This window comes from Mauremys reevesii, unplaced genomic scaffold (genome assembly GCF_016161935.1).
Source record: "Mauremys reevesii isolate NIE-2019 unplaced genomic scaffold, ASM1616193v1 Contig26, whole genome shotgun sequence".
NCBI lineage: Eukaryota > Metazoa > Chordata > Testudines > Geoemydidae > Mauremys > Mauremys reevesii.
In genome coordinates this window covers 420,094-669,333 of record NW_024100836.1, presented here as the reverse complement: position 1 = coordinate 669,333, position 249,240 = coordinate 420,094, and the positions used below count along the sequence as shown (strand labels likewise).

The 249,240-nt window shown below is 53.2% G+C and overlaps 2 protein-coding genes, 3 long non-coding RNA genes, 21 other non-coding genes and 4 pseudogenes across 26 annotated transcripts in view; 15 read left to right on the top strand and 15 right to left on the bottom strand.

Annotated features, from left to right (window-relative positions):
* Positions 1-8,242: 8,242 nt before the first annotated feature.
* On the bottom strand, positions 8,243-8,324 carry TRNAL-CAA. Its single transcript has one exon. It is a non-coding gene; the product is annotated as a tRNA-Leu (tRNA).
* Positions 8,325-12,427: 4,103 nt separating this feature from the next.
* LOC120393614 (erythroid membrane-associated protein-like) lies at positions 12,428-14,936 on the top strand (the record flags this gene model as incomplete). Its single annotated transcript, XM_039518236.1, has 3 exons — positions 12,428-12,509; positions 12,847-13,006; positions 14,488-14,936. Coding segments are annotated over 3 exons (411 nt in total), but the record flags the coding sequence as incomplete, so codon positions are not given.
* A 4,130-nt stretch (positions 14,937-19,066) lies between these two features.
* Positions 19,067-22,456, bottom strand: LOC120393613 (erythroid membrane-associated protein-like). The gene is made up of 4 exons (XM_039518235.1): positions 22,442-22,456; positions 21,433-21,514; positions 20,936-21,095; positions 19,067-19,468 (listed from the first exon to the last, which is right to left on the bottom strand). Exons 1-4 carry the CDS (start codon positions 22,454-22,456, stop codon positions 19,300-19,302), a joined length of 426 nt encoding a protein of 141 aa, XP_039374169.1. The 3' UTR covers positions 19,067-19,299.
* A 1,756-nt stretch (positions 22,457-24,212) lies between these two features.
* LOC120393612 lies at positions 24,213-78,681 on the top strand (annotated as a pseudogene).
* On the top strand, positions 26,263-26,344 carry TRNAL-CAA. Its single transcript has one exon. It is a non-coding gene; the product is annotated as a tRNA-Leu (tRNA).
* A 12,578-nt stretch (positions 78,682-91,259) lies between the features above and the next one.
* TRNAT-CGU lies at positions 91,260-91,333 on the top strand. Its single transcript has one exon. It is a non-coding gene; the product is annotated as a tRNA-Thr (tRNA).
* Positions 91,334-97,179: 5,846 nt separating this feature from the next.
* On the top strand, positions 97,180-97,251 carry TRNAE-CUC. Its single transcript has one exon. It is a non-coding gene; the product is annotated as a tRNA-Glu (tRNA).
* A 1,242-nt stretch (positions 97,252-98,493) lies between these two features.
* Positions 98,494-98,565, top strand: TRNAA-UGC. The gene has a single exon. It is a non-coding gene; the product is annotated as a tRNA-Ala (tRNA).
* Positions 98,566-109,365: 10,800 nt separating this feature from the next.
* On the bottom strand, positions 109,366-109,437 carry TRNAG-UCC. Its single transcript has one exon. It is a non-coding gene; the product is annotated as a tRNA-Gly (tRNA).
* Positions 109,438-111,133: 1,696 nt separating this feature from the next.
* On the top strand, positions 111,134-111,206 carry TRNAK-UUU. The gene has a single exon. It is a non-coding gene; the product is annotated as a tRNA-Lys (tRNA).
* Positions 111,207-111,741: 535 nt separating this feature from the next.
* On the bottom strand, positions 111,742-111,815 carry TRNAT-UGU. Its single transcript has one exon. It is a non-coding gene; the product is annotated as a tRNA-Thr (tRNA).
* Positions 111,816-120,657: 8,842 nt separating this feature from the next.
* On the top strand, positions 120,658-120,729 carry TRNAC-GCA. The gene has a single exon. It is a non-coding gene; the product is annotated as a tRNA-Cys (tRNA).
* A 2,446-nt stretch (positions 120,730-123,175) lies between these two features.
* On the top strand, positions 123,176-123,248 carry TRNAV-CAC. Its single transcript has one exon. It is a non-coding gene; the product is annotated as a tRNA-Val (tRNA).
* A 43,349-nt stretch (positions 123,249-166,597) lies between these two features.
* On the bottom strand, positions 166,598-166,679 carry TRNAS-AGA. The gene has a single exon. It is a non-coding gene; the product is annotated as a tRNA-Ser (tRNA).
* Positions 166,680-177,145: 10,466 nt separating this feature from the next.
* LOC120393620 lies at positions 177,146-177,350 on the bottom strand (annotated as a pseudogene).
* LOC120393608 lies at positions 177,262-179,228 on the top strand. Its single transcript, XR_005592092.1, has 3 exons — positions 177,262-177,288; positions 177,821-177,917; positions 179,202-179,228. It is a non-coding gene; the product is annotated as an uncharacterized LOC120393608 (long non-coding RNA).
* On the bottom strand, positions 179,169-179,300 carry LOC120393621 (annotated as a pseudogene).
* An 8,968-nt stretch (positions 179,301-188,268) lies between these two features.
* On the bottom strand, positions 188,269-188,341 carry TRNAF-GAA. Its single transcript has one exon. It is a non-coding gene; the product is annotated as a tRNA-Phe (tRNA).
* Positions 188,342-189,838: 1,497 nt separating this feature from the next.
* Positions 189,839-189,920, bottom strand: TRNAS-UGA. The gene has a single exon. It is a non-coding gene; the product is annotated as a tRNA-Ser (tRNA).
* Positions 189,921-193,392: 3,472 nt separating this feature from the next.
* Positions 193,393-193,474, top strand: TRNAS-GCU. The gene has a single exon. It is a non-coding gene; the product is annotated as a tRNA-Ser (tRNA).
* Positions 193,475-195,357: 1,883 nt separating this feature from the next.
* On the top strand, positions 195,358-195,431 carry TRNAT-UGU. The gene has a single exon. It is a non-coding gene; the product is annotated as a tRNA-Thr (tRNA).
* A 4,457-nt stretch (positions 195,432-199,888) lies between these two features.
* Positions 199,889-199,960, top strand: TRNAG-UCC. The gene has a single exon. It is a non-coding gene; the product is annotated as a tRNA-Gly (tRNA).
* Positions 199,961-206,344: 6,384 nt separating this feature from the next.
* TRNAV-AAC lies at positions 206,345-206,417 on the bottom strand. The gene has a single exon. It is a non-coding gene; the product is annotated as a tRNA-Val (tRNA).
* A 5,183-nt stretch (positions 206,418-211,600) lies between these two features.
* TRNAM-CAU lies at positions 211,601-211,673 on the bottom strand. Its single transcript has one exon. It is a non-coding gene; the product is annotated as a tRNA-Met (tRNA).
* A 2,413-nt stretch (positions 211,674-214,086) lies between these two features.
* Positions 214,087-214,158, bottom strand: TRNAA-UGC. Its single transcript has one exon. It is a non-coding gene; the product is annotated as a tRNA-Ala (tRNA).
* Positions 214,159-215,398: 1,240 nt separating this feature from the next.
* Positions 215,399-215,470, bottom strand: TRNAE-CUC. Its single transcript has one exon. It is a non-coding gene; the product is annotated as a tRNA-Glu (tRNA).
* A 6,280-nt stretch (positions 215,471-221,750) lies between these two features.
* TRNAK-UUU lies at positions 221,751-221,823 on the top strand. Its single transcript has one exon. It is a non-coding gene; the product is annotated as a tRNA-Lys (tRNA).
* An 8,741-nt stretch (positions 221,824-230,564) lies between these two features.
* Positions 230,565-230,771, bottom strand: LOC120393619 (annotated as a pseudogene).
* Positions 230,772-238,432: 7,661 nt separating this feature from the next.
* Positions 238,433-242,834, top strand: LOC120393609. The gene is made up of 3 exons (XR_005592093.1): positions 238,433-239,437; positions 240,366-240,520; positions 242,117-242,834. It is a non-coding gene; the product is annotated as an uncharacterized LOC120393609 (long non-coding RNA).
* A 681-nt stretch (positions 242,835-243,515) lies between these two features.
* Positions 243,516-249,240, bottom strand: part of LOC120393615 — a 6,027-nt gene continuing 302 nt past the window's right edge. Inside the window, exons 2-3 of the long non-coding RNA XR_005592095.1 lie at positions 248,105-248,128; positions 243,516-243,548 (exon numbers count right to left, since the gene is read on the bottom strand). This is a non-coding gene — a long non-coding RNA (uncharacterized LOC120393615). The remainder of the gene's footprint in view (positions 243,549-248,104; positions 248,129-249,240) is intronic.

Genomic DNA, 249,240 nt, shown 5'->3' with positions numbered 1-249,240 from the left:
GTCTGTGTGCATGTATCACTTTTAGTTGAAGTTATGTATATTGGCTCTATACTGTCTGTATTTCAAGTTGGTGATGTGCTTCTGGGTGATATCCCAGACAAGCTGGTGTTAGATCTGCTTAGCCTGCTTGATGGCCCATTAAGGACCATCAGCTACACAACTGACCCATGGAGAGAAGGCAGACAGGCCTTGTGACTCAGCTGAACAACAGTAAACAATGTTTAGGAAGCTCAGGCCCTCTGGTGCAGGGGCTGAGCGGAAATACAGTACGCGGAGCTCAGGCCCTTTGTGGCAGGGGCTGAGCGGCAAATAAACAGGTCAGAGAGCCCAGGCCCTTTGTGGCAGGGGCTGAGCGGCAAATAAACAGGTCAGAGAGCCCAGGCCCTTTGTGGCAGGGGCTGAGCGGCAAATAAACTGTAGCTCTATAGGCCCAGGTCCCTAGACCGGAGCGTTGGGTGAGGGGGAAAACTGCCCCCCGTGCGTGGGGTGGCAGGGGGGACACAGGCCCACCCACTCCCCTGTGTCCCAGCCCGGGGCCCTAGGCAGCAGCTATCACCGCCGCTGGTCAGTGGGGTCCAGACCGCAACACACGGACATGGGCTCGTCTGCGTCTGCAGCCTGACAGGGGTCGGCTACCCCCGGGCTACTCCCCCCTCCCCCCTCAGGGCCTAGCTCGGCCGTGGCATCGGTCCCAGGCCAGTCCACCAGCACGGGCTCCTGGGGACCAGGGCTTGGTGGCAGGTCCGGCAGCTCCTCGGGGAAGCCCGGCCAGGCGGGCTCGGGCGGCTCCTCCGGGGAACAGCAGGGGGGGGAGGCTCCGGCGGCTCCTCCTCGTAGCGGGCGCGGGGAAGCTCTGGCCAGTCCGGGCAGCTGCCTCGGGCCCTGGAGGGTTCCCAGTCAGGAGCTCCCGCCGGCACGTCTGCTCCCGGCAGCGGCTGGGCCCGGACTGAGCGCTGGCGGCCGGCATTTCTACTTCCTGTCCCGCCCCTTGACTTCCGGGGGGCGGGGACTGGTGGGGGTGGCTCCGCCCACTTGGGTGCCTGCGAGGGCGCTCCCTCTGCTGGGCAGGAGGGGAGCCACCCCCACTCACGACACTCTCCCTGCCCCTCCCCTCTCCCAGGCAAGTCAGTCTGCCCCGGTGGGGGGGCCTGCAGGGCAAGGCTGGGTGCCCGGCCCCTCCCTCCGCACTGATTGCTCCAGCTGCCCCTTCCAGGCTCCCCCCCCCCTCCTGCATGAGGAGCCGCTCACTGTCCTGCATTCCCGGGGGCGTTTCCTCCCCAGCAGCTACAGCCCCTGCTAACGGGGGGAGCCTGGGGGCGCTGGGGCAGCAGCTCTGCGCCGCGCAGACACTCAGGGGCAGAGCAGGAGCCATTGCTGCAGAGTCACTTTCCAGCCTGGCCCCAGCACTTGTTGAACTGGAGCGAGACTCTAGGCCAGGGGTCAGCAACCTATGGCACGCGAGCCAATTTTTGATGGCCCCTTGCCGCCACTCTGGGGTTCCCGCTGCTGGCCCCTGCCGCAGCCCCACTCAGCACCCGCTGCTGGCCTGGGGGAAGGAACCTCAGGCTGGCAGGGGGCTGAGACCCCAGCTGGCAGGAGCCAGCGGCTGAAACCCCAGAGCGGGGGCGAGCTGAGCCCATCTCTGCCAGAACGGCAGAGTACAGATGTGTACATCTCTGTGTACAGATGTGGTCTCCTCACCTCAAAAAAGATATTCTAGCACTAGAAAAGGTTCAGAAAAGAGCAACTAAAATGATTAGGGGTTTAGAGAGGGTCCCATATGAGGAAAGATTAAAGAGGCTAGGACTCTTCAGTTTGGAAAAGAGGAGACTAAGGGGGGACATGATAGAGGTATATAAAATCATGAGTGATGTTGAGAAAGTGGATAAGGAAAAGTTATTTACTTATTCCCATAATACAAGAACTAGGGGTCACCAAATGAAATTAATAGGCAGCAGGTTTAAAACAAATAAAAGGAAGTTCTTCTTCACGCAGCGCACAGTCAACTTGTGGAACTCCTTACCTGAGGAGGTTGTGAAGGCTAGGACTATAACAATGTTTAAAAGGGGACTGGATAAATTCATGGTGGCTAAGTCCATAAATGGCTATTAGCCAGGATGGGTAAGAATGGTGTCCCTAGCCTCTGTTTGTCAGAGGATGGAGATGGATGGCAGGAGAGAGATCACTTGATCATTGCCTGTTAGGTTCACTCCCTCTGGGGCACCTGGCATTGGCCACTGTCGGTAGACAGATACTGGGCTAGATGGACCTTTGGTCTGACCCGGTACGGCCTTTCTTATGTTCTTATGTTCTTAACGGTTGAGAGACGCAGAAGTGAAATCGCAGAAAACATTAAGGAAAAGCAGACGACTGCATTGAAAGACACAGCAGTGTTTAGTGTGGCAGTTGATGAGAGCGTGGATATAAACGACATTCGGCAGTTGTGCTTCCGATGAAATCCAAGAGGAACTTTGTTGCCTAAAACCCCTGTGTGGAGTGGCACAACAAAGGCGGAAGATATACTGGAAAGTTTTGAAAGAACGAGGAGTTGACATCAGAAAATTATTCTGTGTGACAACAGATGGTGCTCCTGCCATGGTCGGAAAACAGAAGGGATTTGTAAAGTTACTTGAAGATCAAATTGGCCGTCTGACAGTCAAATTGCACTGTATCATCCATCAAGAAAACCTGTGTGCTAAAATTTCTAATTCAGAACTTAATAATGTGACGAATACAGTGGTGCGAATTGTGAATTTCTTGTTGCTCAGTCTGCTTTGACTCACAGACAATTTCAAGCACTGCTAGAAGAGATGGACAGTGCTTATAACGAATTCCCTCTTCCCAGCAACATTCGGTGGCTAAGTCGTGGCAAGGTTTTGGTGGGCTGTGTAAACTGTTTTGATGCAATCAAGGTCTTTTTGTCAGAAAAAGAACAAAACTACCCCGAACTGGATGACAAATGGCTGCGTAAGCTCATGTTTCTAACCGATATCACCGCTCACCTAAACGAAGGCAACCTCTGTCTCCAGGGTGCAGGGCAAACAATTCTGGATCTTTATGAAGCCTGGAAAGCATTTGTTGTGAAACTAGCAGTTTTTTCCAAGGATATTCAAACTTCTACTTTCCGCTACTTCCAACTCATAAAAGAGCTATTGACACGTTGCACTGTCAGTGTCAATGAGATTGGAAAGTACATGCAAAAATTGGAATCAGAATTTTCTGACCGATTTCAAGCGATTTGGCCCAATGCTTTCTTTTCTAATTAAATCTGAAAAGTTCAACGAAAGCGACTTGGATTTGTCTGTATTTCAGTGGATGGGTGCTGAAGATTTCAAAATGCAGCTCATTCAGTTAAAAAGCTCAGAATTGTGGACATCAAAGTTTGTGGATCTGGGGAGTGCACTTGAAGCTACCGAGGGAGATCATGGGGCCTCTATTCTGACCTGCTGGACGTCACTGCCTGTGAAATTTAACTGTTTGAAGAAAATTGCGTTTGCAATGCTTTCAGCATTTGGATCCACGTACCTGTGTGAACAGGTATTTTCACACATGAAATCTGTCCTCTGTCCCCCTCAGAGCCGGTTAACAAGTGATCTCTCAGAAGCTTGTGCGCAGCTTAAAGTATCCAAATCCGTGCCAGACATTGGAAAACTCAGCAAGGAAAAGCAAGGGCAAGGGTCACACTAAACTAATAAGATCTGCATTTTAATTTAATTTTAAATAAAGCTTCTGAAACATTTTGAAAACTTTGTTTACTTTACATATAACAGTAGTTTGGTTCTATATTACAGACTTACAGAGAGACCTTCTAAAACGACATCGCACGCGAAGCCTTAAATTAGAGTGTATACACGAAGACTCAGCACACCACTGCTGAAAGGTTGCCGACCCCTGTCCTAGGCAGTGATGCAGCTCCTGGCAGCTGGGGTGAAACTCACCCACCCCAGCTTACGGAGTAAAAGAACTAAGGCCTGGATCCACAAAGGAACCTCACAGCACCAAACTTTTAGGCAGCTAAAAGTCACTAGAATCCACAAAGCCTGAGTTAGGCACCCAGGCTCCTGTACAATCAATGGGAAGAAGGAGGTGCCTGAAAGTAGGACCCACAAAACCCAGCATGCTGGGCATCTCCACCCCAATGGGAAATGCTGATGAGGGGTGTGTCCTGAGCCCCACCCTTCTCTGGAGCTTAGGCATCCAGGTCTGGCTTGGAGAGAGGGACCTTGGTCTGCTTGGGAGCCCCTCACCTGGGGTTAGGTGCTTAGGCCATTCGGTACAAAACAATCCACCAGAGCAGGAAGAGGTCACGGTGCTGCTGGCTCTCTTACAGCATTTAAAGTATTTGACCAGGATGTGGGAGACCAGGGTTCAAATCCCTTTGCCACCCCCACTCCCTCCCAAAAAAAATATTTCTGTAAGCTGCATAGCTCCATCTTTAGCACCACGCAGGCAGTGGCCAGGGAGGGGCTCCTGCCAGTGCAGTTTTTCCCCCCATCTCCGGCCTTAGCTGGTTCTAGCCTGGCCCTGCCACGGGGGTGGGCCTGATATTGCCACCAAGGCCATCCCTAGGGGGGTGCGGCCCAGGTCCTATCCCACCCCACTTCCCCCGAGGTCCTGCCTCCTTCTGCCCGTGTCCCACCCCTGAGCGATGCCAGGAGTCTGCAGAGCAGGGCTGGTAGTGCTGCCGCTGTCCTCAGCTGCGCCACCATGGTCCTGTGCTGGGGCCTGGAGCCGGCAGCAGCGTTGCCACACACCGTCCATGTGCAGAATGAATTTTGTAACGTGCACCAATATACAGGAGAGTGTCACACCTCACCTCCATATTGGTGCGCACAACACAATTCATTCCGCACACGGACATAACAAATTAGAGGAAACACTGCTCCTGACTTTCAACCTACCTGTCACATCTTGAATTTCATACATTGACTGATCAGAATAAAGTGCTCTCAAGTGAGCTACAGACCAACAGTGGTTCATAATAATTATTCAGCAAGTATTTTAGAAAACTTAGAACATTAGAGGAAATCATGAACTGCCAAGAGACAATTAATGGAGAGAAGCAGCAAGATTAATCCCGTACATTGGATTGGTTGTGACTTCTTTGCCTGATCTGAAAAAAGACCAAACTGACCTGAGTCTCCTCGCTGTCGATAGCCCCCTGCTCGGCCAATCAGCACTGAGACTCTGAGGGGCGGGAGGCTGAGGGGTCTCACCAGATGTCCCAAAGGACGGCCCAGGTCACCATCAGAGGAGATCACTCTCAGATCCATCCCCACCTCTTGGTGAGGACCTCCCGCAATGAGAGCAATACCCCTGCCCTGCCCGCACTCCACACACCCCTCCTTGGTAGAGGGAGGGAAGCAGGGGAAAGCGGGAAAAGAAGCAAGAGAAGAGGAGAAAGGAGGGAGGAAAGAGGAAAAGGGAAACCAAAAAGGACAAACCCCAATGTCCCCAGGGATTCCAACCATCAAACCCTAGGTAGGAAATCAAATTCTGCCACCTGAAGCCAGTGTTTCTTGGGCCTAGAATGCTGCCTGCGCCAGGTGGATCAGACTGAACAGGTTCCAAACCTCTCTCAGCCTCTTACCTTGTCAAAGGGAAGTTTGTTTTCGGCACAGTCAGTGGCAGGAAAGGAGAAAACTCCACAGAGGTTCCTCCTCATGCTCACAGCCGTGAATCCTAATTCTCTCTCAGCCCTCGAGGAGAGACCTCGCGAAGGAGACTTGCGGCAGCAAAGCCGGGGGGTCTCAGAGACAGGCCTGGCCCTGCACCTTGGTCCTGCCTGGCTGATGTCGGGATCTCTCTGTGAGGTCACCCCCTCCCCACCACCTTTGCCCAATAGGCCGAGTTCCTGCAAAAGGCCTTTGTGATGTCACTGCCACACCCACCCCTCCCCTCAAAGCTGATGTCCTGCCCCTGGCCAGCCTCGTTGGGTGTTTGAGTTGTTTCCCCTGAATCACTGCACTCAATGACTGTTCAGTCTGTGGATGGAGCCGCTACACAATAAAACATCAGTTTTTCATAAATTAGTAGCCTTAAGGCCAGAAGGGACCATTAGAGCATCTAATCTGACTCCCTGCATATCCTAGCCCATCTGTGTATCACAATAGCTTCTTTTTGACTAAAGCACCTTCCCAAAGACCTCTAGTCTTCATTGGAAGACATCAAGAGATGCAGAATCCATCACTTCTCTTGGCAGCTTGTTCCAGTGATGAATCACCCTCCCTCTTACAAATCTTGCCTTGCTACAATGAGAATTTTTCTGATTTCTGCTTCCAGCCATTGGTTCTTGTTATGCCTTTCTTTGCAAGACTAAAGAGCCCTTTAAATACTTGGTGTTTTCTCTCGTGAAGGCACTTGCACACTGCAATCAGCTCACCTCTAAACAGATTGAGCTTTTCAATGCCTCCTTATAAGACATCTTCTCCATCCCTCAAATATGGCTCTTTTCTGCACCCTCTCCAGTTTTTAAAACGTTATTTTTGAAACGTGGACACCAGAACGGGATGCAGTGTTCCAGTATCAGTCTCACTACAGCTGAATCACTTCCCTTTCCAGCCTCTGTTTATCTAGCCATGGATGGTGTCACTGCCTCCCAGGACTTGTGCAGTCTCTCAGCCCCGTACAGTCCTTGGAAGGAACCCCCTTCAGTGTGACAGCCCTTCTTGGAGATTCACTCTCTCTCGAGGGTAAAGGCCCCTCTGCCTCCGTGAAAGGCACTTCTCTGAGACCTGAGCATGCCTGTCTGCCATGGGCCCCTCAGGGAGTCCCCTCCCTCTGGACCCTGGGGCCTCTACTCCCAGAGGAAGAATGCAACCCCGATCTCTAGACTGCAGTGATGCTCAGCCAGTGTAAGAGAGGGGTTTATTGAGCATCTGAACATAGTACAGGAAACTCTCAGGGCCTCAGGCCTAACCTCCCTCTGCACAGTCCAGCTAGGTCTCTCCTGCATCCATGTGGGCTCTGGCTGTTTTCTCTCCCCAGTCCAGACGCCCCCTCTTTCCAGCCAAGCATCCGATCTCATCTTCCCACAAGCCTCTGTCCTTTGTCTTCTGTCCCAGAGAAACTGGCTGCCTGGGTCTCCTCTCTCTCTTTAGCGCGAGGGGAGGGGGAGAGCTGAGATTTCAGGCTGTCGTGTTTATGGCTGGATTGCTGCTATTATTTGACAGAACCTGACAATTCAATGGCACAAACGGGGGAACGGGGCAGCACTACAGCGTCAGGGAGTGAACTGGAGAAAATACAGGAAGGATTTCTAGCAAGGGCGCCGTGTAACTAACCAGAATGAAGACTATTCTCTGCCCCCCTCGTCTAACTCTGGGCCTGACTCTCCCGTGCTGAGGCCCCTTGCCCTGTCTCTGGCCGTGTCTGGGGGCTTTATGCCGCGGTAGAGCCCCGAAGGTAAAGGTGTGATGTAGCCTCAGCCCCAACAAGACTCAGGCCCATGTCACTTCATCCTGGGTTTCAGATGAGTGACCCCTAGAAGTTGGGGGGCCACCGGTGCCCAGACCATGGCCCGGCCACAGAGGCCCTGCCCCTGCTCATCCTCTTCCCCCGAGGCCCCACCCACTTGCTGTTCACTGCCCTCTGCCCCCTCCCCCAGACCCCCTACCTGCCCCTCACTTCCCCCAAGAGGACAGCTCAGTGGTTTGAGCATTGGCCTGCTAAACCCACGGTTGGGAATTCAATCCTTGAGGAGGTCATTTAGGGAACTGGGGTAAAAATCTGTCTGGGGATTGGTCCTGCTCTGAGCAGGGGGTTGGATTAGCTGAGGTCCCTTCCAGTTCTATGATCTAAGACGCCACTCACCTGCTGCTTTCTCCTCTCTGCCCCTTTCCCCTAAGTGGGGCTGCTATGGGGCCAGGCACCCATCGCTTTTTCCTGCCTTAGGTGAGCGGGGGGTGGGGAGGGTCCTTGGGGAAGGAGGCGGAGCAGGGGCAGGAAGAGGCAGAGAGAGGGAGGGGGTTCGGGGGAAAAGGCCCAGCGGGGGTGGGGCGCAGGCCTTGGGGGAAGAGGCGGAGGGGGGATGGGAGGAGGCAGAGCAGGGCATCGGGTTAAGAGGCAGAGCGGAGCCCCCACTTCTCTGGAGCTTCGCTTCCAGCACTCGAAAGATGACAATGGGCCCATGACGGGGTGACCTGCCCCACATCCCCAGTGTTCCCCCCTGCATGGGCGGCCGTTTGGGGGAGACTCAGCTGCCCCTGGCCTCTTAGATGGGCTGTGGCTAAAACACTGGGCTTGCTGTGAGCAGGATTTGAACCTGCGCAGGGAAACCCTCTTGGATTTTGAGTCTAACACCTTAGCTACTCAGCCATCACAGCTGTGAGCAAAGCAGGCCCCTAAGGCCAGAGAAACGCCCAGGCCTGACGTCATCTGAACTGCAGAATTCAAACAGCAAACCCGGCTCCCAAAGCACCAGGGGGAATTTGGGGCTCTCGTTCCTTCGCCGTGTGGTTAAGCACCAAACCAGCACCCTCCTGTGGGGTCTGTCGTTGTTCCTCTCCACACTGTAACGACCGAGACAGGGAGAGGTGACCTGACCTGACCAAGGTCAGACAGTGAGGTAGAATCCAGCTCTGCCCCCCACCAGCTCCCGGCTCTATCCGCCAATGGACTGACTTTCTCGCTGGATTAAACTGTTTGTACTGGACTCTTTTCTCCATCTATAAACAGGACTAAGCCACGACTGGACTGTCCGACAGGAGAATGGGCCACGGCTCCCTTCCCCGGACCCTGGATTTCTCACCACTTCAGAGAAACTTGTTAGTGGAAAAATGAATCACATTCAAATGAACCGTTTGCTGTTGCCTTGGCACATGGCCCCACCCAGCCTTTTCCCCTGAGTCAGGAATGATAATTTATTGGTTCACTCTGATTTGTTTCAGTTCTATGTTAGTATCTATTGCCACTAATTGGTCAGAGCCCGTCACTTCCGGAAGTCCGAAACGTTTCCCCCCTAACTCCCTTCTCGGTACCTTTGATTTTCCTCAGTCTCCTTCAGAGCACTGGCTTTCTTGGCACCAATAACCAAGACTGATTTCCAGATCAGGAGACGTGTCCTCCAGCTGCTGGAACTTCCCTGTTTCACACCTAGAAAGAAACAGGTTTTTCCCCATTAATCATTATCATATTTTATTGTCGTATTTTACTCTGAATTTCTTGCCCATGAGAAATGCTGAATTGAGGGACTGGAGAATGAGTCTCTGTGTATCCAGCCACAGAATAGCTGCAGCCCCAGCAATGGCTGTGCAAGCTTCCCCGAGGTGTCCCGTCAATGTGCTTCACACCGATTTACAGAGACGAGCTCTGGGGACAGGATGAGTTCGGTCCCGTGGGCAATTCACTCCTCGGCCTCCATGCTTTGATGGCCAATAGATTCCAGTGTTCCTGCTGGTCATTGTTCTGTGGCCATCTGCCCACCTGCCACTGGACTGAGATCAGCTCCCCTCACACCAGCTCATTCCTCACCGGTCCGTGAACGGTCACCACATCATACAGACGTTTGTTCACTCCTGCCGGGGGCAGAAGAGAACCCAGTGCCCTGGAGGTGACAGGCCCGTACTGTGTCCCCAGTCAGGGCCATCGTCCCTGCCCTGAGGTGGTGGCTGCTCTGGGGAGCTCACGCTGGCACCGGTGCAGCGGCCCCGCCGTTAGCTCTTGAGTGTAGCCGCTGAGATTCGCTACCCCCAGCGAGAGCCGTAGCCATGTTGGCAGGAGAAGCTCTCCCAGCGACATAGCCCTGCCCACACCGGCGCTTGGGTCAGTGTAACTGTGTCACTCGGGGGTGGCTCATTCACACCCCTGAGCGACATACGTTCTACCGACACAAGGCGAGCCGCAGCCTGAGCAGAGAAGCGATTTAGAAAACAGATTTAGTTTTGTAGGAAATGCAGAAACCCGGGTTTGTAATAAACCAAAGGAGATTGCCCACATGTCACCTTCACCACGTTGCAGTTGTGCCCTGGGACAGTTGTGTTGTCTCAGCCTGTGGCCAGACTAATGGCGTGTGCAGGGGGAGGAGCCACGCCCCGTCTATGGGGCTTCTGGCATCCTAGAGGGGAGAAAGGAGAAAAGACGCTCAGTCCCCCATGCCACTCACACAGGGGGCAGGAACTTCTGTGGTCATTTAAACAGGCTCAAGGTCCCCGAAAGAGTGAAAGGTGTTAACGTGCCCCTGTCACCGTCCAACACTGAACGGGGGAAACAAGGCTGGCGGTTTGGTAGAGAGAGACTTCAGCCCGCTTAGTCCCATGGCAAACACACCTCTCACATCCCTGCTAGTGTGTTACTGAAACACAGAGAGAAACAGAGACAGAGTTAAAGCAATGGAAATGTAAAGGAGTCAGTAAGGCTTGTCTTTAACAGCATCCCCTGTGCCCTTTCTCTTCAGCTGGGAGAGTTTTTAGAAGGAAAGTTCCTTCTGTGACGGTCTCTTGGGTGGTTTTGAAGAAGGTAACAGCTGTCCTGGGGAGATCAGCTGAGATGGGCTGGAGCTGTCACTGTTGTGGTGTCTCTTGTTAAAGTCCAATCCCATTTCCTAGGTGGCAAGATAACGCAAACGCACCCAAACGGGGAAAGACGAGAACAGCAAAGATAGAAGATGCAGCTTCTGGCTCTGGCTCTGCTGTTGACTTTGTCTTGCAGCTTCACTGTCATTAGCAGCAGGCAGAGGAGCAAAAGCCACCTCTCACTGTGCCCTAGTGGGTCACAACTGAGAATACCACATTCAGGCCAAAGTGCTGAGAAATGGGGCAGACATACCCCCAAAATGGTGATTTTGCTCCCATAAGATAAATCAACCCAGCAAGAAAAGTTAACTTCTGTTTCACCACACTGGCTAACGAGAAGTCAGAAAAGCAGCCTCCTTAGTCATTCCAGGCTTTATATCGCCACCAAAACCACTGAAATTACTGATGAGTGGTTATTGGAACCCAATTTCATTAACCGAAAGGGTTCTTCTGATCTGAAAGGACCAGCCACATACCCAGCTCAATAATATACAACTCAGATCTGAGCCCAGTAATCATGCTGTTGCCAGCCCTTTAGTATCTAAAATATAAAGGTTTATTTCTGGAAAGGAAGGAAGGTGAGAGTTAAAATTGGTTGAAGGAATCAAATACATACAAGAATTGCAAAGTTCTTGAATCACGCTTGTAGCAGTGATGGAATAAACTGTTGGCTTTTTAAGTCTCTGGTTGCTTCTGAATCACTGGAAGGTCCTCAGTCCTTTGGTTAGAATGCTCCCATTAGTATAAGGTCATCGTCAAGAGGTCTGAGCAGGAAAGAGGCCAAATGGAGATGTGTCCAGGGCCTTTTATAGCTTGTGGATGGAAACCCCCATTGTTTCAAACAAAGCCCTCAGCGGAGAGAGTGGAAAATGACAGGTAACAAGATGGTGTTTGCAGTCACATGGGCACGTCCCACGTCCATGCCTGATTTCGCTTAGTCACAGCAGAAGCCACGACCTAGACTCCAGATGGAACGTTCCCAGGCAAGTCCATTGAGAGCAGATAGGGGTGTGACCTTATCTAATTGAACTATGACCATATAGACCATTATTGCAACCACTGTCATATAGTTGCAACAAATCTTGTACAAAGATGGTGAAGTGAGGTGTCTATGAACAGGTTGTCATTTGCTGGTTATGCTTATGCTGTGTGTATCATTCTTGTATTTGAAGTTATGAATATTGGCTCTGTACTTGTATTTCACTGTTTGCTTCTGAGTTGTATCAGTGAAGCATTTGGCCAGCTTATTGAGAAAGGATTAAGCTTTTCACTTCAGAGAAAAAAAATGCATGAAGACAGTTTTATAAACAAGTAGGTAAAGACACAAACCAACCCAACACCGACTGTGACACCCCCCACCCACCCAAGAAATAGAAACACAAACACTAAATGCTGAGAACCTGCACTGATGGGCTCAGCGTGCAGCTTCCCCCTGGGTTTATATCTGGTGCCTCCCTCCTCTCACTCCCCTCTGCACAACCTCAGGTTCCTCCTCTCTCACCCTCCGAGGAGCAGCCCCAGCAGGGAAGGGGGAGAGAGGCAGTTTCTGCAGCCCTCACAGCAGGTCCCAGCAGGGGGAGAGGAGCTGCCAGGGCATCTCTGCTGGGTCCCAGGCACTCAGGGCAGAGAAGCAGCTCCCCAGGCTGGCGTTGTAAATCAGAGACCAGGTGCTCTCATCTCTGTGACCCTTTTCCTCTCCAGACCATAGACACCAACTTCCCCCAGTGCCGGTGGGTGCTCGCGCCCCCGGGCCCCACCCCGACTCCACCCTTTCCCCACCCCCATTCCAACCCCTTCCCCAAAGTCTCAGCCCCCTCCCTGCCCCTATTGGACCCCTTCTGCAAATCCCCGTCCCGGCCCCACCTCTTCCCCGAGCGTGCTGCCTTCCCCCTCCTGCCCCCTCCCTCCCGGCCGAGCGAAACAGGTGCAAGCGCTGGGAGCTGGGGGGGGAAGCGGGCACGCGGTGCGCTCAGGGGAGGAGGCGGAGCGGAGGTGGAGGTGAGCTGGGCAGAGGGGTGGGGAGCTGCCCAATTTTTCGGCGCACCCACGGAGTCGGCACCTATGCTCCAGACTCTGCCATCTGAGCTACAGCCAGCTGGGGAACAGGGAGCTGCAGCCTCTGTAACCATGGCAATGTACAAAAGTGGGTCCCATTGCCCAGGCTGAGAACTGCAGTGACGTCTCTGCTCAGTGTCAGGCGCCCAGGACAGAGGCAGCTCCCTGGGATCCAGGCCTGTCCCAGCCAGACCAGGGCTGCTGGGGAGTGTGAGAAATGGTCCCAGCCTCCCCCAGGGCTGAGCTCTGCCCCTAACGCTCCGATTCTCTCTGTCCCCAGTGACGGTGACTCTGGATCCAGACACGGCTCATCCCCAGCTCGCCCTGTCTGAGGATCGGAGACATGTGAGATGGGGACACGCCCGGCAGGATCTGCCCGACAATCCTGAGCGATTTGACACTGGATCAGTCATAACCCTGAGAGGGGGGAGGGGGAGCAGGTTTGTAGAAATTTTGGTGGTGCCCAGAACCCGCTCCACCCAAACTCTGCCAACGGCTCTGGGAGGGAGTTTGGGTGAGGGAGGAGGTCTGGGGTGCAGGCCCTAGGCTGGGGCAGGGGAATGGGGGGCAGGCTCTGGGAGAGAGTTTGGGGTGGCACGGGTTCCGGCGGGCGGGGTGCAGAGGGACGGGGTGCAGGGGTGAGGACTGTGGCTGAAGCTGAGGGGTTTGGAGTGTGGGAGGGGCTCAGGGTGAGGGCTCTGGCTGGGGCTGGGAATGGGAGGGGCTCAGGGCTGGGGGAGAGGGTCAGCGTGCAGGGGGATGAGGGCTGTGGTTGGGACCGGAGATGAAGGGTTTGTGGTGGGGGCTGAGGGGCAGTGGGGGTGAAAGCTCTGGCTGGGGGTGGGCTGTGGGGGGGGGCTGGGCTGGGGATGAGTTTGGGGTGCAGGGTGTTGCTCTGGGACAGGGGCCAGAGAGGACGACTCCCTCGGCCCTTTCTGCCGGCAGCAGCAAGCTCTGGGAGGAGCCCCTTCCTGCTCCCCAGCAGCACACTCACCCCCACCACTGTCACTGCTTGTGCTCCTAGGGCCACGGGTGGCAAGTTTGTAGAAATTGTGGTGGTGCCCAGAACCCTCACCCCAACTCCACCCCCACAAACTCTGCCCCCACCTGCCTAAGGCTCTGGGAGTAGTTAAGTGGGCGGAGGTCGGGTGCATATCCTGGGCTGGGGATTAGGGTGCAGGAGGGGTGCAGGGTGCAGGCTTTGGGATGGAGTTTGGGTGCTGGGTGCAGGCTCTGGGCTGGGGCAGGGGGTGGGTGTGCAGGAGGGGGTGAAGGATGCAGGCTTTGGGAGGGAGTTTGGGGTTGGGAAGGGGTATGTGGGAACGGGGAGGGGGTGCACCCTCTGGGAGAGAGTTTGGGGATAAAAGGGAGTACAGGGGTGAGGGCTGTGGGGCTGAGGATGAGGGTTCATGATGTGGGGCTCAGGGCTGGGGCAGAGGATTAGGGTGCAGGGGGGATGAGGGCTCTGGCTGGGGCAGAGGATCTTTATGTAAATAAAGCATATCAAAGTGTTTCCTTGTTTATTTCCCTTTCATTTTCCAGATGTGATTTTTGAAGATAGGCATGGAATTTTTTTTCTCCTGAACTGGTTGTGTCACTGCACTCTAATGAGGACATGCATGTATGTCACTCTGGGTTTGTCTACACTGCAATGTAAGCCCAAGGATTTTGGGTCTGGAGGCAGCTGGCCCATGTCGGAGAACCCTGGGCTTGAGCATCTATACTGGTTCTTAACCCTACATTAAGACATTTCTAACCTAGGCTCAAATCTGGGGCTCTGGTGTCCACACTGCAGCATGTAGATCTGAGTCCAACCAACCCTAGCCCAGATTCCCCAACACCAGCCTGAAATGTGGCCGCTGTGGCCCTTTGAGCATGTTACAGTGCAGCGAAACTTTTCTGCCCACCCTTCTTGTTACAGGAAGTTGGAACAGCCCGCCAACACAGACAGCCGAGGAGTGATTTTGGTCTGTGTGTGCCAAGCTACCAGAGCCAGCAACATGGAGAAGGCACCTTTTGAAGAAATCCTCTCGCTTGCACTTTCACTCCTGCATCAGAAAAAGGACAGCGCTTCCTTGAAGTGCTGGTGAACATTTGAGAGGACTTTTCTGCCCCACCAAAGGTACCTGATGGACTGTATGATGGAGCAGGAGGAGAAGGAGGACCCTGGCATGGCAGACTCACACTGGCCTATGCTGCTCAGTAGAACTGGCAGAGCTGCTGGTATTCCCTAGGTAGACTGGCACAGGGCCACAAGCACAGACTGGTGAGATCCCATCAGCCTGCAGACCTGGGATGCCCAGCACACAGTCCGGAGCTCATGCAGGAAAAAAAGGTGCTGCTCCTTTAAACAACAAACAGCTTGAAAGAAAGAGAGAAAGAAAATACCGAACAGAAAGAACAGGCTTTCAAATACATGCTATATTTACAGTCAGGCAATGTGAGAATTGCAAACAATTCAAGGATAGTGTAATAATCAGAACACAGAGAAGAGAGTGTCCAAAACCTGCAAGAATAATTTAAGGCCTCAAACTAGTTTTTTTCATGAACAAAGGGACTGAGTTAAGAAAACACAATCACTTTCCATAATATTGAACAGTTTTATTCCCTCTGTTGGTGCCATTAGGCATATCCCTAGATAACTTAGGAGGGTAGAAAAACACAGTGTTAATGAAGCTTTTCTGTACCAGGCCTGAATGGACCAAAGTTATTTTATGTTTGTCCATAGTGCCTCCATGTCTAAACTCTGATTGAACTCTCAGGCTAGTATTGAGAATGGAATGTGTAACAGCTTCTTATCAGTGTAAGACACCAGAAGATAGGGCCCCTTTTTTACTATCTCCTGTTTAGTTTAGAAAGAGGGGAGGGGAGGCAAGGTAATAAATTCAGAAGTAAACCAAGGTAACAGCCTTGAAAAGTTACAAGATAAATTGTTTGCTGTCAAGAATGATTTAACCTGTTTAATGTAATTGTTAATTATACACTGTATGTACTATATAGTAGGGGGGAGGAAACTAGTGGGGGGTAATGAGAATGCCTTATTGAAGTCATGTATAAAAAGACACACACAGCTTGTATCTGTGTGTGCAGGATTTGAGATTGTAAATACCTCCCTGGCACCTTACTTGGGCTCAAATAAACTTTTTCTGCATTAGCAACAAAGAATCCTGTGGCACCTTATAGACTAACAGACGTTCTGCAGCATGAGCTTTCGTGGGTGAATACCCACTTCTTCAGATGCAAGTGGTGGAAATTTCCAGGGGCAGGTTTATATATGCAAGCAAGAAGCAAGCTAGAGATAACGAGGTTAGTTCAATCAGGGAGGATGAGGCCCTGTTCTGGCAGTTGAGGTGTGAAAACCAAGGGAGGAGAAACTGGTTCTGTAATTGGCAAGCCATTCACAGTCTTTGTTTAATCCTGAGCTGATGGTGTCAAATTTGCAGATGAACTGGAGCTCAGCAGTTTCTCTTTGAAGTCTGGTCCTGAAGTTTTTTTGCTGCAGGATGGCCACCTTAAGATCTGCTATTGTGTGGCCAGGGAGGTTGAAGTGTTCTCCTACAGGTTTTTGTATATTGCCATTCCTAATATCTGATTTGTGTCCATTTATCCTTTTCCTTAGAGACTGTCCAGTTTGGCCGATGTACATAGCAGAGGGGCATTGCTGGCATATGATGGCATATATTACATTGGTGGACGTGCAGGTGAATGAACCGGTGATGGTGTGGCTGATCTGGTTAGGTCCTGTGATGGTGTTACTGGTGTAGATATGTGGGCAGAGTTGGCATCGAGGTTTGTTGCATGGGTTGGTTCCTGAGCTAGAGTTACTATGGTGCGGTGTGCAGTTACTGGTGAGAATATGCTTCAGGTTGGCAGGTTGTCTGTGGGCGAGGACTGGCCTGCCACCCAAGGCCTGTGAAAGTGTGGGATCATTCTCCAGGATGGGTTGTAGATCTCACTGAAGGACTGTCTGGATATGTGGACTCTCTACTCAGACCCTATGCCACCAGCACTCCCAGCTATCTCCGTGACACCACTGATTTCCTGAGGAAACTACAATGCATTGGTGACCTTCCAGAAAACACCATCCTGGCCACCATGGATGTAGAGGCTCTCTACACCAACATCCCACACGCTGATGGAATACAAGCTGTCAGGAACAGTATCCCTGATGATGCCACAGCACAACTGGTTGCTGAGCTCTGTGCCTTTATCCTCAGACACAACTATTTCAAATTTGATGACAATATATATCTCCAGATCAGTGGCACCGCTATGGGCACCCGCATGGCCCCACAATATGCCAATATTTTTATGGCTGACCTGGAACAACGCTTCCTCAGCTCCCGTCCACTCACGCCCCTTCTCTACCTACGCTACATTGATGACATCTTCATCATCTGGACCCATGGGAAAGAGACTCTGGAAAAATTCCACCACGATTTCAACAGCTTCCACCCCACCATCAACCTCAGCCTGGACCAATCTACACGGGAGGTCCACTTCCTAGACACTACGGTGCAAATAATTGATGGACACATTAACACCACCCTATACCGAAAACCTACCGACCGCTATGCCTACCTTCATGCCTCCAGCTTCCATCCCGGGCACACCACAAGATCCATTGTCTACAGCCAAGCACTGAGGTACAACCGCATCTGCTCTAACCCCACAGACAGAGACCAACACCTACAAAATCTCCACCAAGCATTCTCAAAACTACAGTACCCACACGAGGAAATAAGGAGACAGATCAACAGAGCCAGACGTGTACCCAGAAGCCTCCTACTACAAGACAAACCCAAGAAAGAAACCAACAGGACTCCACTGGCCATCACATACAGTCCCCAGCTAAAACCACTCCAGCGCATCATCAGGGATCTACAACCCATCCTGGAGAATGATCCCACACTTTCACAGGCCTTGGGTGGCAGGCCAGTCCTCGCCCACAGACAACCTGCCAACCTGAAGCATATTCTCACCAGTAACTGCACACTGCACCATAGTAACTCTAGCTCAGGAACCAACCCATGCAACAAACCTCGATGCCAACTCTGCCCACATATCTACACCAGTAACACCATCACAGGACCTAACCAGATCAGCCACACCATCACCGGTTCATTCACCTGCACGTCCACCAATGTAATATATGCCATCATATGCCAGCAATGCCCCTCTGCTATGTACATCGGCCAAACTGGACAGTCTCTAAGGAAAGGATAAATGGACACAAATCAGATATTAGGAATGGCAATATACAAAAACCTGTAGGAGAACACTTCAACCTCCCTGGCCACACAATAGCAGATCTTAAGGTGGCCATCCTGCAGCAAAAAAACTTCAGGACCAGACTTCAAAGAGAAACTGCTGAGCTCCAGTTCATCTGCAAATTTGACACCATCAGCTCAGGATTAAACAAAGACTGTGAATGGCTTGCCAATTACAGAACCAGTTTCTCCTCCTTGGTTTTCACACCTCAACTGCCAGAACAGGGCCTCATCCTCCCTGATTGAACTAACCTCGTTATCTCTAGCTTGCTTCTTGCTTGCATATATAAACCTGCCCCTGGAAATTTCCACCACTTGCATCTGAAGAAGTGGGTATTCACCCACGAAAGCTCATGCTGCAGAACGTCTGTTAGTCTATAAGGTGCCACAGGATTCTTTGTTGCTAATGCAGAAAAAGTTTATTTGAGCCCAAGTAAGGTGCCAGGAGGTATTTACAATCTCAAATCCTGCACACACAGATACAAGCTGTGTGTGTCTTTTATACATGACTTCAATAAGGCATTCTCATTACCCCCCACTAGTTTCCTCCCCCCTACTATATAGTACATACAGTGTATAATTAACAATTACATTAAACAGGTTAAATCATTCTTGACAGCAAACAATTTATCTTGTAACTTTTCAAGGCTGTTACCTTGGTTTACTTCTGAATTTATTACCTTGCCTCCCCTCCCCTCTTTCTAAACTAAACAGGAGATAGTAAAAGGGCCCTATCTTCTGGTGTCTTACACTGATAAGAAGCTGTTACACATTCCATTCTCAATACTAGCCTGAGAGTTCAATCAGAGTTTAGACATGGAGGCACTATGGACAAACATAAAATAACTTTGGTCCATTCAGGCCTGGTACAGAAAAGCTTCATTAACACTGTGTTTTTCTACCCTCCTAAGTTATCTAGGGATATGCCTAATGGCACCAACAGAGGAATAAAACTGTTCAATATTATGGAAAGTGATTGTGTTTTCTTAACTCAGTCCCTTTGTTCATGAAAAAAACTAGTTTGAGGCCTTAAATTATTCTTGCAGGTTTTGGACACTCTCTTCTCTGTGTTCTGATTATTACACTATCCTTGAATTGTTTGGAATTCTCACATTGCCTGACTGTAAATATAGCATGTATTTGAAAGCCTGTTCTTTCTGTTCGGTATTTTCTTTTCTCTCTCTTTCTTTCAAGCTGTTTGTTGTTTAAAGGAGCAGCACCTTTTTCCTGCATGAGCTCCGGACTGTGTGCTGGGCATCCCAGGTCTGCAGGCTGATGGGATCTCACCAGTCTGTGCTTGTGGCCCTGTGCCAGTCTACCTAGGGAATACCAGCAGCTCTGCCAGTTCTACTGAGCAGCATAGGCCAGTGTGAGTCTGCCATGCCAGGGTCCTCCTTCTCCTCCTGCTCCATCATACAGTCCATCAGGTACCTTTGGTGGGGCAGAAAAGTCCTCTCAAATGTTCACCAGCACTTCAAGGAAGCGCTGTCCTTTTTCTGATGCAGGAGTGAAAGTGCAAGCGAGAGGATTTCTTCAAAAGGTGCCTTCTCCATGTTGCTGGCTCTGGTAGCTTGGCACACACAGACCAAAATCACTCCTCGGCTGTCTGTGTTGGCGGGCTGTTCCAACTTCCTGTAACAAGAAGGGTGGGCAGAAAAGTTTCGCTGCACTGTAACATGCTCAAAGGGCCACAGCGGCCACATTTCAGGTCGGAATCTGGGCTAGGGTTGGTTGGACTCAGATCTACATGCTGCAGTGTGGACACCAGAGCCCCAGATTTGAGCCTAGGTTAGAAATGTCTTAATGTAGGGTTAAGAACCAGTATAGATGCTCAAGCCCAGGGTTCTCCGACATGGGCCAGCTGACTCCAGACCCAAAATCCTTGGGCTTACATTGCAGTGTAGACAAACCCAGAGTGACATACATGCATATCCTCATTAGAGTGCAGTGACACAACCAGTTCAGGAGAAAAAAAATTCCATGCCTATCTTCAAAAATCACATCTGGAAAATGAAAGGGAAATAAACAAGGAAACACTTTGATATGCTTTATTTACATAAAGATCCTCTGCCCCAGCCAGAGCCCTCATCCCCCCTGCACCCTAATCCTCTGCCCCAGCCCTGAGCCCCCCCACATCATGAACCCCTCATCCTCAGCCCCACAGCCCTCACCCCTGTACTCCCTTTTATCCCCAAACTCTCTCCCAGAGGGTGCACCCCCTCCCCGTTCCCACATACGCCTTCCCAACCCCAAACTCCCTCCCAAAGCCTGCATCCTTCACCCCCTCCTGCACACCCACCCCCTGCCCCAGCCCAAAGCCTGCACCCTGCACCCCTCCTGCACCCTAATCCCCAGCCCAGGATATGCACCCGACCTCCCCCCCCCCGAACCTCCTCCCAGAGCCTTAGGCAGGTGGGGGCAGAGTTTGGGGGGGTGGAGTTGGGGTGCGGGTTCTGGGCACCACCAAAATTTCTACAAACTTGCCACCCGTGGCCCTAGGAGCACAAGCAGTGACAGTGGTGGGGGTGAGTGTGCTGCTGGGGGGAGCAGGAAAGGGGGGCTCCTCCCCCAGAGCTTGCTGCTGCCGGCAGGGAAAGGGCCGAGGGGAGTCGTCCTCTCTGGCCCCTGTCCCAGAGCAACACCCTGCACCCCAAACTCATCTCCAGCCCTGCCCCACCCCAGAGCCCACACCCCCAGCCAGAGCTTTCACCCCTCCCCCCACTGCCCCCTCTGCCCCCACCACAAACCCTTCATCTCCGGTCCCAACCAGAGCCCTCATCCCCCTGCACGCTGACCCTCTCCCCCAGCCCTGAGCCCCGCCCAATCCCAGCCCCAGCCCGAGCCCACACCCAGAGCCCCACCCACACACCAAACCCCACACCATCAGCCCCACTCCACACCCCAGCACCCCGTCCCTCTGCACCCCTCCCTCCGTACCCCTTCCCACCCCCAAACTCTCTCCCAGAGCCTGCCCCCCATTCCCCTGCCCCAGCCTAGGGCCTGCACCCCAGACCTCCTCCCTCACCCAAACTCCCTCCCAGAGCCGTCGGCAGAATTTGGGCGGAGCGGGTTCTGGGCACCACCAAAATTTCTACAAACCTGCTCCCCCTCCCCCCTCTCAGGGTTATGACTGATCCAGTGTCAAATCGCTCAGGATTGTCGGGCAGATCCTGCCGGGCGTGTCCCCATCTCACATGTCTCCGATCCTCAGACAGGGCGAGCTGGGGATGAGCCGTGTCTGGATCCAGAGTCACCGTCACTGGGGACAGAGAGAATCGGAGCGTTAGGGGCAGAGCTCAGCCCTGGGGGAGGCAGGGACCATTTCTCACACTCCCCAGCAGCCCTGGTCTGGCTGGGACAGGCCTGGATCCCAGGGAGCTGCCTCTGTCCTGGGCGCCTGACACTGAGCAGAGACGTCACTGCAGTTCTCAGCCTGGGCAATGGGACCCACGTTTGTACATTGCCATGGTTACAGAGGCTGCAGCCCCCTGTTCCCCAGCTGGCTGTAGCTCAGATGGCAGAGGCTGGAGCATAGGTGCCGACTCCGTGGGTGCTCCGAAAAATTGGGCAGCTCCCCACCCCTCTGCCCAGCTCACCTCCACCTCCGCTCCGCCTCCTCCCCTGAGCGCACCGCGTGCCCGCTTCCCCCCCCAGCTCCCAGCACTTGCACCTGTTTCGCTCGGCCGGGAGGGAGGGGGCAGGAGGGGGAAGGCAGCACGCTCGGGGAAGAGGTGGGGCCGGGACGGGGATTTGCAGAAGGGGTCCAATAGGGGCAGGGAGGGGGCTGAGACTTTGGGTACGGGTTGGGAATGGGGGTGGGAAGGGTGGAGTCAGGGTGGGGCCTGGGGCGAGCACCCACCGGCACTGGGGAAGTTGGTGTCTATGGTCTGGAGAGGAAAAGGGTCACAGAGATGAGAGCACCTGGTCTCTGATTTACAACGCCAGCCTGGGGAGCTGCTTCTCTGCCCTGAGTGCCTGGGACCCAGCAGAGATGCCCTGGCAGCTCCTCTCCCCCTGCTGGGACCTGCTGTGAGGGCTGCAGAAACTGCCTCTCTCCCCCCTTCCCTGCTGGGGCTGCTCCTCGGAGGGTGAGAGAGGAGGAACCTGAGGTTGTGCAGAGGGGAGTGAGAGGAGGGAGGCACCAGATATAAACCCAGGGGGAAGCTGCACGCTGAGCCCATCAGTGCAGGTTCTCAGCATTTAGTGTTTGTGTTTCTATTTCTTGGGCGGGTGGGGGGTGTCACAGTCGGTGTTGGGTTGGTTTGTGTCTTTACCTACTTGTTTATAAAACTGTCTTCATGCATTTTTTTTCTCTGAAGTGAAAAGCTTAATCCTTTCTCAATAAGCTGGCCAAATGCTTCACTGATACAACTCAGAAGCAAACAGTGAAATACAAGTACAGAGCCAATATTCATAACTTCAAATACAAGAATGATACACACAGCATAAGCATAACCAGCAAATGACAATCTGTTCATAGACACCTCACTTCACCATCTTTGTACAAGATTTGTTGCAACTATATGACAGTGGTTGCAATAATGGTCTATATGGTCATAGTTCAATTAGATAAGGTCACACCCCATCTGCTCTCAATGGACTTGCCTGGGAACGTTCCATCTGGAGTCTAGGTCGTGGCTTCTGCTGTGACTAAGCGAAATCAGGCATGGACGTGGGACGTGCCCATGTGACTCCAAACACCATCTCGTTACCTGTCATTTTCCACTCTCTCCACTGAGGGCTTTGTTTGAAACAATGGGGGTTTCCATCCACAAGCTATAAAAAGCCCTGGACACATCTCCATTTGGCCTCTTTCCTGCTCAGACCTCTTGACGATGACCTTATACTAATGGGAGCGTTCTAACCAAAGGACTGAGGACCTTCCAATGATTCAGAAGCAACCAGAGACTTAAAAAGCCAACAGTTTATTCCATCACTGCTACAAGCGTGATTCAAGAACTTTGCAATTCTTGTATGTATTTGATTCCTTCAACCAATTTTAACCTTCCTTCCTTCCTTTCCAGAAATAAACCTTTATATTTTAGATACTAAAGGGCTGGCAACAGCATGATTACTGGGCTCAGATCTGAGTTGTATATTATTGAGCTGGGTATGTGGCTGGTCCTTTCAGATCAGAAGAACCCTTTCGGTTGATGAAATTGGGTTCCAATAACCACTCATCAGTAATTTCAGTGGTTTTGGTGGCGATATAAAGCCTGGAATGACTAAGGAGGCTGCTTTTCTGACTTCTCGTTAGCCAGTGTGGTGAAACAGAAGTTAACTTTTCTTGCTGGGTTGATTTATCTTATGGGAGCAAAATCACCATTTTGGGGGTATGTCTGCCCCATTTCTCAGCACTTTGGCCTGAATTTGGTATTCTCAGTTGTGACCCACTAGGGCACAGTGAGAGGTGGCTTTTGCTCCTCTGCCTACTGCTAATGACAGTGAAGCTGCAAGACAAAGTCAACAGCAGAGCCAGAGCCAGAAGCTGCATCTTCTATCTTTGCTGTTCTCGTCTTTCCCCGTTTGGGTGCGTTTGCCTTATCTTGCCACCTAGGAAATGGGATTGGACTTTAACAAGAGACACCACAACAGTGACAGCTCCAGCCCATCTCAGCTAATCTCTCTGATCTCCCCAGGACAGCTGTTACCTTCTTCAAAACCACCCAAGAGACCATCACAGAAGGAACTTTCCTTCTAAAAACTCTCCCAGCTGAAGAGAAAGGGCACAGGGGATGCTGTTAAAGACAAGCCTTACTGACTCCTTTACATTTCCATTGCTTTAACTCTGTCTCTGTTTCTCTCTGTGTTTCAGTAACACACTAGCAGGGATGTGAGAGGTGTGTTTGCCATGGGACTAAGCGGGCTGAAGTCTCTCTCTACCAAACCGCCAGCCTTGTTTCCCCCGTTCAGTGTTGGACGGTGACAGGGGCACGTTAACACCTTTCACTCTTTCGGGGACCTTGAGCCTGTTTAAATGACCACAGAAGTTCCTGCCCCCTGTGTGAGTGGCATGGGGGACTGAGCGTCTTTTCTCCTTTCTCCCCTCTAGGATGCCAGAAGCCCCATAGACGGGGCGTGGCTCCTCCCCCTGCACACGCCATTAGTCTGGCCACAGGCTGAGACAACGCAACTGTCCCAGGGCACAACTGCAACGTGGTGAAGGTGACATGTGGGTCGCAATCTCCTTTGGTTTATTACAAACCCGGGTTTCTGCATTTCCTACAAAACTAAATCTGTTTTCTAAATCGCTTCTCTGCTCAGGCTGCGGCTACGCCCCCTTGTGTCGGTAGAACGTATGTCGCTCAGGGGTGTGAATGAGCCACCCCGCGAGTGACACAGTTACACTGACCCAAGCGCCGGTGTGGGCAGGGCTATGTCGCTGGGAGAGCTTCTCCTGCCAACATGGCTACGGCTCTCGCTGGGGGTAGCGAATCTCAGCGGCTACACTCAAGAGCTAACGGCGGGGCCGCTGCACCGTGCCAGCGTGAGCTCCCCAGAGCAGCCACCACCTCAGGGCAGGGACGATGGCCCTGACTGGGGACACAGTACGGGCCTGTCACCTCCAGGGCACTGGGTTCTCTTCTGCCCCCGGCAGGAGTGAACAAACGTCTGTATGACGTGGTGACCGTTCACGGACCGGTGAGGAATGAGCTGGTGTGAGGGGAGCTGATCTCAGTCCAGTGGCAGGTGGGCAGATGGCCACAGAACAATGACCAGCAGGAACACTGGAATCTATTGGCCATCAAAGCATGGAGGCCGAGGAGTGAATTGCCCACGGGACCGAACTCATCCTGTCCCCAGAGCTGGTCTCCTAAATCGGGGTGAAGCACATTGACGGACACCTCGGAAGCTTGCACAGCCATTGCTGGGGCTGCAGCTATTCTGTGGCTGGATACACAGAGACTCATTCTCCAGTCCTCAATTCAGCATTTCTCACGGGCAAGAAATTCAGAGTAAAATACGACAATAAAATATGATAATGATTAATGGGAAAAACCTGTTTCTTTCTAGGTGTGAAACAGGAAGTTCCAGCAGCTGGAGGACACGTCTCCTGATCTGGAAATCAGTCTTGGTTATTGGTGCCAAGAAAGCCAGTGCTCTGAAGGAGACTGAGGAAAATCAAAGGTACCGAGAAGGGAGTTAGGGGGGAAACGTTTCGGACTTCCGGAAGTGACGGGCTCTGACCAATTAGTGGCAATAGATACTAACATAGAACTGAAACAAATCAGAGTGAACCAATAAATTATCATTCCTGACTCAGGGGAAAAGGCTGGGTGGGGCCATGTGCCAAGGCAACAGCAAACGGTTCATAATCTGTAGTCATTTGAATGTGATTCATTTTTCCACTAACAAGTTTCTCTGAAGTGGTGAGAAATCCAGGGTCCGGGGAAGGGAGCCGTGGCCCATTCTCCTGTCGGACAGTCCAGTCGTGGCTTAGTCCTGTTTATAGATGGAGAAAAGAGTCCAGTACAAACAGTTTAATCCAGCGAGAAAGTCAGTCCATTGGCGGATAGAGCCGGGAGCTGGTGGGGGGCAGAGCTGGATTCTACCTCACTGTCTGACCTTGGTCAGGTCAGGTCACCTCTCCCTGTCTCGGTCGTTATGTTAGGGACTTTAACCCCGACAGCGAAATTCGTTGTCTGTTCAGCTAGAGAGACAGTCAACACCAGCAAGGTCCGTTCAAAAGCCTTTTATTGACAAGTGCACGCATCAACAAAAGGCCGCTCGTCTCCAGTGAGAACCAGGCCCTTTTTACAGCTTAGCATTAGCCTATATAGACAGTTTTATTACGTCATACATCACTCACTTGAGCAAAACCCACCCCCCTTTGTTTAACAACTTAAAACTAGACACTTTTAATATACACACATGCCTAGACTTTATGTCTACAACTTTAGATTATTTATTATATCTTAACAACACCCAAAAGTTAGAAATACAGGGGAGTTTTTAAACAAACCTATAACTCAACCAAAAAGTTAGAATCTGAACCGTGGGATGCTAGAGTTCCTTATCAGCTCTTCAAACACTGTCCTTAGCACAGCTAATGGTATGCCAGCCATGCAATCCCTGGTTTATCTCAGGCTTGTCTCACGTTTTCCAGGGCTCTGTTAAACAATGCTGTTTTTCAATACTTTTCCACTCTGGGATTATCAAAACCTTTGCTAGCCTGATTTCAGTCAGGTTAGCATAACTGTTTTATCTGCTATATTTTCATTCAGGCCTAACAGTTACAGTGTGGAGAGGAACAATGACAGACCCCACAGGAGGGTGCTGGTTTGGTGCTTAACCACACGGCGAAGGAACGAGAGACCCAAATTCCCCCTGGTGCTTTGGGAGCCGGGTTTGCTGTTTGAATTCTGCAGTTCAGATGACGTCAGGCCTGGGCGTTTCTCTGGCCTTAGGGGCCTGCTTTGCTCACAGCTGTGATGGCTGAGTAGCTAAGGTGTTAGACTCAAAATCCAAGAGGGTTTCCCTGCGCAGGTTCAAATCCTGCTCACAGCAAGGCCAGTGTTTTAGCCACAGCCCATCTAAGAGGCCAGGGGCAGCTGAGTCTCCCCCAAACGGCCGCCCATGCAGGGGGGAACACTGGGGATGTGGGGCAGGTCACCCCGTCATGGGCCCATTGTCATCTTTCGAGTGCTGGAAGCGAAGCTCCAGAGAAGTGGGGGCCCAACCTGCACCCGGCTCCGCCCTGCCTCTTAACCCGATGCCCTGCTCTGCCTCCTCCCATCCCCCCTCCGCCTCTTCCCCCAAGGCCTGCGCCCCACCCCCGCTGGGCCTTATCCCGAGCCCCTCCTCTCTCTGCCTCTTCCTGCCCCTGCTGCGCCTCCTGCCCCAAGGACCCTCCCACCCCCCGCTCACCTAAGGCAGGAAAAAGCGATGGGTGCCTGGCCCCATGGCAGCCCCCCTTAGGGGAAAGGGGCAGAGAGGAGAAAGCAGCAGGTGAGTGGCGTTTAGATCATAGAACTGGAAGGGACCTCAGCTAATCCAACCCCCTGCTCAGAGCAGGACCAATCCCCAGACAGATTTTTACCCCAGTTCCCAAAACGACCTCCTCAAGGATTGAATTCCCAACCGTGGGTTTAGCAGGCCAATGCTCAAACCACTGAGCTGTCCTCTTGGGGGAAGTGAGGGGCAGGTAGGGGGTCTGGGGGAGGGGGCGGAGGGCAGTGAACAGCAAGTGGGCGGGGCCTCGGGGGAAGAGGATGAGCAGGGGCAGGGCCTCTGTGGCCGGGCCATGGTCTGGGCACCGGTGGCCCCCCAACTTCTAGGGGTCACTCATCTGAAACCCAGGATGAAGTGACATGGGCCTGAGTCTTGTTGGGGCTGAGGCTACATCACACCTTTACCTTCGGGGCTCTACCGCGGCATAAAGCCCCCAGACACGGCCAGAGACAGGGCAAGGGGCCTCAGCACGGGAGAGAGTCAGGCCCAGAGTTAGACGAGGGGGGCAGAGAATAGTCTTCATTCTGGTTAGTTACACGGCGCCCTTGCTAGAAATCCTTCCTGTCTTTTCTCCAGTTCACTCCCTGACGCTGTAGTGCTGCCCCGTTCCCCCATTTGTGCCATTGAATTGTCAGGTTCTGTCAAATAATAGCAGCAATCCAGCCATAAACACGACAGCCTGAAATCTCAGCTCTCCCCCTCCCCTCGCGCTAAAGAGAGAGAGGAGACCCAGGCAGCCAGTTTCTCTGGGACAGAAGACAAAGGACAGAGGCTTGTGGGAAGATGAGATCGGATGCTTGGCTGGAAAGAGGGGGCGTCTGGACTGGGGAGAGAAAACAGCCAGAGCCCACATGGATGCAGGAGAGACCTAGCTGGACTGTGCAGAGGGAGGTTAGGCCTGAGGCCCTGAGAGTTTCCTGTGCTATGTTCAGATGCTCAATAAACCCCTCTCTTACACTGGCTGAGCATCACTGCAGTCTAGAGATCGGGGCTGCATTCTTCCTCTGGGAGTAGAGGCCCCAGGGTCCAGAGGGAGGGGACTCCCTGAGGGGCCCATGGCAGACAGGCATGCTCAGGTCTCAGAGAAGTGCCTTTCACGGAGGCAGTGGGCCTTTACCCTCGAGAGAGAGTGAATCTCCAGGAAGGGCTGTCACACTGAAGGGGGTTCCTTCCAAGGACTGTACGGGGCTGAGAGACTGCACAAGTCCTGGGAGGCAGTGACACCATCCATGGCTAGATAAACAGAGGCTGGAAAGGGAGGTGATTCAGCTGTAGTGAGACTGATACTGGAACACTGCATCCCGTTCTGGTGTCCACGTTTCAAAAATAACGTTTTAAAAACTGGAGAGGGTGCAGAAAAGAGCCATATTTGAGGGATGGAGAAGATGTCTTATAAGGAGGCATTGAAAAGCTCAATCTGTTTAGAGGAGAGCTGATTGCAGTGTGCAAGTGCCTTCGCGAGAGAAAACACCAAGTATTTAAAGGGCTCTTTAGTCTTGCAAAGAAAGGCATAACAAGAACCAATGGCTGGAAGCAGAAATCAGAAAAATTCTCATTGTAGCAAGGCAAGATTTGTAAGAGGGAGGGTGATTCATCACTGGAACAAGCTGCCAAGAGAAGTGATGGATTCTGCATCTCTTGATGTCTTCCAATGAAGACTAGAGGCCTTTGGGAAGGTGCTTTAGTCAAAAAGAAGCTATTGTGATACACAGATGGGCTGGGATATGCAGGGAGTCAGATTAGATGCTCTAATGGTCCCTTCTGGCCTTAAGGCTACTAATTTATGAAAAACTGATGTTTTATTGTGTAGCGGCTCCATCCACAGACTGAACAGTCATTGAGTGCAGTGATTCAGGGGAAACAACTCAAACACCCAATGAGTCTGGCCAGGGGCAGGACATCAGCTTTGAGGGGAGGGGTGGGTGTGGCAGTGACATCACAAAGGCCTTTTGCAGGAACTCGGCCTATTGGGCAAAGGTGGTGGGGAGGGGGTGACCTCACAGAGAGACCCCGACATCAGCCGGGCAGGACCAAGGTGCAGGGCCAGGCCAGTCTCTGAGACCCCCGGCTTTGCTGCCGCAAGTCTCCTTCGCGAGGTCTCTCCTGGAGGGCTGAGAGAGAATTAGGATTCACGGCTGTGAGCATGAGGAGGAACCTCTGTGGAGTTTTCTCCTTTCCTGCCACTGACTGTGCCGAAAACAAACTTCCCTTTGACAAGGTAAGAGGCTGAGAGAGGTTTGGAACCTGTTCCGTCTGATCCACCTGGCGCAGGCAGCATTCTAGGCCCAAGAAACACTGGCTTCAGGTGGCAGAATTTGATTTCCTACCTAGGGTTTGATGGTTGGAATCCCTGGGGACATTGGGGTTTGTCCTTTTTGGTTTCCCTTTTCCTCTTTCCTCCCTCCTTTCTCTTGCTTCTTTTCCCACTTTCCCCTGCTTCCCTCCCTCTACCAAGGAGGGGTGTGTGGAGTGCGGGCAGGGCAGGGGTATTGCTCTCATTGCGGGAGGTCCTCACCAAGAGGTGGGGATGGATCTGAGAGTGATCCCCTCTGATGGTGACCTGGGCCGTCCTTTGGCACATCTGGTGAGACCCCTCAGCCTCCCGCCCCTCAGAGTCTCAGTGCTGATTGGCTGAGCAGGGGGCTATCGACACCAAGGAGACTCAGGTCAGTTTGGTCTTTTTTCAGATCAGGCAAAGAAATCACAACCAATCCAATGTACGGGATTAATCTTGCTGCTTCTCTCCATTAATTGTCTCTTGGCAGTTCATGATTTCCTCTAATGTTCTAAGTTTTCTAAAATACTTGCTGAATAATTATTATGAACCACCGTTGGTCTATAGCTCACTTGAGAGCACTTTATTCTGATCAGTCAATGTATGAAATTCAAGATGTGACAGGTTGGTTGAAAGTCAGGAGCAGTGTTTCCTCTAATTTGTTATGTCCGTGTGCGGAATGAATTGTGTTGTGCGCACCAATATGGAGGTGAGGTGTGACACTCTCCTGTATATTGGTGCACGTTACAAAATTCATTCTGCACATGGATGGTGTGTGGCAACGCTGCTGCCGGCTCCAGGCCCCAGCACAGGACCATGGTGGCGCAGCCCAGGACAGCGGCAGCACTACCAGCCCTGCTCTGCGGACTCCTGGCATCGCTCAGGGGTGGGGCACGGGCAGAAGGAGGCAGGACCTTGGGGGAAGGGGGGTGGGATAGGACCTGGGCCGCACCCTCCTAGGGATGGCCTTGGTGGCAATATCAGGCCCACCCCCGTGGCAGGGCCAGGCTAGAACCAGCTAAGGCCGGAGATGGGGGGAAAAACTGCACTGGCAGGAGCCCCTCCCTGGCCACTGCCTGCGTGGTGCTAAAGATGGAGCTATGCAGCTTACAGAAATATTTTTGAACCCTGGTCTCCCACATCCTGGTCAAATACTTTAAATGCTGTAAGAGAGCCAGCAGCACCGTGACCTCTTCCTGCACTGGTGGATTGTTTTGTACCGAATGGCCTAAGCACCTAACCCCAGGTGAGGGGCTCCCAAGCAGACCAAGGTCCCTCTCTCCAAGCCAGACCTGGGTGCCTAAGCTCCAGAGAAGGGTGGGGCTCAAGACACACCCCTCATCAGCATTTCCCATTGGGGTGGAGATGCCCAGCATGCTGGGTTTTGTGGGTCCTACTTTCAGGCACCTCCTTCTTCCCATTGATTGTACAGGAGCCTGGGTACCTAACTCAGGCTTTGTGGATTCTAGTGACTTTTAGCTGCCTAAAAGTTTGGTGCTGTGAGGTTCCTTTGTGGATCCAGGCCTTAGTTCTTTTACTCCGTAGCTGGGGTGGGTGAGTTTCACCCCAGCTGCCAGGAGCTGCATCACTGCCTAGGACAGGGGTCGGCAACCTTTCAGCAGTGGTGTGCTGAGTCTTCGTGTATACACTCTAATTTAAGGCTTCGCGTGCCGGTAATACGTTTTAGAAGGTCTCTCTGTAAGTCTGTAATATAGAACCAAACTACTGTTATATGTAAAGTAAACAAAGTTTTCAAAATGTTTCAGAAGCTTTATTTAAAATTAAATTAAAATGCAGATCTTATTAGTTTAGTGTGACCCTTGCCCTTGCTTTTCCTTGCTGAGTTTTCCAATGTCTGGCACGGATTTGGATACTTTAAGCTGCGCACAAGCTTCTGAGAGATCACTTGTTAACCGGCTCTGAGGGGGACAGAGGACAGATTTCATGTGTGAAAATACCTGTTCACACAGGTACGTGGATCCAAATGCTGAAAGCATTGCAAACGCAATTTTCTTCAAACAGTTAAATTTCACAGGCAGTGACGTCCAGCAGGTCAGAATAGAGGCCCCATGATCTCTCTCGGTAGCTTCAAGTGCACTCCCCAGATCCACAAACTTTGATGTCCACAATTCTGAGCTTTTTAACTGAATGAGCTGCATTTTGAAATCTTCAGCACCCATCCACTGAAATACAGACAAATCCAAGTCGCTTTCGTTGAACTTTTCAGATTTAATTAGAAAAGAAAGCATTGGGCCAAATCGCTTGAAATCGGTCAGAAAATTCTGATTCCAATTTTTGCATGTACTTTCCAATCTCATTGACACTGACAGTGCAACGTGTCAATAGCTCTTTTATGAGTTGGAAGTAGCGGAAAGTAGAAGTTTGAATATCCTTAGAAAAAACTGCTAGTTTCACAAAAATGCTTTCCAGGCTTCATAAAGATCCAGAATTGTTTGCCCTGCACCCTGGAGACAGAGGTTGCCTTCGTTTAGGTGAGCGGCGATATCGGTTAGAAACATGAGCTTACGCAGCCATTTGTCATCCAGTTCGGGGTAGTGGCTGGCGGAGAGGAGTGGATAGCAGGGTGGGTGGCAGAGAGGAGTGGATAGCAGGGTGGCTGGCGGAGAGGAGCGGATAGCAGGGTGGCTGGCGGAGAGGAGCGGATAGCAGGGTGGCTGGCGGAGAGGAGCGGATAGCAGGGTGGCTGGCGGAGAGGAGCGGATAGCAGGGTGGCTGGCGGAGAGGAGCGGATAGCAGGGTGGCTGACGGAGAGGAACGGATAGCAGGGTGGCTGGCGGAGAGGAGCGGATAGCAGGGTGGCTGGCGGAGAGGAGCGGATAGCAGGGTGGCTGGCGGAGAGTAGCGGATAGCAGGGTGGCTGACGGAGAGGAGCTGATCGCAGGGTGGCTGACGGAGAGGAGCGGATAGCAGGGTGGCTGGCGGAGAGGAGCGGATAGCAGGGTGGCTGGCGGAGAGGAGCGGATAGCAGGGTGGCTGACGGAGAGGAGCTGATCGCAGGGTGGCTGACGGAGAGGAGCGGATAGCAGAGTGGCTGGCGGAGAGAAGCGGATAGCAGGGTGGGTGACACAGAGGAGCGGATAGCAGGGTGGGTGACACAGAGGAGCGGATAGCAGGGTGGCTGGCGGAAAGGAGCGGATAGCAGGGTGGCTGGCGGAGAGGAGCGGATAGCAGGGGGGCTGACGGAGAGGAGCGGATAGCAGGGTGGCTGACGGAGAGGAGCGGATAGATAGCAGGGTGGCTGGCGGAGAGGAGCGGATAGCAGGGTGGCTGGCGGAGAGGAGCGGATAGCAGGGTGGCTGACGGAGAGGAGCTGATAGCAGGGTGGCTGGCGGAGGTGAGCGGATAGCAGGGTGTCTGGCGGAGAGGAGCGGATAGCAGGGTGGCTGGCGGAGAGGAGCGGATAGCAGGGTGGCTGACGGAGAGGAGCGGATAGCAGGGTGGCTGACGGAGAGGAGCTGATAGCAGGGTGGCTGGCGGAGAGGAGCGGATAGCAGGGTGGGTGACACAGAGGAGCGGATAGCAGGGTGGGTGGCAGAGAGGAGCGGATAGCAGGGTGGCTGGCGGAGAGGAGCGGATTGCTTGGTGGCTGTGTGAGATGAGCGGATAGCAGGGTGGCTGGCGGAGAGGCGGATAGCAGGGTGGCTGGCAGAGGAGAGAGGCGGATAGCAGGGTGGCTGCGGAGAGGAGCGGATAGCAGGGTGGCTGGCGGAGAGGAGCGGATAGCAGGTGGCTGGGAGAAGTGCGGATAGCAGAGTGGCTGGCGGAGAGGAGCGGATAGCAGGGTGGCTGACACAGAGGAGCGGATAGCAGGGTGGCTGACTCAGAGGAGCGGATAGCAGAGTGGCTGGCGGAGAGGAGCGGATAGCAGAGTGGGTGACACAGAGGAGCGGATAGCAGGGTGGCTGACGGAGAGAAGCGGATAGCAGGGTGGCTGTCGGAGAGGAGCGGATAGCAGGTGGCTGGAGAGGAGAGGAGCGGATAGCAGGGTGGCTGGCGGAGAGGAGCGGATAGCAGGGTGGCTGGCGGAGAGGAGCGGATAGCAGGGTGGCTGGCGGAGAGGAGCGGATAGCAGAGTGGCTGGCGGAGAGGAGCGGATAGCAGAGTGGGTGACACAGAGGAGAGGATAGCAGGGTGGCTGGCGGAGAGGAGCGGATAGCAGGGTGGCTGGCGGAGAGGAGCGGATAGCAGGGTGGCTGGTGGAGAGGAGCGGATAGCAGGGTGGCTGGAGGAGAGGAGCGGATAGCAGAGTGGCACAGGGGAGTGGATAGCAGGGTGGCTGACGGAGAGGAGCGGATAGCAGGGTGGCTGGCGGAGAGGAGCGGATAGAAGGGTGGCTCTACGAGAGGAGCGGATAGCAGTGTGGCTGACAGAGAGCGGATAGCAGGGTGGCTGAGAGAGCGGATAGCAGGTGGCTGACAGAGGCGGATAGCAGGGTGGCTGGCGGAGCGGATAGCAGGGTGGCTGGCGGAGAGGAGCGGATAGCAGGGTGGGAGACACAGAGCAGCGGATAGCAGGGTGGCTGTTGGAGAGGAGCGGATAGCAGGGTGGCTGGCGGAGAGGAGCGGATAGCAGGGTGGCTGGCGGAGAGGAGCGGATAGCAGGGTGGGAGGCAGAGAGAAGCGGATAGCAGGGTGGCTGGCGGAGAGCGGATAGCAGGTGGCTGGCGGAGAGGAGCGGATAGCAGGGTGGCTGAGAGAGGAGCGGATAGCAGGGTGGCTGGCGGAGAGAGGAGCGGATAGCAGGGTGGCTGGCGGAGAGGCGGATAGCAGGTGGCTGGCGGAGAGGAGCGGATAGCAGGGTGGCAGAGGAGCGGATAGCAGGGTGGCGGAGAGGCGGATAGCAGGGTGGCTGGCGGAGAGGAGCGGATAGCAGGGTGGCTGGCGGAGTCGAGCGGATAGCAGGGTGGCTGACGGAGAGAAGCGGATAGCAGGGTGGCTGACGGAGAGGAGCGGATAGCAGGGTGGCTGGCGGAGAGGAGCGGATAGCAGGGTGGCTGGCGGAGAGGAGCGGATAGCAGGGTGGCTGGCGGAGAGGAGCGGATAGCAGGGTGGCTGACTCAGAGAAGCGGATAGCAGGGTGGCTGGCGGAGAGGAGCGGATAGCAGGGTGGCTGACAGAGAGGAGCGGATAGCAGGGTGGCTGACTCAGAGGAGCGGATAGCAGGGTGGCTGGCGGAGAGGAGCGGATAGCAGGGTGGCTGGCGGAGAGGAGCGGATAGCAGAGTGGGTGACACAGAGGAGTGGATAGCAGGGTGGCTGGTAGAGGCGGATAGCAGGGTGGAGAGCGGATAGCAGGGTGGCTGGCGGAGAGGAGCGGATAGCAGGGTGGCTGGCGGAGAGGAGCGGATAGCAGGGTGGCTGGCGGAGAGGAGCGGATAGCAGGGTGGCTGGCCGAAAGGAGGGGATAGCAGGGTGGCTGGTAGTGAGGAGCGGATAGCAGGGTGGCTGACTAAGAAGAGCGGATAGCAGGGTGGCTGGCGGAAAGGAGCGGATAGCAGGGTGGCTGGCGGAGAGGAGCGGATAGCAGGGTGGCTGACTCAGAGGAGCGGATAGCAGGGTGGCTGACGGAGAGGAGCGGATAGCAGGGTGGCTGGCGGAGAGGATAGCAGGGTGGCTGCCGGAGAGGAGCGGATAGCAGGGTGGCTGGCGGAGAGGAGCGGATAGCAGGGTGGCTGGCGGAGAGGAGCGGATAGCAGTGTGGCTAACTCAGAGGAGCGGATAGCAGGGTGGCTGGCGGAGAGGAGCGGATAGCAGGGTGGCTGGCGGAGAGGAGCGGATAGCAGGGTGGCTGGCAGGGAGGGGCGGATAGCAGGGTGGCTAAGGAGAGGAGCGGATAGCAGGGTGGCTGGCGAGAGGAGCGGATAGCAGGTGGCTGGCGGAGAGAGCGGATAGCAGGGTGTGCTGGCGGAGAGGAGCGGATAGCAGGTGGCAGAGAGAGGATAGCAGGGTGGCTGAGAGGAGCGGATAGCAGGGTGGCTGACAGAGGAGGATAGCAGGGTGACACAGAGGAGCGGATAGCAGGGTGGCTGGCGGAGAGCGGATAGCAGGGTGGCTGGCGGAGGAGCGGATAGCAGGTGGCTGGCGGAGGAGCGGATAGCAGGGTGGCTGACACAGAGGAGCGGATAGCAGGGTGGCTGACGGAGAGGAGCGGATAGCAGGGTGGCTGGCGGAGAGGAGCGGATAGCAGGGTGGCTGGCGGAGAGGAGCGGATAGCAGGGTGGCTGACGGAGAGGAGCGGATAGCAGGGTGGCTGACGGAGAGGAGCGGATAGCAGGGTGGCTGACGGAGAGGAGCGGATAGCAGGGTGGGTGACACAGAGGAGCGGATAGCAGGGTGGCTGGCGGAGAGGAGCGGATAGCAGGGTGGCTGACTCAGAGGAGCGGATAGCAGGGTGGCTGACGCAGAGGAGCGGATAGCAGGGTGGCTGGCGGAGAGGAGCGGATAGCAGGGTGGCTGGCGGAGAGGAGCGGATAGCAGGGTGGCTGACCCCGAGGAGCGGATAGCAGGGTGGCTGGCGGAGAGGAGCGGATAGCAGGGGGGAGGCGGAGAGGAGCGGATAGCAGGGTGGCTGCGGAGAAGGCGGATAGCAGGGTGGCTGCAGAGAGGAGCGGATAACAGGGTGGCTGGCGGAGTAGAGCCAATAGCAGGGTGGCTGACGGAGAGAAGCGGATAGCAGGGCTGGCGGAGAGGAGCGGATAGCAGGGTGGCTGGCGGAGAGCGGATAGCAGGGTGGCTGACGGAGAGGAGCGGATAGCAGGGTGGCTGGCGGAGAGGAGCGGATAGCAGGGTGGCTTGGAGAGAGGAGCGGATAGCAGGGTGGCTGGCGGAGAGGAGCGGATAGCAGGGTGGCTGGCGGAGGAGAGCGGATAGCAGGGTGGCTGGCGGAGGAGAGCGGATAGCAGGGTGGCTGGCGGAGGAGAGCGGATAGCAGAGTGGGTGACACAGAGGAGCGAATAGCAGAGTGGCTGACTCAGAGGAGCGGATAGGAGGGTGCCTGGCGGAGAGGAGCGGATAGCAGGGTGCCTGGCGGAGAGGAGCGGATACCAGGGTGGCTGGCGGAGAGGAGCGGATAGCAGGGTGGCTGGCGGAGAGGAGCGGATAGCAGGGTGGCTGGCGGAGTTGAGCGGATAGCAGGGTGGCTGGCGGAGTTGAGCGGATAGCAGGGTGGCTGGCGGAGAGGAGCGGATAGCAGGGTGGCTGACTCAGAGGAGCGGATAGCAGGGTGGCTGACGGAGGAGCGGATACCAGTGTGGCTGGCGGAGAGGAGCGGATAGCAGGGTGGCTGGGGGAGAGGAGCGGATAGCAGGTGGCTGGCGGAGAGGAGCGGATAGCAGGGTGGCTGGCGGAGAGAGCGGATAGCAGGTGGCTGGAGAGGAGCGGATAGCAGGGTGGCTGACGGAGGAGCGGATAGCAGGGTGGCTGTCTGAGAGGAGCGGATAGCAGGGTGGCGGGCGGAGAGGAGCGGATAGCAGTGTGGCTGGCGGAGAGGAGCGGATAGCAGGGTGGCTGGCGGAGAGGAGCGGATAGCAGGGTGGCTGGCGGAGAGGAGCGGATAGCAGGGTGACACAGAGGAGCGGATAGCAGGGTGGCTGGCGGAGAGGAGAGATAGCAGGGTGGCTGGCGGAGAGGAGCGGATAGCAGGGTGGCTGGCGGAGGCGGATAGCAGGGTGGCTGGAGAGGAGCGGATAGCAGGTGGCTGGCGGAGAGGCGGATAGCAGGGTGGCTGGAGAGGCGGATAGCAGGTGGCTGAGAGGAGCGATAGCAGGTGGCTGACTCAGAGGAGCGGATAGCAGGGTGGCTGGCGGAGAGGCGCGGATAGCAGGGTGGCTGGCGGAGAGGAGCGGATAGCAGGGTGGCCGGCGGAGAGGAGCGGATAGCAGGGTGGCTGGCGGAGAGGAGGATAGCAGGTGGCTGGCGGAGAGGAGCGGATAGCAGGGTGGCTGGCGGAGAGGAGCGGATAGCAGGGTGGCTGGCAGAGGAGCGGATAGCAGGGTGGCTGACGGAGAGCGGATAGCAGGGTGGCTGAGAGGAGCGGATAGCAGGGTGGCTGACGGAGAGCGGATAGCAGGTGGCTGGCGGAGAGGCGGATAGCAGGTGGCTGGCAGAGGAGCGGATATCAGGGTGGCTGGCGGAGAGGAGCGGATAGCAGGGTGGCTGGCGGAGAAGAGCGGATAGCAGGGTGGGTGACAGAGGGGAGCGGATAGCAGGGTCGGTGACACAGAGGAGCGGATAGCAGGGTGGCTGACGGAGAGGAGCGGATAGCAGGGTGGCTGGCAGAGAGAAGCGGATAGCAGGGTGGGTGGTGGAGTGGGGCGGATAGCAGGGTGGCTGGCGGAGAGAAGCCAATAGCAGGGTGGCTGACACAGAGGAGCGGATAGCAGGGTGGATGGCAGAGAGGAGCGGATAGCAGGGTGGCTGGTAGAGGAGAGGATAGGAGGGTGGCTGACGGAGAGGAGCGGATAGCAGAGTGGGTGACACAGAGGAGCGGATAGCAGGTGGCTGACGGAGGCGGATAGCTGGGTGGCTGGAGAGGAGCGGATTGCAGTGTGGCTGGCGGAGAGGAGCGGATTGCAGTGTGGCTGGCGGAGAGGAGCGGATTGCAGTGTGGTTGGCGGAGAGGAGCGGATAGCAGAGTGGCTGACGCAAAGGAGCGGATAGCAGAGTGGCTGACGCAGAGGAGCGGATAGCACGGTGGCTGGCGGAGAGGAGCGGATACCAGAGTGGCTGGCACATAGGAGCGGATAGCAGGGTGGCTCGCGGAGAGGAGCGGATAGCAGAGTGGCTGGCGCATAGGAGCGGATAGCAGGGTGGCTGGCGGAGAGGAGCGGATAGCAGGGTGGCTAGCAGAGTGGAGCGGATAGCAGGGTGGCTTGTGGAAAGGAGCGGATAGCAGGGTGGCTGGCGGAGAGGAGCGGATAGCAGGTGGCTGGCGGAGAGGAGCGGATAGCAGGGTGGCTGGAGGAAGCGGATAGCAGGGTGGCTGGCGGAGAAGCGGATAGCAGGGTGGCTGACGGAGAGGAGCGGATAGCAGGTGGCTGGCGGAGAGGAGCGGATAGCAGGGTGGCTGGCGGAGAGCGGATAGCAGGGGCTGGCGGAGAGAGCGGATAGCAGGTGGCTGACGGAGAGGCGGATAGCAGGGTGGCTGACAGAGAGGAGCGGATAGCAGGGTGGCTGGCGGAGGAGCGGATAGCAGAGTGGCTGGCGGAGAGGAGCGGATAGCAGGGTGGCTGGCAGAGAGGAGCGGATAGCAGAGTGGCTGGCAGAGAGGAGCGGATAGCAGAGTGGCTGGCGGAGAGGAGCGGATAGCAGGGTGGATGGCGAATAGGAGCGGATAACACGGTGGCTGACACAGAGGAGCGGATAGCAGAGTGGCTGGCAGAGAGGAGCGGATAGCAGGGTGGCTGGCGGAGAGGAGCGGATAGCAGGGTGGCTGGCGGAGAGGGGCGGATAGCAGGGTGGGTGACACAGAGGAGCGGATAGCAGGGTGGCTGGCAGAGAGGAGCGGATAGCAGGGTGGCTGGCGGAGAGGAGCGGATAGCAGGGTGGCTGGCGGAGAGGAGCGGATAGCAGGGTGGCTGGCAGAGAGGAGCGGATAGCAGGGTGGCTTGTAGAGAGGAGCGGATAGCAGGGTGGCTGGCGGAGGGGAGCGGATAGCAGGGTGGCTGGCGGAGAGGAGCGGATAGCAGTGTGGCTGGCGGAGAGGAGCGGATAGCAGGGTGGCTGGCGGAGAGGAGCGGATAGCAGGGTGGCTGACGGAGAGGAGCGGATAGCAGGGTGGGTGACCCAGAGGAGCGGATAGCAGGGTGGCTGACGGAGAGGAGCGGATAGCAGGGTGGCTGGCGGAGAGGAGCGGATAGCAGGGTGGCTGGCGGAAAGTTGCGGAAAGCAGGGTGGCTGGCGGAGAGCGGATAGCAGGTGGCTGAGGAGGAGCGGATAGCAGGGTGGCTGGCGGAGAGGAGCGGATAGGAGGGTGGCTGGCGGAGAGGAGCGGATAGCAGGGTGGCTGGCGGATTTGAGCGGATAGCAGGGTGGCTGGCGGAGAGGAGCGGATAGCAGAGTGGCTGGCAGAGCAGCGGATTGCAGGGTTGCTGAAGGAGAGGAGCGGATAGCAGGGTGGCTGGCAGAGAGGAGCGGATAGCAGGTGGTGGCGGAGAGCGGATAGCAGGGTGTCTTCCAGAGAGGAGCGGATAGTAGGGTGGCTGACGGAGAGGAGCGGATAGCAGGTGGCTGCGGAGAGGAGCGGATAGCAGGTGGCTGACGGAGAGGAGCGGATAGCAGGGTGGCTGATGGAGAGGCGGATAGCAGGGTGGCTGGCGGAGGAGCGGATAGCAGTGGGTGACACAGAGGAGCGGATAGCAGGGTGGCTGGCGGAGAGAGCGGATAGCAGGTGGCTGCCGGAGAGAAGCGGATAGTAGGGTGGCTGGCGGAGAGGAGCGGATAGCAGGTGGCTGGCGAGAGGAGCGGATAGCAGGGTGGCTGGCGGAGAGGAGCGGATAGCAGGGTGGCTGGCGGAGAGGAGCGGATAGCAGGTGGCTGAGCAGAGGAGCGGATAGCAGGTGGCTGGCGGAGAGAGCGGATAGCAGGGTGGCTGGAGGAGGAGCGGATAGCAGGGTGGCTGGCGAGAGGAGCGGATAGCAGGGTGGCTGGCGGAGAGGAGCGGATAGCAGGGTGGCTGGCGGAGAGGAGCGGATAGCAGGGTGGCTGGCGGAGAGGAGCGGATAGCAGGTGGCTGGAGGAAGGCGGATAGCAGGGTGGCTGGCAGAGGAGCGGATAGCAGGGTGGCTGGCGGAGAGGAGCGGATAGCAGGGTGGCTGGCGGAGAGGAGCGGATAGCAGGGTGGCTGCACGAGAGGAGCGGATAGCAGGGTGGCTGGCGGAGAGGAGCGGATAGCAGGGTGGCTGGCGGAGAGGAGCGGATAGCAGGGTGGCTGGCGGAGAGGAGCGGATAGCAGGGTGGCTGCGGAGAGGAGCGGATAGCAGGTGGCTGGAGGAGCGGATAGCAGGGTGGCTGACAGAGGAGCGGATAGCAGGGTGGCTGGCGGAGCGGATAGCAGGGCTGGCGGAGTGGAGCGTATAGCAGCGTGGCTGTGTGAGAGGAGCGGATAGCAGGGTGGCTGGCGGAGAGGAGCGGATAGCAGGGTGGCTGGCGGAGAGGAGCGGATAGCAGGGTGGCTGGCGGAGAGGAGCGGATAGCAGGGTGGCTGGCGGAGGGGAGCGGATCGCAGGGTGGCTGACAGAGGAGCGGATAGCAGGGTGGCTGGCGGAGAGGAGCGGATAGCAGGGTGGCTGGCGGAGAGGAGCGGATAGCAGGTGGATGGCGGAGAGGAGCGGATAGCAGAGTGGCTGACTCAGAGGAGCGGATAGCAGGGTGGCTGGTGGCGAGGAGCGGATAGCAGGGTGGCTGGCGGAGAGGAGCGGATAGCAGGGTGGCTGGCGGAGAGGAGCGGATAGCAGCTGGCTGGCGGAGAGGAGCGGATAGCAGGTGGCTGGCGGAGAGGAGCGGATAGCCTGGTGGCTGGCGGAGAGGAGCGGATAGCAGGGTGGCTGGCGGAGAGGAGCGGATAGCAGGGTGGCTGGCAGAGAGGAGCGGATAGCAGGGTGGCTGGCGGAGAGGAGCGGATAGCAGGGTGGCTGACTCAGAGGAGCGGATAGCAGAGTGGCTGACTCAGAGGAGCGGATAGCAGGGTGGCTGGCAGAGAGGAGCGGATAGCAGGGTGGCTGGCGGAGAGGAGCGGATAGCAGGGTGGCTGGCGGAGAGGAGCGGATAGCAGGGTGGCTGGCGGAGAGGAGCGGATAGCAGGGTGGCTGGCGGAGAGGAGCGGATAGCAGGGTGGCTGACGGAGAGGAGCGGATAGCAGGGTGGCTGGCGGAGAGGAGCGGATAGCAGGGTGGCTGGACGTGAGTGGCGGATAGCAGGGTGGCTGGCGGAGAGGAGCGGATCGCAGGTGGCTGGCGGAGAGAGAGAGCGGATAGCAGGAGTGGCTCAGAGGAGCGGATAGCAGGGTGGCTGGCGGAGAGGAGCGGATAGCAGGGTGGCTGGCGGAGAGGAGCGGATAGCAGGGTGGCTGGCGGAGAGGAGCGGTTAGCAGGTGGCTGACAGAGAGGAGGGGATAGCAGAGTGGCTGGCGGAGAGGAGCGGATAGCAGGATGGCTGGCGGAGAGGAGCGGATAGCAGGGTGGCTGGCGGAGAGGAGCGGATAGCAGGGTGGCTGGCGGAGAGGAGCGGATAGCAGGGTGGCTGGCGGAGAGGAGCGGATAGCAGGGTGGCTGACGGAGAGGAGCTGATAGAAGAGTGGCTGACTCAGAGAGGCGGATATCAGGGTGGCTGACGGAGAGGAGCGGATAGCAGGGTAGCTGGAGGAGAGGAGCGGATAGCAGGGTGGCTGACTCAGAGGAGCGGATAGTAGGGTGGCTGACGGAGAGGAGCTGATAGCAGGTTGGCTGACGGAGAGGAGCTGATAGCAGGGTGGCTGGCGGAGAGGAGCGAATAGCAGGGTGGGTGACCCAGAGGAGCGGATAGCGGGGTGGGTGACCGTGAAGTGCAGATAGCTGGGTGGGTGGCGGATAGGAGCGGATAGCAGGGTGGCTGGCGGAGAGGAGCGGATAGCAGGGTGGCTGGCGGAGAGGAGCGGATAGCAGGGTGGCTGGCGGAGAGGAGCGGATAGCAGGGTGGCTGGCGGAGAGGAGCGGATAGCAGGGTGGCTGGCGGAGAGGAGCGGATAGCAGGGTGGCTGACTCAGAGGAGCGGATAGACGGTGGCTGATAGGAGCGGATAGCAGGGTGGCTGGCGGAGAGGAGCGGATAGCAGGGTGGCTGGCGGAGAGGAGCGGATACCAGGGTGGCTGACTCAGAGGAGCGGATAGCAGGGTGTTTGACGGAGAGGAGCGGATAGTAGGGTGGCTGGTGGAGAGGAGAGGATAGCATGGTGGCTGGCGGAGAGGAGCGGATAGCAGGGTGGCTGGCGGAGAGGAGCGGATAGCAGGGTGGCTGGAGAGAGCGGATAGCAGGTGGCTGGCGGAGAAGCGGATAGCAGGGTGGCTGACCCAGAAGAGCGGATAGCAGGGTGGCTGGAGAGGAGCGGATAGCAGGGTGGCTGGCGGAGAGGCGGATAGCAGAGTGGCTGGAGGAGAGGAGCGGATAGCAGGGTGGCTGAATCAGAGGAGCGGATAGCAGGGTGGCTGGCGGAGTTGAGCGGATAGCAGGGTGTCTGGCGGAGATGAGCGGATAGCAGGGTTGCTGTCGGAGAGGAGCGGATAGCAGAGTGGCTGACTCAGAGGAGCGGATAGCAGGGTGGCTGGCGGAGAGATGCGGATAGCAGGGTGGCTGGAGAGGAGCGGATAGCAGGTCGAGAGCAGCGGATAGCAGGGTGGCTGGCGGAGAGGAGCGGATAGCAGGGTGGCTGGCTGAGAGGAGCGGATAGCAGGGTGGCAGGAGGCTAGGAGGGGATAGCAGGGAGGCTGACGGAGGAGCGGATAGCAGGGTGGCTGGCGGAGAGGAGCGGATAGCAGGGTGGCTGGCGGAGAGGAGCGGATAGCAGGGTGGCTGGCGGAGAGGAGCGGATAGCAGGGTGGCTGGCGGAGAGGAGCGGATAGCAGGGTGGCTGAGAGAGGCGGATAGCAGGTGGCTGGGAGAGGAGCGGATAGCAGGGTGGCTGGCGGAGAGGAGCGGATAGCAGGTGGCTGGCCAGAGGAGCGGATAGCAGGGTGGCTGACAAAGAGGAGCGGATAGCAGGGTGGCTGGCGGAGTAGAGCGGATAGCAGGGTGGCTGACTCAGAGGAGCGGATAGCAGGTTGGCTGGCGGAGAGGAGCGGATAGCAGGGTGGCTGGCGGAGAGGAGCGGATAGCATGGTGGCTAACTCTGATGAGCGGCTAGCAGGGGGGCTGGCGGTGAGGAGCGGATAGCAGGGTGGCTGGCGGAGAGGAGCGGATAGCAGGGTGGCTGGCGGAGAGGAGCGGATAGCAGGGTGGCTGACTCAGAGGAGCGGATAGCAGGGTGGCTGGAGGAGAGGAGCGGATAGCAGGGTGGCTGGCGGAGAGGAGCGGATAGCAGGGTGGCTGGCGGAGAGGAGCGGATAGCAGGGTGGCTGGGGGAGAGGAGCGGATAGCAGGGTGGCTGGCGGAGAGGAGCGGATAGCAGGGTGGCTGGATGAGAAGAGCGGACAGCAGTGTGGCTGGCGGAGAGGAGCGGATAGCAGGGTGGCTGGCGGAGAGGAGCGGATAGCAGGGTGGCTGGCGGAGAGGAGCGGATAGCAGGGTGGCTGGCGGAGAGGAGCGGATAGCAGGGTGGCTGGCGGAGAGGAGCGGATAGCAGGGTGGCTGACTCAGAGGAGCGGATAGCAGGGTGGCTGGCGGAGAGGAGCGGATAGCAGGGTGGCTGACTCAGAGGAGCGGATAGCAGGGTGGCTGACTCAGAGGAGCGGATAGCAAGGTGGCTGACTCAGAGGAGCGGATAGCAGGGTGGCTGGCGGAGAGGAGCGGATAGCAGGGTGGCTGACGGAGAGGAGCGGATAGCAGGGTGGCTGCCGGAGAGGAGCGGATAGCAGGGTGGCTGACGGAGAGGAGCGGATAGCAGGGTGGCTGACGGAGAGGAGCGGATAGCAGGGTGGCTGGCGGAGAGGAGCGGATAGAAGTGTGGCTTACGGAGAGGAGCGGATAGCAGGGTGGCTGGCGGAGAGGAGCGGATAGCAGGGTGGCTGGCGGAGAGGAGTGGATAGCAGGGTGGCTGACGGAGAGGGGCGGATAGCAGCGTGGCTGACCGAGAGGGGCGGATAGCAGGGTGGCTGACCCAGAGGAGCGGATAGCAGGTGGCTGACGGAGAGGAGCGGATAGCAGGGTGGCTGGCGGATAGCAGTGTGGCTGGAGAGAAGCGGATAGCAGGGTGGCTGGCGGAGAGGAGTGGATAGCAGAGTAGCTGACTCACAGGAGCAGATAGCAGGGTGGCTTGCGGAGAGGAGCGGATAGCAGGGTGGCTGGCGGAGAGGAGCGGATAGCAGGGTGGCTGGCGGAGAGGAGCGGATAGCAGGGTGGGTGACAGAGGAGCGGATAGCAGGGGGGCAGGCGGAGAGGAGCGGATAGCAGGGTGGCGGACGTAGAGGAGCGGATAGCAGGTGGCTGGCGGAGAGGAGCGGATAGCAGGGTGGCTGGCGGAGAGGAGCGGATAGCAGGGTGGCTGGCTCAGAGGAGCGGATAGCAGGGTGGCTGGCGGAGAGGAGCGGATAGCAGGGTGGCTGGCGGAGAGGAGCGGATAGCAGGGTGGCTGGCGGAGAGGAGCGGATAGCAGGGTGGGTGACGGAGAGGAGCGGATAGCAGGTGGGTGACACAGAGGAGCGGATAGCAGGGTGGCTGGCGGAGAGGAGCGGATAGCAGTGTGGCTGACGGAGAGGAGCGGATAGCAGGGTGGCTGGCGGAGAGGAGCGGATAGCAGGGTGGCTGGAGGAGAGCGGATAGCAGGGTGGATAGCAGGGTGGCTGGCGGAGAGGAGCGGATAGCAGGGTGGCTGACGGAGAGGAGCGGATAGCAGGGTGGCTGGCGGAGAGAAGCGGATAGCAGGGTGGCTGGCGGAGAGGAGCGGATAGCAGGGTGGATGACTCAGAGGAGCGGATAGCAGGGTGGCCGGCGGAGAGGAGCGGATAGCAGGGTGGCTGTCGGAGAGGAGCGGATAGCAGGGTGGCTGGCGGAGAGGAGCGGATAGCAGGGTGGCTGACTCAGAGGAGCGGATAGCAGGGTGGCTGGCGGAGAGGAGCGGATAGCAGTGTGGCTGGCGGAGAGGAGCGGTTAGCAGGTGGCTGACTCAGAGGAGCGGATAGCAGGGTGGCTGGAGAGGAGCGGATAGCAGGGTGGCTGACGGAGAGGAGCGGATAGCAGGGTGGCTGGCGGAGAGGAGCGGATAGCAGGGTGGCTGGCGGAGAGGAGCGGATAGCAGGGTGGCTGACGGAGAGGAGCGGATAGCAGGGTGGCTGGCGGAGAGGAGCGGATAGCAGGGTGGCTGGCGGAGAGGAGCGGATAGCAGGGTGGCTGACTCAGAGGAGCGGATAGCAAGGTGGCTGAATCAGAGGAGCGGATAGCAGGGTGGCTGACTCAGAGGAGCGGATAGCAAGGTGGCTGAATCAGAGGAGCGGATAGAAGAGTGGCTGGCGGAGAGGAGCGGATAGCAGGGTGGCGGAGAGGAGCGGATAGCAGGGTGGCTGACGGAGAGGAGCAGATAGCAGGGTGGCTGGAGAGGAGCGGATAGCAGGGTGGCTGACCAGAGGAGCGGATAGCAGGGTGGCTGACTCAGAGGAGCGGATAGCAGGGTGGCTGGCAGAGTTGAGCGGATAGCAGGGTGGCGGGCGGGGAGGCGCGGATAGCAGGTGGCTGGAGAGGAGCGGATAGCAGGGTGGCTGGCGGAGGAGCGGATAGCAGGGTGGCTGGCGGAGAGGAGCGGATAGCAGGGTGGCTGGCGGAGAGGAGCGGATAGCAGGGTGGCTGGCGCAGAGCTGCGGATAGCAGGGTGGCTGACCGAGAGGAGCGGAAAGCAGGGTGGCTGACGGAGAGGCGGATAGCAGGGTGGCTGGAGAGAGGCGGATAGCAGGGTGGCTGACGGAGAGAAGCGGAAAGCAGGGTGGCTGGCGGAGAGGCGGATAGCAGGGTGGCTGGCGGAGAGGAGCGGATAGCAGGGTGGCTGGCGGAGCAGGAGAGGAGCGGATAGCAGGGTGGCTGGCGGAGAGGAGCGGATAGCAGGGTGGCTGACGGAGAGCAGCGGATAGCAGGGTGGCTGGCGGAGAGGAGCGCATAGCAGGGTGGCTGCCGGAGAGGAGCGGATAGCAGGGTGGCTGACGGAGAGGAGCGGATAGCAGGGTGGCTGACGGAGAGGCGGATAGCAGGTGGCTGGCGGAGAGGAGCGGATAGCAGGGTGGCTGACTCAGAGGAGCGGATAGCAGGGTGGCTGGCTCAGAGGAGCGGATAGCAGGGTGGCTGGCGGAGCAGAGCTGAAAGCAGGGTGGCTAGCTGAGGGGAGCGGATAGCAGGGTGGCTGACAGAGGAGCGGATAGCAGGGTGGCTGACGGAGGAGCGGATCGCAGGTGGCTGACTCAGAGGAGCGGATAGCAGGGTGGCTGGCGGAGGGGAGCGGATAGCAGGTGGCTGGCGTAGAGGAGCGGATAGCAGGGTGGCTGGCGGAGAGGAGCGGATAGCAGGGTGGCTGGCGGAGAGAGCGGATAGCAGGGTGGCTGCAGAGAGGCGGATAGCAGGGTGGCTGGCGGAGAGCGGATAGCAGGGTGGCTGACTCAGAGGAGCGGATAGCAGGGTGGCTGACGGAGAGGAGCGGATAGCAGGGTGGCTGGCGGAGAGGAGCGGATAGCAGGGTGGCTGGCGGAGAGGAGCGGATAGCAGAGTGGCTGACTCAGAGGAGCGGATAGCAGGGTGGCTGACAAAGAAGAGCGGATAGCAGGGTGGCTGGCGGAAAGGAGCGGATAGCAGGGTGGCTGACTAAGAAGAGCGGATAGCAGGGTGGCTGAGAGGAGCGGATAGCAGGGTGGCTGACGGAGAGGAGCGGATAGCAGGGTGGCTGACGGAGAGGAGCGGATAGCAGGGTGGCTGGCGGAGAGGAGCGGATAGCAGGGTGGCTGACGGAGAGGAGCGGATAGCAGGGTGGCTGACGGAGAGGAGCGGATAGCAGTGTGGCTGACTCAGAGGAGCGGATAGCAAGGTGGCTGACTCAGAGGAGCGGATAGCAGGGTGGCTGACGGAGAGGAGCGGATAGCAGGGTGGCTGACGGAGAGGAGCGGATAGCAGGGTGGCTGACTCAGAGGAGCGGATAGCAGGGTGGCTGACGGAGAGGAGCGGATAGCAGGGTGGCTGACGGAGAGGAGCGGATAGCAGGGTGGCTGGCGGAGAGGAGCGGATAGCAGGGTGGCTGGGGGAGAGGAGCGGATAGCAGGGTGGCTGACCCAGAGGAGCGGACAGCAGGGTGGCTGGAGGCGGGGAGCGGATCGCAGGGTGGCTGCGGAGAGGAGCGGATAGCAGGGTGGCTGGCGGAGAGGAGCGGATAGCAGGGTGGCTGGCGGAGAGGAGCGGATAGCAGGGTGGCTGACGGAGAGGAGCGGATAGCAGGGTGGATGGCGGAGAGGAGCGGATAGCAGGGTGGCTGACGGAGAGGATAGGATAGCAGGGTGGCTGGCGGAGGAGCGGATAGCAGGGTGGCTGGCGAGAGGAGCGGATAGCAGGTGGCTGGCGGAGAGGAGCGGATAGCAGGGTGGCTGCAGAGGAGCGGATAGCAGGTGGCTGGAGAGGAGCGGATAGTAGAGTGGCTGGCGCAGAGGAGCGGATAGCAGGGTGGCTGACGGAGAGAAGCGGATAGCAGGGTGGCTGATGGAGAGGAGCGGATAGCAGGGTGGCTGGCGGAGAGGAGCGGATAGCAGGGTGGCTGGCGGAGAGGAGCGGATAGCAGGGTGGCTGGCGGAGAGGAGCGGATAGCAGGGTGGGTGGCGGAGAGGAGCGGATAGCAGGGTGGCTGGCGGAGAGGAGCGGATAGCAGGGTGGCTGGCTCAGAGGAGCGGATAGCAGGGTGGCTGACTCAGAGGAGCGGATAGCAGGGTGGCTGGAGGAGGAGAGCGGATAGCAGGGTGGCTGGCGGAGGAGAGAGGATAGCAGGGTGGCTGACGGAGAGGAGCGGATAGCAGGGTGGCTGGCGAAGAGGAGCGGATAGCAGGGTGGCTGACTCAGAGGAGCGGATAGCAGGGTGGCTGACTCAGAGGAGCGGATAGCAGGGTGGCTGGCGGAGAGGAGCGGATAGCAGGGTGGCTGGCGGAGAGGAGCGGATAGCAGGGTGGCTGGCGGAGAGGAGCGGATAGCAGGGTGGCTGGCGGAGAGGAGCGGATAGCAGGTGGATGGAGGAGAGGAGCGGATAGCAGGGTGGCTGACTCAGAGGAGCGGATAGCACAGTGGCTGACTCAGAGGAGCGGATAGCAGGGTGGCTGCCTGAGAGGAGCGGATAGCAGGGTGGCTGGCGGAGAGGAGCGGATAGCAGGGTGGCTGGCGGAGAGGAGCGGATAGCAGGGTGGCTGGCGGAGAGGAGCGGATAGCAGGGTGGCTGGTTGTGAGGAGCGGATAGCAGTGTGGCTGACTCAGAGGAGCGGATAGCAGGGTGGCTGTAGGAGAGGAGCGGATAGCAGGGTGGCTGGCGGAGAGGAGCGGATAGCAGGGTGGCTGGCGCAGAGGAGCAGATAGCAGGGTGGCTGGCGGAGAGGAGCGGATAGCAGTGTGGCTGGCGGAGAGGAGCGGATAGCAGTGTGGCTGGCGGAGAGGAGCGGATAGCAGGGTGGCCGGAGAGGAGCGGATAGCAGATTGGCTGACTCAGAGGAGCGGATAGCAGAGTGGGTGACACAGAGGAGCGGATAGCAGGGTGGCTGACGGAGAGAAGCGGATAGCAGGGTGGCTGTCGGAGAGGAGCGGATAGCAGGATGGCTGGCGGAGAGGAGCGGATAGCAGGGTGGCTGGCGGAGAGAAGCAGATAGCAGGGTGGCTGGCGGAGAGGAGCGGATACCAGGGTGGCTGACGGAGAGGAGCGGATAGCAGGGTGGCTGACGGAGAGGAGCGGATAGCAGCGGATAGCAGTGGCAGAGGAGCGGATAGCAGGGTGGCGGAGAGGAGCGGATAGCAGGGTGGCTTACTCAGAGGAGCGGATAGCAGGGTGGCTGGCGGAGAGGAGCGGATAGCAGGCTGGCTGACGGAGAGGAGCGGATAGCAGGGTGGCTGGCGGAGAGGAGCGGATAGCAGGGTGGCTGACGGAGAGGAGCGGATAGCAGGGTGGCTGACGGAGAGGAGCGGATAGCAGGGTGGCTGACGGAGAGGAGCGGATAGCAGGGTGGATGGCGGAGAGGAGCGGATAGCAGGGTGGCTGACGGAGAGGAGCGGATAGCAGTGTGGATGGCGGAGATGAGCGGATAGCAGGGTGGCTGGCGGAGAGGAGCGGATAGCAGGGTGGCTGGCGGAGAGGAGCGGATAGCAGGGTGGCTGGCGGAGAGGAGCGGATAGCAGGTTGGCTGGCGGAGAGGAGCAGATAGCAGGGTGGGTGGCGGGGAGGAGCGGATAGCAGGGTGGCTGACGGAGAGGAGCGGATAGCAGGGTGGCTGGCGGAGAGGAGCGGATAGCAGGGTGGCTGGCGGAGAGGAGCGGATAGCAGGGTGGCTGGCGGAGGAGCGGATAGCAAGGTGGCTGGCGGAGAGGAGCGGATAGCAGGGTGGCTGGCGGAGAGGAGCGATAGCAGGTGGCTGGCGAGAGGAGCGGATAGCAGGGTAGCTGGCCGATTGGAGCGGATAGCAGGGTGGCTGGCGGAGAGGAGCGGATAGCAGGGTGGCTGGCGGAGAGGAGCGGATAGCAGGGTGGCTGACGGAGAGGAGCGGATAGCAGAGTGGCTGACTCAGAGGAGCGGATAGCAGAGTGGCTGACTCAGAGGAGCGGATAGCAGGGTGGCTGACGGAGAGGAGCGGATAGCAGGGTGGCTGGCGGAGAGGAGCGGATAGCAGGGTGGCTGGCGGAGAGGAGCGGATAGCAGGGTGGCTGGCGGAGAGGAGCGGATAGCAGGGTGGCTGGCTGAGAGGAGCGGATAGCAGGGTGGCTGACTCAGAGGAGCGGATAGCAGGGTGGCTGGCGGAGAGGAGCGGATAGCAGGGTGGCTGGCGGAGAGGAGCGGATAGCAGGGTGGCTGACTCAGAGGAGCGGATAGCAGGGTGGCTGACGGAGAGGAGCGGATAGCAGGGTGGCTGGCGGAGAGGAGCGGATAGCAGGGTGGCTGACGGAGAGGAGCGGATAGCAGGGTGGCTGACGGAGAGGAGCGGATAGCAGGGTGGCTGACGGAGAGGAGCGGATAGCAGGGTGGCTGGCGGAGAGGAGCGGATAGCAGAGTGGCTGACGGAGAGGAGCGGATAGCAGGGTGGCTGGCGGAGAGGAGCGGATAGCAGGGTGGCTGGCGGAGAGGAGCGGATAGCAGGGTGGCTGGCGGAGAGGAGATGATAGCAGGGTGGCTGGCGGAGAGGAGCGGATAGCAGGGTGGCTGGCGGAGAGGAGCGGATAGCAGGGTGGCTGGCGGAGAGGAGCGGATAGCAGGGTGGCTGACGGAGAGGAGCGGATAGCAGGGTGGCTGGCGGAGAGGAGCGGATAGCAGGGTGGCTGACGGAGAGGAGCGGATAGCAGGGTGGCTGGCGGAGAGCAGCGGATAGCAGCGTGGCTGACCCAGAGGAGCGGATAGCAGGGTGGCTGGCGGAGAGGAGCGGATAGCAGGGTGGCTGGCGGAGAGGAGCGGATAGCAGAGTGCTGACTCAGAGGAGCGGAAAGCAGGGTGGCTATCGGAGAGGAGCGGATAGCAGGGTGGCTGGCGGACAGGAGCGGATAGCAGGGTGGCTGGCGGAGAGGAGCGGATAGCAGGGTGGCTGGCGGAGAGGAGCGGATAGCAGGGTGGCTGACGGAGAGGAGCGGATAGCAGGGTGGCTGACTCAGAGGAGCGGATAGCAGGGTGGCTGGCGGAGAGGAGCGGATAGCAGGGTGGCTGACGGAGAGGAGCGGATAGCAGGGTGGCTGACGGAGAGGAGCGGATAGCAGGGTGGCTGGCGGAGAGGAGCGGATAGCAGGTCGGCTGGCGGAGAGGAGCGGATAGCAGGGTGGCTGGCGGAGAGGAGCGGATAGCAGGGTGGCTGACGGAGAGGAGCGGATAGCAGGGTGGCTGGCGGAGAGGAGCGGATAGCAGGGTGGCTGACGGAGAGGAGCGGATAGCAGGGTGGCTCATGGAGAGGAGCGGATAGCAGGGTGGCTGGCGGAGAGGAGCGGATAGCAGGGTGGCTGGCGGAGAGGAGCGGATAGCAGGGTGGCTGGCGGAGAGGAGCGGATAGCAGGGTGGCTGACGGAGAGGAGCGGATAGCAGGGTGGCTGACGGAGAGGAGCGGATAGCAGGGTGGCTGGCGGAGAGGAGCGGATAGCAGGGTGGCTGACTCAGAGGAGCGGACAGCAGGGTGGCTGACTCAGAGGAGCGGACAGCAGGGTGGCTGACGGAGAGGAGCGGATAGCAGGGTGGCTGACGGAGAGGAGCGGATAGCAGGGTGGCTGGCGGAGAGGAGCGGATAGCAAGGTGGCTGGCGGAGAGGAGCGGATAGCAGGGTGGCTGACGGAGAGGAGCGGATAGCAGGGTGGCTGGCGGAGAGGAGCGGATAGCAGGGTGGCTGAGTGAGAGGAGCGGATAGCAGGGTGGCTGACGGAGAGGAGCGGATAGCAGGGTGGCTGACGGAGAGGAGCGGATAGCAGGGTGGCTGACTCAGAGGAGCGGATAGCAGGGTGGCTGGCGGAGAGGAGCGGATAGCAGGGTGGCTGACGGAGAGGAGCGGATAGCAGGGTGGCTGACGGAGAGGAGCGGATAGCAGGGTGGCTGGCGGAGAGGAGCGGATAGCAGGGTGGCTGATGGAGAGGAGCGGATAGCAGGGTGGCTGACGGAGAGGAGCGGATAGCAGGGTGGCTGACGGAGAGGAGCGGATAGCAGGGTGGCTGACGGAGAGGAGCGGATAGCAGAGTGGCTGACTCAGAGGAGCGGATAGCAGGGTGGCTGACGGAGAGGAGCGGATAGCAGGGTGGCTGACGGAGAGGAGCGGATAGCAGGGTGGCTGGCGGAGAGGAGCGGATAGCAGGGTGGCTGACGGAGAGGAGCGGATAGCAGGGTGGCTGGCGGAGAGGAGCGGATAGCAGGGTGGCTGACTCAGAGGAGCGGAGAGCAGGGTGGCTGACGGAGAGAAGCGGATAGCAGGGTGGCTGACGGAGAGGAGCGGATAGCAGGGTGGCTGGCGGAGAGGAGCGGATAGCAGGGTGGCTGGCGGAGAGGAGCGGATAGCAGGGTGGCTGGCGGAGAGGAGCGGATAGCAGGGTGGCTGACTCAGAGGAGCGGATAGCAAGGTGGCTGGCGGAGAGGAGCGGATAGCAGGGTGGCTGACTCAGAGGAGCGGATAGCAGGGTGGCTGACTCAGAGGAGCGGATAGCAGGGTGGCTGACTCAGAGGAGCGGATAGCAGGGTGGCTGACTCAGAGGAGCGGATAGCAGGGTGGCTGACGGAGAGGAGCGGATAGCAGGGTGGCTGGCGGAGAGGAGCGGATAGCAGGGTGGCTGGCGGAGAGGAGCGGATAGCAGGGTGGCTGACGGAGAGGAGCGGATAGCAGGGTGGCTGGCGGAGAGGAGCGGATAGCAGGGTGGCTGGCGGAGAGGAGCGGATAGCAGGGTGGCTGACGGAGAGGAGCGGATAGCAGGGTGGCTGGCGGAGAGGAGCGGATAGCAGGGTGGCTGGCGGAGAGGAGCGGATAGCAGGGTGGCTGGCGGAGAGCGGATAGCAGGGTGGCTGACGGAGAGGAGCGGATAGCAGGGTGGCTGGCGGAGAGGAGCAGATAGCAGGGTGGCTGGCGGAAAGGAGCAGATAGAAGGGTGGCTGGCAGAGAGGAGCGGATAGCAGAGTGGCTGGCAGAGAGGAGCAGATAGGAGGGTGGCTGACTGAGAGGAGCGGATACCAGGGTGGCTGGGGGAGAGGAGCGGATAGCAGGGTGGCTGACGGAGAGGAGCGGATAGCAGGGTGGCTGACGGAGAGGAGCGGATAGCAGGGTGGCTGACTCAGAGGAGCGGATAGCAGGGTGGCTGGCGGAGAGGAGCGGATAGCAGGGTGGCTGACTCAGAGGAGCGGATAGCAGGGTGGCTGGCGGAGAGGAGCGGATAGCAGGGTGGCTGACGGAGAGGAGCGGATAGCAGGGTGGCTGGCGGAGAGGAGCGGATAGCAGGGTGGCTGACGGAGAGGAGCGGATAGCAGGGTGGCTGACGGAGAGGAGCGGATAGCAGAGTGGCTGGCGGAGAGGAGCGGATAGCAGGGTGGCTGGCGGAGAGGAGCGGATAGCAGGGTGGCTGGCGGAGAGGAGCGGATAGCAGGGTGGCTGGCGGAGAGGAGCGGATAGCAGGGTGGCTGACTCAGAGGAGCGGATAGCAGGGTGGCTGGCGGAGGAGAGCGGATAGCAGGGTGTCTGGCGGAGAAGAGCGGATAGCAGGGTGGCTGGCGGAGAGGAGCGGATAGCAGGGTGGCTGGCGGAGAGGAGCGGATAGCAGGGTGGCTGGCGGAGAGGAGCGGATAGCAGGGTGGCTGGCGGAGAGGAGCGGATAGCAGGGTGGCTGACGGAGAGGAGCGGATAGCAGAGTGGCTGACTCAGAGGAGCGGATAGCAGGGTGGCTGGCGGAGAGGAGCGGATAGCAGGGTGGCTGGCGGAGAGGAGCGGATAGCAGGGTGGCTGACGGAGAGGAGCGGATAGCAGGGTGGCTGGCGGAGAGGAGCGGATAGCAGGGTGGCTGGCGGAGAGGAGCGGATAGCAGGGTGGCTGACGGAGAGGAGCGGATAGCAGGGTGGCTGGCGGAGAGGAGCGGATAGCAGGGTGGCTGGCGGAGAGGAGCGGATAGCAGGGTGGCTGGCGGAGAGGAGCGGATAGCAAGGTGGCTGGCGGAGAGGAGCGGATAGCAGGGTGGCTGGCGGAGAGGAGCGGATAGCAGGGTGGCTGGCGGAGAGGAGCGGATAGCAGGGTGGCTGGCGGAGAGGAGCGGATAGCAGGGTGGCTGGCAGGGAGGGGCGGATAGCAGGGTGGCTGGCAGGGAGGGGCGGATAGCAGAGTGGCTGACTCAGAGGAGCGGATAGCAGGGTGGCTGACGGAGAGGAGCGGATAGCAGGGTGGCTGGCGGAGAGGAGCGGATAGCAGGGTGGCTGACTCAGAGGAGCGGATAGCAGGGTGGCTGACGGAGAGGAGCGGATAGCAGGGTGGCTGGCGGAGAGGAGCGGATAGCAGGGTGGCTGGCGGAGAGGAGCGGATAGCAGGGTGGCTGACGGAGAGGAGCGGATAGCAGGGTGGCTGGCGGAGAGGAGCGGATAGCAGGGTGGCTGACGGAGAGGAGCGGATAGCAGGGTGGCTGACGCAGAGGAGCGGATAGCAGGGTGGCTGGCGGAGAGGGGCGGATAGCAGGGTGGCTGGCGGAGAGGAGCGGATAGCAGGGTGGCTGGCGGAGAGGAGCGGATAGCAGGGTGGCTGGCGGAGAGGAGCGGATAGCAGGGTGGCTGGCGGAGAGGAGCGGATAGCAGGGTGGCTGGCGGAGAGGAGCGGATAGCAGGGTGGCTGACGGAGAGGAGCGGATAGCAGGGTGGCTGACGGAGAGGAGCGGATAGCAGGGTGGCTGGGGGAGAGCAGCGGATAGCAGGGTGGCTGGCGGAGAGGAGCGGATAGCAGGGTGGCTGGCGGAGAGGAGCGGATAGCAGGGTGGCTGAAGGAGAGGAGCGGATAGCAAGGTGGCTGACGGAGAGGAGCGGATAGCAGAGTGGCTGACGGAGAGGAGCGGATAGCAGGGTGGCTGGCGGAGAGGAGCGGATAGCAGGGTGGCTGGCGGAGAGGAGCGGATAGCAGGGTGGCTGGCGGAGAGGAGCGGATAGCAGGGTGGCTGACGGAGAGGAGCGGATAGCAGGGTGGCTGGCGGAGAGGAGCGGATAGCAGGGTGGCTGGCGGAGAGGAGCGGATAGCAGGGTGGCTGACGGAGAGGAGCGGATAGCAGAGTGGCTGACTCAGAGGAGCGGATAGCAGGGTGGCTGACTCAGAGGAGCGGATAGCAGGGTGGCTGACGGAGAGGAGCGGATAGCAGGGTGGCTGGCGGAGAGGAGCGGATAGCAGGGTGGCTGACGGAGAGGAGCGGATAGCAGGGTGGCTGGCGGAGAGGAGCGGATAGCAGGGTGGCTGGCGGAGAGGAGCGGATAGCAGGGTGGCTGACTCAGAGGAGCGGATAGCAAGGTGGCTGGCGGAGAGGAGCGGATAGCAGGGTGGCTGACTCAGAGGAGCGGATAGCAGGGTGGCTGACGGAGAGGAGCGGATAGCAGGGTGGCTGACTCAGAGGAGCGGATAGCAGGGTGGCTGACGGAGAGGAGCGGATAGCAGGTGGCTGGCGGAGAGGAGCGGATAGCAGGGTGGCTGGCGGAGAGGAGCGGATAGCAGGGTGGCTGGCGGAGAGGAGCGGATAGCAGGGTGGCTGGCGGAGAGGAGCGGATAGCAGGGTGGCTGGCGGAGAGGAGCGGATAGCAGGGTGGCTGGCGGAGAGGAGCGGATAGCAGGGTGGCTGACGGAGAGGAGCGGATAGCAGGTGGCTGACGGAGAGGAGCGGATAGCAGGGGGGCTGACGGAGAGGAGCGGATAGCAGGGTGGCTGGCGGAGAGGAGCGGATAGCAGGGTGGCTGGCCGAGAGGAGCGGATAGCAGGGTGGCTGACGGAGAGGAGCGGACAGCAGGGTGGATGACGGAGAGGAGCGGATAGTAGGGTGGCTGACGGAGAGGAGCGGATAGCAGGGTAGCTGACGGAGAGGAGCAGATAGCAGAGTGGCTGACTCAGAGGAGCGGATAGCAGGGTGGCTGGCGGAGAGGAGCGGATAGCAGGGTGGCTGGCGGAGAGGAGCGGATAGCAGGGTGGCTGGCGGAGAGGAGCGGATAGCAGGGTGGCTGACGGAGAGGAGCGGATAGCAGGGTGGCTGACGGAGAGGAGCGGATAGCAGAGTGGCTGACGGAGAGGAGCGGATAGCAGGGTGGCTGACGGAGAGGAGCGGATAGCAGGGTGGCTGGCGGAGAGGAGCGGATAGCAGGGTGGCTGACGGAGAGGAGCGGATAGCAGGGTGGCTGGCGGAGAGGAGCGGATAGCAGGGTGGCTGACGGAGAGGAGCGGATAGCAGGGTGGCTGACGGAGAGGAGCGGATAGCAGGGTGGCTGGCGGAGAGGAGCGGATAGCAGGGTGGCTGGCGGAGAGGAGCGGATAGCAGCGTGGCTGGCGGAGAGGAGCGGATAGCAGGGTGGCTGGCGGAGAGGAGCGGATAGCAGGGTGGCTGACGGAGAGGAGCGGATAGCAGGGTGGCTGGCGGAGAGGAGCGGATAGCAGGGTGGCTGGCGGAGAGGAGCGGATAGCAGGGTGGGTGACTCAGAGGAGCGGATAGCAGGGTGGCTGACTCAGAGGAGCGGATAGCAGGGTGGCTGACGGAGAGGAGCGGATAGCAGGGTGGCTGGCGGAGAGGAGCGGATAGCAGGGTGGCTGACGGAGAGGAGCGGATAGCAGGGTGGCTGACGGAGAGGAGCGGATAGCAGAGTGGCTGACTCAGAGGAGCGGATAGCAGGGTGGCTGACGGAGAGGAGCGGATAGCAGGGTGGCTGACGGAGAGGAGCGGATAGCAGGGTGGCTGGCGGAGAGGAGCGGATAGCAGGTGGCTGACTCAGAGGAGCGGATAGCAGGGTGGCTGACTCAGAGGAGCGGATAGCAGGGTGGCTGACGGAGAGGAGCGGATAGCAGAGTGGCTGGCGGAGAGGAGCGGATAGCAGGGTGGCTGGCGGAGGAGCGGATAGCAGGGTGGCTGACGGAGAGGAGCGGATAGCAGGGTGGCTGGCGGAGAGGAGCGGATAGCAGGGTGGCTGGCGGAGAGGAGCGGATAGCAGGGTGGCTGGCGGAGAGGAGCGGATAGCAGGGTGGCTGACGGAGAGGAGCGGATAGCAGGGTGGCTGGCGGAGAGGAGCGGATAGCAGGGTGGCTGGCGGAGAGGAGCGGATAGCAGGGTGGCTGACTCAGAGGAGCGGATAGCAGGGTGGCTGGCGGAGAGGAGCGGATAGCAGGTGGCTGGCGGAGAGGAGCAGAGAGCAGGGTGGCTGGCGGAGAGGAGCGGATAGCAGGGTGGCTGACGGAGAGGAGCGGATAGCAGGGTGGCTGACGGAGAGGAGCGGATAGCAGGGTGGCTGACGGAGAGGAGCGGATAGCAGGGTGGCTGACGGAGAGGAGCGGATAGCAGGGTGGCTGGCGGAGAGGGGCGGATAGCAGGGTGGCTGACGGAGAGGAGCGGATAGCAGGGTGGCTGGCGGAGAGGAGCGGATAGCAGGGTGGCTGACGGAGAGGAGCGGATAGCAGGGTGGCTGGCGGAGAGGAGCGGATAGCAGGGTGGCTGGCGGAGAGGAGCGGATAGCAGGGTGGCTGACTCAGAGGAGCGGATAGCAGGGTGGCTGACGGAGAGGAGCGGATAGCAGGGTGGCTGACGGAGAGGAGCGGATAGCAGGGTGGCTGACTCAGAGGAGCGGATAGCAGGGTGGCTGGCGGAGAGGAGCGGATAGCAGAGTGGCTGACGGAGAGGAGCGGATAGCAGGGTGGCTGGCGGAGAGGAGCGGATAGCAGGGTGGCTGACGGAGAGGAGCGGATAGCAGGGTGGCTGGCGGAGAGGAGCGGATAGCAGGGTGGCTGACGGAGAGGAGCGGATAGCAGGGTGGCTGACGGAGAGGAGCGGATAGCAGGGTGGCTGGCGGAGAGGAGCGGATAGCAGGGTGGCTGGCGGAGAGGAGCGGATAGCAGGGTGGCTGGCGGAGAGGAGCGGATAGCAGGGTGGCTGGCGGAGAGGAGCGGATAGCAGGGTGGCTGGCGGAGAGGAGCGGATAGCAGGGTGGCTGACGGAGAGGAGCGGATAGCAGGGTGGCTGACGGAGAGGAGCGGATAGCAGGGTGGCTGACTCAGAGGAGCGGATAGCAGGGTGGCTGACGGAGAGGAGCGGATAGCAGGGTGGCTGACGGAGAGGAGCGGATAGCAGGGTGGCTGGCGGAGAGGAGCGGATAGCAGGGTGGCTGACGGAGAGGAGCGGATAGCAGGGTGGCTGGAGGAGAGGAGCGGATAGCAGGGTGGCTGATGGACAGGAGCGGATAGCAGGGTGGCTGGCGGAGTGGATAGGAGGGTGGCTGGCGGAGAGGAGCGGATAGCAGGGTGGCTGACGGAGAGGAGCGTATAGCAGAGTGGCTGGCGGAGAGGAGCGGATAGCAGGGTGGCTGACGGAGAGGAGCGGATAGCAGGGTGGCTGGCGGAGAGGAGCGGATAGCAGGGTGGCTGGCGGAGAGGAGCGGATAGCAGGGTGGCTGGCGGAGAGGAGCGGATAGCAGGGTGGCTGACGGAGAGGAGCGGATAGCAGGGTGGCTGGCGGAGAGGAGCGGATAGCAGGGTGGCTGGCGGAGAGGAGCGGATAGCAGGGTGGCTGGCGGAGAGGAGCGGATAGCAGGGTGGCTGACTCAGAGGAGCGGATAGCAGGGTGGCTGGCGGAGAGGAGCGGATAGCAGGGTGGCTGGCCGAGAGGAGCGGATAGCAGGGTGGCTGGCGGAGAGGAGCGGATAGCAGGGTGGCTGGCGGAGAGGAGCGGATAGCAGGGTGGCTGACGGAGAGGAGCGGATAGCAGTGTGGCTGACGGAGAGGAGCGGATAGCAGGGTGGCTGACGGAGAGGAGCGGATAGCAGGGTGGCTGGCGGAGAGGAGCGGATAGCAGGGTGGCTGGCGGAGAGGAGCGGATAGCAGGGTGGCTGACGGAGAGGAGCGGATAGCAGAGTGGCTGACGGAGAGGAGCGGATAGCAGGGTGGCTGGAGGAGAGGAGCGGATAGCAGGGTGGCTGGCGGAGAGGAGCGGATAGCAGGGTGGCTGGCGGAGAGGAGCGGATAGCAGGGTGGCTGACGGAGAGGAGCGGATAGCAGGGTGGCTGCCGTCGAGGAGCGGATAGCAGGGTGGCTGGCGGAGAGGAGCGGATAGCAGGGTGGCTGGCGGAGAGGAGCGGATAGCAGAGTGGCTGACGGAGAGGAGCGGATAGCAGGGTGGCTGACTCAGAGGAGCGGATAGCAGGGTGGCTGGCGGAGAGGAGCGGATAGCAAGGTGGCTGGCGGAGAGGAGCGGATAGCAGGGTGGCTGTTGGAGAGGAGCGGATAGCAGGGTGGCTGGCGGAGAGGAGCGGATAGCAGGGTGGCTGACGGAGAGGAGCGGATAGCAGGGTGGCTGGCGGAGAGGAGCGGATAGCAGGGTGGCTGGCGGAGAGGAGCGGATAGCAGGGTGGCTGCCGGAGAGGAGCGGATAGCAGAGTGGCTGGCGGAGAGAAACGAATATCAGGGTGACTGGCGGAGAGAAACGGATATCAGGGTGACTGGTGGAGAGGAGAGGACAGAAGAGTGGCTGGCGGAGAGGAGCGGATAGCAGGGTGGCTGACGGAGAGGAGCGGATAGCAGGGTGGCTGGCGGAGAGGAGCAGATAGCAGGGTGGCTGGCGGAGAGGAGCGGATAGCAGGGTGGCTGACGGAGAGGAGCGGATAGCAGGGTGGCTGGCGGAGAGGAGCGGATAGCAGGGTGGCTGACGGAGGAGCGGACAGCAGGGTGGCTGGCGGACCGGAGCGGATAGCAGGGTGGCTGACGGAGAGGAGCGGATAGCAGGGTGGCTGACGGAGAGGAGCGGATAGCAGTGTGGCTGACGGAGAGGAGCGGATAGCAGGGTGGCTGACGGAGAGGAGCGGATAGCAGGGTGGCTGACGGAGAGGAGCGGATAGCAGGGTGGCTGACGGAGAGGAGCGGATAGCAGGGTGGCTGGCGGAGGAGCGGTAGCAGAGTGGCTGGCGGAGAGGAGCGGATAGCAGGGCGGCAGGCGGAGGAGCGGATAGCAGAGTGGGTGACACAGAGGAGCGGATAGCAGGGTGGCTGACACAGAGGAGCGGATAGCAGGGTGGCTGACGGAGAGGAGCGGATAGCAGGGTGGCTGACGGAGAGGAGCGGATAGCAGGGTGGCTGACGGAGAGGAGCGGATAGCAGGGTGGCTGGCGGAGAGGAGCGGATAGCAGGGTGGCTGATGGAGAGGAGCGGATAGCAGGGTGGCTGGCGGAGAGGAGCGGATAGCAGGGTGGCTGGCGGAGAGGAGCGGATAGCAGGGTGGCTGGCGGAGAGCAGCGGATAGCAGGTGCCTGGCGGAGAGGAGCGGATAGCAGGGTGGCTGGCTGAGAGGAGCGGATAGCAGGGTGGCTGGCGGAGAGGAGCGGATAGCAGCGTGGCTGGCGGAGAGGAGCGGATAGCAGGGTGGCTGACTCAGAGGAGCGGATAGCAGGGTGGCTGACGGAGAGGAGCGGATAGCAGGGTGGCTGGCGGAGAGGAGCGGATAGCAGAGTGGCTGACGGAGAGGAGCGGATAGCAGGGTGGCTGACGGAGAGGAGCGGATAGCAGGGTGGCTGACGGAGAGGAGCGGATAGCAGGGTGGCTGGCGGAGAGGAGCGGATAGCAGGGTGGCTGGCGGAGAGGAGCGGATAGCAGGGTGGCTGACGGAGAGGAGCGGATAGCAGGGTGGCTGGCGGAGAGGAGCGGATAGCAGGGTGGCTGGCGGAGAGGAGCGGATAGCGGGTGGCTGGCGGAGAGGAGCGGATAGCAGGGTGGCTGATGGAGAGGAGCGGATAGCAGGGTGGCTGGCGGAGAGGAGCGGATAGCAGGTGGCTGACGGAGAGGCGGATAGCAGGGTGGCTGACGGAGAGGAGCGGATAGCAGGGTGGCTGACGGAGAGGAGCGGATAGCAGGGTGGCTGACTCAGAGGAGCGGATAGCAGGGTGGCTGACGGAGAGGAGCGGATAGCAGGGTGGCTGGCGGAGAGGAGCGGATAGCAGGGTGGCTGACGGAGAGGAGCGGATAGCAGGGTGGCTGGCGGAGAGGAGCGGATAGCAGGGTGGCTGGCGGAGAGGAGCGGATAGCAGGGTGGCTGGCGGAGAGGAGCGGATAGCAGGGTGGCTGGCGGAGAGGAGCGGATAGCAGGGTGGCTGACGGAGAGGAGCGGATAGCAGGGTGGCTGACTGGGAGGAGCGGATAGCAGGGTGGCTGGCGGAGAGGAGCGGATAGCAGGGTGGCTGGCGGAGAGGAGCGGATAGCAGGGTGGCTGACGGAGAGGAGCGGATAGCAGGGTGGCTGACGGAGAGGAGCGGATAGCAGGGTGGCTGACGGAGAGCAGCGGATAGCAGGGTGGCTGGCGGAGGAGCGGATAGCAGGGTGGCTGACTCAGAGGAGCGGATAGCAGAGTGGCTGACTCAGAGGAGCGGATAGCAGGGTGGCTGGCGGAGAGGAGCGGATAGCAGGGTGGCTGACGGAGAGGAGCGGATAGCAGGGTGGCTGACGGAGAGGAGCGGATAGCAGGGTGGCTGGCGGAGAGGAGCGGATAGCAGGGTGGCTTCGGGAGAGGCGCGGATAGCAGGGTGGCTGGGAGAGGATAGTGGCTGGCGGAGAGGAGTGGATCAGAGGAGCGGATAGCAGGGTGGCTGGCGGAGAGGAGCGGATAGCAGGGTGGCTGGAGGAGAGGAGCGGATAGCAGGGTGGCTGACGGAGAGGAGCGGATAGCAGGGTGGCTGGCGGAGAGGAGCGGATAGCAGGGTGGCTGGCGGAGAGGAGCGGATAGCAGGGTGGCTGACGGAGAGGAGCGGATAGCAGAGTGGCTGACAGGAGCGGATAGCAGGGTGGCTGGCGGAGAGGAGCGGATAGCAGGGTGGCTGTCGGAGAGGAGCGGATAGCAGGGTGGCTGGCGGAGAGGAGCGGATAGCAGGGTGGCTGGCGGAGAGGAGCGGATAGCAGGGTGGCTGGCGGAGAGGAGCGGATAGCAGGGTGTCTGTCGGAGAGGAGCGGATAGCAGGGTGTCTGACGGAGAGGAGCGGATAGCAGGGTGTCTGATGGAGCGGAGCGGATAGCAGGGTGGCTGGCGGAGAGGAGCGGATAGCAGGGTGGCTGGCGGAGAGGAGCGGATAGCAGGGTGGCTGGTGGAGAGGAGCGGATAGCAGGGTGGCTGACGGAGAGGAGCGGATAGCAGGGTGGCTGGCGGAGAGGAGCGGATAGCAGGGTGGCTGGCGGAGAGGAGCGGATAGCAGGGTGGCTGGTGGAGAGGAGCGGATAGCAGGGTGGCTGGCGGAGAGGAGCGGATAGCAGGGTGGCTGGCAAAGAGGAGCGGATAGCAGGGTGGCTGACGGAGAGGAGCGGATAGCAGGGTGGGTGACAGAGAGGAGCGGATAGCAGGGTGGCTGGAGGAGAGGAGCGGATAGCAGAGTGGCTGGAGGAGAGGAGCGGATAGCAGAGTGGCTGACTAAGAGGAGCGGATAGCAGGGTGGGTTACAGAGAGGAGCGGATAGCAGAGTGGGTTACAGAGAGGAGCGGATAGCAGAGTGGGTGACGGAGAGGAGCGGATAGCAAGCAGGGTGGCTGACACAGAGGAGCGGATAGCAGGGTGGCTGGCGGAGAGGAGCGGATAGCAGGGTGGCTGACACAGAGGAGCGGATAGCAGGGTGGCTGACACAGAGGAGCGGATAGCAGGGTGGCTGGCGGAGAGGAGCGGATAGCAGGGTGGCTGACGGAGAGGAGCGGATAGCAGGGTGGCTGGCGGAGAGGAGCGGATAGCAGGGTGGCTGGCGGAGAGGAGCGGATAGCAGGGTGGCTGGCGGAGAGGAGCGGATAGCAGGGTGGCTGGGGAGAGGAGCTGATAGCAGGGTGGCTGGGGAGAGGAGCGGATAGCAGGGTGGCTGGCGGAGAGGAGCGGATAGCAGGGTGGCTGGCGGAGAGGAGCGGATAGCAGGGTGGCTGGCGGAGAGGAGCGGATAGCAGGGTGGCTGGCGGAGAGGAGCGGATAGCAGGGTGGCTGGCGGAGAGGAACGGATTTCAAGGTGGCTGGTGGAGAGGAGCGGATAGCAGGGTGGCTGGCGGAGAGGAGCGGATAGCAGGGTGGCTGGCGGAGAGGAGCGGATAGCAGGGTGGCTGGCGGAGAGGAGCGGATAGCAGGGTGGCTGGCGGAGAGGAGCGGATAGCTGGTGGCTGGCGAGAGGAGCGGATAGCAGGGTGGCTGGGGAGAGGAGCGATAGCAGGTGGCTGGCGGAGAGGAGCGATAGCAGAGTGGCTGGCGGAGAGGAGCGGTTTGCAGGGTGGCTGGCAGAGAGGCGAGCTGGTGGTGAAGATTGCAGGAGAACCCCAGGATAGGCATGACAGTCAGGTGTCAACCTGAGCAGTGGAGCATGTAAGATGCACAACCCCACCCCACATACCTTTTCCTGCTTCCACCCAGGCTGGGAGGTAAACTCTGCAGAGGAACTTGAACTCTGGAGGCTGCGCTGACCAAGGACAGAAACTGCGGTGGGGGGAGACTGTTGGGCTGCTGGATGTTTAGACCCTGAGGGGAAAGGACACTGCAGAGTTACTTGGGGGTGGGGCTTTGCTCTTGGTTTGCGTTATGAATCCTGTTTGTGGAGTTTTCCCAACATGATGCCAAATTGTTTCCCTCCTCTATGAAAAGGAGTTTGCTACACTCAGAGTCTGTGCCTGTGAGAGGGGAAGTCTTGCCCCTTAGGGGGGTGGTAGGTAATTGTCCCAGGTCGCTGGGTGGGGGTCAGAGCCGGTTTTCCATTGTGTTATTGAAATAGATCCCTACAGCCTGAACCGGCCCTTGTTGCTGCCAATCAGTCGGGCAGAAGAGTTTCATGAGGAAGCACAATCTGGAGCCCCGCCCCCCCCAGGGCCTGTGCCTCACCCACAGAGCTGTGCGCTGTGCTCAGCCACCCCGCCAGGGCCTGTGCCTCACCCACAGAGCTGTGCGCTGTGCTCAGCCAGCCCCCCCCAGGGCCTGTGCCTCACCCACAGAGCTGTGCGCTGTGCTCAGCCAGCCCCCCAGGGCCTGTGCCTCACCCACAGAGCTGTGCGCTGTGCTCAGCCCACCCCAGGGCCTGTGCCTCACCCACAGAGCTGTGCGCTGTGCTCAGCCAGCCCCCCCCCAGGGCCTGTGCCTCACCCACAGAGCTGTGCGCTGTGCTCAGCCAGCCCCCCCCCAGGGCCTGTGCCTCACCCACAGAGCTGTGCGCTGTGCTCAGCCAGCCCCCCCCCCAGGGCCTGTGCCTCACCCACAGAGCTGTGCGCTGTGCTCAGCCAGCCCCCCCCAGGGCCTGTGCCTCACCCACAGAGCTGTGCGCTGTGCTCAGCCAGCCCAGGGCCTGTGCCTCACCCACAGAGCTGTGCGCTGTGCTCAGCCCCCAGGGCCTGTGCCCCACCCCCAGAGCTGTGCGCTGTGCTCAGCCAGCCCAGGGCCTGTGCCTCACACACAGAGCTGTGCGCTGTGCTCAGCCCCCCCGACAGGGCCTGTGCCTCACCCACAGAGCTGTGCGCTGTGCTCAGCCAGCCCCCCCGCCAGGGCCTGTGCCTCACCCACAGAGCTGTGCGCTGTGCTCAGCCAGCCCCACCCTCCAGGGCCTGTGCCTCACCCACAGAGCTGTGCGCTGTGCTCAGCCAGCCCCCCAGGGCCTGTGGCTCACCCACAGAGCTGTGCGCTGTGCTCAGCCAGCCCCAGGGCCTGTGCCTCACCCACAGAGCTGTGCGCTGTGCTCAGCCAGCCCCCAGGGCCTGTGCCTCACCCACAGAGCTGTGCGCTGTGCTCAGCCAGCCCCCAGGGCCTGTGCCTCACCCACAGAGCTGTGCGCTGTGCTCAGCCCCCCAGGGCCTGTGCCTCACCCACAGAGCTGTGCGCTGTGCTAAGCCAGCCCCAGGGCCTGTGCCTCACCCACAGAGCTGTGCGCTGTGCTCAGCCAGCCCCAGGGCCTGTGCCTCACCCACAGAGCTGTGCGCTGTGCTCAGCCAGCCCCAGGGCCTGTGCCTCACCCACAGAGCTGTGCGCTGTGCTCAGCCCCCCCCCCGGGGCCTGTGCCTCACCCACAGAGCTGTGCGCTGTGCTCAGCACGCCCCAGGGCGGGTGGCTCACCACCAGAGCTGTGCGCTGTGCTCAGCCAGCTCCCCCCAGGGCCTGTGCCTCACCCACAGAGCTGTGCGCTGTGCTCAGCCAGCCCCAGGGCCTGTGCCTCACCCACAGAGCTGTGCGCGGTGCTCACCCACCCCCCCCCACGGCCTGTGCCTCACCCACAGAGCTGTGCGCTGTGCTCAGCCAGCCCCAGGGCCTGTGCCTCACCCACAGAGCTGTGCGCTGTGCTCAGCCCCCCCCAGGGCCTGTGCCTCACCCACAGAGCTGTGCGCTGTGCTCAGCCCGCCCAGGGCCTGTGCCTCACCCACAGAGCTGTGCGCTGTGCTCAGCCAGCCCCAGGGCCTGTGCCTCACCCACAGAGCTGTGCGCTGTGCTCAGCCCCCCCCCCAGGCCTGTGCCTCACCCACAGAGCTGTGCGCTGTGCTCAGCCAGCCCCAGGGCCTGTGCCTCACCCACAGAGCTGTGCGCTGTGCTCAGCCAGCCCCAGGGCCTGTGCCTCACCCACAGAGCTGTGCGCTGTGCTCAGCCAGCCCCAGGGCCTGTGCCTCACCCACAGAGCTGTGCGCTGTGCTCAGCCTCCCCCAGGGCCTGTGCCTCACCCACAGAGCTGTGCGCTGTGCTCAGCCAGCCCCCAGGGCCTGTGCCTCACCCACAGAGCTGTGCGCTGTGCTCAGCCAGCCCCAGGGCCTGTGCCTCACCCACAGAGCTGTGCGCTGTGCTCAGCCAGCCCCAGGGCCTGTGCCTCACCCACAGAGCTGTGCGCTGTGCTCAGCCAGCCCCAGGGCCTGTGCCTCACCCACAGAGCTGTGCGCTGTGCTCAGCCCCCCAGGGCCTGTGCCTCACCCACAGAGCTGTGCGCTGTGCTCAGCCCCAGGGCCTGTGCCTCACCCACAGAGCTGTGCGCTGTGCTCAGCCAGCCCCAGGGCCTGTGCCTCACCCACAGAGCTGTGCGCTGTGCTCAGCCCGCCCCCCAGGGCCTGTGCCTCACCCACAGAGCTGTGCGCTGTGCTCAGCCAGCCCCCAGGGCCTGTGCCTCACCCACAGAGCTGTGCGCTGTGCTCAGCCAGCTCCCCAGGGCCTGTGCCTCACCCACAGAGCTGCGCGCTGTGCTCAGCCAGCCCCAGGGCCTGTGCCTCACCCACAGAGCTGTGCGCTGTGCTCAGCCAGCCCCAGGGCCTGTGCCTCACCCACAGAGCTGTGCGCTGTGCTCAGCACCCCCCACGGCCGGTGCCACACCGACAGAGCTGTGCGCTGTGCTCAGCCAGCCCCAGGGCCTGTGCCTCACCCACAGAGCTGTGCGCTGTGCTCAGCCAGCTCCCAGGGCCTGTGCCTCACCCACAGAGCTGTGCGCTGTGCCCAGCCCCCAGGGCCTGTGCCTCACCCACAGAGCTGTGCGCTGTGCTCAGCCAGCCCCCAGGGCCTGTGCCTCACCCACCGACCTGTGCGCTGTGCTCAGCCAGCCCCCAGGCCTGTGCCTCACCCACAGAGCTGTGCGCTGTGCTCAGCCAGCCCCCCCCGGGCCTGTGCCTCCCCCACAGAGCTGTGCGCTGTGCTCAGCCAGCCCCAGGGCCTGTGCCTCACCCCCAGAGCTGTGCGCTGTGCTCAGCCCCGCCCCCCCCCCCCAGGGCCTGTGCCTCACCCACAGAGCTGTGCGCTGTGCTCAGCCCCCCCCAGGGCCTGTGCCTCACCCACAGAGCTGTGCGCTGTGCTCAGCCAGCCCCCAGGGCCTGTGCCTCACCCACAGAGCTGTGCGCTGTGCTCAGCCAGCCCCAGGGCCTGTGCCTCACCCACAGAGCTGTGCGCTGTGCTCAGCCAGCCCCAGGGCCTGTGCCTCACCCACAGAGCTGTGCGCTGTGCTCAGCCCCCCAGGCCTGTGCCTCACCCACAGAGCTGTGCGCCAGCTCAGCCAGCCCCAGGGCCTGTGCCTCACCCACAGAGCTGTGCGCTGTGCTCAGCCCCCAGGGCCTGTGCCTCACCCACAGAGCCAGCGCTGTGCTCAGCCCCCAGGGCCTGTGCCTCACCCACAGAGCTGTGCGCTGTGCTCAGCCAGCCTCCAGGGCCTGTGCTCACCCACAGAGCTGTGCGCTGTGCTCAGCCCCCCAGGGCCTGTGCCTCACCCACAGAGCTGTGCGCTGTGCTCAGCCCCAGGGCCTGTGCCTCACCCACAGAGCTGTGCGCTGTGCTCAGCCAGCCCCAGGGCCTGTGCCTCACCCACAGAGCTGTGCGCTGTGCTCAGACAGCCGCCCAGGCCTGTGCCTCACCCACAGAGCTGTGCGCTGTGCTCAGCCAGCCCCAGGGCCTGTGGCTCACCCACAGAGCTGTGCGCTGTGCTCAGCCAGCTCCCAGGGCCTGTGCCTCACCCACAGAGCTGTGCGCTGTGCTCAGCCAGCCCCAGGGCCTGTGCCTCACCCACAGAGCTGTGCGCTGTGCTCAGCCCCAGGGCCTGTGCCTCACCCACAGAGCTGTGCGCTGTGCTCAGCCCCCAGGGCCTGTGCCTCACCCACAGAGCTGTGCGCTGTGCTCAGCCAGCCCCCAGGGCCTGTGCCTCACCCACAGAGCTGTGCGCTGTGCTCAGCCAGCCCCAGGGCCTGTGCCCTCACCCACAGAGCTGTGCGCTGTGCTCAGCCAGTTCCCCCCCAGGGCCTGTGTCTCACCCACAGAGCTGTGCGCTGTGCTCAGCCAGCCCAGGCCTGTGCCTCACCCACAGAGCTGTGCGCTGTGCTCAGCCCCCCGCCCCCCAGGGCCTGTGCCTCACCCACAGAGCTGTGCGCTGTGCTCAGCCAGCCCCCCCAGGCCTGTGCCTCACCCACAGAGCTGTGCGCTGTGCTCAGCCAGCCCCAGGCCTGTGCCTCACCCACAGAGCTGCGCGCTGTGCTCAGCCAGCCCCCAGGGCCTGTGCCTCACCCACAGAGCTGTGCGCTGTGCTCAGCCGCCCCCCAGGGCCTGGGCCTCACCCACAGTGCTGTGCGCTGTGCTCAGCCAGCCCCCCCCCCAGGGCCTGTGCCTCACCCACAGAGCTGTGCGCTGTGCTCAGCCCCCCCCCCCCAGGGCCTGTGCCTCACCCACAGAGCTGTGCAGCGCTGTGCTCAGCCAGCCCCAGGGCCTGTGCCTCACCCACAGAGCTGTGCGCTGTGCTCAGCGGCCGGGAGAGGAATTTCCTGCCAGAGCCCTTCACAGCTTCCTCGCAGGGCAGCTGAAGTTAACAAGCGTTCTAAAACTGCTTCTCAATTTAACACCGGTTCAGTGAACCTGCAAGACTGCCCAGCTCACCCTATACGCTGATGTATCATCTCCATTTTGCTCTCACTCCCGCTTCTTCCCCGAGGACTTGGCTGCCGAAGCCTGCACAAGGACTGAATGGCCCATCCCAGCGTGGGGATGTTCCAGTGACTTGCTGAACCTGCAGTTTATGCCATCGTTGCAGTAAAGCCTGAATCAAGAACTTGCCATTGCTGTATGGAGTTGATTCCATTTAACCAGTTCTAGCTCTCAGCTCTCTACCTTTTTCCCTTTGTAAATAAACCTTTAGATTTTAGATTCTAAACGATTGGCAACAGCGTGATTTGTGGGTAAGATCTGATGTGTATATTGACCTGGGTCTGGGGCTTGGTCCTTTGGGATCGAGGGAACCTTTTTCTTTTATTGGGGTGTTGGTTTTCATAACCATTCATCCCCAGGACGAGTGCACTGGTGATACTGGGAGACTGGAGTGTCTAAGGAAATTGCTCGTGTGACTTGTGGTTAGCCAGTGGGGTGAGACCGAAGTCCTCTTTGTGTGGCTGGTTTGGTTTGCCTTAGAGGTGGAAAAACCCCAGCCTAGGGCTGTGACTGCCCTGTTTGAGCAATTGGTCCTGATTTGGCACTCTCAGTTGGGTCCCGCCAGAATCGCTCCGTCACAGTGGCGTAGTCGTGCTAGGATCCACAGAACGAGGTCAATTAAGCTTTGGGTCAGAACCCCACGCTATCCAAATTTTAACTTTGGGATTGAGAGTTTGGTTGGTTAAAGATCAGTGACCATGAGACAGAGAGCATCAGGAAAAGCAAGGAAACTGCAAGCCTTGAGAGACAGCCTGCAGTTTGATTATGAGCAGAACTGGCAGAAATTCGAATGGAGAAAGAGGCTGATGAGAGAAAGAAAGAAGTTGCTAAGAGGGAAGTAAAAGCTCAGATCACAGCACCTAGCACAATGTTGAGAAGTAGAGTACACCAGGGCCGCGCCTGCTAGGTACTCCATCAAACCATGGAAGCCTTCGCCATGGGAGAACCAATGGCTTGTTATTCTAGTCATCAAAGTGGCCCCATGAGTAGCAGAATATCCAATCTTCTGCCTCAGCCACATCATTATTAATTATTGTTATAAAAATGCTGGAATGTGTTGCCCAAGGTGTAATCTTTGGCATAAGGTGTACAGCTGGGCTGGGGGGGGGGTTCTTTTCTTTTCTTTTCTACTTTTGAGGGGGCGATTGTAAATTCACTGAAATATGTTTTTCAGGGCCCTGAAACTATTTGCAAATTTGGGCTGAATTCACTGAATAATTTCAATGGAAAACACTTAAGAATTCAGAAATGGTAAAATGGTTTGTTTAAAAAATGTGAATTCAAATCAATGTTTCATTTCAAAAGTGTCAATCTGAATTGATATTTTGTTTCAAAATAGCAATTCAAATTGATATTCAAAACAGTTTGTTCAATCAAGCTGTTTTGTTTTTTTCATTCCTCATTTTGTGAAGGAAAAAACAAACTGAAACAACAAACGTTGGGTGGGGGGGGCGATGGTCAGTTTGGCCACTGGTCAGAAAAATCAACAATTCACTGAGTTACACAGCTGCTAACAGCTCTTATTCTGTTAACAAGAAAAATAGAAAAACAAGCCATATCCTCAAATTGTTAGTAAAGTATTAGTGATTTTAAGGTCTAGTTTTTCATTCTTTCCACATGTATAACTCCCAGAGTAGTTGTTAGGAGTTTGGAATGCACAAAAAAATGGAAAAAAATTCAGTAACAAGTGAGTAGACAAAAACATATTCCACCCATCAAAATAGTAATGCTTTTAAAATAATTTTAAGAGCCCGACCCTACACAGGATTACACATGTGAATAATGCTCTTCCTGTGCATAAAGATTTGCAAAATTGGGCATATCTAACACATTTCTGACATGTAACCTTAGGGGAAACATATAGAATAATACGCGTGAATAATTTTGTGCTTATAATGAAAACTGTATCTGTAGGCACCTGGACAGGAGCAGGGCATTATAGCTATTTGTATCTGGTTTGCTTTTTCTTCTTTCCGTAGGGAGATTACAGGCAGAAATGGGTAAGTTAGCTTTTTCCTCATTTTCCCTTCTGTAAATAGTCATCTCACATTAAGGATTTTAACTCTGTTCTCCAGCGCAGTCCCCCTTCCTCCCCAAGGTTCACTATGCACTAAGGTCACCAAAAGGCAATGGAAGAAACATGAAGAGAGAACAGAAATAAAGTTTAACAGAAACTCTGATGCTGTTTTGTGTTCGCTGTAACATCAAGTGATTAGAGCCGAGGCCCCAATTCAACATAGCACCTAACCAAGTGTTTAACTTTAGTCTTGAAACACATGCTTAAGTGTGTTTAAGCTTACTAAACTATCAGAGACCAGTTGGACCCAAACGACTCTGAAGAACTTTAAAGCTCTCACAAAACTAGAGTGATTGGGCAACAAAGTGTGATGATTTATTAATGGATAAATGTAAAGTAATGCACATTGAAAAATAACCCCAACTATACATACAATATGATGGGGGCTAATTTAGCTACAATGAGTCAGGAAAAAGATCTTGGAGTCATCGTGACAGTTCTCTGAGGATGCCCACGCAGTGGAGGTGGTCAAAAAAGCAAACAGGATGTTAGGAATCATTAAAAAGGGGATAGAGAATAAGACTGAGAATATATTATTGCCCTTATATAAATCCATGGTACGCCCACATCTCGAATACTGTGTACAAATGTGGTCACCTCATCTCAAAAAAGATATTCTAGTGCTAGAAAAGGTTCAGAAAAGGGCAACTAAAATGATTAGGGTTTGGCGAGGGTCCCATATGAGGAAAGATTAAAGAGGCTAGGACTCTTCAGCTTGGAAAAGAGGAGACTAAGGGGGGATATGATAGAGGTATATAAAATCATGAGTGGTGTGGAGAAAGTGGATAAGGAAAAGTTATTTACTTATTCCTATAATACAAGAACTAGGGGTCACCAAATGAAATTAATAGGCAGCAGGTTTAAAACAAATAAAAGGAAGTTCTTCTTCACGCAGCGCACAGTCAACTTGTGGAACTCCTTACCTGAGGAGGTTGTGAAGGCTAGGACTATAACAGGGTTTAAGAGAGAACTGGATAAATTCATAGAGGTTAAGTCCATTAATGGCTATTAGCCAGGATGGGTAAGGAATGGTGTCCCTAGCCTCTGTTCGTCAGAGGATGGAGATGGATGGCAGGAGAGAGATCACTTGATCATTTCTTGTTAGGTTCACTCCCTCTGGGGCACCTGGCATTGGCCACTGTCAGTAGACAGGATACTGGGCTAGATGGACCTTTGGTCTGACCCGGTACGGCCATTCTTATGTTCTTATGTAAGTGCTTTCCTGAATTGGGCCATAATGTAATAGAGTTGTGGCATACAAGGGACAGTCTAAACCGATTAGACTGGCATTATCAAAAGCACCCGGGACTGGCCTAAATTTGCTCTTACTGAAGTCAGTGGTGAAACTCCCACTAACTTCAGTGGGAACAGAGCTAGGAAAATACTGCCATCAATCTTTATAGTAAAAGCAACAGCACTGATAAAGACCCAGAGAATTGTAGAAATGCAGAACTGGAAGGGACCTCAAGAGGTCTTCTAGTCCTGCCACTTCCCCATCCTGCCTTGGTACATGTGGGTGAAGCATACCTAGAACTTCCCTGACAGTGTTTTTCTGTCCTGTTCTTAAATACCTCCAGTGATGGAGATTTCACACCCTCCCTAGCTAGAAAAGCAAATAAATATTGAAGTCTCAAGTCATATCAACAAACTATTTGCATTTTTGGATTTGTTCCTTCTGTCTTTGCACTCGATTACCAGTGAAGCCAACAGGAGATTAGGGTCTGTGAAGCAGGATTGGCCTGAATCCTACAGATAATTCAGAGCTGCCAACCTTTGAAAGGATTGATCTGTATGTGTAGTGAATCCATAAGGGTAATGCAACACGAAAGAAAATGTTAGTACTGACGATCTTGATACTGGGAATTAATTTAAAAATGAAAAAAAAATCCTTGAAATTTTTATTCACTTAAAGTTCTTAAATAATTTAAATGAAAATATTAAATGAATGATATAATTTGTATTTGTTTTTGTTTTATTTTAGGGAAACACCTTGACAATATCAGTAAGTTCTATTTTTCTTCTAATGAAACATCTACGTTTTAGGCAGTAAAGAAAAATCCCATGTAATAACAATTGAACCCAGATATTGCAAAGACTTAAGCCAATATGTAACTTTACGCAATTCAGTGGGACGACTACACATGAATAAGTGTTTGCAGGATCAGGCCTAAATCAGATAAAATATTACAAGCGTCTAATTATTTATGTGGATTTCTTTCTCTCTCTTTTTAGGTGAACTCCATGAAGAAAGTAGTGTTATATTTCCCCCAGTCGAAACTTTTTTTGGAGGGTGAAAGTAGAATGAATTATATTACAAAAATAGATAGGATTAAAGAAATGCTGTCTGTACCTTTAAGGAAAATCGCTGGAATGCTGGAGTCCAGGTGTCAGGAAAACAGACATTAACATAGAACAATTGCACCGTTTAAGGGCAATTGGTGAAGCATTAGCCTTAGATCGATAGGAGTTAGTAAGGAAGTAGGATATGCATGCTATGCCCCAGGTGAATTTTGCTGTTTTTCTCCTTTGTCCCTTTGTTTGATTCCCGCTCTTTATCTGTATAAATAAGACTGTTTGGTCTTGCATGGCCACTCACATTATCTGAGTGTTATTGGCGGAGCGCTGCGCTAATAAAAACAGAGTGGTCTGACAAATTGTGAGTCTTGATTCTGGCAGCCGGCACCTGGGCATTTGGCCCAAGCGGTCCTCCTTCTGAACGGAAGGGTGCACAACCACAGTGAAGTCTACGCCATCGAACCTGTTGGTTCCCAAAACTCCTGTTCTGGTAGGGATCCCAGGATCTGGCATCAGGAATCTGGTCAGGTAATTATATCTGTGTTTTGTCAGCAGCACTGGGCAGGACTGTCCTGTCTCTGTTCTACACAGACCCCAGGCTTACTGAAGAGTAGAGTAGAGGGGTGGAATTTTTTAACCAATTTTATTTTTAGGGGGGGGGGGAAGGAAATTCAGTGACATTAAAATGTTTTGAGAATTCATGTTGCATTTTCCAAATTGTTTGGGTGTAAAAAATCTGAAGAAATTGAAACGTTTTGTTTTCACATTTTCAAAATGAAACATTGAGTTTTGATTCAAAGTGACTTTTGTTTTGAAAATGCCTTTATTTTTTAGGAAGGGTCCAGACTCCTGTAAATTTCTGGAAAATGGTCTAGGCTAACAGATCCCAAAACTCAGTGGCCACTGTTAGGATCTTGGGACAAGGACTGAGTAGACTTAAAAGACAAATCTTTGTGGCCAACCTGAAATGCACCACTCCCTGCCAATTATTTGGAATTGCTGAGATCTGAAAAACATGTTATTCACCGAGCTTTAGATTACAGCAGCCTATGGGCTATTCTAATCCCTACCACCTGGCTGCAGCTAATATAAATCTTGTCCACCAGCCAGAGGTTATCAGCAGGCAGTGCTTTCTAGCCACACCCACTCCTTATTTGTTGCATGGTCCCATTGCGGTGGGCTGCAGAGTGGTTGTGCAGAAGCTGGCCATGCTAGTTCAAATCCTGCTAGAGACTTGCCTGTGCTAGGGAAGACGTCAGCTGCTTCCTGGCTCTTTTGAACCACGCACATGACATGAAGGCTCTAGACTGCATGACAAATGTCTCCCCTACCTCAGCCATATCAGCATTAGCCTCCAGATGCTATGATAGTGTTATTTGGAGTACTGTGTCCAGTTTTGCCCTGACCCACTACAGAAAGGATGTGGACAAATTGGAGAGAGTCCAGCGGAGGGCAACAAAAATGATCGAGGGCTGGGGCACATGATCTATGAGGAGATGCTGAGGGAACTGGGCTTGTTTAGTCTGCAGAAGAGAAGAGTGAGGTGGGATTTGATAGCAGCCTTCAAGTACCTGAAGCAGGGTTCCAAAGGATGGAGCTCGGCTGTTGTCAGTAGTAGCAGAAGTGGCTACAACTGGAAGAGAGAGGCAACACTGGAGCCAGAAGGAGAAGGGTATAATGGAAGATGTCCCATTGGTTTAACATTATAATGGAGATGTCCCATTGGTTTAGAAGAAAGTTAAACCAATCCATATTAAGGATAAGGAAAGTAGAAAGGCTAAAGACAGATTATAAAGACCAAATGAATATTAACTGTTCAAGTGGTGTTAGTGGTTACCATTCTAGGGCCTGCTCTTGCAATCTCTGCACACCTCAGACTCCAGAAATGGGAACAGAGGCCCCAACTTCTAGGAAACAGTTCAAACCTGTAAACCTTTGAGTTTTGAAACATTTTCACTTGCTAACCAGAAAATCCACAATATGGACAGAAATGTAATTAACGATTATCTAGACAATATAAATGGAAATATAAATCTTTGTTCATTGAAAAAACTCTTAAATAGTTTGTATTTATTTCTGTTTGCTTTATTTTGAGGCACATCTTGAAAATATTAATGTAGTTCAATTTTTATCCCAATCTAACCTCTCCGTTGAAGTTGTACACAGTTAAATTGTTGTTGTTTTTAATTAAAGGAATAATGCCAATTTTGAAAATCAAATGCACGAACTTTGTGCTATTCAGATGGCACAGCAGCTCGGTCATTTTGCAGGATTGGGTGTTTGCCGTAACAAATCGTTGTCTATAAAATGGTACGTCAGAATAAAAACGAACTTTGATAATAATGTTCACGTCTATCACTTCATTCCCTTTTGTACCGCCAGTGCAATCAAAGGGTGATGGGCTGGAGGAATAATGTCAAGTATTCTGAATTTTTAGTTTCATCTATCATTTTTACTGTATTAAAGGGCAGGGAGAAATGTCAGCAAATTGTCACATGCCCTCCCCCCAAACACAGACTATTTCTCACCAGCTCTAACAATTAATAATCAGACCTAAGACACCTTACTTTGCAAAACTGTAAATCTTAAAAAATTATATTGGAGCCTGAGCCGACACATTCTTAAGCCGTATGTTCATTTTCAGCACACAGATGGTCTTGCTGAAGTCAAATAGTTGTACTCACATGCTTAACATTGCGTGCAGGCATCCTCTTTACAACCCACTGGTGAATGTGTCTTGGCATGAGATGGTTTTGATGAAGGTTGGGCTTAATTTAATCTTGGGAGAAAAGCTCTTCCATAACATCTTTATTTCTGATTTTTAAATTATTATTACTATTATTATTATTTAGGTGGACTTCAAAGAGAACTTGGTAGCGTTTCCCTCCCTCCCTTTTTCTGTAATGCATCCTTTTTTATTAATCAGATTCATCTTAACAATGAACTTATTCACATGAGTGCTCACCTTCATTTGATTTGCGTGGTTTCAGAATGGAGAAAAGCCCTAGTTTGTCCAAGTAAGTAAAGTTTGTATTTAGCTAATGTCCAAATTTCACTTTCTGGAGAGATCCTTGCTCCCTTTCTTTGTAGAAATAGTTTAAAACAACACAAAACACAAATAGGAGATAATGCAATAGTTTCTCTGGTTGAAATTTGAATGGTGAAGGTGGTTCCCCAAGTGAGCTGTATTGCTGGGGAATCTTCCTTTGGGAACATGGAGAGAAGTGAATTAATATTTTTCTGGATAATACATGCTCAGGTAGTACTTGAATGGGATGCCGTCCTGATGTTATTCTGTGCACATTCATCGGGGAAGGACAGCCCAGTTGCTAGCGTGTTAGCCTAGAATTCTGAAGGCCTCAGTTCAGATCCCTTCTCCTGTGTGACATTGGGCAAATCACTTAGTTTCTTTTTTGCCAGAAGCTGGGAATGGGTGACAGAGGATGGGTCACTTGATGATTGCCCGTTCTGTTCATTCCCTCTGGGGCACCTGGAGTTGTCAGAAAACAGGATACTGGGTCAAACAATATATGCCACTCAACCCAAAACAAACACATTTTAAGATTTTTGGTTGACCCAAAATTATTATTTTTTATTTATTTTGGTGTAAACCTAAAAATCAGTTATTTGCACAGTTCTGGGAGAAGCCAAAGATGCACAAAACTTCCCACACCGGTTTCACCTGCTGCTCTATGGGTCTGCTCTTATATACATCCAGTGCTTAATGTGTAATGAAAGAGGTTCCGGGCTCAAGCGTTTTCCTACATTCATAATTGATGAAGCAAGCCCAGAGGTACCAGGTCTACAAACTGCCAAGCCTAGAGATGCCGGGGTGCAATGCTGGCGTGCCCTGGCACAAATTTAAGCACTGAACACATCCCCTTCCCCACACAGACCTCCTTATTCCTGATGTACGATTTGATAGGAATTTTTATTGTCAGCTATCCTAGTGATCAGGCTATACTGGGAGTTTTGTCTTCAGAGGAAAAGACGACTTTGTCAGTTTTGTTAAAGTTGGATTCTATAGCAGTTTCCTCTCCTCTGCTGAAAACAGAAGATGATCTTCTCCTTCCTCCTTAGATAATGTCGTGAGGAGACCTGGGTGAAAAATGGATATTTCAGTTCATTGGCAATTTCAAAAAAATGAAGACAAATTTGTTTTGGGTCAGACCAGAAATGAAAATTTTTAGAAAGTTAAAAAAATGATTTAAACAAAATGTTATATTTTGAGCATTATAAACTTTTTTTTTTGCTTTTTTAAAAATAAAATTAAGGGAAATTTTGAAATGAAATATTGTTCCCAACCAAAAAAATCAAAATATTTCATTTTTAAAAAGTCAAAACAAAATATTCTGATTTTTTTTGAATATTTTTATTTGTCTTAAACAAATAATTTGGCAAAATTGACATGGATTTGGAAAATGTTTGTGTTGTTGAATCTGCATTTTTCACCAACAAAAGTTTTGGCCTAACAATGTCACCAACTCTAGTTGTGAGAGCGACCCATTGTGTTTTATTCCACTTTAACCACTGTTTGGGCTAAAATCTCTCTCTGCTTCTTCAGACTGTCCTAACGCCCTTTTCTGGTGGCTCGCCTCACTCTAGAGAGTTGGCCTCTTGGCTGGTAGCCCTTTGTACCTGGCCTTCATTATTCCCCATGGAACTGAAATTAGGGGTATATCAAACCATGCTAAGGTGTGACCTGACTTTAAATATTAGGAAGGAGGAGCACAGCAGGGGTTCTGTTCATGAAAAAGAAATGGGAATAAAACCTGCTGGGGCTCCCCAGCGTTCCTGGGTCTCTGATCCCCTCTCTGGGGAGAGGCATCTGCAGGAGAGGAAAGATTCTGCATCTCAGACCTGGCGCAGATGGCCTTTCGCTTGTGTTACTGACCTGTTCCTGCTCGGGTTTGTGACTCTGTCCTGCACTCTGCTGAGGGCAGATATGATTGCTCTTTATAAATAGATCAGAGGGATAAATATCAGAGAGGGAGAAGAATTATTTAAGCTTAGTACCAATGTGGACACAAGAACAAATGGATATAAACTGGACACTAGGAAGTTTAGACTTGAAATTAGACAAAGGTTTCTAACCATTAGAGGAGTGAAGTTCTGGAACAGCCTTCCAAGGGGAGTAGTGGGGGCAAAAGACATATCTGGCTTCAAGGCTAAGCTTGATAAGTTTATGGAGGTTGGTATGACGGGATCAGGGCCGGCTCCAGAAGGAGGGTTGAGCGCAGCCCTGGCTAGGGTGACCAGACAGCAAATGTGAAAAATTGGGACGGGGTGGGGGTAATAGGAGCCTGTATAAGAAAAAGACCCAAAAATCGAGACGGTCCCTATAAAATCAGGACATCTGGTCACCCTCCCCCCGGCCCATGTCCTCATACCCTGGGTCCCCACCCGGGCAGGTGGAGGGTCTGCAGCTCCCCACCGCTGCCCGCATGGCGCTTACCCGGACCCAGATGCAGCTTCCAGCCTGGCCTGGGGACAGGGCCTCGGGGCCAGAGCTGCCCCCAGGCCATGGTAAGAGACACCCGGGCAGCTGCTGTGGAGAGCCACAGACCCTCCATCAGCCCTGGGTGGGGGGTCATCTGGGGGGCAGGGACATGGGCCAGGGGCTGCTCTCGCCCCCCACCTCCCTCCACGGCTCCCCACAGCTGCACAGGTTCCCGGTCAGGCTCCAGCTTCTGGGCCTTTGGGGAGGAGAAGGGGCAGGGGCAAGGCCCGTGGGAGTGGGAGGGCCAGTCCCTCATTCCTGCACCTCTGGCTCTGCCTTTAGCATCATGATTCTCTCTTTCCACTGCAGCGAATGTGACCCTGGATCCAAACACAGCAAATGCCCAGCTCATCGTGTCTGAGGATGGGAAAAGCGTGAGGCGTGGAATTGCGGCAGGAGGTGCCGGACAATCCAGAGCGATTCCATTCTTTCTGTTTGCTGGGCTGGGAGAGGTTCAGCTCAGGGAGACATTACTGGGAGGTGGAGGTGGGAGATGGAGGGTTTTGGGCTGTGGGTGTTGCCAGAGAGTCTATGAGGAGGAAGGGAGGGATCAGATTTAACCCTGAGCAGGGGCTCTGGGCTGTAGAGCGGTGTGGGGATCAGTACCGGGCTCTCACCTCCCCAGAAACTCCCATGCCCCTGAGTGAGAGACCTAGGAAGATTGGGGTTTATCTGGACTATGAAGCGGAGTGGGTGGCATTTTATGATACTGGTAATGAGACCCTGATCTTTACTTTCATGTCAGCGTCTTTCACAGGGGAGACAATCCTTCCCTTCTTCTGGGTGGGGATTGGAGTCCTGCTCAGAGTCTGCCCCTGAGGCCTGGAGATGCGGAGGTAGCAATATCCCACTGTTAGCCAAAAAGGGCCCGATTCTCCCCGGAGCTTACCCAATTACACCAAGGAGGCACGGAAACAGGTAGACGAGTACCATTAGCTTTATTGATCGATCAGCTGAGCGGGTGTTCTCGTCCCGGCTAATGCCCGAGAGAGACACACCTTACATGGCCGGATGGGCGTACCTTTATACCCCGAAACAAACAACTTTGTTGACGTCTTATTTGCATTACTTGGCTGACCCTATAGGTCCTGTAAATGTATCTATAGGGAATATTGAAGTACATAGAATACATATATCAATCAAAAAGGAACAAGATATGCATAACTGTCACGGATACATCTATCATGATAAGAGTGCAGCTGCACGGATACATTTATCATTGTAAGGAAGACATAAGATATCCCCTTTAACCCCTTATACTATCATACTAACTACTCTTGGCTTCATGCATGAGAAGATGACCCATTAGGCTAACTGCTTTTGGCCATAAGCAGAAAAAGACAGCTGCACATATGTTACGCCAAGCGTGGGCCTTGCTGATAAGCATGAACTCGTACAAACCAAGCATAAGCTGATAATAGCTGACACAGGCTTTTCTCTCTGCTTGCATTTTAAGGCCTTGATTTTACTTATGCTAAGGGCCTTGATTCTACCTATGCTAAGGGCCTAGTCTTGCTAACAGGCTTGTATTGGCCTATTTTTCTAACAGCTTTCCCCCCTTAAAGCATTTTAAGAGCTTAAACTTCCCCACTCCTCTGCTTCCTTTGGCCGATCCTCAGGCCGATATAAAGTCATTATTTGCTGATAGGTAACATGGGTAGCCAGTCGTCGAACTATAGCGACCAAGCAGGGGGTGAAGCAAGCGAAGGTTACAAGGGTAACTATAACAAGCATAAAAAGCAAAAAGCCTTTATGAAGCCATCCCATTTGTGGCAACCAGGATGTGAACCAGTCTGTGTCCCACCCACCCCAGGTTTGGACTGGGACGTGGGCGAGTTTTCTCATTTCTTTGGTCAACTGTTTCACTGTTTGCCCATTGTCATCTATTTGCAGGCAGCAATTAGACTCATTAAGTTTTGCACAGAGGCCGCCTTCCTCCGCCAGCAAGTAATCAAGAGCTATATGATGTTGGAGGATGGCATTTCGCATTTGGGTTGACTGATCTGCCAGCAGATCTAACGCTGCAGCTGTCTGGTTGGTTAATATTTCCAAGATAGCTTGCAGCCTGATAATGCGGTTCAGATTGTAAATTGGTTCCCTAGCTCCCGTGACAAGCTCGGTGGGATTCCAGGTGGCAGGCCCATAATGTTTGATGATCCGCTCTGGGGCCACTCCTGAGCTCCCAGGCCTGGGAACTTCCGGCAGTTAAAGTGGAGTCCACAAACCGCTTTTCCCTAACGAGATCGTCATACACTCTAATTCCTAGTGTGTTTCCCGGTTTTGGGGCAGGAGAAAGAACAATGGCCGAATATACCCCATAACATATCCCGACCAATTTGGTGGAAGTCTGCAATAGGCATAAGAGCCACAGATCAATAATGGCCCTTTAGGGCCCAAGTCCCATTAGCAAAGGGCCATCCCAGGTATCGGGGTCCAAGGGTCGTTCATAGTATATGTGGTTGCCTGTTCCTAGGGTCCTCGAATGGCCCACCCATCACGGAGGACGGTACCCCATCAGGGCGCAGTATTCACATTTCCATGCTCCAGCTCCTGCTTTCCACACACACTTACAACCTGACCTGGGCCTGTCGTATTAGACCAAAAGTGTCTGAAGTGAGTTACCGAGTTCCATTAGAGTGCTGCCAGGCCCACTGATACCACCGGATCACATGCTTTTTACTAGTGGTGTTATCGCGTTGACAGGCTAGAAAGAGGGAATCAAAGAACCCATCTAGTCCCACTGCCTTACAACCCTCACCGGTATGGTGTTGGAAGGAACATCTGACCCAGCTACTATTGGTTAATTTCACATGGGTATGGTTCCATCGCCCTCGATATTTAGAGCAATCATAGGTGTGACAGCCAGGATGATGGTAGCAATCATATCCCCAGGATAGGATCCAACTACATTTACTTTCCCCACATACGGCCCCACGCCGGGTGCGATTAAGGCAAAAGATTCCCATGCCAGCGGAATAGAGCCGCCAGGGGCTACTATCTGTGGACCATTGCTCCGTGCCATTATGCACGATGCTGAGGTTACTCAGCAAGTACTTGGGCTGCACTGGCTGGGCCACCCAGGGCCATTCATCCAATTCCCCTGGGCCACCGCACACCCAGCAGTTAGTGAGGTTAAAGGAACTTGCAATTATCTCTCCTAACTGCAGAAACCTGTTTTCCCAACCATAAGAGCAAGCAAGGAAACAAAACAGAAACAGGAGGAACAACTTCATTGTTTCCGTCTTTTAAAGAGTCCCTTTAAGCCCTCCAGTCCGTGATACTCCCAGTTAGAGTCTTCACCTGTGTCACCCCGGGCATCCGGAGCCGGGGGGAGCAGAGGGCCGTTGTCCTCTTCGGTTGAGGCGTCCTCTGGATCCGAGCTAACAAAGCGTTTAACTCGCGTGCAGTGCGTCCATTTGTCGCTTCCAAGAACCTTGACGGCAGCTTGGCTGATGAGCGAAACAGTATGTGGGCCTTCCCACCGTGCTGTGAGAGGATCACGCTTCCACTTCTTGATAAAGACCGGTCACCGATCTGGAACGAATGCACGGGTCGATCCAAGGGAAGGGCCTGGAAGGGTGCTGCGTACCGGTGTAGCTGAAACAAGACAGATTGCAGCGCAGAGACCTGTTTCCACAAAGAGTCATTCCCTACCTCCCAGCTTACATTTTCCCGGAACCCGGGGATGAGTACTCGGGGAGGGAACCCGAAAACCAACTCAAAGGGTGAGAGTCTCAGACCCTTACGGGGGGCCCTTCGAATGCGAGTGAGCGCAAGCGGCAAGGCATCAGGCCACTTTAAACCAGACTCTATACAGAGCTTTGTTAAAGTATCTTTGAGAGTTCTATTCATTCTTTCTACCTGGCCTGAGCTTTGTGGCCTCCAAGGAGTATGCAGCTTCCACTGGATACCAAGGGCCTGCGCTACCTGTTGGACCACTTGGGAGATGAAGTGACTTCCCCGATCTGACTCAATTACTTCAGGGAGGTGGTATCTGGGAAGTATTTCATGTAGCAGGGCCTTAGTAACTGCTCGAGCCTGACAGTGTCGGGTAGGGAAACACTCCACCCACCCGGTAAGCTGGTCAACAAAAACAAGCAAGTATTTGTAGCCTCGGCAAGGGGGTACTTCAGCGAAATCCACTTGCCACCTTTGAAAGGGGTAGGCAGCCCAGGGTCGGCCTCCCAGTGGAACAGGGGGGCCAGATCCCTTCTGGTTAGTGCGCTGACAAACAGAGCAATTATTGACAATTCTCTGGGCTTCTGTATGCATACCCACTGCTCTAAGGGATCGGGCAGCCAAGTCAACCATCGCTCCCGATCCTAAATGTCCCTCTTTATGCAGGGATTGAAGAATCTCCTGGAGCACCGGACAGGGTACGAATATTTCTCCCCCGGGTAGTTTCCACCACCCAGAGGGGGTTTGCCGGGCCCCTGCAGCTTGGGCGCAGGATACCTCCTCTGTCGTGTAACGGGGGACAGGAGTTTCGGCCTCAGTGTCCTGAACTAAAAGAAGCCACACAGTTCCCCTGCGTGCTGCCTCCTTCGCAGCCAGATCAGCCAAACGATTATACTTGCGCTGCTCTGCATCAGGAGCTTTTCCATGTGCACGGACATGGATGACAGCGACCCGCAGGGGAAGCATTAAGGCTTCAAGCAACAATTTGATAAGGGTCCCATGGGCAATTCTTTGGCCCGAGGCTGTAATGAAACCCCTTTCTTTCCACAAGGTCCCATGAGCATGTACTACCATGTACGCATAGCAACTGTCAGTGTATAGATTTATGGTCTTCCCAGCCCCCAAGCGAAGAGCTTCGATGAGAGCAACTAGTTCTGCTGCTTGAGCGGATAGAGAGGAGCTGAGTTTAAAGGGATACACCACCTCTGTGCTTTTAATTATCACAGCAGCCCCTGTGTACCGCTTCCCATGTAGCACATAACTAGAACCATCGACATATGCCTCGAGATCAGGGTTGGGCCAGGGCAAATCTGAAAGATCGGGACGGGGTTTAGTCTCTTGCTGCAGGACTTCGACACAGTCATGGGTCGGATCAACAGCACCACTGGGAGCCTGAGGGTCAGGCAGCAAGGTAGCTGGGTTGAGAGAACTGACTGTTTTAAAGGTGAGGTTCGGGGCTAGTAAAGTCCCACCTCATATTTAGTATGCTGACTGGGGTTCAGGTGTCTGTCCCCGCCCTGTTCCTAGTATCTGTGGTACTCCGTGAGGCACCACAACCTCAGTATCCCCACCAAGGGTTAACTTTTCGGCTTCCTGTACGAGGAGAGCAGTTGCAGCAACAGCCCGCAAGCAGGCTGGCCATCCCCTGGCAACTGGATCTAAGACTCTGGAATAATAGCCGATAGGTCTCCAGGTCGGTCCTGACTTTTGACAGAGGACCCCAGACGCTACCCCGGCTCTTTCGTGGACATACAAAGTAAATGGTTTCCGTGGATCTGGGAGAGCCAGAGCAGGAGGCTGAATTAAAGCTCTTTTAAGCTCTTGAAATGCTTTCTCTTTGTCCTTAGTCCACTTCCAATGCAGCAGACCTTCTTTAGTTAGGGCTTCATATAGGGGTCTGGCTTTTCCCCCATAGTCAGGGATCCAGAGTCGGCAAAAGCGGTCAGTCCCAGGAAAGCTCTCAACTCTCTGGGGTTCCGGGGCTGAGGGCTGTCGAGTATAGCCTGGATTCTATCGTTACTTAAACTTCGACTCCCCTGACTAAGGCGGTACCCTAGGAAAGTGACCTGCTGTTTAACCAGTTGTGCTTTTTCCTTAGAGGCTTTGTATCCCTGTGCCCCCAGGAAGTTAAGGAGTTCTACAGTTTGTTCCTTACAAGTCTGCTCTGTCTCAGTACTTAAAAGTAAATCATCGCAGTACTGGACTACGTTGCACGCAGGGTGTCGAGCTAGGAAGGGAGCAAGGTCCCTCCGTAGCTGACTACCAAAAATTTCCGGTGCACAGGTAAGCCCCTGCGGAACAACAGTCCAGAGGTATTGGGCTTTGTAATGGGTGTCAGGATCCTCCCACTCAAAGGCAAACAGCTTTTGAGATTCCTGATCAAGGGGGATGGAAAAGAAGGCGTCTTTTAAATCTATCACTGAGAACCAACCATGGCTTTTGGGTATCTGTCCTAGAATCGTGTGGGGGTTTGGGACAACAGGATAAGGCGCCTCTATTAGCTTATTGACCTGCCTTAGATCCTGCACGAGCCGGTATTGTCCGTTAGGCTTAGGCACTCCCATTATCGGGGTGTTATACGGGGACGTGCCCTCCCTTAGCCACCCACATTGTACAAACTTTTGGATCAGAGGTTTTAACCCGATTTGAGTGGCCAACTTAAGGGGATACTGTCGGATTCGGACGGGGCAACTCCCTTCCTTAAGGGTGATGTGTACCGGCGAGGCATTTTTGGCACGGGCATGACCTCCCTCCTCAGCCCAAACTCTGGCATTGATGCCTGGCAGGGAAGCCTCGTCAACCCCGTGGCGTGCTAGGGCAGGTTTTACAGCAGCATTAAGTAGGGCCATCTGATAGTTGGAAGCTTGTTGTTTTGGGAGCCTAACCTCCATAGCCCCATTAGTGAACGAGATCTCTGCCTGTAATTTAGTGAGGAGGTCTCGCCCTAGCAGCGCAATGGGGCAGGAAGGGCTGCAAACAAATTGATGGGATACTTGGCGGTCCCCTACTTTCACTAAGAGGGGGAGGGTTTTCTTTAGTGTAATGTGCTGCCCCTCTATTCCTTGGACCGTGACACACCAATGGGCTCTGGCTCGTGGTGCCGTGTTGAGGGATAGTAAACTAAGAGTAGCCCCTGTATCAATAAGGGCTGTAATCGGGCGGCCCTCTACCTTAATTTTTACCGTGGGATCCAGACTGGCGGGTTGTGCTGCCAGGAGGGGCCGTTGGGTCCCCCGGCCTCCCTATAGGGTAGCCCCTTCCCCCGTGCCACCATAGAAAACAGGCACGGGTGAAGTCCCATCCTTATGTCCCTCTCCCCTAACCCGTCGGTGGGGGCATTCATTTCTCCAGTGTCCCTCTTCCTTACAGTAGGCACACTGATTCCGACCCAACCGGGAGCCCTTTCCCCTACCAATTGAGCCTGAACGTCCTTGTCCCTTGCCCCCCTTTTCCTCTCTTCCTTCTCTCAGGGCCATAGCCAGTACGCGAGCCCCTTTCCTCTGCTCCTTGTCATCCCTGCGGTCATAAACCTTCACCGCAATCCCCAGGAGCTCTTCTATATTTTTGCCTGCAGCTCCATCTAGCTTCTGTAATTTCCTTCTGATATCCTCATAGGACTGTCCAATGAAAAGGGGGATTAATACCTGCTTTCCATTGGCAGTCTCTGGATCGAGGTCAGTATACCTTTTACAGGTATCGCACAAGCGCTCATAAAAAGCGGCTGGATTTTCATTTTTCTCTTGTCTCACATTATACAATTTAGCCCAATTTGTGGTTTTCCGAATACAGCGTTTCATTCCCTGTACCACTGCCACGGCATAGTCATGGTGTTTTGTTATGTCTGGAGCCGCTGTATGTCCCCAGTCGGGTGGTGCAGTAGGGAGCCGTTCAGCTAAATCCTCTTCCCGCACCCCCGATTCTCGTAAACACTTACGGGCTTGGGAGAAAACTAAGCGTCTCTCTTCTGCAGTAAGAAGGGTATCTAGGGCAACCCTCATATCCCCCCAGGTGGGCTTATGGGCTGTAACCAAGGTCTCAAAAACGGCAGTCAGCGGGGCAGGATCTTCCGTAAACGGGGGATTCTGGTGTTTCCAGTTATACAGATCGCTGGTGGTGAAGGGGACATATACCATAGTCAGGACACCAGTACCCCCCTCACCGCCAGGAAGCATAGTCTCCCGTAAAGGGCACTGAAAAACTGGGCCAGCCTTACCCGGGGAGTCCCCGAAAGGGGCAACAAATGTGGAGCTCCCTGTCCCCTGCGCCTTGAGGCCTGTCCTAGGATTCTGTTTAACTCGGTCTGCCACTGAGTCACTCTTATCAGAGTGCTCTGAAACAGACGGCTCATCCCCTCGCTCTGTGGCCGAGTCTATCCCTGCAGCCTCCTGTGTGTCAGGCAAGGGTTTTACCACTACGGCCGGGGCTTCCGCCTTCGGGGGAGGGGAAGCGAGAGCTGGAGCCTGTGGAGCTGCTGCAGCTGCCAAGACCGGGAGACCAGGATATACAGGAGGAGGAAGCATTGGGTCAGGGGCAGAAGGAAGCACGGCAGGCGGACGGGGGGTATCATAAGGGGGACAGGGCTTTTTAACAGGGGCGCGGGCTAATAAGGCTCTGATAGCTTGTGCTCTGCATTCCCGTAGCCACGGGGGGGGATTGGCCACGAGATCCTGCCAGATATCTATATAGGGGTATTGATCCCAATGCCCATCCCGAGTGACAACGTTATGTGTAGCCTGCACTGTTTCCAGTTTGAGTGTTCCCCCTGCGGGCCACCCCACCCCAAACGTTGGCCATTCTAAGGTACAGAATTTTTCCAGATTATCTTTACACAGTACCATTCCATAATCTGCTTGGCGTCTAAACTCCGGCCAATTTTCTAACATACATCCTAGGGGTGTCCGAGTAGACATGCTTTGTCCGGACCCCATTACACCTAGATATCAGCCTGGTCACGGGTTCGGCCAACTCCCCTTGCTTTCAAGATATTCCGGTCCCGGGGGAAATTCCCCTCGCGGAAGTCTTGGGGCGGCTAGAGTTGGCTTAAGTCCTAGACCAGGCTAGTGCAACCGCGGTTTCCAAGTTGTCAGTACAATGTAAAACACAAGTATTACTATCGCAAACAAACACAAGAGGGTAGTATTTACATTCCAATACTCATTCAGCACGGTCCACGAATCAGTGGAGTTAGTAAAGTTATACATTTGCCGTGCCTGAACCTAGGTGCCTTAGTCAGAAAATTTTTACCCACACACCTTCCTATCTGTGGGTTCCTTTACCATTAGGGGCCCAATGTCCCAACCCTCACTCTTCGGGGGCGTTAATCCTCAAACCCAAGAGGTAAACGCACTTACCGCACCCGGAGTGGCCGCGTCCGGCAGGTGGACTCCTCTTCTGGTACTGTCTTGCTTCCGTGTCGGCTGGAGTTCTCTATAGAGGCGTAGCCGTCGGTCGATTGTGGCGACCGGGCTCGAGCAAACCAATAGCTCGAGGTGGCCACTCTCCTGAGCCGTCCTCGGCCGCCGGTCAACGCCCCAACAGGAGAGAAGTCGGCGTGGAGTCGCCAATTTGTTAGCCAAAAGGGCCCGATTCTCCCGGGCTTACCCAATTACACCAAGGAGGCACGGAAACAGGAAGACGAGTACCATTAGTTTTATTGATCGATCAGCTGAGCGGGTGTTCTCGTCCCGGCTAATGCCCGAGAGAGACACACCTTACATGGCCGGATGGGCGTACCTTTATACCCCGAAACAAACAACTTTGTTGACGTCTTATTTGCGTTACTTGGCTGACCCTATAGGTCCTGTAAATGTATCTATAGGGAATATTGAAGTACATAGAATACATATATCAATCAAAAAGGAACAAGATATGCATAACTGTCACGGATACATCCATCATGATAACAGTGCAGCTGCACGGATACATTTATCATTGTAAGGAAGACATAAGATATCCCCTTTAACCCCTTATATTATCATACTAACTACTCTTGGCTTCATGCATGAGAAGATGACCCATTAGGCTAACTGCTTTTGGCCATAAGCAGAAAAAGACAGCTGCACATATGTTACGCCAAGCGTGGGCCTAGCTGATAAGCATGAACTAGGACAAACCAAGCATTAAGCTGATAATAGCTGACACAGGCTTTTCTCTCTGCTTGCATTTTAAGGCCTTGATTTTACTTATGCTAAGGGCCTAGTCTTGCTAACAGGCTTGTATTGGCCTATTTTTCTAACACAGCTTCATTATTTATGAATAGGTGGGAAATAACCTCCTGAATGGACAGGAACCAATGTATCAGATATTGCTGTGTCTGCATTCAATATGGGTAACTGGCCATATTGGGCTGGATTAGTAGGAGCGTTGCCAGCAGATGGAGGGAAGTGATTATTCCCCTCTAGTCAGCACTGCTGAGGCCACATCTGGAGCATTGCGTCCAGTTCCCCACATACACACACACACACTACAGAAACAAATTGGAGAGAGTCTAGGGGGCAGGGGACTTACAGGGAGAGGCTGAGGGCAGGGCCGCCCAGTGGGGGGGGGGGGGGGGTCAATTTGCCCCAGGGACCCCAGGAGAATACAGGATTCTATAGTATTGCAACTTTTTTTTATGGAAGGGGCCCCTGAAATTGTTTTGCCCCAGGCCCCCTGAATCCTGTGGGCAGCCCCTGCCCAGACCGTGGTGCTGTCCCCCCTCCACCCCCTTCCCTCGTTCTCCTCCCTCCGAGGCCCCCCCTGTGCTCCACCCTCACTCCCATTTGGCCACTTCCCACCCCTGCTCTTTGGCTGAGGCCTGCTGATCGCTCGCTCCTCTCCCGCAAGGGCTCCTCGCGCCTCTCAACCCCCTACCCCCAGGTCGGCCTACTGCCCCCCCTCTCTGCCCCCTCCCCTGTCCATCGCCCACACCTCTCTGCCCCTCCCCTGAGACCTACCCTGTCCACCTCTTTCTTTGATCATCTGTTGTTATTCCTTGAAACATCAAGGATGGAATAAAAAGCGAGTTTACTCCAGGGTGAGGAAAGAAAGGAGCCATCAACCCCCTGGCAAAGCTCAGTGCCCCAGAGAACACCTGCCCCCTGCTATTGCAATCACTGATGTACTGGGGATATGACGGGAAAGGGACTGTCTGAATGATCGAGGCAGGAAATGGACAAAAATCTACAGCAACAACATTAACCACAAACACACTCTCCTCATGCTCCAGCCAGACGGGAAAGGAGCAGGAATTCTTGCTGTTCAGCCATGGACACACTTACACAAGGGCACAGCAGTGTGTGTGTTGTGGAAGCTGGTCTGAGGAAACAACTGGAATTGATCACTCAGTGAGAACAGAACTAGAGTGCAGTGAGCGCCACTTATCAAGCAAGTGGTTGTGGCTGAGTGGTTAAGGCAATGGACTAGAAATCCATTGGGGTCTCCTTGTGCAGGTTCAAATCCTGTGAATGGCACAGTAAGTTGTGGTACTTTAGTTTCAATGGAGCTGGGTCTTGTCGCATTCTTAAGCTATGTCTACATGAAACAATAACCTGGCTTTAGTTAAAGTGTTTTAATTGAACAGCTGTTGCATGTCCACCCTATTCCCCTGTGTCACCAGAGCACATCCATGCTAGCGTCTCTTGGATTGCCACAGAGAGCAGTGCATTGTGGGTAGCTATCCCACTGTGCAGCTGGCTGCAAGGTGCTTTGGGAAGGGTTTGCAATGCCTCACGGGCTGGTACAGCATCACCTGATGCAGGTTTCTGTTCCATGGGCATCCTACTAGATTGCCAGCTGCTTTTCAACTGCAATGTGCGTGGTGGGGTAGAGAGCGTGTGTGTGTGGGGGGAGAGACAGTGTGTGCATTGCGGAAGAGTGAGTGTGTCGCACACTGTCTCTAAGTTCAGACAGCTGCTGGAAGCAACCAGTCCTGAGGCAGGGGACAGCCCCGACATCAGCCCCCTTCTCTCACTGGCTCAGCTCAGCACAGCACTCTCTGTCTCACACACACACGCACACACTGCTGCCTGCTTATCTCTATGTCAGGGGGGCTGGAACAGGGGGTTTAGAGGGCCATGGCCCCACCACTCTTTACTGGCTGTTAGGACAAATGATGTGGGGGGGAGGTTGCAGTCTTGGGGAAGAGGCGTCTGTGGGTGTGGCCTCGGGGGGAGAGGTGCTGTGAGTGGGGGTCCTTAGGGAAGGGGTGTCATGGGGGTGCCACAGTTCAGACAATGGTGCCCCCCCCCCACTGTAAGGAAGCTTCTGCCGCCCCGGCTCTGTGTTGGCAGAGCGGGAGAGAGCAGCATCCACGGCACTGATTTGCTCCCCGGGGCTCCAGCAGGGGGGCTCGGGAGGTGATTTAAAGGGCCCAGGGCTCCGGCCGCTGCAGGGAGCCCTGGGCCCTTAAAATCACCAGCCTGAGGAAGCCGGGCGGGGCTGGCACAGCGTACTGGCTCTTGCCGGTTCTCTATACCGGAACATACCGGCTTACTTTCACCTCCGGAAGGTCCTCACGTGGATCAATAACTGGGTAAAAGATAGGAAACAAAGGGTAGGAATAAATGGTCAGTTTTCAGGATGGAAACAGGTAACTAGTGGTGTCTGTTCTGGGACCAGGACTAGTCAACATATTCATAAATGATCTGCTAAACAGTGAGCTGACAAAATGTGCAGATGATCCAAAACTACCGGCTTGCTTCCTAGAACGAACGCTCCTTGAGTGGGGTGATCCACAGGGAGCAGCTCAAACCTCCAAAGTGCCTGGCCAGGGGCAGGACATTAGCCCAGCAAGGGAGGGGTGTGGCAGTGACATCACAAAGGCCTTTGGCAGGACCTCAGACTATTGGCCAAAGGTGGTGGGGAGGTGGTGACCTCACAGAGAGATGCTGACATCAGCCAGGCAGGACAGGGGCGAGGGGCAGGGGAAACCTCAGAGACCCCTGTGGCTTTGCTCCAGCAAGTCTCCTTCTCCAGGTCTCTCTTTGAGGACTGGGGGAGTATTGGGGTTCCCGTACCTGAGCGCAAGGAGGAACCTCTCTTGAGTTTTCTCCTTCCCTTTTAGTGATTTTACTAGAAAACAGCCGTCCCTGTTTAGAAGGTAAGAGCCTCCTCGAGGGAAGGGGTGTCATGGGGGTGTCACATTCAGATGCCGGTGCCCCCCCCATGTAAGGAAGTTCCCACCACCCTGCTCTGTGTTCGCAGGGTGGGAGAGAGCAGCATCCACGGCAGTGATTTGCTCCTGGCTGCCGGAGCAGAGCAGCAGGCTCAGCTGTCAGAACTTCCCAGAGCGATGAAAGGGGAGGGGTCCATGGCTCTGTAGCAGGAATACAGGGCAGGCGAGTTCACGGCAGGCATTGTGGGATACTGGGGAAGGCCAGTTATGGTGATATAATGAAGAACAGCGTTTTCTCTGTTACTTTAACTTTGCTACAAAAAGCTCTAGACCTCTCATCGAGGTGGTTTTATTTTGTCACCAAAAGAGGGCAATTTTGTCGCCAGATGTGGCATTGCAGTGTGTACACCAGCCACAAGCTACCGACCGAGGAGCATTGTGTGTTTTTCACACACCTCAGCAATATAATGATGCTGAAATAACTTTGTAGTGCAGACCTGGCCAAAGATTCACACACACACAACTTGCAAGGAAAACGTCACCTGCTCCTCTGCTTTGCAGAATCCAAAGACAAGCAAAGCTTGTCAGGCCCTGGTAGCGATGGCAGGGAGTCAGGTGTGGGCAGACACTGTGTTTTTGGCACCTACAGGCACCATGGCTTAGCTGGCAAAAGCATCTGTTTCGTAAACAGGAGATCCTGGGTTCAATTCCCAGTGGTGCCTTATTGACTGGTTTTTGGGGCACCTGCTCTTGGCTACTGTCAGAAGACAAGACTCAGAGCTAGATGGGCCTTTGGTCTAGCCCAGTGTGGTTTTTCTTATGGTTTAAATAACACTCACAGGCACTGATAATAGAGTTACTGAAGGTTTGGGAGTTAGGAGCAGGTAGGTCAGTGGTACAGTCCCCACACAGATGACACCCTCCCTCTGGGACAGGGGCAGGTCTGAGCTGTCACCCAAATGCTCATTGTGGCTGCCAGAATCTGTGAGCAGCTCGTTTAGTTTACGGCAAAGGTTGAGTCCTGCTTTGTGCACCGTGTGTGAGAATGAAAATCCTAAACCGCCCTTTGAAATAACAAAAGCAGCAGGACGTGTTATTGTCCCTGCCCCAAAGCAGACAGACCAATGGGGAAATGCCGTCGAGTCCAAGGTAATACTCCCCTGCCATTTTACCTTTTTTGCTTGCTAAACTCCTTCTTATCTGCCCGGCCCAGGCTGTCCTCTGCCTCAGCTGCTGCTCCCGGCCTGCTCTAGAGTCAAACGCGCAGGGCCCCAGGGGAACAGAGGCTAGGACAGGGCAGCAGCCTGGGTTGGGCTGGGAAGATGCTGGGAGTTCTCGTTCCCTGAGAACTGGCCTGGCTCCCTTCTCAACAGCAAACAAATCAATTCCACGTCCCCTCCCCAGAAAAACCAGCCTGGAGCCAAGGGCAGCAGGGGACGATTCCCTGCAGTTCCCACTGAGGCAGGAGAGAACCCAGGGTGTTTCTAGCAGAGCTTATGGAACTGACGTGGGGAAACCAGCCTTTAATAACAGGCAGTTCCAGTTGAAGCTCAGTGTTTTTAACAATTTCTACAACATTAAATAACCCTTCAGTCGTAGTGTCACCATCCATAAAATTGCTTCAGCCTTACAGGTTCCCAAGTGCAAAACTAAACATCTCTTCAAATCCAAGGGAGTGGAGATCAGTCAGTGTTCAGAGTCATCCCAAATAAAAGAACCATATTGTGGAACATACTGGCCCCATCATGTGGCCATGGCCTTTCCCTCCTCTCTGGTAAAAGTTTTGGTATTTTGCACAGAAACTTTCTTCCCTCAGGAGAGACCTGGGAACCAGAGCTGCCAGCCAGACAAACACCTTTAAGAGGAGGCGTAACCTGTCAAAAAATGATCTCCCTCCTTCAGTTCAGTGACACCCTGAAATGTTACTTAGCCTGGCAGAGCGGAGGATTGAAAGCAGCTACATCAAACCCCTGTGTAGCTAACAGGAATGAACACAAACACTCCCTTATATCTGAAGTGATGTTTAGTTTTACCCTTTGTTAACTAAAAGACTAAAGGGAAAGGCAGTGGTGGTGCCAGATATTAAGAGTGAAACACGAAACAATCATCATAGTTATGCCCATAGTGACTGCAAAATCTTTCTATATACTTCTTATTATCATCAGTGTATTATTTTCTCTGCTGTCTAGACATTGACTGGACCTTGACCAAGAAATTTGGATCTTGATAAAATAATCGACTACCCCTGATTAAGGAAATGGACTTGATACCCACTCAGGTGTCTCCACACAGGTTCAAGTACTAACAACAGTGGCTGCCTTTTAGCCATAGCTTTTAATCAGGGCAATACATTGACACCAATTCCTGTTAAATACTTTCTCTGCCAGAGTCCCTCACCCACATTCCTTAAGGCACTGGGCCACCATGTGGACGTTTCATTTCCCGCCTCAATTTCACACAGAGACACAATTTCATTTGCACAGATCCGTGAACAGCAAAACCTCCCTGTGTCTCTGGTCTGAGCCATGGCATTTGATTCCAGTGAACCCTTCTCTCCTGCAATGGCAATGGTCAGACAGAGGGGACATGGTCACCTGCATCCCTGCCAGGGAGATATTGGCTCGGCTCTTTCTTTCTGCTGCTGTTGTTAGTCCATGAAACATCAGGGATGGAATGCAAGGCTGAGTTCACGCACTAACCCCCTGAAACATTTCAGTGCCCCAGAGAAATCCTGCTCCCGGCTATTGCCATGATATGGTGGAGATTCGAATAGGAAAGGGACTGTCTGAATTGTCAGTGTGGGGAATGAACAACAATCTGTAGCAATGTCATTAACCACAAACACACTCTCATGCTGCTCCAGCTGGAAGGGAAATGGGCAGGAACTCTTGCTGTTCAGCCATGGACACACTTACACTAATGCACAGCCAGGAGTGTGCTGGAGGAGCTGGTCTGAGGAATTTGACAGAGACAATTCTGTGAGAACAGAAACATTGTGTAGTGAAACAGCTGTACATCAAGTAGTTGTGGCTGAGTAGTTAAGGCAATGGGCTAGCAATCCATTGGGGTCTTCCTCATGCAGGTTTGAATCCTGCCAGCTATGGAAGCATTAGTGTATTGTCATTGCTGTTGTCTGAGCATCCATGGAGCCAGATCTGATCTCACTCTAAAGCTGTCTACACTTAAAATACTGCTGTGGCGTAGACAGTTGCTATGGGGGGGGGGTTCCATCCCTGTAACAGCTGCATTGGCAGAACAATCTTTCCTTTCATTTAGCACTAGCTAACCATGGCTTAGGTCAGCTTAATTATACTGGTTCTGGGGTTTTTCAAATTCCTAAAAGACATACTTGTTAGAGGGTTTATCCCATCACCCTCCCATTCCCTGGTCCTTCTCGCATGACCAGAGAGCAGCAATGCACGAAGCTCAAAGGTGCAAACAATTCAATGTTTATTGGGGTAAACTTCCAGCAAGCAATGATTCCAATTTCCTTCCTCAGGATCCCCCTTCCCAGCTCTGACACCACAGAGGCTTGTCTGTGTCCCTGTTCCCCTTCCCTGTTCCTATTCCCCCCCATTCCCATTCGCATGCCCCCCTTACTTCCTGATTGACTGCAGACTATATAGTAAAACTTGAGTTCTGCTTAGCTATGCCTTAACCAAGCATTTTACTGAAATTTAACTAACCAATCCTAACACATTGTAACATGATTATCTAACCAATTATACCCCACGCCTTAATTGGTTTACACCCAACAAATTAATTATACAGCAGACAGAAACAATCACAGCGCCAGACAGAGATTATACAGACAAGCAATAGGAAAGTGGGGACTACAGTGGTAGAACAACAAAGAAATGAAGATGTCACAGCCCAGCTGTTGGTAAGTGAGTTGTTCCCAGAGAGGATGCTATCAACAGGGGCGGCTCTAGGAATCCGGCTGCCCCAAGCAGGGCGGCATGCCGCAGGGGGCGCGCTGCCGGTCGCCGGTCCTGCGGCTCGGGGGGACCTCTTGCAGACGTGCCTGTGGTGGGTCCGCTGGTCCCGCGGCTCCGGTGGACCTCCCGCAGGCATGACTGTGCTGGGGAAAGCTGGATCTTTCTCTTCTTGGCGCGCTGGGGTCTGGAGCCGGCCCTGGCTATCAAGATAGAGGTTGTGGGTGCTTGTTGCTTAACTGTCTGGCCCCCAGGGCAGGATTTTGAGGTTCACCATTACTGTCTCAGAATGCCAGCACCCATCTTTTGTTCACTTAAAACGTGAGCAGGGAGATTACAACACCATAGAACTCATGGAGCTCCAGGAAACGGGTAACTTTAGATCTGGGTGAGTGTGTTTGAAATTCCGCTGTGCTGTAGAAGGTCTCTAGGAGTTGAAAGAGATGCGCCATCTTGACCTCCCTAAAGAGTTTATCAACTATTAATGAAAGCTAGGGTTGATAAGTCACATTCTTTGTAGTATCAGGATGGTGGACTGGTCTAAAGTGCTAGTTATAAGACTCATTTTTTTTCCAGTCCCTTGTGTGTTCTGGTCTCTGCATAGAGATGTGGTTTCAAATCCCACTCCTGACATTACCATTTAATTCTGTCTGGAGAAAATGGCCTCACTTCAATCTCCTTTGGAACAATAGAACCCCATTTGCTTAGCTTTTCTATTCCAGTAGTTGTGAGAGAAGTTCCAAACCAGGGGGAAACAGGGCCTGTTCTCTCGACTGATCACTTTTTGTCTTTCTTCATTCCAAGCCATTTTCTCAGAAACATCCATATTTCCTGCACTTTTATGAAACTTTAGGGTTATCATTTCATTGCCACACAACTGTACTTATGAAGTAAAGTGAAACACAATATTTTTTGGATATTCTTGCAGAAGAGTTTTGCTTTCTGACCTGGAATTGAACAGGGGCTGCCCGAGGGGGACAATGCTGCTCCCTTTTCTTGGCTTATCCAAAAAACATAAGTTTGTGGTGCCCTTTGTTTCCCTGTTCTTCAAACACTTGTCAGGGGTGGCCTAGGGAGATTTGGTCCTGACTCTCGCGGTCCCTCCCTGCCCTACCTTTCTATATGATTCTGTTGTGTTGGTTTGTGCTGTGTCGTTGTCCCGCTCTGAGCTGTTTTGCACAGTGTCACTGTGCACTCTGACGCATTGTTTCATGTTGTATGGTTTTTGCACCGCCTTGTGTTGCGTTGGTTTGAGCTGAGCTCTTGTGCAGTGTGTCATTTTGCCCCATGGGGCGTTCATTTGCATGGTGCTGAACTGTCGGGCTTTGCACTCCTACGTGTTGTCACTTTGTGCTGTGGAATGTCAGTTCACGCTGAATTGTTAGATGTTAGATTGGGGTGTTTCCACTTTTGTTGTTTATATCATATTGCGATGGCATCGAATTACAGAGCTGTACGGCTGCAAGGGCCCTGGAGAGGTCATGAAATCCAGCCCTCTCTGCAGAGGCAGGGCCTAGCAGAGACGATGCGTCAGGGCCATGTGGGGTCAAGTGCCCACAGCAGCCGGCCCAGGCAGGGAGCAGAAGGAGGGAACCAGAGCCAGAGCAGGTTGTCTATGGGACCAAGTATATGCAGAGTATCCTTGACAGAGGTTTGTTCAACCTGTTCTTAAAAACCTCCGAGGACAGAGACTCCACAGACACCCTTGGGAGCCTATTCCAGAGCTTAACTACACTCAGAGTTAGAAAGCTGTTCCCAGCATCTAACGTGAATCTCCCTGGCTGCAGATTAAGCCCATTACTTCTTGTCCTACCATCAGTGGACATGGAGAACAATTGATCATCGTCCTATTTATAAAGCCAAACTTTTCTCTTTGCAGACATCCGTTAAATGGTTATTATCCCCTCTTCTTGCCTGGGGAAGAATGGAAGAGGAGAAAATCCTCTCTTAACAGAGGATGCAAATGTCAGTTTGGTCTCTCTTTATGTTTTACTGAAGCTCAGAGAGAGGAAGAAACATGACCTGCCGAAGAGCATAGAGAGTTTGTTTCATTTTGGTCTGTGACTATTAGCAGAAGACTGACACCTAAGGGCTGTCGCTACCACCCACCATGGGGCTTGGATTTATGATGGTGGGATTAAGAGCATCAGGCTCTACCAACTGAGCTAGCTAGCTTGAAAGTCAGTCAACTGCCCAGTCGCAGTGTAGGAGGAGCCTGAGGGTGTTTATTTGTGAGCTGAGGTTCCCTGTCTGACATTTGCCTTCTTTCCTGGTCCGTTATGTCTCCAGCGAGCAAACTGGACCTGTCACAAGGCTGGTTAGATGCTGCTTTCTAGACCAGAGAGCTGGGGTTGATTTAACATGCTGTCACCATCAGCTTGTCAGAGTAACCAGGGTGGGAGGGTGGAATTTAGGAATTTAGGAATGTGTGGCTCTGTGATCCTGCTGGAGGAAGCATGATTTGAGTTTGTTTCAGTGGCTTGGGTTGGGCTCAGGTTGTGACCCTGAGTACAGGGATTCCTGCACTTTCTGCTCCCAGCCCCTCAGGGAATGGACAATGGAGCAATTTCAGAAAGTGGATAGAAAGTAGCCTAAGAAAGTGTAGCATAAGAGAGAAGAAAAATAACATCAGCTCCCTGGTGGTCTAGTGGTTAGGATTTGGTACTCTCACTGCCAAGGCCTGGGTTCGATTCCCAGTCAGGGAAAAATGACTTTAAACCAAAAATGCTTCAGTTATTCTTCACTTGCAATGTAAACAATTTCATAGTTTTTCCTGATTTCCCCATCTTCCCAGTGTCTCCATGGCAGGGCTGGCACCAGGCACCAGAGCAGCAAGCAGGTGCCTGGGGTGGTCAATGGAAAGGGGAGACTTCAGCAGCAGTTTGGCCCTCTTGGAGGGAAGGACTTGCTGCTGATTGCAGCTTTTTTTTTTTCCCTCTGCTTGGGGCTGCAAAAACGCTGGATCTGGCCCTGCTCCAGGGAAGACAATTTGTTAAATCCCAGATGAGTGCAGTTCTATCAGTTCTCAGCCTGAGTCTTTAGGTCTTAATCCTGAGGATATTGTCCCACCATGGGGCCATTTCCCACCTCTCTTTCCTAGGGAAGCACAATTTTCCTTGCACAGACACAGGAACAGCAAGATCTTTCTCTGTCCCTTGTGCAAAGCAGGGGGCCAAATTCCATGGAAACAATGGACAAGCAGGGGGCCCTGGGCACATCCAGCCCTGGCCATGAGATGTTCCCTCCCCTCTTTCTTTATGCCCCTGTTGTTATTTCATGGATTGTCTGGGATGGGGGAAAAGCTGAGTTCACTCCAGGTGGAGGGGAAAAAGGACCCTGAAAATCTCAGGACCCAACCCCCGCTACCAGGATCACCGAGGTGCTGGGGATTTGAGTAGGAAAGGGACTGTGTGAATTGTCAAGGTGGGGAATGAATAACAATCTACCACAAGATCCACCTCATTAATCACTGACACAGGCTAATCCGGCTGCCGATAGAAGGGAAACTGGGAGTGATTCTTTGCTGTTCAACCATGGAAACAGTGACCCAATTGCACTGCAGTGAATGTGCTGGGGAAAGCTGGACTTTACAGGCAGGTGGAAACATCTGGAGCGCCCCACCCCACTTCTGCCACCAGGGTGAGGTGTTGAGCTGCTCACAGCGTCCCCCACCATGACCTTGCAGCACGGGGTGGCAGCACCCCCCACCCAATGCCGGGGAGAGGGCTGAGTGTATCTCTGCACCCTGAGACCAGGGCACAAACTCTCTCTGCCCCACACATCGAATCTGGCCCTGCTGCAAAGTGACCCCTATGAACAATTAACCTCCAGGAGAGCAGGACTGGCCCTCAGAGAGGGGAATGGGCTTCTCATGAGGCTTATAGGTCACTGGATGCAGTGGAGACAGGAGGGCTCTGAGTGTAACCCATAGCCCACCTAACGCATGTGGGGATGTAGCTCAGTGGTAGAGCACATGCTTTGCATGTATGAGGCCCTGGGTTCAATCCCCAGCATCTCCAAGTTCATTTTTTCACCCTGGTGCTTTGCTCATGCCCAGCTGGGATGTGGCCCAGCAGTCTCCCTGCAGGAGTTTCAATCCTGCTCAGTGAGGGGCAAGTGCCAATTGCATGGAAGGTCTGGGGGGTGGTTTCTACTCCTAAGTCACCTTGGTACATTTAAGATTCCCACCCGCTGTGCTGCTTGGGACAAGGGTAGATGAGAAGGGCGAATCCTCCAGCACTGGAGGGAAAGGTCCCATCTGCACAGACTGAGAGGCAAGGAAACACAGGGGCAGTCAGTGCTCAGAGAGGAGAGAGGTCAGTGATTTACACCCACCAGGGGACACTGTCTTTTTGAGGTGAGTGCAGCTGGCTTGGGACGGTGCTGACGATGGATAGAAAAGAGGCTGGAGTCAATGACTGATGAGACCACAGAAGGGGAAGGGGAATGGCAGCCCCACAGAAGGTCCTGGGTGCTCAGATGCCCCAGTTATTGCACCCTGGCCTGTCACAGAGAGAGAAAAGACCCAGCGGGACCCAGCCCCCCTACAGTGATCCCATGGACAAGAACCTGGCTGGGAGTGGGGTAAAGGTTCCCTGTGGGCAAAGGGGAGCTGAAATCCCTCAGTGTCCTGGAGTTTAAGCAATGGAAGCTTCAAACCCTGCACGGGTGTGGGCTGAGGTGCGTCAGCAGAAGGTTGGGCTGGACGGGGCGGCAGGTTTGTACAATTTTTGGTGGTGCCCAGAATGGGATCAAGTCCTGCCCCACCCCGCCACACACACCTGCCTAAGGCTCTGGGAGGGAGTTTGGGTGTGGGAGGGAGAGGGGCTGGGCTCTGGGAGAGTTTGGGTGCAGGGTCTGGGCTCAGTCAGGGGGTTGTGCTGCAGGAGGGTGTGCAGGGGGCAAGCTCTTGGAGGGAGTTTGGGTGCAGGTGTGGGGTCTGCGTTGGGGGTGCAGGAGAGGGTGAGGGGTGCAGCATTTACCTCGGGCATCTCCCAAAAGCAACCTGCACCCTCCTCTGGCAGCAGCCCCTAAGCGGGAGGGCCAGGGGTGTCTCTGTGCATGGCTGCCCGCAGACTTCACCCCCGCAGCTCCCATTGCCACAGCTGGCAGAGTTGGCTCTCGGGGCGGGGCAGCGTACGGAGACCTCCCCCACACCAGGGACGTGCCAGCCACTCCCGGGAGTGACGTGCCACATGGAGTGAGGGCGGGCAAGAAACCGCCTTAGTCCCCTTGTGCTGCTGGCGGTGGTGGCGGGGGTCCCTGGGCCCTTTTAAATTGCCCAAGGGTGACAGGCAGCACTGAGGGGGACACTCCCAAGCAGGGGCGGCTCTAGGCACCAGCGGGCCAAGCGCCCGCTTGGGGCGGCATCCTGGGGAGGGCGTCATTTGGCTCCGGTGGAGCTCCCGCCGGCATGCCTGCGGCAGGTCCACTGGAGCCCGGGACAAGCGGACCTGCCGCAGTCATGCCTGCCGGGTCGGTTCCGCCCGCCCGCGGTCCCGCTTCTCGGTTGGGCTCCGGCGGCAGGTCCGCTCGCCCGCTCCCCGTGGACCTGCCGCAGGCATGCCGGTGGGAGCTCCACCGGAGCCAAATGACGTCCTCCCCAGGATGCCGGAGCCGCGGGAAGAGGGGACCGGCCGCGGGACTGGGGAAGGGCGGCGCAGCGCTCCGCGCTGCTTGGGGCAGCCTACTTTGTAGAGCCGCCCCTGCTCCCAAGGGCCTAACGTTGCTTTGCACAATGATAAATCTTGGAACAGGACAGAAATGAAATGGCAGCAGAACCTAAGGAATTAAAAGCCTCCGGATTCTTGTGTGTGCACTGAGTCTGAACGGAAACTGTAATTTGACTCGCTTTGTGTCTGCGGCCGGTAAAATATCAAGGCAAAATCATTCCAGTGATTGTGACCCTGGGATTGAGGAGGCTTTGGTCTTATTAAAATGTAACTAGCTTGTTACACTTGTGTTTTTAAAGGTGGCTTCCCCAAGCAATCCCAAGTTGTTCTTCCCACAGCTGGCTGATGGGGGCAGCAGGGGATCTCCCCAATCTGGGGGAATCTCTCTGGGTCCCACTGTTAGTTCTCCATCCTTTCTCCCCTAACCATGCCCACCTCTCCCACCCCCATTATCAATGTTTTGGAGCAACCCCTCCCTCCCTCCCTCCCTCCCTTTATGGGATACAGACTCTGTGACAGAGACTGACTGGGGCTCCTCTCTGCATGGCCCCAATGGGGAAGGAAAGAGACTGGAGGGAGGGGGAGAAGATGAGCAGAAGGAGTCAAATGGGGCTAACCCAAAACAGAGGAGATTTTCTTTCTGTCAAAATGTCCTGGAGTCTCATGGCTGAAAAGCCGCATCTTGAGTTAGGTTTGATGCATCAACCTTTCAATTACCAGGCAAAGGTGTGAATCACAGAGACTGATAACTGCCTGCTTCCCAGCTTTGCCTAAGGCTTTGGCTACACTTGCACTTCAAAGCGCTGCCACGGCAGCGCTTTGAAGCGCTAAGTGTAGTCAAAGCCCCAGCGCTGGGAGAAAGCTCTCCCAGCGCTGTCCGTACTCCACCTCCCTGTGGGGAATAACGGACAGCGCTGGGAGAGGGTGTGTTTTCACACCCTGCTGCAGCGCTGCAAATTTGCAAGTGTAGCCAAGGCCTGAGAAGCACCTGCACTGGTGCAATTGGTTAGCGCAGAGGGGGCTACTGCTGGGGTTATGAATTCAAGCGTTATTTGGAGCACTGGTTTTTATTACCTGTGTAGTTTCCCCAACTTGCTTTGCTTAATTTGCATGGAAAGTGCCCTACTAGGAAAAGGAGAGTAAGTTCTAAAATGTGGAAGTAGGTGCATAGCTTGGAAACATCCCCCCTGTGCTGCCATTAGTTCCAGTAGATTGTTCATTGGCAGCATGAATTGATTTCTTTGCTGCTGTGAAAGCTGCCACGAAAAGTCTCTGGTCACCAGAGCTCCCTGCTTCTTCCAGCACATCTCTGGCTCCTTCCCTGCCCCAGTCACTGCTGTAGGAGGGTCCTATATACACTGAGCCTAAAACTTTTCTAAGCCTTCTTAGCGCAGTTGGCAGTGTGTCAGTCTCATAATCTGAAGGTCCTGCATTCAAGCCTCAGAGAAGGCAATGGTTTTTGCTCCCTGCTTCAGATTTTCTACAGGAAATGAGAGAAAAGAAACTAGAGGAAAGTGGTTTCTAGACACCCTCCCACCCATCTCACACACACACACACACACACAGACTTTTCTAGGGCATTTTCTTTTCCTTCTCTATGGACCTTGTATTTTTCACAGAGCAAAATAAAACAAAAACATGCAAGCCCAAGCCTAATACAGTATGAAACTCAATACAGATCAAATCTCACCCTCAGAGATCTTCCAATAAGCTTCTTTTGCAGACTAGACTTATTTTATGTCTGGGCCCAATCTTTTCACCTCGTATAGTCCGTGTTCCAGCTCAGGTGGTAGCTAGGGGATGTCTCATGACTGCAGCCATGTTTGTTCAGTTCCACCCCCTTATACAGCTTTGGTACAAGGCAGGAATTCTTTGTCTCTCTCTTGGGGAAGAGCCCCAGGTTTAAGATGGATTCCTGTACCAGGTGACATGGTCACATGTCCTGTGAGACCCCCAAGCCTTCATTCTTCCTGGCCTGACTCACAGATGGTGCAGGACAGAGCCATCTCCAGTCAATTGTCCTGGTTAATAGGAGCCATCAAGAGTCCAAACCACTATTAATGGCCCACACTTTGCATCATTACAACAGGACCTGCAGAAAAGGACCTAGGGGTTACGGTGGATGAAAAGCTGAATATGAGTCAACAGTGTGCCCTTGTTGCCAAGAAGGCTAATGGCATTTTGGGTTGTATAAGTAGGGGCATTTCCAGCAGATCAAGGGATGTGATCATTCCCCTCTACTCAGCACTGGTGAGGCCTCATTTGGAGTACTGTGTCCAGTTTTGGGCCCCACACTACAAGAAGGATGTGGATAAATTGGAGAGAGTCCAGCGGAGGGCAACAAAAATGATTAGGGGGCTGGAGCACATGACTTATGAGGAGAGGCTGAGGGAACTGGGATTGTTTAGTCTGCAGAAGAGAAGAATGAGGGGGGATTTGATAGCTGCTTTCAACTACCTGAAAGGGGGTTCCAAAGAGGATGGATCTAGACTGTTCTCAGTGGTAGAAGATGACAGAACAAGGAGTAATGGTCTCAAGTTGCAGAGGGGGAGGTTTAGGTTGGATATTAGGAAAAACTTTTTCACTAGTAGGGTGGTGAAGAACTGGAATGGGTTACCTAGGTAGGTAGTGGAATCTCCTTCCTTAGAGGTTTTTAAGGTCAGGCTTGACAAAGCCCTGGCTGGGATGATTTAGTTGGGTTTGGTCCTGCTTTGAGCAGGGGGTTGGACTAGATCCCTCCTGAGGTCCCTTCCACCCCTGAGATTCTATGATAGGACCTCAGAGTTATAGTTCATATTTCTAGTTTCAGATGCAAGAATGATCGGTTCATACAAATAGGATGAACACACACAGTAGATTATAAGCTTTGTAATGATACCTTACAAGAGACCTTTTGCATGAAGCATAGTCCAGTCACTTTATATTCACACTCATTAGCATATTTTCATAAAATCCTATGGAGTGCAACGTCACAGCTGGGAAAGGGTTTTACTGCAGCACCTGGGAGCAGTTGAGTTTCATGTTCAGGCTGTGGTATGAGTTCCTCCAGGTTTCTTGTAAGCACACAGGGACCTTCGCGGGTGCTCTCGATACAGGAATGGCCCTGACACGATAAAGTGATGGGGATTGCATTTTCCTTTTTTATTTCTGTATTTCCAATGACATTTCTGTTTGTGATTTCGTTTTGGTTTGTATAACTGTGTTTTCTCCTGGATTTGATATTTAACTGAAAAAAGAATAAGGCCTCAAGGCACCAGATGGAGGAGCAGGTTGGGGGCTAGGACTGCTAAGAGAGCGAGAGTAGTAGGTTTTCTGTATTGTTTCCTGCCTTCATTTTCATGACTAGTTTCTCTTCTGCATGAAATTTGCTTCTTTTATGTGTAAGCCTGACTAGCTCAGTTGGTGAAGCATCAGACTTTTAATCTGAGGGTTCAAGTCCCTGGTCAGGTAAAAAGGGAACAGTTCCCTGCAAAAGGAAAGAAGGCATCTCTCCAAGATGTTATTTGACATCACCTTTTCCCCCAGGACTTGGCTTTTCACTAGGAATGGCCATGTACTGCCTGGGACTGAAGGGGCAACTTCCTCACATGCCCACTGGCCTCTCAGGCTGGTTTAAGAAAGGCCTCTGGGAGCTGCAGCCAACTGCTGCAGGCCAACTTGGTGAGCAAAGGCAGGGCTGCCCCCACAGGGTCATCCACACCAGAGCTCAGCAGAGGTCTGGGGGTTCCCTATTGGTCCCATGGTGTAAGGGCAGCACTCGGGACTTTGAATCCTGCAATCTGAGCTGAAGTCTCGGTGGGATCTGAGGACAATTCCTGTGCCACAAACCCTGCTGGGTCTTCCAAGGCTCGATCTTGCTCTCTCAAAGGCCATGAAAACCTGTCTTTTGCCCTCTAGCTGTTGTGACTTGAGCACAAGAGGGGACGTTTGATCCAGAAGCCTGGCCGTGCCTGGAGTCCTGTAGGGAGGGATGCGAGCTCCATTTCCTCTCAGGCCTGAAGCTGGGCTGCAGCCTGGCCTGGGAGGCAGCCCTATTGGTTGACCTACTGGCCCAAAGTCACTTGGGCGGTGTTGTCTTTCCCCAGGGATGCTGAAGGGCCTAAGGGAGGGAGGCTCAATACTCCCCTATCAGTCACAGGCACAGGATAGAGACCAAAAATTATAACAGATTTTTAAAAAGAACTTATACCCTGGAATGTGTTCATCTGGTTATTAGCCAGGATGAGAGGGATACTGACTTGTTGAGTAAGGGGATATCACTGATTCCCTGTTCTGTTCATTCTCTGAGTACTTTGGCCTTGACCATCAGCAAACACTGGGTTAATTGATGACTCCAGTATGCATTTACAAAATTAATTATAATGTATACAGAAATTCTCAGACTATAACAATGTGAGATAAGAATCTTGAGAACACGCATTTTGAAATTCAACACAAAACAGATGCCATATAAGCTTCCATTATCACACCCAGTTATTCTGAGCAGCGACTGTAAAATAGTAGTTCAACAAACAAATGTTTGTTTAATGTGTTCTCACTTCTTCTCCACGGTGTGCTGTTCAGACAGAGGTGGCCACGAGTACACTTCAGGTGGGCACGGCTACAGTTACTGTTCACTCATAGCCAGTTAATGCCTGCACAGTCACTTCTGCTGTCACTTCACTGCATTTGACTACTCACTGGGAATTCTGGGCCACACAGTACCACAGGAATCGGGACTGCTGATTGCATCAAAGCTGAGAACAAAAGACTATCTATCATTAAATACACTTGATGCCAGTCACAGGTTAGCCTTCTACGTTCTTTACTCATGTTAATATTTCACTTTTTCTTCACATTCAAGTGACCATTCTTCAGTTGTGTCTTCACTTGGATAACATAGTTATTGTTGATCTCAGGGGATTAGGTGTATCGTAAATATCTGTCACTATTTCCTCAGTTGTCAGGGAGAAGTCATTTATTCTGCTTATAAATCAATTAGTTACTATCGCGTCTATACCATATTTTCACCTATTACGACACAATATTTATCATACACTATATAAGTTTTTAAAGTGTATTAATGTTTCAGTTAAATTCAGATTAAATGATTATATACCAGCTTCCACAGAATTAGTGCGTACTGTACCCCTCTGTAGACGAACAACAGACTGTGTCAGGGGTTTCTGCTTTATTACTTCTGCAGATCGTATACTATGAGAGGGGAGAGGATGCCGGGAGAAGGGCAGCATAGGAGTTCATCTTGCTCGTTTTTCTGACAGCAGCCAACACAGGTGTCTTGTGCCACTAAGGGATCATTGAACCTGCATTTGTTATAATCACAGTTGTTGGTGCCTGCTGTTAGCACAGGTACCACACACAGATTTTCTGTTAATCTCAAGTTCTGACAGCTACTTCGTTTGCTTCTTAGCAGAGAAATTTCAGGTGTGTGATAAAGTGACAGGTTAATACTGAAAATTAGTTGGTGGTCACATGAGCTAGGCTGGCACGAAAGCCTCTATTTGCTAACTCGGTGTAGACAGTGCTCAGCGTCGCTGGAGTTAGCTCAGCCTAAGAGAGCAGGAGTCAGCAGGCATGGACTGGTGGAGAAGATCGCACATTTGTCACTTATTTGAGCACAAAAAGATTTGTTTCAGACGTGGCATGCAAAAATTAGCCACAAAGGACGCAGGGCTTTCCACATCAATGATGCTGAGCACCCTGTAGTGCACCTGCCACATTTCCTCTCTCTTCTTCACATCAATACACACACACACACACACACACACACACTGGTAGGGCAGAATTCAAACACAAGCAAAGCAGTCGTCTTCAGTACGCAGCAGGGAAAGCCAGACACTGTGCCAGGGCAGGCACTGCTGGCACCTGTCTTGTGCCAGTAGATCTCGGGCCATCTGTTGCCATCTTTTAGCACCTGCTGGCTGACAGAAACACAGAAAGGCCTGGTCCAGCCTGCCGTTTAAATTACTGCTGGCAGGCAGGTTTCGGCTGGGAGTGAGGAGCAGAACACGGGGACAGGCACTGGGAAGAGAGTTCATGTTTGCTGACATCATTTGGGATCCAGCAGAGAGATTCTACTTAGACTTGTGTCTGCAGGTGCAGGTGCAGGGAGAACAGCAAGCGCATTCTTCAGGCCGCAAGGACAGAGGTCAGGAGCAGCTCAATAATAAAGGCTTCAGAAAGAAATTTGAAGAGAAAGCAACACAAAGAGACTCCAGGTGCGTACATCTTATAAGCCATCATTTCGACCAGGCCTGAACTCTGACTCCTCAGATTAAAATGATGTTTCACAGCTCCAGAAACAAAACAAACAAAGAGTAAGGTGGTAGAAATGTCAAGAAAAACAAGGAAACAGTGGAAATTCCGCTGTTTCTCTGCCTGGTCAGCTATTATGAAGCCATATCAATGGCAGCGTTAAATCACACACTCCGCACTTGCCCACACCAAGCCTCTTTATCAACATACTATCACGGCAGGTTTCTCCCCCGACGAGGGGAGTGCGTCGACATGCCATGTTGACAGGTTATGGTCGGCACACAGTGACGTTAAGACTTTGAATATTTCTGCTCAGTGGGCTGATCAGCAGGTGACCATGTGAACACAGCCTGTCTGCATGGGAGATGAAGGATCTGGGACAGCCTGATCAGAATTCAAAGAGCGAATGTTGTGCTACAGCCTCATGTTAGACACTTCACGAGACAGCAAGCATTGAATAAAGGCACAGACGATACGCACATTGATGATCGTTGTCTCACATCTAAAAATCATTTCAGCATTTCCAAAGCCTGAAAGCGTCAAAAACATGCTGTGGGTGCCTGTTGAATGAGGAAAACAGTCACTAATGCACAATGCAGGAAGGCTGGCAGCCACACAGCAGCATCTCTTCTTCTTCTCGGATGGCAGACGGTGTTAGTAGGATTGGGTATTCAACACACTGACTGGCTTTCGTGAGTCAGCAGAGGTGCTCGCGATCAATTTCAGGTTACTAGCGTTTGTCAGCACTGCAGATATGCATATACGCGGTGCCATCGAATGGCGTACGCCTGGGCAATTAGCAAGAATGATTGTTCGCCATTGCTTTCTACCAGAGGAGGATTGAGTGATCAACATTACCCACTGCTTACGCACATCAGGTACCGCCCAACTCAATTACAATGGGCGGGGAGACGGCGGATACAGTGGATATTACCTCAACAGTTCTCGGCATGATAACGCGACACCACCACCATCGTCACACTGATTCGTTTCAAAATCAGTTTCAATCGAATATCCGCAGTGACATGTTCAGGTTAACAATTGCGGCCAGGTTAACCAAGTATGAGGATTTAGCGAGTATTCAGCACATTTAACACTATCAGGAAAGTTGTTGCACTTGCCGCATTGGCGAAAGAGCATATACTTCAATTGTCTTCAGCCATCGCAGTTGCATGGGCTTCTTTCTCCCTGGGAATTGTTTATCAGTTAGCAATGGAATAATGTTCCTTATTCAACACAATGGGAAGGGCTCACAATGAGCGTTGGAGTCCCGGCACAGAATACCAATTATTTTTTCGTACCACTCTCCTCCCTTTAGCCAGAGCGCTTGTCACACCACACTCCAGACTCCGAGGAGGCTCTGCGTTCAGCTCAGGCAGCACAGGGCAACCTCTCACTTCTCCCACAGATGCTGTTGTTCGAGTGGTTTCAGCCTGCCTCCGTCCTCCACACTTCAGACAACCTGAACTGGGCCGTTCATTCATGTCTTCTCAGCTAATCTTCATTGGTTGTCACGAAGAGTACTGTTACAAAGTGTCACTCATAAGCAGAAAATAAAGCCACACAAGTCGGGCCATCTCAGTTGGGCTGTCATTGCTCACTGTCAGGCAGGGTTGAAGGTCACAGGCCACTCACAAATAAATTACGATTTTGGCAGTAGCAGCACATTTATTAATGACAAGCAACTGGGTGCAGACACTGCACTTTCATATTTGGCACTGGAGATCAGATTCTGCAAGATGGTGCAAACCATTAGCAGTTGATTTATGATGCAGCCAAGTCATCTCTAGTCGCAGGCCATGAGGTGCAGGCCCTTAAAGGAAGGGGCCCTGTACTCAGGAGAGCACTCACAAGCTTGTACCTCCAGTGAATGCCCTTTGCTCGACCACCTGGCCAGTGGTTCTCTGCATTGTATTTCATTGTGCCTCAGGGAGAGTTACCTTCATCGCACCGTCCATAGCTGCGCTGTGGGACACTTACCTTGCAGAATCCTGACATCTCCAGTGCCGTGCCAGTCCTGGGAGCATGAGTGCGAGTGTGACCCTCCCCACTTATTTTGAGGTTAGCTGTCAGTATAATAAATGTGCTGCTTTCTGCCAAAATCTGGTGGGTCATTAGTCCTCCCTAAACACTAGCTGGCCCAATTTTGGGTAACACCTGTGATAAACTCAACCCCTGCCTGGCAGAGGGTGGTGAAATGAGCTGAGGAAAAAGCCTTGGCATCAGCAGGGGAAAGCTAGAGGATCTTGGCCAGTCACCTTTTGAAGCCGTGTGGCTTGGTCTCCTCTGCCCTTGGATGTTGGCCTTGGCAGCCAGCTCTTCTGCGTGACTTGGCCAATGGGCGCGGAGTTGGTACTCGGGGCAGGGGCAATGAATGGAGACACTCCCGGCCCAGGGGATGCTGGGACATGCCGGCCATTTCTGGGAGTGGCACGGAGGACGGAGGCAGAGTGGGCTGGGAGCCACCTCAGTGCTGCTGGCACATCTCTGCACACCCATGGGGAGGAGCAGAGGGCCTCCATGTGCTGCCTGGGGTAGGGGCAATGAACAGAGCTGCCTCCCCTCCCGGGTCTATTACAGGAGTGAGTGGGTGGGTGGGGTCTTTTGGCCTGCAAGGTGCAGCAGGTCGGACTAGATGATCACACTGGTCCCTTCTGACCTTAAAGGCTCTGAGTCTAAAAGGGAGAGGGAAGTAAAGGATGTTTTTTTAAAAAATAAACCAAACATTGTAATACCAGGATAACTCCAACAGCTCATTGTGTAGGCCCGCTCCTTTCTTCCTCCATTGTGTGTTGAATGACCTGCAGGACATTGATTCTCTCGTTCCATTGCTAAACTGATACAATGTGACTGAAATTAAACCAATTCCCAGGGGAGAAAACATCACAACTTTGCATTGGCTGGGAATTGAACCCAGGTCAACTGCTTGGAAAGCAGCTATGCTCACCACTATACCACCAATGCATCTGGCAAAAGTGCAACTTATGCTTCCCTGATGAGGCTAGAGCAGCATTGAGGAGATTTTCTGCCTGTTAAAATGTACTGGATTCTCATCGCTAAAAAAACCCTCCTCCATCTTCACTTGGGTTTGAACCATCAGCCTTTCAATTAGCAACCAAAGTTGTTAACCACAGGGTATGTCTACACTACGGGATTATTCCGATTTTACAGAAACTGGTTTTTGGAAACAGATTGTATAAAGTCGAGTGCACGCCCCACTAAGCACATTAATTTGGTGGTGTGCGTCCATGTACCGAGGCTAGCATCGATTTCCAGAGTGTTGCATTGTGGGTAGCTATCCCATAGCTATCCCATAGGTCCCGCAGTCTCCCCTGCCCATTGTAATTCTGGGTTGAGATCCCAGTGCCTGATGGGGCAAAAACAGTGTCGCGGGTGATTCTGGGTAAATGTTGTCACTCAATCCTCCCTCCGTGAAAGCAATGGCAGACAATCATTTCGTGCCCTTTTCCCTGGATTGCCCGGGCAGACGCCATAGCACGGCAACCATTCAGTCTTTTTTCACTGTCACTGTATGTCTACTGGATGGTGCTGACAGACGCTTAAAGAAGAGAATGACCTGGGAGTCAGTCCCATTTTTGCCCAGGCACCTCTGGCTGATCTCACCGAGGCCAGCCAGGAACTCTCACGGGACGATGATGACGGATACCAGTCCTACTGTACCGTCTGCCATCCGGAAGGGAAGGGAAGGGGATGCTGCTGTGTAGCGCTGCAGCACCGCGTCTGCCAGCAGCATCCAGTAGACATACGGTGACATTGAAAAAGGGTGAGAAATGATTTTTATCCCTCGGCTTTCATGGGGGCGGGGAATGACACATACCCGGAACCACCCACAACAAGGTTTTTGACCTTTCAGGCTTTGGGAACTCAGCCAAGAATGCAAATGATTTTCGGAGAGTGCGGGAACTGTGGGATAGCTACAGTCATCAGTCGCCCCTCCCTCCGTGAGCGTCCATTTCATTCTTTGGCTTTCTGGTACGCTTGTCTCAGCTCTTTAAGTTTCAGCACTGTGTTGAGTCCCTGCTGTGGCCTCTGTCCATCATAGCCTTGGAGATTTTTTCAAATGCTTTGGCATTTCATCTTTTGGAACGGAGTTCTGATAGAACAGATTCATCTCCCCATACAGAGATCAGCTTCAGTATCTCCCATACGGTCCATGCTGGAGCTCTTTTTGGATTCTGGGACTGCATGGTCACCTGTGCTGATCAGCGCCCCATGCTGGGCAAACAGGAAATGAAATTCAAAAGTGCGCGGAGCTTTTTCTGTCTACCTAGCCAGTGCATCCGAGTTCAGATTGCTGTCCAGAGCGGTCACAATGGTGCACTGTGGGATGGCGCCTGGAGGCCAATACCGTTGAATTGCGGCCACACTAACCCTAATCCAACATGGCAATATCGATTTCAGCACTACTCCCCTCGTCGGGGAGGAGTACAGATACCGGTATTAAGAGCCTTTTATATTGATATAAAGGGCTTGGTTGTGTGGACGGGTGCAGGGTTAATGCGATTTAACGCTGCTCAATTCGATATAAACTCGTAGTGTTGACCAGGCCAGAGAGAGCAGCAGGTTTCCCATATTGTTTCCTGTTCTTGTTTTCTTGACTAGTTTCTCCTCTGCACCAACTTGCTCTTTTGGTTTCTGAGCCTGGCTAGCTCAGTGGGCAGAGCATCAGACTTTTAATCTGAGGGTCCAGGGTTCAAGTCCCTGGTCAGGTGGTAAACTACTCACCAAGATCTTACACTGTCTTGCTGGAGTCCTCTTTGATGTTACTTTTTCTCTTCAGGATTTTCTCTTTCCTCAGAAGGGCCTTTTTGTGTGTGGTTTGAAGGGGCAACTTCCTGACAGCCCCTCTGTCCTTGCAGCCTGGAGGAATAAAGGCCTCTGGGCATAGAGCATGTTCCTTCCCTGCACGCACACACACACACACGCACACACACACACACACACACACACAGAATATTCCTAAGGAATTAGAATCACCTGCTGCCTTCCCCTGTCCTGCTGGATCCCCAAATGAAGATGCTCTTCAGCCTAAACCCACCTCCCCTCTTTTCCCAGTGCCCCTCAGACCCAACCCTCAGTCCCTCCTATGCTCACTGCTCCTCACTCCCAACCAGAGCCTGCTCCTCTTCACCCTTCTCCTCAATCCCAATTTAAACAGCCACACTGGGCTGGACCAAAGGCCCATCTAGCTCTGTGTTTTGTCCTCTGTCAGTAGCCAATACCAGGTGCCCTAAAAGTTAAGCAACAAGGCACCACTGGGAGTTGAACCCAGGATCTGCTGTTTACAAGACAGGTGCTTTAGCCAGCTAAGCCATGGTGCCTGCCTGTGGCAACAGCACAGTGTCTGCCCACACCAGACTCCCTGCCATCCCCACTGGGGCCTGACAAGCTTTGCTTGTGTTTGGATTCTGCAAAGCAGAGGAGCAGGTGAGGTTTTCCTTGCAAGCTCTCTCTGTGTGTGACTCTTTGGCCAGGTCTGCACTACAAAGTTATTTCAGCAGAATTATATTGCTCAGGTGTGTGGAAAAACACACAACGCTCCCTCGGTTGGCAGCTTGTGGCTGGTGCACACACTGCAATGCCACGTCTGGTGACAAAATTGCCCTGTTTTGGTGACAAAATAAAACCACCTCGGCAAGAGGCCTAGTGCTTTGTGCAGCAAACTTAAAGTGACAAATTGTCAGTGTAGACGCTGCTGGTCATTATATCACCATAACTGGCCTCCTCCAGTATCCCACCATGCCTGCCATGAACTCGCCTGCCCTGCATTCCTGCTACAGAGGCTGGGTACCTCCCCTTTCATAGCTCCAGAAAGTTCTGACAGCTGAGCCGCTGTCTACACCGGGATTAGCTTGATAGAACTGCATTGCCAGCCTAAGTCATGTAATTACACCAACCTAATTTTGTAGTGTAGACCTGTCCAAAGCATCACACACACACCTGGGGAGCAAAACTTCATCTGCTCCTCTGCTTTATAGAATCCAAACACGAGCAAAACTTGTCAGGGCCCAGTGGGGATTGGCAGAGAGTCAGGTGTGGGCAGACACAATGCTTTAACTAACAGCAGGCACCATGGCTTAGCTGGTTTAAGGTCTTGCTTTGTAAACAGGAGATCCTGGGTTCAACTCCCAGTGGTCCCTTGAAAAGTGGCTTTTGGGGCACCTGGTATTGGCTGCTGTCAGAAGGCAAGATTGAGAGCAAGATGGAGTCCTATGCTGCCCCTTCCTCCCGCTCACTGCTGTCCGCCTCCTCCCCACCCTCACCCGCCCTTACGGTCATCACAAAGTGGCAAGGCAGAGCCCTCCCATTTTTAAAAGTCCTGGGGTGTTGTTCAGTGATTTCCCTACACCCCCCCAGGGGGGGTGTACACCCCCCCTGAATTTTCCCAACACCCCCCCTAGTTTTGTGAGCTAGTTACATACCTATTTAGTGACTGTTTGGAAATCTGAATTTAAACTGAAACATTAATACACACTTTAAAAGCTTATATAGTGTATGATAAAATATGTGTATCTGAAAAAGTATAATAGATTTGAAAAGTATGAACATAGACTAGCTTCCTTGCTTCCTTATACAGCTGTTTTTTTATGATGTCAGTGCATTCATTTCGGTGATGTTGGCCAACCTAATAATTTCAAATGCTGATTTGTAGGCAAAGTCTAAATGAATTCTCCCTGACAGCTAGTGATGAGCTGGGGGCTAAGACTTCAGGGCCAGATTATATTTACATTCACACCTAATCTACCTAGGGATCCAGCAATCAGAGCTGTGTTGTCCAAGTGATAGATTTTGGCTGGGGTTGGATTACAAACCACTTGAATGTGGGGGGAAAAGGGATGAAATGTTGTTCTTATTGTATGAGTAAAGGGCAGTAGAACTGTGCTTAGCCTGTGATGATTTGAAGGCATCAAGAGAGAGGGTGGGGACCTGTCCCTCTCCACTGTTTAAAGACAGAGCTGACTAGGCTCCATAGATAGTCTTTTGTTCTGTTAAGTGACCACTGCAGTTGAAATCACTGACAATCAGGTCTAAGTGCTTAGTCCTGTTGTGGGGACAGTGTTCCTGTGGGTACAGTGTTTTTGTGTAAGAGACAGCCCAGACTGCACTAGCAGCGAGGTTCCTGCACTGAGAGCTCAGCTGAAATCACTGAGAGCTGGTGGAACCTCAAGAGACCAAATCGCAGAGGTCACAGTGGTAGGTGACAGCAGAAGGTGACTGTGCAGGGCCATTGGCAACAGAGCGGTGGAGTGAACGGTGGCACAACGAACAGCCGTGGCCAGAGCAAACTTTGCCTTTTTGTCCCCCACCTGGAAGGTGTACTCACGTGAAAGCACCTCTGAACTCTGAGTCTCCACTGACCAAGGACAACACCGGTGAGTGGAGTGGTGGAGGGAAAAGTGAGGGGCATGTTAAATAAACATTTGTTTGTTGGACTATATTTTAGTCACTTTGCTCCAGAATGCTGGATTTGTGACTGGGAATGGAAACTTATATAAATATGTTTCCCATTAGGCCAAGATTTTTAAAATGCAGTATTTGCCAAGGTTGTTATCTCACATTGTTGCTATCTTGGGAGGTCATTATGTTGGGGAGTTTCTGTACTAAACATTTTTATTATAATTAATTTTTACATAAGAATGGTCATACTGGGTCAGACCCATGGTCCATATAGCCCAGTGCCCTGTCTTACAACAGTGGTCAAGGCCAGGTGCTTCAGAGGGAATGAATAGAACAGGGAATCATCAAGTGATCCATCCCCTGTTGCCCATTCCCAGCTTCTGGCAAACAGGCTAGGGACACTCAGAGCATGGCGTTGCATCCCTCTCATCCTGGCTAATAGCCACAGATGGACCTGTTCTCCAGGAATTTATCTAGTTCTTTTTAAAATCCTGTTATAGTTTTGGTCTTCACAGCATCCCCTGGCAAAGAGTTCCCTGGGTTGACTTTATATTGTGTGAAGAAATACTTCCTTTTGTTTTTTTAAAATCTGCTGCCTATTAATTTCATTGGGTGACTGCTAGTTCTTGTGTTATGTGAAGGATTAAATAAAATTTCCTTATTCACTTTTTCGCACCAGTCAAGATTTTGTAGACCTCTATCATATCCCCATTAGTCATCTCTTTTCGAAGCTGAAAATTCCCAGTCACTTTAATCTCTCCTCCTGTTTCATACCCCTCATCATTTTAGTTGCCCATCTCTGTACCTTTTCCAATTCCAATATATATATTTTTAGGATGAGTGACCAGATCTACACACACTATTCAAGGTGTGCACGTACCATGGATTTATATAGAGGCAATATGATATTTTCTGTCTTATTATCTATCCCTTTCTTAATGATTCCCAACATTGTTTGCTTTTGTGACTGTTGCTGCACATGGAGTGGATGTTTTCAGAGATCTATCCACAATGACTCCAAGATCTCTTCCTTGAGTGTTAACAGCTAATTCAGATGCCATCATTTTGTATGTATAGTTGAGATTGCTTTCCAATGTGCATTACTTTGCATTTATCAACACTGAATTTAATTTGCCATTTTATTGCCCAGTCACCCAGTTGTGTGAGATCCCTTTGTAGCTCTTCGCAGTCTGCCTGGGACTTAATTATCTTGAATAGTTTTGTATCATCTGCAAATTTTGCCACCTCACTGTTTACCCATTTTTCCAGATGAATATGTTGAATAGGACTGGTCCCAGTACTGACACCTCAAGGATACCACTATTTATCTCTCTCCATTCTGAAAACTGATAATTTATTCCTACCCTTTGTTTCCCATCTTTTAACCAGTTACTGATCCATGAGAGGATATTCCCTCTTACCCCATGATGGCTTACTTTTCAAAAGTCAATTTAAATTAAATGCATTTTTAAAATTATATATTTTTAGAAATCTAGATGTTATGTGTTTTGGTGTAACTTGCATTTTCCTTATGTTAAATTTGGATTATCCTAACAAAACATTTACTTTGTTCACTTTCTTCACATCAGTCAAGATTTTATAGACCTTTAGCATATCCCCCCTTAGTCATCTCTTTTCTAAGCTGAATATTCCCAGTCATTTTAATTTCTTCTCCTATTTCATACTCCTAATCATTTTAGTTGCCCATCTCTGTACTTTGTGCATTTCCAGTATGTCTTTTTTGGGATGGGGTAACCAGATCTGCACACAGTATTCAAGGTGTACATGTGCCATGGATTTATATAGAGGCAATATGATATTTTCTGTCTTATTATCTATCCCTTTCTTTAAAATGCAAAGGTTTCAGAGTAGCAGCCATGTTAGTCTGTACTGCAAAAGAACATAAGCTTTCGTGGGCTACATCCGATGAAGTGGACTGTAGCCCACAGCTTATGCTCAAATAAATTTGTTAGTCTCTAAGGTGCCACAAGTGCTCCTGTTCTTTTAAAAAGCAAACAGAATGTTGGGAATCACTGACTGCAGCTGCACACTGAGTGGATGTTTTCAGAGAACTATCCACAATGACTGCAAGATCTTTCTTGAGTGTTAACAGCTAATTCAGACTCCTTCATTTTGTATGTATAGTTGAGATTGTTTTCCAATGTACATTACTTTGCATTTATCAACATTAAATTTCATCTGCCAGTTTGTTGCCCAGTCACCCAGTTTCATGAGATCCCTTTGTAATTCTTCACAGTCTGTCTGGGACTTACCTATCTTGAATAATTTTGTATCATCTGCAAATTTTGCCACCTCACTGTTTACCCATTTTTCCAGATCATTTATGAATATGTTGAACAGCACCAGTACCGACCCCTCAGGGATACCACTTTTTATCTCTCTCCATTCTGAAAACTGATAATTTATTCATACCCTTTGTTTCCCATCTTTTAACCAGTTACTGATCCATGAGAGGACTTTCCTCTTACCCTATGATGGCTTACTTTTCAAAAGTCAATTTAAATTAAATACTTTTTTTTAAAATGTATGTTTTTTTAGAAATCTAGACCTGTTATGTGTTTTGGTGTAACTTGCATTATTCTTATGTTAAATTTGCATAATCCTAACAAAACATTTACTTTATTCATATCTTTTTTTATATATCTCATTGGTCCTGACACCCCCCCTGTAAATTCAAACACCCCCCCAATTTCAAATCCTGGGGAAACCACTGTTGTTCCCCCCTGTTCAGGCACCCCTGGGGCCCTGCACTTCACACAGCTCTCCCTGATGTCAGCTGTTAGTGAGGGAGCCTCACTGCTAGCGCAGACTCAGCACTTTGTTGCATGAGAGACACTGTCCCAAAGCAGGACTAATGCTTAGAGCTGGTTCTCAGTGATTTCAGATCTGTTGGTCTGCAGCAAGACTCTCCATTGAGTCTTAACCAGCTCTGTTGTTACACAGGGAAGAACAAAAGGGTCAAATGGGGCCTGGAACCCTTAAGAAGAATCCACCCCACCGAGTACAACACTTGTCGCTATCTGCTCTCAGCCCCACTGAGAATGTTTTGGGGTCACGCCTTGCCTGTATCAACCTAGGGGGTCTCAGATAAGCATAGTTAACAGGTGCTCCAGTGGCACAATTGGCTAGCACACAGTACTTATAGGGCAGTGCTGAGAGGAGCTATGCTGAGGTTGTGAGTTCAAACCTCCCCTAGAGCACTGGTTTCCATTAACCACATGGCATCATACCCTCATTTGGCCCTGTAGAATTCATTTGGGAAAGGAGCCTTTGCTGACAAGGTTTGTCTCTGTTCATATTTCACCTTCAGGTGTTATGCTGAGGGATCTTTAGTATATTTTTGGGAGGTTAGTATATTTTTGGGAGGTTAATAACTATCTCCTCAACTTTATTTACTCAACTTAAAAATTGGTGTCACTTGATTTGCATCTCCCTGTGAAAATACAACTGACACGTGTGGCTTTCTACAGGGGGTCATGATGTTAAAGTTGGGGAATTCAGTCTCTGTACTTCTGGGGGGGGGCTGTTGCTTCTTTACAGCTGCCTCACTGCCAGCCACACCGGGCTGTTAGCTGCACTCACTGTCCTTGCCATGGGCCCCTGCTGAACCCTGGGCAGCTGCACTGCCATGCTGGGGTGACTCTGCAGGGGGAGAAGCTGCTGTGGAGCAATGTAGAGCAGGTGCAGGAAGGAAATGGGGTCACTATTCACATTCTGAACTGCACAATTTTCCAAATTTGGAAAAAGATTAATAGATTCTTATACTTAAGGTCAGAAGGGACCATTATGATCATCTGGTCTGACCTCCTGCACAATGCAGGCTCCAGAATCTCACCCACCCACTCCTGTAACAAACCCCTAACCTATGTCTGAGTTATTGAAGTCCTCAAATCGTGGCTTAAAGACCTCAAGGTGCAGGGAATCCTCCAGCAAGTGACCCGAGCCCCACGCTGCAGAGGAAGGCGAATGTCCGAGAACAATTCTAAGGGGAAGGTGAATGCAGAGCAATGACACTGGAGATGCCCAGACCTCCAGTGGGGGCAGCGTGGAAATTAATAATGGGAAGATCATTTGCAAAATTAGTCGTCACTGACAAGCTTTGTCTCTGTTCCTATTTCACGCTATGGTGTTAGTTAGAGGAATCAGGACAGATTTTTACTATATTGATTAAACACTTAATTTTATTTAACCAAGCCAAAAACTTAGTGTCACTTATTTTTTCTCTGTCCTAGTAAGAATGAATTGAATTTCGTGACTTTCTGGAAAGTGCAGCGAGATTAAATGTGGGGAATTCAGTCTGTGTATTTGTGAGCTGATGTTTTCCTCTCACAGGTCAGTGCCTGCATTGAAATACCAAGAGGGATCTAAGGGCTGGTGTACGCTGGGCACTGAACTGGCAGAGCGACGTCTCTCAGGGTGTGAAAACCCCCCCGCCCCCACATAGTTAAGGTGACTTAAGCCCTGGTTAGATAGTGCTAAAGAAAAGATAGAATTGTTCTGTCCATGTAGCTATTACACAGATGGGAAAACCTCTCCAGTCACTGTCTACTCCATAGTGCTATAGCAGTGCCACAGCAGCGATTTAAGTGTAGACAGAGTGAAAGTAGATCTGGTTCCAATTTGCACTTTGGGTGCTCAGACACTAAATCTACAGTAATAGTAACAACAGTGCAGCACTTGTGTAGTTGGCAGGATTTGAACCTGTGCAGAGAGACCCGCAAAGGATTTCTAGTCCCTCACTTCAACCACTCAGTCACAACTACTTGATGTTCACCTGTGTCATTACATGATGATTCTGTTCTCACTGAATTGTCACTTCAAATTGTTTGCTCAGACCAGCTTCCCCAGCACACTCACGGCTGCGCATCAGTGTAAGTGTGTCCTTGGCTGAACAGCGAGAATTCCTGCCCATTTCCCTTCCAGCTGGAGCAGGATGAGAGTGTGTTTGTGTGAATGACATTGCTGTAGATTGTTGTTCATTCCCCCCTCTGACAATTCAGACAGTCCCTTTCCCATTCAAATCTCCAGCACATCGTTCCAATAGCAGGTGGCAGGATTTCTCTGGAGCACTGAAATTTTTTCAGGGGGTTGGTGCATGAACTCAGCCTTGCATTCCACCCTTGATGTTTCATGGACTAATAGCAGCAGCAGAAAGAGCCGAGCCAATATCTCCCTGGAAGGGATGCAGGTGCCACGTCCCCTCTGTCTGAGCATCGCATTGCAGGAGAGAAGGGTTCACTGGAATCGAATGCCCTGGCTCAGACCAGAGACACAGGGAGGTTTTGCTGTTCACGGATCTGTGCAAAGGAAATTGTGTCTCTGTGTGAAATGGAGGCAGGAAATGAAACACCCAATGCCCTAAGGAATGTGGGTGAAGGACTCGGGCTGAGCAATGATTTAACAGGGGTTTGGTTCAATTTATTGGCCTGATTAAAACTATGGCGAAAAGCCCCCTGTACCAGGGGCTGCGGGACAGGACAGGCAGTTCTGCGCGGAGTGTTCAGAGCTGCCCCGTATCTGCCCTTTCTCTGCACCGCCCCTGCTCCCAGAATGCACCAGGCCCTGGACTGAACTCTTCCCCTGCCGGCCGAGCTGGTTTCGTTTGCTGTGATCCTGTTGGCTTGGCAGGGGGGGAAGTGACAGTCCCACCCCAGAGCCAACGCCCCCCTGTCACCCAGCCCCCTGACCCCCAGCAGTGCAGGTCAGCCAGGAGCTGGGCCCTGCCAGGCACTCAGGGGCGTCTCCCCTGCAGCTGGGGGCTCTCCCCTGCGTGGTCTGTGGGAGCTCGCGCACTAACGGGGCAGCGGCAGCAGCCGCGTGGTGGGTTGGGCTGGTGACCCGGGTCCATCTCCTGGGGTCGGCTGGGTTCATGCTCAGGCGACTGGCCCCAGCCACCGGCCGAGCCCCACGGCCACGCTGCTGCTGTTACCGCACTAGCCCCTCACGCCCCCATTCCCTCACTGAAGCCAGGAGGTTTGCAGGGAGGAGGTGGGGGGGTTTGACCCCAATATCCCAGAGCTGATTCTCCCCACAAAGGGGTGTGTGCATGTGGTGGGTGCCGTGTGCAACGCCCTGTGCCCATGAGGAGGGGACCGGGGCTCTGCCGGCAGGAAGATTTATCCTGCAGGAGCCCTGCCTCCCTCCCCCAGGGGTTCCCCTGGAGCAGAGAAGCTTTGAATCCTCGCTGGAGACTAGAGACGCCCGAGCAGCACAAGCTGCCTGGCAGAGGCTCTGGATCAGGGCCTCACGGGCACATTGGGTTCATTCCCTCAGGGCTGCCCTGCCCAGTGCCAGGGCTGCTCTCACTCCCCAGCACAGAGGGGGCTGCAGGCTCTTTGCCAAGCTGGGTCCCAGCTCAAGGCAGATTTAACAGGGGGCCCAGGCATGTGCTGGTGCCGCTCAGGGAGGGAATCTGGGCCAAAGACTGATTAGAAATTGGGTAACACTAAAGTGGGACTAGAAAGACCCTTGCTGGGACGTGGCGGGTAGGTAGCCCCCATTGTGTACCGTGCCCTCGCCGAGAAGTCTCTGGGAGAGTGGATTCTTCCTGATGGGCCACCAGCACGTCTTGTTGGTCCTGATGTTGGCTGCTCCTTTGCTGATACTGACAAGCTAGTTGTGGGCCTTTCCCACTCACCCCATAGCTCCGGGATGCACAGACAGCAACACTGGTGTGGAAGAAATGAACTCCACTCTCAGGTTTCAAGATCCTTAAGATCACTGCCATTGCCAATGTAATTGTCAGGGGGTATAGCTCAGTGGTAGAGTGTTTGACTGCAGATCAAGTGGTCCTTGGTTCAAATCCAAGTGCCCCCTTAAAAGCCTGGTCCTTCAACAGCAATAATAATTGCATATCCATTTCCATTATGTTCAGGAGCTCCACTGACTAGGGATACCTGAAATGAATAGAAACACTCAACATTTTCCTGTGCAAATGCATAAAAACTTAGCAAACATGGCCCCCAGCTGAAATCAGTTCCAATCCTCTAAGTGTCTAATTTGTGTTTTCATCAACTAAACAAAGGCACATGAAGACACATTTGCAGGTCCTTGGCCTCCTTGGGCTCTAATAAATGGCAGCCTTCCTTTAACACAGATTGTTGTTCCTTGTGACTTTCAGATACATTCGAATGGCAGCTGTTCAGAGGTCATGTGCTGCTAGTTCATGTGCAGCAGCAGAGTCTCTGTACGTTACCAACCGTAGAGCTGGGTGTGTCTGCATCCAAGTAACTGCAGAGTCAGTGTAGTCCCAGACAGTTAATTGCACAGTCTCACTTTCTGGTCTCATTGATCATTTGGGTAGAAACAGCAACGGTTTGGTGGGTTTTGGTTTTTTCTCCCTTCGTTTTCTCCTAAGGAATGTGTGATCTTGAGCATGTTAGTTTAAGTTCCCTGTGGGTCAGGAAAATTCCATCTCCTTGAACTAGCTGGGAAGTGACCTGTTTGTATCACCTAGAATAAAGGAGCTTTTGTAAAGCAGTTTTGCCTTTAACTATACTGGGATAAAAATAGTAAATAGTAAATTCCACGGCCAGACACCAGGCCAGGATCAATCGATGGGGCCAGGATCAATTAATTACAGAAGAAACAAACTCTTGGGAAGTAGCTGTAATTTGTCCCTAAACCTTTCCTTGTTCTCATATGCTATCAGGGATTCTCTTCTAGAGGGCAGAGTTAAGGTTATCTGGGCATGTACCCTCACTCTGTATTCCCTGTTTTTCCAGAGTTTGAGTTTTACTGAAGTTGATGTTCTGGAAGGTAAGAGATATTCACAGTCAAAGTTAACTCTCTGTTAACAAAGGTTTTGTTATTGGCAAATAATGAGACTAATCCCTCACTGCGGTAATTCCACTGACTTCAGTGTGCTCTTTCCTCATTTCTAGTTCCAAAAAAATAAGCAAATTAAAACAATATTGAGAACTAAAATGCTGTGAGAAAATGGAAATTTTAGTAGCTCAGATTTCAGTTTCTTCTGTGTCTTGTCCGTGTGTAAATGGCACAACATGTTAATTTATAAGCACATCTTTCTTAACTTCTTTAAATATTCTGTAGTACATTAACTATATCCAGTGGGATGTTCAATGCAGTGAGGTTTTCATGCATTGACCAAAACATATTTTTCATGTTATGTAAATGAACACAACTCATTGAACACAAAATTGTGTATTTCATGCTGTGAACTGTGTCGGTAGCTCAGATTAATAGGTTTGTTTTTTCTCTCTCTCTCTCCATGAAAAAAGGAAGAAACCGTGAAAATACCCATGGGAGAGAGGGGGTTTCTGAGAGCTGGGAAAGATATGGAGATATTTATGAAAGGGGGAGAGGCCAAAGTAGGGCCTTAGCTGGAGCAAAGGGGGAGGTTTTTTGTGCAGGTTCATTTCAGCCAGCCTCACATCCTGTAGTCCCTACTTCCCCACCCCCCCAACAAAGCCCCCTGTGACTCCTGAGACAGCCCCACTGCAAAAACTGCAGAGCCCCCAGCACTCCCTCTCCTGGCTGGATCCCCTGGCAGCCAGAGCTCTCCGCAGAACTGCTGTGGTTGCTCCCCTGGGTCTCTGGTCAAGGACGGCTACCGGCTTCTCCTGAGAATGCAGCTGAGAAATGATTCACCCTTCTCTAGATTCTCGCCTGTGGGCTCTGAGAAGCAAGATGGGGCCTGTATGATAAAGTCCATGCAACATTCCCCTCACATCCCAGCCCTGGTATGTCACCAGTAGCTGCTGTCCCTGCGTAGCAGCAAAGGATGTTTCCCGTCATTCAGGAGATCCAAGCCTGGGACTAAAGTCAGCCCAGCCCAGCCCCCACACCTTAAAGTGAATAAGGAAAAGTTATTTACTTGTTCCCATAATATAAGAACTAGGGGTCACCAAATGAAAGTAATAGGCAGCAGGTTTAAAACAAATAAAAGGAGGTTCTTCTTCACACAGTGCACAGTCAACCTGTGGAACTCCTTGCCTGAGGAGGTTGTGAAGGCTAGGACTATAACAGGGTTTAAAAGAGAACTAGATAAATTCATGGTGGCTAAGTCCATTAATGGCTATTAGCCAGGATGGGTAAGGAATGGTGTCCCTAGCCTCTGTTTGTCAGAGGGTGGAGATGGATGGCAGGAGAGAGATCACTTGATCATTACCTGTTAGGTTCACTCCCTCTGGGGCACCTGGCATTGGCCACTGTTGGCAGATAGGATGCGAGGTTGGATGGACCTTTGGTCTGATCCAGTATGGCCATTCTTATGAAGGGAGGGAGCAAACACTACAACAAAGTTTCTGTAGTATAGTGGTTATCATGTTTGCCTCACATGTAAAAGGTCCCTGGTTTGAAACCAGGCAGAAACAGATGGGTTTACTTTTTCTGCCTGTCTAGCAAGGCGCTCCTACTGCTGCCACTGGTCTGTCCCTGCGATAACCCCAACCCCTGCATGGCAGAGGGTGGTGAAATGAGCTGGGAAAAAGCCTTGGCATCAGCACGGGAAAGCTAGAGGATCTGGGCCAGGCACCTTTTGAAGCCTTGTGGCTTGGTCTCCTCTGCCCTTGGAGGTTGGCCTATGGCGGCCGGCTCTTCCTGCTGCCTCCTCTGTGTGACTTGCCAAAGGAGGGAGTGAGGCAGGAATGGGGCAAAAGAGGAAAGTCGAGCTGAGGAAGGCAGGGCAGAAGCTAAGCACCTCAGTGCGGCTAAGTGGGGTTAGTAGAGCATCACCAGTCGTTCTGCAAAGCCGGGGGAGGTGCGGTTGGCTGCTGGGAGGCAGAATCCTGTGCCTGCCTCTTGGCTTCCCAGGGGTGGCTACTTGCAGCCCAGGAGAAGGAGGACGGTTCTGGGTGAAAGGAAGACAAGCAAAGCTCTGGGAGGAAATTTGGGTGCGGGATGCTGGCTCTGTGCTGGGGGAGGGGGTTGAGGTGCAGGAGGGGTGGCGCTTAGCCCGGGCACTGCAGCTCCCAAAGTGACTGGTACACACAACCCTCCGGCAGCAGCTCGTAGGTGGGTGGGGCCAGGGGGGTCTCCGTGTGCCGCTGCCTGCAGGCGCCGCCCCCGGAGCTCCCATTGGCTGCAGTTCCTGGCCAATGGGGGCTGCGGAGTTGGTACTTGGGGCAGAGGCAGTGAATGGAGACACTCCTCCCACCCCAGGGGATGCTGGGACATGCCAGCCATTTCTGGGAGCGGCACGGAGGGACGGAGGCAGAGTGGGCAGGGAGCCACCTCAGTGCTGCTGGCACATCTCTGCACACCCATTGGGGAGGGGAGCAGAGGGCCTCCATGTGCTACCTGGGGTAGGGGCAGTGCACAGAGCTGCATCCCCTCCCGGGTCTATTACAGGAGAGGGTGGGTGGGGTGTTTTGGCCTGCAAGGTGCAGCAGGTCAGACTAGATGATCACATTGGTCCCTTCTGACCTTAAAGGCTCTGAGTCTAAAAGGGAAGTAAAGGGAAAAAAAAATTAAAAATCAATAAGACATTGTAATACCAGGATGACTCCACAACAGCTCACTGTATAGTCCTGCCCCTTTCTTCCTCCACTGTGTGTTTAATGACCTGCTGGGATTTGGGACATTGATTCTCTTATTCCATTGATAAACTGATACAATGTGACTGAAATTAAACCAATTCCCAGCAGAGAAAATACCACACCCCTGCATTAGCTGGGAATCAAACCCAGGTTAACTACTTGGAAGGCAGCTATGCTCACACCTATACCACCAATGCATCTGGTGAAAGTAGCTCCCCTATGTGCCACTTACGCTTGTCAAGTGACTCACCCACCCCACCCCACACTAAGGAGCTGACCGGAGAAGCTGGAGGCAGCCTGTCCCCTGGGAGCAAAGGCAGGTTCCCAGAGTGACTGACCGATGGGGACATGGGCTCTACATCCCAGCCTGAGGTAGCTCCAACCCCATCTCTGCCCTCAGAGAAGGGAAATTAAAATCAATGACCATAATGGCAGATTTTACCCCAGAAGGAAGGAGACAGCTCCTTTGAAAGCACATTTTGGGTTGGTTCCTGCTACGGACACATGGCTTTGTTGCGGATGATGCCAATCCTTGGGGCTCTGCCCGGAGAAGGAACCATTCAGGCTGTCACTCAAGTGAAGAAGGGAAATGATTTTTTTGACAGGGACGGCTGCCTCGTCTTACGGGTGTTGGTCTGTCACCTTCTAATCTAGTGGGTGGTTGGTACATGCAGGCAGCCCCTGCTCCGGGGTCTCTCCCGAGGAAATAAAGTTTCTACACACAATCCCAAAGCCTTTCACCGAAAGGAGGGAAAGGAAATGGCCACAAGAGGGAGTGAGGACATAAGGAATGTAACACAACCCCGTTCTTAGGGGTAATCTGTTATTTTTTGTAAAGAGCCAAAATTTTTGGTCAGGGTCTAGTCAAGGTCCAGACTGCAGTGTAAATAATAATAAAAAATAACAATGATGATAATAAGTAAATAAAAAGATTTTGGGGTCCATTCCAAAGCGATTTGGCCCACTGTCTGCCTATTGATTACCCCACATTGACTCTGAGAGGTGATTTATCTCCACTCTCTTGGATTTGAAGAGCTGGTTAGTTTTCCCCTTGGTATACCACCAGGCTGAACATGCCATGCTATCGATGGTGACACTAGGATTGAACGATTATATCATATTATAAAAAACTGTAAATAAAGATGTGGTCTGAACGTGAGTGTTCTGTAACGAGAGGCCGGTTCCCCCAGTTCAGTTCCGAATGCTCTGCTAGAAATGCCCCTGGGACCCTGGCACTCCCCAGCAGGAGTGAAAGGAGAAACCCCCAGCTCTGCACGTAGCTCCAGGCTGATTCATCAGAGGTGGGGGGAATTGACTTCATTGCAGGGCAGTTCTCTGGGAATCAGGGTGCCCAGCCTGACCCAGCTGCTTCATTGCCCCTGGGGCCCTGCAGGCTTTGACTGTCCCTGAGGCCAGGCAGCTGCTCAAGGAGCTTTCCTGGTGTTGCTGGCAGGGCAGGAACATCCCACTCTGAGGGCCTGAGTTCAGCCATCAGGAAAGGCAGCAGCGAGCTGGTTTCAGGGTGGGAGAAATATACCAGAAAGCAGGGCCGGTGTTAGACTCACTGAGGTTCAGGTCAGAAATCTGAGCTCTTCCACCTGGGACTGAAGCCAAAGCAACTTAACTTCATGGGAGCCCCCATGTTGTGGGGCCCTGTACAATTGCTCTGCTGGCTACCTCCTAACGACAGCTCTGGCTTTTAATCTACTGGACATGCAGAAAAACAGTTGTTGTGGCACAGGTGGGCTGTAGAGTTTGTATACCATGTTGAGTGGGTGCCTTAGAAAGAAAAAGGTTGGGAACCCCTGCTCCAGGGAATCCCAGTCACACCTTGATAGAATAGAAAGACCAGCACAAAAAATAGAGATGAACAATCAGATACTAAAATGACAATGGTTGGAACTCTCCATTTCTCTCAGTCTTTGGATTGATGGGCACTAAGGGCTGTAGCTACAGTTGAGGAACCAGGCGATCGGACAGCTGGCTCAGCCCTCCATACGAGTAACTTTCTCACACATAGGGAGATGGGTCAAAATTGGAATTGATGTCATGACTCGCTTCCCAGAGGGGATCAATCTGTCTAAGGCTGTGTCTACACTTCAAACACTGGAAATATTCTTCTGCTAACCTAACACTGTCTACACTGGGGCTCAGATCACATTAACTACTTCTCTCAGTGGAGAGGACTTTTCATACCCCTGAGAGCTGTGGCCATGTCAACATAGCTTTTCAGCACAGACCAGCCTTTAGATGTGACCAGAAAGGCAATGGACTTCAGCTTTTTCCTTCATACTGATGGTTGATGATTGCAGCTTTCTACCTATGACAGACGTCAGGCCTTTCCTTTGCAAATTAGAGAAGTGGGCAAGTCAGTGACCCTTACGGTCTAAGTGGGTAAAAACTTAGACAATTTATTTCTTTGAGTAGCTTTCATTTTAATAGAGTGACTTTGAAACTAAGCAAAATAAGTTCTATCTGAAAACACAAAAAATTAAAATCGATACTGGGCCAATTTTCTCTTACACACTCTTTCTCTCACACATTCTTCCACCTCATTTGTCTTAAATTCTCCAATAAAGCTCAGCTACATCCTATCAAACTGAACTAATATCCAACTGAGTGACCAAACAGCCTTCAGGAAAGATAGAAACCCACATCACTGTCTCAATAGCCAGTTATGTTATTTACAAATTGTTTAGTATCCGAGCATTGCCATAATGGGAGACAAAACCACTCACCTTGCCAGAAGTGGCTTTACCAATAGATGGAACCTGGGATTTAAACTCCCAATGAGCACACTGTGTTTGGGATCCATTTGAATTCCCCTTCCAGGTCTTTGACACTTTCATCTCCAGTCATAGCGACTCTGATATAGGATTAAAGAAGTCAAAGCATCATCTCCAAGCACAGACAGCTGAGAACTCGTCCTCACAGGACACTTTGAGAAGTGGATGGAAAGAATGTGATGATGATAACCTCTGCATGGCTCAGACAAAAGGTAACAGTTCTGCAGTGATGTGGAAGGAGGGAATCTCTGAGTTTCCTCATCTCCTTCCAGTGTCACAGAGGCTGAAATTACACTTTTTTTCCTGCCCTTGCTCCTCTTCATTTAACTATAATTTGAAAAATTCCCATTATATCTGCTCTTCAGCACAACCCAGAGCAACGCAGAACAAGTGGCAATGATACAATCTGTATCACTGGTGACTAACAATAACTTTGAAATAGGAAGAATAGTATAAATGTGATGCTCCCTGGTTCCTGATAGGAAAGGCACACTTGAATTACTCATGGGATAATGGAGTTGATAGAAAGGACAAATGGGTCCACCTCAAAACAGGGCAAACTGCAAAAGGCAAAAATGGGCCCCTCATCTGGTCAAACTGAGGGATAACCATGCTGCAAACAGTTCAAACAGCTTTAAACGTTACTATGTGGGAATCAGGAAAATTATAAAAGAAAAAAAAGTATTGATAGCCCTAGAGGTGTTTATGTTGTTGATCTCCCTTGCAGATTCTCTGATGACTAACATGGGCTAAGTGCCCACAGAAGGTTTTTCCACACTCACTGCATTTATAGGGTCTCCCACCGGTGTGGATTTTCTGATGTTCAGAAAGGCCTGAGCTGCTAGTGAAGCTTTTCCCACACTCACTGCATTCAAAGGTCCTCTCCCCTGTGTGGATTCGCTGATGCCTAATAAGGTGTGAACTGCGACTGAAAGTTTTTCCACACTCACTGCATTCATAGGGCCTCTCCCCTGTGTGGATTCTCCGATGTCTAATAAGGACTGAGCTGCGATTGAAGGTTTCCCCACACTCACTGCATTCATAGGGCCTCTCCCCTGTGTGGATTCTCTGATGTTGAGAAAGGGCTGAGCTGTCAGTGAAGCATTTTCTACACTCACAGCATTCATAGGGCCTCTCCCCTGTGTGGATTCTCTGATGTTTAGAAAGGCCTGAGCTGCTAGTGAAGCTTTTCCCACACTCACTGCATTCATAGGGCCTCTCCCCTGTGTGGATTCTCTGATGCCCAATAAGGCCTGATCTGCTAGTGAAGCTTTTCCCACACTCACTGCATTCGTAGGGCCTCTCCCCTGTGTGGATTCTCTGATGTTGATAAAGGCCTGATCTGCTAGTGAAGCTTTTCCCACACTCACTGCATTCATAGGTCCTCTTCCCTGTGTGGATTCTCCGATGCCTAATAAGGTGTGAACTGCGACTAAAAGTTTTCCCGCAGTCACTGCATTCATAGGGCCGCTCTCCTGTGTGGATTCTCTGATGCCTAATAAGGACTGAGCTGTGCCTGAATTTTTCCCCACAGTCTCTGCATTCATGGGGCCTCTCCCCTGTGTGGATTCTTTGATGCCTAATAAGGTGCGAACTGCGACTGAAGGTTTTTCCACACTCACTGCATTCATAGGGCCTCTTCCCTGTGTGGATTCTGTGATGCTTTAGAAGGATGGAGTAATCACATATATCTTTCCCACATTCAGTGCATGTCTTTTTTCTCTTTTCGCTCAGGATTTCCTCTTGTGTTTTGGTTTCCTTGAGGTCTTTCTGAGTTTCCTGACAGGAAATACATTTACCCACTTTCTCCCCTGGATGCTTTCCCTGCTCTCCTTCTGGTCTGTGCTGAATGTCACGGGATTTTTCCTGCTTATGACTCCAGGACACATTCCTTTTCGATCTTTGCGATAATTCTCTGTGTTTTTCCACTTGCTCAACATTTTCCTGCTGAGAATTCTGCTCCTCTTTCTCACACACCATTGTGTCACCTGCTGTGATAGAGACAGAAACCTCAAACAGGGATGGAAAGGGGAAGGCCAAACCAATACAAGTACTGGAGAGACGACAAATAAAAACAAGAACTGAACTCCCCCAAGTTCTTCCCCCAAACAGGAGAGAGGAGGGGATCAATTCAGACTTCACATCCCATCCAAATTCACGGGGGAAGGGAGGAAGCTACTGCCTGGTGTCTGCTAGGGTCTACAGGAAGCCATGAGCTATATTTATCCTAAGGATACGACCCCTGCTAGGGACAATACTGAACTGAGAGACCTCCCAAGGGCTTTGTAGGGCATCCCAGATGTTTCCTTCAGGCACTTTCAGATTCTGAGTTGGTTTAATGTTTCCTCACCTGTGCAGGGAGCTCTCAGGATCTCTCTTTCCTCTGAACCCTGGAGGTCTGGGACCCATGGCTCGTCCCCTTGTTCCAGCTGGGAGATCACATCAGGTTGGGAAACTGGAAACCCTGCTCAGATGAAAGAAAACAAAGGAGTTCAGTTGATTTCATAAGACTGTCATAAAAAACATTCTATTAATTTAACTTCAGTGCTTAGTGTGAGCTGGTGTGCCTGGGGCAGTCCACACTGAAAATTCCAAAGTCAGGGCAGGCTGAAAAAGGGAGGACAGATGCTCCTAAAACTGGTGGTTAACACTGAAGTTAAACTCACCGACCAGTCACAGACTGTGCTTCTGATCCCACACACGGGTTATCGAGAAGCTGAAAAAAGAAATCACACAGCCCCTTTTATTGCATTCCAGTTCTCCGACTCCCAATCAGCACCTAGGTCCGGTACAGTGAAAGGTTATTTAAAAACTCTGCTCACATACAAAATGTTTTTCTGACCCCTAGGGTCAGCCACATTACAAGATCACTAGAGGTTTGGATCTTACCCAAAAGACCACACTGCCAGCCAATCCTTTAGCATGGAAAAACAAGACACGACACAAAAAAAGTTGTTAAATGGGAAAGCAGTGAGATGCATTCAGAAATCTATATATCAGGTTCTTAGCAGTATTGGTGAGTTGCCGGTGTGAAAGTCCGTCTGGAACACGTCCACAGGTTGGATGGGCCATTCAGTCCTTTGTTCAAGGCTTCAGTTTGTAGAGAAGTTGCTCCAGAGGCAGGAAGAGGGATTGAAGACAAAATGGAGATGATGCAGCTGCCCTTTATATTCCTTTTGCCATGTGGCTTGTACTTCCTGTGTCCCAAACACAAGCTTCACAGCACAGGGCATGGAAAAGCCTCGGAGGTCTCAGCACACAGACATACCCCTGCGTGTCTTGCTGACTCAAGAGGTTTATGCCCTTGATCGGGTGGGCAAACTACGTCCAGCCCACAGAACCGTCCTGCCCGGTCCCTGAGCTCCTGGCTGGGGAGGCTAGCCCCTCCTCCGCAGCCACGCCACCGCCTGGGCAGTGCTCCTGCGGGGCGGGGCTGTGCACTCCTGCGGGGCAGTGTGTCTGGCTCTGCGTAGTCCACGTGGCTGCCAGACACGCTGCTCTGAGCCGCATGGTAAGGAGGTGGGGGCGTTGGATAAGGGGCAGGGAGTCGCGGGGGGCAGTCAGGGGACAGTTGGATGGGGCGGAGGTTCTGGGGGGACGGGGGTTGGATAGGTGTGGGAGTCCCAGGGGTCTGTCAGTGGGCAGGGGGGTGGATAGAGGTCAGGCAGTCAGGGGACAGGTAGCAGCGGGGTTGGGTAGGGGGTGGGGTCCTGGGAGGGCAGTTAGGGAGGGGGGTCTCTGGAGGGGGCGCTTACGGGACAAGGAACAGGGGGGGTTGGATTGCTCGGGGATTCTGAGGGGGCAGACAGGGGGCAGCAAGTGGGAAGGGGCGGATAGGGGGTGGGGCCAGGGTGTTTGGGGACCCCAATGTGGCTCTTGGGCTAAAAAGTTTGCCCACCCCTGCCCTTGATCCTTTCCATGGTCTCACTGTACAGCTGATGCCAATATGTCTCACCCAGAAACACTGCCCAAGTCTGGAAATACAGATCTACTCTACAAATCTATAACTCACAATACAAAGCTGATACAAACATAGAAACAAAATTCTCATACTTGGAAAAGCATAACATTTCCCCTGCCACCTGTCATGGCATATCTAGCACGAGTCATTTCAATTGTATCAAATTGGTATTGATAATAAAAAAAAACATAAAATGTCTCAATTCCATACAGTGTCACACTTGGTAAAGCAGTGAATTCCCAGGACCAGCTCCCCCGGTCCTTGAAGATGCTGAACACTGTGCTTATGATGTATTGAAATACCCACATATCTGCTGGGAACACACACAGACAGACACTGTGTCAGTCTGTACCCCTATGTTCACTCTTCTAGAAAATTATGATCAATTTTGTACACAGAATGGCATTTTGAAAACACATAATCTACTGAATATTAGCCTGTTAAAATGTGTAACACTGTATCTAAAGTTATGAGATTTTACTGTATGATATTACTGAAAAAGTTACAATGCTCGGGAAGATCAGTTTCTCGGAGACAGCAAGGCAAACAGCTGGACAAATAGCCACTCTGCGGCAGGGGGAAGGTGTGAAGAAGACATTTACATTCCATCGCAGGGACCACTTGAAGCTCATATCTACGAGAGCCTGTCACCATGACTCAGCTGAGAACTGGATTTGTTTCTAGTACAAAGGACTGAATTGTAAAGAGATGTGAGGAAAATGCATGAGACTCTCTCTCTCCCCTTTCCCTCTGCTCATGACAACTTGTGAAGACCTGAACTTGGGCAGCAGGGGCGGGTTAGGGGAGTCCTGGCTGAAAGGAAAACCAGCCTGTCTCAGCAGATGGTGAGAGAACATTTGCTTTCAATCCATTTCAGCTTGTTAACTTAGATCGGGGTGGGCAAACTTTTTGGCCAGAGGGCCACATCGGGGTTGCAAAATTGTATGGAGGGCCGGGTAGGGAAGGCTGTGCCTCCCCAAACAGCCTGGTCCCGCCCCCTATCTGACCCCACCCACTTCCCGCCCCGACTGCCCCCCTCAGAACTGCCGACTCATCCAACCCCCCCTGCTCCTTGTCCCCTGACCTCGCCCTCCAGAGACCCCCACCACCACTAACCCCCCCCAGAACCCTCTTGGGATCCCACCCCCTATCTAAGCCCCCCGATCATTGTACCCTAACCGCCTTCTCCCAAACCCCCCCAGCCTCCCTCCCCCAGAACCCCACCCAACCCCTCCTGCTCCCTGTCCTGACTGCCCCAACCCATATCCAGCCCCCGCCCCTGACAGACCCCGGGACTCCCACGCCTATCCAACTCCCCCATTCCCCATCCCCTGACCACCCGCCCCCTGCTCCCTGTCCCCTGACTGCCCCCCAGGACTCTCTGCCTCTTATCCAACCCCCTGGCCCTGGCCCCCTTACCACAGCCACGCGGCTCGCCGGAGCTAGACACGAGGTCCCTCAGGAGCACGCAGACCGGCCCCCTTACCATGCCACTCAGAACAGTAGGAGCTCGCAGCCCCACCGCTGCAGCACTGCCCAGGAGCGGTGGGCCAGAGCGCTGGTGGCGCGGCATGTTGAGGCTGCAGGCGGACAGCGGGGGCGAGGGGACAGCAGGGGAGGGGAGGGGAGGGGGGATCCTCCCCGGCCAGGAGCTCAGGGGCCGGGCAGGCTGGGCCCGCGGGTCGGATGTGGCCTGTGGGCAGTAGTTTGCCCACCTCTGACTTACATGTTAGTTTGTGTTTTATCTGCATTTCTTTTGTAAACTAGTCTGACTTTTATGCCTCGTTACCTGTAGTCATTTAAAATCTTTTTTTTTTGGTAATTAACAATCTTGTTTTATTGTTTTATCCAACTAGCGTGTTTGGATTAAAGGGTGTTGGAAACTGCATTTGGGATGTAGCGGGGTGGATCCCCGCTCCTGCTCTGAAGGGTTAAAAACAGCCCTGGGAGGGGGCTGTGGCTGGAGAAAGCAGCTTTTAGGCTGGGCTGATTGGGGGAAGTGGCTGCAGCTGGGGCCACGCCCCAAACAGACTCAGCTGCCCTATAAAGGCAGAGAAGCCAGGGGCAGATAGAGTCTCTCTGTTTGTAGAGGGAGATGGGCCCGGCTGCAGGGAGCTGGACACAGGGTACCTGAGTGGAGCAGGGCTGGGGAAACGCAGAGGAGCTGGGGAGCTGCAGCCTGGAAAGCCCCAGGCCGAGGCCTAGCAGAAGGCAATAGGTACTGGGGGGTTGCAGAGGGCAGCCCAGCGGTAGGCAAAGGCAGCAGGTCCAAACCCTCCTTGCCAGTGATGAGTGGCTGATACTGCAGCCTGCCCCAGGGTGTGGGGCTAGACGATGACTGGCCTTATACTGAGCCGAGGCGGGAATAGAGGGTGGGAGTTCCCTGGGGAGGGGAGACCCTAAGACTGAGGGGTTACTGCCAGAGGGCAGCACCCCAGGTAAAAGGGGCACCAGGTCCAGGGAGGGACATGGGGGGCCAGAGGACAGGCGGATCACTGGCCTGCAGAGGGTGCGCCGGAGCTGGAATGAGCTAATTCCCAGAAGTCACCAGCAGGGGGTGCCGCAGGGGTGAGTCCACTCATCTACATGGGATAACAAGGCTGGTGCATGTCATTTTCCACTGATGAAATGACAGACGTCATATGAGCTTGCCTTGTTCAGTACTGTGCTGGACAGGGAAAGATGCACATTTCTGGGGGAAGTCTGGGAACAGAGACTTTTCTGGGGTTTTCCTGTGCTGCACTGTAACTCCTGAGTCGCTGACTAGCAGCACTCAATACTGTGTAGCTGGGAGCGAGTTACATGCTGGAGACTGTGTGATAACTGCCCAGGAGTGGCTGCTCTCACAGTAAAACAGTGTAAAAGTCACCCCAGCCTGGGGAACTGAGGGGACACAGCTGTTCAACACTCCAGATTGCACTGTGGTTAATGTCACAGACACTCAATTTCAAAGAGGCTCCCAAAACACAGAGAAAGTAAATCCATGTCCCAGAAATCCAAGACTCCAGAGAGAGGGCAAGTCTCCCTGCCACTGCTTCTTGCTGACGGAGAGGTCCAGAGACAATGCGAGAGTCCTGGGGAAGCTGGGAACAGTAACCATGGGCTGGTGGGGTTCAGTGGAGAAAGGGAACAGGAAGGGCAGGGATAGTACTGAATGCAGGATCTCAGCAGTACTAGATGTCAGGATAGCACACAGTGCAGCCCATTGGAAAACATAATCCCAACTAGACATATAAAATGATGAGGTGTAAATTAGCAGTTTCCACTCAAGAGAGAGATCTTGGAGTCATGGATAGTTCTCTGAAAACATCCACGCAACGTGGAGCAGCAGTCAAAAAGCAAACGGAATGTTGGAATCATTAAGCAAGGGATAGAAAAGACAGAAAATATCATATTGCCTGTATATAAATCTATGGTACGTCCACATCTCTAATACGGCTGTGGGAGCTGGATTTTATAACGTACTGTGAGAATTAATGTATGATTTGATTTCATCCTGTCAGCCACCCTTTTTGAATAGCAGAAAGGAATGACAGACCAGAACAATCCTTCTGACTGATTATGGTCACCTTTTGTTTTAGGATAAGTTACACTGTCTACTATGGTTTCCTCTATGTATTACAAATTAGGCACTCTAGTTAAATCTACATGTCTTTGTTTTAAGGTTTAGTAAATAAGAGACAGGATTCTCTATTGTGTCTATGTTAAGTAGATTAGAGAAACATTGAAGGCAAGGTTTCATTTGCAATGCCTTTTTGCTCGATATAAAATACTACTGTTTGTATTCTCAGTGGGTTTGTGTGAATGAGGATGTATGCATCAGAAAAAGAGAAGGTGTAAAGGCCATTGTTATAGCCAGAGTCAAGGAAGGAGTCAAGAGACTTAAAGGACATCAAAGAATCATCAACGCGCATCCATAATGAAGGGCAGATTGATGACCCTGAGGTAAAGGCTGGCACCCCTGAGGACAATTGATTAAATGAGAACAAAGGACAGGCTGACCCTCTCGGAGGTGCACTGGAATGTTTACACCAGTTAAGAAGTAACCGATCACAAACTGACACAGCAAAATCCATAGAGTTCAACAAAGGAAAAAAGCCTATAAGAACCAGGGTGCTTGGCCATGGGACTTTGAGTTTGTCTTGCCACACTCCAGGAGCACTGGATCGTGACCGACAAGAGCCCAGCCCCACACTCGTGCTCAATCTAACTGGCCATTAGATTGACTCGAGCTACAAGAGACTGGTAACTATGAACATCACGGGTGGGTGACTAAAAAGCATATGCTAACTGTTGTATTCTCAATAAATGCTGTGTATTTACCTTCCTCTACAAAGATCCCATGTGCTTTGTAGGAGCATAACACTGCATGCAGATGTGGTCGCCCCATCTCAAAGAAGTTTACTTGTGCAAACAGGAGATATTTGACACTGTGTGACACTTCTCCTGTGCTCTGTTCCCAAACTGTTCTGCAGCAGGGGAGGGTCTGTGGCAGTGTGTGGGTCACTGGCATATTGGGGTGATGCAGAGACAGGACAGAGCAGAGGTGGCATTGTGGGGCTGGCGTGAACCGTATCTCTTCATTTCCCCTTCCAAGAACTGAGGGGACAGGAATCCTTACCCAGCGAGGTCACATTCTCATAGTTCTCCTGCATGACGTCTCTGTAGAGGGCTCTCTGAGCAGAGTCCAGCAGAGCCCACTCTTCCCTGGTGAAATACACAGCCACCTCCTTGAAGGTCACTGGCATCTGAAAGAGCAAGGGTACAACACTCAGTACCTGCTGCCCCACTCACAACCCCACTATTTGTGGGGAGAGGAACCAATCAAAGGGAATCTCTGGGTGGATCACAGTCAGAGTCCCACCCCCACTCCACTCAGAGCATCCGGGAAACACCAAGTTAAGGGGACAAAGCAAGAGCCCCTTGTCTCTCTCAGCAGATCCATCACACGCCTACTAGCCACAGACCAATACAGGAGATGGAGCCCCTAGCAGGGACCAGGGAGAGCTCCCTGGTAGGAAGCCCAACACCCTCCCCATTGTGAGGAGCTGGATATGAAGGGAGGGGAATCTCCCCTAACCCTCACTGGTGGGTGCCCCCTTCATATCTCCCAGCAGCCGCTGGTTAGTCAGGTCAGGCTCCAGCACTGGGAGTCTGGTCAGTTTTCCTAGCCCCATGTAGGAGGATAATTTTCTGTTTCACAGATTGGGGTATTTCCACCTCCTAATCTCATGGGTCTGTTCCTAGAATCTAGGCCATTTATTAAACTCCCCCCAGCAGGAATGTTACAAGCTGTCCTCCTCCCTTCCCCACCTTGTGCATTTCCTGCCCTGCTCCAAACCAGACTGTGCAAATCTTCCCATCTCCGGTGTATTTGCTGTCCCTCTCCCTCCCGCAGGAACCCACCAGCAACCCCCCGATAATCCCTACCTGAACAGGCTCCTCTGCAGCCATTTCTCTCCCCTGTCCCATGGGAGGATGGGATGAGCTGGAGTGAAACACGGACGTCATTCTGCAGCCTGGGAGGGTGAGAAGGGCAGTTGTGGGGGTTACAGAACAGGCTTTAGTTAATGTCACAGGACGATTCCCCCAGGCCCTTTCCCTGCAGACAGACATCCTAGATTCTGCCATCCTGGGAAAATGCTCAATCTCTGTATTACAGTGTAGACCTGGCCCCTCCTGCCAGGCTAAGCCCACAGAGAGATTTTTAACCTTCCTTCTCCCTCCCCCAATCTCATAACTAAGTCTCTGAACACAAGGCTAGAAAAGAGCAGAACCAAAGGAGTCACTGTGGGGGATTCCCTCGGACACTGACCCCCGGGGCAGTCACACCCCAGCAGGGGGAATATGGAGTCAAGAACCAGCTTTTCCTCTGTCTGATCCTTTTCTTGATCACTGGAAAGTGGTTCTGCCCAGGGATGCTGCAATACATGTGTCTGGGTGGACTAGAGAGCTGGAAATCTCTCCCCCCCCACTCATTTCTCCCACTGCCCCTTTCAGTCTCTCCTTCCCCTGTCCTCTCTCCCTGCCCCCTCTGGCTGGGACAGTCCCATTCCTGGGGGCTTTGCTCTCCCATGGCTGGATTTGCTCCAGGCAATTGGTAATGGGAGGAGAGGCTGTTTGTGCAGAGTCACTTTCTTGCCAGTCCCCAGCACTTTCCCAGAGGACTTTCAGTTACCTGGAGTCTGTGGTACAATTGGTATTAACAGGGCCCAGGGCTGCCCCAAGGGGCTAGGACCAGCTGGAGAAAGTCATACCCTGGGCCGGGCAGAGAAGCAGCTTTAATTAAGGTCACATCCCAGCACAGAGCCCCGCTGGGGGAGCAGCAGCTGCTAAGCCTGGTCTCCCAGATCACAATGGAGGCTGCAGCGTCTGACCCAGGAAGCTGAACCCCAATATCCTGGGCAGAGAGGGACAGAGCGTTTGAGCAGCTTCCCTCCTTTAGCTCTCTGGGGAGAGCAGCTAATGAGAGCCCCTCCTCACAGGGAGAACTGCTGATCTCATTTGCCCCACTGTCCATCCGGAGTCACTCCTTGTCTTTCCATGCAGTGACTCTGGATTAACAATGGTCTCAATGAAACCAGATTTCAGAATGAATGAGTCCAGAATGCTGTGGAAGAGACCATCGTGTGGCATTTCTAGCCGCCTTCCCACCTGCCGCACCCCCAAGATCTAGCGTAAGGACTCGGGGCACAAATTTTCCCAATGGAACTGGAAGGTCCTGGAGTTTTCAAGATGTTTGATAAGTGGCTAGAAAGTTATCATGGTGACTGGGCCTGGCTGGGGAATGCTGGGACGTGCTTGGAGTCAGGATTCTGGCACAAGCTGATCAGAGAGAAGGAGCATGGTTAGTAGCAGCCCCCAGAGCCTCCATCCAGGGCCCCCCAGACACCCCCAGTACCCAGAGCCCAGACCCGGCAGCCAGAGTCCCTGGGACCCAACCCCCAAAATCCCTGACCAGGGACTCCAGATACCCCTCAGCACCCCACTGGCCAGAGAACCCACCAGACCATCACTGGCAGGCTGGGAATCCTAAAGGTTCCCCCCACCAAGAGCCCCCAACAGTCAGGGACACCCCCCCAGGGGACCCCTCACTGGGAATTCAGTCCCTCACTGCCTGCCCAGGATTCCCCGCCTGCCTGCCTAGGACCCCACCTGCCCTCCAGCAGGACCTGCCAGGCCGTTTGCCTGGGACCCCCTGATGCTTTACAATGGCACCCTCCCTCTGCTTGCCTGGCATCCCAACTAGCGCCTGGGACTCCCCCACCCAGTTCTGTGCATTGGGCACGACCGAGCCCCTGGCACAGCACCAGGCTCCCTCCAGCCCCCTGCCCTGCCTCCCCAAGAGACGCCCACCCTCACTGTTCTGCACCAACAAGTCCCCAGTGATACCCACCTCCAGGACCCACAGCCTCAGGGCTGGGCACATCAGAACCCACCCCCCCAAACCTCCAGAACCCACCAATTTGATTAGGGTACCCCCTGCCCAGTCACCCAGAGGCCACCTCCTCCCACAATGCCCCTTCAGCTCGAGCTGCAATCTCCCCACACAGACACCCCATCCCCTACCCCAGCAACAGTGTTACCTCACTGTGTCTGCTAAGTGGATAGAAAGTTATCACTGCCTCCTGCTGGCCAGTCACACGGGCAGAGGGATCCCTGGGCGGTGCTGCTTTAACAGGAGAATGGAAGGCCTGGCGGGCAAGAAAGGTCCATGCCCTGTCACTAGCTACATCTTCACACTGCGGGAAGCAACCCCTCCCAGAGACCATTTGTCCTGGGCTTTGGGATACTTCTGGACCCACGCTGCACTCAGAGTGACCTCCTCACCCAGTGCCAGCTGGAGAAAAGACAAGGGTCCAGCCGACTCTCCTGTTACCAGCTGGGAACCACTGAGCCCCCAAACAGGGGGAGGCCTCTGGGTTTGATGGGTATTAAATCCGTTTAGAGAGGAAAGTGGAAAATCAGAGGGATTTTATATCAGTTGTTGATATGAGGTAAAATCTGAGTGTTTCACATCAATATCTGATAACTGAATAGAGAGAAAATGGGAACATTTGCCAATATTTTATATCCATGTTCAGGAATCTGAGAAAAGGTGTAAATTTGAGATTTTCTTAGTATTTTATAATTAGAGAGACAGGGAAAAATCTCAGGCCATAGTCATTTAGAAATAGACAATTGGAGAAAAAGTGGGGCTTAGGATAATTTTTATTAATATTTGACATTTGCAGAGAATATGTGTCAGAAACTACACAATTAATAACATGAGAGAGGGGAGGGATAGCTCAGTGGTTTGAGCATTGGCCTGCTAAACCCGGGGTTGTGAGTTCAATTCTTGAGGGGGCCATTTAGGAATCTGGGGCAAAAATTGGCCCTGCAAGTGAAGGTGGCGGAGGGGGGAGCAGCAGGTGACTGGCAACTGAGGCCTGGGGGAAACAGTGTTGGTAGTTTGGGGTCAGTGGGTGGGATTGAGAAACCCTGATATTCTATGACCACCAGCAAGATCAGAGGGGATTTTATATTACTGCTACATAACTAGAGGGAAAAGGGGGGCTGTTGGACTGGATTTTATATTACTATCCAATACATATACAGAAAGTGATGGCTCCCCCCCACCATTCCCACAGGCAGCAGGGAGCCCTGTGAGGAGCTGCTTTAAGAGTGGGGGGGGGGGCTGGCAGGTCCCTAGATGAGGGAAGGGGGCAGCAGTGGGGGATGGGCAGGTGGATGTGTTGGTAGTTGGGGGCAGTAAGTGGGAAACCGGGTCCGGGCAGCCCCACGGGGACACGTGCCCTCCCGTCCCCGGCAGAGAACCGGCATCTCACCCCCCCCCCCTCGCCAGGGGCAGCCACGTGCTGGGGACTGACCCAGGGGGACAATTTCCCACCCGGACAAGGACAAATCGCTGCAGGTAAAACGGGGAGGGGAGAGACGGGGAGCCGAGAGAGCGGATCGGGGCGAATCTCCCGGATGTTACAGCCCGAGCGAGACCCCGAGAGAGAAACGGGCAGAACCGGAGAGACTCTGTGCCGGGGGCGAGAGGCGCCAACCGGGACCGGAGCCAATACACTCCCCGCCCCCCCCGCGTCCCACCGACCCTCCCCCCCGCAACTCCGGCTTCTCCCCCCCGGGCTCCATCCCCCATATCCCAGCGGGGGGGGGGCGGATCCTGCTGCAGCTCCCGGGGCCGAGGCGGCTCCGAGGCTTCTCCCAGGTTCCCCGGGGCAGAGTCACGTGCCCGCCCCTCCCCCCCCGGGGTCTGTCACTCACCGGCTCGCACGGAGGCGGCAGCAGCAGCTTTGTTCTCCCGCCCCCAGCGGGGCTCGCACGGAGCATGCGCAGTTCCAGCTCCTGACCCCTCCCTCGCCTGGGCTGGAGAGGGCGGACGCGCCCCCGGGGCAGGCTGGGAAATGTAGTTCCGGACTCTCCCTGGAGCGGAAGTGACGTCGGCCAGGGAGGCGGAGCCGGTCTGGGAACGCGCGCGGGGCGCCGCGGTTCTGCCTGGCTCGTGCGGGGCCGTTGGAGCCTCTCCCGGGCCGGAGAAGGGTTTGTGCCGCTGGGGCTCTGGGCATGCGCAGATCGCGGCGAGAGAGACCTTCATTAACCCCTCGTGGGGGCCGAGCCGGGGTCCCGGGGGCTGGGAAAGGGGCGGGGAAGTGTCGGTGCAGCCCGGACATGGCCGGGAGCCAGTGACCCCGAGGAGCGGGGAGAGAACGGGGGGGGCTGAGACCCCCTCGGATTTACCGCTGCCCCCCCGTGGGGACCCCCCCGCCCCGCCCCCTGTCTCCCTAGAGCCACGAGCAGCCCCCAGGGTGACCCCCTCCCCACCCCTGAGAAGTTCCCTGCCCCCGATTGTGCCCCATTTTCTCTCCCTTCGCCAGTGCCCAGCTCTCCCTGGGGCTGGGGGCTCTGGGGTGTCTGGGGCCCTGGCCAGGGCTCTGGGGACTGGGGGCCAGGAAGATCTGGCAGGACCCTGGCTGGGGCTGTGGGGTGTCTGGGGCCCGGCTGTGGGCTCTGGGCACTGGGGTGTCTGGGCCCCTGGCCAGGGGCTCTGGGGGCCAGGGAAGATCTGGCAGGTCCCTGGCTGGGGCTGTGGGGTGTCTGGGGCCCCGGCTGTGGGCTCTGGGCACTGGGGTGTCTGGGCCTGGCCAGGGGCTCTGGGGACTGGGGGCCAGGGAAGATCTGGCAGGACCCTGGCTGGGGCTGTGGGAGTGTCTGGGGCCCTGGCTGTGGGGTCTGGGTACTGGGGGGTGTCTGGGGCCCTGGCCAGGGGCTCTGGGGACTGGGGGCCAGGGAAGATCTGGCAGGTCCCTGGCTGGGGCTCTGGGGGTGTCTGGGCCCTGGCTGTGGGGTCTGGGCACTGGGGGGTGTCTGGGGGCTGCTACTAACCCTGATCCTGCTCCCGGATCAGTTTGTGCCACAATCCTGGCTCCAAGCGCGGCCAGGCAGCCCCCAGCCAGGCCCCCTCACCCTGGTAACTTTCTATCCACTTACCAAACACTGTCAGGTGAAATCACAGATTTCTCTTTTCTCCCCTCTTGAAAACTGCAGGAACTTCTGGTCCCGCAGGGAATATTCATGCCCCCCCCCCCCAGTCCTTGTCCTAGATCTGGGGGGTGCGGCAGGTGGGAAGGGGATCAGCACTGCCATACGATGGTCTCTTCCACAGCGTTCTGGACTCCTTCTTTCTGAAATCTGGTTTCATTGAGACCATTGTTAATCCAGAGTCACTGCATGGAAAGACAAGGAGTGACTCCGGATGGACAGTGGGGTGACTGAGATCAGCAGTTCTCCCTGTGAGGAGGGGCTCTCATTAGCTGCTCTCCCCAGAGAGCTAAAGGAGGGAAGCGGCTCAAACGCTCTGTCCCTCTCTGCCCGGGATATTGCGGTTCAGCTTCCTGGGTCAGACGCTGCAGCCTCCATCGTGATCTGGGAGACCAGGCTTAGCAGCCGCTGCTCCCCCAGCAGGGCTCTGTGCTGGGATGTGAACTTAATTAAAGCTTTTTTCTCTGCCCGGCCCAGGGGATGACTTTCTGCAGCTGGTACTAGCCCCTTGGGGCAGCCCTGGGCCCTGTTAATACAAATTCTACCACAGACTCCAGGTAACTGAAAGACCTCTGAGAAAGTGCTGGGGACTAGCAAGAAAGTGACTCTGCACAAACAGCCTCTCCTCCCATTAGCAATTGCCAGGAGCAAATCCAGCCATGGGAGAGCAAAGCCCCCAGGAATGGGACTGTCCCAGCCAGAGGGGGCAGGGAGAGAGGACAGGGGAAGGAGAGACTGAAAGGGGCAGTGGGAGAAATGAGTGGAGGGAGAGATTTTCAGCTCTCTAGTCCACCCAGACACATGTATTGCAGCATCCCTGGGCAGAACCACTTTCCAGTGATCAAGAAAAGGATCAGACAGAGGAAAAGCTGGTTCTTGACTCCATATTCCCCCTGCTGGGGTGTGACTGCCGGGGGGTCAGTGTCCGAGGGAATCCCCCACAGTGACTCCTTTGGTTCTGCTCTTTTCTAGCCTTGTGTTCAGAGACTTAGTTATGAGATTGGGGGAGGGAGAAGGGAGGTTGAAAATCTCTCTGTGGGCTTAGCCCGGCAGGAGGGGCCAGGTCTACACTGTAATAAAGAGATCAAGCATGTTCCCAGCATGGCGGAGTCTACGATGTCTGTCTGCAGGGAAGGGGCCTGGGGGAATCGTGATGTGAAATTAACTAAAGCCTGTTCTGAAACCTCCACAACTGCCCTTCTCGCCCTGCCAGGGCTGCAGAACGACGTCCATGTTTTTCTCCAGCTCATCCCATCCTCCCATGACACAGGGAAGAGAAATGGCTGCAGTGGAGCCAGCTCAGGTAGGGATTATTTTTTTGAGGGGGGGTTGGTGGGTTCCTACAGGAGAGAGAGGGACAGCAAATACAGTGGAGTTGGGAAGGTTTGCACAGTCTGGTTTGGAGGTTGGCGCGGGGCAGGAAATGCACAGGGTGGAGAAAGGGAGGAGGACAGGGTGTGACAAACCTGCTGGGAGTTGTTTTATAAGTGGCCTAGATTCTAGGAACAGACCCATGAGGTTCGGAGGTAGAAATGCTCTAGTTTGTGAAGCAGAAAATAACCCACGTGAATGGGGCTGGGAAAACTGACCAGACTCATAGTGCTGGACCCTGACCTGACTAACCAGTGGCTGCTGTGAGATATGAAGGGGGCACCCACCAGTGAGGGTTAGGGGAGATTCCCCTCCCTTCATATCCAGCTCCTCACAATGAGGAGGGTGTTGGGCTTCCTACCAGGGAGCTCTCCCTGGTCCCTGCTAGGGCCTCCCTCTCCTCTATCAGTCTGTGGCTAGTAGGTATGTGATGGATCTGCTGGGAGAGATAAGGGGCTCTCTTTGTCCCCTTACTCTGATGTTTCCGGGATGCTCTGAGCAGGGTGGGGGTGGGACTTTGTTGACTGCAATCCACCCAGGGCTTCCCTTTGATAGGCTTCTCTCCCCACAAATAGTGGGGCTGTGAATGGGGCAGCAGGTATTGAGTGTTGGACTCTTGCTCTTTCAGGGGCCGGTGACCTTCGAGGAGGTGGCTGTGTATTTCACCAGGGAAGAGTGGGCTCTGCTGGACCCCACTCAGAGAGCCCTCTACTGGGATGTCATGCAGGAGAACTATGAGAATGTGACCTCACTGGGTAAGGGTTACTGTCCCCTTGGTTCTTGGAAGGGGAAATGGAGAGAGAAGGTTTACGCCAGCCCCACAATGCCACCTCTACTCTGCCCTGTTTCAGCATCACCCCAATATGCCAGTGACACACACACTACCAGAGACCCTCCCCTGCTGCAGAACACTTTGGGAACAGAGCACAGGAGCCATATCGCACAGTGTCAGATATCTCCTGTTTGCTCAAGTAAAACTGAGGGTTAAGTGCAGCATAATGAACAGAAGCTTCCTAGGGGTCACCAGATGAAATTAATAGGCAGCAGGTTTAAAGAAAATGAAAGGAAGTTCTTCACGCAGCGCACAGCCAACTTGTGGAACTCCTTACCTGAGGAGGTTGTGAAGGCTAGGACTATAACAGCGTTTAAAAGAGAACTGGATAAATTCATGGTGGTTAAGTCCGTCAATAGCTATTAGCCAGGATGGGTAAGGAATGGGATCCCTAGCTTCTGTTCGTCAGAGGATGGAGATGGATGGCAGGAGAGAGATCACTTGATCATTGCCTGTTAGGTTCACTCCCTCTGGGGCACCTGGCATTGGCCACTGTCGGTAGACAGGATACTGGGCTAGATGTACCTTTGGATCTGACCCGGTACGACCGTTCTTATGTCACGTATGTATGTGTGCATTTGGTGCAAGGCGCTCCTGGCCCTCAGAGACCGTGTGGAGGCTTTGGAGGCCAGGGTGTTGGAACCGGAGGAGCTAAGGGAGACAGAGAAGTATGTTGATGAGGCTTTCCGGGACACTATAGAATTGTCCCAACTCCGGTCAGACAGCCCCCGCACTGTTGAGGAGGATGGAAGGCCCAGGGAATGAGAGCAGTCAACGGGAGCAGAGGGAAAGCTTCTCATAGTTGGGACCCTCCTTCCAGATAGTGGTGGGGTAACCTCTTGCACTGAGGTTACCTCACCGGGGGAGGGAACTCCAGTCATTAAGAAAATGCAGCTGTTAGTAATGGGAGATTCGATCATTAGAAACAAGGATATCTGGGTTTGGATGACCGGGAGAGCCGTATGGTGACTTGCCTGCCTGGTGCGTAGGTTGTGGATTTCTCAAGGCATCTAGATAGATTTATGTGTAGTGCTGGGGAGGAGCCAGTGGTCATGGTACATGTAGATACCAATGACATAGGGAAGGGTAGGAGAGATGTCCTGGAGGCCAAATTTAATCTGCTAGGAAAGAGACTGAAATCCAGGACCTCTATGGTCGCATTCTCAGAAATGCTCCCAGTTCCACGCGCAGGGCCAGGTAGGCAGGAAGAGCTTCGGAGTCTCAATGCGTGGATGAGATGATGGTGTAGAGAGAGGGGGTTTAGATTTATTAGGAACTGGGGAAACTTTGGGGATGGGGCAGCCTATACAGGAAGGATGGGCTCCACCTAAACCAAAGTGGATCCAGACTGCTGGCACTTAACATTAAAAAGGTTGCAGAGCAGTTTTTAAACTTGGAGATGGGGGGAAAGCCAATGGCTGCAGAGTAGCACGTGGATCGACAGAGACTTCTCTTAGAGGAGAGTGTAGTGATAGAGATTTTTCTAGTTTTAGTCAGGAAGAGAGGGTGGAAGAGGATAAAGTAGGGGCCAGATCAGCCGAGAAGCATTCACACACAAAAGAATCTGACACATCAGAAGAGGGCAGACAAATAAACAGTGACAAGTTTTTAAAGTGCGTGTACACAAATGCTAGAAGTGTAAATAATAAGATGGTTGAATTAGAGTGCCTCGTGTTAAAAGAGGATATTGACATAATAGGCATCACAGAAACCTGGTGGAATGAGGATAATCAATGGGACACAATCATTCCAGGGTACAAAATACATCTGAAGGTCAGAGCAGGTCATACTCGGGGGGTGGGGAGGGGAGTGGCACTATATGTTAAAGAAAATGTAGACTCAAATGAAGTAAAAATCTTAAATGAAACCGCATGTTCCATAGAATCTCTCTGGATAGTAATTCCATGCTCTAATAAGAATATAACAATAGGGATCTATTATCGACCTCCTGTCAAAGACAGTGATAGTGAGGGTGAAATGCGAAGGGAGATTAGAGAGGCTATCAAAATAAAGAACTCCATAATAGTGGGAGATTTCAATTATCCCCATAGTGACTGGGTACATGTCACTTCAGGACAAAATGCAGAGACAAAATTTCTCGATACTTTAAATGACTGTTTCTTAGAGCAGCTGGTACAAGAGCCTGCAAGGGGAGAAGCAACTCTCCATTTAGTCCTGAGTGGAGAGCAGGATCTTGTCCAAGAGGTAACTATAACAGGACCGCTTGGAAATAGTGATCATAATATAACAAAATTTAACATTCCTGTGGTGGGAAGAACAGCTCAACACTGTGGCATTTAATTTCAGAAAGGGGAATTATGCAAAAATGAGGGGCTAGTTAAACAGAAATTAAAAGATACAGTGACTAGAGTGAAATCCCTGCAAGCTGCATAGACGCTTTTCAAAGACACAATATTAGAGGCCCAACTTAAATGTACACCCCAAATTAAAAAGCACAGCAAAAGAACTAAGAAGAGCCACTGTGGCTTGGCTTAACCATGTAAAAGAAGCAGTGAGAGATAAAAAGGCATCTTTTAAAAAGTGGAAGTCAAATCCTAGTGAGGTGTCTATAGAAGGGAGCATAAGCACCGCCAAATTAAGTGTAAAAATGTAATAAGAAAAGCCAAAAAGGAGTTTGAGGACCAGCTAGCCAAAAACTCAGAAGGCAATAACAAAATGTTTTTTAATTACATCAAAAGCAGGAAGCTGCTAAACAACCAGTGGGACCCCTGGACGATTGAGATACAAAAGGAGCCCTTAAAGACGATAAAGTCGTTGTGGAGAAACTAAATGCATTCTTTGCTTCAGTCTTCATGGCTGAGGATGTTAGGGAGATTCCCAAACCTTTTGTGGGTGACAAATCTGAGGAATTGCCACAGATTGAAGTGTCACTAGAGGAGGTTTTGGAACTAATTGATAAGCTTAACTGTAACAAGTCACCAGAACCAGATAGTATTTACCGATGAGTTCTGAAGGAACTCAAATGTGAAATTGGGGAACTATGAGCTATGGTTTGTAACCTGTCCTTTAAATCAGCTTCTGTACCCAATGACTGGAAGATTGCTAATGTAACGCCAATATTTAAAAAGGGCTCTAGAGGTGATCCTGGCAAATACAGACCGGTAAGTCTAATGTCTGTGCCAGGCAAATGAGTTGAAACAATAGTAAAGAATAAAATTGTCAGGCACATAGAAGAACAAAAATTGTTGGGCAAAAGTCAACATAGTTTCTGTAAAGGGAAATCATGTCTTACTAGTCTGTTAGAGTTCTTTGAAGGTGTCAACAAACGTGGACAAGGAGGATCCAGTGGACATAATGTACTTAGATTTCCAGAAAGCCTTTGACGAGGTCTCTCACCAAAGGCTCTTACATAAATGAAGTTATCATGGGATAAGAGGGAAGATCTTTTCATGGATTGAGAACTAGTTAAAAGACAGGGAACAAAGGGTAGGAATAAATGGTAAATTTTCAGAATGAAGAGGAGTAACTAGTGGTGTTCCCCAAGGGTCAGTCCTAGGACCAATCCTATTCAACTTATTCATAAATGATCTGGAGAAAGGGGTAAACAGTGAGGTGGCAAAGTTTGCAGATGTTACTAAACTGCTCAAGATAATTAAGACCAAAGCAGACTGTGAAGAACTTCAAAAAGATCTCACAAAACTAAGTGATTTGGCAACAAAATGGCAAATGAAATTTAACATGGATAAATGTAAAGTAATGCACATTGGAAAAAATGACCCCAACTATACATACAATATGATGGGGGCAAATTTAGCTACAGCTGATCAGGAAAAAGATCTTTTTGTCATTGTGGATAGTTCTCTGAAGACATCCAGCAGTGTGCAGCGGAAGTCAAAAAAAGCAAACAGGATGTTAGGAATTATTTAAAAAGGGATAGACAATAATACAGAGAATATCTTATTGCCCTTATATAAATCAATGGAAATAACTAATTTAGAGCCCATCATTTTATATGTATATTTGGGATTGTGTTTTCCAGTGGGCTGCACTATGTGTTATCCTGACATTTAGTAGTGCTGAGATCCTGCATTCAGTAATATCCCTGCCCTTCCTCTCCCCTGTCTCCACTGAGCCCCACGCTTATGTTTCCAGCTTCCCCAGGACTCTCTCTTTGTCTCTGGACCTGTCTGTCAGCAAGAAGCAGAGCCAGGGAGACTTGCCCTCTCTCTGGAGACTTCGATTTCTGGGACATGGATTTACTTTCTATGTGTTTTAGGAGACTTTGAAATTGAGTGTCTGTGACATTAAGCACAGTACAGTCTGGACTGTTGAACAGCTGTGTCCCCTCAGTTCCCCAGGCTGGGGTGCCTTTTACACTGCTCTACTGTGAGAGCAGCCACTCCTGGGCAGGTAACTCACAGTCTCCAGCATGTAACTCGCTCCCAGCTACACAGTTTTGAGTGCTGCTAGTCAGCAACTCCCGAATTACAGTACCCCACCGGAGAACCCCAGAAAATTCTCTGCTCCCAGACATCCCCCAGAAATGTGCATCTTGTCCTGTCCGGCACACTACTGAACAGTGGGAGCTCATATGAAATCTGTTATTTCATCAATGGAAAATGACATGCACCAGCCTTGTTATTCCAAATGGAGTTTCCAACACACTTTAATCCAACCACACTGGTTAGATAAAACAATAAACCAAGATTGTTAACTACTGGAAAAAAAATTTTTTTCCAGTGACTACAAGTAACGAGGCATAAAAGTCAGAATTCTTTACGAAAGAAGTGGAAGATAAAACACAAACTAACATCTAAGTTAACCAGCTAAAACGGATTTAAAACAAATGTTTCTCTCACCATCTGCTGAGACAGGCTGGTTTTCCTTTCAGCCGGGAATCCCTCTAACCTGCCCCTGCTGCCCACATTCAGTTCTTCAGGAGTTGTCATGAGCAGAGGGAAAGGGGGGAGAGAGAGAGAGAGTCTCATGCATTTTCCTCACCTCTCTTTATAATTCAGTCCTTTGTACTAGAAACAAATCCAGTTCTCAGCTGAGTCATGGTGACAGGCTCTCGTAGATATGACCTTCAAGTGGTCCCTGTGATGGAATGTAAATGTCTTCTTCACACCTTCCCTCTCCTGGAGAATGGCTATTTGACCAGCTGTTTGCCTTGCTGTCTCTGAGGAACTTAGGGTTAGGGTTGCAACTTTTTCAGTAACATCATGCCGTAAAATCTCATAACTTTACATACAGTGTTGCTACACATTTTAAGGAGGATTTTCAGTAGATTGTCTTTTCAAATGGTACCGAACAAGCCATACAGTGATAAATGAAGGGGGAGGGAAGGGATCTCCCTTTTATAAACACCCAGCCAGCCAGATTGCTGTAAAATCCTTGTTGGTGTGACTTCTCTGCCTGCTTTACCTGTAAAGGGTTAACAAGGCCATAGGTAAAAGAAAAGGAGTGGGCACCTGACCAAAAGAGCCAATGGAAAGACTAGAACTTTTTAAAATGGGACAGTAACTTTCCCTTTGTCTGTTGTTCTCCGGAGAAGGCGACACGGAGTAGCAATGCTGTGTGTGGCTTGAAGCAGGTTTGAAAATTCATTTCCATCCCTAGAAGAAATGATTTGGACAGGGAAGTTTAGACAAACACAATCAGGTTTATATTTTTTATTTTGGCTTTTGGAGCTCCTCTGTGCTATCCCAGATGCTTTTGTTTGCTTCTAAGCTTTAAGCTGAACCCCCAGGAAAGCTATTTTGGGTGCTTACAACAATTGTTTCTTTTAAGATCTAGCAAAAGCCTAAGTTCCAGATTTATTGTTTTTCTTTTCAATTTTAATAAAATTTCTCTCTCTTAAGAACAGGGTTAGATTTTTGGTGTCCTTTGTTTTCTTTCTCAGCTCTTTCCCGGAGGGGAGGTGAAAGGGCTTGAGGGTGCCCCAGAGGGAAGAATTCTCAAATGCTCCTTCCTGGGTCCAAGGGTTTGGGTTTTTTTTGTATTTGGGTGGTGGCAGCATTTACCAAGCCAAGGTCAGAGAAAAGCTGTAACTTTGGGGGTTTAATACAAGCCTAGAGTTGCACAAATTCATTTTTAGAATCCTGGCGGGCCCCCACTTTCTGCACTCAGGTGACAGAGTAGAGATTCAGCCCTGACACATACTATGAACAAAATTGATCATAATTTTCTAGAAGAGTGAACATAGGGGCACACACTTGCACAGTGTCTGTCTGTGTGTTCCCAACATATATGTGGGTATTTCAGTCCCTCACAAGCAAGGTGTTCGGCATCTTCAAACACCTGGGGAACCAGTCCTGGGAATTCACTGGTTTATTAAGTGACACTCTATGGAATTGAGAGACACTTTATATTATTATTATTTTATTATAAATACCAATATGATGAAATTGCAATGAATCGTGCTAGATATGCCATGTAAGGTATCAATGAAAATGTTATGATTTTCCAAGTTTGATAATCTTGTTTCTATCTTTATATTGTGAGTTATAGATATGTAGGGTATATCTGTATTCCAGACTTGTGTAGTGTTTCTGAGTGACACCCCCAGACATATTGGCATCAGCGCTGCCCAGCCTGTTCGATGGCCCATCCAGGGTCATCAGCTGTACAATGAGTCCATTGAAAAGATCAAGGGGAGACACCTCTTGAGTCAGCAAGACATGCAGGGGTATGCCTGTGTACTGAGACCTCCAAGGCTTTTCCATGCCATGTGCTGTGAAGCTTGTGTTTGGGACACAGGAAGTAGAAGACACATGGGGAAAGGAATATAAAGGTCAGCTGCATCATCTCCATTTTGTCTTCAGTCCCTCTTCCTACCTCTGGAGCAACTTCTCTACAAACTGAACCCTGGAACAAAGGACTGAATGATGTGGATGTGTACCAGAGAGCCTTTCAAGCCAGCAACTCACCAATACTGCTAAGAACCTGATATATAGATTTCTGAATGCATCTCATTGTTTTCCCATTTTAACAACTTCCTTTTTCTTTCCTTCTTTTATAATAAACCTTTAGTTTAGATGCTAAGGATTGGCTGGCATCATAGTATTCTGGGTAAGATCCAAACCTATACAGACCTGGTAATGTGGCTGACTCTGGGGTCAGAAGAACACTTTGTTTATGTGAGCAGAGTTTTTAAATAACCTCTCACTGTGCCGGACCTAGGTGCTGATTGGGAGTCAGAGAACTGGAATGCAGTAAAGGGGGCCGTGTGATGTCTTTTTTCAGTTTCTCGATAACCAGTGTGGGGGATCAGAAGCACAGTTGGTGACTGATCAGTGAATTTAACTTCCGTGTTAACCACCAGTTTTAGGAGCATCTGCTCTCCCTTTTTTCAGCCTGCCATGATCTTGGCATTTTCAGTGTGGACTGCCCCAGGCACACCAGCTCACACTAAGCACTGAAGTTAAATTAATAATGTTTTTTATGACACAGTCATATGAAATCAACTGAACTCCTTTGTTTTCTTTCATCTGAGCAGGGTTTCCAGTTTCCAAACCTCATATAATCTCCCAGCTGGAACAAGGGGACGAGCCATGGGTCCCAGACCTCCAGGGTTCAGAGGAAAGAGAGATCCTGAGAGTTCCTTGCACAGGTGAGGAAAGATTAAACCAACTCAGAATCTGTAAGTGCCTGAAGGAAACATCTGGGATGCCCTACAAAGCCCTTGGAAGGTCTCTCAGTTCATTATTGTCCCTAGCAGGGGTCGTATCCTCAGGGTAAATATAGCTCATGGCTTCCTGTAGACCCTAGCAGACACCAGGCAATAGCTTCCTCCCTTCCCCCTGTGAATTTGGATGGGATGTGAAGGCCAAATTGATCCCCTCCTCTCTCCTGTTTAGGGAAGAGTTTGGGGGAGTTCAGTTCTTGTTTTTATTTGACCTCTCTCAAGCACTTGTTTTGGTTTGGCCTTCCCCTCTCTATCCCTGTTTGAGGTTTCTGTCTCTATCACAGCAGGTGACGCAATGGTGTGTGAGAAAGAGGAGCAGAATTCTCAGCAGGAAAATGTTGAGCAAGTGGCTAAACACAGAGGATTATCGCAAAGATCGAAAAGGAATGTGTCGAAGAGTCATAAGCAGGGAAAATCCTGTGAGATTCAGCACATACCAGAAAGAGAGCAAGGAAACCAGCCAGAGGAGAAAGTGGGTAAATTTATTTCCTGTCGGGGAACTCAGAAGAGCGTCAAGGAAACCACAACCCAACAGGAAATCCTGAGCGGAAAGAGGAAAAATACATGCACTGAGTGTGGAAAAACCTTCACTTACAGATCAAATCTTGTTGTTCATAAGAGACTCCACACAGGGGAGAGGCCCTATGAATGCAGTGAGTGCGGGAAAAGCTTCACGAGCAGCTCAGACCTTTCTAAACATCAGAGAATCCACACAGGGGAGAGGCCCTATGAATGCTGTGAGTGTGGGAAAAGCTTTATTACCAGCTCAGACCTTTCTAAACATCAGATAATCCACACAGAGAAGAGACCCTATGAATGCAGTGAGTGTGGGAAAACCTTCAATAGCAGCTCAAGCCTTTCTAAACATCAGAGAATCCACACAGGGAACAGGCCCTATGAATGCAGTGAGTGTGGGAAAACCTTCAATTGCAGCTCAAACCTTCTTACTCATCAGAGAATCCACACAGGGGAGAGGCCCTATGAATGCAGTGAGTGTAGAAAATGCTTCACTAACAGCTCAGCCCTTTCCAAACATCAGAGAATTCACACAGGGGAGAGGCCCTATGAATGCCGTGAATGTGGGAAAACCTTCAATCGCAGCTCAGGCCTTTATCAACATCAGAGTATCCACACAGGCAAGAGGCCCTATGAATGCAGTGACTGTGGAAAAAGCTTCAATCAAAGATCAGCCCTTTCTGTTCATCAGAGAATCCACACAGGTGAGAGGCCCTATGAATGCAGTGACTGTGGAAAAAGCTTCATTCAAAGATCAGCCCTTTCTAAACATCAGCGAATCCACACACGGGAGAGGCCCTATGAATGCAGTGAGTGTGGGAAAACCTTCTCTTGGCAATCAGCCCATATTAGCCATCAGAGAATCTGCAAGGAGATCAATGCCATAAAAACCTCTAGAGCAGGGTTGGCAACCTTTCAGAAGCGGTGTGCGAGTCTTCATTTATTCACTCTAATTTAAGGTTTCGCGTGCCGGTAATACATTTTGATGTTTTTTAGAAGGTCTCTCTCTACAAGTCTATATATTATATAACTAAACTAATGTTGTATTGTAAAATAAACAAGATTTTCAAAATGTTTAAGAAGCTTCATTTAAAATTAAATTAAAATGTTGATCTTATGCCACCGGCCCGCTCAGCCCGCTGCTGGTCTGGGGTTCTGTTCACCTAGGCCGGCAGTGGGCTGAGCGGGGCCTGCGGCCAGGACCCCAGCTGGGAAGGGTCTGGCAGCCAGAACCCCAGACCGGTAGCGGGCTGTGCGGCTCAGCCCACTGCCGCTCAGGGGTTCCATCCGCTGGCTCCTGCCAGCCGGGATCCCGGCTGCCAGACCTGCTCAGCCCGCTGCTGGTGTGGAGTCCCGGCCCTGCCCACATATAGTGGGTACCCTGGTTCTGGCCCATTCTCTTACCCTCTCTGCACTGAGCTGAGGGTGGAAGTGGACCGAGCACAGGGCTGGGGGTGAAGGGTCTGGCCAGGAGCTAGAATGAGGGAGGGGGCTCAGGGTTGGGGCAGGAGGTTTGGGTGTGGGGGCACTTACCTGGGGAGCTCCCATTTGTGTGAGGGGGGCAGGTGGGAATGTGTGCGGAGGGGTGCAGGAGCTCCCGTTTGGTGCTCAGGGTGAGGATGTGCGGGGTGCATGGGATGTGGGGAGGCTGGGGTCGTGGCGGGGTGAAGGAGTCAACAGGGGGCTGGGTGGTACAGGGCTCAGGGCAGGGGCCTGGGCGGGGTGTGGAGGGGGTTAGGGCTCCAGGCAGAAGGCTGGGTGACTGCCCCCCCAAACCCCATCCTCCCTGCTCCTTGTCCCTTCTACCCCCTCCTGGGACCCCACTCCCTATCTAAGCCTCTCTGCCCCATGTCCCCTGACTGCCCCCCTAGGACCCTACCCCCTGCCTGTCCCCTGACTGCCCCAACCCTTATCCACACCCCCGCACCCAGACAGAACCCCCCAGACTCCCATGCCTGTCCAACCGCTCCCTGCCCCCTGACAGGACCCCCAGAACTCTGGACCCATACAACCCCCCCAGCTCCTTGTTCTCTGACCCCCCCCCAGAACCCCCCCCCCCGCCCTAACTGTGCTCCCAGGACCCTCCTTGCTCCCTGTTCCCTGACTGCCCTGTCTCCTATCCTTCCCCACCCCTAACAGACCCGGGACTCCCATGCCCCATCCACCCCCTGCTCCTGACTGCCCCCTCCAGAGACCCCCACCCCAACCACTCCCCATCCAACCCACCCTGCTTCCTGTCCCCTACACTATAGAAACCAGCTGCTATCAATTTTGGGGCCCTTTTCTAAGGCTTTCTCAGTAGCCGCTAAACCAGCTGATTTGCCTTTGAAGAACAGGGAAACAAAGGGCACCAAGAACTTATGTTTTTTGGATGAGCCAAGAAAAGGGAGCAGCATTGTCCCCCTCGGGTAGCCCCTGTTCAGTTCCAGGTCAGGAAGCAAAACTCTTCTGCAAGAATATCCAAAAAATATTGTTTCACTTCATAAGTACAGTTGTGTGGCAATTAAATGATGACTCTAAAGTTTCATAAAAGCAAAGAACATTAAACAAAATAGTGTGGGAAATATGGATGTTTCTGAGAAAATGGCTTGGAATGAAGGAAGACAAAAATTGATGGGTCGAGAGAACAGGCCCTGTTTCCCCCTGGTTTGGAGCTTCTCTCACAACTACTGGAATAGCAAAGCTAAGCAAATGGGGTTCTATTGTTGCACAGGAGATTGAAGTGAGGCTATTTTCTCCAGATAGAATTAAATGGTCATGTCAGGAGTGGGATTTGAAACCACATCTCTATGCAGAGACCAGAACACCCAAGAGATAGGAAAAAAGAGTCTTAAAACTGGCACTTTAGACCAGTCCACCATCCTGCTGCTACAAAAAACATGACTTATCAACCCTAGTTTTCATTAATAGTTGATGAACTCTTTAGGGAGGTCGAGGTGGCACATCTCTTTCAACTCCTAGAGACCTTCTACAGCACAGCTGAATTTTAGACACACTCACCCGGACCTAAAGTTACACATTTCCTGGAGCTCCATGAGTTCTGTGGTGTTGTAATCTCCCTGCTCGCATTTTAAGTGAACAAAAGATGGGTGCTGGCATTCTGAGACAGTAATGGTGAACCTCAAAATCCTGCCCTGGGGGCCAGACAGTTAAGCAACCAGCACCCACAACCTCTACCATGATAGCATCCTGTCTGGGAACAACTCACTGATCAATAGCTGGGGTGTGAAATCCTCATTTCTGTGTTGTTCTATCACTGTAGTCCCCACTTTCCTATTGCTTGTCTGTATAATCTCTGTCTGGTGCTGTGATTCTTTCTGTCTGCTGTATAATTAATTTGTTGAGTGTAAACCAATTAAGGTGGTGGGCTATAATTGGTTAGATAGTCATGTTACACTATGTTAGGCTTGGTTAGTTACATTTCAGTAAAATGATTGGTTAGGGTATAGCTAAGCAGAACTCCAGTTTTACTATATAGTCTGCAGTCAGTCAGGAAGTAAGGAGGGGGAGGGGAGGGGATGGGGATGGGAAGGGGAAGGGGAATTATGTTTTGCTAAGGGGGGGAATAGGAACAGGGAATGGGAACAGGGACACAGGCAAGGCTCTGTGGTGTCAGAGCTGGGAAGGGGGACACTGAGGAAGGAAATTGGAATCATTGCTTGCTGGAAGTTTTCCCCAATAAACATTGAATTGTTTGCACCTTTGTGCTTTGTGCATTGCTGCTCTCTGGTCATGCGAGAAGGACCAGGGAATGGGAGGGTGATGGAATAAACCCTCTAACAAGTATGTCTTTCAGGGTGTGAAAAAACCCAGAACCAGTATAATTAAGCTGACCTAAGCCATGGTTAGATAGTGCTAAATGAAAGGAAAGATTGTTCTGTGAATGTAGCTATTACAGGGATGGAAAACCCCTCCCCTCACTGTAGCAATGGTCTTCTCCACAGTGCTATAGCAGCATTTTAAGTGTAGACAGCCTCAGAGCAAGACCAGATCTGGCTCCAGTTTGGCTCTGTGGATGCTCAGGCGCTAAGACAACAGTAATGACAATATACTAATGCATCTCTAGCTGGCAGGATTTGAACCTGCGTGGAGAGACCCCAGTCAATTTCTAGTCCATTGCATTAACCAGGGGTAGTTGATTATTTTATCAAGAGCCAAATTTCTTGGTCAAGGTCTAGTCAATGTCTAGACACCAGAGAAAATAATAAGAAGAATATAGAAAGATTTTGCAGTCACTATGGGCATAACTATGACAATTGTTTCGTGTTTCACTCTATATATTTGGCACCACCGCCTTTCCCTTTAGTCTTGTAGTTTACCAAGGGTAAAACTAAATATCTCTTCAGATACCAGGGAGTGTTTATGTTCATTCCTGCGAGCTACACAGGGGTTTGATGTAGCTGCTTTCAATCCTCCAGCTCTGCCGGGACAAGTAACATTTCAGGCTGTCACTGAACTGAAGGAGGGAGATCATTTTTTGACAGGTTACGCCTCCTCTTAAAGGTGTTTGTGTGGCTGGCAGCCCTGGTACCAGGTGTCTCCTGAGGGAAGAAAGTTTCTGTGCAAAATACTAAAACTTTTAACAGAGAGGAGGGAAAGGCCATGGCCACATGATGGGGCCAGTATGTACCACAACATGGTTCTTTTATGTGGGATGACTCTGAACACTGACTGATCTCCACTCCCTTGGATTTGAAGAGATGTTTAGTTTTGCACTTGGGAACCTGTAAGGCTGAAGCAATGTTATGGATGGTGACACTACGATTGAAGGGTTATTTAATGTTGTAGAAATTGTTAAAAACACTGAGCTTCAACTGGAACTGCCTGTTGTTAAAGGCTGGTTTCCCCACGTCAGTTCCATAAGCTCTGCTAGAAACACCCTGGGTTCTCTTCTGCCTCGGTGGGAACTGGAGGGAATCGTCCCCTGCTGCCCTTGGCTCCAGGCTGGTTTTTCTGGGGAGGGGACGTGGAATTGATTTGTTTGCTGTTGAGAAGGGAGCCAGGCCAGTTCTCAGGGAACGAGAACTCCCAGCATCTTCCCAGCCCAGCCCAGGCTGCTGCCCTGTCCCAGCCTCTGTTCCCCTGGGGGCCCTGCGTGTTTGACTCTAGAGCAGGCCGGGAGCAGCAGCTGAGGCAGAGGACAGCCTGGGCTGGGCAGATGCTAGGAGCAGAGCACCAGAGGCCTCTACTGGCTCCCTCAGCAGCAAACAATCAGTCCCCACCTGCACCCCGGGACAGCAGCCTGGTGCCAAGGGCAGTGCCCAGTGGGGGTTTCTCTTTTTCCTCTTCCTGGGGTGAGCAGGGACCTGGGGGTGTTTCTAGCAGGGCAGTTGGAACTGAATTGGGGAACCAGCTTTTAATAACAGGCAGCTCAAGTTCAGACTCATTTTGTTACAATTTTCTTTATAATGTAAAATAATTCAAAAGTAAACAGGCAGGAATTAGTGTAACTCTTTTCTCCTGCTCATAGAAAGAAACGGCTTTTTGGCTTTTCATGATACAGGAGTCAGGTTCGTTCACTGTTCAGAAGCCTGTTGTGTTTCATTTCTCAGGTTCTGCTGCAATCGTGTGGCCATTTCCTTCCCCTCCTTTCTGTCCAAAGCACAGAGCCCAGTTCCTCCAGGGAGAGAAGGACATCTTTCTTCTTTCCTTCCTCAACAGCCCCCTTCCTTGGGGAGCCCTTTGCTGGGATCTGGGTGGGGAACAGCCGTTTCTGAGGATCAATTTCACACCATATTTAGTGTTGATATATAGATTTTACAGCCAGACTAGATCGCTTAGGTACCTCTGCTCTGACCTGAGTCATAACAGAGTCCAGTGAATTTTACCCAGTGACTCTTACATCCACCCCAAGATATTCTGGCTGAACGAGGAGGGTTCATTCAGAAAGTCATCGTGTTTGGATATAAAGGTGTGAAATGATGGGGAAATTGGCCCCTCTTTCAAGTTTAAATGTTGTAACTTCTACATCTAGACTGGAGTGGCCAACCAGAGCCAATGTAACTGCCAAACGTGCACCTTTGTATGCAACTGCTGAGTCAGTTGTGAACCTTCCCATCATTATCATTATCCCTGTGAAATGATGATGGTGATGGACACTTGGCTCTATATCCCAGTTTGTCCTGGATGTCTACAGGCTGCATTAGCCAATCAAAACATTCGGCACTTGCAGATGGGCACCTCTCTACTGTGCCTGAGACTTGTACAGCTATGAAAGGCTGGTAGATGCCGATATTTTCCCGTCTTTTTAACCAGCACTAATACCAGGCCAGGCCAGGGCTGGGAAGAGAGAGAGAGCAGCAGGTTTCCCCTATTGTGGCCATCTCGCTTTTTCTTGACTAGCTTCACCTCTGCACCAACTTGCACTTTTCCTGGGTGAGCCTAGCTAGCTCAGTTGGCAGAGCATCAGACTTTTAATCTGAGGGTCCAGGGTTCAAGTCCCTGGTGAGGTGATAAACTTCTCACTGTGATTGTAAAAATCTGACTTTCTGGAGTCTTCTTTGGTCTTATGCTTTCTTTTCAGGATTTTGCCTTTCCTAAGAAGGGCCTTTGTGTGTGGGGGATTGAAGGAGCAACTCCTTGACGTCCTTGCAGGCTGCAGGAATAGTCCTCTGGGCATATAGCATGTTCCTCTCCTGCACACACAAACACACAGAATATTCCTAAGGAATTAGAATCACCTGCTGCCTTCCCCTGTCCTGCTGGATCCCCAAATGAGGATGCTCTTCAGCCCAAACCCATGTCCCCTCTTTTCCCAATGCCCCTCAGACCCAACCCTCAGTCCCTCCTATGCTCACTGCTCCTCACTCCCAACCCGAGCATGCTCCTCTTCACCCTTCTCCTCTGTCCCAACCCACAGCCCCCTCCTATTCCCAGTGCCCCTCAATCCCAATTCACAGGTCCCTTCTAACGCTGCTCCTCAATCCCAACCCACAGCTCCCTCCTTCCCTCCAGCAGCAGGTGCTTCAGACCCCCTCAGGTAGATTTTCTTGCAAAGTTTTCTGTATGAGTCTGCATGTGGATTTTACAATATGTTGGAAATAGGTTGGGTTGCTTGCCGAAATGATCACTTGTGGCTGGTGTTGGATTCCCAGTCTCCATGTTATTGGGGCAGGAGAAACAAAGGGTCGTTATCCTTGTTGTGTGAATCAAGGACTCAACCCTGGCTGTAAACTAAATGAGCTGCCCACAGATTCTGGCAGCCACAATGAGCATTTGGTGCAAGAGCCCAGACCTGCCCCTGTCCCAGAGGGAGGGGATCATCCACGAGGGGCTTGGACCACTGACCTATCAGCTCTTAACTCCCAAACTTTGAGTAACTCTATTATCAGTGCCTGTGAGTGTAATTTAAACCATAAGAAAAACCACACTGGGCTGGACCAAAGGTCCACCTAGCTCTGTATTTTGTCTTCTGACAGTAGCCAATACCAGGTGCTCTAAAAGCATCTCAACAAGGCACCACTAGGAGTTGAACCCAGCATCTCCTGTTTACAAAACAGGTACTTTAACCAGCTAAGCCATGGTGCCTGCCTGTGACTAAGGTAGAGTGTCTGCTCACACCTGACTCCCTGCATCTCCATCTAGGCCTGACAAGCTTTGCTTGTGTTTGGAAAAGCAGAGGAGCAGGTGACATTTTCCTTGCAAGCTCTCTCTGTGTGTGAATCTTTGGCCAGGTCTGCACTACGAAGTTATTTCAGCAGAATTATATTGCTCAGGTGTTTGAAAAACACACTATGCTCCCTCGGTCGGCAGCTTGTGGCTGGTGCACACACTGCAATGCCACGTCTGGCGACAAAACTGCCCTGTTTTGGTGACAAAATAAAAACACTTTGATGAGAAGCCTAGAGCTTTTTCCAGCAAACTTAAAGTGGCAGAGTGTCAGTGTAGACGCTGCTGTTCATTATATCACCATAATTGGCCTCTTCCAGTGTCCCACAATGCCCTCTGTGAACTCGCCTGCCCTGCATTCCTGCTACAGAGCCATGGGCCCCTCCCCTTTCATCGCTCTGGGAAGTTCTGACAGCTGAGCCTGCTGCTCTGCTCCAGCAGCCAGGAGCAAATCACTGCCGTGGATGCTGCTCTCTCCCGCACTGCGAACACAGAGCAGGGTGGCGGAAACTTCCTTACAGTGGGGGGGGAGGGGGCACCGGCATCCGAACTGTGATGCCCCCAGGACATCCCTTCCCTCGAGGAGGCTCTTACCTTCTAAACAGGGACGTCTGTTTTCTAGTAAAATCACTAAAAGGGAAGGAGAAAACTCGAAAGAGGTTCCTCCTGGTGCTCACGTCCGTGAACCCGAATACTCTCTCAGTTCTCAAAGAGAGACCTGGAGAAGGAGACTTGCTGAAGCAAAGCCACAGGGTCTCTGAGGTTTCCCTGGCCCCTCGCCCCTGTCCTGCCTGGCTGATGTCAGCATCTCTCTGTGAGGTCACCACCTCCCCACCACCTTTGACCAATAGTCTGAGGTGCTGCAAAAGGCCTTTGTGATGTCACTGCCACACCCCTCCCTTGCTGGGCTAATGTCCTGCCCCTGCCCAGGCACTTTGGAGGTTTGAGCTACTCCCTGTGGATCACCCCACTCAAGGAGCGTTCGTTCTAGGAAGCAAGCCGGCTAGACAGGAAAACATCAGACGCTGCTCCCAATGCTACACTCAGTTTTTCAGAAATTAGTCGACTTTATGGCCAGAAGAGACCATTAGAGTGTCTAATCTGACCCCCTGCATATCACAGGCCTCCTGTATGACACAATAGCTACTTTGGGGGCAAACACATTCCAGAAAGGCATCTAGTCTTCATTAAATGACATCAGGAGATGGAGAATCCACCACTTTCCTTGGTAGCTTGTTCCTGTGGTGAATCATCCTCGCTGTTGAATATTTGTGCCTTAGCTGTAATATGAATTTGTCTCTTTTCACCTTCCAGCCACTGGGTCTTGTTATGCCTTTCTCTGCTAGATTAAAGAGCCCTTTAATAGCCAATATTTTCTCTCTATTAAGGCCCTTCAACACTTCAATGAAGTCACCTTTCAATCTTCTTTTGATAAGCTAAACGCGTTAAGCTCTTTCAATAGCTCCCTAGAAGGCATTTTTCTCCAGCCCTCAGAACATTTGGTGGCTCTTTGCTGCCCGAGCTCCAATTTCACAACATCTTTTTCAAATGAGGACACCAAAACTGGAGGCAGTATTCCAATATCAGTCTCACTGATGCCGTGTCACCTTCTGTGACATTATTGACATAATCTGTAACTGTACAGATCACCGTTGCAACCACTGTTCTATATTTGCAGACAATATTGTAGAAAGGTTGTTGTGTAAGGGGTCTATGAAGAGGTTCTGATTGTAATGATGCTATCTCTAGATATGTATCATTTTTGTAGTTGACGTTATGAATATTGGCTCTATGCTGCCCATATTTTAAACTTGTGCTCTGCTTCCGGGGAACACCCCAGCCAGACAAGTTGGTGTCAGTTCTGCCTAGCCTGCTTGATGGCTCATTAAGGACCATCAGCTATACAGTCGACCCATTGAGAAAAGGCAGATACCGCTGGAGGGACTTTGCTACAAACTAAAGCTCTATACAAGGGACTGAATGACCCATCCCAGCTATGGATGTACTCCAGAGACTTGATTTGGACCTGCAGAGTTTGCGGCAGAAGCTGTGCCGCTCTGTTCACGATGGCCGAGAAACGGCGGGGAATTGTTGCCTTCTGTAGTTTCCACGGGAGCCCAGCACAGACAATCTGGAGAAAGTGTTGGAAGCTGTGTGTCTCTGTTCACGATGAGCGAGAAATGGCGTGAAATGGTTAGATGAAAACGTAGCTAGAAAGAGGAGAGGACATTTGATGTGGATTCAACATACCAGGAGACAGGTGCTGCACCGTGCTGCACCGTATGCTGGCATTATGGCGTCTGCCGTAGCTTTCACAGAGGGAGGAGCGAGTGACGGCACACACCCAGAAACACCGGTGAGAATATTTTTGCCCCATCATGCACTGGGAGGTTAACCCACAATTCCAATGGGTGGCAGAGACTGCGGGAACTGTGGGATAGCTACCACAGTGCAACGCTCCGCCACTCGATGCAGCCTTGGTACTGTGGACGCACTCCCCCGAGTTCACACGCTTTAGTGGGGACACATAACATTGAATGGATGAACGCGATTCAGGAAATTCGATTAAAATAACTTTGGGGCACTTTGGCGGCGGGTCCCGGAGCGGAAGGACCCCCCCGCCGCCGAATTGCTGCCGAAGCGGAAGAATCTCCAGGGGCCTGGGCCCCACGAGAGTTTTCCAGGGCCCCCGGAGTTAGTGAAGGACCCCACTCCAGGAGCCCCGAAAAATTCGTGGGGGCCCCTGCGAGGCCCAAGGCAAATTGCCCCTCTTGCCCCCCCTGGGCAGCCCTGATTGGACCTGGAGCTACTGTTATTTCAGGATTCCTGTGAGACCCTCAGCTGGTCAGTTTGCACTCTGCTCTCGGGACTCTCTCTCCTCCTGCGTCTCTGCTGCTCTCCTCCCCTAGACATTGAACTCAGCCCTTGCTGCTGCTAACGCCAACTGGCAGAAGAGCCTATAAGTCCCCTCCCTGAGGGGAGGCCAATGCATGTGGTCGGCCATAAGCAATATGATATTTTCTGTCTTATTCTCTATCCCTTTCTTAATGGCCCCCAAGATTCTCTTTGCTTTTTTGCCCGTCGTTGCACACTGAGTGGATGTTCTCAGAGAACTATCCGCAGTGACTCCAAGATCCCTCACTTGAGTGGCAACAGCTATTTTTGGCCTCATCATTTTGTATGTATAGTTGGGATTATGTTTTCCAATAGGCATCACTTTGCATTTATCAGCAAATCTGCCATTTTGTTGCCCTTTCACCCAGTTTTGTGAGCTCTTTTTGTAACTCTTCCCAGGCTGCTTTGGACTTAACTTTCCTGAGTAGTTTTGGATCATCTGCAAATTTAGCCACCTCGCTGTTTACCCCTTTTCCCAGATCATTTATGAATATGTTGAATAGTACTTGTCCCAGACCCCCTGGGGGACACCACTATTGACCTCTCTCCATTTTGAAAACTGACCATTTATTCCTACCTTGTAACCAGTTATTTACCCATGATAGGACCTTCCCTCTCATCTCATGAGAGTGTAATAGAGCAGAATAGGGCATCCTTGGGAGGGGGAGTGAATTGAGAATATATCAGGGGGTTGTGCACATTTATTGTCCTGGTGACAAAGTGTGTCTGTGTAGCAGGGTGGCTCCTGCTCCTGCCCTTTTGGGCTTTAAAACAGCCCTGGGAAGGAGCTTAAGGCTGGGCTGATTGAGGAAGTGGCTGCAGCTGGGGCCACGCCCCAAACTGAGCCACAGGCCTTATAAAAAGGCCAGGGAAGCCAGAAGGAAAGACAGTCTCTCTCGGCCTTCAGAGAGAGAAGGGCCTGGCTGCAGGGAGCTAGAGCCCAGATACCTGAGTGAAGCAGGGCTGGGGAAAGGCTGAGGAGCTGGGGAGTTCCAGCCTGGAAAGACCCAGGCTGCGGCCTAGCAGAGGGCAGCCCAGGGGTAGGCCAAGGCAGCAGGTCCAAGCCCCTTTGCCAGTGATGAACAGGCTGATACTGCAGCCTGCCCCAGAGTGTGGGGCTAGACAATGACTGGCAGTAGCCAAAACTGAGGCAAGGTGGGGATAGAGGGTGGGGTCCCCCAAGGAGGGGAGACCCAGAGAGAAAGGGGTTACTGCCAGGGGCAGCACCCCATGTGAAAGGGCACCGGGTCCAGGGAGGGACACGGGGGCCAGAGGACAGGCGGATCACTGGCCTGCAGAGGGCGCTCCAGCGCTGGAATAGAGCTAATTCCCAGAGTCACCAGCAGGAGGCGCCGCAGGGGTGAGTCCGACCCGTCTACAGTCTGATACTCAGTCTTTCCTGCTCCTGCCGGCTGTGACTGCTGAGGACATTTTCCTTCTCTACTCCAGGGTCTCTCCTCTGCCAGATTCTCAGCAAGTCAGGCCCCCTGCAGACTATGGCAGAGCAGTTTGGTAATAGGCTGCAGGACTCACCACGTAAGAATGTAGCTGCTGTAGCACCTTGACTGTCCATGGGCCAAATCCTGCAGCCCTGGCAGCCCTGGATAACCTGCCACTGATGGTGATGGGAATTGAGCCTTTGTAACTAGCTGCTGGTACCTGAGGTCTCAGCTATGGATTAAACTGGTGGCAAACACAGCTTCAGCCAAAGAAGTGAAGGATGTAAGTGAAAGAGCAAAGCTGGCCCTGGGGAGCTGCTGCAGTCCCATCAGCACAGCTTGACCTGTCAGTTCTTCCTTGCTGAACTGGCTTTTCTGTCAGGCTCCTTTCCTTTATTTTAGTTTTAGTAAGGGGCCAACAGTCCCTTACATGAGCCAGCACTGTGAGGGTCACCAATGTGCAGAAAAGGCAGCATGAGCTGGTCCCATGGTGTAACAGGCAGCACTCAGGACTCTAAATCCTGCACTCTGAGTTCACATCTCAGTTGGACCTTGTGGTGAAGCCTGGAGCTCACAGTGCTCCACTTCCCTGTCTCCAGCTGTGCAAGAGCCAATCTCCCCCCTCCTGCTGGGTGACTCAGGCCTTGGGGTGGGATGGCTGCAGTGGGTCAGGGCTCTAGAACTGGCTACTGACACCTGAGGGTCAGGATTCTCATGGCTTCACAAGTTTGGTACTTGCCTCTGTGCTTTTCCTCTTGTCCACCTGGCACTTGAAGGAAGGAGGGCCAGGGCCAGGCTTCATATTCAGGGCTAGGCAGGAGGGAGGCAGAGTCCCAGGCTGGAGCCCAACACACCTCTCCTCCTCTGGGCACCTGGAGCAGAGGCAGCTGGTGCTGACAGCTCCAAGGGAAGGCTTAAAAGCCACAGAGCAACCAAGGGCAAGAGGAGGGGAGAACCATGCCTATGAGTGGCCAGCAGCAGCCACAGAGACACCCGGCCAGCCTGCTCCCTGCCATGCCGAACCCCCACTGAAGGCTACTCACAGACCAGCATTCGTTCTGCGGCCAGCATCACAAGGCGGTAGGAAAGCAGGGCCAGTCCCCGAGTGGGGCCTCTGACCGTTCCCACTCAAGGGGCTCCTTTTGGCGGTGGGGCAGGAGATATTTCCCACAAGAGGCTCTTTCCCAGCTTGCTGAGAAGCACAGAAGTACCCGGTCTTTGCTCTTGCGGTGAAAGGGATTAATATGTTTAGGCGGCCTGGCTAGCTCAGCTGGCAGCACCTCTGGCTCTTACTCTGAAGGTTGAAGTTATAGTTCCCTGTTTGGATGCTTGGGGCTCCTCTTCAACGATACAACACACAGTCCTGGGGTGTTGTTCCCCCCTGTTCAGGCACCCCTGGGGCCCTGCACTTCACAGAGCTCTCCCTGATTTCAGCTGTTAGTGAAGGAGCCTCACGGCCAGGCACACCGGGCTGTTAGCTGCACCCACGGTCCTTGCCAGGGGCCCCTGCTGAACCCTGGGCGGCTGCACTGCCGTGCTGGGGTGACTCTGCAGGTGGAGAAGCTGCTGTGGAGCAATGTAGAGCAGGTGCAGGAAGGGGATGGGGTCACTATTCACATTCTGAACTGCACAATTTTCCAAATGTGGGAATAGATTCATAGATTCATAGACTTAAGGTCAGAAGGGACCATTATGATCATCTAGTCTGACCTCCTGCACAACGCAGGCCCCAGAATCTCACCCTCCAACTCCTGTAACAAACCCCTAACCTATGTCTGAGTTACTGAAGACCTCAAATCGTGGCTTAAAGACCTCAAGGTGCAGGGAATCCACCAGCAAGTGACCCGAGCCCCACGCTGCAGAGGAAGGCGAATGTCTGAGAACAATTCTAGGGGAAGGTGAATGCAGAGCAATGACACTGCAGGTGCCCAGACCTCCAATGGGGACAGCGTGGAAATTAATAATGGGAAGATCATTTGCGAAATTAGTCATCACTGACAAGATTTGTCTCTGTTCCTATTTCACACGATGGTGTTAGTTAGAGGAATCAGTACAGAATATTACTATATTAATTAAACAATTTTATTTAACCAAGCCAAAAACTTAGTGTCACTTATTTTTTTCTGGCCTAGCAGGAATGAATTGAATTTTGTGACTTTCTGGAAAGTGCAGCGAGATTAAATGTGGGGAATTCAGTCTCTGTGTTTGTGAGCTGATGTTTTCCTCTCACAGGTCAGTGCCAGCATTGAAATACCCAGAGGGATCGAAGGGCTGGTGTATGCTGGGCACTGAACTGGCAGAGCGACGTCTCTCAAGGTGTGAACCCCCCCACCCCCGAAACCCATAGAGTTAAGGTGACCTAAGCCCTGGTTAGATAGTGCTAAAGAAAAGGAAGAATTGTTCTGTCCATGTAGCTATTACAGGGACGGGAAACCCCTCCAGTCACTGTCTACTCCAAAGTGCTATAGCAGTGCCACAGCAGCGTTTTAAGCGTAGACAGAGTGAAACTAGATTTATCTCCAGTTCGCACTGTGGATGCTCAGGCACTAAGACTATAATAATAACAACAGCACAGTGCTTGCGTAGTTGGCAGGATTTGAACCTGCGCAGGGAGACCCCAATGGATTTCTAGCCCATCGCCTTAACCACTCAGCCACAACTACTTGATATAGGCCATTTTCGCTACATGATGATTCTGTTCTCACTGAATTGTCACTTCAAATTGTTTGCTCAGACCAGCTTCCCCAGCACGCTCACTGCTGCTCATCAGTGTAAGTGTGTCCTTGGCTGAACAGCGAGAATTCCTGCCCATTTCCCTTCTGGTTGGAGCAGGATGAGAGTGTGTTTGTGTGAACGACATTGCTGTGGATTGTTGTTCATTCCCCACTCTGACAATTCAGACAGTCCCTTTCCTAGTCAAATCTCCAGCACATCGTTCCAATAGCCAGGGGCAGGATTTCTCTGGAGCACTGAAATATTTCAGGGGGCTGGTGCATGAAGTCAGCCTTGCATTCCACCCTTGATGTTTCATGGACTAACAGCAGCAGCAGAAAGAAAGAGCTGAGCCAGGGATGCAGGTGGACACGTCCCCTCTGTCTGACCATCACCATTGCAGGAGAGAAGGGTTCACTGGAATCGAATGCCCTGGCTCAGACAAGAGACACAGGAAGATTTTGCTGTTCATGGATCTGTGCAAAGGAAATTGTGTCTCTGTGTGAAACTGAGGTTGGAAATGAAACGTCCACATGGTGGCCCAATACTCTAGGGAATGTGGGTGAAGGACTCGGGCTGAGAAATGATTTAACAGGGGTTTGTTTCAATTTATTGCCCTGATTAAAATCTATGGTTAAAAGGCAGCCACTGTTGTTAGTACTTGTACCTGTGTAGGGACACCCCAGTGGGTGCAAGTCCATTGCCTTCACCAGGGGCAGTCGATTATTTTAGCAAAGTAAAAATTTCTTGGTCAAGGCCCAGACTCCAGAGAAAACAATACACTGCTGATAAGAAGAAGTACATCAAAAGATTTTGCAGCCACCTCCTTTCCCTTTAGCCTTGTAGTTGACCAAGGGCAAAGCTGAACATCTCCTCAGACACCAGGGAGTGTTTATGTCCATCCCTGCGAGCTACACAGGGGGGTTGATGTTGCTGTTTCAATCCTCCGGCTCTGCCGGGATCGGGAACAATTCAGGCTGTCACTGAACTGAAGGAGGAAGATCAGTTTTTGACAGGAGAGGACGCCTCCTCTTAAAGGTGTTTGTCTGGCTGGCAGTCCTGGTCCCCAGGTCTCGCCCGTGGGGCTCCAGCAGTTTTGGGACCGGGTCACTCCCTTGGCCCCACCTGCTGCCCCCAGGCGCTCCCCCCTCAGGGGCCCTGTCAGTGCAGCGGAGCTGAGCAGCATCTGCCTGCTCGCTCCAGTGGCTGCCGGCCCCTCCGCATGGCAGGGCAGGGTGGGGCTGGGCCTCCATGCGCTGCCCCCACCCCGAGCCCCTGCAGCCAATGAGATGATAAAGGGGCAGTGTCTGGGGGCAGCAGCACATGGAGGCCCCTCAGCCCGCCCTGCCTTAGAGCCCCAGGTAGCGCTGCATCCTGACCCCCTCCCAGAGCCTGCACCCTCACCCCCTCCCCACATACCCCTTCCCACTCCCAAACTCCTTTCCAGAGCCTTCCCCCCCCTCCCACACCTCCCTGGCCCCCAAACTCCCTCCCACAGCCTGCACCCCCTCCCCCTTCCCACACCCCCTCCCACCTGCCCCCAATCTCCTGCCCAGAGCCTGCAACCCCACCCCTCCTCCTGTTCCCGCGACCCCCTGCCCCAGCCCAGAGCCTGCACCCTGCACCCAAACTCCATCCCAGAGCCTGCACCCCTCCTGCACCCCAATCCCCAGCCCCAACCCAGGGCCTGCACCCTAGACCTCCTCCCCCCTCCCAAACTCCCTTCCAGAGCCTTAGGCAAGTGGAGGGTGGAGTTTTGGGGGGCGGGGTCTGGGCAGTATGAGTGACATTATTGGCCCACTGGGAGGACTGGAGGACTGGCACTGCCCCTAAGGTAAATTGAGGTTGAGACCCTGCTTTAAGGGATTGGAGCAACGCTGGAGAGACTGACGGGCAGGGAGCTGGGGAGCTGTGTGTGCCCCAAGGAGAGTTGTTGTTGTGCTCTGGTGACACAGAGCGGGGGTGGGGAGTGTGTAAGCTGTGGTGTTTGTATAGAGAGAAAGTTTACTAACCCCCAGGTTAAAAACTGTTTCTGCTCTGGGTTATACATGACACTCTCTGTTGCGAGTATAGATCAGTGGGTGAATGTTTCCCTGCAGGGTAATGGGTTTCTAGTTCCAATCCAAGTGATTCCCTTTAAAAACCTTTTTGAATGAAAATCGATTTCCAGACCCATCTCCAGTATGTTCAGGAGTTCGCTGGGGGCGGGGGGGGGGGGCTTGAAATGAATTTAAACACTCAGCATTTTCCTGTGCAAATGAATAAAGACCTAGCAGAGCTGCCCAGCAGCTGAAATCAGTCCCAGTCCTCGGCGTCTCTAAGAGGGACACTCGGTAGCTGAGGCACGTGGGACACCTCTGGGGTGAGGACAGGTGAAAAAATGCTGGATTCAATGAAAGCTGAGCCCATAGGAGGGGAAGGTGAATGGCAGCACCACACAGGGTCATAACACTCAGACACGGGGCTTCACTGTCACTGCGCCTGTGTTTTCCATCATTTATATCCTAAGGAACACACCCTCCCCCTTCCCCACATTGTCACACAGAACCTTCTCCCCTTGAGCCCCATCCCACCCCTACCGCTACCCCTACCCCTCTCTCCCCCCCACACGCCATGGGACACAGCCTCTCGGTGACTCACCCAGATGGGGGCTTGTCTCTGCATCTCCCCAGCAGGGCAGCAGAGAGCCGAAAGGGCCACAGGAGACCAATGGAGCTAGGCAGGGATAGAAAAGACTTCCCCTCCCTTCCCAAGAGTCCCGTTAATCTCACCCATGGGACGTTCCAGCACCGGGTGGGCTCAAAGCACCAACCTTCCCCTGAGCCACGGAAGGGGGAACCAGCTCTATCACATGGAAGGAGGCTCCCCACCTCTGCTGCTGCCATCCTGCAGCCTTTAATATGGATTTGTTTTAGCTAATGCAACCCCCTCACCCACCCCTCTAATCCATCCATGAGACATAGAGACAAGCTCTTGACAGCAGAGTCCAAGGGTGCAATGGGTTAGTGCCCAGTACTTACAGAGCAGTGCTGAGTGGAGTCATGCTGAGGTTGTGAGTTCAAACCTCACCTACAGTACTAGTTTCCTTTAAGCAAATGGCTTCTGCCAATCATTTTGCCCTGCAGAAAATACAATTGCAGCTCAGAAGACACCGAGGTCCCCTTGCTTTACAGAGAGCAGGGCAGATTCCACAGATCTACCAGGCTCTGCTCTCCACCGGCCCCTCCACCAGGAGGGGTCAGGCAGAGCCCAGAGCACTGCCCCAGAATACCCCTCAGTCTTTGCTCCCCAAACCACCTGTGTGCTCACCCTCTTCACTGTGAGACTCAAACCCTGCCGGGCTTTCTGTATGTTGCGGGGGTTTTTTTGTTTGTCGTGTTGATGTGCATGTGGGTCCTGTGTGATTTTGTGGATGCCATATAGTTTTGTGTGTGAGTTTGACTTTTGCATGCAGATTGTTTTTTGCTAAGTATTCTTTTGGTATGTGGTTTTTGTGCTTTCTTGTTGTGGGCTTTTGCTGTATTTTTTGGTGTGGATTTGTTCTATGTTTTGTGTGGCTTTCCCTTATGTGTATATGGCTCTGTGTGCTGGTTGGGTTTGGGTTTTGTTTATGTCTGTGTGGGCCTGTGCAGTCTGTGATGTTCTCTTTCTCTCTATTTGTCTCTCTGTTTGTATATTTCATGTGTAAATTCACTGGAACTTTTCAAAATCTCCACAGCTTTGCCAATTTTCACCAGGAATTTTACTCATTAACAAATTCTCACTTGTTCCCTACCAGTTGGTGGCCATTGCCCCAGGGGCATGTCAGTCTCAGGGTCCTGCTTTGAGCAGGGCGTTGGACTAGATACCTCCTGAGGTCCCTTTCAACCCTGGTATTCTATGATAGGGTCACCAAAGTTCAGAGAAACTAGCACAAGCTGGTCCCATGGTGTAATGGTTGGCATGCTGAAATCTGAGTTCAAAGCTCAGTGGGACCTTGTGGTAAATCCCTGGAGATCCAAGTGCTTTCCTGTCTCCAGCTGCATAAGAATGAGTTGTTTACCTTGTGCTGAGTGACTCATACCCACTGGAGCCTGGTCTCTGGTTGGAATGGGGTCTAGAAGTGGCTATGGTTTGACTGGGTGTTTGGGATTTCTGATGCCCACAAGTTTGGCCCTTGTGCTTTCTACCACACTTTTCCTCTTGCCCACATGGCGCTTGAAGAAAGGAGTGTCAGGGCCAGGTTTCATAGTCAGGGAAAGGCAGGAGGGAGGCAGAGTCCCAGGCTGGAGCCCAGCACCTCTCCTCCTCTGGGCACCTGGAGCAGAGGTGGCTGGTGCTGACAGCTCCAAGGGAAGGCTTAAAAGCCACAGAGCAACCAAGGGCAGGGCAAGAGGAGGGGAGAACCATGCCTATGCGTGGCCAGCAGACAGCCACAGAGACACCCGGACAGCCTGATCCCTGCTCCCTGGCATGTCAAACCCCCACTGAAAACCACCCACAGCCAGTTGCTGATGCTCTGTGGCCAACATCAGAAGATGGTAGGAAAGCAGGGCCAACCCCCCTGGTGGGGCCTCTTACCGTTCCCACTCAAGGTGCTCACTTTGGCCGTGGGGCAGGAGATTTTACCCCAAGAGGCTTTTCCCCAGCTGGCGAGAAGCAGAGAAACACCCAGGCTCCCAAGGTGCTATGTAGCAACCCCCCTCCAGCACAGGGACAGGCGCACACTTGGAAGAGGGAAACTGCTCCACACGCTAGCCCGGGCAGACGCCCATTTTCTTTGGCAAGTCAGGAAGGGCAAAGGCGAGACTGGAAGCACCTGGGGCTCATGCCCCAGCCTTTGTGACACCCAACCCCCAACTCCCTCCTGGGGCTCTAGCTGAAGCCAGAGCATTGGCCTGAGCGGCCAAGAAAAGGTTCCAGCCCTGAAGGGAGCAGGACTTTCAGCACAAAGGTAAAATCGCACAAGCACAACCACGAAGGGACTTGAACCCTCAATCGCCTGATCAGAAAGTCAGACACCTTATCCATTAGGCCACAGGAACAAAACTTTTCCAAGCACTTATTTGGAACAGGCAGACACTGTGTTTCTCAGGTCCTCTACTGAGTGAGGCCGAGACTCTCTGGGCACAAGAAGTCGAGTCCCCAGCGAGATGTGAGACAATTCTCTGCAGCCAGGTGAAGGACTTTGGCAGGGAGGCTCAGGCATGAGGGATTGGGGTGCAGCGGACAGACCGGCTGTCTAGGTGCTTAGATTTGGTCTCACTGAGGAGAAGGAGGAATCCTGCTGACAGGCAGTGGCTGTGGAGAAAAAGAGGGATCTCCAGGCTGCTCCGCTCTCCTTCTTCTAGCTCCTCATCTGGCTGAGCTGCTCCACCGGCCTGGACAAGTCCTCTGCATGCTCAGCAAATAGCCCAAGAGCCATTTCTGCCCAAACCTGTGCTGGGGGGTGAGCGTCTGTCTTCCCTGTCCCATCTGCGCTAGAGCAGACCACTAGATCGAGAGAGACAGTCAACAACTATTAAGGCTCAGATTATATAAAGGGGGTCACAGAATCTGTGACTTTCAGAGATCTCAGTGACATTTTCCACCTCAGCCCTGGGGCAGCAAGACTGGAGCTGTCGGCTGGTGGGGGCCCCACAGCTATCAGCCACCAGTGTCAGAAGGGGCTCCCACAGGGCCATGCCACCACGGATGGACCCCACAGCTCCCAGCTACTGTGGGTGGATCACAGAGCTCCCAGCCACGGGGGGTTGTGCCGATCGGGTGTCTGCACTAAGTTTGGCATCAATATGGTGATCCCGGGGAAGCTTGGGGTCCCCAGGTTGCCTAAGGAGGGGTGAACCGGCCCAGGTCGGAAACGGAGCAGGTCAAAACTCCCGTGCTGATCAGTAGTGGGATCACACCTGTGAGTAGCCCCTGCAGCTTAGACTGGGCAAGACAGTACCACGGTCTCTTTTTAGACACCCTCCATCCCCCGCAGAGACTGGATGGGGATGGGAGCACCATTGTGGGGACCCTGAACTGGTGGGAGGGAGGCACCATGTACCAGGGATCCCGAAACGCGGAACAGGGACACCCACACACCAGGTGTCTTGCAGCAAGAGCTGTGGTCTTGATTTACAAACGGCAAGTGATGGGGAATTTACCACCTCCCTTGCGGAGCTTGTTCTACTAGATAATTAGCCTCATGGTTAAAAAATGGTTATTTCCAGTTGGGATTTTCTGACATCGACTGCAAGCCAAGGGGATCTTGTTCAGTGTTTGTCTGGTGAATTAAAGAACACTTTAAATCACATATTCCCCCCTCTGGGAATTTGTAAAATGTATTTAAAACAGTGATTAAATCGCCTCTTAACCTCCAGGCAATGAAATCAATTGAGCTTCTTCAATCTCTCGCTGTAGACAGAAGAGAACAATGCACATTTTCCTTGTTTTTAAAGGCAAAAATCCTGATCTTTCCAAGGGGATCTTCTGCTTCAACTGTCAGTTTGGGGAAGAATTTGGCTTCCTGGGTTATAATCTGCCCGCTCGGTTATAATCTGCACTCTGAAGGGTCAAATTTAAATGAGGCCATTAGTGCTGCCCCCGTCTGGCCAGAGAGGGGAGCTCACAAGCAGAGTTGAAAGCTGGAGCTGAGAGGGACCTGGCAGGACACGCGGGGCACGAAGCCTCTCGCGTGGGATCCTCACTGTGCAGTAGGAGGCGGAGGGAAGCTGATTGTCAGGGCTCAGGGCTGCACCCTGCCATGCTGAGCCGGTGTCTGTGCTGAGCTCGGCATCAATCAGGAGATTCTGGGCAGTTTGGGGTCCCCAGGCTCCCACAGGAGGGGGAAGCAGGTCACCCCTGGAGCAGGTTAAAGCTGCAGGTTGACACTGGGGTTGCTGCCCCTGTGAACAGCTGCTGTAGCACCGCCTGGGCAGGACAGGGAGAGCCAGTTATACCCCCCCCCCCAGCCTGTATCGGGGGATGGGAGCACTCACACCCTGGGGACCCACCCACCAGAGATCTACTGGGGGGGAGAGTGGCCCCCACACCCAGGATCTTGTAGGGGCAGAGTTACCGGGACCCCTGGGCTCCTGGACGGGGGAGGGGGGCCACCAAAACATCTGGGATCTTACATGAGAGGAGAGAGGAGCCTGCACCCTGACATGAGACGGGGGCAGGGGAAGCAGAATCATTTCCCAGTTCCAGGCTGTCCCCGTCTGGCCAAGGCACAGAGCTCACAAGCAGAGTTTAAAGCTCCAGCTGCCAAGCAATAAAAGCAGCTGGGCTCCGTGGCTGGTGCCTGTGATCCCAGCGCCTGGGGAGGCTGAGGCCGGCGGGTCGCTTGAGCTCAGGAGTTCTGGGCTGCAGGGGGCTGTGCCCATCAGGTGTCCACACTAAGTTCAGCATCAATATGGTGATCCTGGGAAACTTGGGGTCTCCAGGTTGCCTAAGGAGGGTGAACCGGCCCAGGTTGGAAACAGAGCAGGTCAAAACTCCCGTGCTGATCAGTAGTGGGATCACGCCTGTGAATAGCCCCTGCAGCGTAGCCTGGACGAGACAGTGAGACATGGTCTCTTTTTACACAGACACCCCCCACAGAGCCTGGAGGGGGGGATGGAAGCACCCACAAGCTGGGGATTCTGACTTGGGGGGAGGGACGCACCCAAGCAACATGGATCTTGAAAAGGGGAACAGAGACACCCACAGATCCCGGATGGGGGCAGGCAGGGGAAACCACACACTGGAGCTAGTTCATGGGGTGGGGGACAGAGACACCCACCAGAGATCCTGGATGGGAGCACCCACATGATGGGGATCTTGAACTGGGAGGAAGGATGCACCATGTCCCAGAGGTTCTGAAGGGGGAACAGGGACACCCACACACCAGGTGTCTTGCAGCAAGAGCTGCGGTCTTGATTTACACAGGGCAGTGATGGGGAATTAACCACGTCCCTTGCGGAGCTTGTTCCACTAGATGATTAACCTCATTGTCAACACTACGAGTTGATATCGAATTTAGCAGCGTTAAATCGCATTAACCCTGCACCAATCCACACAACGAAGCCCTTTATATCGATATAAAGGGCTCTTAATCTGATATCTGTACTCCTCCCCGACGAGGGGAGTAGCACTGAAATCGGTATTGCCATGTCGGATTAGGGTTAGTGTGGCCACAATTCAATGGTATTGGCCTCCAGGCGCCATCCCACAGTGCACCATTGTGACCGCTCTGGACAGCAATCTGAACTCAGATGCATTGGCCAGGTTTACTGGAAAAGCCCCGCGAACTTTTGAATTTCATTTCCTGTTTGCCCAGCATGGAGTGCTGATCAGCACAGGTGAGCATGCAGTCCCAGAATCAGAAAAGAGCTCCAGCATGGACCATACGGGAGATACTGAAGCTGATCTCTGTATGGGGAGATGAATCTGTTCTATCAGAACTCCGTTCCAAAAGACAAAATGCCAAAGCATTTGAAAAAATTTCCAAGGCTATGATAGACAGAAGCCACAGCAGGGACTCAACACAGTGCTGAAACTTAAGGAGCTGAGACAAGCGTACCAGAAAGCCAAAGAATGAAATGGACGCTCATGGAGGGAGGGGCGACTGATGTCTGTAGCTATCCCACAGTTCCCGCACTCTCTGAAAACCATTTGAATTCTTGGCTGAGTTCCCAAAGCCTGAAGGGTCAAAAATATTGTCGCGGGTGGTGCTGGGTATATGTCGCCCCCCCGCCCCCCGAAAGCAAATGGAAAAAAATTGTTTCTCGCCTTTTTTCAATGTCAACGTATGTCTACTGGATTCTGCTGGCAGACGCGGTGCAGCAGCATCCCCTTCCCTTCCGGACGGCAGACGGTACAGTAGGACTGGTATCTGTCATTGTCGTCCCGCGAGTGCTCCTGGCTGGCCTCAGTGAGGTCGGACAGGGATGCCAGGGCAAAAACGGGAATGACTCCCAGGTCATTCTCTTCTTTAAGCTTTGTCTAATGGAGATTCAGTCCTGCCTGGAATATCATAGCAGCTGGAGACTACCCTCCCTTCCCCCCTTTGAGCTCTACTTGCAGAGGCAATAAAGTCAGTGTTGTTTCAAATCCATGCATTCTTTATTACTTCATCACACAAATGGGGGATAACAGTAGACCAGGAGAGGTGGGAGAGAAGGGAAGCAATGGGTGGGGTTGTTGCAGGGGCACCCCCTAGAATGGCATGCAGCTCATCATTTCTGCTGGATGTCTGGGGCTCTGACCTGGAGCCACCATTTGCCTGTCTGGGTCTTTAATTGGCTTACCTGATAGTCTAGACAGGACTGACTCTCTATTAGACAAAACTTAAAGAAGGGAATGACCTGGGGAGTCATTCCCATTTTTGTCCATGCGCCCCCAGCTGATCTCACTGAGGCTGGCCAAGAGCACCCATGACAGCAGCTGATAGTACAGTATAACTTGTAACTGTCATTGTCAATTTGTAAAGCAGCAGACAGTACAGTGTGGCTGGCAACTATCTTTGCTAATTTGCAAAAGGCAAGGGGATGCTGCTGTGTAGCGCTGCAGTACCATGTCTGTCAGCACCATTCAGTAGACATACAGTGACGGTGAAAAAAGGCTGAACGGGCTCCATGATTGCCGTACTATGGCGTCTACCTGGGCAATCCAGGAAAAGGCGCAAAATGATTGTCTGCCGTTGATTTCATGGAGGAGGATTGACTGATGACATTTACTCAGAATTACCCATGACACTGTTTTTGCCCCATCATGCACTGGTATCTCAACCCAGAATTCCAATGGGCGGGTGAGACTGCAGGAATTATGGGATAGCTACCCACAGTGCAATGCTCCGGAAATTGATACTAGCCTCGGTACATGGACGCACACTGCCAAATTAATGTGTTTAGTGTGGCCACGTTCACTTGACTTTATATAATCTGTTTCCAAAAACTGGTTTCTGTAAAATCGGAATAATCCCATAGTGTAGACGTACCCTGAGACAGCTTTAGAACCCTCTACCCACTATACGGCCAAGAGACAGCTACTCTCAGATCCTGTGTGGATTGTCTGATGGGCTTGGGGCCAAGAGCAAACTGCATACCCCCTGCCAGAGCAGGAGAAGTAAAAATAGGGGCTTCCTGAAAAATGGGAAGGGAAGAAGAGAGAAGCGGAGGAGCAAGTGGAAAAGGAAGAGAACATGCAGACACAGGACCCTACCTAAATTCTTAAATAGATTACAAGAAATAAAGAGAGAGCAGCATAAAGAAATTTAAAAAAATCTTTCAGTAAGTATTGAATTAGAAACCTTTAAAATACCATTTTCACACTACCTTTACTTTTCTTCTAAATTCTACCAAAACAAACTAAGACTTGCCCCTAAACAGAACTGCACAAAAACTTTAAATAAATTCAGATAACAGAAAAAAAACCCAAAACATTTATTTTTAAACTTGTTTTATAAGGACTAACCACTCAGTCTGTGTTCTCTTCCCCTCAGCTTCCCAAAAGAAAAGCAAGAACACTCATCAATAGCAGATACATTAAAGCACCACTATCCACTCACTTCATGCTCAGAAGAGAACACTTTAACTCCTCATCGTGGTTAGCAAGGTCAGACACTTTCAACCACACTTCTCTAGTATCAGAGGGGTAGCCGTGTTAGTCTGGTTCTGTAAAAGCAGCAAAGAATCCTGTGGCACCTTATAGACTAACAGACGTTTTGCAGCATGAGCTTTCGTGGGTGAATACCCACTTCTTCGGATGCAAGTGGTGGAAATTTCCTGGGGCAGGTATATATAAGCAAGCAAGAAGCAAGCTAGAGATAACGAGGTCAGATCAATCAGGGAGGATGAGGCCCTGTTCTAGCAGTTGAAGTGTGAAAACCAAGGGAGGAGAAACTGGTTCTGTAGTTGGCAAGCCATTCACAGTCTTTGTTTAATCCTGAGCTGATGGTGTCCAATTTGCAGATGAACTGAAGCTCAGCAGTTTCTCTTTGAAGTCTGGTCCTGAAGTTTTTTTGCTGTAGGATGGTCACCTTAAGATCTGCTATTGCGTGGCCAGGGAAGTTGAAGTGTTCTCCTACAGGTTTTTGTATATTGCCATTCCTAATGTCTGATTTGTGTCCATTTATCCTTTTCCTTAGAGACTGTCCAGCGGGAAGAAGCAGCGGGCATCAGCGCCAGACAGCAGCTGCATTCAAGCAATCCCGCCTATTCGGTGCCGGATTGGAAGAAAACATGGTAAAAATCGTCCTCCAACAATCCCTTTGGCAAGCACGTCTCTAGCTAAGTGCCAGCCATTTCTCCTGCAAAGACACCCTCCCTACTGCCAATCCCCGGCTACCCTGATTAACGTCGTAATGACTCGTTTTTTAAAACAAGTGGTCACGAAAGAAAATGGATCGGACCTTTTGCAAACAGCCTTTTTGTCAGCAGATGGCCACGTTCTTCACAGCAGTGGGGGGAGCACACTTTGTAGTTTGTACAGGTCGAGTTTATTGCCCGCCCGCGAGGCTCCCAGCACCCCTCAATTCCCTCCCGCAAGCTCCCTATGTGCCCTCTCCCATCCCACTCTTTTTAGGGACTCCCTGAAATTCCCCCAATCTCATCCCTTACCAGAGAATCTCTGCACCCTTATTCTCCCCATACCAAGTTCCCCACACTTCTTCCCACACCAATGGCTCTGTTCTCACCCCCATTCCCACTTCCCCATGGCAGGGACTCTGTGTTCCCTCTATTCCCCCATGCCAGGGTCTTTGTGTACCCTCCCTTCCCCCCATGCCAGGTTCTTCCAATCTCCATAGGACGAGGGGTTCTGTGTACCTCCACTTATACCCTTGCTTCATTTCAGGGCCCCCATTCTCTCCACCACTGTAGAGACTGTGTGCACCCCTATTTGCCTCTTCTCCCCCATTCCTCCCTCCTTCCCAAACCAAGCTCTCCCAGTCCCCTTACCTGCCAGGGGTTCTGTGGGTCCCATTTTCTCCTCCCCCACTTCCACCTTACGCACTGTATTAAGGGCTCAGAGAGGCTCTGAGAAAGTTGCATACCAACAAACTGGCAGAGCATTAGGGGTAGAAATAGGGGCTACTCGAAATGGGGGAGAGGGTGGAGAAAAGAAGAAAAAGTGGAAAGTGGAGAGAACTTGCAGAATTAATATGCATGAGTCTATAAGTTTAAACTAGAATGAGGGAGGACAAAGAGAGAGGACACTGCATAAAAGGTGGACTTAGAAGTTTAAGCAATTAGAGGTTCAACTAAGCAACTGTTTACATAAAAAACTGTTGTATTTTTACACTGCATTTTCTTCTCTCGTGCTATTAGAAAACTCACTGAAAAACACCCACATCCTCCCACAATACAGAAGCAATACATATACTAAAAATTAGTTACAATCACTACATCCCTTCTCTAAATATACACATCAGAAACAGAAGTTAAACACCAACTTCCAAAAAATGTTTTTTAATGTAGTTTATACAGACTAACCACTCAGCCTGTGTTCTTTCCCTTCTACTTCCCCAGAGAGAAGAAAGAAAAATCATCAATAACAGACAACAACTGCATCAAAGCAGTACTGCTTACTCGCTTTACACTCAGGAAAAAGCACTTTAACTCATCCTCCTACTTGTCCCTGCCAGCAGGTAGGGGATCTTGGGGGACAATTACTGCACTGGTGGGGTGCAAAATAAACTTTATTAAGAAAATGCAAAAACAGGGAAAATTCAATAGTGAGGGGTGTGGGGTTTGTTACGGTAGACAATTGGGGAGGGGTTTCTTTTGGTGAACAGTAGGGGGGTTTCAATAGTGGGGTACAATACAGTAGGATACAACATGGTGGGTAACCAATTAACACAGAAATATAAATGTAACAGGTAGCTAACAATTTCTATGTAAAGGGTGTGTCACAGCAGCATATAACCAACTAACAGGTTTCAGGGTAGCAGCCGTGTTAGTCTGTATCCGTAAAAAGAACAGGAGAACTTGTGGCACCTTAGAGACTAACACATTTATTTGAGCATGAGCTTTCGTGAGCTACAGCTCACTTCTTCGGATCAGGGCCGCCCAGAGGGGGGGGCAAAGGGGGCAATTTGCCCCAGGCCCCGGGCTCCGCAGGGGCCCCCAAGAGAAGAGCGGAGGCTCCCACCTCCGCCCCTCTCCGGGAGCCCTAGCGCATCAAGCGCCGAGTCTCCGGCCGAGCCCCTGAGCCCCGCCCCGAGCCGCGTGGGGAGGGGGCGGGGCTGGGAGCTCCAACGGGGCCTGAGCCCCGCCCCGATCTGAGCCGCATGGTGAGGGGGTGGGGCTGGGAGCTCCAACGGGGCCTGAGCCCCGCCCCGATCCAAGCTGCGTGGGGAGGGGGCGGGGCTGGGAGCTCCAACGGGGCCTGAGCCGCCCGATCCGAGCCGCGTGGGAGGGGCGGGGCTGGGAGCTCCAACGGGGCCTGAGCCCCGCCCGATCCGAGCGCGTGGGGAGGGGCGGGGCTGGGAGCTCCAACGGGGCCTGAGCCCCGCCCGATCCGAGCCGCGTGGGGAGGGGCGGGGCTGGGAGCTCCAACGGGGCCTGAGCCGCCCGATCCGAGCGGCGTGGGGAGGCGGGGCAGCTGCCTCCGCTCGGCGTGGAGCTCACAGCCCCGTCCCCTCACCACGCGGCTCTGGCGGGGCGGAGCTCAGGCCCAGCGGCGGCAGCGCTCGGTAAGGCCGGGGCCGGGGCGCGGCGGCGGCGAGGCGGGGCCGCTGCCGGCCTGGCGGGAGAAGCCGGGGCCGGGCGGGCGGGCGAAGCCGGGGCGGGGGCGCGGCGGGCGGCGGGGCGGGGCCGGGCCGGGCGGGCGGGAGAAGCGGGGCCGGGGCGCTGCCGGCCTGGTGGGCGGCCGGGGCGGCGGGCGGCGGCGGGCGCGGCAGGCGGGAGAAGCGGGGCGCGGCCGGGCGGGGCGGGGCAGGCGGGCGGGAGAAGCCGGGGCCGGGGCGCGGCGGGCGGCGGGAGAAGCCGGGGCGGGGCCGCGGCGGGCGGCGAGAAGCCGGGGCGGGGCCGCTGCCGGCCTGGCGGGCGGCCGGGCGGCGGCGGCGGCCGGCTTGAGCGGCAGGCGGGAGGCGGGGCAGCGGCGCGGCGGCGGGCGGGAGAAGCCAGGGCGGGAGGGCCGGGCGGGAGAAGCGGGACCTGCCGCGAGCGCAGCTCGGTCTTGGCGGCGGGGCCCCTTCCGTTCGGGACCCGCCGCCAAAGTGCCCCGAAGACCCGCGGCGGGTCCCGGAACGGAAGGGGCCCCCCGCCGCCGAAGACCCCGGGCCCCCGGAATTCTCTGGGCGGCCCTGCTTCGGATGCATAGAATGGAACACACACATAAATATCTCCTGTCTGTGTGTTCCATTCTATGCATCCGAAGAACTGAGCTGCAGCTCACGCTAAAATAAATTTGTTAGTCTTTAAGGTGCCACAAGTACTCCTAACCAACTAACAGTTATGGATAAAATATGTTAAATAGGAAACAATTCTAGGTAAAAATGTGTCACAGTGGTGTAAATGTAGAATGTGAGGTGTATCAGAGGGAAAAAAAGTAACCAATGGGGTTTTATGCTAGATTGGGATGGGGGAAGAGGATCACAAGGCAAAGGCGCTGCGGAGGGAGATTTAAACTTAGAGAGACACAGAGAACAAACAGACTGTAAGTGACTGGGGAAGCCCGGGGGGGGAGGGGGGCTGGCAGTGGGAAGACAGACTTAATCACAGTTATACAGAACACAGCAAAATCTTATCTATGATCTAACTTAACCAAGACTACACAAATTAGCAAGTAACAAACACAATGCAACAATTCTCTAAGGCTAACTTAACCACAGCTATGCAAAATGAAATTACAATTTATCTAGACTAAAGGCTAAACCTAACCTAATGGGTGCACCTTATACTAGGGGTAGTTCCAGAGGGCACAGTGGTGTGTGCCCAGTGGTGGCTGCAGCAGTGGGGCGGCTGCAAGCAGGCTTATTTCTAGCAGCAAAGGCGCTGTGGAGCTAGAAGCAGATTACAGATACAGACCAAGGAGTTAGCTTGGGTCTGTCTGCTGGGGAAACAAGGCCAGCAGCTAAAATAATAAAATAAAAGTATAGAAAGTTTCTCAGAAGGATTCTTACCAGTCCCCAAGGCAGCAGCAAAGGCAGAGACAGGAACAGCAGCAGCATCAGAGGACACAGAGAGGACTCAATTCGCTTACAATAATCAGGAGATTTCCAGGCAAATTTCATTGTTTGTGGGAGGGGAGTTAAAAATGGGGGTATGCTCAAAAATAAAACAAGAGCGGAGAAAGGACCCCCAGAACCCCTGGCTGATCAGACCAGGCAGCAATGCAGAAACCTTTCTGAGGTCTGATCAGAAAATGTCTGGTTATAAAGGCAAACTTAGGCAGTTTCCCACCAGTAATCCTGATAGGCTCCCTCTGTCACAGGGGAGGAGACACAGGGAAAAACTGCAGGTAGGCACATGACATGCCTGGGCAAGTTCTGAGCTCACAGATATGACTCATATGCTCAGCTATGTGGCCACTTTAGGTCTTGCAGCTCTGGACATTGCCTACCCTACACCAAGCCCAGGTTTAACAAGGTGATAACAGGACTAACCCTTTGAACAGGGCAGTGGTCCCACTTAGCACGCAGCACAAGTGGCCATTCCTTTGAGAAGGGCAATGGCTCTTGGCAAACGACTTAAGGGGCCCTCCCTTTGAGAAGGGCAGTGGCCCTGGTAAACAACTTAACAGCCAGGGAGGGGCGGCCACAGGAGGAGAACAAAAACAAAATGGAGTAAGGGGACAGCTGTAAGAAACAAAATGGAATAGGGGGATAGCTGTAACAGACACTACTTAGGGAGACCAATCACTTTGTGTTAAAACAACCTCCCACGGCTATAGTCTAACGTCTAGAGTGCCTATATTTAGTGGTTACAGTGTGTAATTTAATACATCAAATCTCACTATGATCACAGAGACAGCGAGACTGACAAACAGCACACTGTATGCATGTTTCATTGTGGCACCTGACATATGAAGAAACTTTTTAAAATGCCTCTTTAGCTTCTGTTACAAATAAACGTCTTCTCGAATTTCACCAATCACTTCTTCTAACTAAGAGAGGAACACCTCTTCAGCCAATCAGATATTTCTTCCATAGCTTGTACTCACAGAGGCAGGACTAACAAACTGGAACTGGCTACGTTGGAATGACGCATCGGAACAGTTACGCACAAGAAGCACACATTGGAAGAGCCAAAGGTGCTAACGTGCTTCAGAAGAGATGTACACACTAAGCAATCTGCTCTTAAAGCAATGACGTCTGTTCCCCAGAGATCCCTGTTAGGCCTGCTCTACACTACGCGTTTATACCAAATTTAGCAGTGTTAAACCGAATTAACCCTGCACCCTTCCACACACCAAAGCCCTTTACCCCCAATCGGGGCTATTGCAGATTGTGTATTCCTTATGCCACCCGATCTTAAACCGGCTGCCCAGCTCCCAATGGGGTCCAAACTCCAAATAGATCCCTTTTACCCTGTAGAAGCTGTAAAATCCTGTGACCAGGGCAGCTGCCTAGCAGCCTGCGCATCTGCCTGCCAGCGCGAGAGCTCGTAAGGCACTAATCCGGATAGTGGTGGGTGGGTAGTAAGAGGATGAAAAGCTAGCAGAGTGGTGCAGTGGAAGTGTGCTGGGCCCAGAGGTCAGTAGATCAAAACCATCCTCTACTACCTGTGTGCTCATTTGTTTTCCCTCTGGGCCTTCAAGCGAGCCGGTGACCAGCAGAGCACCAAGAGCCTAGGCCATGAGGCAAGAGGTGGCTGAGGCGAAGCGGCGGCCTGCCAGGGAGCTCCCTGGCACCTCTGGCTGCCTGGGCTGAAGGCAAGAGGCAGGCCTGGGCGTGGTGAGGGCCTCCTGTCCCGGAATGAGGCTGCAGTGCTTCCTGGTCCCCTTTTCCCACCACCCCGGCAGGCGGCTGCTGCGGGAGAACACGAGGGAGGCTCTGGGGGCGCTAGGCAGCGCTGTGTGTGTGGCTGTCAGGGGAAAGAGCCGAGGCTCCGGACTCGACCTGCCATTGACTCGCGTGGCTCTGCGCGGCCGTCAGCCGGGGTGGGCCAGGCTGCGGACGTGACTCAGGCTTGGGCCGCATGGCCGTGCTTTCCTGACGAGGCGTGAGGCAGGCCAAGAGCTTTGCACAGCGTACAGGGAAGTGGGAGGGAGGCGTCTGAGCCGGCCTGTCTCCTCCGCTTCTCCCTTGCTCCTTGGGCGGAGGCGGGAAGGGAGCGAAATGTTCCCGGCTGAAGGTTTTGCGCTCGGCCTTGAGGATTAAACCTGAGCCTCCGGCACGGCTGCTGGGAGATGCGCTTTTGCAGCGGCCCCGACACTCTTGTAGGCAGCAGGTGAATCCACTGTGTCCAGGAGGAGCCTTCGAGGCGGCAAAGGGGACATCACAGCTCCCAGCAGACCTTGAGGAGCCCATGAGGAGCCTTCAGTGGCATCCCTGGGGGAGCATAACCCCCCCTCCTTTCCATTAACAGCTGCACTCACTGAGCCATGATACCACAGAGACACCTACCAGCAGCTGGTTTGCCAGGGCCGCTGCCCAGCACCCTGCAGCGCTTCCTGCCAGTGCCAGAGCTCACCAGGCACTAGGCCTGGAGCCAGGGCCACTAGGCGCTGCTGAAGAAAAGCCAGCAGAGTGACACAGTGGAAGCGTCCTGTGCCCAGCACACAGAGGTGGATCAATCAAAACCCTCTTCTGCCAGCACCAGGCCTCCTGCTTCTCACACTGGGCCTGCAAGCGAGGGGGCGGCTGGCACAGCACCAAGAGTCTAACCTGTGTGGCAGGAGGTGGCTGACGCCTGCAGCCTGCTGGGGAGCTCCCAGAAGTTATTAAGGGACAGAGACTCCTCAGTGCCCTTAGTAACAAGGGTTTGGGGTTCCCCAAGGCCAGTAAGGGGGTCACTATGTCTGTCTTATAACCCTGGGTGTCAGGTCGCAAGTCTAGGGGCTTGGCTACACTTGCAAGTTTGAGCGCATTAAAGCAGCCCGGGTGCCCTAACTCCTGAGGTGTCCACACTCGCAAGGCACATGGAGCACCTGGGCTCTGCAGCTGGAGCGCTCCTGGTAATCCACCTCCATGAGAAGCATAAAGCTCACTTTGCCTCGGCTGAAATGCCCAGGTGTGAGTGTGACGACGTGTTGTATTACTGCACTGTGACTGGCCTCTGAAAACGTCCCATAATCCCCTGAAGTCAAGTGCCCACTGTGGTCACTGTTTTGAAATCGGCATGCGGATATTCCCTTTCAAAGCTCTGTTTCCGACAGCCGGCTGCTTATCTGCTCCGGGACAAAGCAACCATTACTGGGAATGCTGCTGCCGATGATGCAGGGTGTGTGTGTGAGAGAGAGAGGTGGGGAGGGTGGTCTGCTGCTGTCCGAACACACAAGACAGCATGCTGACACACTCTCAGACCCCCAAAACACACTGTCTCTCCCCCCACATACACACTCCACCCCCGCCCCCCATTTGAAAAGCACATTGCAGCCACTTGCACACTGGGATAGCTACCACAGTGCACTGCTCTCTGTGGCATTTGCAAGAGCTGCTAGTGTGGCCATTCCAGTGCACTTGCAGCTGTCAGAGTAAACACACAGCAGCATTTTCCCTGCTGTGGTCTCCGAGGGCTGGTTTAACTCCCAGCGCTCTACATCTGCAAGTGTAGCCAAGCGCTAAATTTGCCAGGCCAACCTACATAACACCTAACATATTTGAACCTCTTCTTTTCACACGGTTGCTCAGTCTCATGGGCTGCTTTGTCTCCAGACAGATCCATTCTCTTTCAGAACAGCCTTGCTCTTTCTGTCTGTGTCAGAGTAAACACTCCCCTTCACTCTATTCTCAGACAAACACTAGTATTAACTGTTTGCTACTGATGGGTTTAGAAAGCATTTGTCAAATGGAAGATTCTGTTCCTGGAGGACTGTTCTGAAGATCCAGTACTTTATACAAGAAGAGAGGAGTTTTTCACCCCGGATGGGACTTGAACCCACAATATCTGGTTTAGGAAGCTAATGTTTTCACCATTAGGCCACTGAAGAGCAGTAGAAAGGTAGATGGAAATTCCCTCTCATAATTGCACATTTCTCACATTCACTCAGAAGCCAAATACCCCATTTAATCGCCTTACAGAAATGTCTGTATCCCCTGGCAGCGAGGCAACTGGGCAGGTCGCTGACAGAGCTGAGCACCACCTTTCTGCCAGCCATCGTTAGAGAAGAACCCCACCCTGGAGTCACCCCTCCCTCCTTCAGCACCTCCACGGCTGTGGCTCTGAGTGGTAGTAGGATGATTAGGGGGTGAATCCGGGACTGGAAGGGGGGTGAGGTCGGCCTGTAAGGAGTAACCAGGTGGGGCTGACCCAGGGGGAGGCTGTGGGCTGCTGGTCAGTTTAGATCAAAGCTGCACAGCGACCTGACACCCAGGGTTATACCTCGTCAGGAAAGCGCGGCCATGCTGCCCAAGCCTGAGTCACGTCCGCGGCCTGGCCCGCCCCGGCTGACGGCCGCGCAGAGCCACGCGAGTCAATGGCAGGTCGAGTCCGGAGCCTCGGCTCTTTCCCCTGACAGCCACACACACAGCGCTGCCCAGCGCCCCGAGAGCCTCCCTCGTGTTCTCCCGCAGCAGCCACCTGCCGGGGTGGTGGGAAAAGGGGACCAGGAAGCACTGCAGCCTCAGGCCAGGACAGGAGGCCCTCGCCACGCCCAGGCCTGCCTCTTGCCTTCAGCCCAGGCAGCCAGAGGTGCCGGGGAGCTCCCTGGCAGGCCGCCGCCTCACCCAGGAAATAAGGAAAAGGGGATGAATAAAGAAGTCAGGAAATAACAAGGAAATGAAGCAACAAAGAATCCTGTGGCACCTTATAGACTAACAGACGTTTTGCAGCATGAGCTTTCGTGGGTGAATACCCACTTCTTCGGATGCAAGAATAACTCTGAGCGGTATCCGAAGAAGTGAGTATTCACCCACCAAAGCTCATGCTGCAAAACGTCTGTTAGTCTATAAGGTGCCACAGGAGTCTTTGTTGCTTTTACAGATCCAGACTAACACGGCTCCCCTCTGATACAAGGAAATGAAGAGGTTTGTCGAACGGGTTTCTGCCCCATTTACCATCTTCTCAGCTACCGCTCAGAGTTAAAGACCTAGAGTCGACCTATCGGCATAAGTACAGATGGTTGGATGGGAATTAAAAGGAGCTGCTGTCACAAGTGTTAGGTGCCTGCAAGCAGCATGCAGAGCGTTTAAAAACACCGCAATTAGAGGCTCAGATGAAACGTTTGCCCTAAATCAGAAGCGACAATAGGACGACCAGCAGAACGCCACTCTAGGTACATGGCAGAGTAATGGAGGCCGTTAGAGGCAAAAAGTCATTCCTCAAAATTTGGAAATCAGATCCTAGTGAGGATAATAGGAAGGTGCACAAACTCTAGCCTGTTAAGTGTCAAAGTGTAACAAGTCGGGCCAAGAAAGAATCTGAAAAGCAACATGCTAAAGACACAAAAGCTAAGCATAAATCCGGTCAATGCGAGTCCTGGCCTGTCCCCGCAGAAAGGTGAACCCCCTCTGTGGCTGGAGTGAGCTCCTCTAAGCCGACCTCACTACAGACCTGCGCCAGGTAGTGCTCATTGTAAAAATGTTTCCTCTGACGGTTGGGAAAACGGGACCAGCGGTGCTCAGGCCGGCTGACATAATTAAAATCCGCCCCCCCCCAACAACAAACATCATGCAGCCCAGAGGAAGGGAGCCTTTGATCTTCCCTCTCATGCCTTAACTGGGGACCATACACACTAATATAGCAGTAACCAGTGCCACAGAGCACAAAGCCACCAGTAATGCCCTCCCTGGTTGGAGCTCCACCACCTTCTGTACTAGCACCGCGAATGTGAAAAACAAGACTCCAGCCCCATCGTTCTTCCCTGGCCAGGAGGCCCTTCCTCCAATCACCCTCTGCCTATTGAGCTACCCTAGAGTTGTTAATGTGCATTTCCTGAACACTCACCATGGCCAAGTCCAGCTGCTCCAAGGCACTGAACATCAAGCGCCTCCTCCTGGGCCCCCAAATCCCTGCCACCTTCCACAGGGCCACTTTTACAGATTCCCCTTCCCTGGTACTGCCCTTGCTCAGCTGCACAGAGGAGCTTCCATCCCCAATCCCTGCCTGTCACTGCCCAGCAGCCCGCGGGCACCCTTCCCGACGGTCACCCTGCCTTGCTGTCTTCCTGCCATGTTGGGAAAGACAGATCCCATCTCTCCTTGTTAAAAGTCAGGTGGGCCAAGTAGGGGCAGAAGCCCATTCTATGTTTTCCTACTGCAGAGCCCAAGATCAGAGACTCACCATCAGTGCCACCCACAGGGAGGCAAGTGGGAAGTTTGTTCCAGGCCCCACAGGGGCCCCATGAAAATACAATGTTGCAACTTTTTTTTTAATGGAAGGGGCCCCCAAAATTGCTTTGCCCCACAGCAGCTCTGCTCACCTTGGGTGCAAGTACCACTGGGCTGCCAGAGAACAAGCTGCCCCCCTGTACAAAGAGAATAAAAGAACCTGTCAAAGCCTGGGATTGAACCAGGAACCTTTAGATCTTCAGTCTAACGCTCTCCCAACTAAGCTACTTTGGCAGCCATGGAGCAGTATTTTGGCCTGTTGCTTCTCTGTCTGGGATGTTTTTGCAGCAGTTGCACACAAACAGGACGTCATTGGGAGCTGTCCATGAAGACAAGACCTGCTTTTGCCTGCCTTGCTCAGCTTGACTTGCTGCCTCACCCCGTTCCTGCCCTAGTGGCCGGGTTGACCTGGTGGTGGAAGGGGACTGGGGGCCAGTGGCGCGGGGAGGAAGTTGAGCTGGACCCTGAGCTAGACTAGACCCTGGCAGTGAGAGTCTGGCCACCACCTGCCGCCCCACCCTGTTGTCCTGGCTTCCCCCACTGGCGTCATTTCTGGAGGGAAGTGGGGCTTCTGCCTCCCCTCCCCGATTTTCACACCACAGAGGAGTGCGGACAGGAAAACGAACGGCTGCTCCACACCCCCACCGGAGGAACCCGGCGCCCTTAGCTGTGGGGAGTAAGAAGTGGCTGTTGGCTGACAGGGCCTGTCCCAAGGAGCTGGAACAGCAGCTGCCGCCCTCGGCTCCAGGCTGTGGGAATTGCTCATTGCCTGGCTGCATGGGCGGCTGCTGCTCCGTGCTCTGGAGAGCGTCTGTATTGCTCTGTCAACCCCCCGTCTTCACTGAGCCGGTCTGGTAAGGTCCCAAGTGCCCCCTCCGGCCTGGCAGCTGAGAGTCTGTGCAGACATCAGCCCCCGCTGCCAGCCCCACAGGCAGCAGCAGTGCCAGCCCCCCAGCACCACAGGGGCACTCGATGCACTTCCTGAGGGGAAATGGCTCCTTGGCGTCCAGCTGCTAGAGTGAGAGCCAGGAGAGAGCAGTGTCTGGCTCACCTTGGGGGAGACAAGAGACCTGGTGAGTGCGGATCTCCCTCAGCCCCCCCCACAAGGCTGGTCAGTTTTATTGTCACTGTGATAGTCGGTGCTTCCCTTCAGGGCCGGCCCTAGAGGGATCCGGGGTATGGGACAAATCCCCCCTTTCCTCCCCAGGCCCTGCCCCCCACTCCACCCCTTCCCCCAAGCCCCCACCCCTGTCCCATCTCTTCCCGCCCTGCACCTTCCTGCCCCATTCCTCTCCCTCTCCCACTCTCCCTGCTCCTCCCCCCCCCAGCGCCTCCTGCACCCCACTGAACAGCTGATCACTGGCAAGTGTGAGGAGCTTGTCAGCAAGGCCTGTAGTGGGTGGGGGGGAGCTGGCTGCCAGTGGGTGCTGAGCACCTTTTTTTCTCTGTTGGTTCTGCAGCCCCGTAGCTCCCATGGAGTCGCTGACTCACATGCTAGAGAGAGGAGCAGAACCAGGGCTATGGCTGATCTATGGGGCACTAGGTGAGTGGCAGAGGCTTCAGGTGCTGAGAGTTTGCCCGACCCCTCAGGTACACAGTGTGCGGGGGTGTCCCAGGCATCTCGATGAAAGGAGCAGAACAGAATTTACTTGGGGTGGGAGAGGGTGAGAGTGTCTCAGGGGGTTGTACAGAGGTATTGCCCGGGTGAGAGACTGGCTAAAACACAGGCCTCGCTGTGAGCAGGATTTGAACCTGCGCAGGGGAACCCTATTGGATTTCAAGTCCAACGCCTTAACCACTCGGCCATCACAGCTGTGAGCACAAAACTGCCCCAATGCCAGAGAAACTGGTAAAGAATCACAATGCCCAGGCGTGAAGTCATCTGAACTACAGGATTCCCACAGCAAACCTGGCTCCCAAAGCACAGGGGGGATTTGGGGTTTGTTCTGTTTGCTTAGCCAGGTGCCACAGGAGTCTTTGCTGCTTTTACAAATCCAGACTAACACGGCCCCTCTGATACTCCTAGTGACACTCTCCAATGGATCCCCATCCTCCACCCACCTTGAGCTAGGTAGGAGCGGATCATCATTATCCCTACTTGAGAGGGAGAAGCTAAGGCTGAGAAAGGAGAATTGACTTGTCTTAGGTCACACAGCCAGCCAGTGGCAGAGTTGGGAATAGGACCCAAGAGCCCTGATTTTCAAACTAACCATCAGATCTTGAATTTCAAACACTGAATGACCTGAATAAAGTGCTCTCAGATGAGCTCCAGACCAACAACAGTGCACAGTAATTATTCAGCAAGTATTTGAGGAGAACTGCAATGTTAGAGAGAATCATGAACTGCTCAGAGACCATTAATGCAGCAAAGCAGCAAAATTTGTCAACATATAACAGGTTCTGACTTATTTCCTTGGTCTTAAAAGAGAACAACAAGGACCTGAGTCTCCTCCCTGTCAATAACCCCCTGCTCAGCCAATCAGGGTAGAGACTGAGGACAGGAGGCTGAGGTTCTCACCAGAGAGCCCAAAGGATGGCCCAGGTCACTGGTGGGGATCACTGCCCGAGCACTATTTCAGCCCCACATTTTTGGGTGGACCTCCCACAGTGGGAGCTGCAGAGCACTCCCCCGCAACACACACACACACACACACACACACACACACACACCGCTCCTGGTGTTGGGAGGGGAACAGGTGAAAGGACAAAAGAAGCAAGAGACAAAGAGAAAGGAGGAAGGGATGGATGGAGGAAAAGGTGAAACAGAAAGGACAAACCCTAATGTCCCCACTGATTCTATGGGACAAAATCCCAGGTGCGGAATAAAATTCTGCCTCCTTAAGTTTGTGTTTTCCATGCCTAGAATTCAACTGTCACCAGATGGATCAGACCGAACAGGTTTCAAACCTCAAGGAGGCTCTTACCTTCTAAACAGGGATGGCTGTTTTCAAGTAAAATCACTAAAAGGGAAGGAGAAAACTCGAAAGAGGTTCCTCCTGGCGCTCAGGTACGTGAACCCCAATATTCCCCCAGTCCTCAAAGAGAGACCTGGAGAAGGAGACTTGCTGAAGCAAAGCCACAGGGTCTCTGAGGTTTCCCTGGCCCCTCGCCCCTGTCCTGCCTGGCTGATGTCAGCATCTCTCTGTGAGGTCACCACCTCCCCACCACCTTTGACCAATAGTCTGAGGTCCTGCAAAAGGCCTTTGTGATGTCACTGCCACACCCCTCCCTTGCTGGGCTAATGTCCTGCCCCTGGCCAGGCACTTTGGAGGTTTAAGCTACTCCCTGTGGATCACCCACTCAAGGAGCATTCGTTCTAGGCAGCAAGCCGGCTAGACAGGAAAACATCAGATGCTGCTCCCAATGCTACACTCAGCTTTTCAGAAATTAGTCGCCTTTATGGCCAGAAGAGACGATTAGAGCATCTAATCTGACCACTTGAGGATCACTTGAGCTGCAGTCAAGCACTCTACCGCTGAGCTATACCCCCACAATGACCTGAGTAGGGAATCGTGATTTTCAGGACTTTGAAGGACAAACCCTGATTCATCGAGCTCCTTTGCCATTCCCAGACCACAGGTGGTTTTAAAAATGGGGTTTGATTAAACTTCTTAAATGTGGCAAACACCACAGCTTGCACACCCACCGATATAGCTTCTCCCACTGACATAGCTGCCACCTCTTGGGAAGTGGATTAACTACACCCCCAGGAAAACTCTCTCCCCTCAGCATAGAGCAGTGGTTCTCAAGCTGTGGGGCAAGACCCCAAAGTGGGTCATAACCGTGTTTTAATGGGGTTGCCAGGGCTGGCGTTAGACTTGTTGGGGCCTGGGGCTGAAGCCAAATTTCTGAGCCCCACCACCCAGGGCTGAATCCTTCAAGCTCTGGTTTTGACCTCCCCTAACTGGGGCAGGGCTCAGGCTTTGTCTTCCCTGCCTCTGCTCAGTGGGGAGGGGCCTGGTCCCTCTTTCCAGGGCCATGGAGTAAGTTTTTTTTGGGCAGAAGGGGGTTGCAGTGAAAGGAAATTTGAGAAACGCTGGCATAGAGCCTCTGAATATGTCTAGACTTGGCTCCCTGTGGCAGATCAGACACGGAAAGTACAGCCATGGAGACACCACACACCAGCCTTGCCTAACAGGCAAGAATCAAACCTCCACAGAAAGACGCCTGTTGCTTTCTAACCCATCTCCCTAAGCCCTCAGCCACCAACACTTAACAAAGGGGCTTTTCTACACGATGGTTCTGGTCTCACTGAAGGGTCATTTCCAATTGTTTGCTCAGACCAGCATTAGGGAAAATGGTGCCCTGGGCAAAGCTTGTACTTTGGCACTTCCCCATTGCCCCTGGACGGTCCCCACTCCCCCTTTACCGCTAGCTCCTGCACTCCCACGCCTTGCACCTCCTTCACCCCTAACTCCTGCCCCCTCCTGTGCCCCCTTTGCCCTTAACTCCCTGGGCCACCAGCCATTGCCCCTCTCCTGCAGCCCCTTCACATGGCTCCAGTGCTGGGGGCCCGCACTTGTTCTCCCTTTCCCTGGGCTTTGGCATCACTAGCCCCTGCTTAGCGAGTAGGGTTCAGTGGTTCCCAAAATGTGGGGCATGACTCCTAGGGGGACACAGAGGAACATGCATGGGGGCACCTCAGGGCCTGAGCCAGCCCCCATGGAGGGAGCAGCACTCAGCCCCACTCTGCCCCAGCTCTTCCCCAACCCCAACGTCAGCCTGGGGCTCTGGCTCCCAGCTCAGCCTCGACCCCCTTACCCCTGTCTGCACCCCTCTCCCCAGCAAGCAACAGCCCCACTCCCAGCCTCAGTTCTTGACTGCGGCTTCCAAGGGGCCACAGCCATGGCTAAGAGGGCACAGAGTGAAATGTTTGGGGACCACTGGTTTAGGGTGATGTTCTCAATCACTTCTATGAAGTCCAATAAAAGCTATTCCTCACCCACCCACCCCTCCATCAGGACAGTCTAGGTATGTTCTGCTGCCCTTCAATCATGCAGGAAGGATAATAACATTTCATTCCATTGAATCCTAAAGTGATTTGTAACCCACCACCAGCCGAAACTGGTCATTTTGGGAAAGCGGCCCCATCATGCTGCATACCTAGGCAGAGTAGGTGTGTCTGTGCAAACACGCTCTGTTCCTGAAGTCTTTCCCCCAGCTCCTCACTAGATGTGAGGGGGGAGCTCATTCAGCCCCTGCTTCTGCGTAGTATTTAAAAACTCCTTATTGGCCCTAGCTCTGCTGGCCTTAGATTTCTCCTCCTGTCCCTTTTTAACAGCTCAGATGAGGTGGCCGAGTGGTTAAGGTGATGGACTGCTAATCCATTGTGCTCTGCATGCATGGGTTCAAATCCCATCCTCATCGGATGCATTTAGTTTTCACCCCTCCTTTGTAGACAACCATCTCCCCCTTTGGTACAATGACAGCTCAAACGATCTTGCTTCTTGCAAACAAAAACCTTCTCAGAAACTCAGAACTCCCTTGCTTTAAATAAAATGTCTAAATCCCAGATTTCTTTAAAAAAGAAATTCTCTAGTGCTGTATTTCTTAGTTTTTATCTCAAGAGGTAACATCCTCATCTTCTCCCCAAAACACCCTGGGACCTGCCCAAATTATTAAAATACCCTCAACTCGAGCAAGGCCACAACAGTGAACCAGAGCTAGTATCTAGGCCAAGCTGTTCTGAAGGAGGCAACTCAAACATTTTCTCCCTGCTTCCCTTGGCCAAGTCTGACTGAGAAAACAAAATTCCCCAAACTGAAAATTTTCTGCTGAAAAACTAATACTAGTCTGTTTGGGGACTTTGGTTTGAAAGTATTATTGTTATTATTCTCTTCTGATTTCTGAGTCAGTTCAGTTCAGTCTTTTCCTCCAGGTGTGTTTCCAGCTGCTGAGTTGTGGGGGAGAGAGGCCAGGTCATGATGTCTCTTCCCCTCTTTCATAGTTTCCTCTGACTTGCTAGGAAGCTCCTTTGCTACGATGTGAGTCAATCAGTGTCCATTGTCGCTGTGCTATCTCGGAGAAGCCTGCATTGTACACGGTTCCTGGGATGGTCCTTGGGAGTGTGGATCCCTTCAATGGGCCAGCAGCGAGTCTGGCTCCTCCTTGTCGCACCTGAAAGTCTGGTGGGGCATTTCCCAACCTCATAACATATCTCAGTAACGCACACAGAGCAAAACTTCATAACTTCCCAACCAATGCGAGCACACACAATCCAACACGATATTAATGTTCAACAGATCAAGACTTTTGAAATGACACCTCACCAGGCAGACTTTGTACGAACCATCTCATCATTATATGAGAGTGGTGAATATGGGGCTTGCAGGGTGCTGCTCTGAGCACAGCGTGCCACACCTGGGCTTACATTGCAATGGAGACGTACCCTTAGAGTCCATCTCTCCTGGGATAAAGATGGCCCACACCTGACTCTCTGCCAATCCCCACTGGGCCCTGAGAAGTGTTGTTCGTGTTTGGATTCTATAAAGCAGAGGAGCAGATGAAGTTTTGCTCCCAAGGTGTGTGTGTGATTCTTTGGACAGGTCTACACTACAAAATTAGGTTGGTGTAATTACATGACTTAGGCTGGCAATGCAGTTCTATCAAGCTAATCCCGGTGTAGATAGCGGCTCAGCTGTCAGAACTTTCTGGAGCTATGAAAGGGGAGGTACCCAGCCTCTGTAGCAGGAATGCAGGGCAGGTGAGTTCACGGCAGGCATGGAGGGATACTGGTGGAGGCCAGTTATGGTGATATAATGACCAGCAGCATTTACACTGACATTTGTCACTTTAAGTTTGCTGCAAAAAGCACTAGGCCTCTCGTCGAGGTGGTTTTATTTTGTCACCAAAACAGGGCAATTTTGTCGCCAGACGTGGTATTGCAGTGTGTGCACCAGCCACAAGCTGCTGACCGAGGGAGCGTTGTGTGTTTTTCACGCATCTGAGCAATATAATGATGCTGAAGTAACCTTGTAGTGCAGACCTGGCCAAAGATTCTCTCTCTCTCTCTCTCTCTCTCTCTCACACACACACACACACACACACACACACACACACACACACACACACACACACACACACACACACACACACACACACACACACACACACACACACACACACCTTGCAAGGAAAACGTCACCTGCTCCTCTGCTTTGCAGAATCCAAACACAAGCAAAGCTTGTCAGGCCCCAGTGGGGATGGCAGGGAGTCAGGTGTGGGCAGACACTGTGCTGTTGCCACAGGCAGGCACCATGGCTTAGCTGGCTAAAGCACCTGCCTTGTAAACAGGAAATCCTGGGTTCAATTCCCAGTGGTGCCTTATTGACTAACTCTTGGGCAACCTGGTATTGGCTACTGTGGGAAGACAAAACACAGAGCTCTTTGGTCCAGCCCAGTATAGTTGTTTAAATTATACTCACAGGCACTGATAACAGACTTACTGAAAATTTGGGAGTTAAGAGCTGATAGGTCAGTGTTCCAGCCTGTCACAGATGACCCCCCTCCCTCTGGGACAGGGGCAGGTCTGGGCTCTCACACTGAATGGCTCATTGTGGCTGGCAGAACCTGTGGGCAGCTTGTTTAGTTTGTACCGAGGGTTGAGTCCTGCTTTGTGCACCGTGTGTGAGGATGAAAATCCTAAACTGCCCTTTGAAATAACGAATGCAGCAGGACGTGTTATTGTCTCTGCCCCAAAGCAGACAGACCAATGGAGAAATGCCATTGAGTCCAGGCTAATACTCCACTGCCATTTTACCTTGTTTGCTTGCTAAACTCCCTCCCAACCTTGAGGGCTCCCAGAGCCCGGTATTGAGCCTGAGCCGAGAGGTCTACGCTGCAAATTTACCACCCCATGGCTAGCCTGGGAGCCTGCACTGGCACGGGACAGCGCTGGGTGTTTCATTGCAGTGTGGACATAGCCCAGCATTATGTCTATACTGCCATTAACACACCCAAGTCACTATTCTCAAACCCTGGGTCAGTTGATTCAGCGTAGACACTTGGGCTTCAGCCCAGCCTCCAAGACCCCATGAGGGTGAGGTCTCGAGCCTGGGCTCCAGTCTGAGCCCAGATGTCTACGCTGTAGTTTTTAGCTCCACAACCTGAGCCCCAGGAGCCCAAATCAGATCATCCAGGCCAGCCGGGCCAGTGGGATTTTATCACAGTCTAGATGCCCTCTCAGGGTATGTCTACACTGCAATGTAAGCCCAAGGTTAGTAGAAGTCATGTCAGCAGCCCCAACACATAAACATTAACCACAAGGAAAGACCCACCCCCAGATAAGCTGGGCAGTGTCCTTCTCCCTACGGTTCGTAAGTCCAGCAACCAAAGTCCTTTAACATGAGCCATCCCCGCTCTGCACCCCACTCACAGCTGTTGTCCTTAGTCAGAGCAAGCCCAGAGGTGCCTCTGTACAGTTCACCTGCCATCCTGGGTGGAAAAGGGGAATATAAGAAGGCTCCATACTCACTATGTTGTCTAGGGACTCACTCATCCCTCTACAGCCACCCTGTCCTAAAGTTGGTCTGACACCTAAATTTTAGCATTGGGACCCAGACCCCAGCCCACTCAGCTTTGGAACCCCTGTCCCCTGCCTAGCAAGTGCTATTGAATTGAGGGTGAGTCCCTCAATCAGGGTCTGTCAAGCCCAGTTGTGCTGCCCTCGATTCACACAACAAGGATAACAACCCTTTATTTCTCCTGCCCCAATAACATGGAGACTGGGAGTCCAGCACCAACCACAAGTGATCATTTCGGCAAACAACCCAACCTATTTCCAACACACTGTAAAATCCACATGCAGACTCATACACAAAACCTTGCAATAAAATCTTCCTGAGCGGTCTGAAGCACCTGCTGCTGGAGGAAGGAGGAGCCGTGGATTGGGATTGAGGAGCAGCATGAGGAGAAGGGGCCTGTGGGTTGGGACAGAGGAGAAGGGTGAAGAGGAGCAGGCTCAGGTTGGGAGTGAGGAGCAGTGAGCATAGGAGGGACTGAGGTTGGGTCTGAGGGCACTGGGAAAAGAGGCGACATGGGTTTAGGCTGAAGAGCATCTTCATTTGGGGATCCAGCAGGACAGAGGAAGGCAGCAGGTGATTCTAATTCCTTAGGGATATTCTGTGTGTGTGTGTGTGTGTGTGTGTGTGTGTGTGTGTGTGTGTGTGTGTGTGTGTGTGTGTGTGTGTGTGTGTGTGTGTGTGTGTGTGTGTGTGTGTGTGTGTGTGCAGGGGAGGAACATGCTCTATGCCCAGAGGCCTTTATTCCTCCAGGCTGCAAGGACAGAGGGCTGTCAGGAAGTTGCCCCTTCAAACCACACACAAAAGGCCCTTCTGAGGAAAGGAAAATCCTGAAGAGAAAAAGTAACATCAAAGAGGACTCCAGCAAGACAGTGTAAGATCTTGGGGAGTAGTTTATCACCTGACCAGGGACTTGAACCCTGGACCCTCAGATTAAAAGTTTGATGCTCTGCCCACTGAGCTAGCCAGGCTCATAAAGAAAAACAGCAAGTTGGTGCAGAGGAGAAACTAGTCAAGAAAACAAGAGCGGGAAACAATATGGGAAACCTGCTGCTCTCTCTGGCCTGGTCAACACTACGAGTTTATATCGAATTTAGCAGCGTTAAATCGCATTAACCCTGCACCCATCCACACAACGAAGCCCTTTATATCGATATAAAGGTCTCTTAATACCGGTATCTGTACTCCTCTCCGACGAGGGGAGTAGCGCTGAAATCGGCATTGCCATGTCGGATTAGGGTTAATGTGGCCACAATTCAACGGTATTGGCCTCCGGGTGCTATCCCACAGTGCACCATTGTGACCGCTCTGCACAGCAATCTGAACTCGGATGCACTGGCCAGGTAAACAGAAAAAGCCCCATGAACTTTTGAATTTCATTTCCTGTTTGCCCAGCGTGGGCCGATCAACACAGGTGACCATGCAGTCCCAGAATCCAAAAAGAGCTCCAGCATTGACTGTAGGGGAGATACTGAAGCTGATCTTTGTATGGGGAGATGAATCTGTTCTATCAGAACTCTGTTCCAAAAGACGAAATGCCAAAACATTTGAAAAAAATCTCCCAGGCTATGATGGAGAGAGGCCACATCAGGGACTCAACACAGTGCTGAAACTTAAGGAGCTGAGACAAGCGTACCAGAAAGCCAAAGAATGAAATGGACGCTCATGGAGGGAGGGCGGCTGATGACTGTAGCTATCCCACAGTTCCGCACTCTCCAAAAACCATTTGAATTCTTGGCTGAGTTCCCAAAGCCTGAAGGGTCAAAAACATTGTCACGGGTGGTTCAGGGTATATGTCATTGCCCCCTCCCCGTGAAAGCAAAGGAAAAAATAATTTCTCGCTTTTTTTCAATGTCACCGTATGTCTACCGGATTCTGCTGGCACATGTTGTGCTGCAGCACTACACAGCAGCATCCCCTTCCCTTCCCTTCCCTTCCAGATGGCAGACGGTACAGTAGGACTGGTATCAGTCATCGTCATCCCGTGAGTGCTCCTGGCTGACCTCGGTGAGGTCGCCCAGGGGCACCTGGGCAAAAATGTGAATGACTCCCAGGTCATTCTCTTCTTTAAGCTTTGTCTAATGGAGATTCAGTCCTGCCTGGAATATCATAGCAGCTGGAGGCTGCCCCCCCTCCTCCTTTGAGCTCTACTTGCAGAGGCAATAAAGTCAGTGTTGTTTCAAATTCCTGCATTCTTTATTACTTCATCACACAAATGGGGATAACTGCAGCAGTAGCCCAGGAGGGTGGGGAGGAGGAAGCAATGGGTGTGGTTGTTGCAGGGGCACCCCCTAGAATGGCATGCAGCTCATCATTTCTGCGGGATGTCTGGGGCTCTGACCCGGAGTGGCTGTTTGCCTCTCTGGTTCTTTAGTAGGCTTGTCTGATAGTCTAGACAGGACTGACTCTCCCTTTAGACAAAACGTAAAGAAGGGAATGACCGGGGGAGTCATTCCCATTTTTGTCCATGCGTCCCGGCCGACCTCACGAGGCCGGCCAGGAGCACCATGACAGCAGCAGACAGTACATTATGACTGGTCACTGTCATTGTCAACTTGCAAAGCAGCAGATGGGATGGGATGGCTAGTAACTATCTTTGCTAACTTGCAAAAGGCAAGGGGATGCTGCCGTGTAGCGCTGCAGTACCGCGTCTGTCAGCACCATCCAGTAGACATACGGTGACAGTGAAAAAGGCTGAGCGGGCTCCATGGTTGCCGTGCTATGGCGTCTGCCGGGCAATCCAGGAAAAGGGCACGAAATGATTGTCTGCCGTTTCTTTCACGGAGGGAGGATTGAGTGACAACATTTACCCAGAATCACCCATGACACTGTTTTTGCCCCATCAGGCATTGGGATCTCAGCGAATTCCAATGGGCGGGAGACTGCGGGAACTATGGGATAGCTATGGGATAGCTACCCACAATGCAACACTCTGAAATTGACACTAGCCTCGTACATGGACGCACACCACTTAATTAATGTGCTTAGTGTGGCCGCGTGCACTCGACTTTATACAATCTGTTTCCAAAAAACAATTTCTGTAAAATTGGAATAATCCCATAGTGTAGACATACCCTGTGATTAACAACTTTGCTGGCTAATTGAAAGGCTTTGCTGGCTAATTGAAAGGCTGATGGTTCAAACCCAAGTGAAGATGGAGGTGTTTTTAGTGATGAGAATCCAGTACATTTTAACAGGCAGAAAAGTGCCTCAATGCTGCTCTAGCCTCATTGGGCAAGCATAAGTGGCACTTTTGCCAGATGCATTGGTGGTATAGTGGTGAGCATAGCTGCCTTCCAAGCAGTTGACCTGGGTTCGATTCCCAGCCAATGCAGGAAGTGACATTTTCTCGACTGGGAATTGGTTGTATTTCAGTCACGTTGTATCAGTTTATCAATGAAATGAGAGAATCAATGTCCTGCAGGTCATTCAACACACAGTGGAGGAAGAAAGGGGTGGGACTGTACAATGAGCTGTTGGAGTTATCTGGTATTACAATGTTTGGTTTATTTAAAAAAAAATATCTTTACTTCCCTCTCCCTTTTAGACTCAAAGCCTTTAAGGTCAGAAGGGAACAATGTGATCATCTAGTCCGACCTGCTGCACCTTGCAGGCCAAAAGACACCACCCACCCACTCCTGTAATAGACCCGGGAGGGGAGGCAGCTCTGTTCATTGCCCCTACCCCAGGCAGCACATGGAGGCCCTCTGCTCCCCTCCCCCCATCAGTGTGCAGAGATGTGCCAGCAGCACTGAGGTGGCTCCTGCCCACTCTGCCTCCGTCCCTCCGTGCCACTCCCAGAAATGGCCGGCATGTCCCAGCATCCCCTGGGGTGGGGGGGAGTGTCTCCATTCATAGAATCATAGAATCATAGAATTCAAGATCAGAAGGGACCATTATGATCATCTAGTCTGACCTCCTGCAAGATGCAGGCCACATAAGCCGATCCACCCACTCCTTAGCAAGCGACCCCTGCCCCATGCTTCGGAGGAAGGCGAAAAACCTCCAGGGCCATTGCCAATCTTCCCTGGAGGAAAATTCCTTCCCGACCCCAAATATGGCGGTCAGCTGAACCCCGAGCATGCGGGCAAGACTCTAGCCAAACCCTCTGGAAAAGGTTATATCATACCATTGACCCATTGTACTATTTACCAGTGTGGCACTTAATTGACCTATTGACTAAGCCCGTTATCCTATCATACCATCCCCTCCATAAACTTATCTAGCTTAATCTTAAAGTCATGGAGGTCCTTCGCTTCACTGTTTCCCTCGGTAGGCTGTTCCAGTATTGCACTCCTGATGGTTAGAAACCTTCGTCTAATTTCAAGCCTGAATTTCCTGACTGACAGTTTATATCCGTTTGTCCTCGTGTCCACATTAGCACTGAGCTGAAATAATTCTTCTCCTTCCCTGGTATTTATCCCTCTGATATATTTAAAGAGTGTAATCATATCTCCTCTTATCCTTCTTTTGGTTAAGGAAAACAAACCGAGCTCCTCAAGTCTCCTTTCATACGAAAGGCCTTCCATTCCTCGGATCATTCTAGTGGCCCTTCTTTGTACCCGTTCTAGTTTGAATTCATCCTTCTTAAACATGGGAGACCAAAACTGCACACAATACTCCAAATGAGGTCTCACCAACGCCTTATATAACTGGACTAGCACCTCCTTATCCCTACTAGAAATACCTCGCCTAATGCAACCCAAGACCGCATTAGCTTTTTAGCAACCACATCACATTGCCTACTCATAGTCATCCTGCGATCAACCAGGACTCCTAGGTCCTTCTCCTCCTCCGTTACTTCCAACTGGTGTGTCCCCAGCTTATAACTAAAGTTCTTGTTAGACATCCCTAAATGCATAACCTTACACTTCTCACTATTGAATTTCATCCTGTTACTAATACTCCAGTTTACAAGGTCATCTAAATCTCCCTGGAGAATATCGATCCTCTTCGAATTGGCAATACCCCCCAACTTGGTGTCATCCGCAAACTTTATCAGCCCACTCCTACTCTTGGTTCCCAGGTCAGCAATAAATAGATTGAATAAAATCGGACCCAAAACCGAGCCTTGAGGAACTCCACTGGTAACCCCCCTCCAACCGGACAGTTCCCCTTCAATACTACCCTCTGCAGTCTCCTTTAACCAGCTCCTTATCCACCTCTGGATTTTCATGTCGATCCAAATCTTTTCCAATTGAACCAGTAATTCTTCATGCGGTACTGTATCAAACGCCTTACTGAAATCCAGATATATTAGATCCACCGCATTTCCCTTGTCTAAAAAATCTGTTACTTTCTCAAAGAAGGAGATCAAGTTGGTTTGGCACGATCTACCTTTCGTAAATCCATGCTGTAATCTATCCCAGTTGCCATCGGCCTCATGCTCGGAACCACTCTCTCTTTTAAGATTTTTCCATGATTTTGCATGCTACAGATGTTAGACTAACAGGCCTATAATTCCCCGGGTCACTTTTTTTCCCCTTCTTGAATATAGGAACTACATTAGCTAATCTCCAGTCAGTCGGTACAATCCCCGAATTTAGGGATTTATTAAAGATTATAAGCTAACGGGCTGTAATATCCCTCGCCAATTCCCTTAATATTCTAGGATGAAGATTATCCGGGCCCCCTGATTTGCTTCCGTTAAGCTGTTCAAGTTTGGCTTCTACCTCAGATACCGTAATGTCTACCCCCATATCTTCATTCCCATCGGTCCCTCTATCACTATTCCTTAGCCCTTCATTAGCCTCATTAAAGACCGAGGCAAAGTATTCGTTCAGATATTGTGCCATTCCAAGATTATCCCTAATCTCCACTCCGTTTAAAGTTTTAAGCGGTCCCACTTCTTCTTTCTTGGTTTTCTTCCTATTTATATGGCTAAAAAACCGTTTGCTATTGGTTTTAATCCCCTTCGCTAGGTCCATCTCCACTCGTCGCTTTGCCTTTCTCACAGCTTCCCTGCACCCTCTGACCTCAATAAGGTAGGTTTCCTTGCTGATCCCTCCCATTTTCCACTCCTGGTACGCTTTCTGTTTTTTCTTAATGACCCCTCTAAGACGCTTGCTCATCCAGCTCGGTCTAAAACTGCTACCTACGAGCCGTTTCCCCCTTCTCGGGATACATGCCTCTGACAACTCCTGCAACTTCAACCTGAAGTAACCCCAGGCGTCATCTGCCCTTAGATCCTAAATATGTTAGCCCAGTCCACTTCCTAACTAGTCGCCTTAATTTAGTAAAATTAGCCCTTTTGAAATCATACACCTAGTCTCAGATGCACTATTGATTATCCTCCCATTTATTTGGAAACAAATTAGCTCATGATCACTCGAGCCAAGGTTGTCCCCTACAACAATGTCCTCAACAAGGTCCTCGTTACTCACCAAAATCAAATCTAAAATGGCATCCCCCCTCGTCGGTTCAGCAACCACTTGATGAAGGAATTCATTAGCTATCACGTCTAGGAAAAGCTGAGCCCTATTATTATTACTAGCATTTGTTTCCCAATCTATATCCGGGAAGTTAAAGTCCCCCATGATCAAGCAGTTCCTATTAGTGTTTACCTCCTTAAAAACATTAAAGAGCTCTCTATCCATCTCTAAGCTAGATCCTGGCGGTCTATAGCACACCCCAATCACTATCCCGGGTGAGGCTCTGGTAGTTTTCTTCCCCAATGTGACCATTGCCCAAACAGACTCTGTATTGTCCATTGCAGTGCTAGTTATCTCATTACATTTCACCTCATTATTGATATACAGTGCTACTCCCCCACCTTTACCTTTGCATCGGTCTTTCCTAAACAGCACATAACCTTCCATACCTGTACTCCAGTCATGGCTACCGTTCCACCATGTTTCTGTTATTCCTACGATATCCGGTTTCAATTCCCGGACCAGGAGCTCCAGTTCCTCCATTTTGTTACCTAAGCTTCTCGCATTGGTGAACAAACATCCTAATTTTTCCTGTTGGGCTCCTCTCACTCTTTTCACCCAACTCGGTAGGGACACAGTACTACCAGTATGACTTGTAGATCTAGTATCTGTCCCCCCCCTCTTCCTTACACGTAACCGCCCCCCTCTGGCTATATCTGTTGTTATCTTGTTGTCCTCACTCCCAATGTGAAAATTTGGCGTGGAGTTCACTAGGACCTCTCCCGACCGTCTCCCCCCAGTGTCTAGTTTAAAGCTCTTTTAATCAGATGAGCCAGCCTCCCTCCTAGAAGTCTACTTCCTTCCCTACTTAGGTGGAGCCCATCCCTTGAGAACAGTTGTCTGTCCCCAAAAGCCTCCCAGTGCCCATACATCCCAAAGCCCTCCTTGTAACACCACTCCCTCAGCCAACTATTAATCGTCACGATCCTCTCACCCCTTTGCCGCCCTTCCCTAGGGACAGGTAGAATCCCACTGAAGATCACCTGAGCCTCAATTTCCTTGAGCGTCTTACCCAACCTGGCATAGTCTCCCTTGATCCTCTCTAGCGAGAATCTAGCTGTGTCATTCGTTCCTACATGAAGGATGATCAAAGGGTTCTTACCCGCTCCTCTTAGGATCCTTTTCAACCTCAGGTCCACATCCCGTATTTTAGCACCCGGTAGACAGCACACCCTTCTGTTCTCAGGATCGGCCCTGGTCACAGGCCTGTCCAACCTTCGCAGTATGGAATCCCCAATCACGTAGACCTGCCTTCGCCTGGGGACAGCACGGTCCTCTAACCTATCCCCCGTTCCCCCTGGTTGCAAGCTCCTTCCATTCCTATCATCCCTTGTGGTTCCCCTTAAGCCATCCTGTATCCTCCCTGGGCCCAAACTTGGTGCTACTTCCATTGACTCCTCCCCTTTTTCTATGGGACTGGCCGCTCGCCTCTTTTTCTTAGGCCTCCCACTGTCAGCTACCACTTGCTGTACCCCTTCCTCATTCTCCAAACCTTCAAACCTGTTCCTTAGCTCAATTTCCCCCTCACTGGCTCTCCTTTTCCTTGGCCTGCTTCTCACGGTCACATGCTTCCACCGCCCATCTTCCTCCTCTGGTGGTCCCCCTTCCTTGGCCTCAGCCCCTGCTCCCCCCTGTGCCCCTGGGCGTTCCCCTTCAGTTACTGCTTGCCATTGCTCCATCAGCCTCTCAAACCCCCGTCTATTCTCTATCAGGGTTTCCACCTGCAGCTCTAGGCCCTGGATCTTTTCCTCCAGCAGCTCTATTAGGCGACACTTCATGCATACATAGTACTGTTCTGGGTCCCCTGCTAGGACCAGGTACATACCGCAGCTGCTGCATGCTCTCATCCTCGGTGTGTCCTCTGCTGCTTGGCTCATGGCTGCTGCTGTCTCGGCCTCGCTTGGTGTTCTTACCTGGTGAGCACAGGGGACACGGTGCCACCCCCTTCCGCCTCCCCCTCCAAACTCCCCTGTTAGCCTCTGCCCCGAGTACCAACTCCGCAGCGCCCATTGGCCAGGAACTGCAGCCAATGGGAGCTCTGGGGGCAGTGCCTGCAGGCAGCGGCACACAGAGACCCCCTGGCACGGCCCACCTAGGACCTGCTGCCGGAGGGTTGTGTGTACCGGTCACTTTGGGAGCTGCAGTGCCCGGGGTAAGCGCCACCCCTCCTGCACTCCAACCCCCTCCCCCAGCGCAGAGCCAGCACCCCGCACCCAAATTTCCTGCCAGAGCTTTGCTTGTCTTCCTTTCACCCAGAACCATCGTCCTTCTCCTGGGCTGCAAGTAGCCACCCCTGGGAAGCCAAGAGGCAGGCACAGGATTCTGCCTCCCAGCAGCCAACCGCACCTCCCCAGGCTTTGCAGAACGACTGGTGGTGCTCTACTAACCCCACTTAGCCGCACTGAGGCGCTTAGCTTCTGCCCTGCCTTCCTCAGCTCGACTTTCCTCTTTTGCCCCATTGCTGCCTCACTCCCTCCTTTGGCAAGTCACACAGAGGAGGCAGCAGGAAGAGCCGGCCGCCATAGGCCAACCTCCCAGGGCAGAGGAGACCAAACCACAAGTCTTCAAAAGGTGACTGGCCAAGATCCTCTAGCTTTCCCCTGCTGATGCCAAGGCTTTTTCCCAGCTCATTTCACCACCCTCTGCCAGGCAGGGGTTGAGTTTATCACAGGTGTTACCCAAAATTGGGCCAGCTAGTAAGCTAATGACCCACCAGAGTTTGGCAGAAAGCAGCACGTTTATTATACTGACAGCTAAGCTCAAAAGAAGAAGCGGGGGGCAGCGGGGGTGACACACTCACACTTGCATACTCACGCTCCCAGGACAGGCACAGCACTGGAGATGTCAGGATTCTGCAAGGTAAGGCAGTCCGGGCAAAGGGCATTCACTGGAGGTACAAGCTTGTGAGTGCTCTCCTGAGCACAGGGCCCCTCCCCCTTTTAAGGGCCTGCACCTCATGGCCTGCGACTAGAGATGACTTGGCTGCATCTGGTTGGTCACACTCCACCTTGGGCAGTGTCCATGCTCTGGGTGTGTGAGTGCTGCCTAATTAGCGTCCCAGACACCTTGTCTACCTGGGAGCTCTTCTGCTCTTCACCCAGAACATTCATCCCACGAGCATTCCAGGAGGAGCGGGAGGAGGAAAAGCCACTTCACAGGCCTTCAGAGAGGAGAGGAGACAAAAGTGGGAGCAGGGGAAGTACAACAGACCTTCTGAGCATAGAAATCACTGCTGCTCCTACAACAGCAGGGACAGGCCAGTAGGAGCTTGGAAAATTAAGCCATTGTGTTTCTGCCTGGTTTTGAACCAGGGACCTTTTGCATGTTAGGTAAACGTGATAACCACTACACTACAGAAACTCTGTCAAAAGCCTTTGCCCCTCCTTCATAAGTACATAAGAATGGCCATACTGGGTCAGACCAAAGGTCCATCAACCCCGCATCCTATCTGCCAACAGTGGCCAATGCCAGGTGCCCCAGAGGGACTGAACAGGTAATGATCAAGTGATTTCTCTCCTACCATCCATCTCCACCCTCTAACAAACAGAGGTTAGGGACACCATTCCTTACCCATCCTGGCTAATAGCCATTCATGGACTTAACCTCCATTCATTTATCTGCAAAAAGAAAGAGGAGTACTTGTGGCACCTTAGAGACTAACAAATTTATTTGAGCATAAGCTTTGCTGGGCTAAAACCCACTTCATCGGATGCATGCAGTGGAAATACAGCAGGAAGATATATATATATACAGAAAACATGAAAAAAAATGGGTGTTGCCATACACACTATAACGAGAGTGAGCAGTTAAGGTGAGCTATTATCAGCAGGAGAAAAAAACCTTTTGTAGTGATAATCAGGATGGCACATTTCCAACAGTTGACAAGAAGATGTGAGTAACAGTAGGGGGACAAATAAACAAGAGGAAATAGTTTGACTTTGTGTAATGACCCATCCACTCCCAGTCTTTATTCAAGCCTAATTTAATGGTGTCCACTTTGCAAATTAATTCCACTTCAGCAGTCTCTCATGAGAGTCTGTTGTTGAAGGTTATTTGCTGTAATATTGCAACTTTTAGGTCTGTAAATGCGTGACCAGGAGATTGAAGTGTTCTCCGACTGGTTTTTGAATGTTATAATTCTTGACATGTGATTTGTGTCCATTTATTGTTTTACGTAGAGACTGTCTGGTTTGGCCAATATACATGGTGGAGGGGCATTGCTGGCACATAATAACATATATCACTTTGGTAGATGTGCAGGTGAACGAGCCTCTGATAGTGTGGCTGATGTGATTAGGTCCTATGATGATGTCCCCTGAATAGATATGTGGACAGAGTTGGCTTTGTTGCAAGGATAGGTTCCTGGGTTAGTGTTTCTGCTGTTTGCTTGCTGGTAAGTATTTGCTTCAGGTTGGGGGGCTGTCTGTAAGCAAGGACAGGCCTGTGTCCCAAGATCTGTGAGAGTGAGGCATTGTCCTTCAGGATAGGTTGTAGATGCGCTGGAGAGGTTTTTGTTGGGGGGCTGAAGGTGACGGCTAGTGGGGTTCTGTTACTTTCTTTGTTGGGCCTGTCCTGTAGTAGGTGACTTCTGGGTACTCTTCTGGCTCTGTCAATCTGTTTCTTCATTTCAGCAGGTGGGTAATGTACTTGTAAGAATGCTCGATAGAGATCTTGTAGGTGTTTGTCTCTTTCTGAGGGGTTGGAGCATATGTAGTTGTATTTTAGAGCTTGGCTGTAGACAATGGATTGTGTGGTGTGGTCTGGATGAAAGCTGGAGGCATGTAGGTAAGCATAGCAGTCAATATGTTTCTGGTATAGGGTGGTGTTTATGTGACCATCGCTTATTAGCACAGTAGTGTCCAGGAAGTGGATCTCTTGTGTGGACTGGTCCAGGCTGAGGTTGATGGTGGGATGGAAATTGTTGAAATCATGGTGGAATTCCTCAAAGGTTTTCTTTTTCATGGGTCCAGATGATGAAGATGTCATCAGTGTAGCGCAAGTAGAGTAGGGGCATTAGAGGATGAAAGCTGAGGAAGCGTTGTTCTAAGTCAGCCATAAAAATGTGGGCATACTGTGGGGCCATGCGGGTACCCATAGCAGTGCCGCTGACTTGAAGGTATACATTGTCCCCAAATCTGGAATAGTTGTGGGTGAGGACAAAGTCACAAAGTTCAGCCACCAGGTTTGCCGTGACATTATCAGGGATACTGTTCCTGACGGCTTGTAGTCCATCTTTGTGTGGAACGTTGGTGTAGAGGCCTTCCACATCCATAGTGGCCAGGATGGTGTTTTCTGGAAGATCACCAATGGATTGTAGTTTCCTCAGGAAGTCAGTGGTGTCTCGAAGATAGCTGGGAGTGCTGGTAGCGTAGGGCCTGAGAAGGGAGTCTACACAGCCAGACAATCCTGCTGTCAGGGTGCCATTGCCTGAAATGATGGGGCATCCAGGATTTCTACGTTTATGGATCTTGGATAGCAGATAGAATACCCCTGCTGCTTTTTTGGCCTGCTGCTTCTCTGTCTGGGATGTTTTTGTCAGTCCTGGCACACAAAAAGGGTATCATTGCAAGCGCCCACGAAGGCGAGATGAATTTTTGCCTGCCTTGCTCAGCTTGACTTGCTTCCTCACCCCATTCCTGCCTTAGATCCTGGGTCGCCTGGTGGCTGAAGATGGTCCATTGTCTCGAGCGGTGCCAGAGCCTGACACAGTGCCCCGGGCCGCCTTTGCTCTGCACATGCCGGCCATGCACATTTGCAAATACTTTAAAGATCCTGTCAGTAAGTTCTGGAGACAGTTGCTCACCTTCAGAGGAAGCTCCCTAAAATTGGCCTGTCTCACCCAGTGGTACATTGACCTCTGTTCAGACTGAGCCGAAGGGGGGGGGCTCGCTGCTGTGGCTGCCGCTGCTGTGAGGGTGGCCACTGTTGCGGATGAAGCCATCCTGGAAGCACCTTCCACCTAGCCACCCACTGAAAATCCTGTAGGATGTAAGGTGGGAATAGAAGAACACGGGGGGGGCGGGGGCCTTCCTAATCTCCTCCCCCTTCCGCCACTATTGGCCATCCCATACCTGGTGCTGCACCCAGTGGGGTAAAAAAAATACGGCCATATCGGAAGAGTCAGTTGGGTTCTTTATGGTTGTCCCGTCATTCTCCTCGGGCCTGACCTGCCCTCCAGCTCAGCCACCCACTGAAAATTGAAAAACAAAAAAGTAGAGCCGTACAAGGCTTCAAAGCCCACCAGGCCCAACCACCATTTCTAATACAGCAGAAAAGCCGCACTTCTCCTGACTAGGTAGGGACGTCCTATGGCCCCACAAGAAGTGGAAGGTCATCGTGTTCGGTCTCAGCAGCATTCGTGGAGCAGGGGGAAACACATGGCTGAGGTTAATGACAAGGTCCCCTTACGCCACCGGCTGAGCCATTCCTCACAGGCCAGCAACCATTTCTCCCAGTTCGCGTTCCCCACCTCGTCCCCAACCGAACGCTAGAAGGCCCAGCCATCAACCTGCAAACTCTTGCTGCCCTCCTCTTCCGCCCTGACTGATAGGGGGGAGTATTGAGCCTCCCTCCCTTAGGCCCTTCAGCATCCCTGGGGAACACCAACACCGCCCAAGTGACTTTGGGCCAGTAGGTCAACCAATAGGGCTGCCTCCTAGGCCAGCCTGCAGCCCAGCTTCAGGACTCAGAGGAAATGGAGCTCGCATCCCTACCTACAGGACTCCAGGCACGGCCAGGCTTCTGGATCAAACGTCCCCTCTTGTGCTCAAGTCACAACAGCTAGCGGGTAAAAGACAGGCTTTCATGGCCTTTGAGAAAGCAAGATCGAGCCTTGGAAGACCCAGCAGGGTTTGTGGCACAGGAATTGTCCTCAGATCCCACCGAGACTTCAGCTCAGATTGCAGGATTCAAAGTCCCGAGTGCTGCCCTTACACCATGGGACCAATAGGGAACCCCCAGACCTCTGCTGAGCTCTGGTGTGGATGACCCTGTGGGGGCAGCCCTGCCTTTACTCACCAAGTTGGCCTGCAGCAGTTTGCTGCAGCTCCCAGAGGCCTTTCTTAAACCAGACTGAGAGGCCAGTGGGCATGTGAGGAAGTTGCCCCTTCAGTCCCAGGCAGTACATGGCCCTTCCTAGGAAAGAACAAGTCCTGGGGGAAAAGGTGATGTCAAATAACAACTTGGAGAGATGCCTTCTTTCCTTCTGTGGGGAACTGTTCCCTTTTTACCTGACCAGGAACTTGAACCCTGGACTCTCAGATTAAAAGTCTGATGCTCTGCCAGCTGAGCTAGCCAGGCTTACACATAAATGAAGCAAATTTCATGAAGAAGAGAAACTAGTCATGAAAATGAAGGCAGGAAACAATACAGAAAACCTGCTACTCTCACTCTCTTAGCAGTCATCGCCCCAGCCTGCTCCTCCATCTGGCGCCCTGAGGTCTTATTCTTTTTTCAGTTAAATATCAAATCCAGGAGAAAACACAGTTATACAAAGCAAAATGAAATCACAAACAGAAATGTCATTGGAAATACAGAAATAAAAAAGGAAAATGCAATCCCCATCACTTTATCGTGTCTGGGCCATTCCTGTATCGAGAGCACCATGAAGGTCCCTGTCTGCTTACAAGAAACCTGGAGGAACTCATACCACAGCCTGAACATGAAACTCAACTGCTCCCAGGTGCTGCAGTAAAACCCTTTCCCTGCTGTGACGTTGCACTCCATAGGATTTTATGAAAATATGCTAATGAGTGTGAATATAATGTAACTGGAACATTCTTCATGCAAAAGTTCTCTTGTAAGGTATCATTACACAGCTTATAATCTACTGTGTGTGTTCATCCTATTTGTATGAACCGATCATTCCTGTATCTGAAACTAGAAATATGAACTATAACTCTGAGGTCCTGTTGTAATGATGCAAAGTGTGGGCCATTAATAGTGGTTTGGACTCTTGATGGCTCCGATCAACCAGGACAATTGACTGGAGATGGCTCTGTCCTGCACCATCTGTGAGTCAGGCCAGGAAGAATGAAGGCTTGGGGGTCTCACAGGACATGTGACCATGTCACCTGGTACAGGAATCCATCTTAAACCTGGGGCTCTTCCCCAAGAGAGAGACAAGAATTCCTGCCTTGTACCAAAGCTGTATAGGGGGTGGAACTGAACAAACATGGCTGCAGTCATGAGACATCCCTAGCTACCACCTGAGCTGGAACACGGACTATACGAGGTGAAAAGATTGGGCCCAGACATAAAATAAGTCTAGTCTGCAAAAGAAGCTTATTGGAAGATCTCTGAGGGTGAGATTTGATCTGTATTGAGTTTCATACTGTATTAGGCTTGGGCTTGCATGTTTTTGTTTTATTTTGCTCTGTGAAAAATACAAGGTCCATAGAGAAGGAAAAGAAAATGCCCTAGAAAAGTCTGTGTGTGTGTGTGTGTGTGTGTGAGATGGGTGGGAGGGTGTCTAGAAACCACTTTCCTCTAGTTTCTTTTCTCTGATTTCCTGTAGAAAATCTGAAGCAGGGAGCAAAAGCCATTGCCTTCTCTGAGGCTTGAACTCAGGACCTTCAGATTATGAGACTGACACGCTGCCAACTGCGCTAAGAAGGCTTGGAAAAGTTTTAGGCTCAGTGTTTATAGGACCCTCCTACAGCAGTGACTGGGGCAGGGAAGGAGCCAGAGATGTGCTGGAAGAAGCAGGGAGCTCTGGTGACCAGAGACTTTTCATGGCAGCTTTCACAGCAGCAAAGAAATCAATTCAGGCTGCCAGTGAACAATCTACTGGAACTAATGGCAGCACAGGGGGGATGTTTCCAAGCTATGCACCTACTTCCACATTTTAGAACTTACTCTCCTTTTCCTAGTAGGGCACTTTCCATGCAAATTAAGCAAAGCAAGTTGGGGAAACTACACAGGTAATAAAAAACAGTGCTCTAAATAAGGCTTGAATTCATAATCCCAGCAGTAGCCCCCTCTGCGCTAACCAGTTGCACCACTGCAGGTGCCTCTTAGGCAAAGCTGGGAAGCAGGCAGTTATCAGTCTCTGTGATTCAGACCTTTGCCTGGTAATTGAAAGGTTGATGCATCAAACCTAACTCAAGATGCGGCTTTTCAGCCATGAGACTCCAGGACATTTTGACAGAAAGAAAATCTCCTCTGTTTTGGTTTAGCCCCATTTGACTCCTTCTGCTCGTCTTCTCCCCCTCCCTCCAGTCTCTTTCCTTCCCCATTGGGGCCATGCAGAGAGGAGCCCCAGTCAGTCTCTGTCACAGAGTCTGTATCCCATAAAGGGAGGGAGGGAGGGAGGAGGGTTGCTCCAAAACACTGATAATGGGGTGGGGAGGGGTGGGCATGGTTAGGGGAGAAAGGATGGAGAATTAACAGTGGGGCCCAGAGATTCCCCAGATTGGGAGATCCCCTGCTGCCTCCCATCAGCCAGCTGTGGGAAGAACAACTTGGGATTGCTTGGGGAAGCCACCTTTAAAAACACAAGTGTAACATTCTAGTTACATTTTAATAACACCAAAGCCTCCTCAATCCCAGGGTCACGATCACTGGAATGATTTTGCCTTGATATTTTACCAGCCGCAGACACAAAGCGAGTCAAATTACAGTTTCCGGTCGAGTCAGTGCACACACAAGAATCCGGAGGCTTTTAATTCCTTAGGTTCTGCTGCCATTTCATTTCTGTCCTGTTCCAAGATTTATCATTGTGCAAAGCAACGTTAGGCCCTTGGGAGTGTCCCCCTCAGTGCTGCCTGCCACCCCTGGGCAATTTAAAAGGGCCCAGGGACCCCCGCCACCACCGCCAGCAGCACAAGGGGACTAAGGCGGTTTCTTGCCCGCCCTCACTCCATGTGGCTCACCACTCCCGGGAGTGGCTGGCACGTCCCTGGTGTGGGGGAGGTCTCCGTACGCTGCCCCGCCCTGAGTGCCAACTCTGCCAGCTGTGGCAATGGGAGCTGCAAGGGTGAAGTCTGCGGGCAGCCATGCACAGAGACACCCTGGCCCTCCCGCTTAGGGGCTGCTGCCAGAGGAGGGTGCAGGTTGCTTTTGGGAGATGCCCGAGGTAAATGCTGCACCCCTCACCCTCTCCTGCACCCCCAACCCAGACCCCACACCTGCACCCAAACTCCCTCCAAGAGCTTGCCCCCTGCACACCCTCCTGCAGCACAACCCCCTGACTGAGCCCAGACCCTGCACCCAAACTCTCCCAGAGCCCAGCCCCTCTCCCTCCCACACCCAAACTCCCTCCCAGAGCCTTAGGCAGGTGTGTGTGGGGGGGTGGGGCAGTCCCATTCTGGGCACCACCAAAAATTGTACAAACCTGCCGCCCCTGTCCAGCCCAACCTTCTGCTGATGCACCTCAGCCCACACCCCTGCAGGGTTTGAAGCTTCCATTGCTTAAATTCCAGGACACTGAGGGATTTCAGCTCCCCTTTGCCAGAGGAACTTCACCACACTCAGAGCCAGGTTCTTGTCCATGGGATCACTGTAGGGGGGCTGGGTCCCGCTGGGTCTTTTCTCTCTCTGTGACAGGCCAGGGTGCAATAACTGGGGCATCTGAGCACCCAGGACCTTCTGTGGGGCTGCCATTCCCCTTCCCCTTCTGTGGTCTCATCAGTCATTGACTCCAGCCTTTTTTCTATCCATCATCAGCATCATCCCAAGCAAACTGCACTCGCCTCAAAAAGACAGTGTCCCCTGGTGGGTGTAAATCACTGACCTCTCTCCTCTCTGAGCACTGACTGCCCCTGTGTTTCCTTGCCTCTCAGTCTGTGCAGATGGGACCTTTCCCTCCAGTGCTGGAGGATTCGCCCTTCTCATCTACCCTTGTCCCAAGCAGCACAGCAGGTGGGAATCTTAAATGTACCAAGGTGACTTAGGAGCAGAAACCACCCCCCAGACCTTCCATGCAATTGGCACTTGCCCCTTACTGAGCAGGATTGAAACTGGTGCAGGGAGACTGCTGGGCCACATCCCCTCTGGGCATGAGCAAAGCACCAGGGTGAAAAAATGAACTTGGAGATGCTGGGGATTGAACCCAGGGCCTCATACATGCAAAGCATGTGCTCTACCACTGAGCTACATCCCCAGATGGTTTAGGTGGGCTATGGGTTACACTCAGAGCCCTCCTGTTTCCACTGCATCCAGTGACCTATAAGCCTCATGAGAAGCCCATTCCCCTCTCTGAGGGCCAATCCTGCTCTCCTGGAGGTTAATTGTTCATAGGGGTCACTTTGCAGCAGGGCCAGATTCTATGTGTGGGGCAGAGAGAGTTTGTGCCCTGGACTCAGGGTGCAGAGATACGCTCAGCCCTCTCCCCTGCATTGGGTGGGGGGTGCTGCCACCCCGTGCTGCAAGGTCATGGTGGGGGACGCTGTGAGCAGCTCAACACCTACCCTGGCGGCAGAAGCGGGGTGGGGAGCTCCAGATGTTTCCACCTGCCTGTGAAGTCCAGCTTTCCCCAGCACATTCACTGCGGTGCAATTGGGTCACTGTTTCCATGGCTGAACAGCAAAGAATCATTCCCAGTTTCCCTTCTATCGACAGCAGGATTAGCCTGTGTCAGTGGTTAATGAGGTGGATCTTGTGGTAGATTGTTATTCATTCCCCACCTTGACAATTCACACCGTCCCTTTCCTACTCAAATCCCCAGCACCTCGGTGATCCTGGTAGCAGGGGTTGGGTCCTGAGATTTTCAGGGTCCTTTTTCCCCTCCACCTGGAGTGAACTCAGCTTTTCCCCCATCCCAGACAATCCATGAAATAACAACAGGGGCATAAAGAAAGAGGAGGAACATCTCACAGCCAGGGCTGGATGTGCCCAGGGCCCCCTGCTTGTCCATTGTTTCCATGGAATTTGGCCCCCTGCTTTGCACAAGGGACAGAGAAAGATCTTGCTGTTCCTGTGTCTGTGCAAGGAAAATTGTGCTTCCCTAGGAAAGAGAGGCGGGAAATGGCCCCATGGTGGGACAATATCCTCAGGATTAAGACCTAAGGACTCAGGCTGAGACCTGATAGAACTGCACGCATCTGGGATTTAACAAATTGTCTTCCCTGGAGCAGGGCCAGATCCAGCGTTTTTGCCGCCCCAAGCAGAGGGGAAAAAAAAAAAGCTGCAATCAGCAGCAAGTCCTTCCCTCCAAGAGGGCCAAACTGCTGCTGAAGCCTCCCCTTTCCTTTGGTCGCCCCAGGCACCTGCTTGCTGCTGTGGTGCCTGAAGTCAGCCCTGCCATGGAGACAGTGGGAAGATGGGGGCATCAGGAAAATACCATGGATTCGTTTACATTGCAAGTGAAGAATAACTGAAGCATTTCTGGTTTAAAGTCACTTTTCCCTGACTGGGAATTGAACCCAGGCCTTGGCAGTGAGAGTGCCAAATCCTAACCACTAGACCACCAGGGAGCTGATGTTATTTTTTTTCTCTCTTATGCTACACTTTCTTAGGCTACTTTCTATCCACTTTCTGAAACTGCTCCATTGTCCATTCCCTGAGGGGCTGGGAGCAGAAAGTGCAGGAATCCCTGTACTCAGGGTCACAACCTGAGCCCAACCCAAGCCACTGAAACAAACTCAAATCATGCTTCCTCCAGCAGGATCACAGAGCCACACAAAAAACCCCATGAGGAACAATCCTCCTCTGCCTTCATTTACCCCATCACAACCCTCTCAGCAGCCCGCTCTTGCAGGAAGGACACTGATTTGATAGGAGCTCTGGCATAGAGACCAAGGGAGGGGTGTTGCTCCCCCTGGGTGTGAGCTGATCACATTCTGATTCCATGTAACGGGCCTCTGAGCTTTGCCATCTTGTGAGTTCTGAGTGCTGAGACCCTGGACCCTTCTGCTGGGAGCATGGTGATTGCACAACAGCTGCAAGCCCTTTTCCCGTCTCCTTGTCCTCCTCGGCTTCCCCAGATCTTCCCCACAAATGGTTCTATCAGGCGCTGGAGGATCTAAGGACCTGCAGGTTTCCCTCACCTACCTCTTAAGGCAAACAGTGATTCCCTTCTCTGACACTCCTGGGTCAGGCTTCTTTTGAGTTTTCCTCAGGGGACCTGATTCCCTGTGAAAATGTGTGTGTGGGGAACTGGCTTGTCTACCCCCTCTCTGGGAGCTGAGAAGCTTTTTCAGACTCTCCCCCACTAGATGAGTCCAACAGCACCTCCCACTGGTGGGAGAATCCTAAATGCCACCCTCCCCGCTGGTTACTCTGACCAGCTGATGGTGACAGCATGTTAAATCAACCCCAGCTCTCTGGGCTAGAGAGCAGCATCTAACCAGCCTTGTGACAGCTCCGGTTTGCTCGCTGGAGCCATAATGAACCAGGAAAGAAGGCAAATGTCAGACAGGGAACCTCAGCTCCGCAAATAAATGCCCTCAGGGCTCCTTCTACACTGCGACTGGGCACTTGACTGACTTCAAATCCTGCCAGCCCAGTTGATAGAGCATGAGACTCTTAATCCTGCCAGCATGAGTTTAAGCCCCATATTGGGCAGCAGCAACAGCTCTTAGGTGTCACTCTTATGCTTATAGTCACAGCCCAAAATGAAATAAATTCTCTGTCCGCTCTACAATCTAAGGCAGATCAGGTTCCTTCCTCTCTGAGCTTCAGTAAAACATGAAGAGAGAACAAATAGAATTTCCTCCTCTTCCATTCTACCCCAGGCAAGAAGAGGGGATAATAACCATTTAACAGATGACTGCAGAGAGAAAAGTTTGGTCTTTATAAATAGGATGATGATCAATTGGTCTCCATGTCCACTGACGGTAGGACAAGAAGTAATGGGCTTAATCTGCAGCCAGGGAGATTTACGTTAGATGCTGGGAACAGCTTTCTAACTCTGAGGGTACGTCTACACTACGGGACTATTCCGAATTTGCATAAACCGGTTTTGTAAAACAGATTTTATAAAATCGAGTGCGCGCGGCCACACTAAACACATTAAATCGGTGTTGTGCGTCCATGGTCCGAGGCTAGCGTCGATTTCTGGAGCGTTGCACTGTGGGTAGCTATCCCGTAGCTATCCCATAGTTCCCGCAGCCTCCCCCGCCCCTTGGCATTTCCGGGTTGAGATCCCAGTGCCTGATGGGGCAAAAATCATTTTCGCGGGTGGTTCTGGGTACAGCCTCACCCCTCCCTCCCTGAAAGCGGCAGACAACCGTTTCGCGCCTTTTTTGCTTGGTGAACCGTGCAGACGCCATAGCACAGCAAGCATGGACCCTGCTCAGCTCCATACCGCAATCGTGAATGTTTTAAACACCTCGCGCACTCTCGTGCAGTATATGCTGAACCAGGACCTTCGAACCGAGGCGAGTAAGAGGCGGATACGGCAGCGCGGCGATGATAGTGATGAGGACGTAGACACAGAATTCTCTCAAACCACGGGCCCCGGCGCTTTGGAGATCCTGATGGTAATGGGGCAGATTCTATCCATTGAACGCCGATTTTGGGCCCGGGAAACAAGCACTGACTGGTGGGACCGCATTGTGTTGCAGGTGTGGGACGATTCCCAGTGGCTGCGAAACTTTCGCATGCGTAAGGGCACTTTCATGGAACTTTGTGACTTGCTTGCCCCTGCCCTGAAACGCCATAATACCAAGATGAGAGCAGCCCTCACAGTAGAGAAGCGAGTGGCGATAGCCCTGTGGAAGCTTGCAACGCCAGACAGCTACCGGTCAGTCGGGAATCAATTTGGAGTTGGAAAATCTACTGTGGGGGCTGCTGTGATGCAAGTAGCCAAAGCAATCACTAAGCTGCTGCTACGAAAGGTTGTGACTCTGGGAAACGTGCAGGCCATAGTGGATGGCTTTGCTGCAATGGGATTCCCTAACTGTGGGGGGGCGATAGATGGAACCCATATCCCTATCTTGGCACCGCAGCACCAGGGTACCCAGTACGTAAACCGGAAGGGGTACTTTTCAATGGTGCTGCAAGCACTGGTGGATCACAAGGGACGTTTCACAAACATCCACGTGGGATGGCCAGGGAGGGTTCATGACGCTCGTGTATTCAGAAGCACTACTCTGTTTAAACAGCTGCAGCAAGGGAATTACTTCCCAGACCAGAAAATAACAGTTGGGGATGTTGAAATGCCTGTTGTTATCCTGGGGGACCCAGCCTACCCCTTGATGCCATGGCTCATGAAGCCATACACAGGCAGCCTGGACAGTGGTCAGGATCTGTTCAATTACAGGCTGAGCAAGTGCAGAATGGTGGTGGAATGTGCATTTGGCCGTTTAAAGGCTCGCTGGCGCACATTACTGACTCGCTCAGACCTCAGCCAAACCAATGTCCCCTATGTTATTGCTGCTTGCTGTATTCTCCACAATCTCTGTGAGTGTAAGGGGGGAGACCTTTATGGCGGGGTGGGAGGCTGAGGCAAATCACCTGGCCGCTGATTACGCGCAGCCAGACACCAGGGAGATTAGAAGAGCACACCAGGAAGCGGTGCGCATCAGAGAAGCTTTGAAAACGAGCTTCATCAATGGCCAGGGTACAGTGTGACTGCTGTGTTTGTTGATGAACACCCAACCCCTTGATTGACTCAGTCCCTGTAAGCAACTCCCCCTCCTTCGAGTACAGCTTACTTATGCAAATAAAGTCACTCTCATTTAAAAGCATGAATTCTTTATTAATTCATTATAAAAGAGGAGAGAAGTAAGGGTGTGGTTTGGGAGGAGGATAGGAGGGATGGAGAAGGCCATTAAAAAAATGTCACAGTAACGACATCCTTCTGGTTGGGCTGTCCACGGGGGTGGAGTGGGCGGGTGCACGGAGCCTCCCCCCACGCGTTCTTACACGTCTGGGTGAGGAGGCTAAGGAACATGGTGAGGGGGGAGGGTGGTTATACAGGGGCTGCAGCGGCACTCTGTGATCCTGCAGCCGTTCCTGAAGCTCCACAAGACGCCGGAGCATGTCAGTTTGATCACGCAGCAGCCCCAGAGTTGCATCCCGCCACCGCGGATCTTCCTGCCGCAACCGCTGATTTTCCTGCCGGTCTTCCTGCCGCCACCTCTCATCTCGGTTGTCCCTCCTGTCCTCACGTTCACTGGCCTCTTTCCTGTAATTTGAAACCACGTCCTTCCACTCATTCAGATGAGCTCTTTCATTGCGTGTAACTTCCATAATATCCGAGAACATCTCATCTCGCGTCTTCTTTTCCTCCGCCTTATCTGTGCTAGCCTTTGGGATGGAGGAGGGATGGTTGAAAAATTTGCAGCTGCATGAGGAGATAAATATTTAGAAAGATACATTTTACAGAACAATGGTTATACTGTTTCACAGTGAACATCACTATTCACCTAGCACATGTGATTTCCCTACAAGGTCGCATTTTCATCTTAATAGTGACTGCTTGCAGCTCTGGGGTTACAGATCTCACAGACACATCAGGTCCAGGCATCAGAATTCAGCTTGCACGCGGCCATGGTAAGCCACTGTCTCAGTGATTTACCCCTCCCCCCCAATGCATGGCTAATACCACGCTAGCTCCTGCTAATCAACAACCTTCTTCCCCACCCACTGCTTGTCCGGTAGCTTGGGAAGATCGCCTCGCTGGTGACCAAACAGAAAAGATCATTGGCATTTCACTCCTCCCCTCCCCGCTTCGCTACGTGCAGGAAAGTGTTTTTAAGCTGCTGCATTCCACGAACCCAGTAGAGAAATGGCCACCCCCCTTACTTAAATTCCTGATTTTTAACCAGGTTATCCTGAACGATATCACTTTGCTGAGGATAACAGAACAAGATAAAGAGCGGATGCTTCTTGAATGCCAGCAGTCCCGGGACCATACACTGCGATGCTTTGCCACGCAATGATCCCTGATTACTTGCTACATGCATGGCATGGTAAAGTGTCCTACCATGGTGGGCGGAACAAGGATGCCTTGCCCAGAAACCTTCTGCAAAGGCTTCTGGAGTACCTACAGGAGCGCTTCATCGAGATGTCCCTGGAGGATTTCCTCTCAATCCCCGGACATGTTAACAAACTTTTCTAAGTAACTATACTGTCTGCGAATGCATCCCAAGTCCTCAGGGCAAATCAATCATTAAAAAAGGCTTGCTTAAAAAACACTGTTTGCTATTTGCAAAGGTACACTCACCAGAGCTCCCTTCCATGGCGTCATTCTCTGGAATAGTTGCTTGTGAGGGCTGGGAGCAGGGTAATTCCGTCAGGGTGATAAAAAGCTCCTGGCTGCTGGGGGTCACGGAGTGCGGTGTGCTCTCTGCAGGTCTTCCTCTTCTTCTTCCTCTTCATCTTCCCCGTCTGCATAATCCTCAGACATGGCAGAGATTACAACCCCCACCTCGGAATCCACGGTCAGGGGTGGGGTACTTGTGGCGCAGCCCCCTAAAATTGCATGCAGCTCAGCATAGAAGCGGCATGTTTATCGACCTGCCCCGGACCTTCCGTTTGCTTCTTTGGTTTTCTGGTAGGCTTGTCTGAGCTCCTTAACTTTCACTCTGCACTGCACTGAGTCCCTGCTGTGGCCTTTATCCGTCATAGCCTTAGAAATTCTTTCAAATACTTTTTCATTTCGTCTTTTGGAACGCAGTTCTGTTAGCACTGAATCCTCTCCCCATATAGCGATCAGATCCAGTACCTCCCGAGCGGTCCATGCTGGGGCTCTTTTTCGATTCTCAGGAGACTGCATTGTTAACTGTGCTGATGAGCTCTCCACGCTGGGGAAGCAGGAAATGAATTTCAAAAGTTCGCGGGGCTTTTCCTGTCTACCTGGCCAGTGCATCCGAGTTGAGAATGCTGTCCAGAGCGGTCAGTGGTGCACTGTGGGATACCGCCCGGAGGCCAATACCGTCGATTGCGGCCACACTAACCCTATTCCGATATGTTAATACCGATATTAGCGCTACTCCTCTCGTCGGGCAGGAGTACAGAAACCGATTTAAAGAGCCATTAAAATCGATATAAGGTGCCTCCTAGTGTGGACGGTTGTGGCGTTAAATTGGTTTACGCTCCTAAAACCGATTTAAACGCCTAGTGTAGACCAGGCCTCAGCCTCCTACTTCACCAATGTCAGACTCTGAGTGCAGTTAAGCTCTGGAATAGGCTCCCAAAGGCGTCTGTGGTGTCTCTCTCCTCAGAGGTTTTTAAGAACAGGTTGAACAAACCTCTGTCGAGGAGACTCTGCATATACTTGGTCCCATAGACAACCTGCTCTGGCTCTATCTGCTACCTTCATCGTGTTTGGATGTAAAGGTGGGAAATGATGGGGAAATTGGCCCCTCTTTCCAGTTTAAATGTTGTAACTTCTACATCTAGACCAGGGTGGCCAACCTGAGCCAACGTAACTGCCAAACGTGCACCTTTGTATGCAACTGCTGAGTCAGTTGTGAACCTTGCTACCATTATCATTATCCCTTTGAAATGATGATGGTGATGGACACTTGGCTGTATATCCCAGCGTGCCCTGGACGTCTACAGGCTGCATTAGCCAATCCAACCATTCGGCACTTGCAGATGGGCACCTCTGTATTGTGCCTGAGTCTTGTACAGCTATGAATGGCTGGTAGATACCGACACTTTCCCGTCTTTTTAACCAGCACTAATACCCAGCCAGGCCAGGGCTGGGAAGAGAGAGAGAGCAGCAGGTTTCCCCTATTGTTTCCCACTCATTTTTTCTTGACTAGCTTCACCTCTGCACCAACTTGAAGTTTTTTTATGTGAGCCTGGCTAGCTCAGTTGGTAGAGCGTCAGACTTTTAATCTGAGGGTCCAGGGTTCAAGTCCCTGGTCAGGTAATAAACTTCTCACTATTTTTGTAAAAATCTGATTTTCTGGAATCTTCTTCGGGTGTTACTCTTTCTCTTCAGGATTTTGCAAATCCTAAGAAGGGCCTTTGTGTGGGGGGGATTGAAGGGGCAACTTCCTGACAGCCCCTCTGACCTTGCAGCCTGGAGGAATAAAGGCCTCTGGGCATAGAGCATGTTCCTTCCCTGCACACGCAAACACACAGAATATCCCTAAGGAATTAGAATCACCTGCTGCCTTCCCCTGTCCTGCTGGATCCCCAAATGAGGACGCTCTTCAGCCCGAACCCATGTCCCCTCTATTCCCAGTGCCCCTCAATCCCAACCCACAGGCCCCCCTCCTCACGCTGCTCCTCAATCCCAACCCACAGCTCCCTCCTTCCCTCCAGCAGCAGGTGCTTCAGACCCCCTCAGGAAGATTTTCTTGCAAGGTTTCGTGTATGAGTCTGCATGTGGATTTCACAGTATGTTGGAAATAGGTTGGGTTGCTTGCCGAAATGATCACTGGTGGCTGGTGTTGGATTCCCAGTCTCCATGTTACAGGGGCAGGAGAAACAAAGGGTTGTTATCCTTGTTGTGTGAATCAAGGACTCAACCCTCGGTGCAAACTAAATGAGCTGCCCACAGATTCTGGCAGCCACAATGAGCATTTGGTGCAAGAGCCCAGACCTGCCCCTGTCCCAGAGGGAGGGGATCATCCACGAGGGGCTTGGACCACTGACCTATCAGCTCTTAACTCCCAAACTTTGAGTAACTCTATTATCAGTGCCAGTGAGTGTAATTTAAACCATAAGAAAAACCACACTGGGCTGGACCAAAGGTCCACCTAGCTCTGTATTTTGTCTTCTGACAGTAGCCAATACCAGGTGCTCTAAAAGCATCTCAACAAGGCACCACTAGGAGTTGAACCCAGCATCTCCTGTTTACAAAACAGGTACTTTAACCAGCTAAGCCATGGTGCCTGCCTGTGACTAAACTAAAGTGTCTGCTCACACCTGACTCCCTGCCATCCCCCCCTGGGCCCCACGAAGCAGAGCAGCAGGGGTGTGTGTGTGTGTGTGTGTGTGTGTGTGTGTGTGTGTGTGTGTGTGTGTGTGTGTGTGTGTGTGTGTGTGTGTGTGTGTGTGTGTGTGTGTGTGTGTGTGTGTGTGTGTGTGTGTGTGTGTGTGAGAGAGAGAGAGAGAGAGAGAGAGAGAGAGTTATTTGAGCCCAATTATATTGCTCAGGTGTTTGAAAAACACACAACGCTCCCTCGGTCGGCAGCTTGTGGCTGGTGCACACACTGCAATGCCACGTCTGGTGACAAAACTGCCCTGTTTTGCTGACAAAATAAAACCACTTCGATGAGAGGTCTAGAGCTTTTTCCAGCAAACTTGAAGTGACAGAGTGTCAGTGTAGATGCTGCTGTTCATTATATCACCATAACTGGCCTGTGCCAGTATCCCACAATGCCCTCTGTGAACTCGCCTGCCCTGCATTCCTGCTACAGAGCCATGGGCCCCTCCCCTTTCATCGCTCCAGGAAGTTCTGACAGCTGAGCCTGCTGCTCTGCTCCGGCAGCCAGGAGCAAATCACTGCCGTGGATGCTGCTCTCTCCCGCCCTGCGAACACAGAGCAGGTGGTGGGAACTTCCTTACATGGGGGGGGCACCGGCATCCGAACTGTGACACCCCCAGGACACCCCTTCCCTCGAGGAGGCTCTTACCTTCTAAACAGGGACGGCGGGTCTCTAGTAAAATCATTAAAGGAAGGAGAAAACTCGAAAGAGGTTCCTCCTGGCGCTCACGTCCGTGAACCCGAATACTCTCTCAGTCCTCAAAGAGAGACCTGGAGAAGGAGACTTGCTGAAGCAAAGCCACAGGGTCTCTGAGGTTTCCCTGGCCCCTCGCCCCTGTCCTGCCTGGCTGATGTCAGCATCTCTCTGTGAGGTCACCACCTCCCCACCACCTTTGACCAATAGTCTGAGGTCCTGCAAAAGGCCTTTGTGATGTCACTGCCTGTCACGGACTCACAGATCGTGCCCACTCTTGGCCCCGTGCGGTCCGTGGGGGGTGCCCCTTTCAGTGCGACAGCCCTTCACGGGGGTCCACTCTCTCTCGGGGTCAGGCCCCCCACCTCCTGGAGCCGCACCTCTCTGAGCCTTAGCACGTCTGTCTCTTGCCGTGGGCCCCCTCAGGGAGTCCACGCGCTCTGGACCCCCTGGGCCTCCTCACCCCCGAAGGGGATGATGCCCCCTGTTCGCTAAACCGGAGTGACTCTCAGCCAGCATAAAACAGGAGGGTTTATTGAGAGTTGAACACAGCACAGGAAACTCTCAGGGCCTCAGGCCTGGCCTCTCACAGTAACAGCACATCCCAGTCCCCTTGCAGCCAGGTGGGCTCTGCCGGCTTCCCCTCGCCAGCCCCGAGCCCCGCTGCTTCCCAGCTGGGCCTCTGATATCCCCAGCCCCAGGGCCAGCTCCAGACCCCAGCACGCCAAGCACGCGCGGGCGGCCCTATCCCGGGGGGGCGGCAGGCTGGGCCGGCGGATCTGCCGCAGTCATGCCTGCGGGAGGTCCACCGGAGCCCCGGGACGACCGGACCTGCTGCAGGCATGACTGCGGAGGGGGCGCTCGGCCTGCGGCTCCAGTGGACCTCCCGCAGCTGCGGACAGTTCGCTGGTCCCGTGGCTCGGCTGGACCTCCCGCAGGCATGCCTGCGGAAACTCAAGCGGAGCCGCCGGACCTGCGAACCGTCCGCAGCTGCGGGAGGTCCAGCCGAGCCGCGCGACCAGCGGACCCTCCGCAGTCATGCCTGCGGGAGGTCCGCTGCTCCCGGGTCTCCGGGGCACCTCCCGCGCATGACTGCTTGGGGTGGCCAAATAGGTAGAGCCGCCCCTGCCCGGCCCCAAGCTCCACCTATGTGCATTGTCTTTTCTCCAGGTAAACAGGGTTCCTGGGCCTCCTCTCCTCTCCGGGGTCCTCTCTCTGCAGCCCATTTTATTCCCACTGGCCAGAACCGGCTGTGACTCCTGAGCTGGGTCTCCGGATGACCAGGTCACCAATCGCTGGGGTCTCCATCCTCCAGGCCATCAGCCGGGGTCCCAAGTCCCTCTCCGATCCTCTGTAACAACAAACTCCCTCTGCCCCTGCCCCTGCACTCACTGCATGGTAAGTGGAGTGACCCAGCCCCAGCCTGGTCCACTCCCCTGGCTCCCAGCCACGCCGCCGGCGAGTGCTGTGGGGCAGTTCCCCCTCCCCCAAGCTTGGGAGCCAGGGGAGCAGAGCAGGCTGGGGCCCCAGGCCTCCATGGGGGGAAGCAGAAGGGGGCTGGCCCCAGGCCATCGTGGGACATGGGGGGCTGGCTAATTCCTGCGGGAAGTGGAGTGACCCAGCCCCAGCCTGCTCTGCTCCCCTGGTCCCAGGCTTGTGTTGGTGTTGGCTGGATTTGTGCGGGTGTTTGTGTGTGTGTGGCTGGATTCATGCATGTGTTCATGTATGTTTGCAATTGTGTGTGTGTGTGTGTGCTCTGCTGCCTTCTGCCGGCACGACAACCGTTTCTCCGTTTGTCACAGCCCCCATACCGTCGACCCCGGTGGTGATTTCCCCATCTTACAAGGGCTGGCTGGCCTGACCTTTCTCCCCTCTGTGGAGTGTGGCGGGGGCTGCAGCTCACCCCCTATGGGGCAGGAGTGCCAAGGTGCGGGGTGCTGGGCTCCAATGCACCTGGAGAGCAGCTCAGGTGAGGAAGGGCAGGGCCTGTGGTGTTCGTTGTGCGTTGCCTGGTGCTGGGCCATTGCACAATCCCCAGCCACGCCGCACAGTGCACCCGAGAGGAGTGGGGGGCCAAGCAGATGATCCAACACGAGGGGATCATTCTCATGGGTAGCTGTCCAGTGGCAGTGAGTTCCACAGGCCTCGGCACATGCTGTGTGGGGCAGGAGGTCCTTGTATTTGGAGCAGTGGGAGTGAACTGTGTGCAGTTGTGTCTCTGAGCACGATTGTGAATATTGTGGTGTGGGGGGAGTGATTGTGAGTGTGGCTGGGGGTGTGATTGTTTCTCTCTTTGGGGTTGGGCTAGCATGTCCCTGTGGGTGTGTTGTGTGTGAGTGTTCTTGGGATTGTGTGAGTCCCTTTGTGTGTGTGTGTGTGTGTGTGTGTCACTTGCTGCAGGATACAAAATCCTGCAAAGCCACCACACACACAGAGTGGGGCTCAGCCCCACCAGCAGGAGGCAGCAGGGACACACACGTCTCTCCTGGGCCAGCGTGGACAATTTCCCATCACGACCCGGCACAGTGCTGGTGCCCCCACACGGGGGTGGGCAGTGACCGAGGGGGGCGGGGCCAGGGCTTTGGGTGTATGGGGCGGGGTAAGGCTTTGGGGAAGGGGCGGAGCAGGGCTTTAGGGGCAGGCACAACGGCGGGGCGGGGCTTTGGGGGCGGGCACAGCGGGGGGGGGCTGGGGGAAGGAGCAGGCCGGGGGCGGGTCTGTCCGGGGGTGTCGCTGTCCCTGCAGCGGGTGGTTAGAGCCGGGCTCCCCCGGGGCAGGGGCCAGGGCAGCAGGGGTGCAGGGGCGGGGCTTTGGGGCGGGCACAGCGGGGGCGGGGCTTTGGGGCAGGGGGTGCAGGGGCAGGGCTTTGGGGGCGGGCACAGCGAGGGCGGGGCTTTGGGGGCGGGCACAGCGGGGCTGGGGGCTGGGAAGGACTCATTCCGGCCGGGGCGGGTCTGTCAGGGTGTCGCTGTCCCTGCAGCGGGTGTTTAGAGCCAGGCTCCCCGGGGCAGGGGCAGGGCAGCAGGGGGTGCAGGGGCGGGGCTTTGGGGGCGGGCACAGCGGGGCAGGGCTTTGGGGGCGGGCACAGCGGGGGTCCAGGGGCAGGGCTTTGGGGGCGGGCACAGCAGGGGGTGCAGGGGCAGGGCTTTGGGGCGGGCACAGCGAGGGGCGGGGCTTTGGGGCGGGCACAGCGGGGGCAGGGGCGGGGCTTTGGGGGCGGGCACAGCGGGGCAGGGCTTTGGGGCGGGCACAGCGGGGGTGCAGGGGCAGGGCTTTGGGGGCGGGCACAGCGGGGTGCAGGGGCAGGGCTTTGGGGGCGGGCACAGCGAGGGGCGGGGCTTTGGGGGCGGGCACAGCGGGGCTGGGGGCTGGGAAGGACTCATTCCGGCCGGGGCAGGTCTGTCCGGGGTGTCGCTGTCCCTGCAGCGGGTGTTTAGAGCCAGGCTCCCGGGGCAGGGGCAGGGGCAGCAGGGGGTGCAGGGGCGGGGCGTTGGGGGCGGGCCCGGCGGGGGGCGGGGCTTTGGGGGCGGGCACAGCGGGGGGTCCAGGGGCAGGGCTTTGGGGGCGGGCACAGCGAGGGGGCGGGGCTTTGGGGGCAGGCACAGCGGGGCGGGGCTTTGGGGGCGGGCACAGCGGGGCTGGGGAAGGACTCATTCCGGCCGGGCTGTCCCTGCAGCGGGTGTTGGGGCAGGGGCAGGGGCAGCAGGGGGTGCAGGGGCAGGGCTTTGGGGGCGGGCACAGCGGGGGGTGCAGGGGGCGGGGCTTTGGGGAGGGCACAGTGGGGGGGTGGGGGAGGGGCTATGGGGGCGGGCACAGGGAGGGCCGGGGCTTTGGGGCGGCCCCCGCGGGGGCTGGGGAAGGACTCATTCCGGCCGGGGCAGGTCTGTCCGGGGTGACACTGTCCCTGCAGCGGGTGTTTAGAGCCAGGCTCCCCGGGGCAGGGGCAGGGGCAGCAGGGGGTGCAGGGGCGGGGCTTTGGGGGCGGGCACAGCGGGGGCGGGGCTTTGGGGGCGGGTACAGCGAGGGGCAGGGCTTTGGGGGCGGGCACAGCGGGGCAGGGGCGGGGCTTTGGGGGCGGGCACAGCGGGGCAGGGGCGGGCTTTGGGGGCGGGCACAGCGAGGGGCGGGGCTTTGGGGGCGGGCACAGCGGGGGCTGGGCAGGGGCGGGCACAGCGGGGGTGCAGGGGCGGGGCTTTGGGGGCGGGCACAGCGAGGGGCGGGGCTTTGGGGGCGGGCACAGCGGGGCGGGGCTTTGGGGGCGGGCACAGCGGGGCTGGGGCAGGGCTTTGGGGGCGGGCACAGCGGGGGCTGGGGAAGGACTCATTCCGGCCGGGGCGGGTCTGTCCGGGGTGTCGCTGTCCCTGCAGCGGGTGTTTGGAGCCGGGCTCCCCGGGGCAGGGGCGGGGCGGGGCAGCGGGAGTCGGGGGGTGACACGCGGCCGGTGCCTGGGCCCGGCGGACCCACCCGGACCCGCTCACACCCAGCCGGGGGGGGGTTACAAGGGGCGCCGGGAACATCCCGCGGGGCGGACACGGGGATCCAGCCCCCGGGCAGAGCCAGACCCGGCCCCGCCCCCACCAGCCGCTTTGTGCGGGGGGGGGAAGGGGCGAAGCGGCGCAGCACGTTCCTGCGCGGGGCAGCGTCACACCCTGCACCGGGGGGCGGGGCTCTCTGGGGGCGGGGCGGGGATGAGGAGTTGCGCTGGGGGGAGGTGTCAGGTTGACCCAGGGACCCGCCCTCACCTGGGCTGGAGAGGACGGAGGCGCCCCGGGGCAGGCTGGGAGTTGAAGTTCCTGGCTCGTCTCAGAGCGGAGGTGACGGCAGGTTGCTCAGGCAACGCGCCCCCTCCCGGTGCACTCTGGGAAGCGTAGTTCTCTCTCTCTCTCTTACACGCGACCTTCTATTGGAGGAGGGGCCGTAACTCGTCACTTCGCCGCGCCCCTCCCCGCTCCCTGATTGGCGGAGAGAGCGCGGGACAGAGACTCGGCGCGTGGTGGGAGGCGCCGGTTCCCTCGGCCCCAGGCTTCGCTGCCCCCCCCGCTCCCCCGGGCGCGCGCTGCGATCGTTGGGATTCGAATCCCGCTCGCGGCCAGGGGCGGTCCCGGAGCGGGGGAGGGGGCTGGGCTGCTGCGCTCTGTCCTCCTTATGCCGCCCAGGTGGTGGGAAGGTGACCTGGAGGCAGGGAGCCCCGATGTCGCTCCTTGCTCCCCCCTCACAGCCCCCTAGGGGGGCACAGCCCAACATTGGGGGGAGCAGTAGCTACATATGCGAGTTGCACTTTAATGATACAGAGATTGCCCTAAAGCACTTTATATTTCACAGTGTAAATATTTGTAATAAAACTATATATAGTGAGCACTGCACACGTCGTATTCTGTGTTGTAACTGAAATCAATATATTGAAAATGTAGAAAAACAAAATATAATCCCGTAATTTTAAATTGGTATTCTATTGTTTAACGGTGCGATTAAAACAGATTAATCATGATTTTTTTTAAGTTAATAGCGTAAGTTAACGGCAATTAATTGCCAGCCCTAGATTTGAATGTTTCTGTCACATGCAGGACAAGCTAGAATATCTGTGTGCAGGGAAAGAGCCTGGGGGGAATTGTGCTGTGAAATTATTTCCTGTTCTGACATGTCCCCAGTTGCCTTTTTTGCCCTAACAGGCTGCAGTGCAACATCCATGTTTTGCTCCAGCTCATTCCGTCCTCCCAGGGGCCGGGGAAGGGAAATGGCTGCGGTGGAGCCAGTTGAGGGAGGGATGATCAGGGAGTTGCTGGCGGGTTCCCTTGGCGGGAGAAAGGGCAGTAAATACATAGGGGTGGGAACTTCCAGGAAGGTTGGTCTGGGTGGGAGAGGGCAGGAAATTCCCAGGGTGGGGGACAGGGAGTGACTAACCTGCTGGGATTTGTTTACTGTGAGGCTCCAGCATTTCTCAAGTGTGGCCACCAGGGGCTTTTATTGTGGCCACAGGCTCCTGGGCTGTAATTGAGTGGGAGTCAGGGGCAGCAAGCAGCGGCTCTTTCCCCGGGCTGCCTGCAGGGGCTGGTCCCTACCCCCTTCGGAGTCATAAACACTGCAGGAGCAGGCAACCAGTGGGAGTTCCCCACCTCCCCACGTGCGGTGGGGCTCAGGCTTCAGGCTTCTGCTCTGGGATGGTGGGCGACAGGCCCAGTCAAGATACATGGAACATAGGCTGGGTGGGGAGAAGTCTGTGTAACTCATCCAGTTATTGATATACATGTGACCTCGAATATTGCCAATCTGTGTGTGTCCCCACACACAGAACCCCCGCCCCAACCATCCATCTCCCAAACAGACCCTCAGTCTGGAAAGCATTCATCCCTCATATTGTTGAAAAGACTCACAGCAAACAGAAGAATCTCAGCTTTTAAAACAATCCTCCAGCAAGCAGGGCCGGCTCCAGACCCCAGCGCGCCAAGCAGCGCGTGGGGCGGCGTTGTTGGGGCAGGGCGGTATTTGGCTCCGGCGGACCTTCCGCAGTCATGCCTGCGGGAGGTCCACGAGCCCGGACAAGCAGACCTGCCGCAGGCAAGACTGCGGCGGGTCCCCTCTTCCCGCGGCTCCACTTGAGCTCCCACAGGTATGCCTGCGGCAGGTGCGCTGGTCCCGCGGCTCGGACGGAGCTCCCGCAGGCATGCCTGCGGATGCTCCACCAGAGCTGGGACCAGCGCCCCCGCCGCAGACACTTCTGCCCTGGCCACGGGACGGGAAGGGCGGCGCGCACTGCCCTGCTTGGGGCGGTGTAATTTCTAGAGCCGCCCCTGCCAGCAAGACAAAGAAACTCACATCTGTAGACTCAGAAAACACTCCCAAGAAATTTTAACAATATGTTGTTATGAAGAAACCAAAGTGCTAAAGAGGCCTGATTTTTCAACTACTTTAAATTTTTTTTCTCAAATCAGCATCTTTAGAGTGAAACTTTTTCTGCTTTTCTAACCAGACAATTCTCCCCAAAAGAAGAGAGACTGGTCCTGGAGACACTGCAATACCAGGTCAATGCATGGGGTGGACAGAGCAAGCTCCTATTCCATCCCCTTGTTTCAAAAATAAATTTAACATACAGTCCTCCAACAAAGGACCTATCAGATATTAAACTGATAAGAACAGATATAACTTAGATAATATTTTTTACCTCAAGGTTCCCCAGACACAGATAAGGTTTTCATCTCGAGGCCAAAAGACCAAAACATCAAGACATTTGATCACAGCCTTGAAGAGACCAAGAGACTACTCACCCCCTCTGAGCTCAAAAAGCCAAGAAGCAAATTTAAAGTTTATTAGAGCATATTTAAAAATAAACGATACAAAATGTTTGAAGAGTCAGTTATTGTGTCATTGGGGGTAGGATACAGGCTGTAGGGGGATATTAGCGTTTGGGTATTGGACGGCACATACATATACACAGTCTGTCATGTCCCCAATGCGGGGTATATGGTGGGTGAGTTCAAGGTACAGCCAACAAGCAGTGAGGGTACATCACTCATACAAACAGGTTATGGATAGTCATGAGCACAAATAAATGAACCAAATGGGTAATGATGATAGGATGATCCTCACAGGGCAGAGTTCAGTGTGGTTGGTTTAAGGCTCAAAAAATAAAGTCTAACAGGGGAAGTTTACAGGTCATTTCAGCCTTATGGGTGCGTGAAATCATGCCGGCTTACTCTTTGCATTGATGGTGGGCCGTGACGTACTCTGTGTAAATATCTCTGAACCAGATCTTAGCTCCTACATTTGATCTTAGCTCCAAGGAGCCGAGAAACAATGCTAAGAGTCTCAAATGCTAGGCAGCCGCTCTTCCCCCACTGCTTTCTACTTCAGCACGAGGAGCTCCCAGACACACACCAAACACCATTCACAAAACTTTGATAACTAGGTAACTCGAAGTGATGATCACTTCCCCGAAATGACTCCACTGGAAGAATTCAAAGCAAGAGCCCTTAACACACAATTCTGTTCAAAGACAGAGAAGTCTTTCACCCTCCTTCCTCTTGCTGGTTTCCCTGTACACTCCTAATTTGCATAAACCCAGCCACTGACCTGTGACTAACAATCTCTCACTTTTACTCTTACAGCAAAACAGGCCAAAGAAAGCCTATGCAAGCGCTATCCCGCAGCCCCAATGCTCTTTTCTGCTCCTTCTCAAACGTACAGTTATCAGGCACACATAAGATAGTTTTGCTCCATACCAGTCCAGTTCCTTGCTGTTTCTTGTCTAACCACTGCACACACATGGTATAACCCTACCCTGAGCTGATTCCCGACTTTTGTGCTCAATACAGGAAAACGAGAATTGAGAGAGAAGCTGTGCAGGGAAGTCTTCCTCAACTTGCACTCCACTCCCCAAGGGCCTTTCGGGGTCTTCTATGGACTTCAGGTTCCATTTGATTGCCAAGGTTTGTGGTCTTATTAATTAGCCATCTCCTAATGCAAGGATGCTGCATGTCAGACTAAAGATCGATTTTCCAAAAGAGCTGAGAAACAGAACTAAAGCTGAGCACGAGGTGTTACATTTCCATGAGCATCCAGAATCTGACTGTGCCCTGGCAAGTTCAATGCTTCCGAAAGAAACCGGAAAATAAGGAGCCCATCAGGTCCCCCTGCTAGCACCCAGATCTAGTCAATCTGCTGGGAAATAAGGAAAAGGTGATGAATAAAGAAGTCAGGAAATAACAAGGAAATGAAGAGGTTTGTCGAACGGGTTTCTGTCCAATTTACCATCTTCTCAGCTACCAATCAAAGTTAAAGACCTAAAGTCGACCTATCGGCATAAGTACAGATGGTTGGATGGAAGTTAAAAGGAGCTGCTGTGGCAAGTGTTAGGAGCCTGCAAGCAACATGCAGACCGTTTAAAAAGCACATGGCATAGAAAAACCTTAGAGTTCTGTCCATAGGCAGGTCCTTCCATAGCTTGCTGAGTCACAAGGTGTATCTGCCTTCTCTCAGTGGGTCGACTGTAGAGCTGATGGTCCGTAATGGGCCATCAAGCAGGCTAGGCAGAACTGACACCAACTTGTCTGGCTGGGGTGTTCCCTGGAAGCAGAGCACAAGTTTGAAATACGGGCAGCATAGAGCCAATATTCATAACATCAACTACAAAAATGATACACATCTAGAGATAGCATCATTATAATCAGCCAATCAGAACCTCTCCATAGACCTCTTACACAACAACCTTTCTACAATATTGGCTGCGAATATAGAACAGTGGTCGCAACAGTGATCTATACAGTTACAGATTATGTCAGTAATGTCACAGGAGGTGACACAGTTCTGAGGGCTGGAGAAAAATGCCTTCTAGTGAGCTATTGAAAGAGCTCAACCTGTTTAGCTTCTCAAAAGAAGATTGAAAGGTGACTTCATTGAAGTGTTGAAGTGCCTTAATGGAGAGAAAAGATTGGGTATTAAAGGGCTCTTGAATCGAGCAGAGAAAGGCCTAAGAAGACCCAATGGCTGGAAGGTGAAAAGAGACAAATTCATATTACAACTAAGGCACAAATATTCAACAGCGAGGATGATTCACCACAGGAACAAGTTACCAAGGAAAGTGGTGGATTCTCCATCTCCTGATGTCATTTCATGAAGACTAGATGCCTTTATGGAATGTGTTTGCCCCAAAGTAGCTCTTGTGTCCTACAGGAGGCCTGCGATACACAGGGGGTCAGATTAGATGCTCTAATGGTCTCTTGCCATAAAGTCGACTAATTTCTGAAAATCTGAGGGTAGCATTGGGAGCAGCGTCTGATGTTTCCCTGCCTAGCCGGCTTGCTGCCTAGAACGAACGCTCCTTGAGTGGGGTGATCCACAGGGAGTAGCTCAAACCTGCAAAGTGCCTGGCCAGGGCAGGACGTTAACCCAGCAAGGGAGGGTGTGGCAGTGACATCACAAAGGCCTTTTGCAGGACCTCAGCCTATTGGTCCAAGGTGGTGGGAGGTGGTGACCTCACAGAGAGATGCTGACATCAGCCAGGCAGGACAGGGGCGAGGGGCCAGGGAAACCTCAGAGACCCTGTGGCTTTACTGGAGCAAGTCTCCTTCTCCAGGTCTCCTTCTCCTTCTCCAGGTCTCTCTCTGAGGACTGAGAGAGTATTCGGGTTCATGGACGTGAGCGCCAGGAGGAACCTCTTTCGAGTTTTCTCCTTCCCTTTTAGTGATTTTACTAGAAAACAGCCGTCCCTGTTTAGAAGGTAAGAGCCTCCTGGAGGTTTGAAACCTGTTCAGTCTGATCCATCTGGTGAGAGTTGAATTCTAGGCATGGAAAACACGAGCTTAAAGAGGCAGAATTTTATTGCGCACCTGGGATTTTGTCCCTTAGAATCACTGGGGACATTAGGGTTTGTCCTTTTTGTTTCACATTTTCCTCCATCCCTTCCTCCCTCCTTTCTCTTCTTCTCTTGCTTATTTTGTTCTTTCTCCTGTTCCCCTCCCAACACCAGGGGGGGGGGGTGTTGCGGGGGAGGGCTCTGCAGCTCCCACTGTAGGAGGTCCACCCAAAAATGTGAGGCTGAAATAGTGCTCAGGCAGTCAGGACCGGATTAGCCTTTTGTGGGTCCCGGCACCAAACATATTTGTAGGCCCCTATGTAGTCACTGTGGGCTCCGAGTGTGGGCCTGGTGGGGCAGTGCCATTGGTGCCATAGGATACCCGGTACTGAACCTCAGAGACATTTTTCATTTTGATCACACACCCCTACATGACTGTACGCCTTGCCATACACAGCTCCCTCAGCCCCCGGGTTTTCTTATTGAGCTGTACACCCATGTGGGTTTACCAGTGTCCACAGTGAGCAGAACTTTCATAGTGATCAAGGAAACTCCCCACAGATTTATCTCCTTCCTCATTCAGACCTTCTCTAGCCATGTCTCCAGTACCCCCCATGTCACCAGTCACGGCAGGTGGTCCTAGTCTCAGCTCAGAGTTCTAAAGCCAGCAGACACCTGATCAGTTCTGACAGATCCCCCCCCCCAGCCCCCATCCTGCCATGTGAACCAGCCACCTGCAAACACCATCTCCCCAAAGTCAGGACTGAGCCCTTGGGAATCTGAAGCCACCAGCCTCTCTCCCTCTGCTCCCATCTACATGCTAGTCTGCTACCTGGTCACCACCACCTCTCCCCATACTTGTTTCCTTTCCACTTTGGAAATGCTCCCACCCAGCTGGAAGCTCCCTCTGCCAGCCTGACCTGCTCCCTCCTTCCCTGCTCCCCTTGACATTCCTGTCCTACTGGTGCCCTCTGTTCCTTGAGGTGAACTCCAGTGTCTTTAGCTGCTCTAGCTTAATGGCCCCAGTAGTCACAGAGCCACCTGCAGCTTCTCTGGCTACAGCCATGGGGCCAGTTCCCAGAGGCCAGCCTTAGCCAGCTGCAGCTACTAGCCGCAGGAGGGGTGGCAATGCCAGGGCTGAGCGTGCTTGAACCTTGCAACGGCAGCACTAGGGGCTCTAAATCCTCAGCCCTGGCCCTAGGCAGCTGCAGACTCTGGAGTTAGGCACTTCCCTCCTCTAGGCCATGGCTTTAAATACCTGCGATTCCCATCACCTGCAGCAGAGGCCACCAATTCCCACGCCCCCCTCAGCCAGCACCTAGTCGTGCAGAAAGTGCAGCCTGAGTGATTTTGGAGGCTGGGGTGCCAGGAGGTTCCCATCCCTGAGCAGCAGCTCTGCAACAAGCTCACGTGCGTCCCAGTTGGGACATTAGCTGTTACTGACAAGGCTTGTCTGTGTTCTTTTTTTTATCTCATTGTTAGGTGTGAGAAGTATGAACTGTTGAATAGGTTCCATTAGTTGGTTAATAAGATGTCTACGAAGTAAATCACTGGCTTTAAAATAAGATCCAATCTGGAGCATATGAACTATTGACCCCTGGACTCCATCTCTGAGAGGGGACTTGTTTACCATCAGGGGACAGGCTCAAACCAGTCCAAACCGGTTTTCCCAAAACCAGCCCTCAGCGTTCCATCTCCTCAGCCCTTTTCCCGCCACAGAAGTGATATAAGGACGTGCTCAGCGCCTGCGCGGGGCCGTCCCCCCCCCAGCGACGGCCCCTCCACGGTCGGGTCTTCCCAGTGCTCCCGAGCCGGAGAGCGACGAACCCCCTGGGTCCCGCCGTGAGACTGAGGAACAGGAGGCCTGTCACCCCCATTCCTGCCGTCCTGCATCCCTGGTGTCCAGCCTCCCACGGAGCCCCCGGGGAGTGAGAGACCCCGGGGGGGGGGCACTGGGGCTGGGCAGGAAAGTGACTCTGCCCCGGGGAACCCGGGAGAAGCCTCAGAGCTGCCTCAGCCCCAGTGGAGCTGCAGCAGGAGCTGCCCCCGGCATCGCTGGGATTTGGGGGGCAGAGACTGGGGCCTGGCGGGGGGGGATCCCCTGTGGTGTGGGGGGAGATGGGGGGTGTCAGGCAGGGAGGGGAGAAGCTGGAGTTGGAGGGGGGGGAAGGTCAGTGGGACGCGGGGGGGAGGGGGGGGTTGAACTGTCTCTGTGCAGCCAGGAAATTCCCAAGTGGGGGGAGAAGTGGTGGGCGGGGGTAGGGGGGAGGGGGGTTAATTGGATCCTGTCCCTGTTTGTGCCACTTGGCTCTCGCCCCCGATACAAATTCTCTCTAGTTCTGCCCCTTTTCTCGCTCAGTGTCTCACACGGGGCTATAAAATCTGGGGCGATTTCCCCCCTTTCCCCTCCAATGATCAGCTCTCCCGTCTCCCCCGATTTCCCCCGTTCTCCCCATGAGTCTCAAACGTCAGTTTAAAATCTTCTCTCGTGAGGGGCATTTTCCACCCGTGTTATCTGCAGCGATTTGTCCTTGTGTAGGTGGGAAATTGTTGCCCTGCGTCATTCCCCAGCACATGGCTGCCCCTGGAGTGGGGGTGGGATGGCTCAGTGGCTTAATGCTCAAATAAATTTGTTAGTCTCTAAGGTTCCACAAGTACTCCTGTTCTTTTTGTGGATACAGACTAACACGGCTGCTGCTCTGAAACTATGTAACTGTACTCTCTATGCCAGGATCTAAATCATGAATGAAGATATTGAACAGAACTGGACCCAGAGCTGAGCATGGTGGGACCCCACTCCTTATGCCCTTCCGGCCTGACTGTGAACCACTGATAACTACTCTCTGGGAACAGTTTCCCAACCAGTTATGCACCCACCTTAGAGTAGTTCCATCTAGGTTGTATTTCCCTAGTTTGTTAAGGAGAAGGTCATGTGAGACTGCATTGAAAGCCTTCCTAAAGTCTAGATAAACCATATCTGCCGCTTCCCCCCATCCGCAAGGTTTGTTACCCAGTCAAAGAAAGCTATCGGGGGCTGGTTTGACACAACTTGTCCTTGATAAATCCAAGCTGGCTATTGCTTCTCTCCCTATTATCTTCTAGATGTTTTCAGATGGATTCCTGAATTGTTTGCTGCATTATCTTCCCTGGTGCAGAAGTTAAGCTGACTGGTCTGTAACTGCCTGGCTTGTCCTTATTTCCTTTTTCATATATGGGAACTACATTTGCCCTTTTCCAGTCTGCTGGAATCTCTCCCATCTTCCATGACTTTTCAACTATAATAACCAAAGTAAAACTAGCCCATTGGGTCTGTGAGCAGGTAAATCGCCTCCCTCGCCCAGCAGCTCCCCCAGGGCAATGACCCAATGCCTCCCCCCACCACAGGGACAGAAGCTGAAAGTCCATCTGATGGCAGGTCAGGGGCTAGCGTGGAATGTGCTGGGATCTCGGCCTGGGCCCTAGTGGGGTAGGTGACCCCGTCACCCGTAACCACACCCAGCAAGGCCTGCACCGATTTTCTCCCTGTCTGTGAGTCCCAGCAGAGAGACCAGGGACTCATTGGTCCATGGAGAATGAGCTTTCCCCCAGCTGGGGCTGCAAACCAGTGATCAAGGGCAGCGGGTGAGGGGAGCTTGCACTAGCGCTCCTGCAGGGTCCATGGTGTGGGGTGAACAGAGAAATCCAGTGTCCAGGGCTCTCAGGCCACGTGTCCATTCCACTGCAGGAGGGGATCTGGGAGCAGCCCGAGGGGACTGGGGCAGGAGTCGGGAAAGCAGCCGTCTGGGAGAAGGAGGGAATTCAGCTGTGCTGGGAAGCTGGGCTGAGCAGAGATGCTGCTGCAGATGCTGCTAGTTCCTGAGTACGACGCTGCAGCACTTTAACTACATGGTTAATATAGAGGTTGCAGCTCAGCTGAGTAGTGTGCTGCACTCATTTTAATGGTGTTAGTGGCTTTGCCAGGGTATAAAACCAGGGCCGCCCAGAGGATTCCGGGGGCCTGGGGTCTTCGGCGGCAGGGGCCCCACTTGGCGGTAATTTGGTGGCGGGGCCCTTCCGTTTCATGACCCGCCACCGAAGTGCCCGGAGACCCGTGGCGGGGACTCCTGCTGCCGAATTACCGCCGAGACCGGGCTGCGTCGGCGGCGGGTCCCGCCGGCAGTAATTCGCCAGCAGAGGTCCTTCCACCCCAGAGCGGAAGGATTCCCGCCGCCGAACCGGGAGCAGAAGAAGCTCAAGGGCCCGGCCCGCAAGAGTTTTCGGGGCTCCCGGGCGAGTGAAGGACCCTGCTCCAGGGGCCCCGAAAAACTCTCGTAGGGGCCCCTGCAGTCCGGGGCCTGGGGCAAATTGCCCCTCTTGCCCCCTCTCGGCGGCCCTGTATAAAACTGAGGTGCAGCTTCACCCTGGTCACACCCCTCTATCCCTGCTCCACCCCTCCCCTCCAGCCTGTCCATGCTCCCCCTCCCGAGCACTCCTTGTGCCTACAGCTGCTGGGGAGGCACAAGTGGCACCTGTGTGGGAGGAATTTCCCAGGGTGGGGAGGGCTTTACCCTTCCCTACAGCCCCTTTGGCCCACCCTGGGCAGCATGGGAGGCAGAGCACAGTGGTGGGCTGGGGCCAGATTTCAAGAATGTCTCTTGATGTCAGATCCAAATATGGGATCCTGCCTTTACATGCGTAGGGGCTGGACACCTGCAGTGCCCAAGGACTCCACATGCAGCTGTGGCTGCAGTTGGAACAAGTTCCCTGCAGTCCTGTAGTTCAAAGGGAGAAACTGAGGTACCCAAAATTAGGCCATTGTTGTAAATTGAGGCCTTTCCGCCTTGCCCGTTAACAACAGTCGGTGGGCTAAGGCTCATTGGAAGTCACTGTTTAGACTTGATCACGGCTGACGTAGTCCTGGTCATAAGCAGAAGCCTGGCAGTGAAAGGTCCTGATTCCATCCCCAGCCTCCAGAGGCAGATGGTCCCCCAGGGATGGAACAACCCTGGGGAATATTTTACACTCACAGTCTTTCCCACGGGCTGGGTAATTCCACAGTCTCATTCACAGGGCTGAGAACCTCAGGGTTAAGTTGCACAAAGTGAAACTAACTGAAATGTGCCCCCTGCGCTGCACGCTGTGCTGTGCTGCCCTGGGGAGATGTGGCTTTAAGCTGCTGTCCCAGCCCCTTCCCACTCTCAAGAAGGACTGGGCCAAAAGAGATCTGATGAGGTTCAACAAGCGTAAGGATTTTTATCTCTCTAGGCCGATCTGATCAGAAGATCTCGGGGAGCCTTACAGTTTATCTCCCGCTGAGTCCCCCTTTTAAGGCCATCTATCAGAGCTGACTTTAATGAACTCCACACACACAAAGCTATAAAATAAAACAACAACACTTTATTTGCTAAGGGGAGAGGAAGGAATGGAAAGGGGAATGGATTAATGATTCTGGAGATTCGGAATAACACACAGGCACTTATAATACAAGATGTTCTATCTTTACAGACATCAGCGATAAAGGGGTGCAGGATCCAGAAAAGAGAAGCCAGTAGTGAACACTGACCGTGGACAACAGATGAAACAGACAGGTACGTATCCCTATCTTAACTCCCACCCTAACCCGCTTTGCGTCGTCCTGAGTGCACGATTGATCTAACTAATCGGACCAGGTCCGTGTATGCAAGTTTGCTTTCCCAAAACAACAAACAAACAACCCCAACTTAATTAGTAAGTAGCTATTGCAGGCCCATAGCCAGTGGCAAGATTGTACCGCACCAGGAGAGAGAGCAGCCACCTGCACCTCTGACAGCTCAAAAGCTCAAGAGCCAGTGCCCCTGGCCCCTCCCCTCATTGGTCTCTGTAGGGAGCTGTTGCTGGGCAAGGTCAGATTCCTGCTCTTCCCACTTTCCCGCCTTTTCTAGGTACTGAGGAACAAGAACCTGACCCCCAATGGAGGTCGCCTTGTCCTTTTACCAAAACAAAATGGCCTTTTGATTTACAGAACTTATTTTAACTTTTATACAGAATAATTCGGCAAACATGTATACTGAAATTAACATTTCCCCTCTTGTCGGTGTTACACCTGTTTTAAAAGATGTAACTGCCGACACCTGTGGCTTTGCCAAATTATGACCCACCCGATGAATAAATTGTCACATGGCGAAAAATTTGCATTGAACCCAAATACAACCATAGTATTACAGAGGGTAGTGCTGATTAAAACATTCCTTATCGCAGACTGGGGATGTGTAATAACTGTTTGATTTGCTTCTTCCCTAATTACCACGGGACCAGTTAAACTAGGAATAGGAGAAGGAAGAACCAAAACAAATTGGTATACTCTTATTCCATACGGACCTACCATAGACCATTTACCAGAGTCTGCCGTTGTAACATTCATTTTAAACCTCCTATACAAGTCTAACTATTTACGGAAAATTTAACCTTGATCTTACTGCAGTAGAAAGTTTTACAATGAAAAGACTCTTCCTGCTTTACATCCATTTCCCTGCATAGACGAACTATCGCAAGAAGGTGTGGATACAACAGTACATTGAGAGCCGAGAAGGAAGGACTGTGCTGGAGTACTAATTCTGAACATGGCACTAGGTCTTTCATGAACCCAAGGAGCTGATATATTTCCAGAAACCCACCCCATGGTACATGCTCAGGTACTTCAATTTAATGCAACCGCAAATCTGAGAACTGTTGGGCACCCTAAGTTTGGTACAATTCCCAAAAGAGGTTTTACTATATCCCACGTACATGACATTTCTGTTTTTGCTCTGCATCCCACAGGTGCAACCTGATAGTTAAGGCACATTTCTGAAATTACTGCTTGAAATATACCTGCCTTGTTTGATCTTTCTTTGACCCACTTGAGCACACAGCACGGTTCTTCCTTGATCATTAAAACAGAAATGGGGTCATTTTGTTCCAAAGGATCCAGGGTGGCCATGGGATCCTCTGTGGCATAATGACTCCCTGTTATACAGAACAGATGGTCACCTTCAACCAAATCAATTAACCAAACCTTAACAAATACAGTGCAACCTATATACATAGAGAATAGGATGATGGCGGTCATGTCGATCTAGGAATGGAAGAGAAAATATGATTGGCACAGTTAAATGGGTTGATTTCCTTTCCATTCCTTTACCTGGCTGCTATGGAATCACTTTAATTTGATCCCCTTCTTTGCTGGTATTTGAACCTGATATACAGAGGCACTTGCTCCGTTTGTTATGATAACTGGACCCACCCAACGAGGACTAAGGACATGGCCTTTTTCTATATAATACCTAAACATTACCTTTGTACCAACCACCCATCCTACATCATTAATGTGGCCTAACCAAGCACTAATGACTTGGTTATTAGCTTTTAGTTGAGGAGCTACTCGATGTTGAAGACTGCTGATGGTGTCTAGCAACTGTGACATGTATAAGTCTATTTGCACCCTGGGAAGGTACTCATCCGGTGGAACTCCTCCCACCCACTAAAGTTCAGGGGTGTGCATAATTCTCCCAGTTAGCATCTCGTGCGGTGAAAACCCTCACACAGTTCTAGTAGATCGCATGGCCGCTAGGATATATGGGAGTTTGCTATCCCAATCCCTTCCTTGCACATCTATTACTTTTCTAAGAGCAGTTTTCATGGCTCTATTAGCCTCTCGACGATAACAGACTTTGCGGGTGAGCAGCTATGTGCAACCGCTGTTTGATGTTTAAGGCCGCACACAGCGCTTTTGTGACTTCACCCACAAAGTGTGGTCCTCTGTCTGAATCTATTTCTGATGGGATACCAAATCGAGAAAAGGTTTGTTCCAGTATTTCCTCCTTTATGTTAGGCAACCACGCCACTTAGACACCCGTTCCAAAGTTTTGGACGCAGCATAGTGTCCCTGGCCATGAGCTACAGTTATTAGTTCTTTTCGTGGAGTTATTGGCATAACCAGTACAGGTAATTCACAGTTTGGTGATGTTGCTATAATCAATCCGTTTTTGTCCTTACATATCCTTGATGTTTCCCTGCTGTTAAAAGGGCTTGGAGATCATTATCCTGTTTTTGCAGGGTCAAGATGCCATGGCCTGCTGACACATCTGGAGACGGCATCTTAACTACAGCAGCTGAAATTGGGTCTTATCCCATGTATATGCTGATCCTAACCTAGCAGCTTGTTTTGCTAGCTGATTGGCCTGATTGTCAAGCGTGGCCAGAACCGACCCCCTTCGTATGGGCTTTTACTTTGAACTCTTTTCTTCCAGATGGGAAGGGCTTGAACCACCCAACTAGAAGCAGAACACAGACAGATGTTTTCCTCAGGTGCTACCCCAGACGATACTGCCAGGACCGCAATTCATTGTGCAGCTTGTGCTGACGGCGGCCTCACCGTACCCTGCACCACTTGCTGTGTCCCCTCCTGGATTGCAGCAAACCCTGCAACAGGATGCCCTTCGTGGTGACAAGCACTCCCATCAACTGCCCAGAGTGTTAACCCTTTTCCTTGTACTTCTTCCCAGGATGTTGCTAAGAAGAATGGAGATAGTAAGTCTAAATCAGGATCTGGCAACGGACATTCGTGCTCATCTCCTGCGGTAATCGGAGCATAGGGAAGGATTCTCGTATGGGGGGGATCTTCTCAGTACGAATATCCCGATTGACCAGACTTAGAGTCCATCCCGCCAGCCGGGGAGAGGATACCCTTCCCTCATTAATTCTTCCAGAGATGACATATTTTACTGGAGTATGGCATGTCCTCACCACAATGAGAGCTGTGCCACTTAAATATTCCCAATGTGTTAGGGACCATACCAGGGCGAATACCTCACGTTCGCAAGCTGAAAACCTCGCCTCCACCTCACTGAGAGTTTTGGAACCATAGGCCATCGGTCTCACCTGGCCAATTTGTTTTTGCAGCAAAACAGCTCCAGTGCTTGCTGGAGTAGTTGCCAGGTGCAAGTAAAATGGCAGGCCTTGTTTAGGAGAGGCTCGCTGGTGCAGCCGCTAGAGCCTTTCTAAGATCATTAAAAGGCACCTTTCACAATTTGCAAGTCAAATCCTAGTGAGGAAAAGACAAAGAAGCGTAAACTCTGGCAAGTCAAATGAAAAGTATAGGGCAGAGGCCAAAAATGAACGTGAAGAGCAACTAGCCAAGGCACAACAACTAACAGCAAAGGGTTGTTAAGTACATGGGATCAGGGCCGGCTCCAGGCACCAGCCTACCAAGCACGTGCTGGGGCGGCACCTTGGGAGGGGGCGGCACTCGGGGGTTGGTTTTATTTTTTTTGTTTGGCCAGGCGGCGCGGGGAGGCGGGTCTTAGGAGGCGGGGTGCCGTGTTGGGGGGGGCTGGGACTTGGGCGACGTGGCGCTCGGGGCGGGGATGTGGGTGGGGCGCCGCTCAGGGTGGGGACTGGGTGGGGCGCCGCTTGGGGCGGGGCTTGGGTGACGCTCGGGGCGGGGCCTTGGGCGGTGTGACGCTCGGAGGCGGCGCTCCTTGTTTTGCTTGCGGAGGGTACATGGGATGCAGGAAGTCTGCCAAACGGTCAGCAAAGCCACTAGGCAATCGGTGCTAAAGGAGCACTCCAGGAAGACCAGGCCACTGCGGCGAAGCTAAAAAAGTTCCTTGCTTCTGTCTTCACTGCAGAGGATGCGGAGGAAATCCAGACACGCCAGCCCTTCTTTTTAGGTGACAGATGCTAGAATCAAAGAATTATAGACCCATCAGGTTAGAAGGCACTGCAAGGTCCAGGGAGGGTGTTTGGGTGAAGAAGGGGGTTTGGGGTGTAGGCTCTGGGAGGGAGTTTGGGTGCTGGGTGCAGGGTCTGGGCTGGGACAGGGGTTTGGGGTTGGGTGCAGAAGGGGCACAAGCTCTAGGAGGGGGTCTGGGTTCTGGGTGCAGGGTCTGGGCTGGGACAGGCGGTTGGGGTGTGCAGGAGGGGTTTGGGTGCTGGGTGCAGGGTCTGGGCTGGGACAGGGGTTGGGGTTTGGGAGCAGAAAAGGGTACAAACAGGGAGTTTGGGTGCTGGGTGCAGGGTCTGGGCTGGGACAGGGGTTGGGGTTGGGTGCAGAAGGGGGCCCAAGCTGTAGGAGGGCGTGTGGGGTCTGGGTGCGGGGTCTGGGCTGGGAGAGGGGTTGGGGTTTGGGTGCAGAAGGGGTACACGCTCTAGGAGGGAGTTTGGGTGCTGGGTGCAGGGTCTGGGCTGGGACAGGGGGTTGGGGTGCTGGTGGGGTTTGGGGTGCTTGGTGCAGGGTCTGGGCTGGGACAGGGGGTTGGGGTTTGGGAGCAGAAAAGGGTACAAACGAGGGAGTTTGGGTGCTGGGTGCAGGGTTTGGGCTGGGACAGGGGTTGGGGTTGGGTGCAGAAGGGGGCACAAGCTCTAGGAGGGGGTTTGGGTGCTAGGTGCAGGGTCTGGGCTGGGACAGGGGGTTGGGGTGCAGGAGGGGGCTTGGGGGCTGGGTGCAGAGTCTGGGATGGGACAGGGGTTTGGGGTGCAGGAGGGGGTTTGGGGGGCTGGGTGTGAGAGGGGGTTTGAGTGTTGGGTGCAGGCTCTGGGCTGGGACAGGGCGTTGGGGTGCAGGAGGGGGTGCAGGGTGTGGGTCTGGGCCAGGGATGAGGAGTTTGGGGTGCAGCAGGAAGGCTGCCCTGGGGCTGGGGTGGGGGGCCAGAGGGGAGGATTCCCCCCAGGGACAAGACACTCACCCAGGCCCCACCAGGCTGCTGCTCAGGAGGTCCAACCGGGATAAGCCCCTCCCCTCAGATTCGACTTGGAGTCACCTGGTGGGGGCGGGGAGGCTGCCATGCGCCTCCTACTTCCACAGGCGCAGCAGCCGCCTCAGCCTGCCCCCAGCGCCGCTCCCCTGTAGCCTGCAGTGGCAGCGGCCTGTGTGGGAGCACTGTGTGGAGATGCCGGGGGCTGGCAGCGACGCTTGGGGGAGGCACGTGGGGGTGGCAGGCAGGGCCGGGGGATGCTCTGGGGGTGGCACGTGGGAGTGGCAGGTCGGGCTGGGGGAGAAACCCTGCCCTGAACATTGGTGGAGCCGGGCCCCTCGAGGCCCTGAATTTGCTGGAGCCCGGGCACCACAGGCCCATATAACTCGCCGCCTCTGGCAAGGTTCATCTAGTCTAACCCCTGCCAAGATGCAGGACTTTGTGTGTCTAACCCACCCAGCTTCTCTCTTCTGGCTGGGGTCCCTTGACTGCAGCAGCTCCCCCGATCTCCTCGCTCTCCTCTTTCCCTTACTTCCTTCACTTCTCTGCCCACTGGTTTGCTGCATCTCTGAGTCCTCTCTATATGCCCTGGCCCAGCAGCTAGTTGCCCAGGCTACACTCCCATTGCCATCCGTGGGGGCAGCCTGGGCTGTGAGGGCTGCAGGTTTTGGTCCCTGGTCAATGCAGGTGCTATGGCTGCTGCACAGCTACGTGGTGACTCCTGCAGCCCATCACCAAACTGCGGGGCCATATTCTGCAGGGTGGCCTCCCTGGCTGAGATTCTGGGAGCAGAGAACCCCTGGGTCAGAGAAGGAAAATGGCCCACACAGAACACACTGTCAATGGCTCCCACAGACGTCCCGTGACACCCGACTGTGCAGCCCAGAAGTTCTCCTGCTCCTTCATTGTCACCGCGGGCAAGAGTCTGGCAATGGGAATGGATTATGCATCTGGGCAAGGAGGAATTGGCCATGGAGGTGGAGGAGGACTTGGCTTTGCCCTCCTTATCCTCCTCCTCATCCAAGTCGTCCTCTTCTGCTTTCTTCTCCATGACCACGTGCTCCATTCCCATGGCCAGGTCCTCCCCCTCCTCCACTTCCTCCTCTCTGGCCAGATCCTCCCTCTCCTCTGTGGCCAGGTTCTCCTCCTCCTTTTCCTCCTCGTCCTCTTCTCTGGTCAGGTCCTCTTCCTCCTGCTCCTTCTCCGTGGCCAGGTTCTCCTCCTTCTCATCTTCCTCTCTGGCCAGGTCCTCTTGCTCCTACTCTTCCATTGCCAGGTCCACCTCCTTCTCTTCTTCTTCCCCCTGCATCAGCACATCCTCATCCTCCTCCATTCCTGGGTCCTCCTAGTCTATAGTCAGGTCCTCTACCTCTTCTTCCGCCTCTTCTTCTTCCCCCTGCATGGCCACATCCTCGTCCTCCTCCATTGCCAGGTCCTCTCCCTTCTCCTCCTCCTGACCCAGATCCTCCTTGTCCTCCTCTGTGGCCTGGTCCTTCTCCATGGCCAGGTCTTCCTCTTTCTCCTCTGGAGCCAGGTCCTCCTCCTCTTCCTCCTGCTCCATGGCCAGGTGCTCCACTCCTGTGGCCAGGTCCTCTTCCTCTTCCTCCACAGGCAGGTGCTCCTCTTCCTGCTCCATGGCCAGGTCCTTCTCTTCTTCCTTTTGCTCCATGATCAGGTGTTCCTTTCTTCCTCTTCCTTTACCTTCTTCTTCCTCCTCCTCAGTGATCAAGTCCTCTTCCTCTTCTGTGCAGAGGTCCTCCTCCTCCTCTTCTGCTGACAAGTTCTCTTCCTCCTCCTCTCCTCTGCTGCAGACACATTCTCCTCCTCCCCCTTTCCTCTGCTGCAGACACATTCTCCTCCTCCTCCTTTCCTCTGCTGCAGACACGTTCTCTTCCTCCTCCTCCTCCTCTTCTTCCTCTTCTGCAAACAAGTTCTCCTCCTCCTTTTCCTCTTCTGTAGTCAGATTCTCCTCTTCCTTCTCTTCAGACACATCCCCCCCCTCCTCCTCCTCTTCTTCCTTTTCTGCAGACACATTCTCCTCTTCCTCTTCCTCCTCCTCCTCTTCTTCCTTTTCTGCAAACAGGTTCTCATCCTCCTCCTTGTTCTCTTCTATAGATATTTCCTCCTCCCCCTTCTCCTCTGTGTCCAGGTCTTCCTCCTCCTCAGTGGTAATGTTCTCCTCCTCTTTCATCACTAGCTCCTCCACCTCCTCCTCTTTTTCACTAATCAGGACTTGCTCTTCCTGCTTCTCCTCCTCCTCTGTCTTTAGATCTTCCTCCTCTTCCTCTCTTTCTGTGTCAGGGTCTTCATCCTCCTCTGTCTTTTCCTCAGGGGCAAAGTCCTTCTCTGACTGGTCTGTGGGGGTCTCTGCATCAGAGAGACAAGGGCAGAGGTGACTCTTGCTGGGGAGGGGAAGAGGAAGGACAGAGTGAGAAGGGATGGGAGAGCAGATTTAATGTTTCTCCCTCCCATGTAAGCATCGAAAGGCAGAGAGATCCCCACAGTGTCCCTCTCACACCCCTCAGCCCCAGGACCCATTGCAGAGAGATCCCCACACTGCCCCGTCCACAGACCCCTCAGCCCCAATGACCCATGGCAGAGAGATCCCCACACTGCCCATCCCACAGACCCATCAGCCCTATGCCCCCATGGCAGAGAGATCCCCACACTGCCCATCCCACAGACCCCTCAGCCCCAGTGCCCAATGACAGAGAGATCCCCACACTGCCCCTCCCACAGACCCCTCAGTCCCAGGGCCCCATGGCAGAGAGATCCCCACACTGCCCCTCAGTCCCAGAGCCCCATGGCAGAGAGTTCCCCACACTGCCCCTCCCATAGACCCTCAGCCCTGTGGCCCCATGGCAGAGTGGTCCCTTCACTGTCCCATCCTCCTGGGAGTTGCTCCAAATCATCAGGGACCCACTTCCCAAGCTCCCCATGCCCCATTGCAGGGGGTGGCTCTGCCACTCCCGCTGATGTCATTGAGCTCACGTGGCTCTGGCCAGACCCCTGGGCTGGGATCCCCACAATGACTGGGACAGAGCGACTGGGTGTTAATGGCCCTTGCTCCTCCCCAGGCCCAGGGGGTCTCCTCACCTGCAGTGGAGGACCACTCAGCCTCCGTGTTGCAGAGAACCTCCAGAGAGTAGCTGCTCTCCTCTCCGGCAACAGTTAAGCAGCTGAGGCAGCGATCCCCCAGCTCCTGCCCTGGGAATGCCTCCTGCTGGCCCACGCAGCTGGGATGAGGGCAGGCCTTCCAGCAGAAGCAAACCCAGAGCTGCGTTGCCTGGCTCCTGCCATGGGCTGAGTCCTGCCTGCCCAGATTGAACTTAGGCCACCTCCATCTCGGCCTGGATGTTGTCTCTCTCTGCTCAGCACCAGCCCTGGGGGCTGGTTTCCTCCCAGTGAGCAAGGCCGAGCAGGACCATCTCCTGGGGTGGCCGGGGCCTGCTTCCCATGCCATGCGGATGGAGGGCAGCTCTCTGTCTGGGGACGCTGGCAGCTGGTCCCCTCTGGCTCAGGGCCACCTTCCTCCTGAGATACCTTCTCAGCACGTCCATCCTGGAACTGAGCAGGGAGCAGCCGTGAGTCTGGGGCAACAAAGCCTCTCAGCAATGGGCCTGTCTTGCCTCAGGGGGGATGGAACCTGGGTCCTTAGAATCATAGAATCTCAGGGTTGGAAGGGACCTCAGGAGGTATCTAGTCAACCCCTGCTCAAAGCAGGACCAACCCCAACTTAATCATCCCGGCCAGGGCTTTGTCAAGCCGGGCCCTAAAAACCTCTGAGGATGGAGATTCCACCTAGGGAACCCATTCCAGTGCTTCACCATCCTCCTAGTGAAATAGTGTTTCCTAACATCCAACCTAGACCTCCCCCACTGCAACTTGAGACCATTGCTCCTTGTTCTGTCATCTGCCACCACTGAGAACAGCTGAGCTCCATCCTCTTTGGAACCCCCCTTCAGGTAATTGAAAGCTGCTATCAAATCCCCCCTCACTTTTCTCTTCTGCAGACTAAACAATCCCAGTTCCCTCAGCCTCTCCTCATAAGTCATGTGCTCCAGCCCCCTAATCATTTTGTTGCCCTCCGCTGGACTCTTTCCAATTTCTCCACATCCTTCTTGTAGTGTGGGGCCCAAAACTGAACACAGTACTCCACATGAGGCCTCACCAATGTCGAATAGAGGAATGATCACGTCCCTTGATCTGCTGGCAATGCGTCTACTTATACAGCCCAAAATGCCATTAGCCTTCTTGGCAACAAGAGCACACTGCTGACTCATATCTAGTTTCTTGTCCACTGTAATCCCCAGGTCCTTTTTTGCAGAACTGCTGCTTAGCCAGGCGGTTCCCAGCCTGTAACGGTGCATGGGATTCTTCCGTCCAGTGCAGGACTCTCTTGGCCCCTGCTGACTCCACCCCAGGGGGCCCCTCCTAGTGCCTGAGTCACAAGGGCTGCTGTGCCCTGGGGAAGTGTTTGGTGCCCAATAACAGACTAGGATTGTCATCCAGGCACAAGGGTACAAATCTATCACAATCTCCCAGTAACAACACAACAAGTGAGGGAGCTTATTGGGCAGAGGGAAGAAAGGCCTGGGGTTAAGGAAAGAACAGGAGCAACTAGACTAGTAACCCATCAACAATCACAGCATTGACAAGGGGCCCGACCCGCCCCAACC

Bases quoted from the DNA above. Each gene is read 5' to 3' on its own strand.
- LOC120393613 (XM_039518235.1), bottom strand. The intron at 21,096-21,432 runs GTGAGCTGGGCA...CTCTGTCCCCAG, and splicing joins GAGGCGGAGCGGAGGTGGAG to TGACGGTGACTCTGGATCCA. The intron at 19,469-20,935 runs GTTTGTAGAAAT...TTCTTGTTACAG, and splicing joins AGAGGGGGGAGGGGGAGCAG to GAAGTTGGAACAGCCCGCCA.